The following is a 282,843-nucleotide window of genomic DNA, read 5'->3' as shown; positions in this document are numbered from 1 at the left end:
TCTTTTAAAATCAGAAGAAAAACATCAAAGTAATCCAATATGAAGCAAATTCATTCTTTTTTTTTTTTAAGAATTATTTTATTTATTTGAAAGACAGTTAAAGAGAGAGCTAGAGCCAGAGAGGTCTTCCATTCTGCTGGTTCACTCCCCAAATGACCCCAACGCCCAGAGCTGAGCTGATCTGAAGCCAGGAGCCAGGAGCTTCTTCTGGATCTCCCATGTGGGTGCAGGGGCCCAAGGACTTGGGCCATCTTCTACTGCTTTCCCAGGCCACAGCAGAGAGCTGGATCAGAAGTAGAGCAGCCAGGACTGAAACCGGCGCCCATATGGGATGCTGGTGCTACATGTAAGCTGGGGCTTTAACTTGCTGTGCCACAGCCAGCCCTGCAAATTCATTCTTTTTTTTTTTTTTTTAAGATTTATTTTATTTACTTGAAAGAGTTACAGAGAGAGATAGAGACAGAGAGAGGTCTTCCATCCACTGGTTCACCCCCCAGATGGCCATAACAGCCACATCTACACCGATCCAAAGCCAGGAGCCAGGAGCTTCTTCTGGGTCTCCCACGTGGGTGCAGGGGCCCAAGGACTTGGACCATCTTCTACTGCTATCCCAGGCCACAGCAGAGAGCTGGATCGGAAGAGGAGCAGCTGAGCCTAGAACGGGCACCCATATGGGATGCCGGCGCTTCAGGCCAGGGCTTTAACCCACTGCGCCACAGCGCCAGCCCCCTGCAAATTCATTCTTACACCAACACAGTTGCCAAGCAATTGTGTTGGTGTGTGCATGTGTAGGAAGAGGCCCACAGAGGCAGAAGTGCCCAGTACCCCTGATAATGTGTCTCAGCCCAATGCGGTGTCACCAGGCAGCCAGTTCACGTCTGAGGGAGCTGGAAGACCCTGCAAACCTCCTGGATGGTGCCATCCCTCTACCTGTCACTCAAAGCACCTCCTTTCCCAGCGTGCACCTGTTTTATCCAGGACCAGGAAGTGGGGGGTGGGAGGGTATTGCCATGAAAATATGGATGTTGTGCTCCATGTAGCATGTATGGCGATATCATGAAATTCCTGGCTGGTAGTTACAACGCATGTAGAAGCACCACCCCTACCTCATCAAAGAGGCCAACAATGGCGGGGTGGGAGGGTGTCCCTCCCTCCCTCCCTCCCTCCCTCCCTCCCTCTCTCTCTCTCTCTCTCTTTGCCACAGGCCACAGCGAGAGGTGCTGCCCAGAGGTTCTTGCTCTCCTCCCCCGTTCACCCTCTGGCCCACTCGTAACAGGTACTTCTCTGTGTGGCAGCCCACACTCACGCAGGAACGTGTTCTCTCTCTGTTAGACAAATTCCGTTCCTATCTGTCCGCCTGTGTAAATGTGTGCACTTAGCATTCTTTTCTTGCCTTTTTGTGTGTGGGACAAGGACCTGGGACAAGATTAGACTACACCTGTGCCCCCCACAGAACCTGGTACTGTGCCCCACCCCATCTGTGCCCTGGCTGTCGGGAGCTCCCACAACCCCTTCCCCCTGCTCTGTGTCCACTCCTGTCCCTCTCCAAGCTACTTCTACCCCCTGCAACCGGAGAGAGCTTGCTAAGCTGCTCAGGTCCTTCCCACGCATGCATCAGAGTCTCTTACTGGGGACGGTGGGCGGAGGGGGTGGCTCAGATGTCAGCGTGCATCCACCTCCCAGGGAGAGTCTAGGGAAAACACACGTCGTGGAGGACCCCGCCCCTAGCTTCTGGCTCTGTAGCTCAGCAGCAAGGCCCAACAGCCTGCTCTCCTAACCCGCTCCCCACTGGCCGTGCTCTGGGAGCCCCCTGAGTCTGCAGTCTCCAGTCCTGTCAGGAGGAAGCCCCCTTTGCCTCCTGCACGAGGCGGCACCCAGTTACCCATCAGCCTCACGCCTTGCCCTGCCTTTCTCAGTCTGCCACCTGGCCCTTGCGCTGCAGCCACTGTTTCTTACAGAGGCCTGCCTGCTCTCCATCTGGCCACTGGGCCTTTGCACACTATTGCTTCTCTGTCTGGACTGTCGGCAGCCCTCACTCTCTTTCCTGGACCTGGCTGGCTCCTTTTCAGCCTTCATGTCAGTGCTCAGAAGTTGCCCCAGTGTAGTGCTCTCAGCGGGGGGCTCATCTCTCTCTCTCTCTCTCTCTCTCTCTCTCTCTCTCTCTCTCTCGCCCGGCTCTCTCAGCCCCTGCTTCCTCGGCTCTTCCCCTTTCCTAAACCCTGAGACCCTGGGGTGGGGAGGGGCCAGCAAGCTCCGGTTCCCCTTCCCAGCTGTATCTGCAGGATCAGTGCCAGGCCCCGCCCTTGATTGGCAGCTCTGATGAAATGAACGCTGAACGTGGGTGGGTGGGGAAGCAGGTGGTTATCTTCGATTATGGAAATCCCCCTCCTGGCTGAGGCCGAGTTAAAAAACAAAAAGCCAGAGGAGGAGGCCACCGAGGGGAATGCCGGCCACCCGGGCCCTCCTGGTGATGTGGGCAAGGTGGGGGGACAGGAAGGACACAGAGCTCAGGACTGCCAACACTCCAGCCACGTGCGGTGCCCCACCCTGCCACCTCCCACACCGATTCAGCACGGGTGAAGACCTGGCGCACCCGATCCGTGTCGCGCAGCCGCACCTCACTCTCCATCATGCTCCAGATGCCCTGACACCTTCCTGGAGACCACTGTGCACCCCACCTCCACCCCGCTAAAACCAGATCCTGCCCTGAGCATCATTACAACCCTGTGAGAGAAGCACCCCAGGTTGGGTGGGGGCACCACTCTCTGTTGAGGTTGCCTGCGCTAACACTCATATCTTTTTTTCTGCCATTCAATAAATCCTGCTTGGGGCCAGCGCTGTGGTGCAGCGGGCAAAGATGCCACTTGTGACGCCAGTATCCCATATGGATGCTGGTGCCCACTGCTCTGGCTGCTCCACTTCTGATCCAGCTCCCTGCTGATGGCCTGGGAAAGCAGTGGAAGATGGCCCACGTGCTTGGGCCCCTGCACCCACGTGGGAGACCTGGAAGAAGCTCCTGGCTCCTGCTTTTGGCTTGGCCCAGCCCTGACTGTTGTGGCCATTTGGGGAGAGAACCAGCAGATGGAAGATCTCTCTCTCTCTCTCTCTCTCTCTCTCTCTCTGTCTCTCTCTCTGTCTCCCCCTCTCTGTAACTCTTTCAAATAAACAAAAAATTTTTTAAAATACATAAATCCTGCTCTTCTGTTTGCCAGGTTGTTTTCTTCACACGTGGGAAGACAGCAGACTGGACTAAGCCTAGCTGTGGGTCTTTCTCCCAGCCCAGCCAGCGCTGTCAATCTCCACCAGGTAATTGGGGATCCCCATCCCCATCACACTGGGAGAACAGTGGAGGGGGAGGGGCAGTGGCAGCTCTTCCTCCCCCTGGTGCTCCCTCAGGCCCTGCTGTGCAACGGCCGCCTCCCCTGCTTGGCCCTGCCCCCACCCCTCCTGGGAGTCAGTCACCCGACCCTAGGGGCTCCCGGCCAGCGCTTGTGGGGGTCACGTGACCACTTAGTCATGCATGACAAGCTCCCCGGAGTGATGCTTTCAGGGGTGACCTTGCTGTCCCTGAATGGAGCCAGCGCCTTCCTTCTGAACTTGATGGCGGGTGCTGGGGCTGATTCCTGGCTCTCAGGCAGGAAAAGGCCAGTGGCCGGGCTCGGGCCCCGGGCCGGGCCAGCGACTTGGCCCGGATTGGCGTGCCGGCGTTATGTAACACCTGAGAACTCGGCTCCTCTGTCACCCACACTTCTTCCCTCTCCGCGGAGCGTTTCACAACCGCAGCTGCTTCTCAGAGCAGCTCTATTTTAGGAGCTGTTTTCGTTTGACCTATATTAAGCAGTCACAAGGCAGAGGCAAGGTGCGGGGTGCAGGGTGGCCTGCTGGCTCCACGTGCCTTTTTGCGTGTCACGGGTGAAAACAACAGACAGGCTGGGTGGGGCCCACGGCCTCAAGTGACCCTCAGCTCTCACAGGCAGTCGACTGTGGAAATTTAACTAGCGCAGGCCCAGGCCTGTGTCCCACAATTGCACAGTTCTAAGCCCTCCCCACCCCACCCCCCACAGCCCTGATAAATAGTGACATCCTTGTCACTCAGTTAGGGACAGATGTGAATTCCCTTAAGGCCCAGGAGCTGCAAGCGCCAGGCCAGGGCCTGAGAAATGCACGTAGCAAAGTTTGAACCGGACATCCAGCTCTTCCGCTGGGGATTTTGTCTCCAGAGTCAGTCATTAAGTCCGTGCCCAGCAGGTGGGGAGCAGGGGTTGCTGGGAGTCATGGGCCCAGGGACAGTGCTCATAGGGTGACCGTGGATTAGACAAGGGAAACCAGTGCTGCTGTGTGTGCTCCTCCTCATCTGAGCTGTCTCCGGGGTCACCATTTTGTTCCGCGAGCCTCTTTCTGTCTCTCTTTTAAAGATGTATTTATTTGGAAGGCAGAGAGAGAGAGAGAGAGAGAGAGAGAGAGAATCTTCCATCTGCTGGTTCACTCCCCAAATGACCACAATGGGTAGGGCTGGGCCAGGCCAAAGCCAAGAGCCTGGAACCCCATTGGGGTCTCCCACGTGGGTGACAGGGGCCCAAGCACCTGGGCCATCTTCCTCTGCTTTCCCAGGTACACTAGCAGGGAACTGGATTGGAAGAGGAGCAGCCGGGATTCGAACCAGCGCCCATATACAATGCTGGCGTTGCAGGTGTTGGCTTAACCCTCTGTACCACAATGTCAGTACCCCCTCAAGCCTCTTTCTGTTGTCTCCCTGGAGGTAGACACTCCTTTCCAGGATCTGAATGTGTGCACCTGTGCTCTGACCCCAAAACCTACATCCTAGTGCCTCCTCCCTCCTGAGAGTCATGCCCAGGTCTCCAAGCAGTTGTCCCACTGAGGCATCGCAGCAGAACGTTCCAAAGCTGCCCGCATGCCTCCTCCGTGCCCAGACGTGCCCCTCCCCCAGGGCGCTGCTGCTGGCCCCACCAGCCTTGGGTAGGCAGGACGGGTACTTCTCCAATCAGCTGGGGGGGGGGGGGACCCTGAAGTTTCATTCTCTTAGAACTGCCAGAAGAGACTGCAGGTCCTGGAGCAGGCTGGCAGGAGGCTCACCTTGGCTCCGGGAGTTTGTCATGCATACCAAATGAGTCACATTACTCCTACCAGGGCTGGCTGGAAGCACCAGAGGACATGGGATGGCTCTCCTGGGACACACGTGCTGGTGGCTGAGGGGGCTGGGGAGGGGACACTAGGGTCTGAGCTAAATGCAGGATTGAGAGGAGATAAACCTGAGCTTGATCTTGACAGTGGCAAAATCGAATTTGGGGGCGAGGATGGGCAGAGCCTTCTCAGCCTGCACACAGCCCCGGGATGGGATGAGGCAAACGCATTACCAAGGGCACATGGACTGCTGCGAGGCCACAGCAGGCCTCCCCCCCCCCCCAACCCCTGCCCCAGCCATAGCTTCACATCCTGAAGTTTCAGAGACCCACAGTCAACCATGCCAGCCACGGCCTGAAGTGTTACATGGAAAATTCCAGAAGCAAACAATCCATAAATGTTGAATGGCATGCTGTGAGCAGTGTGACAAACCCTCTGTCTCCCTGCAGCATGGGACGGGGGTCATCCCTCTGTCCTGACCCTCCCTGCTGGCTCTGCTACCTGCCCTGGTCTCACTCACTAGCCACTTTGGTCATCAGACTCAATGAGGTGGTGTGCAGCTGACCCTGACTTTCCTTAAGAATGTCCCGAAAGTGCACACTTGCATACAGCATGTTGGCGTCATTGTTCTAGTTCCAGATATTGTAATTAACCTCCTCATGCGCCTCATTTACAAGTTACATTTTGTTCTAGGCACATATGCACAGGAAAACATAGGCTATGGGGGGGCGGGCTACCACTGTCCTTGCCTCCAGGCATCCTCTGAGGGTCCTGGAACGAATCCTCCACAGATAAAGGGGCCTCCTCTTGTAGGAGCAAAAGGTGGGTTAGGAGAGGCTCCAGGGGGCTTGAGTTCAAACTGTCACCCCCCCAACCAAAGACTCACGGGGCCGAGGCCAGAAGACCCTTTACGTGGGCTGAGACCGTGAGGCCAGGGCCTCCCAGCCCAGGAGCTGCAGCCTGGAAGACCTAAATCCCTCTGCAGAAGCACTGGAAGAACTGAGGTGAAGTGCATTTGTCCTCTGCAATCGTAGAAGGCATTTTTGTTTTTAAACTCACTTTTCCTGTTACGTTTTCTTAAGTTCGAGAAGCATGTTAAAAAGTTATTTACAGGGCCGGCGCTGTGGCTCACTTGGCTAATCTTCCGCCTGCGGCGCCGGCACCCTGGGTTCTAGTCCTGGTTGGGGTGCCAGTCCTGCCCCGGGTTCTAGTCCCGGTTGCTCCTCTTCCAGTCCAGCTCTCTGCTGTGGCCCGGGAAGGCAGTGGAGGATGGCCAAGTGCTTGCGTCCTTGCACCCGCAGGGGAGGCCAGGAGGAAGCACCTGGCTTCTGGCTTCGTATCATCACGGTGCTGGCCATAGCGGCCATTAGGGGGGTGAACCAACGGAAGGAAGACCTTTCTCTCTGTCTCTCTCTCACTGTCTATAACTCTACCTGTCAAATAAAAAAAAAAAGTTATTTACAATCAGCATCTCCGCCTAACTGCCTCTGTCCTATATATTACCACCATACACACATACATACCTATGAGTGCATCTTTATTAGTCTTTTGTGAGCCAAGGTATCTAACATTCCAAGTGGCAGCTTTGTGTTTCAACTTGGTTACATGGCATTGTCTCTTATCACCGACCTATGCAATGCTGTAAAACAATTAAAATATGGTTTGTACCCTAAGAAAAAAATCCAGGGGCCGGCACTGTGGCGCAGTGGGTTAACACCCTGGCCTATCCCATATGGGCGCCGGTTCCAGTCTCGGCTGCTCCATTTCCGATCCAGCTCTCTGCTATGGCCTGGGAAAGCAATAGAAGATGACCCAAGTCCTTGGGTTCCTGCATCCACGTGGGAGACCTGGAAGAAGCTCTTGGTTCCTGGCTTTGGATCGGCACAGCTCCAGCCGTTGCAGCCAATTGGGGAGTGGACCATCGGATGGAAGATCTCTCTCTCTCTCTCTCTCTCTCTCTCTCTCTCTCTCTCTCTGCTTCTCTCTGCCTCTCCTCTCTCTCTATGTAATTCTGACTTTCAAATAAATAAATCTTAAAAAAATCCACCAAATTTTTTCACATTTTACAAGTGAAAGAAAAGGCCTGGCAAAACCTTTTTCTTTTTTCCTTCCTCTCTTCCTTACAAAATAATTAATTTATTATTTAGAAAACTAATGGCTTTGTTCTTTTCCTCCCCCTCCTCATCCAAAGGTATTACACACTTTGTAAAAAGTCTGGACAATATTAATACAATACTGAAAGAAGGGGCCGGTGCTGTGGTGCAGTGGGTTAAGCCACCATCTGCAGTGCCAACATCCCATATGGGTGCTGGTTCCAGTCCCAGCTGCTCCCTGCTAATGTACCTGGAAAAGTAGCAGGATACACCCACATAGGAGGCCTAGATGGAGCTCCTGGCTCCTGGCTTCGGCCGGGCCTAGCCCTGGGCCCTTGTGGTCATTTGGGGAATGAACCAGCGGGTGGATGATCTCTGTCTTTCCTCTCTCTCTGTAACTCTGCCTTTCAAATAAATAAATAAATCTTTAAAAATAATACAGAAAGAAGAAAAATTGAAGGCCCATTATTTCACTCTCTAGAAACAGTCATTGTTTACATTTTGTAAAGATTTATTTATTTATTTATTTATTTGACAGGCAGAGTTACAGACAGTGAGAGAGAGGAAAGAGAGAGAGAGAGAGAAAGAGAGAGAGAGAGAAAGGTCTTCCTTTACCGTTGGTTCACTCCCCAAGTGGCTGCAATGGCCGGGGCTGCACCGATCCGAAGCCAGGAGCCAGGTGCTTCCTCCTGGTCTCCCAAGCACTTGGGCCATCCTCCACTGCTTTCCCGGTTCACAGCAGAGAGCTGGATAGGAAGAGGGGCAGCCGGAACTAGAACTGGTGCCCATGTGGGATGCTGGTGCTGCAGGCGGAGGATTAACCTAGTGTGCCATAGCGCCGGCCCCTGTTTACATTTTTTAAAAAAAGATTTGTTTATTCATTTGAAGGGAAGAATGATTGAGAGGGAGAGAAAGACAGAACTTCCATCAGCTGGTTCACATCCCAAACGGCTACTATAGCTGGATCTGGTCCAGGTTGAAGCCAGGAGCCAGGAACTGTCTCTGGGTCTCCCACATGGGTGGCAAGGCCCCAAGCACTTGGGCCATCTTCTGCTGGCTTCCCAAGTGTATTGGCAGGAAGTTGGATAGGAAGTAGAGCAACTCGTGTTCTGATATGGGATGCTGGCATTGTAGGTGGCAGCTTAGTTTGCTGTGCCACAATGCCAGCCCAGACTGTTTGCATTTTGCCACATGAATTTTCTCATGTTTGCAATTTTTCCCTAGGGGCTGAGATCACGTGGGTAACTGGTTTCTCTGAGTGCCTCTGCCACCTTCATCCCATCTTACAGACAGACCATCCCTCATTAACCTCCCGACCCTAGGGCAGTCTGTCTTTTTATTTTTCTTCAAGATTTATTTTTTATTTATTTGAAAGGCAGAGTTAGAGAGAGGGAGGGAGAGAGATCTTCCTTCAGATGGTCACTCCCCAAATGGCTGCAACAGCCAGGGCTGGGCCAGGCTGATGCCAGGAGCCTGAAGTTTCTTCCCAGTCTCCCACGTGGGTATAGGAGCCCAAGGTTTTAGGCCATCTTCTGCTGCTTTTCCAAGTGCATTAGCAAGGAGCTGGATCGGAAGTGGAGCTGCCAGGTCTCAAACCAGCGCTTATATGGGATGCTGGCACTGTAGGCAGAAACTTAACCTTATGCCACAGCAATGACTGTTTCCTTTATTTTCCTTGTATTTTCCCTACTATTTCCCTATGAAATCCTATACATAAATATTTTTTCTGACTTCTGATTATTTCCCTAGATTTTGTAATCTTAGAATTGTCTGGGATTGAAGTATGTAAACTCTTTTAAGCTTCTTACTCGTTATGTAGAGGAGGAAGAAAACACTTTTTTCTTTTCCTATCCTGTTAGGCTCAGTTCCTAAGGTCTGTGAATTAAACTGATAAACACATATCAACAGGAAGAAAAAAGAGACTTGTTTATGTGCACATGAGAGTCAACAAAAGAAGGAGCTGGCTCATGATGGGGTTAAAGTTAACGGCCTAAACGGTCTTTAGATCCACATTGGGGGGCTCTCGGTGGGCCCCGTACTTGTCACCTGACAATTTTCCAGAAAAGTTTTGATGAGTTGTACTTCTGTGAAGCAGAGGGAGGTGAGTATTATCATTTTTAAAAACTCCTAACTGATTTGATGTGTTAAAAACTCATCCAATTTTCATTTAATTCCTAACTGAAATAAAAACCATTTTAAATGCTTCTTTCCTTTTCAGTGAATTATATCTACATGTCCTTTTTAAATTTTTTTTATTTATTTGAAAGGCAGAGAGACAGAGAAAGACAGAGATCTTCCATCTGCTGGTTCACTCTCCAAATAACTGCAACAGCCAGGGATGGGCCAGGCAGAAGCCAGGAGCCAGGAGCCCCACCCAGGCCTCCCCATGGGTGGCAGGGGCCCATCAGCTTGAACTGTTACTCTGTTCCTTCCCAGGGGTGCACATTAGCAGGACGCTGGCATTGGAAGCACAGCCAGGACTCTGACCCCGAACTGTGATAGGGGATAGGGGATTTGTGTGTCCCAGCAGCATTTTAACCACACACTGACCCCTTTCTGTGTGTTCCTCACCTGTTTTAATTTGCTAAAAATAATTTACCAGTACAGTAAAATCCTTCAGGTTTTAAATGCTCAATTGTTGCATTACAATATTTATGAAGACAAACAATGAAAAACGTGTGTATTTATCTTACCAGTGTGAAGAGCAAAAGGAATTCATTTAACCACCACATTCCTTGATAATTTAGATAAACTGAAGGATCAGTTCATTTAATGAGAACAATGTGGACTGTTATCCTAACCCTCTTCAAAGTGAAATTTTGAACTGATGTCCAAAACCAAGTTGTTTTAAAAAACAGACTCTGTGGATAATCAAAATTGGAGCTCTAAATTCCGAGTAACTGAATCTGCTAACAGCTTTGCACCATGTCCCAAATTCTTTAAAATCCCAAATCGTAACTTTGTGTTTCAATTACATTAAGTGCACCTCACCCCATTGCTGTGACCCAAAAAAACATTTAATTTGCTCAAATATCCTATATTTAACTCTCTTCTCTAGCCAGAGCCAATCAAAAGTAAACACTCCGCAGGTCTGTGCTGGCCCTGCGTTCAAGGCTGGTACGTTACATGTCTGTCGAGATAAAAGCAAAAGAATGCGTTTGCAACTTCTCCAATTTCTAATCACCCACTCCTCTCTCTGGGATGCGTAGACGCATTTCCCAGAATCCCTCTTGAGGAGTATATGAAAACGTGTGGGGTTATCTGTATTTTCTCTGGCAATTGCATTTCCCGTTATAAAGCCAGTTGTCGGCGTGGGCCACACCTCGTTCCACAAATGCTGGTTGGCCGAAGTAGACCGCACGTACGTAACAGGGAGATGCTTGCTTCCTAACCGCGGCTTGCACCAGCGACAACTATTTTCAAACCCAGGCTGAATGTCAAGGCTGACCCGCGGGGGGGGGGGGGGGTGGGGGCAGGCCTGGGAAGCTGCCCTCTGCTTGTCCCCAGCGTGGGACCCTCCTGACTGTGATGCACACACCCCCTACCCCCGCTCCCACCCGCCGGTCTGTGCTTCCAGACAGCCATGAGACCCACGAGGGCAGGCCCCTGAGCCGTTCCAAGTAGGCTGCCTCCGAGGGCGGAATCTCTGGCCAGCCAGGTCCCTGCCAGGAAGTCACAGGCAGCTGTGCCGGTGCGGGAAGGGGCTGGCTGAGGCTGAGAGGGGGCCGAGGAGGGACAGTCAGTCCTCGGCCCTTCCTCCTCCTCCCTGCCCTGGAAGCAGCTCTCCAGGGGTTGCAGAAGGAGCTACGGGCCCACCCCCCTGGCCCACGGGCTCCCCTGGGAGCGTGCCAAGTTCTCGGAGGAGTCCGGGCCTCAGCTTGGCCCCGAGCCCGGTCAGCTGAGTGCCAGCTGCAGAGGCTTCTGACCGCGACAGCACAGGCAGCCTCACCACCGCCTGGCTAGACGCTCAGGTGCAGCCGGCCCCTCGGCGCCTGCGTCTCCGCCCACGCCTCCCCCGCTAGGATCCCAAAGTCCCCGGTGTATAAAGGGCAGTGACCGAGACCTGCCTGGGCATTCCTGCCGGGCCCCCAGAGTCCAGCTCTGTCCTCCCTACCCGGAGTGCAGGAACCTTCCTTGCTCTTTGCGTCACACAGCTGAGGGAGGAGGCTCCCAGGCAAGATGACAAGGCCGGCTTTGGAGCCCCGCTCCCCCCTCTCCGCCTCCACCCCGCCCTCCAGGCTCAGGCCTTGCCCCCTGTTGTTGGGGGAACCCTGCTTTTCCATCTCCTGCCTGTCACCCACGGCCCCTCCTGGCAATCCTCAGTCTCGGGTCTTATGTTCTGCCGAAGTCCACTTGGGCTGTTAGCACAAAAGACCTCAGGCTGGGTCATTTATACACAACAGTAAGTTACCTACCGCTCAGCTCCCCAAAGCCCCACTTTCCTTTTTAAACTATTTATTTGAAAGTCAGGATGAGGGCCGGCGCCGTGGCTCAACAGGCTAATCCTCCGCCTTGCGGTGCCGGCACACCGGGTTCTAGTCCCGGTCGGGGCACCGATCTTGTCCCGGTTGCCCCTCTTCCAGGCCAGCTCTCTGCTGTGGCCAGGGAGTGCAGTGGAGGATGGCCCAAGTGCTTGGGCCCTGCACCCCATGAGAGACCAGGAGAAGCACCTGGCTCCTGCCATCGGAACAGCGTGGTGCGCCGGCCTCAGTGCGCTACCTCGGCGGCCATTGGAGGGTGAACCAACGGCAAAAGGAAGACCTTCCTCTCTGTCTCTCTCTCACTGTCCACTCTGCCTGTCAAAAAAAAAAAAAAAAAAAGAAAGAAAGAAAGAAAGGATGAGAGAGAGGGAGAGAGAGAGCGCGAGAGAGCAAGAGAGAGCTTCCATCTGCATTTCAGTCTCTAAACAGCTGCAACAGCCAGGAGCCAAGAACTCCATCTGGTCTCCCACGTCGGGGGCTCCAAGCATTTGGGCCATTATCCTTGCTTTCCCAGGAGCATTAGCAGGGAGCTGGATCAAAAGCAGAGTAACTGGGACTCATACTGGTACTCCGGGATGCCAGTGTCACAAGTGGTGGCTTAACCTGCCGTGTCACATGTCTGCCCCGAAGACCCACTTCTTTATAGCACCCCATTACAGGTTGGGTTTCAATGCAGGGGCTCTGGGGGACATATTCAGACCCTAGTACCTACCCGGGTGGACCGACCTAACCACGGTGACCTCAGCTTCAGAGTACCTCCAGCGTGAGGTGGCCCTGGTGTCTCCTGAGAGACAGTGGGGACCGTGGCTGATGGGCTCTGCCTGCCACCCAGCTGAGCAGAAACATGGACAACGGTGAGACAGGTTTTTGCACCTGTGTGTGGTCTATTTTTACACCAGTCTGATGAAACAGAGTTCAAACAATTTGGCTAAAAAAGGGGTGAAACTCTGAGGTTGATGGTTCAGCCACAGAAATGCATGAATAAAATGTGGTCGAAAAACTCTCGGTTTTAGTGATGGTGGTCATGACCAGCACTTTCATTTTCTTTTCTTTTTAAGGTTCATTTATTTATTTGAAAGGCAGAGAGAGAGAGAGAGAATCTTCCATCCATTGGTTCACTCCCCAGATGACTGCAATAGCTGGGGGTAGGCCAGGCTGAGTCGGGAACCTGGGACTGCATCTGGGTCTCCCACGTGGGTGGCAGGGGCCCAAGCACTTGGGCCACCTCCTGCTTCCTTCCCAGGCCATTAGCAGGGAGCTGGATGGGAAGTAGAGCAGCCAGGACCCGAACCCAGATGTGGGCGTAGCAGGTGGTGGATTAACCCACTGTGCCACCACCCTGGGCCCGCAGCTTCATTTTCTACGTTAAGGACAACAGTTTTTAATGTGCAGAAAAAATAAAGGAACAGCTTTTTTTTCCCCAAGTCCCCAAAGTAAGTGATTTCCTTTGCTTTGAACGGTTCCCTTGAATATTCAAGACTGTAATTTTTTCCCCTTGCCTGTGGGCCTGTTTGGAGTTACACGGGCTCTTGGAGGCCCCACCGGGATGTGCTTGCTGTAGGGTGTGCTCAGGAGTCTGTGACCTGGTGGTGGCGATGGCCATGGCCCAGGATCTTCTCGCCCGAGGAGAGCTTCGCTTCTGCACACCCATGCACACTAGTGCTGAGGGCACTGTCAGAGGAGCAGGGAACACACCGGCTTTTCTTTCTGTTTTCTACTTGCTAACCTTCCATGGTGAACTTGAATGATCAGAAAAATGAAATATAGAAGAGAACGTTGTATACCTAGCACAAGACCAATTATGGTTTTAGATTATCCGAGTCTGCTGGTGTTGGAAATTTTACTGGGTTTTCAGTTTTTTCAAGTTTTCTGCATTTATGGGCATTTGTTAATGAGAGAACTAGAAAGGTCATTAAAAGGAAACACTTTTTTTTCTTAAAAACAAATACAAGCAAAAAAAAAAATACTCTAGTTGGGGTGGATGCTGTGGCACAGCAAGTTAAGCCACCACTTGGGACATGAGGGAGCCTGGTCTGAGTCTCAACTACTTCAGACTTCAGATCCGGCCAGCACTGTGGTGTACCATCTCAAGTCGCCACCTGTAGTGCTGGCATCCCATATGGGCACTGGTTCTAGTCCCGGATGCTCCACTTCCGATCCATCTCTCTGCTATACCCTGGGAAAGCAGTAGAAGATGGCCCAAGTGCTTGGGCCCCTGCACCCACATGGGAGACCTGAAAGAAGCTCCTGGCTCCTGGCTTCGGATCAGCACAGCTCCGGCCATTGTGGCCATTTAGGGAATGAACTAGAGGATGGAAAATCTCTCTTTCTTACTCTGCCTTTCAAATAAATAAATTTTAAAGCTTTTTTTTTGACAGGCAAAGTGGACAGTGAGAGAGAGAGAGACAGAGAGAAAAGTCTTCCTTTACCGTTGGTTCACCCTCCCATGGCCGCTGCGGCCAGCGCATCACGCTGATCCGAAGCCAGGAGCCAGGTGCTTCCTCCTGGTCTCCCATGCAGGTGAAGGGCCCAAGCACTTGGACCATCCTCCACTGCTCTCCCAAGCCATAGCAGAGAGCTGGACTGGAAAAGGGGCAACCGGGACAGAATCCGGCGCCCTGACTGGGACTCGAACCTGGTGTGCCGGTGCCACAGGCAGAGGATTAGCCTATTGAGCTGCGGCGTTGGCCAATTTTAAAACATTGTACCTCAAAAATACTCTTAAAAATCAATTTCAGATGGAGTGAAGATCTGTAAGGGAAAGGCAAGACTTGAGATGTTCGAGAGAAAAACAGAAAACTATATTTAGGGATAGCAAAGAGTTTCTTGATCAAAACATAAAATGTACTCACTCTGAAAGAAAACTTGATAAATCTAGCTGCAATATTATTAATAATTTATATTCACCAAAAGATGCCATGAAAGTGAGATAACAAGCTACATTTCTGGAGAAAATATTTATGACACAAGTAACTGAAAAAGATTTGTTCCCGCGTATGTAAATAACTCCTATAAATCATTAAAGATGAGAAAATGATAAAGTGTCCAAAACCTGTGACATGAACAGGCATCTCACAGAGGAAGAAACACAAATGCACTGAAACCAGCTGCTCCTCCTTGTTAATGATTGCAGAAATGCAAAACGTTACAACTGAGCTGCCATTCCGCACCCAACAGAGAGGGCAAAGTTCATGTCTCAAACATGGAATAGAGATGAGAATACGGAGCAACTGGGACTCGCCAGCTGCTGGCATTACAGCCGCAGTGGGAGTGGCTTCAGCATCAGCTTGTGCGGCCGCACACACACATACCTGTGACCCACCAATTACAGCTCCGGGTACTTGTCCCGTGAGTAACGCTTCAACATATGTGCTTGAAGATAAGCACAAAGGGTGTAGCCGGTTAAGCCGCCACATGCGACCCCAGCATCCCATACAAGCGCAGGTTTGAGTCCTGCCTACTCCACTTCTGATCCAGCTCCCTGCTACTGGCATAGAAAAGCAGCAGAAGATGGCCCAACTCCTTGGACCTGCACTTCTATGGGAGACCTGGAAGAAGTGCCTGGCTCCTGGCTTCAGTCTGGCCCAGCCCTGGCTGTTTCGGCTATTTGGGGAGTAAACCAGTAGACGGACGATCTCTCTCTCTCTCTCTCTCTCTCTGTTTTTCCCTCTTTCTCTGTAACACTGCCATTCAAATAAATAAAATAAATTTTAAAAATAAGAAAAAAAGCACAAGAATATTCAAAGATGAGTTTTCATAATAGCACAGGAGTATTATGCTGTGGCCATGGACAGTATACTGCAGTGAGAATGAAGGAACTATAGCAACATCATAGTAACATCAAACTGCGTGGAGAAAAATCAGTCCAAAAAGATGGTGTACATACCATAGCACACAATTTCACAAGACCTAAAAGCAAGCAAACACGAAGAGTGCGTTACCTGGGGAGTGCTCACACCACCCACACAAGATATTATAAATCATCAAAGACATGAAAACCACAAAATACAAACTAGGGGTCCCCTGTGTTGGAGAAGTTGGAGATAGGAATGGGATGGGGGACCACACATGGGTAGCTTCACCCATGCAATTGGCTGTTATGCTTTTAACGCTGAATCAGAGTTGTAGGTTGTCTGGGTCCTTTCATAACTTGGATATATGCAAGGATTTTATGTACCGTATGTTACATATACATATATTACTGTATATTATTTATGTGCCATATATTACATTGTTCAACAACATGGATGACTGCAGCAGGCAGCGGGAGGCGTATCTAAAAGCCGCCATTGAACCCAGACAGTCTGACTCTGGGTGCTAAGCTCTTACCCTCATCTCACTGTGACATTAAAAAAAAAAAAAGCCCTGTTCTGCTCATTGCTCGGGTATAAAAGCTTGTGTGGTCTGTTCCCCTGTTGCTGTAACAGAACAGGGAACCTGGGTGATTTCTAAAGAAAGAGACGTCTTTTGGCTCCGCTTGAATTGGCTGAGACGCCCAGGAGCATGGCGCCTGCGTCTGAGCCATGCATCTGAGCATGGCTTCAGCTGAGCCAGCTTCAATTCATGGTGGAAGGCGGAAGGGCAAGCAGGCGTGTGCGAAGGGCACAAACACAGAGGAATCTTGCCTTCTAACCGCCTGCTCTCGTGGTAACCCATTCAGTCCTGTGAGAGCAAGCTGCCACTCCCCAGAGCTGGCATGAACCTGTTCACAAGGGCTCCACTCCCATCCCCCAAACCGTGACCCAAACTGCTCACACCAGGCCCCTCCCAGCACTGCTGCAGTGAGGAGCTAAGCCCCCACCTGCGTGTTGGTGGGGACGGATCACAGCAGGGGCCCAGTCTCATTTCCTTACGCAGCCCCCTTCCCAAGTGACCCTGGTGGAGAAGACAGGACGCATGCCCAGCTGGATCTGCCCAACCAGAAAGCAGAGGCTTGCCGGACTTCAGGATGTGTCTCCACCGACAGGCCTGCCTCCCTGGCCTGGCCAGGGGTTCCTCCCGCAGGGGCCACTCTGGCCGTGGGTAGACAGAGTCCATGTGGGATCTTCCCTGGCCCTGCCCTGCTGGAGCGCTCACACACATCGGTCTAGCAGGTGGGCGAGGAGCTCTTTGCTTTACACAGAGGGTCTAGTGGGGGCAGGGGGCAATGCTGAGAGAAGCTGGGGGAGTGGGAGGGCAAGGACTGGTAGCTGAGGGGTTGGAGAAGTAGTGGCCTTCGGAGGGTGTAGCTCTGCCAGCCAGAGACTCACAGCCAGGGCAGTTGGGGGTGGGGGGTCCCGTTAGTATTCGGCTCCCTCCTTTCCCTGGTGTGGGAGTGGAGCAGGCCAATGGTAGACTAGAATTGAGTCGGGATCTTGGGGTCCCAGACAATTTCTGAACTTCTGCACAGGTCCACCCCAAATCAAGCCCTCAAGCAAATTCAAAATGGGGAGGGAACAGCGCTCAGAGCTGTCAGTCAAGAGGCAGTCTTAGCATTCCCAGTCCGGGGCCCTCAAGCCTTCAAGACTCACTGAAGCGCACTCCAGGGCCCGGAGATCCGCTCCAGGGCCCTCGGTGACGCCGCTGCCTTCTGCTTCCTGCCCGGCCAGCCGGGGTGTCCTGTGGTTCCTCCCAATGCACAGCTGAGCTGACGCAGGATCAAAGCCTCCCCCACCTTGTTTCCTTGCTTCTCCCACCTGCTGGCCCTGAGGCCACAGTGCTGCTGGCGAGGGAAATGCCAAAGCCGCGTGAGTGACCAGGGCTGAGAAGGACAAGACCAGGGCGGAAGACGGCCAAGTGACAGCCCGAGGGCAGCAGAAGGAACGCTCAGGGGCCCAGGGGTGGGGCTGGGCCCCAAGAATGTGCACCTGTTGGAGACGAACAGGTGGCTTATATCTGTGCTCTGGACAGGGAGGGAACTGCCCGGCCTCCTGGTCACACCCCAGATACAGTCACCATGGCCCTCACCTGGCTCCCTGTGGGCTGGGCTTTGGATCCCAGCCTTTCCCTCCGCATGTTCCCTCCCAATGCCCCGCCCAGGACTACACTTCCAGATATGGAACAGTGACAGGCCAGCTGGAGACGCTGCAGGTAAGCTTACAACCCCTGGGCCCTTACTCTGTGCCTGGGGAACAGAGAGGGTCTCCCAGCCCTGGCTGCTCCACCTGTCCACACCTGCTCACTCGCAGCACTGTGTACCACTTGCAGCTCTCAGCAGGAGGGCAAAGCGAGGGCAGCACAGGAGTGGGTGAGCTAAGATCCCAGGTGTCTGCCTGGTCACAGTACAGCAGTCCCTTGACTGAGGAGCGTGGAGGAGGGTCCACAGCTGCCATGCAGGCCCGGAGTTCTCTCACTGTCCTGGGGAAGCTGCTCAGGACAGCACGGGAGGCCCCGAGGACACAGCAGGTGACATGGCATCCCTGTCCATCGAAGGGACTGCAGGCCATGATGGCGCCCAGGAAAAGGTTGCGATGCAGAGGCCACCTTGGCTCTCATGGCCACTGCCATCCGAGGAGACCCTGTGGACACCTGACTTGCACCAGGGGGACCTTGCTCTCCTGCAAACCTGGGTGGCCCCTGACAGCCCTGCCCCTTCAGGAAGCTTCCTGCTCCTTCAGGTGGCAGGTTCTGTTTGTCCCAATTCTCTGTATCTGTTGCCCCAACCCCAAAATTGCCATTCCTCTCTATAGTCCCACCTGGCCAGGAGCTGCTCTTGGGGTTCCTTCCAGGGCAGCAGGTACCAACACCCAGGGCTGCTGTCACCTCCTCCTGCAGTGGGAGCTGAGGGAGGGGACTCCCCCTGGTTTTAGGAAAGGGCAGAGCTGAGACTGAGGCTTGGGGAGACCCAGAGCTGTCCCAGCGAGGCCCAGATAATCTGGACCAGGGGGTAGGCAGAGAGCCGGGCAGGCCTGGGTGAGTTAACACGGAGAAGGGCACTGGCTATGTGAGGTCAGCCGGGCCCCAACGGGCTCTCTGAAGTGACCAGGAGGGGCCCTCGCTGACTGAGTTTATAGCTCACCTTTGTCCCAGGCTCTCTGCAAAGGAATCTGCTGTCTTGCCCCTCTGCCCCCACCTGGAAAAGCCAATTCCGCAAATGCACCTGCTAGGCACTCTCTGGTCCTCAGAGGCAGGCGTACTCCCGCACATGCATTCCTTCACTGAATGCAAGAAAACATTTGCACATTCTTGACTGCCCGTGGGGCCAGGCTGGCCACGGCTCCCCCCCGCTGAGAGGGGGTGGCTGTGGGCTGAGGCTGTGTCAGCCGGACCATTCCTACTGCTTTGCTTTCTGAACCCTACAGCCATGGAGCTCTTGGAGACGGCAGAAACAGTGTCATAGGTAACATCACACGGTCAGATGGGGGAAGATCATTCTGAAGCCACCTGTTTCCTGCAGGAAACCGAGGCCCACAGATGAAATCTGGCAGCAGAGCCACAGCCCCAAGCTGGCGGTGCGGCTCTGCAGAGGCTGCCTTCTGCTCCGGGACTCATTTCTCACCGGTGGGATAAGGCGGGTCAGTTTGACATGAATTAAGAGCAGTATGTTGGGGCTAGCACTGTGGTGCAGCGTGTTAACGCCCTGGCCTGAAGCACCGGCATATGGATGCTGGTTCAAGACCCAGCTGCTCCACTTCTGATCCAGCTCTCTGCTGTGGCCTGGGAAAGCAGTAAAAGATGGCCCAAGTCCTTGGGCCCCTGTGCCTGCGTGGGAGACCCAGAAGAAGCTCCTGACTCCTGGCTTTGGATTGGTGCAGCTCCAGCTGTTGCAGCCAATTGAGGAGTGACCCATTGGATGGAAGACCTCTCTCTCTCTCTCTCTCTCTCTCTCTCTCTCTCTCTGCCTCTCCTCTCCCTGTGTAACTCTAACTTTCAAATAAATAAATAAATAAGAAGTATGTTGGAGTGTGAGACAGGAAGGGGCTCGAGGCTGTGCGGGTTTCTTTTGAGGGCTCTGAGCCAGCTGCCTGGTTGGCATCCTGGCCCTGCTCTCCCCAAATCATGACCCTAGCAAGCCACATCACCTCTTGGAGCTTCAATTTCTTCCTCCGATAAACTGGGATCATCATAGCACCTCCTTCTCCCGGGACCATTCCAAAATTTAAATGAGGCAGGGCATGTAGCACGAGACCAGGCATCGTCATCATCATCACTCCACAACTTTTTATATTGAATATAATCCTTGGTGACACCATATTATAACCCTCCCAATCACCAGTAGGAGCTTAAGGTGCATTTGGCGAGAGGAACAGAGAAAGGATAGACACAGGGGCCAGTGATCAAACCAGCCATATTTTCTTTAGAGAAAAGTGAGGGCCAGGTTGAGCAATGTGCCTTGGGCTGCACGGGCAGGTGCCTCTCCCTGTCACCACCTCACAGGCCTGCTGCTGGGAGGCCGTGGGCATTCAGGGCAGCAAGGCTAAAGTCCCACTCTGGTATTTCACAGCACCTGGTCCCCTGGCCCTCGGGGTTGTGTTTGAAAAATGGTGGACGGAGCACTAAGAGCACACGGGGCCTCCCCACCAGGGTATGGCAAGGCAAGGCCGGAAGTTGCAAACGCATCTGCTGCCTCCAGGCCTGGGGCTTCCACCCCAAGTTCAGGCTTCCAGGGAGCTTTCTGCTAGTGTCCCCAATCCCCACACACACCCCAGAGAGGAGGAAGGGGCTTGGCTGGGAGAAAAGTCAAGTGCCCAGCAGTGAACTTTGCAGAGCAGGTGGTGAGCCCTAGACAACCAGACCGAGGTGAGGCATGAACGCAGGGGTCCTGGAGGCCACTGAGGGTCCCTGAGCTCATGTGCCATGGGGAGCACAGCAGGAACCTGCTGCCCCGCCTCTCTGCCTGTCCGCCGGCCATGCCCCACCTGTTCCATGAGAAGCTTCCAGCCATGAGCGCGGCTCCTTCCCCACTCGGGGTCCCTGAGTCAGCCCCCTGTGCTCTGGCCTGCCCATCACCTTCCCATCTCACTGCACGCCCTGCCCCAGGAGCGGGGCTTGGGGAGGAGTAAGCTGGGCGAAACTGGGCCCTGTGGAGCAATGCTTTCGCCTTGACAAGTCACACTGGGTTCTCCACCGGGTCCTTCCTCCCTTCTGAGCCACTTACAAACCATGGCCCTGGGCAGGGGTGGTACTTCCCTGGACAGCAGGGTGACAATGGAGCTGGCTGGTGGGAGCCTGGGAGAGGGCTGCCGGGTCCAGAGACACAGCTGCCCCTTTGGTTCCTTAGCCCTGTCACTGATTGGGAAACTTCCGGCCTGTCCTACACTGCCTGAGGACCCTCCAGGGCTGACAAATGCCTGTTAGAGTCCTGGTGTCCAGGCTGTCCATCAGCCTGTTCCCTGGGAAACCATCCAAGCCAGAACCATGTGCCTTTATTTTTATAGAAACCTCTGCCCAGAAACGGGGAAAGGAAGGGAGAGAATAGGGGAGAGGACCCAAAAGGAGGGTGAGAGAGGTGAGGAGGAACAGAAAAGAAAGAAGAGAGAGGGGTGTGTGTAAAATGGAGACAGAGTGAGCCGTGGTAACCCCAGTGTGCAAAGCTGGGGGAATTCTCTCGGGATCACCCCCAGTTCAGGGCCAGAGACTCCTCAGGTGTCTTCCACAGCAACCACCCCATTGCACTGAGGCCTTCGTGGGCCTGGAACCCCATTCCTGAGTCCCCTCCATTGTCTTCCATTGCTGGGGGCCCAGGAAGAGGGGTGTAGGGGATGGCTCTGCAGGCCCCAGCCTGAGCTCTGCTAGGGCAGTACAGGGCACAGGAGAAGACCTGGCCCCTCCCTGGGTAGCCCCTGCCAATCCTGAACCTCCGCCAATAGCGGCGACAACCCCAAGCCCATGCCTGGTAACTGACACCCAAGAAGTCCAAAGGGAGTCCAAGTTCAATGGAAGCTGACCTTGACAAGAGCATACAGTCTGCCCAATGTTCCCTACACAATCTCTGTGCACCCCAAAGGGCAGCCTGATTGAAACCAGCCTTGTTGCAATGGATTTGGATCTGAGCCATGCATTCCTTTATCTGGAAGAAGCACTAGGTGAGAATACCCTGTCAGAGCCGACCACTTCTGAAGGTCAACGAAACTCTCCCAGGTAAGCATCCCCGTGAGGCCAGGGGGCTCCTGCACAGCCACACATACCTGCCCTGTCCCTTCCCAACAAGGCAGCCACATGGAAATCCATGGGGAACAGTTGGGGCTTTTTTTTTTTATCATCTTTATTTGTTAACAGTTCAGACTATTTTTTTTCCCATGCTGTGAAAGATGCCAAAGCCTTGTGGAAAAGTTGTGAAAAAAAAAGTCTATTTTTGGGGCGACTGGCCTCCTCCAAGCTCTCTCTCCAGTTCTGCGGGCCCAAGGGACAGGGTCCACCCTCACACGGGAGATCTGCTGAGCGCTGAAGCGCTGGCTGCCCGCTGCATGTTTGCGGCCCATGGCCCACCCCCCGTCCTGTGCCTTTTCTGTCCACCACACAGAAGTAACACCATCTAGCTCTTTCTGATGCAGGCTAGCCTCATGGTGGCTCTGGGACACTGTCCTGAGAAATCTACCTCCCAGGAGACCTAGGGTGGCTCAGCACCCGACATTGTGCATCGGGCATCCCCTTGGCATGCTACACTATACGTCCCGGGCACTGGTGCTCTTTAAAGATGCAAGCCAATAAGAGCTTGCAATTCTCTGATGAGCAGAGCCACTTCGGAGATGCAGTCAGTGTTTTATGGTGATCTCGGCCAGCCTGGCTTCCCGGGAGGCCTGAGAGGGCTGTCTGCAGACCCGGACCTGCTCCCCTCCTCCAGCAGACCCCACCAGACTGGTGGCAGCTTCTTCGGGTCCTGCTTGGAGCAGCTCTGCCAGCCGCACAACATGGCCGTGGCCTGGCTGCAAGGGGCGGGCTGGCCTGGGGCACCCTGATGAGAATGTTCACTCCTGTTCCCTGTGCTGTCTCCCCCACCTCTTCATTTGTTCAGGAGAGCCACAAGCAGGCATGGGATTTCCCACCCCGCTGGACAGGACGGTCAGGACCCCATCTGTTCTGTCTGCACTCTGCCTGGATGGCGGGGCACGGAGGGGAGTTGGGGTCCTTTTTGCCCACGAGCACACAGCACACGTCCAGGAAGGGCAGCAGGCAGAAGTGGAGGGGGAAGAGTCAGGGTCTCAACGCCGGAAGGGACACTGAGAAGGTCACCAAGTCTCCCGCCGTCTTTAAGCATGGGATCGTCTTATCCCAATGGGAGACCAGAGAGACTGATTTCCCTGCCCAGAGTCACACAGCCAGTTCTGAAGGTGGCACTGAGTGCGATGGCTGCCCCTCTGTTTGGTTCCTTTTCATTCTTGCAGGCCTGCTTCTGCTTTGTCAGCATCAGCCTGTCCCTGGAGGGCTGTCATGGAGACAGCCATTCCCACCTAACGACAAAGCACCACGAGCTGTCAGAGGGGTCCAGCTGGCCTCTCCAAGCCCTTCCTTGACTACGCCCAAGCTCTCCTGAGATTCTAGAATTTTCCTTGCTCAGACTGGCCCCAAGATTGTGTGTGTGTGTGTGTATGAGACGATGGAAGGAAGCTGAGATGGGGGTGAGTGTAGAATCAGATTCTCTATCCGTTTCATACCCTGTGTCTGAGCCCCATGTGCTTCCCCAAAGACTTCTGTTTCCAGCCAAGGATTCATCAGCTGATATTTTGCTGAGTCGCAATTTGGGTCAGGAACTGCTCCAATAAAAAGAATGACCAATAAAATGCAGGCCTTCCATGCTGGGCACCCACTTAGGGGGTCAGTGCTGGAATGAGCCAGAAATCTTTGTCCACCCAAAAGCGAGGCCCAGAGGAGAGAGGGAGTTGTCCAACACCACACGAGCCAGGCCTCTGATGGATGACCACCGGCTCTTTTCCAAATTACCAAATCAGTTCAGAACGTGCCAAGGCCAGTGGCCAGGGATGAGCCATGCCACAGCTGCCGCCTCTCATCTAGCCCCTTGACCCCCCAGGGTGGCCTCTGACCTGGCCTCTGCTCCCTGGGCAGCCCCTCCGTGAGCTGACGGGCCTCTGGGTGACTCACCATGTGCTCATTCGCTTCCTCCCCAGTGTCCCTGCCGCCCTGCCCAGGCCCAGTCACTGCCATCCATCGGAACCAGGAGCCTGGAGGGAGCGCAGAGCAATGGAAGCCCGAAGGAAAGGCTGGGACAGCCCTTGGACGACCTCTCTGGACAGCACGTGAGTAGCTGCTGCAGCAGCGTCCCCCAGCCCAAACATCCATTCATCCATCAAGCATTTATGAGTGGTTGTTGAAGCTCTAGACTGCAGGTAGTAGATAAGCATGTAAAATGCCCAGGGGATGGGAGGGGTGGAGTGGGGGGAGAGACCCAATTATAGGGCACAGATGAAGGCCAGGGGACCTGTGGGTGATGGAGTATTCACAGAAGACTGCCTAGAGGAAGTGGCATCTCCGTTGAGTCCTGAAGGATGATTAATGATGAGCCCGGTGGAGGGTGTGGGACCAGGGTGTTCCGCCTGTGGGAACTGTGGGAACAAAGGCTCCCAGACGTCCCATCTCCTGGTGCCCCAGCCCCTGGGCAGGGGGCTTGAACTAGTCTAGGCTTTTCAGACATGGCTCCCTCACCAGGCCAGGCTCTGCATCTTCAGGTGCCTGTGCTTCGGCTCAGGGCTGCCTCTGAACACTGCCCTCAGAGCAGAGGGAGGACACTGCCTGCCCCAGACTACAGGCTGCTGGGGGGCAGGCAGAGCTGCAGGGCCCAGGGAAGTGGCTGGGTCCCGGGACAGTGGTGCAGGAAGCAGCAGGTAGTAGCCTGCAGGGTTGGAGGGCTGGAGAAGAAACGGGATGTGCTGGCTGGGCCGGCCCAGGAGGGGGGCGGGCTACAGGAAGAGGACAGCAGGTGCAAATGGCCAGAGCCTGTTGCGTGTGTACCTTCCTGAGAACCGGGCCCCGGGTCTCTCTCCTCTGAGTAAGCATCTCGCTCACAGGCCGGCTTCAGGAAAAGAGCAGGGTGGTTAGGGGGGTGGGTGGAGGTGCGGCCTGAAGAGACAGGCTCAGGGGGTTAATGTCACTGGGGACAGCGGGCAGGGGATTCCAGAACTGAAGCCACAAGGAACCCTCAGAAGGCAGCAGCTGGCACTGCCCAGGCCCTCTGGTGGAAGCTGGCGTGCAGACCTCACTCGCCAGTGAGGTGTCTGGATCTACAACCAGGTCTCCACTGCAGTGCAAATGGGCAGAGCTGGTGTGTGCGTGTGTGTGTGAGTGTGTGCGTGCATGCGTGTGTGTGAGAGAGAGGAGGAGGGAGAGAAAAAGCGGCCAGGAGCTTTCTGGAGAAACTCCCCCCACCCCCCAGCCTTGCCCTGAGAAGTAATCTGAAGCCAGGAGACAGACCGCCCAGCTGCGGAGAGCTGAGCACAGGCAGGTGGGTGGAGGGGGCCGCTGACAGCTCTTCGCTTGCCCGTGGGAAGATGCAGCCATGGGGATGGCCCCGTTTTCCTGGGTCTGGCTGGGCAAAGAGGAAGCAAATGTGGTTGCAGATCTCTGGCTATGGAGCTAGTAGGGGCTTGGGGCTGTCTTGAGCAGCGGGGGTGGAGACGTGGGAGCCCCAGGACAGTCCTGGCCAGGGCTCACTGGCAGCAGGCCCAGCATCTGCCACAGGCTGAGGGCTGCTCTTGTGCAGAGAACCTTCCAGCGCTCTGCTCTGGGGAGAAAGCTGGAGGGGAGAGGGCTGGAGATCCCCGTTCCTGAGTTGGATGTGAGGTCAGTTGGGGGTCCTGGTAGGCTGCCCCACATGGACTCTGGTGTGTGATGGATGGATTACTTGACAGTAGAGAAAAAGTATTGGGGGTGATGGCTTCTGGGGAGGTGGGAGAAACGCCCACTGGAGGAGCTCCCAGGACATTTTAAAAAGTTCATGGAAAATGGAATTAAAATGGAGGTTTATTTTGGTGCAAAAATTTTGAAATTCATAAATAGTTTAGTAATATACATTTTCTATGAAGTTTTTGAAGACTCCTGTGCAATGGTAGGGGGCACCCAGTGTTCTTTAAAAAAAAAAAAAGAGTTATTTGAAAGGCAGAGTTGGGTTGGAGGGAGGGAGAGAGGGAGGGAGAGCGAGCGAATGAGATCTTCCATCCCTTGGTTTACTCCCCAAACAGGCACAATGGCCACAACAGCGAGGGCTGGGCCAGGCTGAAGCTAGAGCGCCATGTGGGTCTCTCACATGAGTGGCAGGGACCCAACCACTTGAGCCATCTTCTGCTGCCGCCCCCGGAGCACTAGAGAGAGCTGGATGGGAAGTGGAGCAGCCCGGGCTGGAACCTGCGCTAATAAGGGACGCTGGCGTCGCAGGCAGCAGCTTAACCGGCTGCACCACACTGCTGGCCCCTTCAGAGTGGGGTTCTGATGGGAGCCGCATGAGAAGTAGGGTGATTGGCGACGACTCTGGTTTGAAGATAAGGTGAACAAGGGGGCTGTGTGCAGAAGGCATGGCTGGGAACCAAGGCAAGCACCTGGCTCTGCCGGAAATGCTTTCCTGAGCACAAACAGTTGTGCAACTTTGTTGGACACCTGCACCGGTTCACGGGGAGGCCCCAGCCCTCCACCCGGACATTCCTATGGTCTGCCTGGTCAGGGTTCCCAGGCTGAGCTGGCATCTCCCCAAAGGGAAAAAGGACATTGGCTCTGTGGTTATTGTTATGGTAGCCCCCTGCTCCTCTCCCAGTGGCTTTGGGTGGGGGACGACAATTGTGTTGGCCTACGCCGTGTTGCACCGGGGCCCGCCTGCTTCCAGGATGTGCGGAAGGGGAGGCCGGCAGGCACCAGGCATCTGGGTGGCAGGAGCCCTGGCCTGCCGTGGGGACCCTGCACAGGTGTCACTTTGTGCTTCCCTTCGGCGCAGTGACTCTGTGCTCTTCCATGCCAACACGTGGGTAGGGCCACAGCTCGGCGTGGCTTCGTTTCTTTCCTAAATACCTATTCAGTGCATGTGAGTCCTTACCAGAACTGTGGTGTCAGTAGGGCCCTCGGTCGCAGCTCTGGGTGGATCCAGGAGGTGGAGGAGCACCGACCCGCAGTCAGACACCCAACTAGGCACCCAGCAGGCCAGCCAGCGAGCTTGGCCCCAGCACCTCGACGGGCAGCTTCCAGTCTGCCGCATTCATAGCGGAAGAGGCAGGCTTCAGACACCACCCAGCGCAGCTTCCATTCTGGCAGTAAATTTCCCTTCTGAATCCTTTTGCACAAATGCATATTAAAAAGGATTTGCATTCTCAGCACAAGTTGGAGGCGTGATGGAGGGGGCATGCCCGTCTGGCGGTTCGCAGGACCCGGAGGTGATGGACAGGGTGGGCCGAGCTGCCTGCTGTGGCTACCGGCTGTCATCCTGTCATCAAGCCAACCTCCCGAAGCCCACTCAGTAGCCACGAGACTGTCCCTGTTTCAGAGGGGTAAACCGAGGCACTGTTTCCGTGGCTAGGGTCCCAGCCGCCTTTCTCGGAGAGACCACAGGACAGGGCTGGACTCCGGGAGGCAGCAGGGTGGGGGGCCTGGGGCGACAAGGTGAGGCGGCGCCCCGGCAGTCGGAGGCTCGGGCTGCAGCCGCAGGGTGACGGTGGGGGTGGCGGGCCCTCACGCGCCAAGAAAAGCCCGCCAACCCCTCGCGGCTGGTGTGGAAACCGAAGTTCTCCCCCGAGTCGGGGCCAGCGGCGGAGCATGGGTTCACGGAGAGAGACGGCGGCAAGGCCTGGCGTTCCCGGCTCGCTCTCGTCCCTTCGAGGGAGCACCGCGACGCCCCTCAGCCTCCCGCGGCAGCACGGCGAGCGGCCACGCCTCACCGGGCCGCCGGCATCGCAGCCGAGCGAGGAGGCGGGGCGCAGGCGCGCCGCCGCGGGGGGCGGGGCCTGCGCTCGCCCAATCCCCGGCTTTCCCCGCCCCCGCCACGCCCTCCGCCTCCTCTCGGCCAATCGAGCCCCGCGGTGGGCGGTCCCCGTCCCGGCCGCCGTTCCCTGGTGCGGTTTTTTTTTTCTTCCCTCCTTTTTTTTCCTCCTGCCTTTTTTTTTTTTTTTTTTTAAATCCCCTTTGCTTTTTTTTTTTTTTGTGAATGAAAAGCGGAGGTCGCCAGCGGCCCCGAGGACTGCGGCGCCCGGGCGTCCCGGCGGCGGCGCGGCCCCGCGCAGCTCCCGGAGCCTCCATGACATTGGGCGCCCGCGGCGCGCGGGGATGCTGATCCGGAAGAGGCCGTGGCCGCAGTGCCGCGCGCGCGGCCGCACGCTGCCCGCCGTCCGGCCCGGGCCGCGCCGCCCGAGGTCCTGACGGAGCGCGAGCTGCAGCGCGGCGCCGGCGTCGTCCCCGCTCGCCCGCGGCGGGACCCCCGCACCCACTACCATGAGCGCGCCCGGCGGGCGGAGAGGTGCTCGTTGCGCTAGCTGTCGGCCCGTCCCGTGGAGAGCTGTGAGTAGCCTCGCCCGGCCTGTCCTCGCGGCCCTGCCGGCTCCCCGGGGGCCTCGGCGGGTCGCGCCCCGCCCCTGCCCCTCCCCCCGTGGGTTCCTTTGCTCGTGTGCGTGTCGGGTGGGGGTTGGGCCGGTCCCGAGTGGGGCAGGTGTTCCCGTTGTGTGTGTGTGGTGTGTTTAAAGCCGTGGGATCCGGGCGCTTTGCTCGCGGCTCTGTGGGTCCCTCCTTGAACTCAGCTCCACCATTGCAGCGTGGAGGGGGCTGCGTGCTGGCACACCCGGGGTGGGGGCGTCCTCGGCGTCGTGGACTTGTGTTCCCGCTCCTGGGGTTGCGGAAGGCTCAGTGCGGTGTCTGGCCTTGCGTTTTTGTTAATAGGACCGATCGCCATCCCCCAGGGCCTTGCTTCCCCACTGGATCCCCGCGGGATCCCGGCTCCCACGAAGGCAGCGACCCCAGCGGGGAGCCTCCCTTAGTTCCGAGTCCACCCTGGCTTTGCTCCGCTTTTGCGTCTTCCTTGATTTTTACCGTCATTTCCCGGCTCTTCCTCCCTTTCACGTTTCTGTGAGATGCAGGATGTGGGGTATTGGTTGCTAGGAGACCAGCCTGGCTCCCAGGGAGATTCTGTGGTTTCCTTGACAACCAGACTAGGGCAGCCGCAGATGAACCAGCCTCCCATCCCACTGTGGGAGGGAAAGGGGGCCTTTTCCGAGCTCCGCAGAGCGTGTGTAGGGGTGTGGGGGTGGCAGTGGGAGCCTGCGAGGTCTGTAGCTAATCCGAGTACACCCCGGGGTTGGCCTGGGCTGGCAAGGAGCCGGCAGCGCAGCAGCTGGGCAGGGATGGGACAGGGGTGACGAGAGCAGGTACCGGTGTCTTTGGGATTGTTGCAGGAGAGGAGTAGCTTTGGGGTCCTGGGGCCCAGGGCGGGGCAGCAGGGAAACCATTGTTTGTGCAGGTTCAGGCAGAACCAGGAGGAGGCAATTGTGAGGAAAAGTCTAGAGTCATGGGAGGGGACCGTGCTGGAGGGAAGGAGGGAATTGGGTGGCTTGCCAAGGGGTTGTATTGTGGTGCGTGCATCAGCCATGACTGGGGAAAGTTGCACTATTCCAGGGCAAAAATTACGCTACTGTTGGCACACCCTCTGCAGGACAGGATCCTCACTGTACACAGCCATGATGAGACCAAGAGTTCTGTGGGCTGAATGGGGCCAGCCTGCATCGCGAAGACAGATATAATTATACATATAGATATGCAATCTAGCATTATATAATACTGCATTGCATAAGAAGGCAAGTGCCTCCTTTCAGCCTGGGCCCTCTTGGCACGAACTCTCTGAGATCTGGGTGACTTTTCATCCAGCAGGCGCATACCCATTTTCCAGAGGGTCAGACTGTGCCTAGAAAAGTGAACCATGTTGCCCTTTCCCAGATAGGACGGTGCAGGTCGCCAGTTGGGCATTGGGACAGAGGTGGTGGGCGAGCATGATAGAAATAGGCAAAGGACACACAGGAGTGGTGGAGGCTGGAGGGGCACGGAGCTGGGTGGTGCTCTGGCAGGTCTGGTGTTAGAATTCACGGCTGGGTATTGCCTGCTATCCTGCTTGTTGGTTATCTGTGCCCCCCTTCACCCTGGAGGTGACCCAACACAAGGTATGCGTGAGTGTTTCGAGCGTGAAGTCGCTGAACTTGAACCAGCACTGCTCTGCTGGTGTCCTGGCATCGTCCCCACTCCAGAATCTCCTGGGCTGGGAGCTGATGCCCCCACTCCAGGCCTCCCCACCCCCTGCTGGAACCTGAACTTGAAAAAGAAGTTCTGCTGCCCAGCCCGTTTGTGTCTTTCTCCTGCGGCTGCACGTGCTGTGGAGCTGGGGTTGGGTTGTGTTACTCCCCCGGCACAACAGAAACCACAGCCCAGGTGACTCCCCCTGGCATGGGCACATCCCTCAGACTCATGTGCAGGAAGTGCCCAGGTGGGGTTCCCTGCTTGGGCCTCAGCTCAGGCGGGAGAAGAGGGAGGAGGCGGCGGCTGCAGGGGGAGTGATGCAGGCAGTTGCCCTGGAGACCGGGGGGGGGGATGCTTCCAGGAGACCCCTTGTTGCCGAAGAGCCCAGATCCCATCAGATCGCGGGCCCTCGCAGCGAGGAGACCTGGCCGCGCTCTCTGCTGGCCTCGCTGAGATGCTTCCGTGGCCATGGGGACTTGGATCCTTGGGCTGGTTGTGCATTCCTGCATGCTGGCATCGAGTTACAGCCTGGCGGGAAGGGAAGGGAGCATCTGTCCTGCTGCTGGGGGCCTGGGCGATTCCAGGACTCCTCTGGGCTCAGCCTGCCTGGGCCTGGGCAGGGTGACTCTCGGTTCTGTGGCCCCCACACTCAGAGCACAGGGCAGGTGCAAGGCCTCGGAGAAACCAGGCTTCCCTCTAACGCCTGCCCCACCCCTCCTTTCCACCTGCACCCCTCAACCGTTCCAGGAGGGTGGGTGCCAAGTGCAAGGCTGCCAGCGAAAGGCCCCTCAGACCCAGGGCCTCCTGGTGGCAGCTTTTTAAAACACTGACGTGACATTTTGACTACAGAGGGCCTTCTGTTTGCTCCCCCAAGCCATCCCTGTCTGCTGGTGGACATGTTCCTTCCTCCCTCTCTGCCCTCAATAGAAGGAAACTGAGGCAAGCACTTGGCCCCGAAATTCAGGTCTGAGGTTTTGATCCTCTGCTCCCTCCAGGAACCCTACTCGCTTTGTGGCCAATTTAGTGAGCGTCTCCCAGGAGAGCCAGCCCTCTGGGGTCTTCCAGCTGAGAATCCTCCTGGCTGGGAATGGGGTGTACAGGAGCAGGGACTGCCCCCGGTGGGTGACGGGAAGGCCCGCGGGCCATGGGCTGTGTGGTCACAGGTTACCCCCTCCATCGTCTCAAAGCTAGGCCCACAGTGGAGCAAGGCAGGCGGGCAGCAGGACACTCAGTCAGGGATGGGAGGCCCGCGGGCTGGTCAGGTGCGTCTGAAACCTCCTGTCCAGAGAGGCTGGCAGGAAAGCTCTAGTGTATGCATAAAGGGGGCTGCGGGTGGGGGTGACGGACAGACTGAGCGGGCCGGAGCTGGGAAGCCCACCACGAGAAGAGGAGAGCAGAGCAGCCGCCTGGCCGGGACAAGGCCATTAAATTTTAAAGGGGCCCTGCCTCGGGCTTGCCGGGAAGGGGTGGGACCTGGCCCCAGCTCTGCCTCTCTCAGCTGTTTGTTGTGCTGCCACAGCCCTGCCAAGCAAGGAGAGCAGATGATGAGTGGCTTCCCAGGCAGCTTCCTATCTCTGGGGCAGCACGCCCAGGACAGGCCCTGGACCCTCTCACAGGCGTCTTCCTCCCAGAAACCCCGCTGGGGGCTGCTGGGCACAGGAGGGACACACGTGCTCCTTCCTCTCCTGTCTGACCAGGCCCTGCCTCCTGCAGAGCCGCTCTGCCCCGGAAGTCGCTAGCTCCCTGCTCCTGTAGCTCCAGCGCCTGGCCCTCAGGGTCTGGCATGCCAGGCTGTCCCGACCGCCTCCCTCTGCCCCACCAGGTCCCAATTAATGGCTTCTGACATGGATTATGAAAGGCCAAACGTAGAGACCATCAAGTGCGTGGTGGTGGGCGACAACGCCGTGGGCAAGACCAGGCTCATCTGTGCCCGGGCCTGCAATGCCACCCTCACCCAGTACCAGCTGCTCGCCACCCATGTGCCCACCGTTTGGGCCATCGACCAGTACCGCGTGTGCCAGGAGGTAAGGCTGCAGGGCCACCGTGTGCATCTGGGTTCTTCTGGATGTCTCCAGAGCTCACGGAGGGCCCCTAGGGGTGGGGCGGGGTGGAGTGAGGGGGGGGGCAGCTGAAGAGGAAAGAGTCCACTCAGACCGATTGTGTTCAGTGGCACAGCCGGCTTTGGCTGGAGTTGTGCACCTTGTGGGATCACAGCCCCTAGTAAGTAAGGACCCCCGGGTCCTGCTAACAGCTGCTAACGGCCAGGATCAGAGGCCATCAGACACATGCGTCACGCAAGGGAAGCTGGGAGCTCTGCGGGGTGGACTCTGAAGAGGTCCCTTTTGCCCTGGTCCCAGCCTGCCCTCCCGGGCACACAATAGGAAACCCCGGCCCTGCCCCTCCAACCGCCATTGCTTCCTGGGACCTGCAAGGTTGGGAGGGAGGGTATCCCAAGAACTGTGGCCCTTGCTTCCTGCCCCGCCCCCCAGGTGCTGGAACGCTCCCGAGACGTGGTAGATGACGTCAGCGTCTCCTTGCGCCTTTGGGACACCTTTGGAGACCACCACAAAGACCGGCGCTTTGCATATGGGAGGTAGGGGGCCCTGGAGCCTGCAGGGAGCCCGGGGTGGGGGTTCCCTCTGCTGGGAAGTAAAGTGGGGACAAAGGCACCGCAGGCCCTCACGAGGGCTGGGGGCAGCCTAGGGCCGTGGAAGCAGCTTGGGCATGGAGTCAGCAGGCCAGGCCTGGCCTGACTCCTAGTTCTGCCACCCCTAAGCTCTAAGATGATTTTCTTGGCTGTGAGAGGGTGAAAATGGTCGTTTCTAGCTTACAAGGCAACTGTGAGGCCAAGAGCTCTGAAATACAGGTCCCGCCTCTCTGCGCTGTGTGTGAGGTGGAGGGGCAGGGCCCCGGGGACCGAATGTGGGACTGCAGTACGGGAGTGGGGATACACAGGTGACCTCGCCCCATAACCGCACCGTCTGCCTCCCACCCCCACCAGATCCGACGTGGTGGTTCTGTGCTTCTCCATTGCCAACCCCAATTCCCTCCACCATGTCAAGACCATGTGGTACCCAGAAATCAAGCACTTCTGCCCTCGGGCACCTGTCATCCTGGTGGGCTGCCAGCTGGACCTGCGCTACGCCGACCTGGAGGCTGTCAACAGGGCCCGGCGACCCCTGGCTAGGTAGGGTCTCGGGTGCCTGGGGCAGGGGCAGACGGAGGCCCCGGGAGCCAGCAGGTCACCGGGACTGCCTGCTCGGCCCTGGGGGAGTCCCACGGAGCTGTCCTTCTGTCCCTCCAGGCTCACCTTGGGAGCCAAGGAGCTTGCTCATTCATTCCGTCACTCACTGATTCATGTGTGCGTTGCGCTCTGGCCGTGCGGGGAGTACTGTGCTGAGCTCTGGGAGGAAAGACAAGGGAAGGAACAGTTTTGCTGAGATGAGCTCAGTGTAGTCGGCCCTCCCTGGGTGCCACAGCTGGGCACTCAGTGGTGATTTGGGAACAAAAACGGCATCTGTGCTGGCAGGTGCAGAAGTATTTTTTCTTGTCCTTATTCCCTGAACAACACGGTGCAGCAGTTCTTTGCATAGCATTTACACTCGCATTAGGTATTAGAAGCCATCTAGAGAGGATCAAAGGATATGGGAGGATGTAGCATAGGGTCTACACAAACACTACCTCCTTTCCTGTAAGATACTTGAGCATCGTGGCTTTTGGTGTCCAAGGGGGCCCTGGAACCAATCCCGTGTGGATATCGGGCACCCACGTCCCGAGCCATGGAGCATTGCTCATTTTAAGTGCCAGAGAAGGGGGAGGTGGCTGGGGCCTGACTTAGTTAGGGAACTAGTCCCGGAAGCAGCAGGTCTGTGTCCTGTGCAGGGTCCCTGCAGCCGAAGAAGGGGCAGGCTCGGTGCCGCGCCGGCCTAAGTTTGATTTCCCATCCTGAACTCCCCAGGCCCATCAAGCCCAATGAGATCCTCCCCCCGGAGAAGGGGCGGGAGGTGGCCAAGGAGCTGGGCATCCCCTACTACGAGACCAGCGTGGTGGCCCAGTTTGGCATCAAGGACGTCTTTGACAATGCCATCCGGGCTGCGCTCATCTCGCGCCGCCACCTGCAGTTCTGGAAGTCCCACCTCCGCAACGTGCAGCGGCCCCTGCTGCAGGCACCCTTCCTGCCCCCCAAGCCGCCGCCCCCCATCATCGTGGTGCCCGACCCCCCGTCCAGCAGCGAGGAGTGCCCCGCCCACCTCCTGGAGGACCCGCTGTGCGCGGACGTCATCCTGGTGCTGCAGGAGCGGGTGCGCATCTTTGCCCACAAGATCTACCTCTCCACCTCCTCCTCCAAGTTCTACGACCTGTTCCTCATGGACCTGAGTGAGGGGGAGCTGGGGGGCCCCTCAGGGCCAGGCGGCCCCCGCCCGGAGGACCCCCGGGGCCACCCCGAGCCACACCACCACCACCACCACCACCATGGGCGGGACTTCCTGCTTCGGGCAGCCAGCTTTGACGTGTGCGAGAGCGTGGACGAGGCTGGGGGCTCGGGTCCTGGTGGCCTGCGGGCCTCCACCAGCGACGGGATCTTACGGGGCAACGGGACGGAGTACCTGCCGGGCAGGGGTCGCGTGCTGTCCTCCTGGAGCCGGGCTTTTGTGAGCATCCAGGAGGAGATGGCGGAAGACCCTCTGACCTTCAAGTCGAGGCTGATGGTGGTGGTGAAGATGGACAGCTCCATCCAGCCGGGGCCCTTCCGGGCCGTCCTCAAGTACCTGTACACCGGGGAGCTGGGCGAGAACGAGCGGGACCTCCTGCACATCGCCCACATTGCCGAGCTGCTGGAGGTCTTTGATCTGCGCATGATGGTGGCCAACATCCTCAACAACGAGGCCTTCATGAACCAGGAGATCACCAAGGCCTTCCACGTCCGCCGCACCAACCGGGTCAAGGAGTGCTTGGCCAAGGGCACCTTCTCAGGTAGGCTGCGTGCTTCCTGAGGGGGTCTGGGTTGGCCCTGACACCCTGGAGACGTGGCCGCCACGCTCCTGGCTGACAGCTGGGTTGTTGAGGCCTCTGCGTCTTGTGGCTTCGGGTTTGGGGGTGGGGGGAGGCGGCTCTTCTGGGCCCAGTGACGACTCCTCAGGCCGCTCACCCCGTGTCCTGTCTCCACGTCCACACATGATGCCTCTTCGTCTCCCCGGGCAGACGTGACCTTCATCCTGGACGACGGCACCATCAGCGCCCACAAGCCCCTGTTGATCTCCAGCTGTGACTGGATGGCTGCCATGTTCGGGGGCCCGTTTGTGGAGAGCTCCACCAGGGAGGTGAGGCTGAGGGAAGGGCGGGGAGGGCGAGAGGCGTCTGCGCCCTTTGTGCCTGAGCCACCCGCCATTTCAGAGTAGTCCCTCCAGCACTGTGTGCTGACGACAGGGTGATGGGCCCAGGAGAAGTCCCTGGGATGGTTCTTGTAGCCAAGGATTTGATGATAAACCAGGAGAGAATTATAGTGACAGTTCTACTTGGTAGCGTGGGCAACGCCATCAGTGCACGATCCCATTGAATTCCCGCACGGCCCCTGCACGCAGCGTGGTATTCCCATGTTACGGATCCAAAAGGGAGGCCCCGAGAAGTGAAGCGGCTTGCACGAGGTTGCATAAGCAGGAAGCAGAGGACTTGAACTTGAGACTTCCGATTCCTTGACTGTGAATGTTGTATCTTGCTACCTCCCTGGCACATAGGAAATAAATAGGGGGAAAAAACCTCAGTGTATCTCATGCTGAGGCCACCACTGTTTTAGAAAGTTTTATTATTGAGGTGTGAGGCCAATGATGGGAAGGCGAATGCCATTGGGAGGATAGTTTGTTACTCACAGATCCCAAGAGGAGGGGGTGTATACCCCATGGCGGGGGGCCACTGGGGAGCTCCAGAGTTGCTTAGCAGGCAGAGGGTTTCCGTGGGAAGGAACGGGCGAGGCAGGGTACTCAGGCTTGGGTGTACTCAGTGTGAGTGGTGTCAGCAGGCCCTGGGGTGGAGGGGCTGACCCAGTTGTCTGGTCCCTGGCCTTGGGGTGGCCTTGGGAGCCTAGGACAGGTGGACAGTGGCCTGGAGTGTGTCTGATGGAGGAGGCAGGGGTTGGGGGTGTGGGCTCTGTACGAGTTGGCGTGCACACAAAAGGCCTCTTTGCAAAGCGTGTTGTTTCCTAGCCTCAGGAACTGGCCGGCCCTGGGAGGGGGCCGTCCCTCCAGGGTCAGCAAGCCTCTAAGATGCCAAAGCGTCCAAATACAGAGAAGAGGGGTGGGCATTTGGTGCAGTGCGTACGATGCCGCTTGGGATGCCTGCGTCCCACACTGGAGTACCTGCATTGGAGTCCCGCTCTGCTCCCCACTCCAGCTTCCTGCTGGTGCACACCCTGGGAGGCAGCAGGCGATGGCTCCAGTCCGTGGCCCCCTGCCACCCACCTGGGAGACCTGAGTGGAGTTCCTGGCTCCCAGCTTCCACCTGACCCAGCACTGGCACTTGTGGGCAGTTAGAGGAGTGCACCAGCAGAGGGAAGGTCTTTCTGTCTCCGTCTTTCTCTCTGCCTCTCAAATGTGAAAAGGATAAATACATTTTTAAGTGCAGGAAATAAAAAGACATGCTGGACATCGTTGCCTTCCGATCTACTCAGTGCCCCTCCAGCTCATCGGTTCCGTCTACTGCTTCCTTGGGGGCCCAGGATGGAAATGTAAGAGTTAGAAGGAGCCTCTCGAGTGTGTTCTGTCTTTTCCATCCTCTCGGCCAAGCCCAGTAGCCCAGGCCTTGTTCCCGTCATCCTCTCTAGGCTCCTAGAACATTCCTTGCCCGTCATACAGCCTGTGGTTAGCCAGGGACCCCCGCGTGCAGATGCACGAGGTTCTGGGTTTTCCGCACTGGCCTGCGGCTGCTTTTGAGTGCAGAGACTGTCACGTACCGGGCTTAGCGCCGCTGGCTGCTAGGCGCTCAGGTGCAAGCCGAGCTAGGCCTGCCGAGCCTCTTGTCCTATGATGCAGAGTTAGGTGCCCCCAAGATTCCTGGGCGGGAAGTCCTCCCGGAAGGCTGGGCGGAAGGGTGGAGGTTTGAGTTGGCCTCCAGAGTGGCAGCGGTGGTGGGATTTGGGTACGCACAGCGTGGGGGCTGGGGACTGGCGAGCCCCCCCCCCTCCCCTGGGCCTGCTGGCTCGCTGTGCTTCTCGGCTGCAGTGGCCTGTGCCAGCTTTGAACTCCAGCCGGTTCCCAGAGCGTGGCCCGGAGAGACGAGACGTGCGCTTGATGAGAAAGCAGTTTTTGTTGCAGTGCTGCTCTGGAGAGGTCCCGGAGGCCCAGAGCAGCAGCTCGGAGCAGCCAGAGAGAAGCCAGCTGGTGCCCGCTGGGCTCGCTCCCCTCCTGCTTCTGTGCCAGCGCGGGAGGGCTGTGGGTGTGAGCCACCGAGACAGCTCCTCCAAGCATCCTCTGTGCCAGAATGGCTTCCAAAGGATGCTGCCGAGAATCCAGTTCCTTTATTTATTTTTTAAATAAATCATATTTTTATGTAACTTTAGATTTATTTACTTACTTGAAAGGCAGAGTTAGAGAGAGAGACAAAGATCAATTTTCCATCCACTGGTTCACTCCCCAAATGGCTGCAGCAGCTGGGTGTGGGCCAGGCCAAAGCCAGGAACTTGAAACTCGATCCGGGTCTCCTATGTGGGTGGCAGGGACCCAAGCACTTGGGCTATCCTCTGACACTTTCTCAAGTCCCTTAGCAGGGAACTGGGTAGGAAGTGGAGCCACCGGGACTGGAACCAGTGCTCATAAGGGATGCTGGCCTCATCAGTGCATGAAGCCAGCCCCCACCAGGTCCGTTTCAAAGTTGTTCGAGCCGTCTTCAGTGGTGACATCTACGGAGTGGTGCACTTGTAGCTCCAGGGGCCAGGCCTTTGGGGAGGTGCAGCCCAGGGCTACGCAGGCCAGGCCCTTCCGGTTGCTCCCTGAGCTGCACCCCACGGTGGCCTGCTCTCCCGCTCGCGCCCCCAGGTGGTGTTTCCCTACACCAGCAAAAGCTGCATGCGGGCGGTGCTGGAATACCTGTACACGGGCATGTTCACGTCCACCCCCGACCTGGACGACATGAAGCTCATCATCCTGGCCAACCGCCTCTGCCTGCCGCACTTGGTCGCCCTCACAGGTAAACTACCCGGCTGCGCAGGGCCGCCCCCCGGACGCCAGGTGGGGGGAGCCCCCGGGGACAGCTTCTGTGTTCTCTCACCTGGCTCCTGCCAGGACTCGGGCTGTGGCGCCAGGGGAGGAGCCTACCTAGCTGACATCAGTGGCATCTGCCGGTGGGTATGGAGCTTCGCGTTAGGACACAGATGTGAGGAAGTGTGTGTGTGACAGAGGTGTCTCAGGTCACCTAGGGCGGCGCTGGGGCACGGCCAGCCCACAGGCTGTGTGAGGCCCTGCCGAGCCCTCCGCAGGTCGGACTTGAAATTCGCTCAATCCGCGGCAGCCTGATGTTTCAGTTGATGTTGTATGGCCCACGAACGATGGCCCTTGGAAGGAAAAAAGGTTCCCCAGCCCTGCTTTACAGCCTCACTCCTGGGGTGTTGCCTCCGGACAGAGTGGGCTCTGGTGGATGCTGGGACATCGTGTTCTTAGCCTGGCTTCACTCGGGCAGGCTTTGGTTACAAAATGAACTTGGTCCCACATTTGAACCCTGTGGTGGCAGTGGGTCCTCTTCCTTCCCCCCCTCCCCTTCCTCCTCCTAGACCTCGCCCCCCCCCATTCTCCACCATCTTTTTCTCTTCTGCCTCTCCCTTTCATGTCACTTTCTCTTCCTTCTTTCAGAACCAGAAAACAAAGGTTGACCAGCCACACCTAAAGCTTAAGAGGTTGTCTCCCCATGCAGTTTTTTGCTGGAAACAATCCACCATGATAGGAGCTAGAGCTCCGTGTGTGGACTGGATCTGTCCTGGAGGCCCAGTGGGCGGAGCCAGACTGAGGAAATGGGGAGACCAAGCGGCAGGCAGTCTGGGCGTTGGGCCAGATGCAGGGAGTGTGGGGCCGGAGCCCCAGGCAGGCTGGTGGCTCCCGTTGAAGTTGGTGTTGGCATTGGTACGAGTGCTGGTGTTGATGGTGACGTTAATAGTCCTGGCTAGGTCACAGGGCCAGAGGGCAGGTCCTCAGAGGCTGCGCTGAGGTTCGGGCAAGGACCCAGTGTCAGAGGTGGTGGGCCCTGGGCAGATGATCAAGACTGGGGCTCAGGTATGTGGGGGACAGCAATCCAGTGACGAGAAGTACGCTGTGGGGTGGGGCGGGGGGGGCATGGGCACAAGAAGGAGGCAGACATCAGTGATCAGAACCAGTGAGCCCACGGAGGGGCTCAGGGGCCCCAGCTGGTGGGCAGCGGGAGCTTGAGGGCAGGAGGGGCCATAACACTGCCTCGGCCATTGCTGTCCACCAAGCATGGTATGGCCTGTCCAGTGCACATGAACTTCAGATTCATAGATGGAATAGTTCTGCTTAAAAAAAAAAAGAAAGGAAACAACCATTTCCAAAGAAAGACCCAAAGGAAAGAGAGGCATAAAGTCATCTCTCGAAGTCCTTTCACCCTGGCAGAGGGTTGCAGACTACCGTGGGCTGAGTGCACATAACTGCTCTGTTCCGTGCATGGGTACATAGAAAATAGCATTGCCCTCAAGGTGGTCCCCGCACACCAGAGAGCTTACACAGAAGTCTGACCATCTACCCTGTGAAGGCCCGGTGAGGTCAGCTTCCTACCAAGTTTTTAATCCAAGCTGCAAACCCTTTGTTGTCACATACAACACAAGTACAGAAAACGACATGCAACCCATGTCAGAACTAGCCCCTGGCTGGCTACACAGTCCCCACTTGTCCCTCCCAGGCTGCGATTCTGGCCCCCTCCTGCCCCGGGAGAACCGCCTGGGCCCAGTATTCTTTCTGGAGTATTTTTTTGGACTTCTTTCCTGCCTGTCCTTAGTCACTTCATGATCCACACATGCACCCTCACACACTTTAGCACGGTTTGTCTTATGTATGTCTTTTATGTCTCTCTCAATCCATGGCTACCTTGTCCGCTTAAAAACTTTCTCCCCATGCAATTTATTTGCTGGAAAAAAAACCAATACTGACCCGCTCCTGCCGAGTTGCCCGTGATTTGGCTCTGTGTGGTCTGCGTTCCTCCAGTGTAGTCGCCCTGGGCCCCTGTCCGCCGTGTTCCCTGTGCCCTGTGTTTGGGACCAGAGGCGAGGTGAGGTGTGAGTTTTCTTCCACAAGGCGCCTGCGCGGGTTGTTTCTCTTCTTTACCAAGCAGCGCGGCTCGTCTGCTTGTCCTTCGGTCCGTGCCGTGAGCAGCTGTTGAGGATCATTGCCTGGATCCATCGGCTTACGCAGTGTTGATGATAAGATTCCCATCCAGTCTCCCTTTCTCATTTACCTGTCGGGCCGGTTCTAGAGAGAGAAGAACCTGCCCTGAACTGTCGTTGGGTTGCTGAGTGGTTCGGTTCATGTAGGAAAGAAAGGTGAACGCGAGGCTTCCCTTTGATCTAGCATCTCCCAGGTAAACTGGCCTCCTCTTAGCTTTGGAGGGCGAACAAGTTGTGTTTTAAAAATGGCTATTCAGGACCCTTCAATGTGAGCAGGCCTCAGGGGGCCGTGCTAACTACAGCCAGCCTGCTGCAGCATGAACAGCCGGCTTCTCCCCAGCAGGGGTCTGAGGGGCTACCTCGTCGCTGCATGGGCTGACAAGATGTCCTTGGGTCCCGTTGGCCGTCTCAGGCCCCAGACTTGGAATCAGCCATTTCTTTCTCCAAGAAGTCCTGCCATCTTGCGGTTGGGAATGGAAGTTGTACCTCCATCCAGGGGGAATTCTCATGGCCACTGGGATGCCTCTTGTGTTTTAGGTCATTTTCATGGACAGGGATGGGAAATACAAGGGTGCTTCAAAAAGTTTGTGGAAAATGGAATTAGAAAAAAAATGCATTGCACAATTTTTTTGAATCAAAATAAACATCTTTTATTTTTGTACAGACTTTTTAACTTAATATTTTATTTATTTTTTGAAAATATATTTTTTTTTATCTACTTCATAGTCAAAGGCCTAGTGCTTACTAAATAAAGAGTTTAACAAATCAAAAGTAAAAAGGCTGGCGCTGTGGCATAGCAGGTAAAGCCACTGCCTATGGTGCTAGCATCCCGTATGGGCGCCGGTTTGAGTCCTGGCTGCTCCACTTCCAGTCAAGCTCCCTGATAATGTGCCTGGGAAAGCAGAGGGAGATGGCTCAAAAGTGTGGGCCCCCACACCCACATGGGAGACCCAGAACTGGTTCCTGGCTTTGGACTGGCCCAGCTCCGGCTGTTGCAGTCATGTGGGGAGTGAACCAGTAGATGGAAGACCCCTCTCTCCCTCTGTTTCTCTGTAACTCTGCCTTTCAAGTAAATAAATAAATCTTAAAAAAAAAAAAAAGAAAGTAAAAAGGCCATGGTTCATCAGGTAAATAGGCAAGGGCTATGAACAGTAATCAAATGAAAAACTATTAAACTTCACTGATAAAGTAAATTTTAAAATAGTCACTAAATCATGAAAACTATCCACAAATTTTTGGAACTTCCCTCATATTTATGGTTTTTTTTTAAAAAAAGATTTATTTAATTTACTTGAAAGTCAGAGTTACGCAGAGAGAGAAGGAGAGGCTGAGAGAGAGGTCTTCCATCCGCTGGTTCACTCCCCAATTGGCCGCAATGGCTGGAGCTGCACCAATCTGGAGCCAGGAGCTTCTTCTGGGTCTCCCATGTGGATGCAGGGGCCCAAGGACTTGGACCATCAGAAGATGGCTTTCCCAGGCCACAGCAGGAGCTGGATCGGAATTAGAGCATCCAGGACCCGAAACGGCGCCCATATGGGATGCCGGCACTGCAGGTGGCGGCTTTACCTGCTATGTCACAGCGCCCGCCCCATATTTATCTTTTAAAAGAGAAAATAGCTCATGAGTTTATATTTGGCACTTCTAATTAAAATTCAGGACCAAGAGTGTTTCTTCAGTGTCAGTGTTTTAAAATAAAATGCAAGGTGGGTACACAAATTGTGACAAAATTTAGATTAATCCAGGGGCCAACATTGTGGCATGGTGGGTAAAGCCACCACCTGCAACACTGGCATCCAGTATGGGCGCCGGTTCATGTCCTAGCTGCTTTACTTCTGGTTTTTGTTTGTTTAAGATTTATTTATTTGAAAGGCAGAGAGAGAGAGAGAGATCTTCCATCTGCTGGTTCACTCTCCAAATGGCTGCAATGGCCAGAGCTGGGCCTACCTGAAGCCAGAAGCCAGGACCTTCCTCTGGTCGCCCACATAGGATCAGAGGCCCAAGCACTTGGGCCAGCGCTCTGCCACTTTCCCAGGCCATTAGCAGGGAGCTGGATTGGAAGTGGAGCAGCCAGGACTTGAGCTGGTCCCCATATGGGATGCCGGTGCTGCAGGCGGCGGGCCCCTGCTCTACTTCCAGTCCAGCTCCCTGCTAGTGACCCGGGAAAGGAGTAGAAGATGGCCTAAATGGGAGATCCGGAGGAAGTCCTGACTGTGACCTGGCCCAGGGCTGGCTATTGTAGCCATCGGGGGAATGAACCAGCAGATGGAAGATATCTCTTTGTCTCTCCCTTACTCTCTGTTAACCCTTTTAAGTGGATGGATAAATCTTTTTTTAAAAAAAGAAATCTAAACAGGTAGGTCGAGCCCACAGTCCTCAGCCTTTCTTCCACTTCCCACACACGGAAGGCCAAGCGCTGCCTTCCAGCTGCGCCGGCTGTTTCTGTTGGAGCGTTCACCTGTGTGTCTCGGCCAGCGGGCAGAACACGGGTGTGTGTGCATCCCAACGTTTTGTTCCATCGAAGTACGCTTACCCGCTCCTGCTGTTTTCCACGAACTTTGTGAGGCACCCTTGTCTGTAGTTTCAGAAGTCCTCCGAGAAGCTCCCCTTCCCACGCCTGCCCCCCTGCCGCCCACTCTCAGTGCTCTGAGCTCTGCCTGGCCTGTCGGGACTTGCTCCTGGTCCTGCAGTGCCCCCTGCTGGGGGCGGGAGGTTGCAGGACCAGTCCTGATTGCCAACCGCTGGCTGTGTGTGTCACAGAGCAGTACACAGTGACGGGGCTGATGGAAGCCACCCAGATGATGGTGGACATCGATGGGGACGTCCTGGTGTTCCTGGAGCTGGCTCAGGTACCGCGGTGGGGAGGGGTCAGCGACATCGTCCACTCTAGGCTCTGCCTGCTGACGCGGGTGACGGGGGAGGGCTGGAGGGAGGTGGGGGGTGGGGAGGAAGGGTCCTGGTTGTCAGACTTGGCTCCCTGGGTGGGTGGAGCCCATCGCATCCCCGACTTCCCCAGAGCAGAGCTGCTGGTGGAGACGTTAGCCCACCATAGGGCAGGGGCTCGGGGGACCCTGGTTCCTCCCATAGACAAGTGCATGGGCACTGCTTGCCTGACGTCATCTGGGGCAGCGGTGAGGGAGGGAGCATGAGGACTCTCCATCTGAAATTAACCACCCACCCTCTTAACCCCAAACAAACAAGGCACGTCTCCCACCCCGGCCCTCACCGGGCCAGACACTCAGCCATCAGGGTAGTTGAGGAAGTCCGAGTGAGGCTGACCCAAGGCTGGCGGCGTCAGCTCTGTTAGCCCGGCGTCAGTGCCTTGTTGCCAGCTGCTCTGGCCCCTGACGGGGAGGAGAGGGACGGGGCAAGGGCTGAGGAGGGCAGACCCCGTGCGCCCCGAATGTGTGTAGCGTGGGCAGCACAGGACAGACCACAGCTCTGAGTGGGTTCCCGCGGGGCCTCTGCCCGCCCGGTGCCAGGGCGTCAGCTCTGAAGGCGGTGTCCGTGCTGAGCCCTGGCCGCGCGGCCTCAGAGTGCTTGCTCTCCTGTCCACCCCCAGTTCCACTGCGCGTACCAGCTGGCCGACTGGTGCCTGCACCACATTTGCACCAACTACAACAACGTGTGCCGCAAGTTCCCCCGCGACATGAAGGCCATGTCCCCAGGTGAGCGTGCAGAGCCGGCTGCAGTGGCGCCCCCTGCTGGCCCCTCCTGCTGCCAGCCCAACTTGACCCCCAAGACCCCGAGGCTGTGGGGGGGGGGGTCTTGGGTCTCACTTGACCTTGGGGGTGGCGACAGCCCGCTCAGGTGCCTCCAGCCGAGCCAGAGGGGCCCCAGGCCAGGCTCTGAGCTGGGGAGTCTGGGAGCTCAGGCCACTTGCCCTGCCACTCTGGGCTTCTGCTTCTGAGAGAGGCAAAGCCGGCATTGTGCTAGAATTGGAACTTTTCTCCTTTCTGAACGGGACACCATAGTAAGAAATTCATCAGACCCAGTACACACCTAGAAAAGTATCTGAAAAGAAATTTTAATGATGTGTTTATGAGGCCAGCCTTGTGGCATAGTGCATAAAGCAGTTTCCTGCAATGCCAGCATCCCATACGGGCACTGGTGCATGTCCTGGCTTCTCTACTTCTAATCCAGCTCCTTGCTAATGCACCTGGGAAAAGCAGTGGAAGATGACCCAAATGCTTAGATGGAAGATCTCTCTCTCTCTCTCTCTCTCTCTCTCTCCCTGTCTTAAAAAAAAAAGAAGAAGAAGATTTATTTATTTGTTTGTTTATTTATTTATTTGGAAAGGAAGAGTTAGAGGGAGAGACAGAGTGAGTGAGTGAGAGAGAGAGAGAGATTGATTTTCCATCTACTGGTTCGCTCCCCAAATGGCCTCAAGGGCCAAGGCTGGGCCAGGCCACAGCCAGGAGCCAGGATCTTCATGTGGGTCTCCCATGTGGGTAACAGGGGCCCCAGCACTTGGGCCATCTTCTGCTGCCTTCCTTGGTGCATTAGCAAGGGACTGGATTGGAGGCAGGGCAGCTGGGACCCAAACCAGTGCCCATATGTTATGCCGGCATTACAAGCAGCAGCTTAACCTGTTAAGCCATGATGCTGGCCCCGAAAAAATTTTATTTTTCTGTCTAGAAGTCCAGTGCACTATCCATTGCACAATAGAGCCAAGTGCAAAATTTTATTTTTCTGCTGTTGCTCATGATGCACTAAGCTGATGTGACAAGCCGGGAGCGGGCACAATGCACACTTGGACCTCCCAGGCCCGGACACACTCCAAGGTCTCCCACAGCCCTGCCTCCTCTTAATGAACGTCTCAGGCCCTAGAGCCCAACAGCGCCTGCTTGGGCCTCCCCAGGGGCCCGCCCCTCACTGTCCCCCGAGCTCTTCACTGGGCTCCCTCCACGCTGCTGTGACCCCCTCCCTGGCCAGCCTGTCACGCACCTCTTTGCTTTTGGTAGAGCCCTTCTAGGACTTCTTTTCCTAAGGCCCAAGGTCAGTGACATCGCCGCCCCGGTTCTAGCCCTTCCCTGGCTCCCCACTTCCCCCCAGCACAAGGCCAGCTCTCTCTGCAGTCTCACCACAGCCTTCCATCCTGCCTCCCTTCAGAATGCTGGCCCTGGCCAAAAACTCCTCTCACCTCCCAGACTGCCCTGGGCGTTCCGGGCGTGGCTCACCCCTTCTTCCCCACGCTTGGTCTCACCTATTCTATCTGTAACACACACAGAGCTGCCCATTTAGAGGGAACAACACAGGGGAGTCGGGCTCCCTGGGGCTGACTGTGGGCTCTCCGCCTTGGGCACGCTACCTCCGTGCATCACGGGCCTCAGGGAGCAGGTGCACGGCAGCCCGGGAGCAGGTGCAGGTCCTGGTGGCAGCCAGGCGGGGCGCCCCCCTGGCCTGCCCCCTAACCAAGCACGGCCCGCCGCGTGTGTTCTGCTCCAGAGAACCAGGAGTACTTCGAGAAGCACCGGTGGCCTCCGGTGTGGTACCTGAAGGAGGAGGACCACTACCAGCGGGCCCGGAAGGAGCGGGAGAAGGAGGACTACCTCCACCTGAAACGGCAGCCCAAGCGGCGCTGGCTGTTCTGGAACAGCCCCGCCTCGCCGCCCGCCTCTGCCGCAGCCTCTGCGTCGCCCTCCTCCTCCTCCGCCGTGGTCTGAGCGGCCGCCGCCCTCTCCTGACCCTGCTGCTGCTGCCCCGTTTACCCTCGGCCTTCTGCTCTCGTGCATCACCTCCTCCACCCGACAGGGTCCCGGGGACCCGAATGACCAGGACCCCGAGGGCAGAGCCGTCCTCCGCCGCCAGAGAGGAGCCGGACCCTGCTGCTGATGGACCGCACAGGGGACCAGCCACAGAGGTCGCCAGCTCCCAAGGAGGGCAGGAGACGACTGCTGGCAGGCAGCAGGGACAGAGCTGCGCGCTCTGGCATTTTCTGTCTGGCTCTGAGAGCTCTCAAGTCCAAGGGAGAAGCCTTCCTCTGGCCACGAGGGCTTGGATGTGCGTCTCTGGCCCACGTGCTGGCCACATATGGTGAGCAGCGAGTGGCCTGCCCCTGTTGGCCGTGTCTTTTCACCCACAGACGAGGGTTGCAAGTGTTTTCGTGGGCACTTCCATGTGGAGCCAACTCATATCCTCACTGGAGAAGTCAGGGTAGAAACGGAGCCTTCGGAGAGCTCGCCTCCAGGCTTCTGTGTCCTGGGGCGGGCGCAGCTGCAGGAGGCGGCTCGGGAAGGCTTGCGTCCTGCCCCCCTGCCTCCCCCCGGCTGCAGACCACGCTGGCCGGAAGGTGGCACAGGTCCTTCACAGCTCCCTGCCTGCAGGCAGTGCCTCCTGGTGCCCTGAGAAACTTCTCCCTCGCTCCTCCTTCACTCTCCGAGTTGGAGACAGGAAGCCAAAGCAACAGCTGGGATAGGGAGAGGAGAAGCAAGGGGTGGGGTCTGCCCAGCAATCCCATGCTCCTCTGGGCCCCTTCCTCTGCCTCTGGGTAGCATTGCTTTTTATGGGGTGGGATGAAATTAGCAAAAAACAAAAAAACAAAACAAAAACAAAGACCAAACAACAAAATCACCACCAACAGAAGCACTCTATCCTCTGTCCCCCAAAAAGAATGGAAAGCAGAAGACCCTGTATAGCGTACATTTTTATAGACAGCCTTGGGCTGAGGGTGCCCCCTGCTGGCCAGCTCTCTGCCCCCACAGCTTCCTGGCCTGCAGCTGAGGAGTTGGTGATAGGGAAGGACTCTGGGCTCTGGGCTCATCGGCCTCCTGCTGGGGAATGCAGGCCAGCCTCCTGCCTGGGAGGGAGGCCCAGGGGACCTGCTCTGTGTGCTGGGGTGGGGCCAGAGGTCAGGCAGGTAAAGGGCACAGCACCAGTAAGTAGGAGTTCTCTGTAGGAGGTAGGACACAGCCCTGCCTAGTGCTGGTTTGCGGTAAAGTGAAGGAGCAAAGGGGAGAACTGGGTTGGAGGAGGAACAGCAAAGATACCTGGAGAGGTGAGAACGGGGAGCTGGGGGGAGGGGTGAAAGCAGCAGCTTGCAGGCCCCATGTGGCGAGAGCTGGGCCTGAGCAGACCCCTTCCCCACCCCCCCATCCAGTTCCCAATCCTGACCCACATCCCACAACCCGCCTGCCCTTGTAGAAGTAAGAGATAGTGTCCCACCAATGAGGGGTGGGACCAGGAGGCAGTGGGGTCCTGGACTCCGAGCTCAAAAGTGAAGCTTTAGGTCGCAGGGCCCTGGCCTGGGCTCCATCACCCAAATGCTGGCAGCTCTGGGACTGGGATAGAATGAACCCAGAAACAAAGCGGACCCCAAGATGAGTGTAAAGCCTCATGGAGAGCATGGGGCATCCCACACTGTCCAAACCCTAGACCCTCCGAGTCCTCCGGGGTGGCAGCCAGGAAAACCAGTCTCGTGCTGTCCTCTGCTGGCTGAGCTCAGGCATAGGTGTGGCTTCAAGTGCGGCTGAAGAACTGCTGGCCAGCGCTGCAAGGGTGGAGTGTGGGGGTGGAGCCCAGTGCAGCACCCTGCACCTTCCCTCTGAGAAGGAGGAACAGGGCAGGGGGACCCCTGTGCCTCGCAGGCACGAGACGTGAGAGGGAGAGCCCAGTCCTAAGGAACCAGGGGGAAGGAGAAGTGGGGGTTCTGGTGAAGACAGAGGAAGGCAGTGGGGGGTGGGGTGGGGCAGAAGTGAAGGTCAGCCACGGTTGGAGGAGGCCCTAGGAGAGTGGCTACAGAACTGCCCGGCAGCCAGGGCCAGCTCACCCCTCAGGGACCCACCGCCCCTTCTCCACAGCTCATCAGAGCCACCCAGAGAAACCCCACCCTGAGAAGGCTGTGGATGAGCCAGGCCAGTGCTGGTGTCCTCATCCCCAGAGTGAAGGGCAGGTGGGTGGGGGGAAGAGGTGTGGAATCCCAGTCCCCCAGGGAGGGGCACTTGGGATGCAGGGCGAGCCCAGAGATGTACAGGGGAGCAAGGAAGCCACACAACAAGAACCCCCTCCCCCAGTCACTCAGAGCTGGTTCAGAGGATGGGGGCGGGAAAAAACCCCACGCCTGTTTTTATATAAGGTTTCATATTTAATTTGGTCATAACTTCATAAATACATGAGTATTTTGTACCTAATGGCCTTGCTTCTATTGCTTGGTGTCACCGACATGCTGGTCACACAGGCAACTGGCATGGGGCACGAAAGGACACCCCACCCCCAGTGGATAACCCTGCTGGGTGCCAGTCCTGGGCCACCTGCTATCTGGACTGAGCATAGAGGACAGACAACAAACCGACCGATTTCATGCCATCGTGAAGTTCACTGTAAATAAATAACTGTGACGAACCCTGGCCCAGTGCTTTAGACAGGCTCCTAAGGACGTCCTCGTAAGGGGCACGGAGTGTCCTGTGCGGTGGGGACAGCAAAGGCAGAGAGCAGGACCCCTCTGGGCAGTACAGGGAGCGGCTCACAGGCCCTGGAAAGGGTGGGGGTGGAGTGTGAAGCCAGGGCCTCCCTTCCCCCTCCCACACCTCCATGCACACCGCAGCCCAAATGTGCCTACCTCGTCCGGCAGTTCTGGCCTTGCCTGAGCCGTACCTGCTCAGGGAACATGTAACACACAATGCCCTGAGACAAGAAGATTAAAAAGCTACAACCTCCACAAAGGACCTAACATTAGGGGAAAGGGTGCCGGAACAGAACTGGTGTGGTCACTGAGGTTTTAAGTGACCCAGGGACAAAACCTGGCCGACCATGCAGCACGGAACAATCAGTCCACCTGCACCCACCTGCGTGGAGCTTTTACCCTGGGATGCACACAGAGGGCTCCATCCTCAGTGGAGAAGCCAGGCCCCAGTGCAGCTCCAGGGCTCAGAATCCCAGGGCCCTGGGGAGGGGCAGTGAGAGGGGCCATCTGGTCCTGAGTTAGCAAACACTTTGTACCATTCACGGGCACCGTCCACGCTTCCTTCCCAGGAGCATGGCAGACGGGACAGGTCCTTGTCCTTGGCCCCTTGCTGAGCCCAGGGAGGGCTCAGAGTTCACTAACATTTGTTGGAAATGGCCTGTGACATGGAGCCTCTTTGCCATGGCTGATCTAGCCATCTCGCACCCTCCCTACCCTGGCTATGGACCAGGGGACAGAAGTCCAAGTGTGACTGCTCAGGTCATGGACCAACCACACACAGGGATCCACAGAGACACGATTCTCTGCTCACCTGTAAGCACCTACCTATAAATAAATAAACATGCATCCACGTTTAAAGTGATCAACCTTAAAAAACTGTCTCCCTGCGGCCGGCATTGTGGTGCTGCAGGTTAAGCTGCTCCTGTGATGCCCTTCTGGTTTGAGTCATGGTTGCTCCGTTTCTGATCCAGCTCCCTGCTGAGGCATCTGGGAAAGCAGCGGAAGTCCTTGGGCCCTGCACCCACCTGGAAGACCTGAATGGAGCTCCAGGCTCCTGGCTTCAGCCTGGCCCAGCCCTGGCTGCTGCAGCCATTCGGAGAGTGAATCCTTGGATGAAAGATTCTCCTCTCTCTCTCTCATTTTGTTCCCTGGATGACGCTGGATGGTGGAGCTACTTCAAGTACCAGTCACGTGAAACCTTTGGCTGTTTTGTACATGCTGGTGTCTGATCGTGTTTTTTTCTGGGGGGGGGGGTTGGGGGGAAGAGGATCAGCTAAGGAAGCTGGCTTCCCAGAGAGATTCCTTCATACTCGGGGTGCAGCAGGATCCCCAAGCAGCCCTGAATTGTCTTCCTTGTACATCTCTGCCCCCGTGTTTCCATGGCAGAGGTGCCCTGCCCCATCCTGTCGGGTGCTCGCAGTCCTGGGTTCGAGCTCTGGACACAAGGATTTCATTGTCCATGAGGTCCATCCACTGCCTGAATGAATTCCACAAATTAAAGCATAATGCTTGGGACCGGCGCCATGGCGCACTAGGTTAATCCTCCACCTGCGGCGCTGTTATCCCATATGGGCGCTGGTTCTAGTCCCAGCTGCTCCTCTTCCAGTCCAGCTCTCTGCTGTGGCCTAGAAAAGTGGTAGAGGATGGCCCAGGTGCTCAGGCCCCTGCACCCGCATGGGAGACTGGGAGGAAGCACCTGGCTCCTGGCTTTGGATCGGCGCAGCTCCGGCCGTAGAGGCCAATTGGGGAGTGAACCAGCGGAAGGAAGACCTTTCTTTCTGTGTCTCTCACTGTTTGTAATTCTACCTGTCAAATAAATAAATAAATAAATATTTTTAAAACATTTTTTTTTATTTGACAGGTAGAATTATAGGTAGAGAGAAAGGTCTTCCTTCCGCTGGTTCACTCCCCTAATGGCCTCCACGGCTGGAGCTGCACCGATCCAAAGCCAGGAGCCAGGTGCTTCCTCCCAGTCTCCCATGCAGGTGCAGGGCCCAAGCACTTGGGCCATCCTCCACTGCCTTCCCGGGCCACAGCAGAGAGCTGGACTGGAAGAGGAGCAACTGGGACTAGAACCTGGGGTGCTGGTGCCGCAGGCGGTGGATTAGTCAATTGAGCCATGGCGCCAGCCCAAAAAAATCTTTAAAATAATAATAATAATAAAAAAAACCACAATGCTGGGAAAATAATTGAGGAACAGCCTCGGAGCAAGGTGGGAGAAAAACCAGAGATAGGCAAGTGAGCCGAATGTGCTTCAGAGAGGGGAAGGATCCTAAGTTGGGTCCCTGAGCAGGGTAGAACCTGATTTGTTCCCTGTGGTAATGAACCTGCTCCAGTGTCCCCACCTGCTTCCTAGTAACAGAGAGCCAGACCATGCCGCCTGGACTAACCTAAGTTCCATCAAGTTCAGGATGCTTTTGTAAGCGATGATACCAGCCATTTAGTCTAATCCTAAAGAAATGAGGAGTGTAGGAATTTAACCATGTCGAGGCAGCCTGCTTGTTTATATATATATTTTTAAATATTTATTTACTTGAAAGAATTACACAGAGAGAGAAGGAGAGGCAGAGAGAGAGAGAGAGGTCTTCCATCCGCTGGTTCCCATCACAGATGGCCGCAATGGCCTGAACTGTGCCGATCCGAAGCCAGGAGCAAGGAGCTTCTTCTGGGTCTCCCACGTGGGTGCAGGGGTCCAAGCACTTGGGCCGTCTTCTGCTGCTTTCCCAGGCCACAGCAGAGAGCCGGATCAGAAGTGGAGCAGCCGGGTCTCTAACCAGTGCCCATATGGGATGCCGGCACTGCAGGTGGGGGCTTTACCTGTTATGCCACAGCGCCAGCCCCCTGCTTGTATATTATTAACTGAAGAAGAATGGGTGCCCTTTAAAGGCTTTTTCAAATTAGGAAATAGAAATAAGTCAGAAGGAGCCAAATTAGGACTGGAAGGCATCCGGAAATCTAAGCTCCGATGGACAATCTCACAAAGTTAGGCTTGTTTGATGAGAGGAACGAGACACAGCAGTGTCACGGTGGAGACGGACTCTTTGGGAAAACTTGCTCAGGTGTTTTTGTGTCAAAGCTTTGGCTGGCTTTCTCAACGTGTGTTACCAATCTTCGGCCCTCCGGAAAGCCAACAAGCAAAAGTCCTTGAACATCTCAAACTGCTGTCGCGACCTCCATCTTTGCTAGGTTCCCTTTGGCTGTGGCTGGACCACGTCCACCTCTCAGCAGCCATCGGTTTGTGCTTTGCCTTCAGGATTGCACTGGGGAGGCTGCTTCCTCTCCTGTTACAATGCTTCAAAGTCTTTGGGATCTTGACCCCGCTTGTTTAAGATTTCCATTGGAGACTCTGCTCTGGTCTGCAGTGGGGTGTGCACCCAGCCAGCAGAAAGTTTGCTCTACTTTAATTTTTCCAGTAGAATTACATAAGCCGAAACAACTGGTACGTCCGTGGTTTTGGCTATGGTTTCTGCTATTCGGAGTCAGCCCTCTTCAGTGGGGCGTGAACGAGATGACTTCTGTTCTGAAGAGTTGCGGGGGCTGGGGCTGGGTCTGCGCCGCAGGCTTCATCTTCAGTACTGTCTCACGAGTTACCCGCGTGTAGACTGCTGCTCTCTTTGGGGCACTGTCCCACAAACTTTTCATTAACTATGGTGATGTCGCCATTCTTCCACCCATGCGCCACTGTAAACTTGGTATTTGTTCACGTCGCTGTGACAGAGGCTCTTTTCAAACGAATGTCCTATCTTCGGTGTCTCAAACTGGATCCCGCTTGGATGTGCTTAAGAAATTAGTATGAGTTTATTTTGGTGCAAGAACGTTTTTGAAACCCACAAAGACTTTTTTTCTGAACATGCACTTTCCATGAACGCTTCGAAGACCCAGAAGGAAGACCTTCTGCGACATCCACGCTCCAGCTCCCACCGATACTGAGCCACACAAAATGAATCGGCTTCATCGTCTCATGCATCATGTTGGGAGGAGAAGTCTTTTAGATGAAAAGCTCAGGAGCAAGAGAGGTGCGGGGACACAACCTGAGAGCCCCTGGGAGGAGAGGAACCTTGGAACGACATCTCAAAATCCTGGCCCTGCTGGAGTGGAGGCAAGCGATTCAGGATGTCAAGGCTGAGAGAAGCGAAGTGCCTGCTGGGAGTCCAGAGCCCAGGGTAAGAGGAGCCTGGTACTCAAGACAAAACACCGCGGTTTCTTCTATCTTTAAAAATGCTAGCTTCAAGGCCGGCGCCGTGGCTCAACAGACTAATCCTCCGCCTTGCGGCGCCGGCACCCCAAGTTCTAGTCCCGGTTGGGGCGCCAGATTCTATCCCGGTTGCCCCTCTTCCAGGCCAGCTCTCTGCTGTGGCCCGGGAAGGCATTGGAGGATGGCCCAAGTCTTTGGGCCCTGCACCCCATGGGAGACCAGGAGAAGCACCTGGCTCCTGGCTTCGGATCAGCGAGATGCGCCGGCCGCAGCGGCCATTGGAGGGTGAACCAATGGCAAAAAGGAAGACCTTTCTCTCTGTCTCTCTCTCTCTCACTATCCACTCTGTCTGTAAAAAAAAAAAAATGCTAGCTTCAAAATGCAAAGTGTGTTTAATACTCACAGCACCTCTCAATTCAGCATAGTTAAGGTTATGACCAAGACGGTGCCACCCACATGGGTCCTTGGACACTCACAGAAGAGAGCCCTCATCCCCATCCTCAGTGAGCCCCCAGGCTCAGGAAACTCAATGGGAACAGAAGTATTAGAACAATGAGGTGAGAAAGCACCTGCTGTGTGTGGGGGGAAGGTGGGAGGAAGAACAGGTCCCACCTGTGGAGAGTCAAAGACTGACCCAGGGGGCACGTGCTGCCCAGGAGCGCGGGTGGCTGTTCTCCGGGCACTGTGGTGAGGCCCTGCGGGCTCTGTACCTGGGAGTCTATGCCTCAACCTCCTCCTCCAAGACTCTGTGCCTTCAGACGACCGCACTGTCCATGAAGGGTGTCCCTCCCTCTCCTCTGGGTCATATTTATCAACAGGCAAAGACACACCAGAAAACCCAACTTCTAGAAATCCTTGTTTAATAGTGTGCCATGATATTACCAATGGTAAACGTGATTATTCAACCATGGCACCCAAAGGAACTATGGCGACTGCCGAAAAAACAAGAAAACTTCCTCCTTACAAGAAAATAAAGACTAGGTGGACAATGAGTTCACTGTAAAAGGTGAAACTACAGAAGTACTGCATGAGCTACAACCTGGGAAAGACTTTCTTGGCATGACCAAAAAAAAAAACACCGAACTAGAGGAAAGCACCTGTGCCAAGCCCCACTTAAGGGGGAGGCGGAACACAACAATGGCTGCATCACAGAGCCCTGCGATCCCTCCTGCAGAGGTGTCAATGTGAACAGCTGTTCATGCACCAGATCACCTTCACAAAGGCCTAGGAAGCCAGGTGAGGGACCACGATATGTGGTTTGAGTATAAAGAAATAAAAGAAACACTGAAGACAGTAGGAAGAAACGATTTACCCGCTTTGCCTCTGGCCTCACTTCAAATAGCGTAAGGTGGAGAGACACCTGGTTTCCCACTTAGAGGAAGTTAAGTCCAGATTTGAATCCCAGTTCTAGGCCCACCATAAGAAAAATCAGCAGGGGCCCATGGCCCCGCCTGCAGGGGTCCATGCACACTGAGTCTTTGGACTCTTGTTAGCCATGTGGTCAGGGACCCCCTCCACCAAGCTTCAGCAGACAGTGAAGTGAGTAGTAGGGGACGCAAGGCACTTAGGACCTTGACTTGGAGCTCAGAGCTCTTCTCACTGCTGTAAGACCCGGCACCTCCTGGAGTGCAGAGGCCTCTACCCTCAGGCCACAGAGGGAGCCGTTAGTCTTGCCCCAGCATCAGGCAGAGACCTGCACCCTGGTGGGACAGACTTATTTCAATATGTCACCATCAGGCTCGCACGGGCCCTGCATGCCCCACAATTGTGCAGGGTCTAATGATGGTGAGACTGTGGAGTGATCTATGTAGGGCCTTCCTGGGCAGCTGAGGGTCTGCTTCTATCACTCCTCCTTCAACCTTAGGCAAACAGCAAAGAACTGTATCTTGGGACTCAGTGCCAGGGTAATAAAACTCAACTCTGGGCGGATCCCAACAGTATCCCCTGGCTGGTGTCTACAGATGGAGCCCCTATATCTGCTCTGGTGCCAGCTGAAGTCCTGTGGTCTTCAGTCTTATCTCCCATGCAGACAGATCATGGCAGCATGGGCTTTGGTCTGCACTCCTGTGCTGTGCTAGTCTAAGTGGGTTGTGAACTCCAGGAGTGATGTGGCATTGCAGTGTTGGCAGCATCTGGATTAGAGGTCCGGGCATACTCCAGCTCCAGGAAGAGGCTTATAGGGATAGCTACCTTTTTTAGACACTTTCCTGGTTCATTCTGAACAATATACCAGCTATGGAGTGGAGGCAAATCTGAACTTGGGGCGTTGTATAGGGATGAAACAGTGACCAGACACCAACAGCAAAACTGTGGCAAACCTTGACTTAGGGTGTCATCTATAGCTGAACTAGCAAAGTGTCCACTGGCTCAGAGGAAGTTAACAGACTGCTTAGGATTTCTGGGAGGACAGTTACAAGCGAAGCCAGATTACTGTATCTAATCCTACATTTCATCTTAGCCAAAAGGCCGAGAAGTGATACTATATCTAATCCTTCAGTGCACAGATGATGCTGTAGCCAACAAGCATCAGAAACCTTCAGGGAGCCACGACCTCACCTAATGAACAAAATAAGAGGAAAGAAACTTGTCATCAAAGAATTGAAATACTCAAATATTTAGATGGAGATTTCAAAATAGCTGTTTTAAGGAAACTCAACAAACTTCAAGAGAACAAAGAAAACTGACTTAATACTCTAACAGAGAGACTTCAAAGGGACATGCAAGTAATTTAAAAAAATGAAACGAACTCTTCAACTGAAAAAGTACACTAAATGAAATAAAAAGGTGTCAAAATGGCAGTAGTAAGGCCTTACCTATCAATAATTGCCTTAAATATAAATAGATTAAATTCTCCAGTTAAAAGACAGAGAATGACTGAACGGATAAAACAAACAACAACAAAAAAACACAAGACCTACTTATACACTACCTATAAGAAACTTACTTTACCTCTAATAACACACATAGACTGAAAATGAAAGGACTGAATAAAATATCCCATGCAAATGGAAACCAAAATAAAACAGGAATAGCTGTACTTATTTCTGACAAAATTTATTTTAAAACAAAGGCAGTAAAAAGATACAGGGAATGCCATTATATGATGATGAAGGGTTTAGCCCAGCAAGGGGAAACAAGAACTGTAACTAATATGTACCCAATACTGGAGCACCCGAACATATGAAGAAAATATGAATAGACTTAGAGGATGAGATAGACTCCAATGCAGCAATAGTTGGAGACTTTCACAACATACATCCAGAAAGGGACAGATGATCCAGACATAAAATCCACAAAGAAAATGACAGCTATGGTGCACCCTACAGAATTTTTCATTTTACATCTGCAGAACAAACATTCTTCTCAATAGCACATGGAATATTCTAAAGGATAGATCATATGGGAGGTCAGAAAACAAGTCTCAATAAAAATTTTTAAATGATTTTATTTATTTGAAAGACAGAGTTACAGGGTGGGAGGGAGAGGGAGGGAGAGAGAGAGAGAGAAAGAAGCCTTCCATCCACTGGTTCCCTCCCCAGATGGCCACAATGGCTGGGGCTGGGCCAAACTGAGGCTAAGAGCCAGGAGATTCTTCTGAGTCTCCCACATGGGTGCAGGGGCCCAAGGACCATCCTCTGCTGCTTTCCTAAGCACATTAGCAGGGAGCTGGATTAGAAGTGGAGCAGCCAGGACTTGAACCGGTGCCCATATATGGGATGCTGATGCAGGCAGCAGCTTAATCTGCTATGCCACAATGTTGGCCCCTCAACAAATTCTTAAAACAAATTATATTGAGTATCTGTTTCATACCACAATGCAATAAAACTAGAAATTAACAAGAAAAACTTTTGAAAGTACATAATATGTGGAAATTAAACAACTTACCCCTAAACAACCAATGGATCAAGGAACAGATTAAGAAAGAAATATTAAAATTTCTTGAAACAAATGAAAACACACAAAAATCTATGAGGTATAGCAGAAGTAGTACTAAGAGAGAAGTTCATAACAATCAATGCCTATACAAAACATCAGAAAGCTCTCAAATAACTTCTCTTATAACTCAAGGGACTAGAAAAACAAGAATAAATCAAATACCAAATTAATAAAAAGAATGAATAATAAAATTCAAACCAGAAATAAATGAAATAGAAACTAAGAAATTATTGGGGCCGGTGCTGTGGCATAGTGGGTAGAACCGCTGCTTACAGTGCCAGCATCACATGTGGGCGCCAGTTCAAGGTCTGGCTGCTACACTTCCTATCCAGCTCTCTGCTATGGCCTGAGAAAGCAGTGGAGGATGGCCCAAGTCCTTGGGCCCCTGCACCCACCTGGGAGACCCAGAGGAAGCTCCTGGCTCCTGGCTTCGGATCGGCACAACTCTGGCTTTTGTGGCCAATTAGGGCGTGAACCAGTGGGTGGAAGACCTTTCTCTCTGCCTCTCTTTCTCTCTCTGTGTAACTCTGACTTTCAAATAATAAATTTAAAATATTTTAAAAAAAATAAGAAATTACAAAAATATCAATGAAATGAAGAGCTGTTTTTTTGACAAATAGAATTGACAAATCTTTAACCAGACTAACAAAGAAAAAGAGAAATCACTGAAATAAGTAGATTTGGAGGTAAAAAGGGAGATATCATATAGCTGATACCACAGAAATACAAAGGATTGCATATATTATGGACAATTATACAGCAACAAATTTGATAATTAGCATAAATGCACAAACTCCTGGACACAGATACCTTACCAAGATTGACTTAAATGGCAACAGAATACCTAAAGAGATCAGTCAGAAATAGTGAGACTGAATCAGTGTTAAAGCTTCCCAACAAAGCGAAGCCCAGGACCAGATGGCTTCACTGCTGAATTCTACCAAACTTTCTTTTTCCTATCAAACTTTTAAAGAAGAATGAACACCAATTTTTCTGAAGTTATTCTAAAAACTAGAAGAAAATTCTTTCATTCTATGAGGCCAGACTTACCTTGATACCAAAACCAGAAAATCACACAATAATAAAAAGAAAGCTATTGGCCAGTATGCTTACTAGGGATAGGTGCAAAAATCCTCAACAATATACTAGCAAACAGCACATAGAAAATATTATTTGACATGATCATCTCAGGGATGCAAGGGTGGTTCAATACACACAAAACAAATGTTACATACCACATCAACAGGATGAAGAACAATATCATATGATCATCTCAATAGATGCAGAAAAATAAAATCCAACATCTTTCCTGGCAAAAATTTTGAAAAAGCAGGCATAGAAAGAATATACGCACTCAAAAAAAAAAAAAACAAAAACAAATTAGGGCCACGTATAATAAGCCTAGAGCTCACATCATAATGGGGAAAAGTTAAAGCCTTTCTAAGATCTGGAACAAGACAGGATGCACACTTTTTTTTTTTTAAGATTTATTTATTTATTTGAAAATCAGAGTTACACAGAGAGAGAGGAGAGGCAGAGAGAGAGAGAGAGAGAGAGGTCTTCCATCCGATGGTTCACTCCCCAGTTGGCCGCAACAGCTGGAGCTGTGCCGATCCAAAGCCAGGAGCTTCTTCTGGGTCTCCCACATGGGTGCAGGGGCCCAAGGACTTGGGCCATCTTCCACTGCTTTCCCAGGCCATAGCAGAGAGCTGGATTGGAAGTGGAGCAGCTGGGTCTCAAATAAGCGCCCATATGGAATGCCGGTGCTTGGGGCCAGGGCATTAACCCACAGCGCAGGCCCCAGGCTTCCCACTTGCACCATTTTCATTCATCACAGTCCTAGGCAGAGCAGTTAGGCAAGAGAAAGAAATGAAGGCACGCAAATCATAAAGGAGGAAGTCAGACGGTCACTGTTTGCAGATGACATGATTTTTTAAAAAGATTTATTTATTTGGAAGACAGAGTTACAGAGAGAAGTAGAGATGGAGACAGAGAGAGAGGTTTTCCTTCTGCTGGTTCACCACCCTCTCCCCCCAAAATGGCCACAACAGCTAGAGCTGACCTCACCCAAAGCCAGGAGCCAGGAGCTTCTTCTGGGTCTCGCACACGGGTGCAGGCACCCAAGGACTTTCCCAGCTGCTTTCCCAGGAGCATAGCAGGGAGCTGGATTGGAAGTGGAGCAGCTGGAACTCCAGTCTGTGCCCATACGAGATGTCCACACTGCAGTCTGTGGCTTTAACCTACTGGGCCCCAGTGCTGGCCCCAGGTGACAGGATTTTATATAGAGGATCCTGAAGACTCCACCAAAAAACTTTAGAACTTATAATTCAATTCAGAAAAGTTGCAGGATGCAAAGTCAACGTACAGAAATCAGCAGTGTTGATAGACACCAATAGTGAATGATCTGAAAAAGAAATCAAGAAAACAACCCCATTTCCAATAACTACAAAAATAAAATGCTTGAGAATACATTTAGTGAAAAAAGTGAAATATCTCTATAATGAAAACTGTGGAATATAGATAAAAGAAATTGAAGAGGAAAAAATAAATGAGACATCCCATGTTCATGGATTCAAAGATTCAATAACATTAAAATGTGCATATTACCCAAAGCAATTTACAGATCCAGTGCAATCCCTATCAAAAAACAGTGACATTGCTCACATAACTAGAAAAAAAAAAAAACACTAAAGTTTGTAAGGAACCACAAGAGACTACAAATAACTAAAGAAATCTTGAACAAAAAGAACAAAACAGGAGGCATTACACTGCCTGAATTTAAAATATATTACAGGGCCAGTGCTGTGGTATAGTGGGTAAAGCCGCCAACTGCAGTGCTGGCATCCCATATAGTCACCGGTTCGAGTCCCAGCTGCTCCTCTTCTGAGCCAGCTCTCTGCTTGTAGCCAGGGAAAGCAGTAGAAGATGACCCAAGTCCTTGGGCCCCTGCACCCGTGTGGGAAACCCAGAAGAAGCTCCTGGCTCCTGGCTTCAGATCAGCGCAGCTCTGGCCATTGTGGCCAACTAGGGAGTTATCCAGCAGATGGAAGACCAACCTCTCTCTCTCTCTCTCTCTCTCTCTCTCTCTCTCTCTCTCTCTCTCTCTCTCTTTCTCTCTCTGCTTCTCCTTCTCTCTGTGTGTAACTCTGACTTTCAAATAAATAAATAAAATATATTACAACTCCACAGTAATTCAAAAGCATGGTATTAATATTGGCATAAAACAGATACATAGATCAATGGAACAGAATAGAGGCCCCAGAAGTAAACCCACACACCTGAGACCAACTAACCTTTGGTAAAGGTGCTAAGAACGTGCGCTGGAAATAGGACAATCTTTTAGATAAACAGTACTAGGAAAATTGGATATTCATATGCAGAATAATGAAACCAGATCACTGTCTCTCACCATGCATACAGAGCAACTCAAAAATAGACTAAAGATCTGAAACTTTGAAACTATTAGAGGAAAATAAGGGGGAAAAATGCTTCAGGCTACTGTCGAGCAAGGATTGTTTTTTATCACACCCCAAAAGAATGGGAAATGAAAGCGAAAGAGGACAACTGGGATTTCATCAAGCCAGAGAGCAATGGGAATGACTGACAGATTGAAGGATAACCTAAAGAATGGAGGACAGTATTTGCAAGTTAAACACCTGACAGGGGGTCAACAACCCGAATATATAAGGAACACCAACAACTCAACAATGAAAGCCCAAAATAATCCAATTTTTAAAACATCAGTAGATTTAAGCAGACATTTCTCAAAGTAAGACACACAAATGACACATGAAAAATGCTCAGCATCATTAATTACCAGGGAAACATAAAATCCACATCACCATGAGATGCTACCTTGCTCCATTTAGATTTGGTTATTACCTATATATATATTTAGCTACATAAATATTTATAAATAAATATATACATATATAAATTTACATATTTAAATTTATATATAAATATTATGTACAACAAATGCTGGTGAGGATGTGGAGAGAAGGGAACTCTTGTGTACTGTTGGTGGAAATGTAAATTAGTCCACCCATTGTGAAAACAGAATGGAGGCTTCTTACAAAGCTAAAAATAGACCTTCCATATGATCCAGCAAGCCCACTAGTGGGTTCATATGCAAGGGAAATGATGTCACTGTTGACGAGACATCTACACTCTCACATTGATTGCAGCACTATTCACAACAGCCAAGAAGCGGCAAGAACCTAAGTGTCCATCCACCCGTCAGTGTACCACAAAGAAAAGGTGGTATGTCCACTCAGTGGAATATTATTCAGCCATAAACATGGATGAAACCTCATCATTTGCAACAACATGGATGGAACTGGAGGTTCTCGTGTCAGGTGATACGGGCGAAGCACAGAAAGGTAAGCACTGCATTATCTCTCTCATGTGTGAAATCCGAAAAAAGGTTGATCTTTTGGAAGGGAGATGTATAACTGAGTACCAGAGGCTGGGGTGAGTGGGAGGAAGCAGGGATTAATGGCACAACGTATGACTAAATAGGAGTGAGAAATTCTGGTGTTCGATTGTACAGTAGGGTGACTATTGATAATGAGAACGTATACTTCCCTCGAAAAATAGAAGAAAGGATTTTGAATGTTTTGATGATGTAGAAATGTTAACTGTTTGAAAAGATAGATATATTTACCCTGATTAGCTGTTACACAATGTACACATGTATCAAATGTGAGGGAGTAGGTGTTTGGCCTAGTGGTTAAGACACCCATGTCCCATACTGGAGTGGCAGCAGTGATGGTTCCAGTAATTGGGCCCCTGCCTCTCATATGGGAGATCTAGATTGCATTACTGGCTCCTGGCTCTGACCTGACCTAGCCCAACCACTACCAGCATTTGGGAAATGACCCAGTAGAGGACAGCATTTTCTTACCTGCTCTGTCTCCTTCCTTCCTTCCTTTTTCCTCCCTCCCTCCTTATCTCCTCCCTCCCTCCCTCTCTCTCTTTCTTGCTGAGCCGTGTCAGTTAAAAATTAAAAATCACACTTAAAAGCAAGATATCCTCAATCTACAGCAATTCATATAGGAACAACTAGAAAGAGGACCAGCAAGGAACTAGTGGACTTGGACAGCACTGGACATCAGCTACACCTAAGAGACAGCTAGAGAACACTCCACCCAACTACAAGAAAATAGACATTCCTTTCAAGAGCACATGGAGTAAAACTGGTCCATAAATTTAAGAGGATAGAAATAACACAAAGTCTACTCTCCCACCACAGTGGAGTCAAATTAGAAAGCAATAGCAGGAAGAAATTGGGGAACGTCACAGCCATGTAAAAGTTAAATAAACTCCTAAAATAACCTACCAGTGAAAGAAGAAATCAAAGCAGAAATCAGAAAATACTTTGAGAGGAGTAAAACTGAAGAAACAACATACCAAAACATATGTTATACCACTAGCATAGCTGGAATTTACAGAGAAATGTATACTTGTAAATACTAGAAGAAGGAAGATTTGAAGTCGATAACCTGATATTCCATGTTAAGATGCTGGAAAAAGTTGTGCAAACTAAAGATAAAGCAAGCAGAGGAATGAAATAATCCAGCTTACAGCAGAAATTGGTGAAATAGAGGATGGAAAAAAAAGAGAAAAGTAAAGAAACCAAAAGCTAGCTTTTGAAAAGAGCAACAATTTTATAAACTTCTAACCAACCAGAAAAAAATATCATATGATTTTTAGACTCAGAAATTAGAGAGGGGACATTACTACTGACCACACTAAAAGGAAAAAATTATAAAGAACACGATACACCTCTGTACACCAACAAACAAGCAAACTTAGATGAAATAAACAAATTCCTAGAAAAACACCAGCTACTGAAATAAACTCCAGGTATAATAGATAACCTGAATAGACCTAGAACAAGTAATGAGATGGACTTAGTAATAAATAATAATAATAATAAAACTAACCTCAAGGAAAAGCCAAGGCCCAGAAGACACAGAGTTTACCACTGAATTCTATCAAACATTTCAAGAATTATTACCAAGTACTCACAAACTCTTCTAAAAAATACTAAAGGAGACACCATTCCCCAGCTCATTTCCTGGGGGGAGTTATCACCCTAATACCAAAACCAGAAAAGGGCATCGCAGGAAGGAAAACTACACCAAACAATTTGGATTCTGATGTGAAAATGGAACCCAGAAACATCTCAGAAGTTATACACCATGACCGATGGAATTTTACCCCAGAAACGCAAGGTTGATTAGCATCTTCAACATAAATTAATAAAACAAATCATATCAACAGAATAAAAATGAAATTCACATGATCATCTCAAAAGATGCACCAATAGCCTTTGACCAAATCCAACACTTTTTTGTGATAATTACAGAACAAACTCAGAGTGGAAATGAACTTCCTCAGCCTGATAGAGTATCTAAAAAAAAAAAAAAACCCACACCATCATTCATAATGGTGAAAGACCGACTTTTCCTCCAAAACACATGTGTTCTTTTCACTTTTACTCAACATTTTACTGGAGGTTCTAGCCAGGGCAGTTAGGCAAGAGAAAGGAAAAACAGGCCGGCGCCGTGGCTCAACAGGCTAATCCTCCGCCTTGCGGCGCCGGCACACCGGGTTCTAGTCCCGGTCGGGGCACCGATCCTGTCCCGGTTGCCCCTCTTCCAGGCCAGCTCTCTGCTGTGGCCAGGGAGTGCAGTGGAGGATGGCCCAAGTGCTTGGGCTCTGCACCCCATGGGAGACCAGGATAAGCACCTGGCTCCTGCCATTGGAACAGCGCGGTGCGCCGGCCACAGCGCGCTACCGCGGCGGCCATTAGAGGGTAAACCAACGGCAAAGGAAGACCTTTCTCTCTGTCTCTCTCTCTCTCACTGTCCACTCTGCCTGTCAAAAAAAAAAAAAAAAAAAAAAAAGAGAAAGGAAAAACAGGCATCCTTACTAAAAACCAAAAAACTGAAAAACTATCTCTTTTTTATTATTATTATTATTTGACAGGTAGAGTTATAGACCGTGAGAGAGAGGGACAGAGAGAAAGGTCTTCCTTCCATTGGTTCACTCCCCAAATGGCTGTTACAGCCGGCACTGCACCAATCCAAAGCCAGGAGCCAGGTGCCTCCTCCTGGTCTCCTATGCAGTGCAGGGGCCCAAGTACCTGGGCCATCCTCCACTGCCTTCCCAGGCCACAGCAGAGAGCTGGACTGGAAGAGGAGCAACCAGGACTAGAACCCGGCACCCATATGGGATGCCGGAGCCACAGGTGGAGGATTAACCAAGTGAGCCATGGCGCCGGCCCCATCTCTATTCTTAAATGACATTAACTGATACATGGAAAAATCCTAAGAAATCCACCAAAAAATCATTAAAAATAAACAAGGTCTGAGGCCAGAGTGTTGTTTAGGACATCTGCCATTCTATGAGTCTGCTGTGTATCCCGTTTCCCATGTTGGATCCTTCTCTCCCTTTTTGATTCTATCAGTTAGTATTAGCAGACACTTGTCTTGTTTGTGTGATCCCTTTGACTCTTAGACCTATCAGAGCCATCAATTGTGAGCTGAAATTGATCACTTGGACTAGTGAGATGGCATTGGTACATGCCACCTTGATGGGATTGCGTTGGAATCCCCTGGCACATTTCTAACTCCACCATTTGGGGCAAGTCTGATTGAGCATGTCCCAAATTGTACATCTCCTCCCTCTCTTTTTCCACTCTTAAATTTAACAGGGATCACTTTTCAGTTAAAATTTAAACACCTAAGAATAATTGTGTGAGTTCAATCAGCCCTTAAGGCATTCGGATCTGGTTGAAGAGCCCATGAGAGTATTGTAGGCATGGAAAGCCAAGATACCATGGAAAAAAAAAAAAAAGACCTAAATGAAAGATCTCTGTGAGTGAGATCCCAGTGGAAAGAAGGGGGCCATCAAAGAAGGAGGTACCTTTCTCTGAAGGGAGGAGAGAACTTCCACTTTGACTATGACCCTATTGGAATAAGATCAAAGTCAGCGAACTCTAAAGGCTTCCATAGCCCTGACAACTCATGAATAGAGCCTAGGGAGATTACTGATGCCATGAACAGGAGTGTCAAATTGTTAAGTCAGCAACAGGAGTCACTGTGTACTTACACCCCATGTGGGATCTGTCCTTAATGTGTTGTCTAATGTGCAGTGATGCTATAACTAGTACTGAAACAGTATTTTTATACTTTGTGTTTCTGCGTGGGTACAAACTGATGAGGTCTTTACTAATTATATACTGAATTGATCTTCTATATATAAAGATAATTGGAAATGAAAAAAAAAAACAACCTGGTGTTAAATTGGAAATGGCATAGAAAATTAATTAATTTTTAAAAAATATCATGTAGGATCTCTGTCTTTAATGTGCTGTACACTGTTATTTAATGCTATAACTAGTACTCCAACAGTAGTTTTTTCACTTTGTGTTGCTATATGGGGCAAACTGTTGAAATCTTTACCTAATATATACTAAACTGATCTTCTATATATAAAGAGAATTGAAAATGAATCTTGATGTGAATGGAAGGGGAGAGGGAGCGGGAAAGGGGAGGGTTGCGGGTGGGAGGGAAGTTATGGGAGGGGGGAAGCCATTGTAACCCATAAGCTGTACTTTGGAAATTTATATTCATTAAATAAAAGTTTAATAAATAAATAAATTAATTAATTAATAAACAAGGTCAGCAAAGTTGTGGAATACAAGATCAATATACAAAAATCAATAGCATTTTTATAGTCACAAAGAACAATCCAAAAATGAAATGACGATAAAATTCCATTCACAATAGCATTAAAAATTATTAAATATTTAGGCATAAATTTAACAAAAATCTAAAAACTATGAAACATTATGAAAAGAAATTAAAGATGATCAACATAAATGGAAACACATTTGTTCATGGATTGACTTAACATTGTTAAGATGACAGAGCCCTCCAAACTGGGCTGCAGATTCAACAATTCTCCATTAGAAATTCAGGCGACTTCTTTGTAGAAAATGAGATGTTCATTCTAAAACTCATATGGAACCGCAAGGGACCCAGTATGACCAAATAATCCCGGGAAAGGAAAATAAAGAAGGAAGATTCACATTTCCTGATTTCCAAACTCTTTACAAAGCAACAGCATTCAAGGCTGTGAATAAAGGACAGACAGATCAATAGAGTAGAACTGAGAGTCCAAAAATAAACCCAGACGTTGATGGGTAATGATTTTCAACAAGGTTGTCAAGCCCCATTCACAGGGAAAGAATAGTCCTCTCAACAAATGGTGCTTGGGCAAGTGCAACTGAATCGTCACACACAAAAGAATGAGGTTGGAGTCTTACCTGATTCTGTGTACAAGCATTAACTCCTTTAACTCAAAATGGATCAAATATTGAAATGTAAGGGATAGAACCACAGAAGGCAGAAAACCTGGGGACACATTTTTAATGACTTTGCATTAGGTAAAGAATTGACATGCGTCTGTTTAATCAAAGAAGCAATACCTCCAGGAAACAGAAGACCGGAAGGACATGGAGACAAAGGTGATGTAAAAGATCGGCAATCAGTCTTAGGAGGTTCCTGGTGGACATCACCCTTCTGAGGAGCTGTGCGGCCATCACTGTGGGGCAGCTGGTTGATCATGAACTCTGGCACTGCTGGCAGAGTCAGCTAGCATCTAAAGGAATAAAGCAGAGTCTGCCATGAGTGACTTCCCTATCTCAACCATCACAAGACTGAGTTTACATTTCTTCTTCCCCATCCTCCAAAGCAAAACAGAACTTAGTTCTTCCAGTTTCAAAACTCTCAACCATCCATTTGTATTCATATTTGTATATTTACTTGTTGGGGCTAACCAAGAAATATATACTTGAAAAACTCACTTTTACTTTTATCATGAAAAATTAAAACACTTTGGGGCTGGTGTTGTGGCGCAGTGGGTTAATGCCCTGGCCTGAAGCGTTGGCATCCCATATGGACTCCGGTTCGAGACCTGGCTGCTCCACTTCCAATCCAGCTCTCTACTGTGGCCTGGGAAAGCAGTAGAAGATGGCCCAAGTCCTTGGGCCCCTGCACCACGTGGGAGACCTGGAAGAAGCTCCTGGCTCCTGGCTTCGGATCAGCACAGCTCCAGCCATTGCGGCCCTTTGGGGAGTGAACCAGCGGATGGAAGACCTCTCTCTCTTCCTCTCTCCCTCTCTCTCTGCCTCTCCTCTCTCTGTGTAACTCTGACTTTCAAATAAATAAATAAATCTTTTTAAAAAATTAAAACACTTTTATTCCACATAGCAAGAGTATTGAAAAGTTTTCACCAGCATTTAAAAAAAATCACATTCCCTTAACCAGATATTATATTTGTTAATGCATTCTTATTTAGTTCTTTTTAAAAAAAATTTTTTTTGACAGATAGACGGTGAGAGAGAGACAGAGAGAAATGTCTTCCTTCCGCTGGTTCACTCCCCAAATGGCCTCCACAGCTGGTGCTGCGCCATCCAAAGCCAGGAGCCAGGTGCTTCCTCCTGGTCTCCCATGCGGGTGCAGGGCCCAAGCACCTGGGCCATCCTCCACTGCCCTCCTGGGTCAAAGCAGAGAGCTGGACTGGAAGAGGGGCAGCTGGGACAAGAACCCGGTGCTCACATTGGGATGCCGGCACCACAGGAGGAGGATTAACCAAGTGAGCCACAGCGCCGGCCCCTTATTTAGTTCTTAATTGATCATATATGTGTGAATATTCTGTCTCCCCTTCCCTCTTTTACACACAAACATACACACACACACATATATATATACTTTTTAAAAATTGCAGTCAAGTACACATAAGACAAAACTTCCCTTCTTGCTCACTTTAAGAGTGCTAAGTACACTCACATCATTGTGCAATTTCCAGAACTGTGCATCCTGCAAACCTTAAAGTCCGTAACCCATGCAGCAACTCCCGTTCACCCATCTCCCAGCAATAGCCATTCTACTTTGCGTTTCTATGGATGTAACTAGTCTCATATCTCATATAAGCGGAATATATAGTATTTGTCTTTTGTGACCGGCATATTTCATTTGGCATAGCATCCTCATGGTTCATCCACATTGTACTGTGTGCTAGAACTTTCTTTGAAGACTATATACTATTCCATTGCATGGATCTGTACAATTTGCCTATGCGTTCATCTGTCAATGGACACTTGGGTTGCTTCCACCTTTTGACTATTGTGCATAATACTGCCATCAGTGGCTGTGTAGAAAATCTGTTTTCAATTCTTCCGGGCATATCCTCAGAAGTGAAATTCCTAGATCATGCAGCAATATATTAATTTTCTGTGGAATTTCTATACATGTACATAGCATCTGCAATATTTCCTGTGTTCGCCAGTAGGGCACAAAAGTTCTAGTTTCTCCACATCCTCCCTAAACTTATTTTTTTATGATAGGCCATTCTGGTGAATGTGAAGTGATATCTCCTTGTGTTTTTTTATTGCATTTTCCTAATGATTAGTGATGTTGGGAGTCTTTTTTGTGCTTGTTAATCATTTGTATATCTTCTTTGGAGAAATGTTTTATTCAAATTTTTTACTCATTTTAATTAAACCTTGTTGTTTTAAGAGTTATTTATGTAGTTTGGATATTGATCCCTTATTGCTTTCTTTCTCCCATTTGGTAGGCTGCTTTTTCAATATTTTGTGTCTTTTGATGCAAAGAAGTTTTTCATTTAGATGTAGCCTAATTTACCCATTTTTACTTCTGTTGTCTGTGTTTTTATTGTTATGACCAAGAAACCACAGCAAAATCCAATGTTGTCATGCTTTCTTCCTATGTTTTCTTGAGAGTTTTCAAAAAATTTTAGACCTTACATTTAGGTGTTATCTTTTTTATATGGTGTGTAAGGGGCCAACTTCATTATCTCGCATGTGGATATTCCGTTTTCACAATGTCGTCTGATGAAAGAGTGCACATTCCCTCATCAAATGGCCTTGGCACTCTTGTCAAAAGTCAGACATGTGGGGGGTTGGGAACTCTGTCTATTCTATTTCATTCCATTCCATCAGCCTATATATCTCTTCTTTATGTGAATACTACACTGTTGGAGTATGATAGTTTGTAAAAAGCTTTGAGGACAGGAAGTTTGAGAGTTCCAATCTCCTCCCTTCTTCCTCCTCCTCCATCTCATTTTATTTATTTATTTTTTTACAGGTTTGTCATTCAATTGTTCCAAGTTACCATTAAGTCTTACTTTTGGTACCACTTACACAGCTAATTTATATCACCCACAACTTAATTTCCCATGGTGAAGTGTACACTTTATGTTGTAAAAGACCATTGCATCCAAAGTTAAGAACCATTGCAGTAAATAAGGGAAAAATATAGTCACTTAAGAAAATCATATGGACCACAGCTACCGGCTTCTCCTGAGAGCAAGCTCAGGCTGTGGTCATTAACAAAGGCCTACTGGGTTGAGTTCAAGATTGTTTTGGCTACTCAGTGTCCATTGCAGTCCCATGGGAATTATAAAATGTAATTTTCTATTTCTTCAAGAACACCTTTGGGATTTTGATAGAGATTTATTAAATCTATAGATTGCTTTGGATATTACTGACATTACAATAAGTCTTCTACTCCATGAAAACTAGACATTTTTTATGGAATCTTCAGAGTTTTATACATACAAAATCATGTTGTTGGCCAACAGATAATTTTACTTCTTCCTTTCCAATGTTGATGCCTTTCATTTATTTTTCTTGCTGAATTGCTCTGGATAGATCTTCCACTACTATGTTAAAGAGACGTGATAAAAGGAGTTATCCCTATCTTGTTCTAGATCTTGGAGTGAAAACAGTTGCTCTTTCGCCATTGATTATGAAGTTAGCTGTGGGTTTTTAATATATGGTCTTTATTATGTTGTGGTAATCTTCATCCACTACTGATTTGGTGAGTGTTTTTAATAACAAAAGAGCATTGGGTTTTTGTTTTTGTTTTTTTTTTTTTTGACAGGCAGAGTGGATAGTGAGAGAGAGACAGAGAGGAAGGTCTTCCTTTTTGCCGTTGGTTCACCCTCCAATGGCCGCTGCGGCCGGCGCATCTCGCTGACCCGAAGCCAGGAGCCAGGTGCTTCTCCTGGTCTCCCATGCGGGTGCAGGGCCCAAGCACTTGGGCCATCCTCCACTGCCTTCCAGGCCATAGCAGAGAGCTGGCCTGGAAGAGGGGCAACCAGGACAGAATCTGGTGCCCCAACTGGGACTAGAACCCAGTGTGCCAGCGCTGCAAGGCGGAGGATTAGCCTGTTAAGCCACGGCGCCAGCCTAGAGCATTGGATTTTAAAGCACTTTTCTGCATTCATTGAGAATACAATGGCATAATTTTGTTCTGTATTGTTATGTTATCTATTGATATTAATATAATTCTGTCAATGTGGTGTATTACATTTATTGATTTTCATACACTGAACTGTCCCTTCACTTCAGGAACAAATTCCACTTGGTCATGGTATATAGTTCTTTTAATGTGTTGTTGTATGGTATATAGTTCTTTTACTGTGTTTTGTGTGGTATATAGTTCTTTTACTGTGTTGTTGTATGGTATATAGTTCTTTTACTGTGTTTTGTGTGGTATATAGTTCTTTTACTGTGTTGTTGTATGGTATATAGTTCTTTTACTGGGTTTTGTGTGGTATATAGTTCTTTTAATGTGTTTTGTATGGTATATAGTTCTTTTAATGTGTTTTGTATGGTATATAGTTCTTTTACTGGGTTTTGTGTGGTATATAGTTCTTGTAATGTGTTTTGTATGGTATATAGTTCTTTAAATGTGTTGCTGTGTTCTGTTTGCTGGTATAGAATTTGGTTGCGGATTTTTGCATCTGTGTTCATCAAGGGTTGTGAGCTATAGTTTTCTGGCAATGTCTTCCTCCCTCCCTTCTTTCTTTTTTTCTTCCTTCCTTCTTTCCTTTTCTTGTAGTGTCTTTGTCTGGCTTTGGTATCAGTGTAATGCTAGCCTCCTGGAATGAATCAGGAAGGGTTCCCTCCTCTTTAATTTCTTGGAAGATTTTTTTTTTTTTTTACTTTTTTAAAAATATTTCTTTTCAAGGCAGAGTTACAGAGAAAGAGAGAGTGAGAGAGAGAGATATCGTCCATCTGCTGGTTCACTCCCAAAGCGGCCACATTAGCTGGGACTGGGCCAAGCTGAAACCAAGAGCCAGGAGCTTCTTCTGGGTCTCCCGTGTGGATGCAGGGGCCCAAGCACTTGGACCCTCCTCTGCTGCTTTCCCAGGCGATCAGCAGGGAGCTGCAGTGGAAGTGGAGCAGCCTGGACTTCAACAGGCTTCCATATGGGATGCCAGCCTCTCAGGCAGTGGCTTAACCTGCTATGCCACCACAGCAGCCCCTGTATTAGTTCTTACTTAAATGTTTTATAGAATTCACCGGTGGAACCCCCTTGTCCTGAACTTTTATTTGTTGGAAGGTTTTTTTATTACTGATTCACCACCTGCCCTAGCTGGAGTTCTGTTCAGAATCTCTCTCAATGCCATTCAGTCTCGGCAGGTGACGCTTCTAGGCATTTCCTCATTCCATCCTGATGACCTAACGTGCTGATGCATGATTCACAGTATTTCCATAATCCTTTTGATCTCTGTAAATTTGGTTTTAATGTACCCTCTTGCATGTCTCATTTTAGTTATTTGAGTCTTCTCTCTTTCATCAATTCTGTGGAAGAACGTTCTCACTCTTTGCCAGCTGGCATTGTGGCAAACAGGTAAAGCCACCACCTGTGATGCCAGCTTCCCACATGAGCACTTGTTCAAGTGCCGCCTGCTCCACTTCTGAACCTTCTGATTCCCTGCTAATGCACCTTGGGAATGCACTGGAGGTGGCCCAAGTGCTTGGGTCCCTGCACCTGTGGGAGACCTGGAAGAAACTCCTGGATCCTGCCTTCAGCCTGGCACAGCGCCAACCATTGCAAACATTTGGGGAGTGAATCAGTGGATGGAAGATCTCTCCCCTCCCCTGCCCCGCTTTGTAACTCTGCCTTTCAAATAAAGGGTGGGAGCATGGGTGGAAGGGAGGGTAGGAGGGAAAGTATCACTATGTTCTTGAATCTGTAGATATGAAATACATGAAATTTGTATACCTTAAATAAAATTTTAAATAATCTTTTAAAAAAATCTGTCTCTTCTTCTTTCATTTTGTATTTCAAATAAATAAAAGTAAAGAGGCCCTTGACAAGCTGCCTCCCCTCCCTCCCTCCCTCCCCCCCCCCTTCCTCCCTCCCTCCTCCAATAACCTGTTAATGTTCCACTAAATAGCAAACAGGCACAGGAAAATGATGAAACAGCAATTTAGTTATGTTTGACAGACCTCTGTGCAATGAATTACATAATAAGGACAAGTGGAGGGGCTGGCGCTGTGGTTCAGTGGGTTAAAGCCCTGGCCTGAAGCGCCGGCATCTCATATGGACACCAGTCTAGTCCCGGCTGCTCCTCTTCCAATCCAGCTCTCTGCTATGGCATGGAAAAGCAGTGGAAGATGGCCCAAGTCCTTGGACCCCTGCACCTGCGTGGGAGACCCAGAAGAAGCTCCTGGCTCCTGGCTTTGGATCGGCACAGCTCCGGCCATTGCGGCCATCTAGAGACCTCTCTCTCTCTTTCTCTCTCTGTCTCTACCTCTCTCTGTAACTCTTTCAAATAAATAAATAAATCTTAAAGAAAAAAAAAGAAAGAACAAGTGGAAAGATCAGACTGGGGTCTCGGGACTAGATGGCAGTACTGTGCTGATGTTCACTGTCTGCTGCTGAGCATGGCCCTCTGGCTGTGGGGAAGAACGTCTCCATTTGTTGGAAATACCCCTTGGAGCAGTCAGCGATAAGGTCCACTCTGTAGGTGGCTTTCTTTCAAATGATTCAGGGAGGAGTGTTTAGTAGAGTGTTTGCAACTTTTCTGGAGCTGGAGAGTGTTTTAAATTAGAAAGTTAAGTTGGAAGAGAAGGAAAAGAAGGTGATTCAAATGAAAACAGCCTTGCTGGTATTTGGACAGTGGTACAGTCCCACTTCAGAGCCCGGATCCCATATGGGAGTGGCTGAGCTGGAGTCTGGCTCAGCTGCCAGTTTCAGCTTCCTGCTGATGTGCACCTTGGGAAGACAGCAGATGGTGGCTCAGGGAGTTGGGTCCCTGCCACCCACATGGGAGCCTTGGATTGTGTTCTTGGCTCCTGAATTTGGCCTGGCTCAGCCCTGACTGTTGGAGACATTTGGGAAGAGAACCAGTGAGTGGAAAATATTGTGTGTCTCTGTGTTTCTCTACCTCTCAAATAAAAAATGAAAATAAATAAAAATAAAACCCAACTTGCGTGGAGCCCACTTTGCCTGCCATTCTCTTCTACATAAACCTTTCAAGTACTTGGAGACCTCTACGCTGGTGTAGAGGTCCTTGCGCTCAGTCCTACTCCCTGGTCTTACCTGGCTTGTATCCTGTGAACAGTCAGGGCCACTTGTAAGTTCTAGTAGTTGTTCTCTGCTGATGAAGAGGGTGATAGGGCTTCCTTCTCCATCTTTCTGCTTTTCTCTGCTGCTTTGCTGCACCAGCAAAGGCTCCACGCACGACACTGAGTAGATGCCATGTGTATGCACACCCTTGGACTCTGTCCCAATCATTGAGGGAAAGTATTCAATATTTTTACCCATTTGAATGATGTTAGCTGCTGCTTTGTATACATGCATTTTATCAGATTGAAGACACTCCCTTCTGTTCCTAATAGTCTTTCTGTCGTGAATGGATGCTAACTTTCATCAAATGCTTTTTTTCTGCATCAATGAACATGTTCGTACAGTTTTCTTCCTTGACACTGCTAATATTAACAACCTTCCCCCTGGGAGCAAAAACAACATAAAACTGCCCAAACCTGAGTTGAGAATAACCAGGAAATAGAATCGAGGCAGCTGATTGGATGAGGACACAGCTCAGTGGCTAACACTTCCTATCCAGAAAATACCACAGGCCTGCAGTTTTCAATGCTTTAACCTTTTAAATAATGAATTTAATTAATAGACAGGTACAGGTTAATTCAGATTATCTTCATATCTCCTGGCTATTTTACTAAGTGATGTTTTTCAAAGATCTTATACATTTTAACCAAGTTATCAAATTATTAGCATAAAATTATTCATAATATCCTTTTAATGGGTAGTTTGTAATATTCCAAATATTGGTATTGTGTGCTCTTGTTGCTTTTTCTTTTGAATTTTGTTTTATTAATTTTAATTTTGTTCATCACTTCAGAGAAACAGCCCCATTTTTGTTTTGTCAATTCCTTGTTTGTTTGTACTGTTTCACTGATTTCTTCTCTTAGTTCCTATTTGTTACTTCGTTTAAGTTAAATTTACATTTATCAGTGATTAATTTGAATCTTCAGGGCGTTGATATATTTTTTAAAGATTTATTTTCTTTATTTGAAAAGCAGAGGTACAGGGAGGGAGAGGCAGAGGCAGAGAGAGATCTTCCACCTGCTCTTTTACTCCCCAAATGGCCACAACGGCCAAGGCTGGATTAGGCTGAAGCCAGGAGACAGGAGACTCCTTGGGATCTCTCATGTGGTTGCAGAGGCCCAAACACTTGGGCCGTCTTCTGCTGCTTTCCCAGGTGCATTAGCAGTGAGCTGGATGGAAGCAGAGCAGCTGGGGCTTGAACCAGCGCCCATATGGGATGCCAGCACTGCAGGTGGTGGCTTTACAGGCACGCCACAGCGCTGGCCCCAGGTCACTGATTTTTATACCTTTCTTCTTTTTCTTTTTTTTTTTTTTTCATATAATCCACCCCTTTAATGTGAACACTTCAATGGTATTTAATATATTCATAGATGTGTATAATCACCATTAAAATCAAGTTTTGAACATTTTCTTTATCCCCAAAGAAACTCCGTACCCAGTCACTCTTCATTTTGCTTAAACCACTGTTCTTTTAACAGAAGCCCTGAAAGTTACACATGTCCCTCTAAGTACCATTTTAGCAGCAGCCCACAAATTTTCATGTGTCACGTAGTCATTAGCATTTCTTTTGAGATATTTTAAATTTGTTTTTGAGTTCATCTATCAAACATGAATTACTTATCAGTATGTCGCTTTACGTCCAAATTGGGAGGCTTTTAAAAAGCAGTTTAATTTCTTTGAAGTCAGAGAACGCATTCTGTAAGATTTCATTCTTCTTTACATTTATCTAGCTTGTCTTGTGGCCCACACGGTTCCCTGTCTCAGCAGAGGCATTGCATTCTCTAGAAAACAATGAACTCAAGTCAGTACGGCTGGGCATGTTCAGATCTGTTAGTCATTCAGTACATTTTCATCTGATTCTTCTGTCGGTTATTTGAAAGAGGGGTGATATAATTTGTCTTTAATCCTATTGATTTCTGCTTCATGCATTTTGAAGCTCTATTATCAGGCACATACATATTCATGGTCACCATGCCTTCTGATGAATGGAAACTTAACACTACAAATGGTGCCTTTTTTCTAAAATGGTGGTGGTGATTTTTTTTTTAAGTGGCAAAGTTGGGATTTTAACTCTGTTCTCTTTTTTTTAAGATTTATTTTTATTTATTTGAAAGGCACAGTTATAGAGAGAGAAAGAGAGAGGGAGAGACAGAGAGAGGGAGATCTTCCATCTGCTGGCTCATTTCCCAAATGGCCGCAATAGCTAGGGCTGGGCCAGGCCAAAGCCAGGAGCCAAGAGCTTCATCTAGGCCTCCCACAAGGGTGCAGGGGCCCAGGGACTTGGGCCATCTTCTGCTGGAGCTGCACCAGGCTGAAACCAGTACTCAGGAGCTGCTTCTGGGTCCTCCCTGTGGCTGTGGGATTCCCAGCACTTCTCCCACTGCTTTCCCAGGCACAGTAACAGGGAGCTGGATCCAAAGTGGCCCAGCCAGGACTCAAACAGGTGCCCACATGGGATGGCAGCACTGCAGGGGCAGCTTTACCCAGTACGCAAAACACTGATCCCACATGGTAATTTCTGATAATATCAAGTGAAAACTTGATAACTGGCTGCGGGTGCCTCTGGCCCTGGGCGCTTCCTGAGCGTTTCAGCCTCCTCTGCCCTGCCCACCACCTGCCCATCATCTCTCTCCCACAACTCATGCTAAATAAACTCTATGGAAAACACAAGGAAATATTAGCACCAATGCCTTTGCTCTCCCTAGTCTTTCTTAAGAATATTTTTCTGTCTAAATTCAGGAGGGATATTGGTCTTTCCTTTTCTGTTTCTGGCATGTCTTTGTAGAATTTAGGTATTATAGCTAGCTGTTCTTAAAAAATTGGTATTATTTCATTCTTCAATGTCTGATAGCATGTACCAGTAACACAATCTGGACTTATGGTGCTTTTATGTGTGAAGATTTTTGGTAATTAATTAAAATCCTTAAGTAGACAAAGCATTACTTAGATTTTCTATTTTTTATGTGTCTGCTTTGGCAAGTGAAATTTCTCAAGAATTTGTCCCTCTTATTAAGATGTCAACTCAATTGGCATAAATTTGATCATAAGATATCCTTATTATCATTAACAATTACAGTGATTGTATGTTGTTCTGGATTGTATTGAATTATGAGGTTTTTTGGATTGCTTCTTTATGAGTTTTGCTAAGGATCTAGATATTATATCAATTTTTTCAAATACCCATGCCATCTATGTTAATTTAAACAATTGTTTTCAGAGTTTTTCTGTTTTCTTTTTCATAGATCTCTTTATTAGTACATCTCTTCCACTTATTTTGGTTTATTTTGCTCATCTTAAATTCCTAAGGGAGGGTCTGGATCATCTAGTTTAGCCCTTTCTCCTTTACTAATAATATAAACATCATTCCCTCGGAGCCCTGCACTGGTTGCTCCCTGTAAATTTTGATACGTTGCATTATCATTATCATTCAGCTTGACATATTTTCTAATTTTCATGTGTCTTTCCCTCTGACTCATGGATTATTTCTACAGATGCTGCTTCAATTCCAAATATGTGAGTCTTCTCCACATATCATCATTTTCACTAATATGGTTTTTTTTTTTCCGATTTAAAAATCATCTCTTCATCTTGCTTGATTTTGTTTCTTGCAGCTAAACTAGAAATTTGTCGTTTCCCTCCTAAGAAGTGCAATGATGTTCTTTCTTAAATATCACATCCTCTGTCTGATTTTCCTGTCAGCCTGCTTCAAGGAGATCCACGTGCTCAACATGCTTACTCGCAGTTTGGCCCATCCCCAATGGTTGTTGACTGCAATGTCTGAGCAGCGAACGGAGCTCACCCTGCTGGCGAAAGCGTGATCAGACGGCTGGCTGAAGCTGCCGGCGGTGGGGAAGGAGAGCACACATCCTCAGTGTGGCTGTGCGGGGAGGCGGATGAGAACTGGTGTCAGTGTTCCCGTCCATGGGCTTCTGCCTGCCCCCACCCCAAACACAAGGGGATGCCAGCCCCTTCATCCTCAGTCGCAGTTCTCGGCGTCACCTGGTTCTCTAGGGGTAGATTTTACCCGAAATTCATACGGAAGCCCCAAATTCCCCAAAGCTTATTGGTTTTTGCATAGTGACCTAGATCCCAAGGGGAGTCCATTAATACAATGACCCTCCATTCACTTTCTGATTTCAGAAGCAACTCTACTTTATCCACAACTCTTTCAAAGTTTTTCTTTACCATCAGAAGCCTGTCAGGGGTTGCTTCTCTCAGGTCACCTTTGTTGGCTTTGATTGCCTGATGGCCAGAGTCTCCAGGAACCATTATCAATAACACCAACAAGAACAATTTCCTTGGTAGTTAAATTAACACCACATTTGAACTTCAACAGTGTATAGTTCTGGGGCAAACAAGACTTCTCCAGCATTTCAGAAATAACCTGTGTGTTACATCTCATGATATCCACTTCAGTTTGCCCATAGCAAGCCCAATAAAGCAAAATTTTGCAGCCATTAGCTGATCCTTGGACCACTGTGGTCACACAGGCATCAACCCTGGAAACACCCCCACTTCAAGTGGGCCTAACTTATATCCATCCTTGATACCAAAAGGGGAAGAAAAAAAGACCTGAACAGAATAAACATTTGAAGCAATAATGGCTATTTCTCAAAATTAATGACAGACACAAGGCCACAGATCTGGGAAACTGCAAATATCATGCAGGAGAAATATTTTAAATACCAGGGGCAGAGGGAAGAGGTGAGAGCACTCTACATTGTTCACTACCCAAATTGTTACAATGGGGCTGGGCCAGGCAGCAGCCAGGAGCCCAGAACTCCATCCCGGTCTCCCATGTGGCTGGCAGATGCCTAAGTACTTGGGTCATCTGCTGCCTTCCCAGATGTATTACAAGGGAGCTGGATCAGACATGGAGCAGCTGGGACATGAACTGGTGCTCTGACATGGGATGCCAGAGTCACAGGTTGTGGCATAACCCATTGCTACAATACCTGCTCAATGCAAGAGAGATTTTTAAAGTATACCCACACATAGTTATTTAATATTTGAGCTGCAGAAAACCAAAGAAAAAGAATATAACTTAAAAGAAGATTGCAGGAGAAAAAAATCTTACCAATAAAGGAATAAAGAAAAGAATGAGGTCAGGCTTTTGTTCACAAAGCACGCAACCAAGAGAGTGAAATAAAATGTTTAAAGTGTGGAAGAAGACAACATAGCACTTAAAATGTAGTATCCATCAAATTATTGTACAAAAGTGAAGGAGGAATAAAGTTTCTCAGACAAAGGGAAACTGAGGGAAACTTGATGCTAGTAGCCCTGCCTTGCAAGAAATATTAGGAAAAAAAAAACTACTGAGGAAAATCATACAGATCTGGACATGTGTTATCGTGCAGTGTGTTAAGCTGATGTACCCCACACGGGAGTGCTGGTTCAAGTCTTGGCCGATCTGCTGCACATCCAGCTTCCAACTAATGCATCCCAGGAGGCAGCAGATAATGATTCCAGTGCTTGGGCACCCCAGCCATGTGGGAGTTCCAGGTTCCTGTCTACAGCCTAGCCCAGCCTTGTCTGTTGTGGCCATTTGGAGAATGAATGGATGGATGGAAGATTCTTTCCCTCTCTCTGGCTCTCTCTTTCTCTGCTTTTCAAGTAGATGAAGACAAAGAAACATTAAAAGATAAAAATGATATATATCAGAACATCGGATCTATAAAAAATAAGAGTGTTGATGCAATAAACGAGGGTAAAATAAAATTTTTACTTGTTCTCATTTGATTTAGCAGAAAATAGCTTATTCAAAATAATACCTACAGGCTCCTGACTTTGTCCTGGCCCAACACTGGCCATTGTGAATATCTGGGGAGTGAACCAGTGGATGGAAGATCTCTCTCTTTCTCTCTCTGTCTCTCCCTCTTCTCTGTAATTCTTTCAAAATAAATAAATACTTTAAAATAAATAAGTAAAAGAGATCATCAGAGAGGATAATAAAATAAGATTCTGCTATATGGTATCTGGATGAACAAAAACAAAGTTAGATAAAACAGATTAGAAGTGAATAGGTAGAGAGAGATACACTGTGCTAACATCAGCACCATAAGCAGATATATCAGTGTCTGAATAATCACTCCAGAAAGGTGGATTCCTGTGAAAATTTCAGACAAAGCAGATTTCATTATCAGGGATAAAGATTACATGATGATAAAAAGGTCAACAAATTGAATCAATAACTAATAACCATCCAAGAAAGGGAGCATCAGGATAGGAGTCACTGGTGAATTCTACCAAACATTTAAGAAAGACACGAGGGGTGTGGGAAGGGCATTTGGTACAATGGTTCAGACTCCACTTGGGACACTTACATTCCATAGCAGAAAATTTGGATTTGAGTCCCAGCTGGGCTTCTGGTTCCAGCTTCGTGCTAATGCACACCCTGGGAGGCAGCAGGTGATGGCTCAAGTCCTGGGGTCCCTGCCACTCATATGGGAGACCCAGATTAAATTTCAGGCTCCTAGCTTCAGCCTGGCTCAATCCTGGCTGCAGGACATTTGGGGAGTAAAACTGGCACATGGAAGATATTCTCTCTCATTGTCTCTCTGCTTTTCAAGTAAATAAAAAATTAACAAATAAATGAAAACATTTTTAAAAGAAATAAATTGTTACAATTCTTTTCAATCTCTCCCAGAAAACAGAAGCAGAAAAAATGCTACCTAACTGATTCTATGAGGCCAGGATCACCATAATATTTAAACCACAAAAAGACATAAGAAAGGAAAATTATAAACAATGTATCAGGACCAGTGCTGTGGCACAGTGAGTTAAACCACTGACTTCAGGACTGATATCCCATGTGGGTACCAGTTTGCATCCCAGATGCTCCACTTCTGATCCAGCTCCCTGCTAATGTGCCTGGGAAAGCAGCAGAAGATGGCCCAAGTTCTTGGGCCCTTGCACCCATGTGGGGGACTCCTGGCTCCTGGCTTTAGTCTGGCCCAGCCCTACCTGTTGTGGCCATTTGGGGAGTGACCCAACAGATGGAAGACCTCTCTTTTCTCCCCTTCCCCACTCCCCTCACATCCCTTCCGCTTCTCTCTCTCTTTCTTTGTCTCTCCTTCTTTCGCTCTATAACTGGGCTTTTCAAATACATAAAATAAATATTTTTAAAAAATAAATAAAACTCTTAGCAAAGTAGGATGAGGGGAATTTCCTCAATGAAAATTTTACTGCTAGCATAAGAATTCATGGTGAGAAACTGGATGTGTTCCCACTAAAATCAGGAATAATGTAAGAATGTCTGCTTAGACTATTTCCAGCCAAAATGGTACCTGAAGTTGTAGCCATTGCAATAAGATATGAAAAGTAAGTGAAAGTAAGTAGAATGGGAAGGAAGAAATAAAATCGTCTTTGTTTACAAATGAAAATATCACCTATGTAGAAAATCCCAAAGGATAAAAAATAGCAATGAAACTCCTTTAACCAACATGCAGCTATAACAAGGATGCAAGACACAATGTTTATTTACAGATTCTACTGTTTTTCATATGCAAACAATGCACAAATAGAACCCGAATTAAAAACAATACCATTTACATTAGCATCAGAGAGAGAGAGAGAGAGAGAGAATACTTAAGATACACACCTAACAGAATAAATACATGATCCATGAGGAAAAACTACAAAACTCTGACTTAAAAAAAGTCAAATAACTAAATGAATGGAGTGATATTCCAGTATATGGAGAGGAAGACTCAAGACTGTCAAGTTTTCAGTTCTTCCCAACTTGACCTATACATTTAACACAATACAACTGTGCTGAGCAAGAAAAGACGAGCCATATCCCAGGGGAAATCTTTGCTCAGCACTTACTTGATAACCAACAGGAACAACCTGGGACTGGTGCTGTGGCACAGTAGGCTAAGCTTTCGTCTGCAGCACTGGCATCCTATATGGATATGGATGCCAGTTCGTGTCCCAGCTGCTCCTCTGCTGATCCAGCTCTCTGCTATGGCCTGGGAGAGCAGTAGAAGATGGCCCAAGGGCTTGGGCCCCTGCATCTGTGTGGAAGATCCAGGAGAAGCTCCAGGCTCCTGGCTTCAGATTGGCCCAGCTCCAGAAGTTGTGGCCATTTGGGGAGTGAACCCGTTGTGGCCATTTGTGGAGAGAATGGAAGACCTTTCTCTTTGTCTGTCCTTCTCTGTCTGTAACTATATCTCTGCAATAAATAAATAAAATCTTTTTAAAAGAAAGAACTGGAATCTTAAATATGCAAAGACCTTTTAAAACTCAACAATGAGAAACTGAACAACCCAACTTAAAGATCTAAAAGGCATTTCAGCAAGAAGATTCATAGATAGAAAACAGCACATGAAAACAGCACATGAATTCTGTTTCTGGTCATCTCCAGGTGTGTGATGTTGGTCAAGTTACTCCATCTCTCTGGGCCTGTTTCCTTCTCTACACATCCTTATATAGAGAGGGTCAGCTAGTTAAGAGCTACTGAAAATGGTCATATGATATATATGAGCTAAATTATATATATGTATAAATATATATAAATTATATATATAATTGAGTACAAGCACATCGTAAATGCACAGTAATTATAACATTCCCTCTCATTTCTCATTACTTTTGAATGAATTTTCTTGCTTAAGAGATTAATGTGGTCCAACCGAGAGAAGCCACTGGCAATTTCAGGTCTGAGGCATGAAAGTCGAGAGAGTGCGTTTGTTTGATGGGTGTCTCTGTCACTGGGTGGTTGTTTTAGACAATGTGGAATAAAGGTGGTTGAGGCCTTTTAACCAATGTTTACTTTTCCTTTCTTCTCTATTAGTCTGTATCTTGCTTAGAGGAGGTGATTCTCTGTGGCAGTGAATCCTGTTGCAATGGCTCATACTGGATGCTTATCAGCCAAGAAAACAATCGCAGAAGATATACAGAGATGGTTCACATCCCCTGCCTCAAACATACACTCCCCGCTGGTTTACATCTCCCGGAAGCGTGGTGCATTTGTTAGAACTGATGAACCCACCCTGATGCCTCACAATCACCCAAAGTCCATAGTTCTCGCTAGGTGCACACTAAGTATTATAATTCTAAGGGCTTTGGCAAATGTATGACAACTCATATCCACCACTGTAGCATCAAACAGAGCAGTCTCATTGCCTACAACTCCTCAGTGTTACTATTCATCTACCTTAACCTCTGGTCACCACTGATCTTTTTTTACGGTTTCCATAGTTATTCCTTTTCCAGAATGTAATTAAATCATTTAGTATGTAGTCTTTTCAGATCGGTGTCTTTCACTTAGTAATACACATTAAGGTTTCCTCCGTGTCTCTTTATGGTTTGTTTGATTCTTCTAAGAAGTACTCCGTCACCTGGATATATCACAATTATTGATCCATTCACTGAATGAAGGACATCTTGGTTGCTCCCAAGTTTTGGAAATTATGAATAAACTTGCTATAAACATCTGTGTGCAGGTTTTTGTGGGAACAGAGGTTTTTAATTCATTTGTGTAAATACAAAAGAGCACGATTCCTGTATTGCTTGGTAAGAGAAGGGTTACTTTGGAGGAAAACTGCCAAGCTGTCTTCCAAGTAGCTGTACCAGTTTGCACTCCCACCAGCAATGGATGAAAAGTTCTTGTTTCCCCAACCTTGCTAGAATTAAGCATAATAAGTATTTTGGATTTTTGCCATTCTAATAGGTGCATACTGGTATCTCCTTATTGTTTTTAAAAAATTTGAATAATGTATTTTTATTCATTTGAAAGGTAAAGAGAAACACACACACAAAGATCAAGAACAAGAGATCTTCCATTCACTGATTGACTTCCCCAAACACTAACACTAACCCTAACCCTAACCCTAACCCTAACAGCCAGGACTGGGCCAGTCTGAAGCCAGAAGCCTGGAGCTTCTTCTGGGTCTTTCACATGGGTGCAGGGGCCCAAACACTTTTGTCACCTTCTACTGCTTTCCCATAGCAGAGAGCTGGATTGGGAGTGGAGCAGCCAGAACACAAATGGGCGCCCATATGGGATTCCAGCACTGCAAGTGGTAGCTTTACCTGCTACACCACAGCTTCGGCTACAGCCACTCTGCTTCTGATCCAGCTCACTGCTAATGTACCTGGGAAGGCAGTGGAAAATGGCCCAGGTTCCTGGGGTCCTGCCACCCAGTTCAAAGACCCAGATGGAGTTCCAGGCTCCTGGCTTTATTCTGGTGCAGCCCTGGCTGTTGTGGGCATTTGGGGAGTGAACCAGTGGATGGAAGATCTCTCTATTTCTCTGTCTTTCTTCCTCTCTACCCCGTCTCTCGGTCACTCTGCCTTTCAAATAAATAAATAAGTCTTTTAAAAAAATAAACAGAATGACACCTAATGCCAGGCTGTGTGCTGAACACAAGAGTGCAAAATGTATATACTCTGGACTTTTCCCTACTCAAACTTCTATCCCAAATATCATAAAGTTTTGTCATCAGCTGCTCAAAAGCCTTTATCCTGACTCATGTTCACTTCGAAGCCCTAAAGCACCTTTCAAAGCTGTGTTCAGTTGTGCTCTACAGAGAGACACAGTCACCACCCACCCTGAACAGGTCTAGTCTCTACAAGAACAGCCCCCCAGGCAGATGATCACAAGGTATCCAAAAGTCATCCTTGGTTCAGTGTTGACATTAATTTTTCAAAGTATTTGAAAGGAAGAGGGAGAGGGAGAGGGAGAGGAAGAGGGAGAGAGAGAGAGAGAGAGAACTTCATCTGTTGGCTCACTCTCCAAATGCCTGCAACAGACCCAGCTGAGGTCAGGCTGAAGCCAAGAATACAGAATTCAATCTGGGTCTGCTACACAGGTAGCAGGGACCCAAGCAATTGAGCCATCCCCTGCTTCCTTCCAGGGCCAGCATTAGCAGGGAGCTGGAATTGGAAGCAGAGCTGGGTATCAAACGTCAGCATTCTGATGGAGAACGCAGGGGCCAAGTGCCCAAGTGCTATTCTAACTGCTGTGTCAAAGGCCTGCCCCCTTTGGCTTGTTGTGAAGGCTAAGATGTCTGCCCATGAGGAGCTTAAGACTCATTGCCATGTGATACCTGCCTCTGCCCATAAGGTCAAAACTCCCCCTTTTGAACATCCATGCCCCACTCCAAAGAAGTCTCTGATTTCCCTTGCTTGGGGAGCCAGAGCTGTGGAAATGATTCTGATGGTCTCTATTGGCTACAAACAGATTACGTTGGGTGATGACTGCTTTTAGTAGAGTTTTGGACTTCAACTTACCAAGAAGTGGATTCACTTTTGGCAGGTAATAGTTTGGGGGCTGGTGTCATGGCATAAGCAGGTAAAGCAGATGCCTACTATGATGGCATCCCATACGGGCACCGGTTCGTGTCCCAGCTGCTCCACTTCCTATCTAGCTCCATGGGGAAGTCTGGGAAACCAGTGGAAGATGGCCCATGTATTTGGGACCCTGCCACCCACATGGGAGACTCAGATGAAGCTCCAGGCTCCTGGCTTTTGCCTGGTCCAGTGCTGGCTATTACAGCACTGGGGCAGGAACCAGTGAATGGAAGATCTCTTTGTGTCTCTCCTTCTCTCTTTGTAACTCTTTCAAAATAAATAAATAAATAATTTTTAAAAACCTACCAATCCACTAAAAATAAAAAACAGGATGGTAATAGTTTCACCTACAAAAAAATCAGATGTATCTTCAAAATATAGACATTTTTAATAAAACATAACCACCATGCAAGTGCCTTTAAATCATTCACTTATATCATTAAGTGTCCAGGTAATAGTGAAATTATCTAACTGTCCCATGGATGAGTTTTTATGATTCACTGTGAAAACAGGGTCCAATCAAGTCTGCACAGTGCACCTTACGTCTCGGTTGACATTATTTGTTAATGAAACAAGGTCATTCTCAGGTAGTATTTCCCACAGGCTGGATGTTGCTGAATGCAACCTCCATTTTCACTTAACTAATTCTTCTACTCTCTCTTTCTATATATAGATAGATAGATAGATAGATGATAAATATGTATATGTACACAATATACATATTATATATGTACATATATAAATATAATATGTATCTATTATATATATTTGAAAGGTTTACTTATTCATTTGAAAGGCAAAGTTACAGAGAGAGAAGGAGAGACAGAGAAAGATCTTCCATTCACTGGTTCACTCCCCTAGATGGCTGAAATGGCCAGAGCTGGGTCAGGTTGAAGCCAGGAGACAGAAGCATCTACCAGGTCTCTCATGAGGGAAGCAGAGGCCCAAGTACTTTGGACCATCTTCCACTGCTTTTCCCAGGCCACGAGTAGGGAGTTGGATTGGAAGTGGAGCAGCCAGGACACAAAGCGGCAGCCGTATGGGGTCACTGGCATCACAAGTGGCAGCTTTACCCACTATATCACAATGCTGACTCCATATTTATATACTTTTTTACTCCTCCATAAACTAGTACTCAGATCTATGACTTAATCAGATTCAGATTCAATTTTTAAAAAAAGTATTTATTTGAAAGGCAGAGAGAAGAGAGGGATAGAGAGAGATCAATCTTCTATCTGCTGATTCACTCCCCAAATAACGGCAGCAGTCTTGGCTGGAGCAGGCTGCAGCCAGGACCCAGGAACTCCATCCTGGTGTCCCACATGGCTAGCAGGGACTCGTATACTGGGCCATCATCTGCTGCCTTCCCAGGCACCTTAGCAGGAAGCTAGATTACAAGCACCAGGACTCGGGCCAGCACCGTGGCTCACTTGGTTAATCCTCCGCCTGTGGCACCGGCAACCCATATGGGCGCCAGTTCTAGTCCCAGTTGCTCCTCTTCCAGTCCAGCTCTCTGCTTTCTGTCTCTCTCTCTCTGTGTCTACAACTTTGTCAAAAAGAAAAAAAAAAAAGCACTAGAGCAAAGAAGTGCCAGGACTCGAACCAGCACTCCTCTATGGACGCCGGCCTCCCAAGTGAGGACTTAACTCACTTTACCACAGCGCCAGCCCCAGGTTCAACATTCTTGAAAAGAAATTTCACAAATGGCTCTCTGTGCTTCCTGTTATATCCCTTCAGGGGCACATGATGTCTGTTTGTCGCTCTGTTTGTGATGTTCAGATCAATCAGGAGGTGCTGCCAACGTGACCCATCCCTTCTAAAACTCCATGATGTCATTTTAAATAGGGTGGTTCAGACAAGGCCATTGTGAGAGGTGACTTCAAGGATAAAACAGTCATGCAGGGGAGTGGCACAGCATAGGAGTGAAACCCCCGAGGTGACAAAGAGCTTGCTCTTCTTCCGTTCTCCATTGTTCCCAGAAACTTTTCCAGCCTGGAGACGTCCAGAACCTATGGCACTTTCAAGTGCAAGCAGCCTCAGGCCCAAACTCTGCGCTCCTGAAAATGCTCAGGTGTAGAACTATTTTAATTAAATCAGACAGGAAACCAAGGTGTGGAGGGCTGCCCCAGGGCACTGGGAAAGTCCCCAAACTAAGGGTGTTGGAGGCTCCCCACCCTTGTGCAGAAATGAAAATCACCTACATGGGAAAACCTGTTGGATCATGGGAAAACCTGTTGGATCATGGGAAAAAAGTCACTCTAACCAAACAGGGACCCCTGTTACAGGTACACACCTCAGACTGGAGTCCATGCTGTGACAGCCAGCCTCTGGCTCCCCTCTCTGCTGCTCCCAGGTAGCATGTCCCTCCATCAGCCTAACTGCTCACCCTACCACATTGCTCTGGTGAATTCTTCTACCACTCGTGAGCGGTTGCTTCCTGTGACACGGGGTGGGAAACCACTTGGTCGTCTTCCAGCAGAAGCCAACCAGCTGTTTCAATGGGCATGACAACATGGAAGGGATGTTTCTGGAGCCAGTGTGTGGCACAGAGGGTAAGCCGCCATCTTGTACTGGCTGCCCCACTTCTGATCCAGCTCCCTGCTCATGTGCCTGGCATCCGAGGGATGGCCCAAGCCCTCGAGTCCTTGCCACTCATGTGGGAGACCCGGATGGAGTTCCAAGTTCCCGGCTTCCCCGGGGCCACTGGGGAGTGAACCAGCCGGTGAAAATTCGAACTCTCTCTCTCTCTCTGCCTTTCAAATAGATCTAAAAAAAAAAAAAAAAAAAAAAAAAAAAAAAAAAACCTTCTGGAAAATTGTGCTTTTTAGGGCTCAACTTATTTTCTTACATCTCACACTATTCTTTTTAGGAATGTTCTTCACCACACTTACAATAACAGTACAAATCAATACCATCTTGCCTTCTGCAACATGGAGACAGTCCCCAAACCTAACTCCACAGGGTTGTCATGCTTGGGGAAACAGTAAATGAGCCAGAAATGTCAGTGGAGATACACCTCTGTGTAACCACATACCTGACCCGGGAGCTACCGCCACTCCCAACCCCCGAAGCCACTCATTTCTCTCTCTAGAGCGCTTTCGCTCCACACCATAATTCAACAAGGGGCGCAACGCGCGCCTACTCGTCGCGCACGCGCAAAGCGCCCCGTTCCTCACAAAGAGCGCGGCAGGAGGGGGTCGGCGCAAGCGCTCTGTGTCTCTCCGAACATAACGTCATCATCCCGCCTCCTGGCCGAAGGAGGACAGCGCGACGCCTGCGCCCTGAGGACGTGAAGGACTTATTTCACGCCGCGGGCGGCGGTGACGCGATGACAGAAGAGGAGGCGGTGTTCGAGGAACGGAAGCCGAGAGGGGACTTGGGCGGAAGGGGACCAGGTCCAGGGCTGTGTTCGGGGCCTTGGCGGGGCTGGGGTTCCGATGTGGTCCCCGGAGCGGGAGGCCGAGGCGCCGGCCGGGGGAGACCCGGCGGGCCTGCTGCCCCCCGAGTGGGAGGAGGATGAGGAGCGCATGTCCTTCCTGTTTTCCGCGTTCAAGAGGAGTCGCGAGGTGAACAGCACCGACTGGGACAGCAAGATGGGCTTCTGGGCGCCGTTGGTGCTGAGCCACAGCCGCCGCCAGGGGGTGGTGCGCCTGCGTCTGCGGGACTTGCAGGAGGCCTTTCAGCGCAAGGGCAGCGTCCCGCTGGGGCTGGCCACGGTGCTGCAGGACCTGCTGCGGTGAGGGGCGGGCCGGGCCGGGCGGGGCGGGCGGCCGGGGGCCTGGGCTCGCCCGGCGCGGCGTGCGGAGTGGTCAGCGGGCGGCGGGGCCGGGCTGCGGGTGTTTGGAGGGAGGAGCGGGGACGGCCCGGGCAGCTGTTGGGGGGCCCGGGAAGTCCTATTCTGTGGCTTCCGGGCGGCGAGGCTCAAAGCAAGCCTGGCGGAGGTGGCGGTGATGTGTCTGGGCTGGGGTCCCGCTGTGTCCGACTTCGGGTGGAAGCCCGGGCAGGAGGTCTCAGATCCAGGCAGGGTTTATGGACGGGCACAGCTGGGGAGGGGGCAGCCCCGGCCCGGGTCATGCGTTTGGCCCTTGATCGGGGGCTGTGTGGAGCGCAGGGGACGCCACGGCGGGTGAGGCTTTGTGGGGCACCTCGGGGCCCTGCAGGGTCTGCAGGTGAGTGGCCGCAAGCACAGGGTAGCTCACAGAACAGCACTGTGCAGCCTGTACATGCCCGGCTCACACCGTTTGGGCTGGCCAGGCGGAGAAAGAACCCGAGTGGCAGATTCAGGTCACTTGGTTAGGTTTGCGCGGCAGGTTACACCTGAGGACCCGGATAGGGCCACAGGTGTTCAGGGTGCTGAGGGCTTTGCGCTTGAGCTGTGCAGGTGCTGAGCCCAGCCCCGCACGGGGCCTCCCTCAGAGCAGGAAGCAGGCAGTCAACTCTGGTTTTGTTTTGTTTTCCTCCCAGTTTCTGCTTTTTCTGAGGCTGCTTTTCTGCGTTTGTCCCCCGAACCTTCACACGGGGTGACACTGTGACAGTCCATCCCGAGAAGGTGTAGGTGGAGAACGTTGAGTTCCAGCCCCCCGTGGGGCAGGGGGAGGGACGAGACCAGGCCAGCCCAGGGGTGGGCTTGTCTGGGACGCCCATCAGTTTGGCCAGTTACAAAATGCTGATGATCAGGGCGCCTAGGCTTGTTGTGAGGGTTTGAAGACAGCCCTCAGCGTAGCGACTGGGCCCATGGTGTGCAGTCAGTAGATTGAGCTGCTCGCATTATTTCTGGTACCGATACACGCGTACCTCCCGTCTCCCGCCTAGCTGAGGGTCAGCATTGGCCCAGGAGCCTTGTGTGCCTGTGGGGCGCGAGGAGGGCGTGGGCAGATCGTGGTTTGGATTGGCCTCGCTCCTTGTTCCTCCTCAGTGAAGATGCCTCCGACCCCAGCCATCGTGCCGAGTTGTCATGAGGCTTGCTGCTGGAGTAGCAAGAGTGCTGCTGCTCACAGCGGCAGGCACACAGTAGGAGCCTCATAAATGCTCATGCGGAGCATGAACTCTGCCCGTGGGGGCTGGACCGGGACCTCGCATTCAGTGCTGCCACACGGCCTTCTCTTTGTCTCCTGCAGCCGAGGGGAGCTGCAGCGGGAGTCAGACTTCATGGCCAGTGTGGACAGCAGCTGGATCTCCTGGGGGGTCGGAGTCTTCCTGCTGAAGCCCCTCAAGTGGACCCTCTCTAACGTGCTGGGGGATAACAAGGTCCCGGCCGAGGAGGTGCTGGTGGCCGTGGAGCTGCTGAAGGTGGGTGCTCCGAGGGCGAGGCCCGAGTGTCCTCTGGGGTGGGGCAGGGGCCTCATGGCCGGTAGCTGGGTGCTTCCCAGGGCACACTGCTCATGCCGCGTCTGTCAGACTCTCCCGTTTCAGGGCTGGTCCTCTGTCTGGAGTGGCCAGTGACGCTGATCCTTCCCTGGCGTTTGGAGGCCTGAATGGTGAGCTGCGGTGTAGGAACTGCTTTGCCTCCTGCAGTTGGATGAGGGTGTCTCAGGATTTGTGAGGACCACGTGGCTCTCAGCTGTGCCCCCCAGATCAGTGCAGGAGACCCAGCTTTTCTGCTGTCCACCTGCGTCCCCCTCCTCATCCGTCTGCCCTCCGCCCTCCTCGCCCTTCTGCCTCCACAAGGCCCTCTGGGGGCCTTGATCCCTTCCCCCTGCTCAGGCAGCTTCCTCGGGGCCCGCTCTCCTGATGGCTGCACTGACTCCCTGCTCAGGACCCCAGCGCCTTTGCGTCTGCCGTGGTCCACACCAGGAGACACCCAGCAGATCCTCCCTGCTGGGCAGAGGCCCTGTGCCCGGCCTTGGGGGCCCCCAGAGTCTCTGGTCCTCTCCCCTCTGTCATTCTCCTGCCTTGACTCTGCAGGCACTTCACTGAGCAGGTGAGTCTCCCGGGCCAGGCCTCCAGTATGCGGCCCTTCCACCTCGAGCTCAGCCTCCTCTGAGTCCATCTCTCCCTTGGCTCCGTGGGAGAAGTGTCTTCCCCTGTCCCCTGTGTGCTCTCGAGTCTGTCTCCTTGTCCTGTCAGGAGGCCTCTCACTCTGTGTGTTCCATTTCCCTCCCAAAATTTTTAAAGATTTATTTATTTGAAAGACAGAGTTACACAGAGAGGAGAGGCAGAGAGGGAGAGAGAGAGAGGTCTTCCATCCACTGGTTCACTCCTCAACTGGCCACAATGGCTGGAACTGTGCCTATCCGAAGCCAGGAGCCAGGAGCCAGGCGCTTTCTCCAGGTCTCCCACGTGGGTGCAGGGGCCCAAGCACTTGGGCCATCTACTGCTTTCCCAGGCTACAGCAGAGAGCTGGATGAGAAGTGGAGCAGCCGGCACTTGAAACCACACCCATACGGGATGCCAGCACTGCAGGCGGTGGCTTTACCCGCTGCCACAGTGCTGGCCCCTCTCTCCCATTTATATTCTCCTTTAGCCTGCACATACACTCAAGTTTTTCCCATCACATCACCTCTGCTGTGTGCTTGGGCTCCTGCCTAGTCACTGCTCTCTCACTCTCCTTGACCAGCCTTTGTTGGCACCACTGTCTCCGCCTCCACTCCACAACCCAGTGCAAACCTGCCCCAGCCCCAGCGCTGCACCAACACCACTGTGGACAGGGTGTGGAGACTTGTGTGTGTGTGTGTGTGTGTCTGCGTCTGCAAAGTGGACCGGACACCAGGAGGCAGAAGGACACTGAAGACAGTAGTGCTTTTTTTCCTTAAAGCTTTGTTTATTTGTTTGAAAGGCAAAAGGGACAGAGAGAGATCTTCCATCAGCTGGTTTACTCCTCAAATGGCTGCAGCAGCCAGGGTTGCCAGACCAAAGCCAGGAGCCTGGAACTCCACCCAGCTATCCCACGTGGGTACAGGGACCCAAGTATTTGGGCCATCTTCTGCCGCTTTCCCAGATGCACTAGCAGGGAGCTGGATCAGCAGTGGAGCAGCTGGGACTTGAATCGGTTCTGTGTAGGATGCCGACGTCGCAACCTGCAGCTTACCCACTGTGCCACAATGTGGCCCTTGTAGTTATTCTCAAGAGTTACAAACCAAGCCCAGCTTAGGGCCTTGTGTAGCTCAGGAAGCTTCCATGTAGCTGGAGCCAGCTCAGAATCACTCCCTCAGGGGAGTCACCCATGTCTCCTCACCTCCCTGGGCCCCAGCACTCTGTGCCTCAGGTTGAGGCGGTCCCCAGGGTCTACCTGACTCTCCCTGGACCCCCGACGCTCAGGACTTTTCACTGAGCGCCACATGTTTCCTTGGGGTGCCTCTTCTCACTGCGATTATCCCCTAGCCAGTGCCTTGAGCTCCAGAGACTGCGGGATCGCTTGACGGTCTGATCCGAGCTTAGGTCCTCTTTGCTGCCCCACACATCACCCCATCACCCACCTGGAGTCAGAGATGGATCCCTGGCTCCCCACAGATGTGCTTTTGCACCCTTGAGCGCAAGGTGGAGACGGAGTCAGGGGAGGCTGGAATTGCGTCCGGCTATTGTATTCGGGCAGAGAGACAAACCTTTGAGCCCTGCGGGGCCACCAAACCATGTACTTCGTAGAAGTCGATCTTATGTATTTCCTTGTTTGTCCTCTGTGCTGCTGGAAGGGAGGGGCTCCCTGGGCTCTGGGATCCCAGGAAGAGTCGGGCTACACGGTGGGCAGTCAGCAAATCCTGGTTAAATGAGAGAGGACATGTCGGCTTCCAACCAGGTGCCTACACACGTCTTCTGTTGCCTTAGGAAGTGGAATTGGTCGCAACATGCTGTTTTCTCTGTCTTTCTGAGATTGATGGATTTATTTGAAAGGCGGAGTGACCCGGCGGGAGAGAGAGAGGTCTTCCATCTGCTGGTTCACTCCCCAGCCGGGTCTAGGCCAGACTGGAACCAGAAACCAAGAACTCAGCCCGAGTCTCCCACGTGGCTGGCAGGGCCCAGGTTCTTGGGTCATCGGAAGTGGAGCAGCCAAGACCCAAAGTAGCACTCATGGGATGTTGGCTTTGTAAGTGGCGGCTTAGCCAACTGGGCCGGAATGCCAACCTGTTTTTTCTTTCCACTTCATTGTGAGCATCTTTCTAGGCCCTTCTCAGTGAGGTCTACTTCATTCTTGATGGCTACACAGACAGGCTACACAACCATCTCCCCACAGATGGACGGGAAGTCATTCCGTTCTCTCCATTCTGCCATTACAAACACGCTCCTGGCAGCATTGTGCGTACATTTGTTTAATGGAATTGATTTCTAGAAAGGCGTATTTGCTTTCCAAGTTTTAACAAAAATTTCCAGATTACTTTTCAAAAGTTTGTACTAATGTACACTTTCATCAGACTGTCTCAGAGAGACTAACTAGGCTCCCAGCGTCTCTGTTAGCACCAGATAGCATCAGCCTTTTAAATTTTGCAATTTAATAGACCAAAGTGATGCTTCCTGTTTGTCTTTGATATTAATTTTTATTTTTTAAAATTGTTTTGGAGATTTACTTATTTGTTTGAAAGGCAGAGTTGCAGAGGGAGAGGGATCGTCCATCTGCCAGGGCGCTGGCCCCTTTGTTATTAATTTGTAGAGTTCTTTCCATGGTAGAGATGGATACTTGTGAGTGTAACTTATTTGGTATTGGGGATGGAAATATTGTTTCTCTGCTGCTGGCTGGCTTTTTAATTATGACACCTTTTAGTGTACAAAAGTTTTCATATCTCTGCGGTCGGATTTCCCAGGTTTTCCTTTATGGTGACTGAATTTCTGGGCTTGCTTTGGAAAGCATCTCTTATGTCAAGCCTAATTGAATATTCTTCTGTATTTTTTTAAAGATTTATTTATTTATTTGAAAATCAGAGTTACACACACAGAGAGAGAGAGAGAGAGAGAGAGATCTTCCATCCACTGGTTCACTCCCTAATTGGCCACAATAGCCAGAGCTGCAACGATCCGAAGCCAGGAGCCAGGAGCTTCTTCTGGGTCTCCCACATGGGCGCAGGGGCCCAAGGACTTGGGCCATCCTCTACCGCTTTCTCAGGCCATAGCAGAGAGCTGGATTGGAAGAGGAGCATCCAGGACTCGAACTGGAACTCAGGCACTGCAGATGGCAGCTTTACCCACTACGCCGCAGCACTGGCCCCTATTCGCCTGTATTTCTAAAATTACTTTGTACTTTCATTTTTCCAATTTACATGCCAATACTTGGGTATCTATTTTTGTGTATTCGCAGACGGGGACTGAGTTGTCTCAGTGGCTTGTACTGGCGATGGATGCCATTAGCCCGTTTGTGTGCCGACATCCTCGTGCTCTGACTGCTGGAGCCGTCGCGTCTAGTGAAGCCCCTGGGCTCTGTCGGACTCCTGTGCCGCCTTTGATGCTTCCTCAGATCTCCCCTTGCCTTTGTTTGTGTGACACCGCAGGTTTGCCTTGGCTCGCCCATCACTCCCCTGGGTCTGTTTTGAGGGCCGCTTGCTCTTCCTTCCGCCTGTCGGGCTCCCAGGGTCCATACGTGGACGCGAGGACTTTCAGCTCTGGCTTCTGTGCGGGTGTCTCTCTGAGCTTCAGATTGGCGTATCCAGTCACCTGCTGTGCATATCTTGTTGGATAGTCTCAGGCGTCACAAAGCAACAAGATCAGAATGGCCTGCTTTGTCTTTGCTGTATTTTCGCTGCTAATTATTAGCGTCACATCTGCCAGTCCATCACGCCAGAGCCTGGTCCCCTTTCTCCGTCAGCCCTGTACCCAGCTGCCAGGGACTGCCCGTCGTATCTTCTGCATTTTGCTTGGGCTCACCCCTTCTCTGTTCTTGTGGCCACACGTTCTCTTGTGCAGCCCCATGTCTTCTGCATAGAAGATCTCCCTGCCTCTACTCCCGGCTCGGCAGTGCGTCCTTTGTCAGCTGGCAGCTCACTGTCCATCAAGGCTTGTCAGTTCCCTTTGGTGCTGGCCTCCGCTTGCAGAGCAAAGCGTGACGTAGAAGATGTCCCGGCTTACAGGGACCGAAACACTCCTGCCCCTCCCTGGCCCTCCGTGTGGTAAACGCACGGTGTGGACTCCTGTGTCCGTACACAGGGTGCACGATTGGCTCCTGCCTCAGCTGGTGACCGACTCCCACTTCAGAACTCTGCTCCACAGCTGTCTTCCTCTGGATCTCCAGGCGCCTTGCCTGTGTCTTCCTAGCCTCTTCCGTGTACCTCAGTACATTTGTCTCTGTGCGTGCATGTGGGAAGAGTGGCGTCGCTTCTTGGAGCTGTTGCTTCTTGAGTCTTCTCACTGGCCGACTCCCGCCTGTCGGCCACATGCTCTCTCCCGAGAGTCTCTATGGGCTCAGTGGTGTCCACGTCTAGAGAGGTATCGGAAGGGAATTTAGAAGTCAGCTCATCCACCCTCTTGTGATCGTGAGAGGGACACTGAGAGGCTGACCAGGGCAGGGTCACTCGGGCTGGGGGGGCGTCGTGCCCACCCTCCAGGTCCTGCCCCGTTCCCCCACATGTCACTGCCTGCTTCTCCCCTTGCGGAGCTCAGGATATTGTAAAGTCGTCGAGGGAAGAGCCAGAGCAGAGCTGGCTGCAGCGTTTCCGGTCCCACATCTCATACGTAGTCCCCAGACGTTAGCCCAGGTTTAAAACAACACACACGCCTTTTTCTTCTTAAGCCACTGCTTGGGGCTGGTGTTTGGGCTCAGTGGATTAATCTGCCAGCCTTGTGGTCAGCATCCGATACCAGAGTGCCCGCTCAAGCCCAGCTGCTGTGCTTCCGATCCGGCTTCCTGCTAACGCACCGGGGAAGCAGCTGGTCCCTGCCACCCATGTAGGAGACCAGGATGGAATTCCAGTCTCCTGGCTTCTGCCCCATTTGGGGAGAGAACCAGTGAATGGTTCACTGTCTGTCTGTCCCTCCCTCTCTGTCGCCCTCTCAAATACATAAACACATCTTTAAAAAAGAAGCTGCCGTATGATGGGGGATGGGTCCGGGCGCCCCGTGCTTCCCCTGCACGGTCACGGTTCTGGACTCAGCGCCAGGGCTCACGGGGGGCCTGCTTTGCTGCCCCACAGGAAAAGGCCGAGGAGGTGTACCGCCTGTACCAGAACTCCCCGCTCTCCTCGCACCCCGTGGTGGCCCTGGCGGAGCTGAGCACCCTGTGCGCGAACTCCTGCCCGGACGAGCGGACCTTCTACTTGGTGTTGCTGCAGCTGCAGAAGGAGAAGCGAGTCACCGTGCTCGAGCAGAACGGGGAGAAGGTACGGCGGCGCGGGGTGTCTGCCGGGGGTGTCCCGGCGTCTGCGGGAGGGGCCTCAGTAACCGGTCCCTGCCTCCAGATCGTCAAGTTCGCCCGGGGCCCACACGCCAAGGTCTCGCCCGTGAACAATGTGGATGTCGGGGTGTACCAGCTGATGCAGAGCGAGCAGCTTCTCTCGCGCAAGGTGGAGTCCTTATCCCAGGAAGCAGAGAGGTAACTACCGCTGCCCGCGGGCCTTCCCACCTTGGCCGGCCCTCGAAGCACTGGTGTCCGTGTGGTGTTTGCTGTGTACGGAAGCACTGATGGCCTGGTGCAGAGCTCACGAGGACACAGACTCTCACGGGGGAGGATGAAAGGGGCCTCCTGCTTGGCCTGGGGGCACAGTGCTAACGCTGGCCGTACACGCCCCACACCTGCTGCCAGGCAGCCAGCGTTTGTCGTGCCAGGCGTTGTCTTCGGGACTGGAACCCAGCAGTGAGCGAGTCTCCGCCTTCGCAGGGGTCTCGCTCAGGGACTCCTGCTCCTGCCCCTGGATGACTGTGCCGGAGGGCCCTGGTCCCTGAGACCTCTGAAAAGGGCACCCGCAGGTGCTGAGTGAGAACTTGAATGAAACCCAGTCGTGTCAGGGGCGAGGTCATTACGGCGCCAGGAATTGATTGCTTTCCTCCCACCATGGGAAGATGCGTGCAGGGGCCCCGCTGGCTTCCCACCTGCACACGCCTGAACCTGCGTCATGGCGGGCTGCCTGAGCTGAGCATCGTGTTCTTGCCTTAGGGTGGAATGGGTTTGATCTTCACATTGAAACCCCTAATGAGTGCCGCTCTGGGGGGCCCTCCAGGACCTGCTCGCCCCATCTTGTGGCCCAGTCACCTTGACCTGTCCCTTTGTGTCACAGGTGTAAAGAGGAAGCCCGCCGAGCATGCCGAGCAGGAAAGAAGCAACTGGTGGGTTCTCAGCCGCTCCTGCCACAATGCAGTGTGCAGGCTGGGAGGGCGAGGGGCCCTGCAGCTTGGCGAGCAGACTGCTTGGTGCTCGGGGGGAGCAGGGTCTTGGGCGTTCCAGGCACCCCAGCCTGTTTTACAATGGAGAGGGAAGAGGCGGGAGTGCCCCCTGGGCTGCTCAGTCCGGCCCTGACCTGACTCTCCGTGCCCTCCTAGGCGCTGAGGTCCCTGAAGGCCAGGCAGCGGACGGAGAAGCGCATCGAGGCCTTGCACGCCAAGCTGGACACCGTGCAAGGCATCCTGGACCGCATCTACGCCTCCCAGACCGATCAGATGGTAGCCGCTCCCTGCCCGGCCCCGCCCTGGCTCCAGCAGGCACCGCTCAGCCCTGCCAGGGGCTGTGCTGTAGGGAGGAGACCTGGGCTCTTTCAGGATGTGGCTGGGGTTGCCTTCGCCGTCCCTGTCGGGGGGCTTAGCCTCAGTGGACGCAGCGTGAATTGAGCTCGGGTGGCCAAAACCTCCAATGCGATCCCTTGGAGATGAAGCCATGTGGTCTGTGTTTTCCCACATGTTCGCCATCTGAATCGGTAACTGCTTGTCCTTCAGGTGTTCCACGCCTACCAGGCTGGGGTGGGAGCCCTGAAACTCTCCATGAAGGACGTCACCGTGGAGAAGGCGGAGAGCCTCGTCGACCAGATCCAGGAGGTACAGGGAGGGCCCCGTGGACTTCGTCCTCCTTTCCCAAACTTGACTCATGCCCTTGGGAGCGTGAGGAAGCTTCCTTTGAAGCCAGGCCAAGTTTTCCCCTTAAGACTGGGAGGTGCTCAGGGCTCTGTTCCTGGGTCAAGGCCTTGCGCTGGTCTCTTGCAGCTGTGTGACACCCAGGATGAAGTTTCGCAGACTCTGGCTGGTGGGGTGACCAATGGCATAGGTGAGTCGAGAGTACGCTGCTTCCTTTGTTTCTAAGGGCACTCCACGTCCCTGTGCTGTGCTGGCTTTGCACTTGCACTTGCTATTCCTGGTGCAGGCCAGCCTGCCCCACCCTGGCCTCTGCTGGGGGCTCACCTGCAGGAGCAGCTGGGGGAGTTTCTGTTTCCTCCTTGGTAGGCTGGACTGAGCCCCCCCCCCCCCCCCGCCCCAGCTCAAGGACGGGGGGAAGCAGAGCCCCTTCCGTGGGACTGTGCAGCAAAGTAGACCTCCTTGCTGGCTTGGCTCTGCCTGGGGGACAAGTGACTGCCTGAGCTTCCCCCTCTCTGTCTGGCGCAGGTGCTGTCCCCGGCCTGCAGTTCGTGTCCTCACGTGGCCCTGTCTTTCCAGATTTCGACAGTGAGGAGCTGGAGAAGGAGTTGGACATCCTCCTTCAGGACACCACCAAAGACCCTCTGGAGCTGCCCGACGGCGCCCCCAAGCCGCTTCCCGCCGACAGTGTGCCTCACCCTCGGATCTCAGACGCCGAACTTGAAGCCGAACTGGAGAAACTGTCCTTGTCAGAGGGAGGTATGGCTCTCTTTCCCAGCCCTGCCGGTGGACTTGAGGAGCCAGGCACTGAGCTGACGCAGGTCAGCCCACTGTGCCCAGCTCAGGCCTGTGAGGGAGGTGGGGGTCGGTGTCAATGTGAGGACTTGGTCCCTGAGCCACCGGGGTGCCTCTGGCCTGGAGATCTTCTGTAGTAGTGCCCGGCCATTTCTTCTCTTTGCAGGTTTGGTCCCAAGCAGTAAATCTCCAAAAAGGCAATTGGAACCGACTCTCTAAAGCCATTATAGGACCCTCGTGTGAAAGAGACAGGCTTGTGTGCGTGTACATAATTATTTAAAGGAGAAACTTTGGGATTTGGTTGGGAAGAGGAGGAAGGAGACCCGCTCTGGTTTACCTGGCTGCTGCCCAGCGAGCCTCCACCTGGTCCAGGACAAACCGGGCCTGCGCCAGCCGCGCCGTGGGGTGCACCTGCCTTCTCAGCTCTGCCGTGCCAGGATCTGCACAGCTGCGTGTGCCCGTGGTCCCCACCGCCTGCGCTCCTCGTGGGTGTCGTCTCCCCCCCAGCTTCCCTGCAGCCAGTGATGGAGGAGACGTGCAGCTGGGCCAAATCAGAACCAGTCTCCCCGCCCCCGCCCCGCTCCCCACGGTTTTGAAAGGCATTGAGTCTGTCAGTAATGTCACTTAAACAGCTTACCCTGCTCTGCTCTGTTTCCATTGGTTATGGGATTGAGAATCAAACACTCGAGAGTTTTCTTCAGAAGATTCGAGAGCTGCCCCGCTATGGAGAAACACGCTCTTTCCCTAAGGTCAGTTGTCCAGACGTCCAGGTATTCAGAAAACAAGGTCATCCCCGTGAGGCTCAGAGTCCAGGCGGTCGGAGGCTGTGTGCCTGGTGCGGCTGCCTCTTCCATCTTGTGCGGAAGAACACCTGCTCACAGGGTAGGGTCGCTCTCGGGCTTCTGAACTTCAGCAGGGACAGGTCCTGGTGACCACAGGGCCCCAGGGTGGCCAACCCCAGATCCCGCTGTAAAGAGGCCGAAGTTTTCCTTGGGCCCCTCGTGGAATCACTTCGTGTAAAAGTTGTATGCGCTTCCCAAGACAGGCCGTACGGCACGCCTCCCCTTCCCGCGCGTGGCCATGGCAAGCTCCTGTGTGTGGGTGTGGAAAGCCTTTCACCTGTTGCCCGCCCTCAGGGCCAGGGCTCTGAGCCAGGATGTGCAATAGAAGCAGCAGGCGTGGCGTGCTGCCAGATGTGCCGTGAGCTGCCCCGGCTCTGCCTCCCGCGGTCCCGCCTTCCTGCTTCCGGGGATGAAGAGTGCTCTGGCCGCGGGGAGAAGGAAGGTGACAGGCACACTGCCGCCGTGCCGCCCAGCTGCCAGGACATCTGCCTGGAGCCCTTTGCCCTGTCCCTCCCGCTTCAGGCGGCAGAGAGCAGAGGGGAAGAATTTGCTCCAGGCAAGGAGCACGAATCGCTGATCCATGAATGTCTCTCCCACTCGACCTTGGTAAACGGAAATGTTGGGGGTGAAGAGAAACAATCACTATTTTTTCTTTTTTTTATCTGGTAAATAATTAAAAGAAAAAAAAACAAGTTGTTGTCCTTGTCTCTCTTGGAGTGTGTGTCAGGCGTCCTGTCCCTTCGTGCCTCCCGTGGGGCCCCCGGCATATCCACACTTAGGTCCTTTCAGTGGGAATGTGGCCAGTCATCAGGCACTCAGGCTGCCCTGGGGAGGACTTGGGTGAGCCCTGGTTTGGTTTGCCATTGCCTGGTCTCTCTATCCTCTAAGTGACCTGATTCCTTCCACCCATGGGACCATGCCATGGCCTAGCCAGGCACCACTGTCCCCCAGCACCTGCTCCATCTGGGGAGGTGGGCTTGCAGGCTGCAGAGGTGAGGAGACAGCTTCCATGTGTCCCAGTGCTAGGCGTGCAGCTCAGTGAGTGAGCAGGTGAACCGGCTGGGGAGAGGCGTTAGGAGGAGGCGTCCAGACAGCCTCAGGAGAATCTGAAGCCCCAGGATCTAATCAGAACAAGAGACAGCTGCTGGGCCCCAGGAGAGAAGTGTGCGGTGGGCGTTCTCCCTGGGAGGACTTGGCCTGCACTTGCTGAGTCTCAGTACCTGGTCTGGTTCTTTTTCTCTCGCTGTCCTGAGCCGCTCAAGAATCCTTGCTGAAATGATTCAGCCCAGTACTTCGCTACAGGAAATTTAAAGATGTTAAGTCTGCCCTTGGATCAGAAAACAAGCCAGGGTGGGGGTGGCACCTGTCTGGGCTGAGGGTTCACCAGCATGTGCCCTTCCCCCACTATGCTGCTGAGTCTTGGATCAAGGAGTCGTCCACGTGGGGATCCTCTCCCCTCTTGGATTGCTAGGGGAGCTGGTGAGTTTGCTTGGACAGGCTCAGATGACACCTGTGCAGATGCCAGCCCTGGAGCACCACGTGCTCTTTGCAAATTCAGGAACCAGCAAGTTGGGCTCAGAGCGCTGCACCAACGCTGTTGCCCGCCTGGGAGTCCCTCCTCTGATACTCAGACCTCCTAGCGCAGTCTCCGATGTCACAATGAGAATTGTCTGTCTGATCCTACTTAGCGAAGTAGGGAGAAGAATGGGATGAGTCTGAGGTCACTGTTGCAGCCAGGGAGGGAGGGGTGCTGTGCTGGCTGGGAGCCGCGGAACCCGGCGCCGGGTTTGCCTTCCCGCTACCCAGCATGCAGCTTTGGGAAATCGGGCCTCTGGTTTGTCGCCTAGGGAGATGACTTCTGCCCCCTGCTGTCTTGGGCACCCTCTGTATGATCCTCTTTTTGAATCTGCTGCCGGATGGAAGCCAGAATGTGAGAGCGGGCGTCGTACAGCAGTACAGCCGCTGCTTGGAGGCGCAGCCCTTATCAGAATGCCGGCTTGAGTCCTGGCTACTCTGCTCCCTCTCCAGCTCCCTGCTGATGCATAGGGGAGACCTGGACAGAGTGCTGGCTCCCGACTTCGGCCTGGCCCAGCCCTGGCTGTGGCGGCTACTGGGGAAGTGAACCAGTAGGTGGGAGTCTCTCTCTCTCTGCCTCTGAAATATCTCTATATGTCTCTGGATTTCAAATACATTTTAAAAAGAGAGAGAAGATTGAGCCCAAGGAGGGAGCTGCTGACGCACGAGGACTCTGAGGTCGGTGGGTGAGTTTGGGCAATCTCTTGCTTCTGGCGTATCTCAATGTTTCTATGCCCTCATCTCATTTTTCATTCACGCCGAAGCTACTCTGGGAAAAGCACGGGTCCTTTTCTCACGCAGGGAGACACCACAAAAGGTCATGGACTTCTCCGAATGTGAGGACCGGAAGGAGCCAAAGCCTCCATTCTACAGATGAGGAGACTGAGGCTTGTAGCAGACTCACCCAAGGTCACGGAGCTCCCAGGGGATTTAGGTTTGCTGGCATCCAGCCAGCCGGGTATTCTCTGCTATGCTGGGCTGGGCTGCTCGTTACCACACTCTCGAAAACCACTAACTCTTCAAGACTTGCCATGAGGGCTTTTCCTCTGAACCACGTCGCTGCTTGTACTGGGCACTGGCTGGTCAGCCTCCCTGGATTGTCAGTTCCGCCATGACACTGACTTCTACGGATTGGAAATCGCCTCTTAAGAGACACTGGCTGGCCAGCTCCTAGGCTTTAGGGAAACCGAGGACAGTCTTAACGGAGCTGCTTTGCTGATCTGCACCATCAGCTGTGCAGGAAGCAGTGGCGGCCGTGGGCTGCCCAGCGCCTCCTGCAGGGGCAGGATGCGCCCGTGCTGTGGTCCCAGGTCCTCGGCAGGCTGTTACGATGGAGGCACACCGCTCCGACGGCTCTCACACAACGGTGTAGCCTGGGAGAAAAGCCACGCATCTGGGTTCAACACACTGGAAGGGATCCAGCCTTGGATGATATGCCACGGTTCTCACATCAGCAAAGCCAAAACTGAACACACTCAAGGGGCATGCCGAATGGGGGTGAGGTGGGGTGGTCCCTCCTGCCAGAGCTTCAAGGTGGAGGAGGCAGCTGACTCCAAGATGCCAGCGCCATGAGGGCTGGCACAGCAGTACGCGTGGCAGAGCTGGGGTTGTTTGGGTCAGGACTAGAAGGCCCCGTCTTGCATTCTAGCTCCTATTTCAATAGGATGACAGCAGAAATGCGCTCTGGCTCACGTTTATCGGGTCCTTCCTGTCTGCCAAGCACAGGGCTTGCTGTATGGGAGATCCTCTGGAGACACAGTTTGGGGCTATCACTAAACAGTACAGGATGCCATCGTTTGGCTAAGCTCCTGGATTGAGTTTCTGGCCCCTTGGCCTTGGCCTGGCCCAGCCCTGGCTGTTGTGGGCATTCGGGGGAGTGAACCAGCAGATGGGAGATCTCTCTCTTTCTGCCTTGAAAAAAAATCGAAATTGAGTGCTAGTGGTTATTCAAGTTGAAACTAAGCTTGTTAGATTAGAGAGACAACAGCTAAATTCCCCAAACTGGCCACTTTTGGCCGGCATGATGAGGATCCCTACGTCTTGATCCTTAGCACAGAGGTAGCCTAAGAAGACGGGAGGTTCGCCTGTCAGTCTCCCAGTCCCGGCCTGGCAAAGGGAGTAATTTTGGAACGTGTCTCTGCTCTCTTTAGCCTTTGTCGGTCTACTGATCCAGCCTCTTCCGCTGAGCCCAAGGGGGGAACCGACTGTGTTTCCTAAAATTAAGTGTTGCCTCTGGCTAGCGTTGCAACTGTTCAGCCACGCCCCGTTGTAACCTTATCCTTTGCCTGGCCGCCTAAAGGAACGGGGAGGAAGCGGGGCTGGGCCAGAGGAAGTGAAAATGACAGAATCCCCCAGGGCAGCCAGAGTGAGCCGACTCAGACGTGTCGAACCCGCTGCAAGGGAGCAGGTGCCAAACGCGGCCCCGTGGCCTTGCAACCGCAGCCTCCTTAGAGTTAGGGTGAGTTTTCTGGTCCAGAGGGTTTCCCGGCGAGGTAATTTGCCTTTCTGCGAGGAGCTGGGCACTTTGCCAGAGCCAACAGCTGCCGGCCACCAGAGCCGCGTGTGCTGCTGCAGCTCCCCGGGGTGGCCCGGGCTGCGGTGACAGCGTCGGGAGCTTGCAGCGGGCTCGCACGGCAGCACGAGGCGAAGTCCCATCGCGAATTCTGACTCCCCGCGCCTGGCGCACACACAGGGCTCTCGGGCCTCAGGCTTCCGGACTCCTTCCTCACCCAGCCAGCGGCCCCCCGGAGAAGAGGCGATCCTTCTAGAAGACAAGGCGTCTGGGCTCGGAGTCCCCGCTGCCCCGTCCCAGCTGCGAGGGACGCTTAGAGCGAGAAGCGGGCGCTGGGAGCCGCTCTACAGCAAAAGGCCAGCGGGACCCAGGGGGCGTGGCCACAGGGGGCGTGGCCGCTGGGCGTGGCGCACGGGGGCCTCGTGGGGCATGGCTCCGGTGGGCGCCGAGGGGCGGGGCAGGCGCCTGCACCTGCAGTACCAGCGCTTCTTCAAGGACGCACGCCCCCCAGGCTGGGAGGTGAGGGGTAAGCGCTCCCCGGGGCGGAAGGCGAGGGGGTCGGCCGAGCTCTGGGAGCACTGGGCTCTCGGGGGGCGCGCGGCAAGTTTGCGGCGAACGCAGGGTCGTCTCCAGGACGGATCCCTGTCTCGGGGAGTCCTCAGACCACGCCTTCCTCGCCAGCGCTCTCCGTGCGCTCGGGTGTTCCCAGATGGCTGTGGCCGGTACTGGCACCCACCTCCGAGCTCCGGCTCCCGTGGTCGGTGAAGTTCACCTCCTGCAACGCCAGGAGGCGGCAGGGAGCCACAGCCGGAGCCTCCCGCTTCCCTCACCGGGTGAGGAGGAGACCTGTCCACTGCTCCGAGAGTGGGTCCCGCCAGGAACACCTCCCCCACCGGCGCAGGAGAGGGACCCGAGGGAAGCAGGGGCGCCTCCAGTCTTGGTCACTCGACGTGGCCTTGTGCCTCTTCCCACCCAGCTCCGGAGCCGCCTTAACTCCCAGCGCCCAGGCCCTTAACGGCAGCCCCAGCAGAGGGCAGGGGCCGCGGGTGGCAGGTGGCTCAGGCCACTCCTTGCCTGTGTGCAGCTCGCAGTGTCCCGTTGGGTGCCGCCGGCGACAGCACTTCTGCCACCTGCACTTCAAGCGTCTTGCTTTCTCCCTGGCCGACTGAGACCCCCAGTGGACTCTGCTGGGGATGCCCAAACATCTGCCCCCTGGCGTGCGCTCTGGGGGCTCCTGCGACATCTGGGTGACTGTCGATAGCATATGCGCCCCACCTGTACCTCCTGTGGCCAGCCCCTTCAGCTACCAACGGCAGGTAACCCTGGGTGCAGCTTTGGTGGCTACTACAGCGACCTGGCCCATTTCAGTTCTCATCTCTCTCTCTCCATCCCGCTGCCTTGGCGTCAGACCGGTGACGCAGGGTGCAGCCCAGCTGGAGAGTGCAGAGCTGGCGTGGGGTTCACAGATGCAGCTGCAGCCTCCTCTGGCCTTGTGCAGTGGCCTCCTTAGGGGTTACCTATGGTCACACCTGCCACCTTGCCAGAGTGCCGTGCTGGAGCTGGCAGGTGTACCCGATGGGAGGGGGCTCCCAGGGGCCCCCACATACCTGTCTGTCTGCCACCCCCCATGCTTCCTGCAAGGTGACCCCACGTGTACCTGCACGGTGGCACTGTGTGCTGCCAGCTCCCTGTTTGTACTCTCAACTGCCCGGTGCTCCTCTGCCTTGCTGCTGGGCCTGGGCCCCACCCTGCATGGGGGAGCCAAGTGTGCCTCTTAGTGTGTGTGACATGGCAATCCTGTGGCCTGGGCACTTAGCCAGGAGTTATGCCAGGCTCTGGTCTCACCCCTGGACTGTGGCTGTGGCTCCCGGACCTCTCAGGCCATGGTGGAAGTGGTCACCTTAAGCCAAGAGCCAGTGTCCTCTCACAGGAACGTGCCATGCCCTTCATTGCTGCTGGGGTGTGGTCTATAAGCTGGGTTCACCAGGGATTGGTGGTGGTAGTGATGGAGTTGATAGTGGGAGATGGTGGTGGTGGTGGTGGTGCTGGTGGTGGTGATGATGGTGGTGATGGTGGTGATGGTAGTGCTGGTGGTGATGATGGTGGTGATGGTGGTGGTGGTGATGGTGGTGTTGGTGTTGGTGGTGGTGGTGATGGTGGTGATGATGGTGGTGGCGGTGGTGGTGATGGTGATGATGTTGATGAAGATGAAGATGATTTCGTGCTAGTAGTGACCATGATGATCATGGTGAGTTAGTGATTGTGGTGTGATGACGGTGTCGGGGGTGGGCATGGTGGTGATGGTGGTGATGATGGCGAAGCAGAAGGAGCTTCCACATAGGGTGGGTGTACCTCAGAGCAGGCTCGCCAACAACAGGGAAGAAAACCAGCTATTTTCTCTTCCTCTGTTCTCAACACTCAACACAGAGAACACTTCTGCACCAGAAGTGCAGGTTGTTCCCCTGGCTCAGTGCCCGACAACTCTGTTCAATTCCTTTTTTTTTTTTTTTAAAGATTTATTTACTTATTTTACTTATTTGAATGGCAGAATTACAGAGAGGCAGAGGAAGAGAGAGAGAGAGAGGTCTTTTATCTGCTAGTTCACTTCCCAAATGACTGGGCCAATCCGAAGCCAGGAGTCAGGAGCTTCTTCTGGGTCTCCCACGTGGGTGCAGGGGCCCAAGGACTTGGGCCATCTTCTACTGCTTCCCAGGACATAGCAGAGAGCTGGATTGGAAGTGGAGCAACCGGGACTCAAACTGGTGTCCATATGGGATGCAGGCAGCAGCTTTACCTGCTACACTACAGCGCTGGCTCCCAACTCTATTCAGTTCTGACATGAGCTAGAGGTAGTGCAGACACCCCAGGTTAAGGGCGTCGCCCCACAAGGCTGGCCCCCACTTGAGATGCCAGTCGTGACTAATAGAAGCCCAGGTGACCCACAACTACCGTCTGACTTGGCTACTCAGCAGACGTCGATATGAAACCACAGGCCCCCAAAGGCACAGGGAGGATGGGAAAGGAGAGAGAGAGGAGGCTGTGGGCTTGGACAAGGGGCGTGGGTGCTGGTGGGAGCCAGAGGGAAGAATCCACCAAAAGCAGACCCAGGGCAGGGCCCTGAGAGGCTCTCCAGCTGTCAGGGACGGAGGAGAAGAGGAGGAGCCATCCCAGAATACTCAGAGAGAAGAGAGATCCGGAACCTGTGGTGTCATGGAGACTGAGAGACAAGAGCTGCCTCACGTTCCGTGCGTTCTGTACTACGTACCTCTCACATGTCTCCGATTTCCATTCTCAGCCGAACTCCACCCTGAGCCCCTGCGGCGGGAGCCAGGCCGCCGGAGCCCACGCTGCAGAGGGGCCTGCGTTGTCCACAGATGGTATGGCAGCAATAATTCAGCCCGGTCTGCTTTTTCAAATCTATGTATTTATTTGAGAGGCAGAGAGATGGAGACACACAGACTGAGAACAAGAGCTCCCACCTGCAGATTCCCTCCCCACAGGCCCACAGGAGCTGCTTCGGGGCCACAGGCAAAGCCAGGAGCTGGGAACACGGTCAGGGGCAGAAACCCGGCTACCTGAGCCTCTCCACGGCCCCCTAGGGTCCACAAGAGCAGGAAGCTGGAGTCAGGGATCTACCGTGGGGTCCTCACTGCTCAGCCAAATGCCCGGCCCCCGGTCTGCCTTGTATCGCCGTGTGCTGACAGTTCTAAACAAGGTGGGCGATCAAATACTTCTCTTTGAACAGTAACTTCCTGGCCCACGTTCTGGGTAAGCACTGTGGTCATCCGACCTTCCAGCCGGCACCTGTGTAGCCCCTACCCTTTGCAAGTCCCTGTGCTTGGAAGATAATTCAGAGACCTCACAAGGGGACAGCCTCACGTATTCAGTCCACAAGTAAGTGTTGGTTTGAATCATTAAAACTAATTTTGTCAGGCTGGCGCCGCAGCTCACTTGGCTAATCCTCCGCCTGCAGCGCCGGCACCCCGGGATTCTAGTCTCGGTCGGTTGGGGCACCGAATTCTGTCCCAATTGCTCCTCTTCCAGTCCAGCTCTCTGCTGTGGCCCGGGAAGGCAGTGGAGGATGGCCCAAGTGCTTGGGCCCTGCACCTGCGTGAGAGACCAGGAAGAAGCACCTGGCTCCTGGCTTCGGATCAGCGCAGCACGCCAGTCATAGTAGCCATTTGGGGGGGTGAACCAACGGAAGGTAGACCTTTCTCTCTGTCTCTCTCTCTCACTGTCTAACTCTGCATGTTAAAAAACAAACAAACAAAAAAACTCATTTTGCTGGGGCAGGAGGTGTGGTGCAGCAGGTTAAGCCACCTCACATCCCTTGAACACCTGGTTCAAGTCCTGGTTCCTCTGAGATTCCAATCCATTTTTCTGTTGATAAGCACCTTGGGAAACAGGAGACGATGGCTTAGGTTCCTGCCACCCGTGTGGGTGACCTGGATTGAGTTCCTGGTGCCTGGCTTCGACCTGGCCTAATCCTGGCTGTTGTGGGCATTTAGGGAGTGAACCGGTGGATGGAAAACTCCTCTCTGTCTCTCTTTCTGTCTCTCTCTCTCAATCTGACTGCCCCCTTCTTCTCCTTGTCACTCTGTCTTTCGAATAAACCTTTAAAATAATATTTAAAAAACTCATTTTGGGCGCAGTGCACATCGTCAGTCTCTATGATAACACATATTCTCATGTTTAAACAGTAAATTCAAAATACATGAGGATAAGGTAGAAATTGTAAAGACTAAAGAAACAGCAGGAGCTGCTATAGTTTTGTTGTTATATGTGACCACTTAGAGTATGACTAGTGTCGAAAACTCAAAGTGGCAAGAGGAACAAGCTATGTGGTATCTTTGGTAAGTGCAAATTTTAGTTTATGTGCGACATATTTTGATCATTCATTGGAATGTGTGGAATTGAAATGTATTCTCTTATAAAAGTGTTCATCGTGAAACTAAGGAACAAATGAAGACACTAAAAACTATTACTGATTACATTGTGATCATCACCCAAAATAATGTTGGTGTGTGGGTGAAGGAGGGGTTTAAGAAATCATCGGATCCCATGGGCCACATTATTTTATTTATGCCACCGAAATACTCAATACTTTATCTTTGGATATAAACATACAGGGATAAAGCTTATAAAATACCACGTGGATGTTACACACACACACACACACACGCTATATTGTGGACAGTTCTATGTGAGAAGAGCAGGACTCTGAAGAGAAAGCAATCAGTGACAATGACACCTGGGACGGCTGCCCGCACTGACATGGGCACTCTCACTGCTTTCTCTGCTGTCATTGTTTTAATAGAGATTAGTTTTGTATCATGGCTTTTCACAAATTTTGAACTTTTAAGTATTGGCACTTCCAATAGCATTACAAAGGTGAAATATTCATTTTTTTTTCTCCCGAAAAGATTTATTTATTTGAAAGGCAGAGTTACAGAGAAGGGGGGAAAACTCTGAAACCAGGAGCCAGGAGCCCCTTCCGGGTCTCCCATGTGGGTGCAGGGGCCCAAGCACTTGGGCCATCTCCTGCTGCTTTCCCAGGTGCACCAGCAGGGAGCCGGATTAGAGGTGCAGCAACTGGGACAAGAACCAGTGCTCATAGGGCTGCGGTGTCCCAGGTGACGGCTGAACCTGCTGCGCCACAAAGCCAGCCCCTGCTATTCATTTCCAACATTCCTTTTCCTCCATCCCATTCGATCCCATGGGGATAACAGGATCTGACGGGCAGTTGGGGCTGAACTGGGGGATCTGGGTGTGCAGGTATAGTTGGACCTCTACATGCATAGGCTCTGCATCTGAGATGCAAAATGTGATAAAAAAAAAAATCGCATCTTTGCTGAGCACGTATGGACTTTTTCTTATCCTTTTTCCCTAAACATCGCAGAGTATGCACTATTTACATAGCATTTGTAGCGTGTCGGGCGTAAGCAGTCTGGAGATGATTACGGGAACAGGGCGGGGGGTGTGGGGTCCTGTGCAATACTGTGCCTTTTTCTAGAAGGGACTTGAGCATCTGCAGAGTCTTCTGGGACCAAGCCCTGGGGACACCAAGGGGGCAACTGTCCCGGTCCAGTGTTTGCAAAGTGGTGTTGCTGTGAGCAGACCCTGGCAGGAGCGTAGAGGCTTGGATGAAGATATCTCCCCCCAGCCCATGGGGAGATCCCTCTTCAGCCAGTCTGGGCTCCCACTGCTCTGGCCTTTAAGAGCCGGAACTCTGCCAGGCTGGCTCCTGGTCTCCAGGGAACTGAGGGACCACAAAAGTTTCCGAGATTTGGAGGGTGAGTAAAACCCTCTTCCACTGGGATGGCTCACGCAGGTAGAGCAGGACTTGGGGGAAGCAAGGTTTCTCATTCCTTCTCTCTGTCTCTCTCTCTGGCCATCCCACCTCTCCCACCCCTCTCCTTTCCCATCTTTCTCTCCTCCTCCTCCCCTTATCTGTTCTTCCTCCTACTCTTCTTTAAATATTTTATTTTATTTATTTGGAAGGCCGAGCGACAGAGATGGAGAGAGAGGAAGAGAGGAGAGAGTTCTTTCATTCTATCCACCCACCTGTTCACTCCCCAGATGGCCTCTATGGCTAAAGCCAGGAGCCAAGAACTCCATTCCGGTCTCCCACTGCTGCTGCTTTCCCAGGCACATGAGCAGGGAGCTGGATCAGAAGTGGAGCAGCCGGGACTGGAACCTGCACCCATATGGGGTGCTGGCACTGCAGGCGGCTGCTTAACCCTCTCCACACAATCTCGGGTCCCCCAAGCTTGCCCTTCCTAGCTTTCCCCGGGGCAGCCTGCCCTTCCTGCCCCTCCCTTCATCTCTCCCGGTGGGCCCCCCGGTTGGTCCTCACTGCTGGAAACAGTGCTTGCTTGCAAGAGCTTCTCGGCTGATTTCCTTGGGTTTTTGAGTGAAAAAATATTTTGCAAATAATGACCATTCGATCGCATCACTTTTCTGACCTTTCCAGTGTTTCTTCCTTTTGTCAATCTGCTTTTGCTTGTACCTGTAGAAAATTTAAAAAAACAACAAAGGGTGGAGGCCTGAGTGGAGATGCTTGCCTTGTCCTGGATTGAACCTGCGTGCCCTAGCGTCTCTCTCATGAGCATCGTGTGCTATCCCCCATGGTTGCATGTACGTGAACTTGGCAGTTGTCAGAGAACGCGCTGTAATGTTTTGCTGCCGTACCTCATTCAGTTCTGCTGCCTGTGCTGCCTTGAGCACTGTTATTTGCTTTCACTCCCACCACGGATTTTTTTTTTTTTTTAAAACCTCTGTGAGCTCACCCAGGGGATTTATTCTACACAGTCAGCCATTCTTTGTTAACAAAGGCTCTGCCAGTGATTGAGAAAAAATAACACGTTTCGGCTTGGCCACAGTCATACCCCTCCCCCCAGCCTCCTCCCTCCAGTCCTTAGAATGTGTCTGATGGTGTCATTTTTTGTATACAAATGCTTTTGTTTTACTTCCGGAAGGATTGATGATATTTCTCTCCCCTTCTATCGTGGCGATTTCAGTTTGTTAAGTGGCCTTCAGGTATACTAAATATCCATATGTTCCATTTTCAGTGTAGGCCTCTGAGTTTATATTTTTTTTAACTGCTTTGATCTTTTTGGTGTTTTCTTTGAATTTCATCTAGAGTTTTTCATGTCAGACTTTTATTTATTTACAAAAATTTTGCTTAGATTTTAATTTACATCAGTTTATAAAAATAACACATTTGGGCTGGCGCTGCGGCTCACTAGGCTAATCCTCCGCCTTGCGGCGCCGGCACACCAGGTTCTAGTCCCGGTCAGGGCACCGATCCTGTCCTGGTTGCCCCTCTTCCAGGCCAGCTCTCTGCTGTGGCCAGGGAGTGCAGTGGAGGATGGCCCAAGTGCTTGGGCCCTGCACCCCATGGGAGACCAGGAGAAGCACCTGGCTGCTGGCTTCGGATCAGCGCGGTGTGCCGGCCGCAGCAGCCACTGCGGGGTGAACCAATGGCAAAGGAAGACCTTTCTCTCTGTCTCTCTCTCACTGTCCACTCTGCCTGTCAAAAAACAAAACAAAACAAAACAAAAACACATTTGAATACCTAGTCTTTGTTAATTTTTACATTTCAGTTTATAATTTTTTTTTATTTGACAGGTAGAGTTATAGACAGTGAGAGAGAGAAACAGAGAGAAAGGTCTTCCTTCCGTTGGTTCACCCCCCCAAATAGCCACTACGGCCAGCACACTGCACAGATCTGAAGCCAGGAACTAGGTGCTTCTCCTGGTCTCCCATGCGGGTGCAGGGGTCCAAGCACCTGGGCCATCCTCCACTGCCCTCCCGGGCCACAGCAGAGAGCTGGACTGGAAGAGGAGCAACCGGAACTAGAACCAGCACCCATATGGAATGCTGGTGCCGCAGGCGGAGGATTGACCAAGTGAGCCACGCCGCTGGCCCCTCAGTTTATGAATATCGTAATGTTACTTGTATACTTAATGTATTTTGTATAAAATAAGAATGGGATGGGCATGGGGCTGGCAGTGGCTGGGACATGGGCATCCCATATTAGTGTTCTCGGTTCAAGTCCTAGCTCTTCTCATTCCTGCTTCCTGCTAATGCAGACCCTGGGAGGCAGCACATTAGGTCCCCACTACCACATGGGACATCTAGGCTGAGTTCCTGGCTTCTAGCTCTGGCCTGGTCCAGTCCCAGCTGTTGTGGGTAACTCTCTCCACCTGTCTGTCTCTCTCTGTCGCTAAAATAAAATAAATTCACCATTCGTAATTAAATAAAATAAGAACTTCTACAAATTCATGATATATGATATAGTGTTTCACTCAAATGGTCATCCCATTTTTACCACCCCCCCCCTTTTTTTTTAAGATTTATTTATTTACTTGAAAGTCAGAGTTACACAGAGAGAGAAGGAGAGGCAAAGAGAGAAAGAGAGAGAGAGAGAGAGAGATCTTTCATCCTCTGGTTCACTCTTCAGATGGCCGCAACGGCCGGAACTGCGCCGATCTGAAGCCAGGAACCAGGAGCTTCTTCTGGGTCTCCCACGTGAGCGCAGGGGCCCAAGGACTTGGGCCATCTTCTACTGCTTTCCCAGGACATAGCAGGGAGTTGGATCGGAAGTGGAGCAGCCAGGACTGGAGCCGGCCCCATATGGGATGCTGGCACTGCGGGCGGCGGCTACCCCATTAAGTTACTAACATTTCAACTATACTTACATATTTGATACACTTGATTTTTTTCAATTGAAATTTTTATTGATGATGTTGCATAGTCGCATGCGATTGCAAGAAATAATACAGGTAGAGCCTGTGTGCCCTTCTCCCAGTTCCCCCAATGAATAGCATCTTGTAAGCTGTACAACAAAATCACAAGATCTAACATCAGTACAACCTACTAATCTTAACTAGATTGTCCAATTTTACCTGTATACATAAGTGCCTTATATACTGGGGACCTTTTAAAAGTTCATGGAAATGACCGGCGCCGTGGCTTAACAGGCTAATCCTCCGCCTTGCGGCACCAGCACATCGGGTTCTAGTCCTGGTTGGGGCGCCGGATTCTATCCCAGTTGCCCCTCTTCCAGGCCAGCTCTCTGCTATGGCCCAGGAAGGCAATGGAGGATGGCCCAAGTCCTTGGGCCCTGCACCCGCATGGGAGACCAGGAGAAGCACCTGGCTCCTGGCTTCAGATCAGCGAGATGCGCCGGCTGCAGCGGCCATTGGAGGGCGAACCAACGGCAAAAAGGAAGACCTTTCTCTCTGTCTCTCTCTCTCTCTCACTATCCACTCTGCCTGTCCAAAAAAAAAAAAAAAATGTTCATGGAAAAGGAATTAAAGTATAACAATAAATAAGCTTTATTTCTCAATACGACTTCCATCAAATTGAAGTCGTTTTTGAAAGCAAAGATATCAGCTATCAGTTCATCCGTAAAGAACTCAGGTCTTTGAAATCTAACCATGCCATTGAAGTCTGTTGCATTATTTTTTTTAAAGATTTATTTATTTTGAAAGTTAGAGTTACAGAGAGGGACAGACAGAGAGATGGCTGCAACAGCCAGTGCTGGGCCAGGCTGAAGTCAGGAGCCAGGAGCTTCATCCGGGTCTTCCACATTGAGTGGCAGGGGCCAAACCCTTGAGCCATCTTCTGCTGCTGCTTTTCCCAGGCCATTAGCAGGGAGCTGGATCGGAAGTGGAGCAGCCGGGACAGGAACTGGTGCCCTTATGGGCTGCCGGCATCATAGGCAGGGAGTTTACCTGCCGCACCACAATGCTGGCCCCACTTTTACATTATTGACTAAAGAAAATTGGGTATCTTTTAACGACTTGAAAAGCATTTTAAAACTTATTAGAAAGAGAAAGATCTATGTGTGTGTGTATGTATGTATGTATGTATGTGTATGTACGTATGTATGTATGTATATATCTATCTATCTATCTATCTATCTACCTATCTTATGGAGCTCTCCCATCCTCTGATTTACTCCCCAGATGCCCATAAGCTGAGGCTGGGCTGCAGTCAGACTACTTGAGCTATCACTGCCACCTCACAGGGTCTGCACAGAGGAAGCCAGAGTCAGGAACCAGAGCCAGGCCTCAAGGCCAGGCGCTACCACACGGGATGCAGCATGGGATATGGGTATCTCAAGTAGTGACTCAGCAGCTGTGCCGAACGCCCAGCCCTCGCCCACTCTTCAAATGAGTAATCCATCTTCAACGACTGACTTCTTTGTGTAGAGCATCAGTGATTTCGCCATTTTTCCACCTGAGCTTCACCATAGATCTGAAGTTTGATTTAGCTTCGGTTTTAGCAGACTTTATGTTCCCATGATTGGGGCTCTTTTTTCCTTCCTCCCTTCCTCCCTTCCTTTCCTTCAAGATTTATTTATTTTATTTGAAAGGTAGAGTTACAGAAAGGCAGAGGCAGAGGCAGAGGGAGAGAGAGGTCTTCCATCCACTGGTTCACTCCCCAGATGGCTGCAAAGGCAGGAGCTGCGCTGATCCGAAGCCAGGAGCCAGGAGCTTCTTTCGAATCTCCCATGTGGATGCAGGGGCCCAAAGACGTGGGCCATCCTTCACTGCTTTCCCAGGCTGCAGCAGAGAGCTGGATTGGAAGTGGAGCCACTGGGACTTGAACCAGCACCCAAATGTGATGCCAGCGCCGCAGGAGGTGGCTTTACCTGCTACGCCACGGCTCCGGTCCTGGTGTTGTCATTTTATCAGACTGAGTAAAGTACAGAAAAGCTGCTTCTTTTTATATCATTTTGCGCTCCTCTTTTTGTGATTGCCTTAAATATTTTCTCTACATACAGGGAGAACCAAATTGGCATTATAACTTTCGCTCCAACCATCAAATACAATTTCTAAGATCCAGGGGGCGGGGGGAGTCTAGGAACCCATATTTTCAGTCACTGTGTCCTTTCTTCCTCCCTGACGCTCTTAGACTTTAGTGCTTGTTCCAATTCTATTTGGAGAACTTCTGTTAGACCTTCTGCTAGGCCAGGTCTCCTGGCAACAAATTCTCCATCTGCCTTCATCTGAGAATGCCTGGGTCTTCTCTTCATACCCTGTTTCCATGGGATAGAAGATTCCAGATGAATGGTTCTTCTCCTTTGGCACTTGAAAAATGCACAATTTCTTTCTGTTCTCCTTGTTCTGATGAGAAATCCATGATCATTTTAATCAGCTTTCTCCTATAGGTAAAGTAAGTTGGGTTTTGTTGTTGTTGTTGTTATATATTTTTTTCTGGCTGCTTTAAATTTTATTTTGTCATTTGTTTTCAGAAATTCAATGAGGAGGGCTACTTTAAAATCTTTGTTGAGTAATTTAACATTTCTGGAGAGTCAGTGCTCACATCGATTGATTGTCTTTTTTCTTTGAGTCTGAGCGTTTCTAGAGAGAACTAGAAAGCTCCCAGTATCATAAGTTATTATCCACTGACCCTGGGGAGTCTGAGCTGTGCTGAGACTCTGAATCCTACTGACATTTCCTGTTTCCGTGGCCCTTTTTTTAAACTTTTATTTAATAAATATAAATTTTGAAAGTACAACTTGTGGATTACAGTGGCTTTTCCCCCCATAACCTCCCTCCCAGCCGCACCATCCCATCTCCCGCTCCCTCTCCCATCCCATTCTTCACCAAGCTTCATTTTCACTTATCTGTTCTGACACCACTCCAGCAGTGGGGTGGGAACCCTTTCTTATTACCAGGGGAAGTCAGCTGCAGTTCACCTCCAGCTCGCTTGGACACCAGAGGCGGGAGATACCTCGTTACTGTTGAGTGGGGGTACTGGCTTTCCCCAGGACCGCCGCCGACACCTCGCTGGCTGGGAGGGTTGCAGGTGCTTTGTGGCTCTTCCTTGTGTATCCTCCACGGACACCATGGGGGTGAGGTGACCTCTTGACACTGAAAGTACTGCTGTCCGATCGGCCTCCCAGTGGGGAGAGAGAAGAGCCTCCAGCTTCCAAGTGGAGGTGGAGTTCCCAGTACCCCAGGGGCCTCTACTGACCGCCGGGGGAGGGCCTCATCACTGCTGCAGGGGCTGGAAATCCCAGCTGCCTGTTTGGCATTCAGCGACATCACCTTGGTGACATCACACAACCAAGTGAGAGTGACCACTTGGCTGTTGCTCATGTGAGTGGAGATGGGGTTTGGTTGGCACAGAGCAGCGAATGTTTCCAGGTCTCCTGCCTTGCTGGGCTGTCCTCCTGGTCCCTTGTGTGGATGTGTGTAGGGTCTGGGTCCGTTGATGTTTTTGGATTTCTGGCCTCCTCTGGCTCCAAGGCTGGAGATTTGAGGCACAAAGAAAACGCAGAGAATTTCCTACTTCACTGTCCCTTAGTTCCTGAGGTTCTTCACTGGTCGCTCTCTCCTTTTTATGTGTGCTTTGTACCAATGTTTAGAGACTTTAGTTGTGCTTAGTGGAAGGAACAGAGAAAGGTATGTTTGCTCCCTCTTCCGGAAGTCCTAGTTTTCTTTTTAAAATATTCGTATATCACATAGATGAGCTGGCAAGCTAAGAGACAAAACCAGGTATACTGTACCTGAATTACTCTTATTGATCTTAAAATATTACATATCCTGTGCTTTAATACCATTTACAAACTTGGTAAAATTCTCTTACACCTGATCATTTAAAATCATACGTCTGAGACCCATTTTACTTTTTTTTTTTTAAAGATTTGCTTATTTATTTGAAAAGCAGAGTTACAGATAGAGGTAGAGGTAGAGGTAGAGGTAGAGAGAGAGAGAGAGAGAGAGGTCTTCCATCTGCTGGTTCACTCCCCAGATAGCTGCAAATGGCCAGAGCTGGGCTGATCTGAAGCCAGGAGCCAGGAGCTTATTTGGATCTCCTACGTGGGTGCAGGGGCCCAAGGACTTGGGTCGTCTTCCACTGCTTTCCCAGGCCACAGTGTAGAGCTGGATTGGAACTGGAACAGCCGGGACTAGAACCAGCGCTCAGATGGGATGCCAGCACCGCAGGCTGCGGCTTTACCCATACACCACAGCGCCCACCCCCCCATTTTACTTTTAGAATTGGAATCACCCTCTTAATGTGGTTCGGTTCTCTAATACACCAAAACCGTGCACACATCACAAGGAATATGATGTTTTCTGAAACTTAACCTTCCTGGGATGGAAAAGACACTCAGACATGGAGAGAGCAGTTTGTTATCTCAAGCAGGCTGAGGGCAGACAATTCAGCGCCGTTAGCACCTGCTCGGGCAGGAGGCGAGTGCTGAGAATGAGGACACAGATAGCACAGGTGATCCTGTCCCGGACAAGGAAGTGGGCTTTGGGGTGTTATTCAAAGTCAACGCAGCAGGAGGCACCAGAGCCATCCCTTCAGGTGGAACTGTTTGCAACCCCATGGGTACGGCTTGAGTTGTGTTAACAGCTCCCAGTGGGAGGTCGTTGGGGTCATGACCTCGGAAGGGAAGAAGGCAGCTCCCATGGGACCCTGAGCCGGTCTCATGAGACGTGCCCCTCCGCAGCCCCAGCTTCCGGTGTGGAGTGTCATCTCCTCCCTTTAGCCTTTGCAGTTCTTGCTGTTGTCATGCCCTCTACTGCGAGGTCCTCATCAAAGCCAGGCTGATGCTGGTGCCGAGCCCTTGAACCTCTGGAGCTGAGAGCTAGATAAACCTTTTGGCTTTATAAAATGAGCCTGCCTCGGGTATTTCATTATAGTAACGACTAATCCTGTTATGGACTAAGTCCACCCAAAGTCTTCCAGTCACACCTCCCATTTTGGGTCAAACTCCGTGGCACGTACCCGGGCTGCTGCTCTCCCACTGGTAGGATCTGCCTGATTTCTCGAGTTTTTCTCTGTGTCTGAGTGTTGGCCACAGCGTTGGGTCCCTTCTAATGCTGTTCTGAGGACAGAGTTGTCATCTAGTCTCCAGCGCCGGGCTGGAGCTGGATCTTGAGCGCCGGCTGTGTGATTGGTAGCTGGGTGCCCCTGTGCTGAGCCTGTCTGTCCCCTTCCAGTAGGATCCCAGGGCTGCAGGAAGTGCCCTATGTGCGGCCAGCTTTGTGTAAACAGTTTCGCTGTCCATCGCTGGCAGCCTTCACTCCACCTCCTGTGGCTCCGATATTCCCCCTTTATCCCCAGCCACTGTTTATCTCCATTGAGCATGGAAGCCAGTCTGTTTGGACTTCCTCGGGAGTGTGAAGCAGTTTTTCACTGTCGTTTTCCTAAGAGACTCTTCCAGGACACTCCTACCCTGTGTCTTTTTCCTGCTACGCTCTTGTTTTTTCAGTTTTTGCTATTAAAAAATCCTGCCTATCCTTGGTGTTGCTTTTTAGAAAAGATTTATTTATTTGAAAGGCAGAGTTCCAAGGAGAGGAGGAGAGACAGAGAGAGAAAGAGATTTTCCATCCGCCAGTTCACTCCCCCAGTGGCCACAGCAGTTGAGGCTGGACCAGGTGGAAGGCAGGAGTCAAGACCTCTACCCAGGTCTCCCAGGTGGGGGGCAAGGGCCCGAGCTCTTGGGCCACTGTCTGTTGCTTTCCCAGGTGCCTTAGTAGGGAGCTGGGTCAGAAGCGGAGGAGCCAGGACGCCAAAGGCACTCAGATGCAGGTGTCACAAACAGCAGCTGCACCCGTGCGCCACGGGGCTGCGCCTTGTGCTGCTTTTTGTTGTGTTGACGCACCTTTGAGTGGGGACCGTTCAAGCCTCACTCTCGTCTGCTCTCAGAGGGTGTGGGGAGCTGGGCTTTCATCCCCTCTCCCCTTAGATGCCGGGGTCCCCAGGCCTGGATGCCCACGCTGTTCCCCTGCTCACCTCTGAGCTACCGGCAGAGGGTGGGTGGGGATGGGAGCCGGGGGCTGCTGTCCTCCGGGAGGTGGGCTTCTGCGGAGCCTCTCCTTGAACCTGTCCACCGCTGGCTCTAAAGAGGTGAGGACGGGGCCGGCAACGTGGCTCAACTGGCTAATCCTCTGCTTTGCGGCGCCGGCACACCGGGTTCTAGTCCTGGTCGGGGCACCGGATTCTGTCCTGGTTGCCCCTCTTCCAGGCCAGCTCTCTGCTATGGCCCGGGAGTGCAGTGGAGGATGGCCCAAGTGCTTGGGCCCTGCACCCCATGGGAGACCAGAAGCACCTGGCTCCTGGCTTCGGATCACCGCGGTGCGCCAGCCGCAGCGCACTGGCCAAGGCGGCCATTGGAGGGTGAACCATCGGCAAAGGAAGACCTTTCTCTCTCTCTCACTGTCCACTCTGCCTGTCAAAAAAAAAAAAAAAAAAAAAGAGGTGAGGCTTCTCTCCCGGGGGTTGCCTGGTCCTCCACGCAGGGGTGAGCTGGCCACTTTGCTGAGAAATGGGGGCCCTTGTCTTGTGAGCTAGCATGGACCTGTGTTGCAGGTCCCATCCGGGGCCCCTCCCTGCTGGGTGGGCTTGCCTTTTGGGCACAAACTTCTGGCCTGGGAAGCCCAGTATCATAGCCAGTGCTGCGGGTGGCCCGCTTCCACTTTCAGTGAGCCTGCATGGGGGGGGGGGGCTGGGGCGGAATCCACATGGGGGCTCCTGTCTGGCCTTGGCCCCCAGGCACTGGATGCCCTCCAGGGCAGGGCAGGGGTCTGCCGGGTCTTCAGTCTCCTCTCCCGATCATGCCCAGAGGGAGCCAGGTGGCTTCTCTCTGCACTTGAGCGTTGTCTTTGTGTTGGGCCTCCTCTCCTCTCAAGGTGGCTGGAAAGATAGTTTTTGTGAGTGTAATATAATCTTCCAAAGAAGTGACTTTGGAAAGAATGGGGGGGGGGTGCTCCATGGACAGCTGTGCTGCCCGCATCCTGCCTGCCATTTATGACTTCCTGGGTGCCAAGACCTGGGTCTCCAGGGCTTTTAGCTCAAGGGCCTGCTCTGCTCTGGCTACTCTTGGTGTCCGGATTTGGGATGACGAATTTATGGGGCCAGCATCGTGGCGGAGCAGGGAAAGCCGGTCCACCGTGAGGCTGTATGGGCACTGGGTCCAGTCCCAGCTGCTCCACTTCCCATCCAGCTCCCTGCTAATGACCTGGGAAAGGCAGTGGAAGATGGCCCAAGTGCTGGGGACCCTGCACCCACATGGGAGACCCAGAAGAAGCTCCTGGCTTCAGTCTGGTGCAGCCCCAGCCATTGCAGCCACTGGGAAGTGAACCAGCAAATGGAAGATTTCTATCTCTCCCTCTCTCTCTCTAACCCTGACTTTCAAAAAAATAAATAGTCTTAAAAAATATTCATTGGAAAGGGAGAGGTAGGCGGGGAGTTTGTGTTCCCAGCCCCTGGTTCACTCCCCTAATGCCTGCCACAGCCAGGACTTCGCTGGGTTGAAACTGGGAGCTAGAAACTCAATCCAGGTCTCCCACTTGAGCAATGGGGACCCAACCCATTGACCCCTCCTCAGGGTCTGTATCTGCAGGAGCTGGAGCTGGGTGTTGAACCCAGGCTGTCCGATCTTGGACACGGGTGTCTTAACCAGAGTTTTGGAGGCTGGGCACAGGAAGCTTTTAACCCTGCTCTCCTAGATGAGCCCATCCCACAGGTTGTCCAGGGCAAGGATTTTAGGCCACATTTGAGGCAGGTTGCTGGTGTTATTTCTGGAGGGAGTAGGATAGTGCAAGTCGAGGACGTGCAAACCACCAGGCTGGCTGCTGTCCATCACAGACGCTCACTGGGTTAGGACACCTCGTGGGTCATCCTGAAAGTGAATTAGACCCCTGCAGGCTCCCAAAGTGAAGGAAAGAAGGTGATAGGGAGAAGAGCCAGAGTACTTGGTGGGCAGGAACTTCCTCTTGCTCCTTAGTAGGTCCCTGGGGAGGGAAACCTAAAACTCGGAGGTCTAGTGCCACCGCCTGGCATTTAGCTGGGGTTGCGCAACTTAATGGATCCCAGATGACAGCGGGCTGTCGTGGGGAAGGGATTTAGATTCAGACCCAGCTTTGCTCAGAGCAAGACTCCACCCTCCCCTCCGTACAACTGTAAGTTATTCGGCCCTCCTGGGTCTCAGTTCTCCCGGAAATACAATAGCGGGCCCTGTAGCCAGGGGAGGAGAGGCGGTGGTCGGCAGGTGCGCCGGGCTCCGGCCCCGCCCCTCTCTCCCGCGGTATCTCCCCCGAGCCGCGCGGGGGCGCTGCAGCTGTGTCGAGGCCGCGGCCTCTTGCGGGCGGCTCGGCGCGCGGAGACTTCTGGGGTCTTCCGAGCGCTGCTGCGGTGAGTGCGGCGGGTGTGGACCTCGGCTCCGCGGCTCCCGGGCGCCTGGAGGGAACGAGCGCCGCGCGGGGTCCAGTGGCGTGAGTCCCTGGGCGCGGGGGGAGCCCCGGGGCCGAGGGAGGCGGGCGGGGCCCAGCGTCGGTGCCCTGACCCCGGCCCCGGCCTTGCCCCCCCAGGCTGCCCCACCTGCCACCCTGGCCCTGCTTTGCTTGGACGGTGTCTCCCTCTCCTCGGCCGAGAATGACTTTGTGCGCGGGATCCAGGAGGAACTGGCGCGCTTCGTGCTGCAGAAGCAGCTGTCGAAGTAAGCTGGGGCGGTGTGGGGGGGCGGGGGTCCCTGGAGCCACGCGTGCCCCCTGCCCCTGGCCCGGGGCGCCCCGGCCTTGGCCTTCGGGCCTGACACGTGCCGCCGACGGCCCCTTCCCGCGGTGTCTGTTCGGTGTTCCGAACGCCACCCGGGATGGGATGGGGCCGGGATGGGGTGGGCTGGGGGCTCCCTGTGAGCCCAGTGGGTTAGGAGGTTAGCCTGGGAGTGGACCTGGCAGCGGAGTCAGGTCCCGGGGGCTGGACCTGGAGCTCCCGCTCAGCTGCTTCCGGTCCCTTCCCAGGGTCCTGCTTTTCCCAGCACTCTCCAGTCGCCTCCGGTACCTGATCCACAGGACCACAGAGAGCTTTGATCTCTTGAGCAGCTTCTCTGTCGGCGAGGGCTGGCGGAGGAGGACGGTCATCTGCCACCTGGACATCAGGTGCGTATCCCACTGCCTTAGAGGGCCCGCAGTGGGTCCTCTGGCCGACTGGTCCGCCCTGAGAGCAGGGGCCAGGATCTCCTAGGCTGCTGCCTCTTCGGTCCGTTTGCTTGCAGTCAGTGCTTTGGGTGAGCAGGAACAGTTCCCGAGTGGCAGCTGTGCATGGCTTACCTGGTGGGGATCGGGTCTGAGGATGGTGGGGTGTCCTCCTCCTTGTGCAGTGCCCTAGAGTGACACACGCAAACGCAGATGGTGCAGGTCGGCCCCTGGCCACAGCCTTGCAGGTCGGCCCCTGGCCACAGCCTCTTGGTGTCGTGGGGAGCCGTGGTGAATGTGTGTGTGGGGGGGGGGCTGCTGCTGAGTGGCGTGGCCCTGTTTCCCAGCCAGCTCGCGTCTCTAAGTAGAAGGAGCGCACTGGGAAACCATACGCACACTGACGATCTGCACCTGGTCCTGCTCCAGGGTGCCCAGTGCCGATGGCCTCTCTGGACCCGGCCGCCCTCCCGCCACCCACCCTGGCAAGTACCGTGGTCCTCGGCCCTCTGCGAGGCAGGGAGCAGCTGCGGGCCCCCGAGGCGGGTGGCAGGGCCGATGGCATCGTGGACGCAAGCCAGACCAGCCTTTGTATGTTCCTCGGGTGCTACGCAGACAAGAGGGAGAAGCGCCAGGCCCTGGGGTCTCAGAAGAGCCTGGAGCTGTCGCTGCCAATCCCTCTGATGAGGAACCTCCTGTGTTGACCACTCAGGGAACAGAGGACCCAAGCCAGTGCCCCGAGAATGGGTCCCTGCCGGAGCCCATTGGCACCGTGCCGCCAGGGCCGGAGAGCCCCGGGGGGGAGGGGGACAGGGTGGAGACGGCCGCACAGGCTGGGGACAGCCTGCAGCCAGAGCCGGAGGAGGAGGAAGGAGGTCCGCTAGGGCAGAGCCTGGCGGCCGAGGAGGAGGAGGAGGAAGAGGAGGAGGCTGGCAGCTGCTCCGAAGCCGAGGACGACTACAGCGAGCTGCTACAGGAGGTGAGGGGGGAAGAGAGGGTGGGGCTGAGGGGGCTGTGGCGGGTGGCCCAGGCCTGGGAGTGGCGCCGGAGGGGTCCCCGGGGAAATGTCCAGGAGGAGGCGCAGATGGGGTCCCAGCCCAGCCCTCGGCAGTTGCTCGACCCTGGGGCATCCTTTGCTTCCTGGGAAGAAGAGACGGGTGACGGTGCCTGCTCCTCGGGTCGCCGGGACAGAAGGCTCTGTCCGTCCCAGCAGCGGCTCTGCCCTGCAGATCTCGCTTCCTTGGAGCCAGGTGTCTGTGCCTGCTGCTGGCTGTGGGCTCAGCTGGCGGCGTGGGCGTCTGTTGTCGCTGTTCTGTACGTCAGGAGCGGAGACCAGAAAGACTTGCTTAATGTCAAGTGCTCATCAGGGAGGGAGATATCGCGGACTTGCCCGGCTGTCTCACTGGCTTGGCAGCTTTGGGCAAACCACGCCATCTGTAAAGTGGGTATACGGAGTACGCGTCTCGGGATCCTGAGAAACAGTGGCCAGGAAGGGGCAGCCACCTGCCCAGCAGGGACTCCATCAGAGCAGGCTCCCGTCCCTGGGACGCAGGGTTCCCGGCCTGTCCCGCCCGCCGGCTGTGTGCCCCTTGGCAGAACTCGGGGAGTGTGTTTAGAAGCCCGTTCCTGGGGAGCCTGCGTGTCGGCGCTCCCCTGGCCGAAGGGTCTGATCTCTCCCAGATAACGGAGCACCTGACTGAGAAGGAGATCCAAGTGGAAAGGGTCCGCGTGGACACGTCCTCCTTCGCCGAGGAGCTGCCTGCGGAGCAGGACTTGGCCCATGTGGTGGAGATCTATGACTTTGAACCTGCGCTCAAGACGGAGGACCTGCTGGCCACGTTTTCTGAGTTCCAGTGCGTGCGGTGGGGGCGGGGGCAGGGGCGGGAGGAGGTGGGACATGGCTCTGTCATGGACGCCGGCTTGCTCCTCCCTGACACCTGCTGATCTGAAAAGGGAGGTGGAAGGTGGGTGTGTGGCCTGGGCCCTGTGTTCCCAGGTGGTTCGGTTGTAGGTGTGTCTTGGGCCAGTGCCTGTGCCTACTCACCCCCTGCCCATTAGCCCCTGAACCTTTCCGTCAGTTTCATGGAGCCAACTCACCTCCGTGGCCCCACCGCCAGGCCAGTGGACCCAGGGCTCAGCAGCAGGCTGGGGCTCCGTTCGTGTGCAGCTCGTGTGCAAGCCGGGCGGAGTCGAGGGCGGGAGGGAGCCGGAAGGGATGCATTGATAGACATGCCTGCCCGTCCTGGTTCCCCCAGATCCCTTGGGATCCAGCCTTCTGTCTTTCCTCCTTTTCTTTTCTTCTCGTTTTCCTTTCTCTGCTTCTCCTGGTCTTTTCGCAAATTCTCCTTTTCTGCCTGGCCTTCCTGTCCGACTCTGCCCCCACGTGACCTCCCCGGTGCAGCCCAAGCCCGAGCTGGAGGAAGGTTGAAGAGGTGCTGAGGCTGCTGTGTCTGCTCCGCCACTCTCTGCCCACGATGGCGTGGCTACCCCGAACCCGAGCCGGCGCTGACTGCCCTGGCCCCGGTGGCAAGGCCGCTAGGGAGCTGGGCAGCCCACGATTGCTCTCGGCGTCTCACAGGCACAGCGTCAGGGGGCCTTCCTGAGCTCTAGGGAGAGCGTTGGCCAGGAGTTGTGTTCTGGATACGCTATGTTAGGTTCTGTCCCTGTCCATTCCCATAAGCCACTGGGGCCCGGCCTCAGCTTTGGCCCAGTGCCACGCGCGCCCTGTGGTCCTGCTGCTTCATTTGTAGACACCCGGGGCTTGGCTGGGACACTCTGATGCTAACCCCGGGGTCTTTGTGTGGCTGCACCTGGTGTCCCCTTCCCAGACCTGCCTCGCACTTGTAGTGTTGGAGGCTTGGAGCAGGCTGGGACCTGGTCGTGGGGTTTTAGGGAAAAGGGTATTGGCCGTTGGCTTTCGTGACCCTTGCCGCCTCTCCCCCAATGCAGGGAGAAGGGGTTCAAGATTCAGTGGGTGGACGATACTCACGCGCTTGGCATCTTTCCCTGCGTGGCCTCAGGTAAGGCTGCCGTGAGGATGGGGCACGGGGGCCTCGGCCCCTGCTGTGGCCACCGTTGAGCGGGAGGATTGCTGGTAGCCCGGGGGCAGGGAGTGGGCAACTCGGAGTCCTCAGTCCTTGGAGCAGCAGGCTCCCAGCTCCCTCGGCCGAAGTGAGGGCTGCTGGGCAGGCCCCGGCCTCGGGAGCGCACGGCAGTGTCCTCAGCCTTCTGCGTGTGTGGAAGGGGTCAGGGTACCGTGATGGTTAAGGAGCTTGTACCGCAGGCGGGTGTGCCGCGTATTAAAGGAAACCTCAGGCAAATGCTGGCTTTGCAGAGGGTCGGGCATCCAAGCAGTGGCCGTCTCACAGTGGTCCACTTGGCCTCAGGACACGGGGTGGGTTATCTCCATTTACAGATGGGGAAGCTGAGGTGCCCAGGACCTCAGGGTCCACTCCAGGCTACAGAGCCTCTCCGACTCAAGGCAGGGGCACCATGCAGCCTCTTGCCTGGACCCAGTGCTCTCCATCCCTCTCGGCCGCTTCCCTGCACTGCCCCGGCCCACGTCTGCGCACGTTGGGTGCATTTATAAACAAGGACGCGAGCCCTTGGCTGGGCTCCCTCACCATGGCCCTCTGCACGCCAGGGCTGGGAGCTGCTGGTGCTGGTGTGGGCCCAGTCCTGAGGCCTGAGGTTTCCAGCAGGGGCTCAAGCCCCAGGGATGTCCCGTGGGTGGGCAGGGAGGGAAGGCCACGAGGCCACCTGGCGCCATGCAAGGGATGAGCTCTGGCTAGGAGTGGCCGTGGCGCTCTCCTGGGATCTGCCCCACTTTGTGGCTGAGCAGGTCACGCCCTGGCCTCAGTTTCCCTGTCTACACAATGGCTGGTGGTGAGGGTCTGAACCATGCCTCCCCCCCCCCCCCCCCGCTGTGTTGTGCTCGCTGCCCTAGCCCAGGTGCTGAGCAGCTGCGTGAAGGTGGGGGCAGTAATGCAAGTTCCTGGGGTGGGGGACACGAGTCGTCTCAGCCCCGCCCTGAGCTGGCCTCGAGAAGCCTGGGTCCTGAGGGGTGTCACCGGGGGGGGGGGGGGGGGGGGGACACGACTCCCGAGCTCGCTTCCCTCCACAGCTGCGGAAGCCCTGGCCAGGGAGTTCTCGGCGCTGAGGATCCGGCCGCTGACTCAGGGCAGCAAGCAGGCAAAGCTGCGAGCGCTGCAGAGGCCCAGTAAGGACGTGGGCGGCGTGGGTGGCGCGGGTGCAGGACCCTCTTGGACTTCCTGCTCTTGAGGGGCCAGGGGGGCGGGGCTCCCCTCCACAGAGGCCCCCGCTGCCCAGGGCAGGAGCCTGGCCATCCTGGTGGCTGCCAGTGGCTGCGTGGGCTCCCTCTCCTGCAGGATGGGAGGAGCTTGAGCTTGGGGTTAGCCCCGGGTGGCGCTCTGACTGTCCCTTACTGGGGTTGGCCTTGAGCAAGTCACTTAGCTTGTGATTGGCTTGCTTTCTCTGTAAAACGAGTGTGTGTGTGTGGGAGGCGGGTCTGGGGTCGATTAGGGGTTGAAGGAAAGGGAGACCGACCTGCCTGGGGCAGTGAGGGGCACACAGGAGGTGCCAAATAAGTGTTACTCCTCCCCTCCCTCTTCCAGGAAGCATGGGGCGCTTTTAGAGGTCATTTTTCCATGACTGCAGAGTGGCAGCGGCAAAGCAGGCCCTGCAGGGGCCCACGAGGCTGCCTGTGCTCGCGGGTCGCTGTGTGGCCTTTGCCCTGGGCCTCTTGGGGACAGCAGACACTGTCTCTAAGTCCATGAGCTCTGGGTGTCCCGCCCTGGCTTGATTCCCTCCCAGGGGCCCTGCAAAGCAGGGAGGGGCAGAGTTAACCCCAGACAGAGAGCAGATGTGCTGAGAGCCGACTGGCCAGGATCCCATGGGGAGCTGGGTTTGTGGTGGCCGAGAGCCCCAAGTGGCCCCTGGCCACTGCCCGTGGCCACCCTGAGGCGGAGCTGGAGGTTGGCTCGGGTGGCTCACAGGCTGCTGTCTTGGGTGGTGAGGCAGCCACGGCCTGTGTGCAAGTCCCCCTCCGGGTCTTCCTTGCAGAGCTCCTGCGTCTGGCAAAGGAGAGGCCACAGACGGACGCAGCTGTGGCCCGGAGGCTGGTGGCCCGGGCCCTGGGGCTGAAACACAGGAAGAAGGAGCGGCCCGCGGCCCGCGGCCCAGAGTCCCCTGCCACTCCGCAGACTGTGCCCCAGGACTGAGCCGGGCCCAGCGTCACAGCCTTTCCAGACACCGGGACAGCCCGCACCGTCCGGATCCCCCGGGCACAAGGGCTTCACTGTGGTCTGGTCCCAGAGCTTGAGCCAGAATAAATAGTGTTCCGCTGTGACAGCTTCGGTATGCGCCGACGGTGCTGGGATCCACGCGGCTCCCGTGGCTGCTGCAGAGAGGTTCCCTGGCGGCCTGGAGGCCCCCCCGGGCCCTGTGCAGTCTGCGCAGTTCGGGGGTGCTTGCCCCTGCTCTGTGACTTGGCCCACGTACTGTGCGGCACAAGCAGACCTGGCCAGTGGCCTGGTGCTGCTGAGGGTCCGAAGGCTTTGGGCTGGTCCCCTCTGCCTGGGGAGGCAGGTCACAGAAGTCAGCATGAACGGCACAGGAGGGCAGGTCTGAATGTGTGCCCAGTCTGTGCCCCTCGCAGGAGCAGGTGTGGAGCCATCCTAAGGGTGGGCCTGCACCCTTCTGGTCTGGGTGGAGTGGGTGCCAGGGTGGCCCTGCATGGGGCTTGGGGACCCTTGACGCGCTGGGCCCTGGCACATTCTTGATGCAGAGGGAGCCTGGGCACAGGCCAGCGGCTCAGCCTCTGCCGAAGCACACCCTGGCCCTTTGGGAAGTGGCCTTGTGACTGTTCAAACCTGGCCATCCCGCCTGGGCCTAACGTGATGGTGCCCCCTGACAAGTTTTAGTAAAAAACAAGAGTGAAGAAGGTGACTCGTGTGCTGTTGATTTTTGTGATCTCAGAGGGTGGGAAGGGAGGCTGTGCTGGGCTGTGGGCCTGCCAGAACCCACCGGAAGCTCCTCTGTGGCACTGAAGGCAGGAGCCTGCTGCTCAGGGCCAGGGCAGGGCTGACACGCCCGTGTGTGTTGTGTCTTCAAGGCCTAGTCTCCAGTGTGTAAATGTCTGTGATGACGCATGGGCTTGCTGAGTCCTTGTGGCCCAGGACCCTGGCTGTAGCACGGTTGGATCAGTAATTCCTGGAACTGGGACAGCAGGATTGGTCGCTGGCATAGGTGGGCTTGTTTTTTGTGGATGGGTACTACCAAAGGCCCACATGCTTGATATATTTTTCTAAAGATTTATTTATTTGAGAGGTAGAGTTAAGAAAGAGGGAGAGAGAGATCTTCCACCTGCTAGTTCACCTCCCAAATGGCCAAGGCTGGACCAGACCAAAGCCAGGAGCCTGAAACTCCATCTGGGCCTCCCATGTGGGTAGCAGGGGCCCAAGTGCTTGGGCCATCTTCTGCTGCCTTCCCAGGGAAATTAGTAGGGAGCTGGATTGGAAGTGGAGTGGCTGGGGTTTGAACTGGTACTCATATGGGATGCCGGCATTACAGGTGGCAGCTTGACCCACTGTGCCACTATGCCAGTCCTTGGATGCTCGATATTAAATGCTACTAAAGGCTGTAGAAACGTAACAATAGTATCTTGGAAAAATAAGGTGGGGAGAGAGGCCCCAACTCTGAGTTAATCAGAGAACATACATACAATGGTCTCCCATCCATGGGTTCTTTTTCCATGGTTTATTACCTACAGCTTGACAATGACATGGAAAGTTCCAGAAATAAGCAATTCATAAGTTGTAAGTTGCACGCCCTCCTGAGTAGCATGGTGGAAGCTGTCACTGTTCCACTCTGTCCAGCCTGGATGTCAGTCATCCTTTCGTCCAGTGTATCCATGCTGTATACGCTACCTGCCTGTTAGGCATATACAGGCCATGTCTCAGTTGCCACTGAGTTAGCGCTATTATGGGATTGCAGTGCTTGTGTCCAAGTAACCCTGCGTTTACTTAACTGGCCCCAAAGCCGGAGCAGTGATGCTCCTGCTATGCCAAAGGCGAGCCATCAAGTTCATCCTCCAAGTGAAGAGATGAAAGCACAGGAAATACTTAGACGATTTTCACATAATTTTTATTACAATATATTGTTACAGTTCTATCTTACTGCTACCAGCTACTAATCCCCTCCTGTGCCTAAATAAAACTTTATCCTAGGTGAGTATATACCGGAAGACACACGGTGTACCCACGGTTCAGTACCGTACGTGGCTTCAGGCTTCCTCTAGGGGCCTAGGAACGGTCTCTCGTGGACAAGGGGGCGATCCTATTTGTAGACTAGAGTAGAGGCAGTTGGTTAAGTTGGAATAGAGGTGTAGATATTCAAGTTTGCTGGAAATGACCAAAGAGGGGGAGGAACGGGATTCAGCCTGACCACTCGTGGGGTCACGTTCACCCACGTGCACCTTGAGAAAATGGCCCAGGTCTTCTGTGGAGGGCTGGGCCACGGCAGGCCTCCGTGGGCCGTGGTGTGGATGGGACCAGCTGTGATGGCCCGGGTGTGCACCTGGCGGCGTGGGCAACGCTGGCTCTCAGTTCGCACAGCCCTGTGGGTGGGTCCCAGCCCTGGAGGCCTTTGAATACATAGGTCAGACAGCAGCACCTGGAGAATGACGGGCGCGTCCCCTTCTTCCTGAGCTGGGACACGCTGCAGGGGTCTGGACGGCTGGGGGCTCTGGGGGACGAGGATGTGGCCATCGGGCCGACTCTGTCCCTGGGGGCGTGGGGGGAGTCACAGGAAGGTGTGGCGTGGCCCAAAGACAGAGGTGGCCACGAGGCGGCTCCTCACTGCGTGGAGAGCTGGTTGTTAAGCAGTCCACTGAAGTGCTCAAACTTCTGTTCTGTCTCATCGCTGAAGGAGCCACCTGCAGAGTGGGCGGGGGGGAGGCAAGGGGGGCCATGAGACGCTCAGCCCCTGCCCCAGGACTTGACCCCAGCAGTCTCTCCGGGAGGGCAGGAACTGGCGTCCACCACCTCCAGGCCAGGCACAGAGCAGGTGCTCTGTTAACAGCTCAGTGAGTGGGTGACTCCTTTGTACCTTCATGGGGGGCAGGGGGTGCACTTGTCCTGCAGAGGAGCAAACTGCTTTCCCTTTGTGCCCTGCTATGGTTTGGTTTAAACACCACGCGTCCCCACCCCAGAATTCACAAGGAGGTTAAATCCCAGGGTCCCATGCTGGCGGAGCCAAGCGAGCAGACACCTCATTCGGTTGTGATTAGAGGTGGGGCCTTGGGACTCACCGTGAGCCCTCTTGACCTTTGTAAGAGACCCAGACATGGAGACACACATACACGGGATGCTCTGTGCCACCCCTGGGCTCTGCGGGCGGGAACACCATTCCCGGAGGCCACCCCTGAGCGTGTGCTGTGAACCTGCACAGTTGCCAGTCAGAGGGAACCTCTCCCCCTTTATAATGACCGGAAACTGACACACATTTCCCAAGTCACACGGCCCAAGGGGAGAGGGTCTTTAAGCAGAGACCAGGAGTCACCAGCCTCCAGCTCTCGACAGAGGAACCCTCACACGCAGAGACCACGGCTGCCGAGACCACGGCCTGAGTCAGCGGTGGCATCAGCTCCAGCCACTAGGCAGCTTGGGGTTCCGCACTCGCTGGCCACAGCTGGCTGGTGAAGACTTGGGCTCCCTCCTGAGCAGGGAAGCAGGGCTGCTCCCGCCCGTCTCCTGCAGGGCGGAGGCCTTACCGATGTGACAGTTGTACATCCAGATGCGGTGGCCGTCGTAGCGGCACCTGCACTTCATGATGTTGTTGGAGTAATCGGACTCGGAGACCTCGTAGTTGGGATTGATGACAACCTGGGGTGGGGTGGGGGGAGATCAATCAGAGGAAGCTGCTGATGCCTCCGGCTTCCAGACAATGCAGGGAGCGGGGGTGGGGGGTACGGTGGGAGAGGCATGGCAGGTGCTGGGGTCCCAGAGCAGCTGGGGGAGGCGGAGAGGAGAGCAGCCTGGGGGAGCCTCCTGGGGTCGGTTTGTCCGCCTTGGTGTGACATGAGTGTGCACAAACAATGCCTGTGCCTCCACCAAGGGTAGGCCTTCCAGGAGCTGCCACCCTCCCATGGGTGCTCTCGGAAGGCCCCTGAGCCAGGTGCTACAGAGGAGTAGGGGGGTAGGGAGGAGGGCTGGGTGGCAGGAGGCCAGGCACTGGCCCTGCCTGGGTGACTGGCCAGGTCCCTTCTCGCCGGGCCTTGGGCTGCTCTGGAGAATGATGGGTCACAGTGGGCGACCCTTAAGTCCCTTCCTGCTCTGCTGATCCATCCGGGGCTGGAACCCCCTTTTGGCTCCTTCCCTTCCCTTCCTTGGCACTGGCCCCGCTAAGTGGCCACACCCAGGGCTGCAGGATCAGGAACGGCCTTCATTGTGAACGGCCAGGAAAGGGAGATCTGGGATAAGGGGCTTAGAAACGGGGAGGAAGGCCCGGACCCGACCCTGGAGCTGCCCACAGCGATGCTGCAGGAACTGAGGCCAGCCCCGCCCAGCACTGGGCCTTGGCCTGGGGAGGGCCAGGGACTGCAGGGGGCCTGCCTCTCCTTTGATCTCTTTCCTACCTGACAACTCTAGCTGTCCCCCTTGTCCCCAGGCATCTCCTGGCCAGCCCTGGGCGTGCCTGCAGCACAGATCCAAGGACAGAGGAACACAGCAAGGACCTGCGTGGGTTGCTCCAGGGCCAGGGTGGCCCACCAGGGGGCAGCAATAGGTGGTCTTCCCTGATCCCATCATATGCCATGGGCATTAGGCTCCTGTCATTCTGTGAGCCCAGGGAGCGTCGAGAACAAGGATAAAGCAAGGACTCCTGGGTCCCTGGGCCCCGCCCCTGAGGCTTGGTACACACACTGAGCCCTGCCTGGGAGTCGCTTCCTCCTTGCTCCTCTCCTGTCCTCAGCGGCAGGCCCTGGCGTCTGTGATACGGGCAGCCCACCGTGTGCAGCGACTCCCTAGGCCAGAGCTGTGTGTGTGTCCCAAGATTCATCAGAGCGTGGATTGCACCTGCTAACTGTAGGGTTTATGAGTTGGGAGCACCGAGTAGGGCGCTGCTGGGCCTGGGTTTTGCCTGGCTGCAGAGTGGAAAGAACTGTGATCCCCTTGGCGGCGAGACTAAGGGGGCTGGTGGATGGCGCATTCAGGCCCCCTCCCCATCCTGTATCTCCACGGTGACTCCAGAGGGCGCTCGTCAGAAGCTGTGGGGATGCCAACTCGCCCACATGCCTGCCAGGCACCGCCTACGTGCGCTGAGCCACGAGGGTCCGTGTTTCTAAAATTAAGCGCACTCCCTCCATCCCCCGGTTGTGGTCTGGCCTCGGGCTGCACAAGTGCTGCTGTCTGACTTCCAGCCTCCACCACCGCCCAGGAGACCTCTGCAAATGCCCCTCTGTGGCCACGGCTGCAGGTGGTGCTTCCTGGGAGGACTATGGGTGGGGACCGGGGTTGGCTCAATGCCCCTGCTGGGGTCAAAGCTTCCAGGCAGAATGACACATTTCTGGTCCACCGTGCCACCCAGCGGGTCAGGCTGGATGGCGAGACAGGTGGGGGTGGGGAGAGGGAGAGCGTGGCAGGAAGGCTCTGTGGGCAGAGTGCCCCCAGTGACCCAAAGGGAAGGCCCTGGGGATAGGGCACCCCCCGGCTCCCCTGCCTCATGGGCTCTGCCTGGAGCACGCAGCTGTTTGCAGGAGGAGGTGGGGCTGGGGGCTCCTGGTTCTGCCTTGGGCCTGGCTCTCTAGGGAGCTGACTTCAACACTGACAGCATAGGCCCCGGGGGGAGATGGGAGCACAGAGGAGCCAATCAGGAGGCCAAAGGGGTGGGGTGCCTTAGAGCCCACGGAAGCCGCTCTGTTCTGAGCACTGAGTCTGGCTTGCAGGTGCATTTTGATCTGCAACTCCAGGTGGCGTCCCAGGCAGCTCCAAGGTAACTATTAGGCAACTCCAAGGTTACTTAATAGTCCATGACACCCTGAGACGCCTGGGGCCTCGGAGCCCCTGGATGGCCGCCCGCCTCACCTGGAACAGGTAGTCTCCAGGAGGCACGTCGGTGATGTCTACCCACTGGCAGTCGATGTCATGGCGGTACATGTCCCAGCAGCCCATGGTGATGCCCTGCTCGCCGAAGTTGGCACACTCATAACTCTTCTGGATGTCTGCGGGGAGGGAAGCGCATCGCCAGGTGCCGACGTGCCTGGAGCCCCACCTCTCCTCCTGCCCCAGGCCCCCGCAGCGTTCCATCCTCCCCGTGTGTGGGCTTCTGATCTGCTCTCTCTTCGGGGGAACTGCCCACTCCATTCCCTTACCCACCCCCGACTCCCTGCAGGCCCTCGCCTCCGGGAAGCCCTTCCTGACCACTGTGGTCCACCTTGGCCTTTCTGTGAAGTCTTTAGCCTGGACAGGGACTACGTGTGCATCCGGGGGTTTTCCCGTGTCTTTGCTGGGCCATCAGCACTTGGAGCGTGGGCTCAGGTCTGATTTGTCTCGTGAACCCCTGGCCTGGGCACAGGTGCGCCCAAGCCGTGTGCTGTGGCATGTCAGTGGCTGCCGTGCCAGGCACCTCGGGAGGCACGTGTGTACTAAAGAGGTGTCCATCGGCACAGCCCTGGGGGATCCAGGCCTTTAGAACAGGTGTCGCCTACATCCCCAGCCCTCAGCCACAGCTGTGGAAGGCCCAGCGAGGAGAGAGGCTACGTGGGGAGTCGGCATCAGCCAGGGTGACAGAGTGCAGCGCCAGGCTGGGGCTCCAGCCAGGTGGGTGCAGGGGTGGGAGCACCCGGGCCCCCCACAGCTACCTCCTTCACACTCAGTGTCCTCGAGGCAGAAGCTGGCCTTGTGGCCCTGGGCCACCTTGGTGCCGTTGAGGTTCAGCAGGTCGTAGTGGGTGAACACTTCCATGCTGTGGTAGTGCCTGTGAGCGAGCGACAGAGAGAGAGAGGGAGAGGGCCCCGAGGTCAGGTTCCACCTGCAAGCAGTGGTCTCCCTGGCCATCCGTGCCAGCTATGTCCACATTGGCCGCAGCACACCCCAGAAAAGAGGGGCTGGCCCAGGAGAGGAGGGGGTGGGGGGCGTGGGGAAGACACAGCAGAGCTCTGCTTCAGCCCACTCCCCGCGCCGAGCCTCAGTGTTTTGCTCTGCTGAGTGAGCCTGTGAGGGGTGCTGGGGACGGCCAGGTGAGCCCGTTAGCAGGGCGCCCGCGTGCTGTCACGTAAGCCGTGACCTCTGAGAAGCGCTCATCTGGCCCCATGGCCCTTCCAGACTCAACGCGTGGTCGCGTGGTCGCGTAGTCGCGTAGTCCCGGCTGGGTGGCTTGGGAAACTGGTGGTGGGAGTATGATAGGGAGGCGGGAGGGAGAGGGGAGTGGGTGACTGGGAGACGTGGGGGTGGGAAAGCACTACAAAGCAGGGCTGGGCGCTTCACCCTGGGCTGGCTATGCACCTGAGGGGGGTGCAGCCCCAAGTCTGAGGGCCAAGGGCATGTGGCACGGGGGTGGGGGAGACAGCAAGGTGCGCCCTGGGGTGGGGGTTTTTGCTGGGAGCTGGGTGCAGAGCCCTTGGCCGACTCTGAGTTAGGGTCCATTTGTCGCGCGGGAGGAAGTGGGGGTGCAGGCAGGGGCTTGGGATCAGGGCCACCACAGGGGGTAAGGCAGCTGCCACACGTGCTTGCTGCCTGTGGCATGGGCCACCTTGCCACTCAGGCTGGCACCACGCCGACCCCCATCAACACAGACACACTGAGAAAACGGGGACACCCAGAGAACAGGGTGCTGGCATCCAAGGGGCAGTCCCCAGCTCACTTTGCTCCACCTGAACTTGTGTCCAGGGCCCTGGGAGCTGCACTGCCGGAGGCCTGCGACAGAGGGAGCCCTTTATCACCTGCGCCTGCCGGCTGCACCTCCTGCTATCCCGGGGGCTCGCAGCCCGGCAGCAGCTCCCAGCACCTCCAGGCAGTGGGGGGGGGGGGGGGGGCTGGGACAGGTTTTCCCTCCCTCTGGGTGTGTGCTTGTGCTAAAAATACCACGCGAGGTTGCTAAGCTGGGCTTCCTCCCTCCCCATTGGAGGTCACTCCTGCATGTGGGGAAAGTGACGTGGATGGATGGATGGATGGATGATGGATGGACGGAGCCAGGGGCCGGCCGAGAAGCCTTGACAAGGAGGCCTTCTGTGGCCACTGGAGCGGACGGCTTGGAAAGGGCTCTTCTGGCTTCTGGAAGGAGCGGGGTGAGACATGAGGTCTGACTCACTGCCTAGAAAATGTCTGTGCCGCTCAGAGAGGGGCTTATTCTGCCCGTGTGTTTACCCTCGGGGAGGGCAGCAGCCGGGTTAGCTTCCGATGTTCCGCCGGCGACGTGCAAGAGTGCGGCACCCAAACTGGACCCGCAGACGGGGCCGCCCTCGCCCGCCGCTCTGCCTCCCAAGCTTTGGTTTTTCTCCCTGCAGAATCCTTGGGCGGGGAGGTGTGGGCCCCTGGGCCCCTGAGGTGCACACAGCGGGAGGTGGGGCAGCTCCCAGAGCGCCAGGAGGGTCCAGTTCCTCTTCCCAGGCTGACCTTGGGGACTGCAGCCTGGCTAAGCCATCCCAGGGCACTGACCGCAGGCAGAAGGGCCTGGGGCGTGATGGGAGCCACTGGGGTATGCACAAAAGGACTAAGGGACCCCGCAGCTGCCTGGCACTCTCCCAGGGAGAGGTCTTGTACCTGGCGACAGGTGAGGCTGGCTCCCAGGAAGGCGGAGGCTGGGGTGTAAGCATGCCTTCCTAGGCCATGGGACAGAGAGACTGCTACTAGTAGTCAGTGCATCAGATGGCTGGGGCCAGCACCTTTCCCACGGCTGTCCCCCCACCCCCACCCCCGCCGTGACAGTCATGGCTGGCCAGTGTGCTTGTCCCCATTTCAGGGACACCGGTGGCATTCTCCAGCCCCCAGAGGTGCTGCCACAAAGCCACGGACCCCTCTGCTGGCTCTGCCTTCCATCCCAAAGGGCCAGGCAACCTCTGGCAGGGACATAGCCCTCCAGACGTACTGAGGGAGGCGAGTGAAGGAAGTGCCCCCTTGGCAGTGGTGCCACCTCCGACTCGGACAGTCCCCCTACCCCTCACTGTGCAGGAGCCCACGCTCCCAGCTGCTCTCCTGGGGCCTCCCCGAGGTGGACAGCCACCCCCACCCCCACCCCGAGCACAGCAAGGGGCTGCTCTCCCGTGCAGCAGTGCCCAGCTCTGTCTGGCCCCTGCTGGCTGTGAGCAGGTGCAGCCAGCACTCTCTGGGCTGTAAGAGGCAGGACGGGAGCCGCATCCCGCTCAGCAACTGAGGGCACAGGGCTGTGGCAAGAGAACCACTCGAGGGCATTTGCTCTGTCTGGTCGGCGAGGAAGCTTCCGAGGCCGGTGACTCTTTGGGTTCCAGCCTCGGGCTTTCCAAGAACGCAGCTCTGGGCCTCACTGCGGCCTCAATTAAACCTGGGCCAGCACTTTTCTCCCATTCACACCGACCGGATCCAGGGCTCTCCCACTTGGCTGCAAAGAATGGGCTTCGGAGCATCCGTAAATCTGCCGAAATGGGAGGTGGAATCTTCTGGAAACTTTTTTTTTTTTTTTTTTTGGGAGGAGAGGAAGGGCCAGCTCCCAGCTGCCTTTGAGGCCAGAAACCTTCTGGACGGCCCTTCCATGGAGCCTGGAGAAGTCCCCCGGATTCCAGAGGCCAGAGGCCCCCAACAGTCCCTAGGATCTTGTGGCCAGAGCTTCTCGTTTAGGGCCAGGAGGGGAGTTGGACAAAGAGACCGAGCGTTCCTCTCGGCTCCTCCCTCCCGCACGTGGACGGAACATCTGTGGGCAAAGTAGTCAGACCACAGGAAGAGCAGGGCCACCCGGAGACTCCAGGGCTGCAGACCACAGGGACCTGGCCCTGATGTCACCACAGGGCTGTCCCTAGAGCGCAGACGCAGGCCCCAGGGTGACTGGACCCGGTGGCCGCTGTGCACTGGGCAGCCTCCCACACGCTGTGCCAGGAAACCAGGCAACCGAGATGATTGGGACCCCGACTCCACCGTGACTCCCACCCCAAAGATGACCAGCGTGCCACTGTCTAAAGACCAAAACTCTCTCTCTCCCTTTCAAATAAATAAATCTTTAAAAAAAAAAATGTGTGTGGGGGCAGCGTTGTGGCATAGCAGGTAAAGGTGCTGCCTGCAGAGCTGGCATCCCACATGGGCACCAATTCGAGTCCTGGCTGCTCCACTTCCAATCCAGCTCCCTGCTAATACACCTGGGAAAGCAGTGGAGGTCGGCCCAAGTGCTGGGGCCCCTGCACTGGTGTGGGAGACCCAGAAGAAGCTCCTGGCTTTGGCCTGGCTCAGCCCCAGCCATTGTGGTTATCTGGGGAGGGAACCAGCAGATGGAAGATCGATTCTCTCTCCCCCGCCCCGACTCTGCCTTTCAAATAAGTAAAATAAATCTTAAAAAATAATGAAGACCAAAACTCTTTGGCCGATCAGGACTTTTCCCAGCATTCAGATCTCGTTTTGAAGGAAAACCAGACACCCTGAAATTGTATCACAGTGCTCTTCAAAGACTGAACCCAAACCCACCCACACGCAACCAGACCCTAAGCTGTGACGGGCCACCCAGCCAAAGGTGACAAGGATTCTGCACAGCTTGGAGAGAAGAGGCACACTTGAGGTCACATGGACCCCAGCGGGTCCCTCCTGGACAGCACACTCCTGGAAGCTTTCCTGGGCAAGCGATCTGACACCCAACCTCTGTGTCCTCTGTGGAGGCCACGGGCCTGGCACCCAGCAGGGGTCCCTGTAAATGTGACCTCTGCTTCCAACCGTGGCGGCCACGTAACAGAGCCGGACGGGGCCATGCAGGCCAGGCCTTCTCAGATTTGCCGTGCACACGGTCACCCGAGGAGCGAGTGCAGAATCTGACCCCGCAGCTGGACTTGGCCCAGGGTGGCACATTGCTGGAAGGTGGGCGGCTTTTGGGGGCTCCAGCCAGAGCTGGCTGCAGGCTTCCAATCGCTCAACCCGAGTGCCCTGTGGGGACTGTAGGCTGATGAAGGGGGCGTTGGCACGTGAATGGGCCTCTGTGTCGTGTTGCCCTCTGTAAGCCACCCCGGAGACTCTGAACCCGCCCCCTGCCTGGGGCCTGCAGCGCACGGGGCCCGGCGGCCGGGGAGCCTACCTGTGGCAGTCGTGCCAGATCCAGGCGTGGCGGCCATTCTTGGGCCGGAAGTCGGACTGGCCGTTGTTGTGGATCTGGGAGGAGAAGCGCAGGAGCCGGCGGTAGCCCGTGTTGCGGTCGGTCAGCGCGGCCGAGGCCGACAGGCAGTTCTCCTCCATGGCGCACTGCAGCATGATCATGGGCCGGTCCTCCAGGTAGGCGGTCTGCTGCACCATCTCCGCGTTGAGGACCAGGTCGGGGGCGGCTGGGGAGGGTACACGTGGCGCTCAACACGGCGAGAGACCCCTCCCCAACCAGGGTGATCCCCTAACCCTACCTCGCTGCACCTTCTGGAACTGGCTCCAGGGCCCCTCCTCCAGGCAGCTGCCTTGATTAGTGCTGTCCCAACTTACCCTCCCCCTCTGCTAGGAGTGCCCTGACCAGTGTTCCAGCATCAGGCAGAAGGGCAAAGTATTCACAAGGGTTTGGTCTTGGTGACGGGTAACTGGGGGTCCTTTGTACTTTTCTATTTCTTTTTAAAGATTTATTTTATTTATTTGAAAGAGTTATAGAGGCAGAGACAGAGAGGTCTTCCATCCGCTGGTTCACTCTCCAGATGGCTGCAATGGCTGGAGCTGAGCTGATCCGAAGCCAGGAGCCAGGTGCTTCTTCCTGGTCTCCCACGTGGGTGCAGGGGACCAAGGACCTGGGCCATCTTCCAGTGCTTTCCCAGGCCATAGCAGAGAGCTGGATCAGAAGAGAAGCAGCCGGAACTAGAACTGGTGCCCATATGGGATGCCGGTGCTTCAGGCCAGGGTTTTAACCCGCTGCGCCACAGCGCCAGCCCCTGTACTTTTCTATTTTTAAGTGGCTTAGAACTTTCCATAGTAAACAGCAAAATAAATGAAAAAAATAAACAAACAAACAGGGGAGGGAAGGCTGGTGTTGTGCCTTTAGCAGGTTAAGCTGCCACCTGTGAGGCCAGCATCCCATATGAGCACTGGTTGGAGTCCCAGCTGCTCCACTTCCAATCCAGTGCCCTGGGCGTGGCCCGGGAAAGCTGCAGAGGACAGCCCAAGTGCTTGGGCCCCTGGCATCCATATGGGAGACCTGGATGCAGTTCCAGGCTCCTGGCTTTGGCCTGGACCAGCACCTGCCATTGCAGTCATCTGGGGATGGAAGATCTCCCTCTCTCTCTTTAAATGTGTCACTCTTTAAACAAACACATCTTTAAGAAAAAGTGATCTTCCACTGACCACTCCGAGCATACTTCAGCTGACAGAGTTTGGTTTATGAATCAGCCTCAAGATCCTGCCATCTTTTATTTTCCAATGAGTTGCTCGCAAATTTCTCCAGGGCGTGTGAACCTGTGAGCACTGCTTCCCTCAAGGTCACGGTGCCCGGGCTGTCGGGAGTGCAGACATGAAGAGGAGGCTCCTGTTTGCTGACAAAGACTTCCCCTTGGACAGCAGTGCTGCTTGGCACTCAGTACACGGGGTGTACCTTTCTCCCTTTTTAAAAAAATTATGAGAGACAACTGGGGGCTGCAGCAGGCTGAAGCCAGGAGCCAAGAACTGAATTCAGGTCTCCCACATGGGTGGCGGGGGCCAAGTCCTTGAGCCATCACCTGCTGCCCGCCAGGGTGTGCCGTAGCAGGAAGCCGGATTGGAAGCGGAGAGTCACTCTGATACGGGATGTGGGTGTCCCAAGTGGAGGCTTGCCTTGCTGTGCCCCCACATGCGCCCCAGGGACGCTTTTCTCCGGGAGCTCAGGCGTGTCTCCTGGTTGCCCTGTTGGTCCCCAGCTGACAGCCTTCCTACTCTGCGCTGAGCAGGCACAGGGGGTCCTCCTCCTCCTGCAACTCAGGGATTTGTCAATCAACAGGGTTTGCACTTAGTGATGGCCTGGGACCTGTGCTCTCCGCACCTGCCAGGGAATGCGGCATCCCAGAGTGCTCATGGGAGGGCAAGCACTCCCCACCCTGGTCTCTCGGGAACTGCAGGGAACCCCAAGCCCGGCTCTCTGGGCAGAGCTAAAGGGGGTGGGTGTGGAGCCACCTGCTGCACGTGCCAGTGACCTAACTAAAACCGTGACAACAGCACGCAGAAATGTGGTAAGCGGTTCAGCTTGTAAGAGGCAGATGTGGGCAGGCCGGTGGTCAGGAAAGACTTTTCCCCAGGGCGGGGCGGGGGGGAGGGCAACATCCGAGTTGTTCTCAGAATGGCCAGGGGCTAGGGCTGGCGATGTGGTGTAGTGGGCTAAGCCTCCGCCTGCGGCACCAGCATCCCACATGGGCACTGGTTCACGTCCCAGCTATTCCTCTTCTGATCCAGTTTTCTTCTATGGCCTCGGAAAGCAGTAGAAGATGGCCCAAGTGCTTGGGCCCCTGCACCCACGTGGGAGACCAGGAAAAAGCTCCTGGCTCCTGCTTTGGATCAGCACAGCTCCGGCCATGGTAGCCATCTGGGGAGTGAACCAGCGGATGGAAGACCTCTCTCTGTCTCGCTAACTCTACCTCGCAGGGACTGTGGGACAGGAGCATGAGCTCAGCCCAGGACCCTGGGGCAGGAAGGAAGGAAACTCAAGGCCGGTGCGGGCAGGATGCTGAGGGTGGTGGGCAGCCCTGTGCCAGTCCCTTGGTTCACATTAGTGCAGGGGAAGCGAGGACGGGACCTGCACAGGACAGGTATGGGAGGGCAAGGGCTCCGGCTTTGGGAGGGCAATGGTTGCCATGAGGACAGGCAGGGGTCTTTGTACAACACGAGGCGGGAGGGGCCATCTGACCCAGTGCAGTGACAGTGGGTGGAGGGGCTCAGAGCGAGTCAGAAATCACTGACAGGTGACACGGACTGGAGACGGGGCTGGCGAGGGAGAGCGAGGGACAACAAGGAGGATATGTGGATTTCAGGCAGGGACCGCATTTAACCCGACCAGCCAAGAGCCGGGTTCCTGCTCCGCGGCTGTGTCTGCGTGGTGCTCAGCCTCAGCCGGAGCCACTGAAACACAGCCCCTGGGACTCATTGCTGCCACCAGGGACTCATGGCGGGGCTGAGTCCTGGGGGAGAGAAAGGCCCTTTGATCTCAACATCCAGGGTAGCGGGCTTCTCTCACGACTCAGGGTTTTCCCTCTTTGCTCAGGCTGCCAGGAGGCTCAATGTGAAAAGAACAACCTAGCTACAGCAAGTATATAAAATTCCACACTATTTTTTTTCTTTTGCTACTTTAGAAAATTAATCTCTAGGGACTGGCCTTGTGGCATAGTGGGTAAAGTCACTGCCGGCAGTGCCAGCATCCCATATGGGCATCAGTCTAATTCCTGGCTGCTCCACTTCTGATTCAGCTCTCTGCTGTGGCATGGGAAGATGACCCAAGTGCTTGGGTCCCTGCCACCCATACGGAAGACCTGGAAGAAGCTCCTAGCATCAGCCTGGCCCAGCCCTGACCATTGCGGCCATCTGGGGAGTGAACCAGTAGATGGAAGACCTCTCTCTCTCTCTCTCTCTCTCTCTCCCCTCCTCTCTGTAATCTTTCAAATAAATAAATCAGTCTTAAAAAAAAAAAAAAAACCTAGCCTCTCTCCTGGCTTCAGTTTTTCTAGGACATACCTTTTTATTTCATCTGCTTTCATTCTATCTTAAATTTTTGTTTAGATTTACATTATCTTCATTTTCTTTTGGAAAAGCTGGGACATTGCAAACATAAGTAAACCGCTAAGCACACAGAAGGGGCCGTGGACGGTGCTGCGGCCTCCTCTGTGCTTGGATGCTGTCCCTCTGCGGGGGCTGCTGAGGGTGGCAGGACGGGGAGCTTGTGACGGCCGCCCAGGGCAGCCAGCGCTGGGGGCCGAGAGGCTGCTTCGCGTGGCTTCAGCGAAGCTGTGTGGGCCTGAGAAGGGCTGGTGGGAGAGCAGGACCGGAGCTCAGGATGGATCTCCTCCCTGGCTCCCTGAGACGGCGAAGCCACAGGGCCCCACTGCTGAGTGGGCATTTGCATATATTCAATTTCTAGGAAAAGCCTGGTTTCTCATTTCCAGAGAAAACAAGAACCAGCAGGCTCACAGTGGCCAAGGTCAGCGACCACGGCCAGGTCTGCACTCCAGGCCACAAGGCCGTGCGGCTATGGGCGGGTCTGTACGGCCCAGGCAGAAAGCAGAGTGTGGGCAGGGGAGGACGCCATGCCTATGGCTGAGCAGCCAGCCCGCCTCTCCTGCGTGCAGCGGGAGCCTTTGCGAGCTGGGCCATCCCGAATCCTGCTTGGGGTCCCCCTTTTTATTCCTCAACTTTCTCAGGTTCCTGGAGAGTTCCCACAGCCGGGTCCCCCAGGGGCTGAGGCTCCGAAGCACCAGGTGTGTGCTTTGCCCGCTTCACCCACCTCGGAGGAAGGTGGCATCACCCTCACCGCCCCACACTGCCTGAGGGCACGAGGAGGGTCAGCAGTAGCCTCATGACTTGAACCCGAGGCCCTGGGACCCCCAAGTCCCTTCCTCCCACTCCTCCTCTCCACCGGGGCTGGAACTGGGGTGTCCCTCCTGCCCCCCACCCTCTCAATGGGCAGGAATCCATTCCTTCTCTGGCTGGACTCAAGGCAGAGCCTTGCCAGGGACCAAAGTGGTGACTCTGGGCCCCTGGTGGAGCCTGGCGGGGCTGGGCGGGGCGGGATACGACCCCCAGGAAGTCTCACTTTCTGAGCAGGCGACTCCGGCCCCGTACTGCACGCCGCCCTGGGGACAGGACACATCCTCGTCGTGGCGGCAGTGCTCCAGGGACAGCTCCGTGCCTGAACACTTCACTCCGCTCATGACCACTTTGTTGCTGTAGACGTCTCCGTGCCAGTACCAGGTCTCCTGGGAAAATCAACACGAGAAATGGCCAGTCTGTCACCGGTACTGTCATGTCCTCTCACTTGGTCAGCTTGCAGCCTCGCACACACACCGCAAAGTCCAAGACAGGTAGTCACTCACTCCAGCCACGCAGTTAGCGGACGGCAGAGTGGACAAGAATCTGGGTCTCCCGACCCTGGCTCTCGGATTCTGCTATGCTGGTGGTCAAACAATTGCTCCACACCACACATCAGGAATGGTCAGTGCCTGCCTGCAAGTTACACTGCTCACTGCTGTGCCAGGGCAGACATTGCTAATCAATCAGTGCTCCAGGAAGACCCTGCCAATCGATTGATCAGAATTTACAGGTGATAAAAATTCCATATGTCAATGATGATATGTCGTGAAGTCTAACTTGTGGACTCATTCTGGGGAAAGCGATTATTAGTGGGGTGTTCTGCACCCCGGTTCATGATGCCGGGATGGATCTGGCCCCTCGGATCTCGGCAGCTTCAAAGTGCTGTTGCAGATCAGCTCTCCTAATGAGGTCAGGTCAGGTCCAGAGCAGGGGAGCCTGCTCCTGAGGTCACTCGGGCTTGGACTTCACAGCAGGGGTAGGGCTCAGGGACGTCTGCCCAGGGTCCTCAGAGAGACACCACCAGGGCAGGAAAGGGCTTGCATAGGCCTCATCCAAACCTCTGGCCATGGTTCGTTTCATGTGTCGACCTGGCAGGAGCACGGTACCTAGCTGGTTGGTCCAACACCATCCCAGTGTTTCCGGAACACAGTTTTTAGATGAGAGCAACGTTCAGCTTGTCCTTCATGGTGTGGGCGGGCCTCAGCTAGCCAGCCAGAGGCCTTGAGGGAACACCCCTCCCCCAGGAAGAGGGAAGTCCACCAGCAGATTACTTCTGATGGAACCTGCAGCATCAGCTCATCCCAGGGTCTCGGGCCTGCTGGTCTACCCTGCAGAGGTCAGACCTGCCAGCTCCCACAATCGTGAGAGCCCATTCTCTCTCCTCTCTCCCTCTGCACATATTTATCTCAGGGACAGACTTGAGACTGACGTCAAGCCCAGGCCTGTGTCACCCCTAGGAATCCTAGGAATGAGCCGCCCGGGGTGGGGGTGGGGGAACAGACCAGCAGGGGGGTGGCTCCATTGACACGTGGCGCTGTTTTCCCACTCCCCTTGGAGAATGAGAGTGAGCCCTGGCTGGCTGTAGGCAGCATGAGCAGAGACCCAGTGCTGCCCGGGAAGCTGAGCTCCCCAAAAAAGCGTGAGCAGCTGTGTCTGAGCCCTGTCCCTCCTGGATGCTGGGCTGAGCAGCTCCGGGGTGGGGGCGGGGGAGGGGACAGAGGCAGCCCCTGGGCAGGACTCAGCACCTCCCCTGAGGGCGACCTGGACCCCAGCCAGCCTGTGGGAGGCAGGCAGGCAGAGTACTGGGGACCTGGGATTATCCATGCACGTCACGGGGGCGGGGGGTACAGCTGGCTGGTGGGGTTGCAGCCAGGAGCAGCCCCTGCACCTCGGAGTCCTGGGCGGCCCTGTAACCCAGGGCAGGTGGGAGGCCACAGAGGGAGTGGGAGAGGAAGCCAGAACCAAGTGACAGGGACCTTGGGCGGGTGGACGAGGCCTGGATGCCAGGGGGCTGCTGAGCGAGCGAGCTGAAGCGTTGGGGTGTCGGGGCTCAGGCTGGTGGGGGAGGGTCGGGTCACCAGGGCCCCAAAGGACTGCACGGCTCCCCTCTGCGAACGGCACATGCGGACTCCCTGGGATCAGCTCCCTGCGGGCAGAGGCCGAGGAAGCGGAGGCCGGGGCTGCTCACCTGGAAGGCGTTGCTGGCAAAGCCCAGGCCCAGTTGCCTGCACACCACCATGGCCTCCACGATGCCCCAGTTCTCGCCACACACCGTGCCCCACACGAGCGACCCGTTTTTCTTCGTCAGCACCTCCACTCGGCCCTCGAAGGGGTTGCGGCCCCCATTCAGGCGTAGCTGCGGACAGGAGGAAGGCGTGGTCACGGGGAGACACAGCGCGCATGCGTGGGGAGGGGGAGACGAGGCCGGGAGCCTTCGGTCCCCGTGTCCTCAAGCCACGATTCAGCAGCAGCCTTGGCAGCCTCCGGCGTGGTGGTGTCCTGCCTGGCTCGCGCTCACAACGGCTGGCCCATCCCAGGCATCCTGGGCCCTGGAGGTTCCAAGCTGGGGAAGCCGGCCCGGACCCCAGGGGCACCCCAGGGAAATCTGACCCCGAGCCCTGCTGCTCCCCAGGAGCCCGCTGGCTGAGGCGGCTTGTGCAACCAGACACTCCGACAATGTGCTCAGAGGATTCCCCCTGAGATGCGGGTCCTGGGTCCTCTTCTCCCCATGGCTTCCGCCTGGCTGGCTCCTGCTCCTGCCCTCACCGCACCCCCCGCTCCCCTAGTCCTCTCCAGCCTGGAACGCACCCCCTACTGCCCCAGAGACCCACGGAGCCAGCTGTCCACTGGATATTTCCACTTGGCGTCTGTGAGATCCCAAAGCGGAACTCGGCCTCTTTTCTGTTCTCTGTTCTCTCCTCCCCCCTTGTCCCTGCACGGGGCCAGCAGGGAAATACGTTAGGGTCTGTGGGCCCCTGTTGTACCCACTTAACTCTGCTCTGATGGCCAGAAAGCCACCACGGACGATTTAGAAACGACCGCGTGTGCTGTGTTCCAATAAAGCTTTATCGACAGAAACAGGAGGACGATGGGCTTGGTGCCCGGGGCCACGGTATGCTGAGCCTGAAATCGTGCTGCTGTAGACGCCAGAGGTGGAGGAGGAGCCTCCACATCAGCCCTTCTCCCACACCCCTGTCCTGTTGAATCGGGTGGCGTGGACCTGCTCCATCTCCCTAATCCATCCACACGCCTCCGGCTCCATCCCTACCTTCCCTCTCCCAGCCTCTCTGAGCCCTTGGCCTTCTGCAGTGCTGTGCCCTGGCCTCCACCTGCCCCTTCTCGGCTCAGAGCTGCATCGGTGTCTGAACGCCACAGGGCCACGCCCCTCTCCTGCTCAGAGCCAGGAGCCATGTCCCCCTCCCTGTGTGCATCGCTGGCCCCCACCTTCTGCATTCTCTGTCTTCCTGGCCTTTGGGATTTTTTTTAAGCTTCTGGGGCTGTCTGACGTCCTTGGCAATGTCACACAGTGAGGCACCCACGTCACACGGACGCCCTCTCCCTACCGAGGCCCTTCTGCCTCGTGGATCCAGTTCACCTATTGGGTGCTGAGGCCAACGGGGCTGCCTGTGATTGGGGGCAGTGCAACCCTCAACCCTTTAAATGCCTTACCCAGCCTCCCTTAGCACCCTCCAGACAAGGCGTGGCGCCGCCAGGAATCCTCAGGATGTGAAGCCACTGACTCCCCAGGCTGGGGCAGAGCCCATCAGGAGAGCGCTCGACAGCCGGAGCAGCTGTGCCTGCACACCCACCTGGGGTGGCTCTGGGTACCCGCCGGCCACCCCTCTGCTGCTTAGCTTCCCCGAGACCTGGTAGAGACCTGAAGTCACCCCTCCGTCTTCGATGTGCTCAGAGGACCCTGCGAGGAGCGCCAGTACCTCCTGGGCAATGCCATGAACCATGCAAGTGCAGGCTCACCCAGGCTCACTGAGCACTGACAGATGCTACAATAAGGCACTACAATAAGACGGGAAACTGACAGCCACAATGTTGTCACAGTAACTGAGCTCTGGGCTCTGTACAAGTCTTAATTTAATGGACATGAGCTCCTCCCTCATAGCAACTCCTTGATGCGGCTGTACCACAGCCAAACCCATTTTACAGATGGGCAGGTAGAGTCTCTGATTAGCAATGCATGTCTTAACTGCCCCACTACGCCAGCTCGATACCAGTGTCGTTAAGTATGCTTTTCTAAGGAATCTGGGGACGCCTTGGGGGCTCACAGTCAGGCTGGAGGGTGGAGGGCTCCCACCAGGAGGGCTCGGCCCTGGCAACTGGCCTAGCCACCCCGAAGTGCTTATGGACCCCTGGTGTCCTGGGGTCTGCACTGACCCCTGGGCTCGGGCACTCACCAAGCAGCTAATGCTGTCTTTCGGGAAACCACCTCCGGTCACCTCGGCGCTGCTGCCTTGGCAAGGAGCAGAGCAGTGTGCAGCCCGTCTGCCCACTCCCCGGCCTCCTGGCCTGGCTGCGGCCAGGGAAAACCGTGTGTCCCAGACGGCCAGCCCCAGCCCTAGACCCAGGGAGAGGACCCCTGAAATCTGCACCCTGGTTTCCCTGACCTTCTAGCATGCCGGCTGTGGGGTGCTGAGCTCACCAGTGGCAATGGGCCCCCAAGAGGCCTCAGGGGCAGCCGGGAGCCCCTGGCCCATGGCCTGTCCGTGAAGGTCGGGGCTTCCCCAAGTCTCTGCCCCGGCATGCCCCTTTGGTACTTGGCAAGGGTGGCTACGTTTTCCTGAGCATGAACAGGCAGAACCAAGCACGCCAGCGAGGCCACCCGGGGCTTTGTCGAGGCTGCGTCGTCCGGCTAGCTGCTTTCCTCATCTGAGCCTCTGCCTTCCCACCTGTAAAATGGGGCAGCAGGTGCAGGCTACCCAGGAGGCGGGACATCCAGGCTCACTTTCCACACAAGGCCTTGGTCCTGCTGCCAGGCCGGCACCAGACCCGCAGTTCAGAGGTGAACTGGAGGTCGGCAAGGGGTCGGGGCCCCCAGTGGATCCAATGGCCGCGTGAGGACTCGGCGAGCCGGCGCCCAGTCCCCTCACCTTCTTCTGGAAGCCCATGGCGGGGATGTTGCACCGCACACCAGCGTCTTCCTCGTGGCTGCAGCCCTCAGACTTGGCGTTGAACTTGCAGTCCACGATGGACTTCTCGCTCCCTGTGCATTCGATCTCGTTGAGGTGGATGGGTCCTATCCCTGGTGAGGGGAGACAAACATGGGCCGTGAAAAAAAAAAAAAAAAAACCCTCAGGATGAACTTTCCGGAACTGGCTGGAAAGTTCTAGAAAGTGAGAAGGTGCTTGTCCCATCCTCCAAACCGCTCCCAGCCACCAGGCGTGATCAGCTCAAGGACTGTGGACACCTTCTCCAGGACACAGCAGTGCTGACCGGCCTGCCATTCGCTAACATGCTGTGTGACCCTGGCCAGCTCACTCAGCCTCTCTGAATACTGCTTTTCCACCTACGTAAAGCAGCTGAGCTACAACACCCCTAGGTTTCCTTCCCCACCGGATAAGCCCATGCATTTATGACTCTGAGCGGGGACGGGGGAGGAGGGAGGGCTACGGCTCTGTCGGTCACAGTCCCTGCAGGACACGGAAGGTAGCACGTGGAGGAGCTGAGCTAACAAAGCACATTTAAAATAAAGGTATGGGCAGCACGCATGGACATCACAGCAGAGCCCAGTCCTCAGCGGTGAGCAGGTCTATCAGTGGGAGGATGAAACCAGTGTCAGAGGCCATCCGTAGACAGGCCACCTGCTGAGAGCTGTCACCCTGCTGGAGGGGTCGGCACCAGGGTGTCTTGCAGGAGGCTAAGCACCTCCAACCCACCCCTCCCCCCCGCCAGTCCACCAGTTCCTGCCAGTGCTCTTTGTTGGCCAAAGCCAGCCATGCGTCTGGGGCACTGGACATCGTGGGCCAGGGTGGGGAGTGCACAACACCCAGCAAATGGCCCCTGGTGACAATGCAGAGGCACTGAGATGACCAGCATGCCCCCTCCCCCAGAGGCGGAATTCCAGCCCCACTAATCTCCCTTCACTGTAGCACAGAGAGCGAGCTGCCCGCTGCCGAGCCCTGCACGCGGGGTCCAGCGCACTTCCAGGCCGTCAGTTGCAGAGTCAAGCACGACCCGCGCCTCCCACTGTTTCCTGGCTTCTTCCACACATCCTCAGCACTGCCGTCCACCACCTCGTGGGAGGCCTGGCCAACGGGGCTGTCTGATCTTGGACTTGAACCCTGCACGCTGCAGGCTGAACAGACCTCTTATGCTTGTAACGCGAGTTGCCTGGGGCACTTTGCAGTAGCAGCGGAATGTACCTGGTGCTGCTACTTCACACAGGGCAGAGGCCAGCGTTCCTTCATGCAACTCTGGTTCCAGTGTCCTATGTCTGGCCTGTCCCATCGCACCTACTTCTTACTGAGGATTTCATTTTTTTTTTTTAAATCAATTCACTTATTTATTTGCCTTAATTACGTCAGTCATCATCGCTGCCTCCCGGGGTCTGCATTAGCAGGAAGCTGAAGTCAGGAGCTGGAGCCGGCCTTGAACCTGGGCAATCTGATATGGGACTCAGCACCTCTAGCAGTGTTTCAACTATAAGGCTAACTGCCTGTCCCGGGTGAAAGGATTTCAAAGCCCCCACTCCGCAGCTGCCCTAAGCAACACGGTATTTGTGGCCACGCGTGGCTGCGTTCAGTTGAAACGTAGAAACCCAGGCAGTCCAGACTGAGACGTCCGTGAGTGTTAAAATCCTTGCTACAGGCCAGAGATTTAGCACAAAAGGCCAAGGGCCTTGTGAAGTTTACACTGATTGTATGCTGAAGTAAGAATAGTGTGAACAGGCTGGGTTAAAGAACTATACTTTCAGATATTAATGTATTATTGTTATTTTAAACCTGAGACACAGAGAAACAGTAAGAGCTCTATCTACGGGTTCTCTCCTCGAATGCCTGCGATGGCCAGGGTTGTTCCAAAGCTGGATCCAGGGGCTGGGAACTCCATCCGGGTCTCCCACGTGGATGGCAGGGACCCAACTACTTGTGCCATCACCAGGTGTGCATCTACAGGAAGTGGGAGTGGGGAGCAGGGCTAGGTGTGGAACCCAGGTACTCCAATATGGGATGCAGAAGTACGAACTGTTGTCTAAACCACTAGCTCAGAGGCCCACCCCAGAAAATGCGTTATTAAAATTAACTTCAAGCCAGGGCTGTGGCACAGCTAGTTAAGATGCTGCTTGCGATGCCAGCATCCCACGTTGGGGGCCCGGTTTGCTGCTCAGCCCCTGATACAGCTTTGCACTAACGCATCGGGAAAAGCAACAGAGGCTGGCCCAAGTCCTTGGGCCCCTGCCACCCACATGGGAGACCCGGATGAAGCTCTTGTCTCCTGGCTTCAGCCTGGGCCAGTCTTGGCTGCTGTGGTCATTTAGGGGGAATGAACCAGAAGATGGAAGATCCATCTCTCTCGCGCGCGCCGCCTAATAAATAAATAAATCTAAACGAGTTAACTCTACCTGTTCCATTCTTTTAACGTGACTACTAGAAAATTCAAAATTCCGTATGTGGCTCACATATTTCTCTTGGTTGGGAGCACTGGCACTTCTTCACCGAGTATTCCTTCAGCTGACTCTAACTATCTGATTGGAAGGCATTCCCGGAGCCTGCATCACCTCGGTCTGCAGGGCTGCGGCCAGAGCCCAGAAGGTTGCTCAAGGTCACCGAGCAAATCGCTGGGCAAACACTGTGATGACCTAATTTTCGGCGGTTGTCCTTTCGCTACCCCTGGCTGTGGGTGTGGTCCCTCGATGCATCAGCTGGAGCCAGGACTGAGGGACCGGCCCACTCTGCTCCGCGACTTGATATGCAACGTGGCCCCCTCCCCTTTGCCTGCTGGAGCCGACCCCACCCAGGTGGCAGCAGGTGACAAATCCCCCACCGGTTCTTTCAAGGGCAGCATTGCAAGCGCCGGTGGCCTCTTTTTCCTAGAGTTCTGTGGGCCCCTGGCAACCTGCGGGCTGCGCCGGGCAGTGGAACAGTTAGGTCAGACTGCACACGCCCATGATCAATGGAACATTCCCGTCACCGGGCGCTGGTCTGGTTCATCAGAACGAGGGGTCCCCTGGGGACGTGGGCGAGCACAAACCCACCGGGCCGGCTATCAGTGAACTGTGGGAATATCTAAGACCCAAGGGGACCCTGAACAGCTAGCTCACCGTGGCCCCGTGTGACACTCAAGTCTGCCCCAGATCCCCAGACTTTGGTAAATGCCCAGGAGGCTGGCACGGATCGGAGAGCAGAGGCGGGGCGTTGTTTAGCACAGGGACAGCCCTGGGCCAGGCTGGGTGAAGAAGCCCACCTCGGACATCACTCTTCCTGCCACCAGGCACTGGGCACCCTAGGTGGGTCCTTCGGGGTCTCACACGCCCATCTGAGCAGTACCGCCCAGCGCTCTGTCCAGCTCCCCCTGCAAAGCCTCCTTCCAACCTCAGGGAAGCATGCCATCAGACCCACTGCCGCTGGGGCCCTGGGCATGCCGGGGATGGGCTCAACAGATGGCGCTGGACAGAGGAGCTCAAACTTCCGTGGTCTTTAACTGCATCCACGCAGGCTTGCGGGGCCTCAGCCAAGCCAGCCACTGGCCGAGTGGGGGCAGTCAGCCCCTCTAGGCTGTGACCCGTGACCTCACCACATTCCTTTCTCTGGGGGCGATGGCTGCCTATGGGAACGTCCTCTGGCAGCCAGGGCAGCGGCCTGTCGGCAGGAAGTGATTACGACATTCCTTGTCCAAACCGCGGCTCTGCAGGGGAGGGCTGGGCACTGGGCGGGCTGCCGAGTGTATCTGGGGTGAGCGCCTCCTTCCGGCTCGCAAGGCCGTGCCACCTCCCCGGGGCACGCTGGGGAGGGGACCCACGTGTTGTTCCGTGTGTGTGTCATCTGGCAGAGCCAACACTGCTCTCAGCGGGTGCCCCACGTGGAGGCTGCCTATGCTTTTAGGAAACATTGGTTCAGGACACTTAATACAAACCAGGCCCTTGCTCATTAGCATCTCATGGCATTGGGGAGGGAAGGTTTGGGGGGCTGCACCTGGACACAAAGCAAGATGACATCTGCTTCTTTTGCTCTCTGCTTGGCTTGCAGCCTGGTGGACCCCCTGAGACCCCCTCCTGCAGGCAGGGGGTCACTGACCTCTGACATGTGGCCTCTCCTTGCTCATCTCCTCCCTTCTCTGGGCCTCAGTTTCCAAGTCCATAAAATGGGGGACTCAGCAAACTCCAAGGCCCGGCTCCAGCCCTGCCTCCCTGGGGAGAGGCCGGGAGATTCACCTGCAGCTGCTGAAGGGGAGGAGGCAAAGCAGGGAGCCCCGCCCCGGAAGTCCAGGGCTGCGCTCTCAGGGCTCCGCCCACTGCTGTGGTGTCCGGCCCTTACCTTGCCCCAGCCTGGAGCCCGTGACGGCCTCTTTGGCGCTGCCGAAGCCCAGCTCTCTGCACACGACGCTGGCCGACACCAGGTCCCACTTGTCGTCGCAGATGGTCCCCCACTCTCCGTTCCGGAGCACCTCCACGCGGCCCTCTCCCACCTGGGCACCGCCTCTCAGCCGCACCAGCGGCTGCTGCCGAAGACACAAGCGCAGAAGCGGGCACGTGTTCAGCGGGCACTCCCGGCCACGGCCTCCCTTCTTGCCACACGCCCAAGGGCTGCTGTGACCCTCACGGGCAGGGGGCTTTCGTCCTGGACCCCCGAGGAGCCCATCAGGGATGTGGTCACCAGGGCATGCCACCATCAACAGGCCCTCCACCCCCCAGCCTGCTCGCTGCTGCGATGGACCCCCCCCCCCCCAAGTCTCCTGATTCCAGCAGGGTCGCGTTGCCCCTTGCAACAATGCCCAGCAGACCGTGTGCCTTGGGTCAGACCAGTCACTGGTCTACCGTGGCCTATGCCATGACCCCCTTCAGCCCTCCCACCGCTGAAGAGGACAGAGCAGACACAGTCGGAGGTGGCGTTTCAAGCACTCACGTTCACGGCCACCCCAAAGGTCAAGCCATCACAGGCTGCGTCTCTCTCCCCACTGACCAGAGCTGGTGGGGAGTGTGACAGCTCCCAGGCTTACAGAGCCCAGGGTCTGCTCTCTCTCTGGCTCTTGGGAGACAAGGAAAGGGAGAGGGGGCAGTGTACCCAACACCCTGCACTTCAGGAACTTTTGTTCTTGTTTCACAAACCAGGACAGAAATGAATAAAGCTGCTGGCTCCGGGCCCTTGTTTTCTGGAGAACTGTGCCCCCTCTCTCATCCCCACCACCCCTTCCCAAGCTGTCCAGCTGCACGCCGGGCGCGGGGTAGGGGAGGGCTCCTTCCCACGGAGTGGACCACCCCTGACCCAAGTTTCACGGAGGCAGCGTCAAGTCATCTCGGCCCAGCCCAGCTGGGGCCAGACCGTCAGCCGGCCCTGCAGGGAAGATGGAAACCAAGGGAAATTATGATGTCAGTCTCCCTCGCTCCTCGCTCATTGGTTTGGAATGAACTTGATGCCTCCACTTGAGACCGCACAGTAGAGGAACTCCAAAACAGTAGGATTTGGCATTCCGCGTGACTCAGAGCTCAGAGGCTGAGCCAGCGCTGCAGAGAGGCTGTGGTCATCAGAGCCAGTGAGGCTGTGCCGGTGGGCCCCCGTCCCCCTCTCCCCACACACGCAGAGGGTGTGGCCCCGGATGCACGCTCCGTACCCCCACGGATACGGGGGGACACAGGGCCGACGGCCTCCTGGAAGAGCCAGAAGTCCCGGCACACCCTCTGATGGGGGCACCCGAAATGGATGTGGCCCTTCCACTGGACACTGCCCTTTTCCCAAGAGCAGGTGCTAAGAGGGAGGGGAGGCCAGGAGGGGGGAGGAGACCTAGGTGATGGCTTGGGGAGGGTGGGTCTGCTCAGCCCACACCTTCCCGCCTGGGCCAGCTAACACGCCACCGGCAATCGCCCCCGCCCAGGGTTAGCCTCCTCCTCTGCTCTCCATCACCCCCGGAACTCCTCATGCCAGGGGGATGATTACCAGGTACAGGAGTTTTGTCTGCCCCTGGGAATCAGCCCGATCAATGATCAGCTCTCTCCTCCACCACCCCGCTCAGTTGTTGTTCCCACCCACCTGGCCACAAGGGCAGTTTCCGGCATCGTCTGGGGATGTGTGCCCACAGAGGCGTGGACATGGAGAGCTACCTGCCTCTCAGTGATCGTGCAGGGGAGACAGAATAGTGCCCCTTCCCTCTTCCAGAGGATGGCCAGGCCTGGTCCTGGGAGGCCCTGGGGCTTGGGGGGCTGGTTTATATGACAAGATGCAGGTCTACATCCATGCACCCACCCTCCTGCACACATGCACACTCACACACTCTGACACACACATGTACACTCCATACAAACATGCAAACTCGCCAACCCTCTGACACACATGCACCCACCTGCACACACTGACACATACACATGGACATCCCTACATATCCTGACACATACATGTACACTCCCACACTGACACACATGTACCCGCACATCCCCACATGTGACACACACATGTACACCACACACCTGCAAAACACACACACATGTACATCCCTACACACCCTCACATATGTGTACACCCTCTGACACGCACATGCAGACTCTCTAACCCTCTGACACACATACACACATTTTCACACACTGACACACACATGTATATCCCTACACATCCTGACACATACATGTACTCCTCACACTCTGACACACACATACCCGCACATCCCCACATGGGACACATACATATATACCACACACTCACACTCCTGCACACACTGATGCACACGTGTACATCCTACATACCCTCACATATGTGTACACCCTCTGACACACACATGCAGACTCACCAACCCTCTGACACACATGCACACACAGGCACATCCTCACAGCCTTTCTAATGCACAGGCACACACATCTGCACACTGACACACATACCCAGACACACTGATAGACACTGATAGACACACATACCCAGACACGCTGATAGACACATGCACACACAGTGACACACACCTGCACACTCGGACACATGCGTACTCACACTCACCAGCACACACTTTCTGACACACGGACACACTCTGACAGACCGTGCACACGCACCCACACACATTCTGACACACACATGCACACATACCCACACACGCCTGCACATGCAGAGGCTCCGTTCACACACGTGTAATGTGACGGACATACGATGATGTAGACCTGGCAATGGCAGGTTTCCTACCTTGGGGAAAGCCTTTCTGTTGCAAAAGACACAAACCCTGGAAATGCACTGTAGCCGCCTGCACGGACTTTAGAGAGTCGGTCCATTTCCAACAGCTCCAGAAGGCTTTTCTCCTTTGGGAGTTGGGCAGGGGCACAAGGTCCCTGTTGCACCCCCCTGCCTCGTCTGCTCATGGGAGCGATGCCAGCAGACGGTGCACACGGAGCCTGCGACAGCCCGAAGAGCTACCTTGCTCTCTCACTTTCTCATAGAGGGACTCCAGGCTCGGGTACGACAGCAGCTACATGGCCACAGCTGGGGCCGGCTCCCCACCCCTGCTGGGTGCCAAGTGGCCGCCCCTCCGGACCTGTCGCTCCTCACCTCTGGTTTGTAGGCTTTTCGGAATCTGGAGGGTCCATCGGGGCTGAAGACCTGGCCGGGCACACAGCTGACCACAGCCGGCTGCCCATTCTCACAGGTGATGTTCTTCGTAGGGCCCAGCGACACCTGGGGGCCCAGCTTGCAGCTCGAGATGTGGGCCTCGGTGCCCGTGCAGTCCATGGAGAACGGCCAGTAGCGCAGCTTCTTCCGCCGCGCCACGACCATTCTGTGGGGGAGGGGAGGGACAGGGCGTTGGTGACCAGGGCACCCAGACATTCTCGCACCCCACCCCCAACCCCGCAACGAGGCAGAAGCCAGACATGGTCCCTGCTCCCGGAGCTCAGCCCTGCTCCCCAGACAGGGTCTCTGCACTGTGTGTTCTACCAGGGCCCATTCCTGCCAGCACCTGCTTTAGGGTCTGCACCACGCCTGGCACAGGCGCTAGAGCCCTTGGGTGCACGTGACCTCCTGCTCTGGGAGGAGGAAGACACGGTGGAAGGAAACAGCCACTGTAAGAACGCTGAAGCCTATAAACAGAGAACGCAAAGTGGGTCAGTGTCCCCAAGGCATCAGATAATTTCCCCGGGGCTCGCCGTCATTCCCTGACTTTATTTAACTTTGTCAATGAACAGCACAAGTCGATCGCTGAAATCTCTCCTGGAGCTGATGTTAGGGTGCAGCAGGTTAAGCCACTCCATAGTTAAGCATCGGTTTCCCATAGTGCAATGCCAGTTGCTCTGCTTACGATCAAGCTTCCTGCCAATGCTATGGGAGGGCAACAGAGGATAGCCCAAGCTCTTGGGCCCCTGCCACCCAGAATGGAGCTCCTGGCTCCTTGCTTGGGCCTGGCCTAGCCTAGCTCTGACTTGGTGTATTTTGCGGGGAGTGAACCAGCAGATAGAATATCTCTCTCTCTCTCTCTCTCTCTCTCTCTCTCTCTCTCTGTTGCTATGCATTTCAAATAAATAGATCTTTTAAAAAAAGTCTGCCAACGATAGATACACATGTGTGAATCCAGTGAGAAGCTGTGAGAGCAGTCTTACGTGGCCCCCTCTGCTGAACCAAGATCACTTGTTTATTAAAGGGAACGCTAAGGGCAATGAACCTGCTGCAGGCCTTAGCAAATCTTCACCCAGTGGGGTTGGAACTGTCCTGATATCACATTAGTTAACAGTCTCCTTATGTCCCAAATAGAAGCAGAAATAGAATCCACTCCCTGAGACTGTTAGGGGAGCTCAATGAGCAAACACCGCAAGTCCCTGAAGTCCCGCCCAGAACACACGCACTGAGTGTGTCCCCAGGGACTTGTGAGCTGGGAGCCTGGTCCCAATGTGGTGGTGCTGAGGGGTGATGGAGACCTTCCAGAAGTGGGGTCCAGGGGTGGTCCTTAGGCCATCGAGGGCACTGCCCATAGGAGGGATTAAAGTGAGTATTGTCCTGTAGGAAGGCAGACATTAACCTGTGGGAGTGAAAGAGGCCGAGGGAAAAGAGAGAAGGTTGTGCAGCCTTGGGAGCAGCCCAGCATTTGCACCCTGAAGTCCTGGAGGTGCCAGTTTTCCCCCTGGAGCCGCCCCAGGACAATCTTCCTGCCTGGTGCCAAGGGGGCTATTGTTGGCTACCCAGCCTGACAACACTGGGTATACAGCCTGGGAGGAGCTGCCTACCCAGAAAGCCCTTTGTCCAACAATAGCCCAGAAGAAGAGGCAGGGGGAAAGAGAGATGGCAGGAAGCAGTGCATCCCGTACCCCTATAAACCCCAGTCTGAATGCAGACTGAGCTGTCCACCCAGCCCGTCAGATGTACCATTTCGTTAAACTCTGCCTACCCCGACTCTGTCTCCCGTCTGAAGTTCTTTCCTTAGGGGGACACATAGACCTCCACTCTAGCCATCTCCACCAACACTGCAGGGGCGAACTGTTACCAAGGCAAGCCGCACCCCCAAATTCCTCTCTGGCCTCCGGTTTTGCCATGCGATCTCTCCCACCCACCTGCTCCTGCCACGGTGCCATCTGCCCAACCAGAGGCCCAACCTATGGGGCTGCTCCAGGTTAAAATTTCAGCCTCCAGGAGTGTCAGCCAAATAAGCCCGTTTTCTTTATACAGTGACCCAGCTTCGGGTATTCTATTATAGCCCTGAGAAAGTAGACCGACTTCTTGTTTAATGAAGAAAAATGCTTGGGGTGGAAGGGACTGGAGATTTCCCCCAGAGACGTTTTCTTTTTAATAAATCAAACCTTTTGATGCTTGTCCCTGCTTGGCAGGCCAGGTCGAGATGCCAGAGAGAGCCAGACAGGCTCATCCAACTGCCCCATGTGGGGCAGGCGGAGCCCCAGAGGGGGGCTCAGTGAGGTCCTGTCCCTGCTGGTCCGGCCGCCCCGGAAGCACCTGCTTTGTCTCAGCGTGCAGACACAGAAGGAGGGGGCACCCTGCACATGCGGTCTGCCTCTGCTTAGTCAAAGTGGGAGACTGCTGACCCTAGCGCACCTGTGGGCACCATGACATCGTCTTTGAAAGAAGGGACTGTCCGCGAAAAGTCCAGGATGTGTGCGCTCATCGCAGCTGCCGGCTGCTGCAGGGAACTCTACTGGAGGGCTGCTCCTGGCTCCCAGAACCGCGGCCAGCCCCTCCCCACTTCCTGCCAGGCCCGGGAAACCTACGCTTCACCCCGACGCTCGGTCAGGTGGGAGAACACACCAGCTGCATGAGGCCCGGTCAGACCACGCCAGCGAGCAGCCTTGGCTCTCACAACGCTGTTGGCTCCCAGCTGTCGGTGGCGGCCATCCCGCCCAGGAACACACACACAGAGCTGCACAGAGCTCTCGTTAGAGAGCCAGGCTCCCCAGCATTCCTCTGACGGCAGCTGCTGGGAATGCACTGCCCACCCCGGCCCCCACCAGGGAGGGTCCCCCAGAGCCCGCCCAGTGTGAGTCATTCCTGGTGGCCCCAGGGTTGCTGACGGGGGTGAGGCCTGGGGGGGAGGAGGGCTGGACCTGGGACGACTGGAGCTCCAGTGGGAAGCCTGTTTGCCAAAGCCTGTGGCTGGGGGGCAGCAGGAACAACTGGGCTGGCCTGATGCAGTGCTCCCTCAGCTGGGGGTGAAGCCAGATTTGGGGGGACTCTGCTGGCTGCTGAGCAGTCCTGTTCCACAGCTGGGGAGCCACCATGAGATGGGTTTGGAGACCCCTCCAAGAGCAAAAACCCATAAGCCCTTCCCTACCCTGACTGCTGGGCCACAGTGATGTGTGTGGGGACCCTTGGAAGGAGTCACTTCAGAGCCACTGTCCAGGAGTTCCCCCGAAGGTCTCATGGGGGTCTCCCTCTTCTCCAGTGCACAGCCACCCCAGTGAAAGGGCTGTATGGGGGAAGGCTGGGACACAGAGCGACAGTTCAGGGCACTTCCAAAAGTTCATGGAGAAACAGAATCTTAAAAGTAAATTTATTTTGTGCAAAAGAAATTTGAAAACCATGCAGGGTTTATTCATAGTATGCATTTTTGCACCCCTTACTTGGTTCTTTGGGTTGAGGTAAAATGCACGTAACTTGCAAATTCGTCATTTAAACAGCACCATTCAGTGGTGTTTAGAGCATTCACAGTGGACGGCAACCATCCCCACTGTCTGGTTCCAGTGCCCTCAAAGGAAACCTCGTACGCCCTATGGATCACCTCCCAACTCCCACTCTCATGGCCCTGGCATCCGCAGTCTGAGTGTGGCCTCTACGGATTTGTCTGACCTGGATATTTTGTAACAATGGAATCATGGGGCGCTCAGCCTGTCTGGCTTCCTACACCTGACACTGATGTTCCTTTCTGGGACTGCAGGGCACTGGGCACTGTGTCATAGGGGCGGACACACCGTGTTACCACTCAATCTGCTGACGGACACGGGGAAGTCCCGTGCCCCGCCCCTCCCCCATTTATTTATTCCCCATCGGAGCCACCAGGCATGTGCACTCACAAGCTCAAGGGCATGCTGGAGGCGGGTGCTATCAGAGGACGTACGTGACTCCCTATAATAATACACATTTTTCATGAGCTTTTATAAAACCCCTCATATGCATGGATTTCAAAATTTTTTTGTGCCAAATAAATTCATCTTTAAAAAAATTATTTCCATTTTATTTGAAAGGCAGGGAGAGAGGGGAGTTTAGGGGGAGAAAGAGGGAGCAAGAGAGAGAGAAAGAGAGATTTTCCATCTGTTGGTTTACTCCCCAAACGTCTCCCCACCGCAGCAGGTAAGGCTGGACCAGGCTGAAGCAGGAACCTGAAACTCAGTCCAGGGCTCCCACGTGGCTGCAGGAACCCGCTCCTTGGTCGCCACCTGCAGCCTTCCAGCGTGCATGCACACAGCAGGAAGCTGGACAGACGCGGAGGAGCCGGGACTTGAACCCAGGCAGTCTGATACGGGATGTGGGCACCCCAAGTGGCATCTTAACTGCTGTGCCAAATGCCTGCCCTTGAATGCTCCTTGTGTCCTTTCCCACGACCTCTCGCAAGGTCCCCTGGACAGGTTCAATATATCAGGCCTTCAGGACACCAGGGCTTCTCTTCACTCACAGGGTTCGGGATCTGGACACGAACTCGAGTCTGGAACTGACTGAGAGCTGTGCCTCTTGTGACTCAGGTCCGACTTCTGTCCACCTACCCAGAGCTCTTCTGCTTACACAGAGCAAGGAAGAGTTCAGTAGGCTTCCTATCTGTGTCACTTCTAGGAGCACGTGACCAGCCGGCCAGCACCACGGGTCTGTTCGGATGGCTGCTGTGACTGCTGTCACAGTAACCACACCCAGCCTGCCTTTGGTGGTTGAGTGACACCCCCTGGCCCCACCCCCCGGAGGACTTCCCCTACATTTAAGCTTCCCGGTTCTGTGGCTGCAGTTCCTACAGTGCAGTCTGGCTGCTAGAGAGCCCCTGCAGAGTTCTTCAAGGAGGCTGGGGTCTGCTCACACACGCCTTCCCACCATCGAGGTGAAAGGTTTATCTCCTGGACCCTCCTGGGGGAGTTAGTCTTAAAGAACAAACCCACACCAGCATTCCAATCTCTCTAAGCCTTTGAATCCCTTTGTCAACATTCAACCAAGACAGCATTGTCATGACCAGCCAAAGTGTGTACATGGTTCAGCCAACTGACCAACCAACCTACTAACCAATGAATCAACCAACCAACTAACCAGCCAACCAACCAAACAACCAACCAACTAAACAATGAATCAACTAATCAACAAATCAACCAACCAACCAAGCAACTAACCAATCAACCAACCAAGCAACTAACCAATCAACCAACCAACCAACTAACCAATCAACCAACCAACTAACCAATCAACCAACCAACTAACCAATCAACCAACCAACTAGCCAACCAATGAACCAACTAACCAACCAACAAATCAACCAACCAACCAAGCAACTAACCAATCAACCAACCAACCAACTAACCAATCAACTAACCAACTAACCAATCAACCAACCAACTAGCCAACCAATGAACCAACTAACCAACCAACTAATCAACCAACCAACCAGTCAACAAATCAACTAACTAACCAGCAAACCAAACTGTCCAAGCCCTTCTGACTCTCTGAGCTGCACCATGAAAACCAGAAGCTCTGTTTTAGAGAGCTCATGTCAATAGATCAACATCAATATTGGGATTCTTCCTTAAGGAGGAAAAGGGGCCGGCGTGGTGGCGTAGCAGGTTAAGCCACTGCGTGCAACACCAGCATCCCATATTGGAGTGCCAGCTCGCGTCCCAGCTCCTCCATTTCTGACCCAGCTCCCTGCTAATGCTCCTGGTAAAGTAGCAGAAGATGGCCCAAATGCTTGGGACCCTGCCACTCATGTGGGAAACCCTAGCTTTGACCCAGCCCAGGCCTGGCCACTGTGGCCATTTAGGGAGCGAACCAGTGGATGGAAGTCCTCTCTGTCTCTCCCTGTCTTCTTGTCACTCTGCCTTTTGGATAAAAATAGGTACATCTTTTTTTAAAAGAAGAAAAATGACTATCGAATGTGCCTGGCCCCAGGGATGGTGCCTGAAGCTTAAGCTTAAGCTTCACTCGTCTCGAGGCACACGCACTGCTCCCGTGAAGTGCAGAAGGAGGCTCCACGCAAAGCCAGGGCAGGGGAGGGAGCAGCCCTGGGAGAGGAGCCCCTGCCCCCACTCTCGGGGGAGCCTTGGATGCAGAGACCTGTGGGGTACATGCGGTAAGGGGCACAGAACAAAGGCTCAGGAAGAGCTGCAGTCACCAGTAGGCCCAGGGGTGAACAGCTGGTCAGCAGCCACCCACTGGAGAGCTCAGCAGCAGAAGCCTGCCCCAGACTGGCAGAGGGGCCTCTGTGGCTAAGCAGGTAACGGCCAAGGGCACTGATAGGGACTGGGCAAAATATCAGCCATCAGCTCGGCTCCCAGGCTCCTGTGGTTGTCAGTCTTTGAGTAGGACCCTCAGCTAACCCTGTCCCCAGGCCAGCCTGTCCGGCCCTCATCCTGGTCAGTGCTGCTGAGCCAGCCATGTCCAGGGAGGACCAGAGAAGCCATGGGGCCTACAGTGGGGTGGCTGGGGGGGGCTCTCCCTGGAACAGGCCTGGAGTGTCCTCCCACGCAGATTAGGGCTGGGCTAGCAGTGTCTGAGGTCCCACTTGTCCCCCGTCCTGGCTCCTGGCTAACAGCTCTCTCCAGCCGTACTACTGAAGCACGGGATCTCTTCCCAGTTCCTCTCTGTTTGGAAGCAGGCATGGCCCCAGCTGTCCCTGAGTCACAGTCCAGCCTCAGACATGGAGCCAGCCTGGGGCACTGGGGGGCCAGCCAGGTGGGAAGCCTGTCGGGGGAAGGTTTGTCTTTCTGGCTCCAAATTGGTAGAAAATGTGGTGGCATCACCAGAGCCAGGGAGTCGGCCAGCTGTTGGGAGACCCAGAGGAGGGGACCCCTGGGGCCCACGGGAGGGACTGAGCCGTGGCTGGAGGCTGGGGTTGGGTGGGGCTCACCACTATGACCACTCCCAGAGGCATCTGTAGTACTCCTGGGCCCATGTGTGGGTTCATGGCTCTGACTAATGGACGGTCCACCCTGGCCGCATCCAAACAGAGCAGGGCCAGGCCCTCGCGCTCCAGGGAGCTGAAGGAAGAGCTGGGGCTCAGGCCCAGGTCTCCTGATCTTGGAGCCACGTCTCTCCTGGCTCTGATTTGAAAGGAAAGGGGCTGATGGAGTGCGGATTGTGCATCTGGAAGCTGTGTCCTGGGGACTGGTTCCATTACCTTTCTCTAGTTGCTTCAACTCTAAAGCAGGCCCCTCTTATTAGAGTGTGGCCAGGTTTAAATGACCAGGAACAGTGTCCAGCACATGGAAATGTTCAGGGAACAGGAGCTACTATTAGTATTATAGTCACAGGGCGGCAGGCAGACCCCACAACCCAACACGTCCCGTGGGCCTCCGTGTCTGCAGGTTCAACTGATCGTGCATGGAAAATGGTTGAGAACAAAACTGCAGGTGAGGTGCCTGCACTGTGGCGCAGTGGGTTACCGCTGCCTGTGACGCCAGCAGCCCCTATGAGTTCTGGTTCAAGTCCCGGCTGCTCCATTCTGATTCAGTTCCTTGCTAACGTGCCTGGGAAAGCAGCAGAAGATGGCCCGCGTGCTTGGGTCTCTGCCATGTATGTGGGAGACCCGGATGGAGTTCTGGGCTTCTAGTTCCAGCCTGGCCTGGCCCAGCTCCAACCATCGTGACCATCTGGGGAATGAACCAGTGAATGGAAGACCTCTCTATCTCTCCTCCTCTCTCTCTGTAACTCTGCCTCTCAAAGAAATTGAATAGATCTTTAAAAAAATTGCACGTGGACTGAACACAACAGACTTGTTTTCCTGTCATTATTTCCCAGACAATACAGTCTAACAGCTACTGACATGGCACTCTCATTGTAGAGTGTGCACTGGGCCTCTGTGAACACCTGCCATTTTATACAAGGGACATGAGCGGCTGGGGATTTTGGTGCTCAGTTGGAGGAGCTCTGGAACAATCCGGGTAGAGGTAGAGAGATAACTGTGTCCCCCACCCCCACTGATGCCATCCTCCTGGACCCCCTCTGGGTGACATTCCTCCAAGTACAGGGACCACCACCACCCCCCACCACTACCTACTCCCCCCCGGGAGACATTAACCTTGGAAACGGTAGCTGCACTGTCACATTCAAGTGGGATTGGTTGGAGCGAATCAAATCGATCCGTTTCTCAATGACCTGACGATGCTCAGAATAACCAAGGGAATGTTTCTTCTGGATTGGCATTGACCTTGCCCTTCCCAGCGGGGGAGCTGCCCTGGCTCAGCCTGCTCTGGGCCTGCAGTGCCCTGCACTTGACTTCTGCTGTCACTGTGCCCTCTCTCACTGGAGTGAGGCGTGTGGGGTCTGCCACAGACGTGAGTCCCTCACCGATGAGGACTTGACCGTGGTGCCAGGCCCGGTGCAGAAATCCCGGCGGCAGCCCCACCCACTCTTGACAAGCCAGGGAGGGCAGGAGCCCAGGGGCCCCGCCCCGAGCCCACCCCACCCTGCTCACTTGTAGGCTTTGGCGTTGTAGGTCCTCTCCCCAGGGAAGCCGAACATGCCGCAGACCACGTGGGCGTTCTTGGCCGTCCAGTGCTTGTCACAGATCTGCTTCCAGGTCTTGCCCTCCTTCACCTCCACGAAGCCCTCGGTCACGGGGCTGCGGTGCTGGAAGGCTGAGAGCACGGGCCGGATCCGGATGTCCTCCACCTGGATGTTCAGGTTCTGGGAAGAAGGAGGCGTGGGAAGGGAGTGGGGTTAGGGTCCTGCTGGCCTGGCTGGGGAGCGGCACAAGCAAACCTTACCCCGCTGTGTGCTCAGGCCCTGCGGGGGGTATGGGTGCTTCCGATGCGCCCTCAGCACCAGACACGGTTAGCACACCCTACACCTGGGAGGTGGCGTGGCTGCAGCGGGTACCTGGAGCAGCCAGAGGACACTTGGGGCAACCCGGGGGGCTTCTCCCACATCTTCGGAGAGAGAGAGCTGAGGGCGGCAGCCCCCTCCTGCACAGGGGCTCAGGACCCAACAGCAGAGAGAAAGCATTCTTTGAAAGCGCATGTAAAATAATCCGGATTTGGCACGGTGCCCCAACGCATGTGCACGCACGCCTGTGACGATGTCCTTGTGCCCCATACCTGGGGACCAGGGAAGTAGGCAGGCAGGGTTGCGGACAAGCACTGGCTACGGCAAGGCCAGGACAGATTCCAGAGATGCCCTGAGCCTTTTGGGAGGCCCGCTGCTCAGGCCCACCTCACCCATCTTTCTAGAGCATCAAGGGAAAGAGGCTGGGGGCCGTGTTGGGAAGTCCTGGGCGGGCGGCAGGACACGTCAGGAGGAAGTGTTAGAAGGCTGGAGGGGAGGGGGAGGGGGAGGGAGGAAAACAGACTTCGCCTCCTGGGCTCTCTGGCTCCCTCCTCTGTCCCAGGGACGCATCTGGGGAGTCCCTGGAGACACAGCACTATTTGTAATGCATCCCCAGGGCACATCCCGCCAGTCCCCCAACACCAGGAAAGCTGCTCCTGACATCTCACTTCCAGCAGCTTCTCCGGCTCCCAGCTCCGGCACCTGTCCCTCGCTGAGCCCCCAGCCTCTGGACATGTGCTGCAGGGCTAGCAGCGATGTCCGCTCTTTCTAAAACACAGCTGTGACCTTGCCATGGCCCTTCATCACCGATTCCACCTGCTGCCCCGACTACCCCAGCTCCGAACGGATCCTCAGCGATGCGGACTTGTAACAGCTAAAAGTCCGGTACCACAGAAGCCTCAGCAGGTGCACTGAGCCTGTGCTAAGTGCCTGACGTGTGATCTCTCATCCGTCCTCGGCCGCCTGATCACAGACCCATTTTACAGATGGGAAAAACAAGTGGACTTCAGTTCCTCCCTGGGCTCACCTGAGACACATTCGGAGCTGGGCCAGGGAAGGAGACATAGGGCCGGAAGGCAAGAACCCAGTGACCCAGGGCCCCAGCCCTGTCCGGCCAGCATGCAAATGAACCACAGGGTTGAACAGAATCATTATTTGGGTGCCCAGGGATCTGTGTCTCCTCACCACTGGCTTCAGGGGCCAGAGCCAGGCCCTGCCTCACGAGCCCAGCAAGGTGGTGGAAAGTATGTGGCCTGCAGTGAGGCCATCTGGCCCTGGGTGCCTTCCACGCAGAGCACAGGCAAAGCTGCCAGAGGCAGGGCTACGTTCTCCAGCCTGGAGCCTGGCTCGACAGGACCCGTGCCACCGAGACACGTGGACAGGGACAAGCCAAGAGAGGGCCTGGCGTCCACGCCCTGACCCCCCTGCCTCCGCCCACCTCGGGACCAGGCTGGAGTTCCAGTGCGATGTGTCACGTCCAGGAGCCCAGAAGGAAAGTTACCACTGCAGCGTCAGCCCTGTGGCCTCACGGGGCCGGCAGGCTGCGCTGACCTTATTCCAGTCACAGATCAGGCCCCCGTGGCAGGGCGGCGGTGCAGGCCCGTGGACCGGGGAGACGTGGCCCTCGGTATCCGGCTAGGACAGGAAGTGGAGGAAGGCCCAGCTTGGAGAGTTCAGCTGGGAAGCCTCAAGCTGCCGACAGGGCCTGGGGCCAGCACACCTGCACGCAACTGCTGCAGGAGCCCAGCCCGCCCCTGTCTTGATGAGTGATTGACCCCTCAGCAGAGGCAACACTGTAGCGTGGGCGTGTGGTGCAGGGTGAAACCCGGCTTGGAATGCCTGCACCCCCCATTGCACTGCCTGGTTTGAGTCTCGGCTAAGCTGCTTCTGGTCCAGCTGCCTGCCAGTGTGCACCCTGGGAGGCGGCAGATGATGGCTCAAGTACTTGGATCCCTGACACCAATGCAGAACAGGATGGAGTTCTGGGCTCCCGGCTCAGTTCTGGATCTTTGGGAGCATTTGGGGGTGAGTCAGCAGATGGAAGATCTCTGCTTCAGTCTGCCTTTCTGTCGTTCTCCCTTTCAAGTAAAGTGCAGGGGCTGGTGCTGCAGCAGAGTGGGTTAACGCCCTGGCCTGAAGCGCCGGCATCCCATATGGGCGCCGGTTCAAGTCCCCGCTGCTCTACTTCTGATCCAGCTCTCTGCTATGGCCTGGGAAAGCAGTGGAAGATGGCCCAAGTCCTTGGGCCCCTGCACCGCATGGGAGACCCGGAAGAAGCTCCTGGCTCCTGGCTTTGGATCGGTGCAGCCCCAGCCATTGCGGCCTTTTGGGGAGTGAGCCAGTGGATGGAAGATCTCTCTCTCTCTCTCTGCCTCCCTGTAACTCTGCCTTTCAAATAAATAAATGAATCTTTAAGAAAAAAATAAAGTGGGGCCGGCGCCGTGGCTCACTTGGTTAATCTTCCACCTGCGGTGCCAGCATCCCATATGGACGCCGGTTCTGTCCCAGGCACTCCTCTTCCAGTCCAGCTCTCTGCTATGGCCCAGGAAGGCAGTGGAGGATGGCCCAGGTCCTCGGGCCCTGCACCCGCATGGGAGACCAGGAGGAGGCACCTGGCTCCTGGCTTCATAGCAGCCATTTGGGGGTGAACCAACGGAAGGAAGACCTTTCTCTTTGTCTCTCTCTCTCTCTCTCATTGTCTAACTCTATATGTAAAAAAATTTTTAAAAAGCGCAAATAAATAAATACAAATTTTAAAAAAAGAACTATGACTTGTGAGGGTAGCCAGGCGGGTGCCTCCAGGATGTGGGCAATGAGGCCTGTAGAAAAGAAAGGGCTTGGACCAGATGTCCTTGTCTTTGTCCTTCCACCAGCTCGCTGTGCATGTGTGGGTGCATCTCTGTCTATGTGCACGTGGTGTCTGTGTGCACAAGGTGGTGTGCACGTGTGTGTGTGTCATGTCTGTGTGTGTACAAGGTGGTATGTGAAAGCATGGATGCAGGTCTCTGTGCATGTGTGCACGTGTCTGTGTGCACAAGGTGGTGTGCATGTGTGTGTGTGCACATGTCTGTGTGTGACTGTGGTGTGTGCGTGCGTGCACAGTGGTCTGTACATGGTGAAGTGTGCATACCTCTGTGGGTGTGTGCACAGGTGACAGTCCTGCATCTGTGCGTTCTCCTTACTGGGAGAGGGGAGTGCGTGTCGTGTGTCTGTGTGACAGAGGAAAAATGGAAAGGGACTGGGTCAGGACAGGCCTCGCCCTCCTTCCTTCCAAACGATACACCTGCTCCTCTTCTGTTCCCATGGGACCGCAGCCTTCCCACTCCGTGAGGTTCAAATCTGTCTCCTTCACTCAACACCATACAGCCCTGCGCGCTCCATGCACCTTGCCAGTCTTCCTCCATCTCCCCTGGGCCATCCTTGACCAAACACCAATGACTTTCACACCTGGCCCTGCGCCTGGAGCCCCAAAATCCATTCTTCACTCAGTCCCCGTGACAGCCCACGGCATGGCCCACGACAAACCCATGTATAGGTGAAAACAAGTCATCCAAGCTTGCACAGCCAATGAATAGGTAAACGAGGATGAAAATCAGAATCTGACAGCCAGTCTGTGCGCCAGGCTCAGTGACCCCTGGCAGCATCCAAGCAGCCCTCATCCTTGCGCCCATGCCCCGTGCATTGCCTGGGACCCAGGGTGATCTGGTTGGGGCAGGGGGTGGGGCTCAGACTTCTGGGTGGCCTCGTCATGTTCTTAGCCCAGTATCCAGCCCTAGGAGACATGAGTCAGCCTGGATTGTGTACGTGAGGGGACAGCTGGGCTCCCAGCGCGCTCCTGGATGCAGGCCAGCCAGGGAGGTGGCGGGGAAAGCCCGGGTGTCACGTGCCCGGCGTTCATGCTAGCTCACCAGCTCGGACAGACCACCGGGGCCCCGTGAGTTGGAAAACACATGCGTGCGTGCATAGCCCTCCCCTTACCTCACTGCTGAAGAATTCCTTCCACAACCACAAGTGTGAGGATTTGCTTTTTCCCAGGAGCTCAGCCCCGAAAGAAGAAGTTTGGAACATGAACGTATAACAGTTTTCTTTTCAACAAAGGGCTCCCCAGGCTTGCCGGTTTCCAACAAAGCCCAGGCGCGCAGGAGATGGTCAAGCAGCCGGCACATTTTAAAACCCAGGCTGCAACGTGAAGGCGGTCCTGCCCCCAGGCATCCAGGCCCAGGAAGGCCCCTGGCACCAGCATCACCCACTCCCAGAAGGCACAGCCAGGCCAGGTGGGTTGCTGGCAAGAAAGGTCAGGGCAGCAGCAGCAGGGCTTACGCCTGAGTGACATTTAACATCCGCGGCATGGGTCAGCGAATTCCAGAAGGTGACAGCCTGGGGCTGTTGCCATACAGGAGACATCACCCATTCTGAAAGCCCAGCTGGAGACTGCATCAGGGAAAAGCAAGACTTGAAAACCCGCGAGCCAGCAAGAACCGACTCCACAATTTACCTAAAGAGCCCAGCGCCGGGCAGATCGCCTTTGGGGAAGCTCAAGTGCACGGCCAAATCTTTTAGCCAACTTAGCTTTCTCCCTCCTTCCGTTCTAGCAGTCAGAACTGTGACCAGCCCGGGCTTCTCGCTGGAGAAGTCATCCTAGGAGTGGTGCTGGTGTGGGGAGGCCACGTGGGGGAGGCCACGTGGAGGAGATGTGGTCACTTAGGGGAGGCCACGTGGGGGAGATGCAGCCATGAAGAGGAGACCACGTGGGGGAGACGCAGGAGACCACGTGGGGGAGACGCAGCCACGTAGGGGAGACCACGTTGGGGAGACGCAGCCACGTAGTGGGGACCATGTCGGGGAAGACACAGGAGACCACGTAGGGGAGACCACGTGGGGGAGACACAGCCATGTAGGGGAGGCCATGTCAGGGAGACGCAGCCACGAAGGGGAGACCACGTGGGGGAGACGCAGCCACGTAGGGGAGACCACGTTGGGGAGACGCAGCCACGTAGTGGGGACCACGTCGGGGAAGACGCAGGAGACCACGTAGGGGAGACCACGTGGGGGAGACACAGCCATGTAGGGGAGGCCATGTCAGGGAGACGCAGCCACGAAGGGGAGACCACGGGGGGAGAGGCAGCCTCTCCAGGGGCAGGCCAAGTGCAACGCACTGCAGGTTAGCTCTACACACCCTCGGCTCGGGGAGCAGGCCACCTGCCTCCACTGCTGGCCGACCCCAGCGTCTGGCTCCGCCGGCCTCAGCTTCCGTCTGCTGCTATTTATATACAGGAAAGGAATGGCCTGCCAGATACGGACCCTCAGCCACCGTGGCACCTGCCAGATACGGACCCTCAGCCACCGTGGCACCTGCCAGATACGGACCCTCGGCCACCGTGGCACCTGCCAGATACGGACCCTCGGCCACCGTGGCACCTGCCAGATACGGACCCTCGGCCACCGTGGCACCTGCCAGATACGGACCCTCGGCCACCGTGGCACCTGCCAGATACGGACCCTCGGCCACCGTGGCACCTGCCAGATACGGACCCTCAGCCACCGTGGCACCTGCCAGAGCTCGACTAGCTGATCACTCGCAACGCGCCCTCAGGCCTTCCTCCTCTCCTGGGATCCCGGGGGGCTCCCGTCCTTGTGCCGAGTGTGGGCCCGCCATGCAGTTCTGACTCCCCTCTCTCGTCCTCACTTTTGGAGCCCACCGGGCCCCAGCAGTGCCTCTCCGCCCTCTCATAAGTTCTCCATCCCTGCTGCAGTGGCCTGGTCAGGATGATGGACAAGGAGAACTGGGGGAGTAGAAAACGGGCATGACAATCTCATGGCCGCACTGAGTCCCGGGCTGCCATTTCTCGGATCCAGTCCACCGACATGCTCATCCACTTTAACCATGGTGCACTGACATGCCCTGCTCAGACTGCAGCGCCCCCTGGAGGCTACGGCTCCAGCCACCCTCTGCAATTCTCTCTTCCCTTCTCTCTGTCAGCATCCTGCTGACCCTCGGGGATGATCTCATCCATTCATTCACAAATATTTGTTGAGTGTCATTTGTCCCAGGCATTGTGTGGGACCGGAGATGGACAGGGCAAGCAGATGGGCAGGTTCCTTGTTGCCACAGCCTCCCGGCTCAGAGGGGACGAGACAGCACTACCTTCTCCCCATAGCCCCCTCCCGGCCCCCACACACCCCACCCACTTAGATCTGATTTCCTATTTTTTTTTCTCATTGTTTCCCTCCAGCATCTGCTGCCCGAGTTTCTCACTTAGTCCTAGGCTGACGCTGACTATCTTGTCTAATATTTCTCTTCCGGCCGGCGCCGTGGCTCAACAGGCTAATACTCTGCCTTGCGGCGCCGGCACCCCGGGTTCTAGTCCCGGTAGGGGCACCGATCCTGTCCCGGTTGCCCCTCTTCCAGGCCAGCTCTCTGCTGTGGCCAGGGAGTGCAGTGGAGGATGGCCCAAGTGTTTGGGCTCTGCACCCCATGGGAGACCAGGAGAAGCACCTGGCTCCTGCCATCGGAACAGCGCGGTGCACCGGCCGCAGCGTGCTACCGCGGCGGCCATTGGAGGGTGAACCAACGGCAAAAGGAAGACCTTTCTCTCTGTCTCTCTCTCACTGTCCACTCTGCCTGTCAAAAATTAAAAAAAAAATTAAAAAAAAATAATAATAATATTTCTCTTCCTATGTATGTTCTGCGTGCTCCCCTTCGAGGGAAGAACTGTGCCTCCTGCATCTGTGTGTTGCCCGCAGCTTCTCGTGCCAGACACACAGTAGGTCCTCAAATACTCCTGGGACCAGCTTTCTTCCACCCAGTGACAGCCTGGCTTAGTTAGAGACGCTGGGCACTATGGCCCCAGATTTTGCACAAAGGCACTACTTGGGCCACTGTGTCCAGGTGTTCTCTCGTCCCCTGAGCTATTTAACACCCCCTTCTCCGTCCCTTGAGGTCTGATGCCAATAGTTCCTGAACCGCATGTGTTCAGAAGTCTTAGCGAGCTGGCTACTGTCTGGACAGCATGAGGCATGATGTAGAAGAAGCCGGATATACAGCAATTACCCACTTTTGATGATCAAATCAGGAATTCAGAGTTTAACATGGTCTAGGCATGCAGCTGGACCAGACGGCATTTAGACGGTTTCTGTTCCCCCGCCATCCGTGCTGGAACCCAGCGGGGGCGGAGGGGCTGAGACTGAGGGTGGCATGGAGGGGAGGTGCATGGAGAGCTGAGGTCACACAGACGCCACCGGGGAAAAAACTGGCAGTCTGTCTGCGCCCTCCTGTATAAATCAAGAGCTCCACAGCGCGTCTGGAAAACTGCACGCTCTCTGCTTCATTTTCCGACCTAGAAGCCCCAGGGGAGGCGACAGAGGCTGCTTCTGTGGAGCAGGGGCGAGCCCTGCCCCTGGCTGGAGGCCCGGGGGATGGGGGAACACTGGCTCCTGCAGCCAGCCCCTCTGACCCCGAAGTTCCTCCAGTCCTGGCGGGGATGTGGAGACCACACGCCAGGCAAACCCTGGGCCCGGCCAGACCAACCGCCAGACAGCCTGCTGGTGGATCTGGTGGTTCTCTTCATAGCAACATCACCATGGTAACGGAATGATGACTCATGACATTTCTCCACTGTATGGTGGCAAGCTCCGGGAGGCCAAGGCTGACCATTGTATCACCTCCTTCCTCTGCTGGCCCGGGGGAGGGCTCAGTGCAATTAAATGTATCCAATGAATGAACAGGGCCTGAAATGTATCCAATGAATGAATGAATGAACAGGGCCTGAGCAGTGGCCCCAGGGGGATGAAGCAGGGAGATTCCTGGCACTGACCACCCAGCATGGCAGAGGACGCAAAGGGACCACTCGGGGCCATGGCAGAGTCAGGCTGGACACTGCCAGCCCCACCTCATGGTGTCACCAGACCGCCCTACAGATCAGACCCACCCAATCAGGGTAGGGTTTTTGCTGGCCCAACGCCAGCCCCTACTTCCTCTGCGTGGCGGTTTCCCCCTGGCCTCTCCTTAACTGTCCCTTCTCTTCTCCAAACTGCCACCCAATGGACCGACCAATGCACACTCTTGCGAGCTAAGGACACACCATTCATTGATTGATTTCCTCCAAAGCCAATCAGAATGTTGCTGACTCCTCCATGTGATAATCTCATCTCATCTCAAAAGCAACCAGCGAGCTCTGCTCAGACGGCTGTGTGTGCAGCACCCAGGCCAGGAACCAGGCTCCCAGGCTGGCCCGGAGGAGCACAACTTCAAATAATCTCGTCTTGTCTGTCTTCCGCATAGACACCCCTTTGCTCTCCAGACGCTGTGACCTACTTTCATTTGGGAAAATAGGTCACCTCAATACTCTGGTGGGCTGGCTGGCTGGTGAGCCCTGGCCACAGGTAGAGGGTTCCCAGGGAATGGAAGCACCCAGGGCATGGTCCGAACTGCCCACTGCTGTCCAGCTCTCCCGCAATCACCTGGGGAAAGGGGTCTATATTTGGGCAAGGAGCAACCACCACCTCCTTAGTATACAGAGAGGAAAACGGAGCTCTTTTCTCTGCCAAGCCACTGCTGAGTGCAACCTGCCCATCTACCCTCCGGTGGGGCAGCAGGTGGGGGTGAGGGATCCAGCTCCCGCGCTGAGAAGTGCTCAGAGTTCCTGGAAGTCTCTCTCGAGACCCTTCCCTTTCTGCTCCAGCCCCTGGAGCCCCCAGAGAGGTGGACAGGTAGGGCTGCCGCTGGCAGGGCAATGTCGAAAAACACTTGGCAGTTGACTGTGACCAATAAAAATCTGGCGTCGTGGAATTTTAAACATTTGCAACAGACTCAGTGCCTGTGGTTAAGGGGAGAAGAAAGGGCTTGTTCAGGTCTCAGCATCCGGCCAGGGAACGTGAGCAAGCGCACGGCTGGGTACCGGATTCTCCCCTCGGGTGGCAATGAGCTGCTTTCTCCTGGCTCTGTCCCTCAAGACCTCCTAGGCTGTCCACGGGCACCAAGGAGAACCCTCGGGGGTTAGACAGCACCCAAATTCTACAGCCTGGGGATTTCTAACCCGTTCTGCTAGTGTAACTGCTTTTTCCAAGAGAGCCATTAAAAAAAAAATTAGGTAGGGAGGAAGGTGAGGTGGGGAGGTGAAGGCAGGAGAAAAGAGTCGCATGTTCTCTGATCCAACACCACCTGGCCCCAGGCACGCGCAAAGCGGCCAAAGAAAATAGGTTTTCTCAGAAGGGCATCTGGATTTGTCGTCTCGCCTTATCTAATGTTTTTTCCAACTCAGCCACCGGCCACAGGCAGGAAAGAAAGCCTCTCGGGTTTAAGAGCCCCTGGGGTCCCAGGGGGCTTGGCTGCGGCTCTGTTCTCGGGCTTTCAAAGAGACCCGTTCACTTGGCACCAGCAGCATTTCCCATTTCATCATTTACGCCTGCTTCCCCGCCTCGCAGGAAGCCCCCAGGACCTCATTTCCCTCACGTCCAGTCAAACAGCCGCTTTATAGCGCGGTGCCCAGAGACCCGAGAACGGTCGGTTACGGTGCGCAGAGCAGCTGCAAGCCCCAGTCTCTGTGGAACCGCAGCCCAGGCTTTCGGCTCGTGGTTCTAAAACTGAGATTAAGGCTGCAAGATGGAGAGGCACAGCCTGCCTTGGGAAAGAGAACCGAGGCTCCGCCCAGCTCACTGCCTACAGGAGACCACACAGCCATTCACTGAACTTGCCTCGGAGGGAGCCAAGAAGCACCCAAGGGCGTCCCTAGGAGTCGTGAAAGCACAGTAGCTCACCAAGTGATACTCCAGCAGCCAGGCCCCAGTGCTGGGTGACTCACGCCTCTGGCGACCCCCAAGGGGGATGCGGGGTGAACCTACTGCAGCCTTCTGCAGTCTGCAAAGCACTTTTATAGAAACCATCTGATTGTTTTTTCCCCTGCAGAATATTCCAAACTGCTTTCTAAATGATGAGTACACGCTGTATCATTTTGATGGGAAAACCATTGCTGCTGTAGACTACAGGCCGCCCCAGTGCAAGGGATAGAATTCCTCCCGCTTCAACACAGCAGACGTCAACACGCGCCCAGTGTTCTGGCTGCGGGTCAGCAGGGAGCGTAGGGGCTGACTTGTGAACTCTGCCCGGGGGGGTCATTCACACGAAGAAGGGAACTTACAAAGGGGGCCGGGGGGGCCCCCAAGGATGCCCCAGACAGAGGCAGGAGTCAAGGGCAGCAGTCAAGTTCATCAAGCGGAATTCCATCAGCCAGGTTCCGGCACCGTGACTCACATCTCCGGTATGAATGAACTTGGGCTAGAAGGACTCTGTTTTCTTCCAGTCTCTGCTAGGGGAGTTCCAGTGGGCGCCGGAGGAGGCAGCTCTGTGTCTTGTCCCTGATCTCCAGGAGTGAGCACAGCCCTGCCCGCATCCCTGCAAAGTGGGGGTGGGCAGGGAGAGACGGGAGGTGGGGGTGGGGTTCTCATCACTGTCACCAGCACAGTGGTTTACGGCTGGGGTCACAATTTTCACTGCATTTCACTCTTGGCCATGTCAAAATGTACAGGCCCCCACCGGTGGAGGTGGAGGGAGGGCTTTCACTCTGCCACTCTGATGTGGAAGAGTGAGGGCGCACGGTTTACAGCTGGAGTCAAGGCCAAGGTTGCCAGGGGCCAGGGAATGAGTAGGGAGAGAGCAGAAGCACAGTGCATACTAGTTAGCATGCTTTCTCTGTGTGTGTGTGCGTGTGTGTGTGCATGCGTGACACAAGATGCACACTGCCAAAAGCCATCCCAACATGTGATGGGTGTGTTTTCACAGGTGCTGAGGAACAAGGAATCTGAGAACTTGGCAATCACATAATCCCACTTCCTCCTCCACGTGGGGATCCCAGCACAATATTCCAGGCAATCGGTCCCCCCAGTTCCTGCCTGAACTCCTCCAGTGACAAGGAGAGCACCCCTCCTGCAAGGGGAGACCAGTGCTCTGTGGGGCTTCCAGTGAGCTGAAGTCTACCTCCCTCTCCCGTGCCCCAGCTCTGGGAGCTGGAATGAATTACCAACATTCTTCTCTGCGGTGGTGCAGCCAGCCCTCCATAGCCACAGGTTCTGCACCTGCAGGTTCTGCCGACCGCAGATCAAAAAGAGGAGGGGGAAGAATGGTCCATATGGAGCAAGCACAGAGGCTTTTCCTGTTGTTAGTCCCTGAACAACGCAGTGTAGGAACCATATGCCCCACAGGTAAGATAAGGTAAGACAAGGCATCCAGAGACGTCTTGGCGTGTATGGGAGAAGGGTACAGGTGGCATGCAAATTCTGGGCCATGTTTTCTAAGGGACAGACACAGATCTCGAGCTTCTCACTCCTGTAGGGAGGAAGGACTGTATTTCAAATATTCGAAGAAGCTCATCTTGTCTCTCACAGCTCTTTTCTTGACAACGTCCCTTTAGCTCCTCTGGTGACATGGTTTCTGGACATGTGTCCAACCTGCTGGCCCCTCCACTGGATGACCTACTTGCAAGCTGAATCCAGGACTGAACCCTGCCCTCGGTTACTGGTCCATACCCCAGCAAGTTTAGGGAAAGCGTTCTCCTCTCAGTCTAACCACTTCATTCACTTCTGTAACAGCCATCCCACACTCTCGCCTATACTGGGTCTTTAGCATAAATCCATCAATGCCTCCTCAGAGATCCCCCACCACCACCACTTTCAAAAGATAACCGAGGCTCTTCCATCTCTCTCTCTGTAGCCTATACCCTTGTGACTGTTCCCACCCCGTCCCCTACCCCACCCTATGATATAGGATCTTATATTCGTCCCTAACAAGCTATGGTTTGAGCCTATTAATTCAACCTCCCGGGGTTTTTCTCATCTTCATGCCGCACGTCTCTGCCCCAGCAATCTCTCCTAGTTTCTATGCCCTGTGCATTTTATCAGTGCACATTTCAATCTCCACGCCAATTCCTGCCTGATGAGGTAGGAGCAGAGAGCTCTAGGTACGTCCCTAGGGACCCCCCGCTGGGTTCACATGACTTAGTTCCCACTTCATATCGAGAGCTGACTGCAGGTCCACCGAAGCTACAGCTCTTCCTCCTGTCCACAAAAACCCAACAGGGAGCATTTCCCTAGCCAAGAGGATTGGCTCTGCAACTCCAACCAGGGACACAGGCGATTACACGATCACGCTCAGCATCCCACAGCTATCCCCTGTAGATGCCATAATGGCTCCCCTTCCCCCCCAATCAGGCCAGCACTGCAGTAAGCAGGAGTTTCAGCCATGGAGCCCTGGGTGCGAGAATCTCTGGAAACTCACAAAGCTCCCCAGACGTTCTGTCGGGCCCTCCCATGCCCTTGGCGTCCGCAAATGCCAAAGGGAAGAAGGCGTGGGAGACTGCTCATCTGCATCTGTGGCTGGAAGAGCAAGCTCCACCCTGGCTTGTGGTGACCTCAGCGCTGAGTGACGGCCAGAGGGTGACCTGCGAGGGACATGCAGCGTGTGCGAGGCTGGGACTGTCCTCTGGCCCTTTAACCCCAGTGTCTCCCCTGTCTGGGTTATTGCACAGTCATCAAGGCCCACACCCTTGGCTTCCCGCAAGGCTCACTGCAGGTCCTCACAGGTCAGAGGGCCATGGGCCCAGACCACAGTGTGTGTAGGTGCAGCAGGCACCCAACAAACGTGCAGAATAAAGGTGGGCGCAAAGCTTTCCTATCGAGGTATCTCAGCTCTTTGGGAATAAGGAAGTCCTTGCCAACATATTTGTCCCCCAAATTCCTGTGCATATTCCACTTAGATGCCCATCTTATTGCCATGGAACTAACACACAGTAGGTCTCTAATAAACATTAGCCAGTGAAAGGCCCCTCGAATCCTTTTTCCAGGATGATATTTGTCTTCTGGTGGCAGTGAATCGCCTTTTTCTCAGCTCTAACCCACAGGCACACTGGTCTACTCAGGCCACCAGTGATGCCAGGAAGCCCGAGTTTCGCTTGACGGCTGTATCCTTGTGGCTAAAGGTGCATCCAGGTGGGTCGTCCTGGAGCTGCAGGCTCAACCCAGACCCATTCAAGAAGCCATCGACAGTCATGAAGGGCAGTGCGAAGGAGCCACTTGCTGCTATGTGCTTCCCACCACTGTGTAAGTTTACCATTGTACCTGGGAGCTCCTCCAGCTAAGGGGACACTGATCTCTCATTTGCCTTTCTAGGGAGAACCAAGTCTTGCTCCCATTTGGTACCCAGAGCTGTACCCACTGGAAACAGTGATGGATAAAGCACAGCCCTGCTCTCTAGGGACCACCCAAATCTCACGGGAGAGGGGAGAGACACCGTGTAGAAGGGGGTGCTAACCATTGCAGACGAGTGACCAACAGTGGGCATTTTGCGGAAGTGGATTGGACAACTCCTCCCACCAATAACAAACTTCCTGATGAAGCACAGCTGTCATCGGTGTCGGGAACACTAAATAAAGTACAAGGCTCTCCGACACTCTCTCGCGCGACCATGAATTAAACAGCAGCCCCTGGAGACTGTCGACCACCAGGGGTCTCGCCCTGCCAGCTGGGGGAAGGCTGGAAATCCCACCCCACGCGACGGCGCAGGCTTGGACAAGTTCCCAGTGTATTCCGTGCGCTCTAGGAACGTGTGTGGAAAGAGCAGGGCGGGTGAGTCATGACAGGACAGACAGACGACTCTGTGGGGCCCAAACACGGCCACTTCAAGTCACCTTTCTCAGCCCTGAGTGCTGGGGTGAGCTGGAGGCCAAAACACGGCGAAGGCCTGGGTTTGCTCCAGATCCCACAGCCCTGGGGGGTGACACCCGACGAGGTCCTGGAGGTTGGGGCTCTTAGCTGCTGGCTCCTCCCGCCCTAAGCCCCACCTAACGACACGCAAGAGTAGTGCAACACGTGTTCATTAACTGGATTGTCAAAAAGCTCAACCCGAATCAGAACCACACATGCCCAAGGACGGTCACGGGCCTTGGGGTCACTTCTGAATCCTGGCTCGGTCAGGCTGGCGATGTCTCAGCCTTAAGCGGGATCTGGAAGGAAATGATCCAACCCCCTGAGCGGGCAATTGGGACCCAGTGGGTCAGGGCTAGATTTGGGGACAGCTGCCCAGTGGTCACCAGCCTCCGGGATGGCTCCCAAGGACCTCCACCATCTGTGTACAGACCCTGGTGTCACATGCCCCCGCCCACATGGCGCTGGGGTTGGTCTCCGTGTGGCCAAAGGAACACAGCAGAAGGGATGCTCTATCAGCCTGGGGTTAGGCTATGGAGGACTGCACCTTCCGGCTGGTGCTCCTTCCCTCTTGCTTTTGGGTCATTTGCTTGGGGACACACAAGTACCATGTCCTGTAAACCCCCAGGCAGCCTACGGAGAGGCCACACAGAGAAGAGTGGTGGGCTCCAGGCAACAGCTAGCAGGAGTGTCCAGCGAGCCGACTGCCACTAGAGCCAAGGAAGGAATCCCCTGGTCCTCGTCCACAGTTTGGCTGCAGCTTTGGGAGAAACTTCAAGCAGAATGGATGAGCTAGGCCACGCCTGGCCCTGGGGCTCAGAACTGTGTGCAATGTGTTAGCTTTCTGTTACTACAATGTAATACCTGAGAAAACTGACTTTATACGTTAGTTTGCTCACAAATCTTGAGACTCAAGTTCAAGATCAGGTGGCCCCGTCGGTTTGGCCTCTGAGCATGGTGGCAATGGTGGAAAGTGGTGTGTGGGGGAAGGAATGTGGTGAGCCAGGAAGTAGAGAGTGGCTGGGCTCGTCTCAGGCTTTTATAACACTCCTCTGCTGAGAACCACCTGCCGAGGGTGCGCCCCAGTGACCCAAGGACCACCTAAACACCATAATTGGGTCAAGTCTGCACCCACCTTAGTACCATTCATTTACGACCTTGGGGCTTTAAGTTCACCATGAGATTGGGACCCAAATCATATCAAGCCAGAGCAGTGAGATAATACACGCTTTGTTATTAGGAGCTGCAAAACTCCAGGCGCAATTTGCTATGCAGCAAGTAACAGCCAAGACATGTTTCCAACCCAGACGACCAGCTCCCAAGTACAGGGCAGGTGTCTCCCGCCCATCCTCCTGGTGTCCGTCCACGCTACTCCCAGACGCACACCTGACTCAGCTCCAGCCTGCACACCCCTGCACCTCGGGGTCTCTGTTCAGGCTGCTCTCCAGGCCTGGGACACCCATTCTCCACCGTTACCTCCTTTTGTCCCGAAATCTTTCTCTAATCCGATTGGGTTGGGTCCCCCTCCTCAGGACACACACACACACACACACATGGAAATCCACATGGAAGAAGAAAATTGCTCCCAGGAGGGGTCACCGACCAAGAGCACAGGACTTGCCTCTATCTGGTTGAACACCGAATTGTCGAATTTGAACCCAGGAATCCTCTTGTCACTGCACACCACCCCAACGTCTTCCGTGTGCTTGCAGTCGGTGACACCCCAGCCGTTGGAGGTGCAGGCCGCGAGGGTGGCCTCCTTCCCGGTGCAGTAGACGTTGTCCAGCCAGATGGGCCCTGGAAGAAGCGGAGAGACACTGAGAGCCATGTCAGGGCAGGTGTGCGTCCTTGGGGACACCCGGGTCACACATGGAAAGAGACCTTGTTCCCCTAATTCTGGCAGCTGTGGGCGGCATGCGTATTATCTCAGATCTTGCACACGGGGGCTGTCTGGTTCCCTCGCCAGAGCAGGCAGCGGGTGTGATTGGGGGTTTGGGGTAGAATGAACATAGCAGGAAGAAACTGCCTTCTCCCCTCACCCTGGAAGGTCAATGGAGAGACAGGGGCTTTGCACTCTACCCTGGGTTTGGATCCTGGTTCGGTCACCTTGTGCAGGGTTTGGATCCCTTGTAAGCTGCCTTTTCTCATAAGAGAAGTGGGGACAACAGGGACCCCTGCCTTGCAGAAGTGTGTGGTGCAGGTGAGAGAGATTATGTGGCATGGTACTCAAAAAATGGCCGTGATGGCGCTGACGAAGGTTATGTCGTTGTACTGCCTGTGTCATAAGCCAGTCTCACGGTCATGGCAGCTGAAGCTGAACTTCCACCCCTTGGGGAAAAGCTAAGCCACCCTGTCATGGAGGGTTTGCAGAATTCCAGGGTTTCCAGGGGTGTCATCTCCTTGCTCTGCCAGGCTGTGGCTCTGTGCCCCCAACCCAGAAGCTGGGGCTTCCATTCCCCGGCATTCTCACTTCCTCTGGTGAGACAGCCCCGCTGCACCCAGTCAGCCAGCCACCGCTTCATGCTGTGCGACCCTGCTCACCTCCTCATGTTCACTAAGTAGAGAATTCAGTGTGCAAAGTGCGGGAGGCTTCGCCACAATGAGAGACCACCTCGCACCACTGGGGTGGCTACCATAAAAAAAAAAGACAGAAAAGAGCAAGTGCAGGCAAGGATGTCAGAAAACAGAACTGTGACCCACTGTTGGCAGAAACGTAAAAGGGTGCAGTTGCTATGGGAAACAGTAGGGGGCGCCCCAAAAATGAAAACTAAAACTCCCATAATGATCCAGCAATTCTGAGTACATGGCCCAAAGAATCAGGAGGAGGATCTCCAGGAGATACCTACACAACCATGCTCACAGCAGCGGTACTGATGACAGCCAAGAGGCAGAAGCAGCCGGGTGTCCAGACTGTGCTATACACATACAACGAACCTGCAAGACAACTCCAACGCACACTACAGCATGCGTCAATCACGAGGACCTTATGCTAAGTGAAGCAAGCCACATAGAAAAGACAAATGCTTCGATGCTTCCACTTCTATGAGGTGTCTAGATAAGTCCAATAGAAGCAGAGTAGAAGGGGGGGGGTTATAGGGCTGAAGGGTGGCGGGAAATGGGGAATTGCTGCCTAAGGGGAACTATGTTTCAGAGTTTTTTAAAAAACATATGTATTTATTAGAAAGGCAGAGAGACAGATCTCCCAGCCACTGGGTCACTCTCCAAATACTTGCAACAGCTGGAGCTGGGCCAGGCTGAAGCCAGGAGCCAAGAACTCCATCTGGGTCTCCCACACGGGTGGCAGGGGCCCAGGTACTTGAGCCGTCTCTTGCTACTTCCCAAGATGTCCGCTAGCAGAGAGTTAAAACTGGGAACAGAGCTGGCATTTGAACCCAGACACTCCAGTATGGGATGTGGGTAGCCCAAGTAACATCTTTTTTTTTTCTTTTAATATTTTTTTTTTTTGACAGGCAGAGTGGACAGTGAGAGAGAGATAGAGAGAAAGGTCTTCCTTTTTGCCGCTGGTTCACCCTCCAATGGCCGCTGCGGCCGGCACATCTCACTGATCCGAAGCCAGGAGTCAGGAGCTTCTCCTGGTCTCCCATGCGGGTAAAGGGCCCAAGGACTTGGGCCATCCTCCACTGCCTTCCCAGGCCATAGCAGAGAGCTGGCCTGGAAGAGGGGCAACTGGGATAGAATCCGGTGCCCCAACCGAGACTAGAACCCGGTGTGCCAGCGCCGCAGGCGGAGGATTAGCCTGTTAAGCCACAGCGCCGGCCTTCTTTTAATATTTATTTATGTATTTGAAAGGCAGAGTTACAGAGAAGAGGAGGAGGTGGAGAATGGGGGTGGGGAGAGGGATATCTTTCATCCAATGGTTCACTCCCCAGTTGGCTGCAACAGCTGTAGCTGAGCCAGGCCAAAGCCAGGAGCCAGTAGCTTCTTTCAGGTCTTCCATGTGGGTGCAGGGGTCCAGATACCTGCACCATCTTCCGCTGCTTTCCTGGCCCCAATAGCAGTGAGCTGAATAAGGAGTGGAACAGCGAGAGCTGGTGCTGTGGCATAGCTGGTACAAGCCACCACCTGCAGTGCCGGCATCCCATATGGGTGCCAGTTCCAATCCCAGCTGCTCCTCTTCTGATCAAGCTCTCTGCTGTGGCCTGGGAAAGCAATACAGATGGCCCAAGTGCTTGGGCCCCTGCACCAGTGTGGAAGACCTGGAAGAAGCTCCTGGCTCCTGGTTTCGGATCAGTTCAGCTCCAACCATTGCAGCCACTTGTGGAGTGAACCAGCAGATGGAAGACTCTCTCTCTCTCTCTCTCTCTCTCTCTCTCTCTCTGCTTCTCTTTCTCTCTGTGTTACTCTTTCAAATAAATATTTTTTAAAAAGAAAAAAGGAGTGGAGCAGCCAAGACTCAAACTAGCACCCCTAAGGGATGCTGGGAGTCCCAAGCAGTGGCTTAATCCCTTATGCCACAATGTAGCATCTTACCCACCACACCAAAGTCTGCCCCTGGAGTTTCAATCTTGCCATATGAACAACATCAACACACTCAACACTCCTGAACTGTACCCCTCAAAGCGATAACTTTCATGATATGCGTATCTGACCACAATTAAAATAAAAACTTAAAAAGTGCTAGCAGGTTTTCAAATGGTGCTTTCTACAAGTGCCACTGCAAAAGGGCAGCATACAGAATCAAACCCCTCATTTTTCTCCCAGCTCCATTTAGGAGTCTGTAGGAGAGAGGGAGACACGCGCCTGGGGTCAGACTGCACCTGCTATGGCCCGTTTCCCCAGTAACCACCATGATGCCCAACACACAGGTTGCCATGGAGACCGGGAGAGACAATGTGTGTGCCTAGTGTGTGTTCATCTCCTTCCAGGAAGTCAGGAAAACAATAATGCAGGGGCAAAGCAGGTAACAGCACTCCTGGGTAGAGATGGGAAGATTCAGGGGAGACGCTGAGGTTCTTTGAGGTGAGGGGGCACACGGGGCCAGCCTGCGACTCCCCGGCCCGGCTGCAGCACGTCTGCTCGGACGGCTGGCTGGCTGCAGGATGCAAAGGCGTGCAGCGTCTCGGATGCATTGTGGGGAACAAAGAGTTCATAGACAACATCTGGGCTGAGGTTTTCCAACCGGCTTCCCGGTCTGGCCTGGTTTCCAAGCTGTCAGGCTCCTCCACTGTAACACATGCTGGCTCATCCGTCGCTGTTTCTACAACAAACTGCTGTTTGTCTTGTGAGCACTAGCAACGGGAAAAGACCCTCTGTGTTCTAAGCGGGCCTCTGCCTTGAAGCGCTCCGTGGTGAGGCTGCTGGAGGGACGGAGAGGATGGAACAAAGTGGAACCGGTGTCCCATCTGCAGGGCAGGAAATCGCCCTCCCTCAGGAGCTGGATGCAGGCCACGGCACCGGGACAGGACACAGGCACTATGGGGCCTGCTGTGCTTTTTCACACGATGAACGAACTGCAAACGGTCAACAGACATGTGAAAAAACGCTCGGGATCACTAGCCATCAGGGAAATGCAAAGAAAACCACACTGAGGTTTCAGCTCACCCCAGGAAGAATGGCTTTCATCCAAAAATCAAGAAACAATAAGTGCTGGTGAGGATGTGCAGAAAAAGGTACCCTCATCCACTGGCAATCGAGGCCAAAATGAACAAGCGGGGTTCCAGCAAACAGAGAAGCTTCTGCACTGCAAAAGAAACACTCAGCAAAGGGAAGGGGCAACCTACAGAATGGGAGGAAAGATTTGCAAACCAGGCAACTGATAAAGGATTAATATCCACAGTCTGTAAAGAGCTCAAGAAACTCAATAACTACCCAACAAACAACCTCGTCAAGACACACGCAAAGGACCTGAACAGACATTTTTCAAGAAAGGAAATCCAAATGGCCAACAGACACATGAAAAAATGCTCAGGATCACTAGCCTTCAGGGAAATGCAAACCAAAACCACAATGAGGCTTCACCTCACCCCCGTTAGACTGACTCTCATACAGAAATCTACAAACAATAAATGCTGGTGAGGATGTGGGGAGAAGGGTACCCTAGTCCACTGTTTGTGGGAATGCAAACTGGTACAGCCATTGTGGAAGACAGTATGGAGATTCCTCAGAAACCTGAAAACAGATCTACCATGTGACCCGGCCACCCATTCCTGGGCTATTACTCAAAGAAAAGGAAATCAGCATATGCATTATCTGCACCCCCATGTTTACAGCAGCTCAGTTCACAACAGCGAAGACATGGACTCAACCCAGATGCCCAACAGCTGATGACTGAATAAAGAGAAAGTGGTATTTATACAAGACGGAATACGACTCAGCCATGAAAAAGCATGAAAGCCTGTCTTTTGCATCAAAATGGATGCAACTGGAGATCATTATGCTAAGTGAAATAATCCAGGCCACAAAAGACAAAGACTGTGTTTTCTCTTGTCTGTGGTAGTTAAGATACAGAGAAAGGATAATAGCCGTGGGGCTGTCACCACATTTGGTACCTCGTGATAAATACTGCTTCACTGACCCGTGCCATGGGGGTGATGATATACTCCTTTTCACAATTGCAAATGAGAAGCAGAGAGGGGAGGACAGTGAGGACTCTCAGAGTGCTAGTAATCACTTGGCTCTTAATTTGGGCGTTGGTTACAAGAATGGTCAGATGACAAAAAAAAGATTGATTTATTTGAAAGTCACAATGGCCAGGGATGGGCCAGGCCAAAGCCAAGGGCCAGGAGCTTTATCCAGATCTCTCACGAGGGTGGCAGGGGCCCAAACACTTGGGCCATCTTCTGCTGCCTTTCCCAGGCCATTAGCAGAGAACTGGATCAGAAGTGGGGCGGCTGGGACACGAACCTGTGCTCATAGGGGATGCCGGCATCGTAGGTGGCAGCTTTACCTGCTACACCACAACACGGGCCCTGCATATAGCATATTTTAACAGCATGTAAAATAAATAAATAAATAAATAAATAAATCTATCTTTCATGTTATTTGAAAGGAAGAGAGAGAGAGAGACAGAGGGAGAGAAAAGAGTGACCAAGAGCACTTCTACCCACTGGTTTGCTTCCCAAATGCCAGCATCAGCCTGGGTTTGGGCCAGGCCAAAGCCAGGAGCCTGGAAGTCCATGTGGGTGGCAGCGACTCAAGTCCCTCCCAGGGTGACATCAGCAGGAAGCTGGATCAGAAGTGGACAACCTGGAACTTGAACCCTGATACAGGATGGAGGCATCCCGGGAGGTATCTTAACCGCTGTGCCAAACACTCGCCCTCTTTTGGATAGGGTGCATTTGAAATTGGCACCCTGGAGTCCTAGAGGGAGCTAAGTTTCCCAGAAGAGCTGCTCTCTTTCAACAACCCTCCCCCAGCCCCCGCAACAGTCTTTCCCTGCACGCGCCAGGTCTTGGCGGATATGTCGCTCTGCACTTGGCCCGAGGCCGCTTCACCACGCACCGTGTACGCTCTGGCCTGACTTCAGCGGCGATGTTTATTTCCTTGCTATGCCTCATGCACATTGCTTAGACTGTCTTGTGTTCACTGCTCCAGGGTGCGCCTGCTGGAACACAGGGTGGGTCTGGGCCTGGTCGCGTAAGGGCCGTCTCCGAGCTGTGAGGGAAGCAGCACTTGGGACACAATGTGAGGCTCCCGCTTCGGACCCAGAGGGCCATCCCATCGGAAGCCAAATGTCATTTTACTCTTTCTGCCCACTGACTGCAAGAAATGCTCTCCGGATGACCGGAGAGACTCACCAACAAATGAACAGAGCCTGTGCAAAACAAAGGCCATAAATGGGATGGTGCTGGGAGCCAGAGCCTGCCTCTGAGGCTGTGTTAGGGCAAAGGCAGAACCCGCAGGGCCCCACACGGTCACGGCCGGCTCTGTCGCTCCGGTCCAGACAGGCAGGTGGCTGGGTGGACAGGACCCTCCCTGGTTCAGGTGCTCAGAGGCCCACTTGGAGGCTGGGAATGGGGAGGGCACGCCCTCCAGAACTCTTCCCACAGGCCCGGGGTTGGCCCAAGCTCAGAGATGCTGTGGGAGAGGTGACCTGTTCGTGGGCCATGGCTGGAACTGCAGCCAGAGCTTCATAGAGAGAAGCTGGGGGAGTGACGGAGGGGCAGCCCCCATGAGGCCAGGATGCTGTGTTACCAGCGTGCCCACAGAGCCTGGGGGATAGGCTTAACCCCACCTGCTTACAGCCCTGGGCACTGGCCAAAGTCTGAGGTCACCGTCCCAAGCCCCATTATTTATTTATGTGTTTATGAGAGATTCCATCCCAGGAACTCGATCCAGGTCTCCCAGGTGGGTGGCAGGAGCTCAGTTACGTGACCCATCACTGCTGCCTCCCAGGGTCTGCAGTAGCAGGAAGCTGCAGTCAGGAGTGGAGCCAGGAACAGGTGCCAGGAGCTCCTATAGGGGACACAGGACCTTAACTGCTGGGCCAAGTGCCTCTCCTCCCAGCATCACTTTGCCAGGTCTCCCAATCAAAGCGGATGTTAGTATCCTCCGAGTGCCCGTCACGTAACCAGTGCTGAGAAACCGGCACTCGTGCTGATGGGATCCAAATACAATCACAGCCATGACCTGTGTCTCGAGTACATATAGGAATTACAGCTATTCTTGGGGTTCCATGTGACGTTTCAATGCATGTATACATCATATAGTGCGCAAATCTCCTCAAATATTTATCATTTCCTTATGGTGAAAACATTCAAAAGTCTTCCTAGATTTTTTTCTTCTTAGAAAAATATACAGTACATGGGGCCAGCATGGTGGCGCCAAGGGTTAAGCTGTCGCCTGCAGTGCTGGCATCCCATATGGCTGCCGGTTCGAGTCCTGGCTGCTCCACTTCTGATCCAGCTCTCTGCTGTGGCCTAGGAAAGCAGTAGAAGATGGCCCAAGTCCTTGGATCCCTGCATCCATGTGGGAGACCAGGAAGAAGCTCCTGGCTCCTGGCTTTGGATCAGCTCAGCTCTGGACATTGCAGCCATTTGGGGAGTGAACCAGAGGATGCAAGACCTCTCTCTCTCTCTCTCTCTATCTGCCTCTCCTTCTCTCTCTCTCTGTAGCTCTGACTTTCAAATAAATAAATAAATAAATCTTTTAAAGAAAGAGAAAAAACATACTGTACAAATATATTTATATTTAAAAGATCAGCCATAACAAATGACCATATCTTACTTTAAATAGACAGCTCGACTCTTAAAGCCCTGGACAGGAGTCAGCGTTCACCTTAGCGTCCGTTTCTCCCCGCCCTCTGATGCTCTCCTTGTCACACCACACGGACGACCTTGCCAGCACGCCTGGACTCTGGGTTGCCGCAGCTCCTCTGCAGTGGCTCCCCTGGCCCTGGTGCTGGCTTCTCCCCCACGCTTGGAGCTCAGTTTGCCATGCCTGACCCCTGCACCCTCCTCAATCTCCTTCCAGCCCTCCCACCTTGCCTCCACGCCCCCTCTCTCAGTGGGGACCCACGGGCCATGGGTCCTAGCAGCTCTGCACAACCCTTCAGAGCCCCACCTACGACTTCCCCTTCCCCGTGTAGCTGCTTTTCTGTCGCTCTAATGAAATGCCCGAAGCAATCTAACTTTATGGAGGCTCACACGGCAAGGAAGGGGCCTGGGCGGGGGTGTGTCTGAGTGGGCTCGTACACGGCTGCCAGGCATCAGTCGTGGGAGCTCCACCGTCCTGGTCTTATGCAACCTCATCACTTCCTAAAGGCCTGGTGTCCCATATGAGCGCCGGTTTGAATCCTGGCTGCTCCACTTCTGATCAGCTCCTTACTAATGCACCTGGGAAGGCAGTGGAAGATGGCCCAAGTGTTTGGGGCCCCACCACACTCATAGGAGACCTGGATGGAGTTCCAGCCTCCAGCCCTGGCTCTTGACGCCATTTGGGGAGTGAACCGGCAGATGGAAAGTCTCTCTCATACACACATAAAATCTCTCTATATCTAATATCTTTCAAATAAATAAATCTTAAAAAAAATAAGGCCTCACTTCTGAACACCATAACCGGACTGAGTTTCTACCCTCTTAGTGCTGTGAACATAAGGTGGGCTGTAAGTGTCTGCGTAAGCTACTGGTCTCAACCACAGCCCCCAGCAGGGGCTTCACGACCTTGATTTTGATCTCCTTTCTTACATTACCTTTCTGCCCTTGAACTTCCCATCTGTCATTCCTGCCTGACCACGTCCCACCAGGTAAACCCACCTCCCCAGCCACCCCACGCCTGCTCCTAATGGGAGCAGCCACAATCACCTGGTCTGGTGACAGGTAAGGTGTGCATCTGGACAGAAACAAAGCTGTGGGGGCCGGCGCTGTGGTATGGCAGGTCAAACCACCACTTGCGAAGCCAGCATCCCCTATCAGAGTGCTGGTTCCAGCTTTGGTGGCTCTGCAAATCTGATCCAGCTCCCTGCTAATGTGCTTTGCAAAGCAGCAGAGGATGGCCCAAGGACTTGGGTCCCTGCACCCACATAGAAGAGACATGGATGAAGGTCCTGGCTCTCGATTTCAGCCCGGTGCAACCCTGGCTGTTTGCAGCCATTTGAGGAGAGAACCAGCAGATGGAAGATCTCTCTCTCTGTCTCCCACTCTCTCTCTGTCACGTTGCCTTTCAAAGAAATAAAACAAACCTTAAACAAGAAAGCTGTCACTGGGAAAAACCCACTGTCTCTCTAAGCCTTTGTTGTTAAGTCAAGAAGGCTGGAAAGCCAAGCACAGGAAACATGGATCTGACGTCCCCCGGGCAGCTCAGAGATTTGGAGGAAAGGAGGCTCAGGAGAAGTTGTGTTAGAGGAGACTGGAAATGAGCTGAGACAGCGTCCGCTCATGCATCTGGGCTGCTTCCTCTCCCACTGCTGAGGGGCCAGGGTGAGCTCTGAGGACATCTGGCCGTAAACGTGGCCTCCTGAGCCAGCGGCTCCAACAGGAAATTGTCAACTACACAGAGCTCAGAGGCGTTCGCGATGGAGCATCCTCCGAGTCTCAGGAAGGAGGGCTGGGAGGGAGCCCCACTGGCATCTCCTTCCACACCCCCTAACCTGGCTACAGTCACTGCCCAAGCCCCAGCAGCAGCCGCCCTGCCCCGGGCTCCATGCACCTCGGCTAAGGGCTGAGATACTCTGCATGTTTCACCCCCTCTGGTGATTCGTACACAGTCAGCATGGGATTAGCCCATCAGTCTTTAGCGCAGCAGACGGACCCATGCTGAGGCCCAGCCCGATGGAGGAGCCGCCTTTGCTTTACCAACCCTGGGATGGGGAACACTAAACTCTGGACCATGAACTTTTTTAAGGGGCCGGCGTTGTGGCGTAGAGAGTAAAACTGCCCCCTGTGATGCCGGCATCCCATATGGGCACCAGTTTGAGTCCCAGCTGCTCCACTTCCAATGCAATTCCCTGCTAATGTGCCTGGGAAAAGCAGTAGAGGATGGCCCAGGTCCTTGGGCCCCTGTACCCACGTGGAAGACCCAGAGGAAGCTCCTGGCTCCTGGTTTGGCCTGGCCCTGCTCCGGCCATTGCAGCCACTTGGCGAGGGAACCAGTGGATAGAAGATCCCTCTCTCTGTCTCTCCCTCTCTCTCCCTGTAACTCTGCCTTTCAAGTAAATAAGTTTTTTCTTTAAAAAAAAAAAAAAAAGAAACCACCTTCCACCCTTATCTACCGTCTCATTTGAAAACATGGACTAATAAACTTTCCAGAGTTCTTGAGAGCCCAGTTTCCAGCTGGGGAAACTGAGGCTGGACAACACACTGCTGGATAGGTCAGCCCTCCTCGGAGCCACTTGGAGGACAGCCCCTGTGCTGACAGAGCCCCCAGGCAGGGCACATGGCCCACAGGGGCCGGGTGAGCTGATGTCACCCCTACCTGGGGTGTGGCAGGGGTCCTGGTTTGCGGAGAGACTTTCCCTGCTCAGCCCAGGCAAATCAGGAGGGCTGCTCACTGGTCCTCCCAGCCCCCCTCCGCTCCTGCCTTCCTGCCGGCCACAGCCACACCGGCACCGGCCAGCGGCTACCAGGAAACCATCCACAGCTTCCTGCCCCAGGCTGAGCTGCTGGGAGACTGCCCTGGGTCTCAACAGGGGACACTGCCCAGACCGGAGCCCCGGAGCCTTTTACCTTCGCCTCTGCCGTAGGAGGAGCTGGCAGTCCAGGACTTGGCTTCCACGTATCCCAGCTCCCGGCAGACCACGTGGGCGGCGTGGATGGAGAAGTCGTCGTCGCACACGGTGCCCCACTGGCCGTCATAGTACACCTCCACCCGGCCTTCGCTGTGCTTTCTCTTCTGGCCGGCCAGGCGCAGCTGGATCTTGACCACGTCCGAGGGTACCTGGGGCTGCTGGTACTCGGGGGCCGGCTGCTGGAAGTACTCGGGGTACTGGAGCGAGGAGGGCCAGCTCTCGTACTGGGCCAGGCTCAGGGTGGGCAGCAGGACGAGCACAGCCAGGCAGCAGCGCGGACAGGAGCCCAGCAGCCTCTCCATCCCCGTGCGGTGGCCGAAGGATCCCACGGAAGGAGCCCTGGGCGGGGCGGGCCAGCTCAGTGGCGGCAGGTGCTTCCTGCAAAGACAGAGCAGGTGCGTTAGGACGGGCACGTGGGGCTTCGGACACCCACACGGCACCCCAGCCACTTCCTACTCCTCGGCTTGGGGCGTGCAGCTCCTCCCGTCCCACACGCAAACCTGCCTCCGCTCCCAACTCCCGTTTCCACCAGGCGGGTCCCCGAGCTCCGGCCTCTTTTGCCCGGCCGCCTTCCGGGTATCACTGGAAAGCTTCCCTGGGCAGGACACTCGGCAGGGAGCAGAACACCCTCTAGCTGAACTGGAAGCAGGGTCTGTAGACTGTGGCTACGGGTAGAATGGAGGGCAGCTGCCCACAGGCTGTGTCATCCTGAGCCCCGCTCCCCACCCATGCTGACCTCGCTGCAGGGTCTCTTCCGGTGCACACACCCCAAGATTCCTCCACCAGTTTTCGGGCCCGGGCCTCCCACTCCATCAGCACGTCTCCTGCTCCAATCACACCTTCCACTCTGCTCCGCCAGCGAGTGAGACCACCGAGTGAAGGAGTCCGTGGCAAAGCCCCTCCTGCTCCTCCTGGTCGGGGTGCATCTTGAGCAGGACTGAGTCTGCAAGCCGCAGCCTCAGAGCCACCCCGAGGCGGGTTCCACCCTCCAAGAACCCAAGGATGCCGGGGAGGCAATTCCCTTCCCTTGCACAGTGCCTGTCTCCAGGGCGTGCTATGGGCCCTGTCTTGCCTGCTCTGAGCACGGAGGGGAGTTTTGTCCCTCCATAACTCAGACAGCAAGAAGCTATCTTACAAGGGCTGCAAGTGTGAAATGTGGGACTCCCAGGGGGAAAAACCAGGACCAACGGATGAAAGCTAAAGGTGCATCATGCATCATGCATTTTTTTAAACCACCTGCACAGAGGTAAGCCAACCATACTCCACAGTTCCCGACGTGTGACATCAAGGAAGGATTAGGTACCTTTCCCACAGTCAGAGCTGCCTGCGATGGGATAACAGGCCTTGGAGACAGGCAGTATTCTGCCCTTTGGAATGTCCAGCCAGTGGTGCCCAGTGCCCTACAGTGGCGCTGGGGCAGAGACGCCAGTGCATGGGGGGACAGCCAAAATGAGAGGCTTCAAAAAGCCCGCTGGTGTCACCGGAGACCCTGCGATCCTCATCACACACAGGACTAACCCATAAACAAAGCCGGAGAGTGGAGGGGTCCCTGGGACAGCCCCTCACACCACCGCCTGAGCAACTAGTGATGTCCTGGCCGTGTCTCCTTCCTGTCGAAGCTCATTCATGGCCACAGGCTCCTCTGGGTCTAACCACACCCTGGGGAGCAGAGGAGGCAGGTGCTGGGGTTCATCCTCTCTAGGGAAGCAAGGCAAGACTGGGAGGGGATGGGAGACACTCCAGGGTAGCAGTTAGTGCAGGTCAATGCTGTTAAAATGGCATTTTGCTTTACATCTGGCTTGTGCCACATCTGGCTCTACCTCCTGACCCGAAGTCCCAAGGGACAGAAACCACATCTTTGTATTTCTGTAAGAGCCATGCATCTGTTCTGTTATATATATAATATGTAATTATATATATATAATATATATTATATTTACAGACCCTGGGAAGCTGCAGAAGCAGCAAGGACTCAGAAGCCAAGAGTCCAGAGAGGTGGGAGGTGCGGCAGGGCGAGCCTCCCATTTGCCTCCCTCCGCGTTTCCCCCTGCCAGTTCCAAGGCAGTGGTCGCCGGGTGGGGCAGCTCAGCTTCGCTTGAGGCAGCCGCCAGGATGGCAAAGAGCAAAACTGAAGTTCAGAGCCTGCCAAGGAGGAGGTGGGAAGCTGTGAGTGGCCCAGGCTTTCCGAGGGGCAGAGAGTTGTTGGAAAGACCTACACTGCCTATCGCCGATATCCCAAAGGAGAGGAGAGAAAATACTCAGGTGAAAAACTGGGAGAGAAATACTTGGCTAAGAATTTACCCAAACTGGCAGAAGATATCAAACTTTGGCAGCACAGTTTGCAAAGGAAGCCACTGCTGGGCACATCGAAATCAGCTAGGGAAACTCCAGAAAAAAAGGAGAAAATCCTGAAGGCAGCCCGAGGAGAAAAGGTTCATCACCCCCAGAAAGAGCAGGAACAGCAGCTGTTAGCTCCTGAACCAAATAAGGGACCAACAGGGCACAGCCTGATGGGGTGACCAACACAGCAGTCAACCCAGAACCTGTCCCGGTGAAGAAAACAAAGGCAAAAGAACATTCCAGACAAACAAAAAGCAGGCAATTTGTTACCAGATCCACAAGATGGGAATACTGGAGGGAGTTTTTAAGGCCAAAGGAAAAAGAATCCCAGATGTTGGTTTGGCTGCCTAAGAGGCGCTGAAGGATCCGGAATGGGGAAACTGAGTAGCTAAATCTAGATGGAAACCAACTGGGGGTTGGAAATACAGGTTTATGCATGGACTACAGGGGAGAGACTGACCGTAGGAACACATGGCAGATTTACCAAAAAGGGTCCCAAGTCGGGTCATGCAGCAAAGCCCCCCATACCCAATGATAGAGAAACGTCTGGCCACATAGAATTTAAGCCATAAACCAATGATAAAGGCATAACTAGACAACCTCCACATTTTTAGAAGTGATGGATAAGAAAATGTACCTCCTACCATTAGTCTCTATCCAGCCAGCCCTGCTGTAGCTGAACCCACGTGGGTCTTTCTGGAGCACTGCGTGTTGACAGCTTCAATTACCTGTGGTCTAACGTGATCCGAACACATTCAATAGAAAATACCAGAGACAGACAACTCTTACGTTTAAATCGTGTGCCCTTCTGATCAGCAACATGAAAAACATACTAGCCTGCTCCGTCCTACCCAAGATGTGAATCATCCCTTTGTCCAGTTGGGCCACAAGTTATGCACTACCCTCCCGTTAGTCACTTAACAGCTTATCCTGGCTGATGCCAGCGCTTTTGTTCAAGTAGCTCCTAATTTACCTGCTAATCAATGGTGCCAGAGTACAGGAGTGGTGATGCCAATGATTCAGATATCCAAAGAGAAGCCATAAGCACTTCCTTTAAGTGAAAGTGAATTGTCAATAAGAAAACACCACACGCCAAGATTGCTAATAGCTACAGTAAGAATGTGTGTCTCGTACCCATGACATTGAGAGGAAGGGAACAGAAATCTGTGTCAGAAGAAGGAGAGTATGGGTAAGAAGACACTCTGAGACAGACCACCTTCACGTACTTGTATTAGAACTGTTCTGTTTTCAGGCTGGCATTGTGGCACAGTGGGTTAAGCTGCCACCTGTAACTCCAGCATCCTGTAAGAGGTTCAAGTCCTGGCTGCTGCACTTCTGATCCAGCTCCCTGCAAATATGCCTGAGAAGATGGCTCAAGTGCTTGGGTCCCTGCCACCCAGGTGGGAGACCCGGATGGAGTTCTAGGCTCCTGGGTTCTGCCTGGCCCAGCAATGGCCATTGCAGCCATTTCAGGAGCGAACCAGCAGATGGAAGATCTCCCTTTCTCTGTCTCTCTCCCTTTCTCTCTGTAACTGTCTTTCAAAGAAAGAAAGAAGGAAATCTTTAAGAAAAGAATGGTTCTATTTATCATTGGTTTATTATCATTAACCCTTTACTGTGCCTAATTTAGGAACTAAACTTGATCGTGGGTAAGGATGCACAGGGAAGCCAGAGTGTGGATCGGGCACTACCTGCAGTCCCAGGCTTCCTTGGGGGTCCCCGGAACCTGCCCCCTGGGATAAGGGGGGACCATGCACCAGAACGTTTGAACTCACTGGGTGCCCTGACACCACTGTCACCCTCAGGAGGAAGCTGAGGCACACATAGCTTCAGCGAGTTGCCCAAGGCTGCACAGACAGGCAGCGCATGCCCAGCCCCAATGTGGTTGCAGGCTGGCTGGGGCAGCGCCCGCCCCACGATGCTCTCCTGCCCCCAGCCCGCACCTGCCTTCCCCTTGGTACCACCCCTACCAACCTGAGTGCTTGTGAGGCTTGCAGTGCCTCTAATCCTGTCTCCAAACCATGCAGCCTTGTCATTTTGTAAAAAAATCTTCACCTCCAGGTTTGCATATTCATGAGCACGAACTGCCCCACCCCACCCATCTTCTCGGGTTCTCCACTCTGTGGGGCTGCTCCAAGCTCAGTTCCCACATCTCCCCTGGAAGAGGGTTCCTGAATCATTCTTCCACTGGACCCTTCTCCCACTCCCTCCTCCGGGGATTGTAACATATTAGACACAGATGCTTCTCTCTTAAAAATAACTCTATGATTGTTTTGGTCTTCATTGTGAAAGCTCTACAAGCTGGTGAGACAAGCTGGAAAGTCAAAACAAGTAAATGGAAGAAAATGACTTGCACTAGCACTGTTGAAGGCAACCATTATCGAAATTATTGGGTAGATATTTTAAAAATTTTTAAATTTTTTTATCTGAGAGGCAGAGACATAGATAAAGAGAGAGAGAGGGAGAAAGTTCCCATTTGCTGGCTCACCCCTCACATGCTAGGGAGCTGGGAACCCAGTCCAGGCCTGCCACACATGTGGCAGCCATCACTGCTGTCTCCCAGGGTACATGTTCAGCAGGAAGCTGGAGTCAGGAGCCGGAGCTGGGACTCTCACCCAAGTACTCCAGTATCGATCTGAGCAGCCCAACCGGCATGGAACTGCTGTGCCAAATGCCTACCCCTGTACAGAATCTCCAAGTTAAAACTTGGAGTCCTGGGGCCGGTGCTATGGTGTAGCAAGTGGAGCCACCGCCTGCAGTGCCGGCATCCCATATGGGTGCTGGTTCCAGTCCCGGCTGCTCCACTTCTGATCCAGCTCTCTGCTATGGCCTGGGAAAGCAGTGGAGGATGGCCCAAGTGCTTGGGACCTGCACCCGTGTGGGAAACCTGGAAGAAGCTCCGGGCTCCTGGTTTTGGATTGCTACAACTCTGGACATTGTGGCCATTTGGGAAGTGAACCAGTGGACAGAGACCTCTCTCTCTCTCTCTCTCTCTCTCTCTCTGCCTCTGATTCTCTGTAACTCTTTCAAATAAATTAAAAAAAAAAAAAAAACCTTGGAGTCCTTTTCTACATGTTGCTTTGTAAACCGCTTTTCACACTGGACAGTAGTAGACTGAAGCATTAGGCCACACGGGCTATTCTGTAACAGAGTTTTTATTACATAGTATTCAATCATATGGCTATATCATAATCACATTTCCCATGTTTGCACTGCTGTAAAAATTGTTGGAATGAATATCCTTGCAGCTGAAACTTTCCACAGTCTTGCAATAAATTCCTGAAAGTGAAATTGCTGGGTCAAAGGGTATATAAAAAGTCAACACGTTTCAAAATTGTGTTAACTGCCTTCCAGAAAGACTATGCCAATTTATGTCTCAGCTGGCAGTATGAACGTTTCCCCAAGCCCTAAAAGCTCTGGTATAACCACTTTTCCAAACTTTCCTTCACCTCATAAGCAAAAAAGGATGTTTTGCCCTAATGAGCATTTTTCTTATTACTAGTGAGCTTAAGCGCTTTTTCTCTCCAAACTTACTTGAGCATCTGGATTTCTTTTTTTTGGAGACTGTACCTTCATGTCTTTTATCCCTTTTTCTACTGAAGCTTGATTATAATGCATATATTTTATTTTAAAATTTTAGTTATTTGGAAGAGAGAGAGAGAGAGAGACAGAGATGCTATCCTTTGGTTCACTCTCCAAATGCCTGCAATGGCTGGGGCTAAGTCAAGCAAAGCTGGGAGCTGGGAAATCAATCTATCTGGGTCTCCCATGTGGGTGCCAGGGACCCAAACACTTGAGCCATCCCTGCTGCCTCCCAGGGTGTGCATTAGTAGGAATCTGGACTCCAGAGTACAGCCAGGACCCAGTTCTGCGACATGGGATTTGGACACCGGAAGCAACATCTTCGTAACTGCTGCACAGAACATCTGTCTTGGCATTTCAGTTTTCCCCTTTAATGTCCCCAAGAGTCATCTGGGAATTGGGAGCACCCAGGCCCAGCTAAGGTGGTTCTTTCTGGGCCCAGAAGGGTGACGTCCACCAATGCTGATTGCTTTTGCTGGAAGTCGGGGGTGTGGGTGTGGCCAGAGGCAGAAAGAGGTTCTAACCCCCACCCCTGCCCAGGTTTCTGAGTTGATCAAGAAAGTGTGATTTCAATCGTCTGGCAGATGTCATTCATTGGAGGATGTCTGTGGCCCTGAAGCATCTGCTGTCCCTAGGAACTTTCTAGTACAATCCAGAATAATCCCTGTTTCTGTTATTTCAGGAGTGGCATTGCACTCATCGCTGATCAATATTTGAAAATGCTTTGGAAGGTCTATTCCACTTCAAACCAACGCTGCTCAACAAGGAAAAGTAAAGACTGCCATGTGCCTTCCGTCTGAAGAAGGGCGCTCACCTGTGTAAGCATACAGGTGGGACAGCCAGGTGGCTGCTGACTTCCTGAGCGCCTAAGCAACAGGTCAACCCCACAGACACCCGACTGCGCCCCCAAATAACGCACAGGGACACCCTGTGAGCCCTAGGCAGCAAAAACGAAGAGGATCACTGTTCCTGCCAATGGCAACAGCACGTCCTGGTCACACACAGACAAGGGGAACACGCTGGACGTGGCCACCACGCTTCTGGCTTTTCTAACTCACGTATACAACCTGATCCTCCTAACCAGCCCCTCCACCTACACAAACACCCGGGGCATAGCATGCTCCTGCAGCAGGCCTCCACCCAGGGCCCCAGGGAGTTCTTACTCCACCTCTTGAGCTCTGGGACTCCCAGCAACAGGGCCCTGCCTGCCCGAATGTGCAGCTTTGCATCAAAACCATGCGCTTCTCAGCAGTAGCCACAGTGTAGGCAGAGGGCACTTGCTCCCAACTGCGGCCACCCCAGCCACCCCACCCCCGCCCCCGCCATCATCCTCCCCCTCTCTCCAAGCTCCGCTGAATTCCTTTACCCAGAGAGAATGCCTCTCTTGACCTTTCTGCCACTAGTTGGCCTGGGAGCTGCCTGCTCCACCACACCCTCCCCCTGCCCGGGATTAAGCGCCCCTCCCAGCTGCAGCCAGGCTCTGCCTCTGGTCCCCAGGGAAGACATTCCTCAGTGCAGGGAGGCTGTCCTGGGTGAAGGGGGCGTGCCCACAAGATGAGGGAAGCGGTGGGGTGAGAGTGCCTCTCTGAGCCACCCAGACAAGAATGGAGACTTTCACGCCCGCGTTGGCCAGAGCGGCTCCCTCTGGCCCCCGGCCAAGGATTCCACCCCAGTCTCGTCTATTTCTGGCCACACAGCAGCAGGAATGGTCAGGGCACAGGGAGATGGCGAGAAGGTAGGCACACAAAGCTGAATATTTTTCAGCCTCTAAAAAGAAACCTTTGTTGGCATAATTTGTTGTGACCAATTGGGGTTCCCGCAGTCCAGCTCTGGCTGTGGCTGGAAACTCATTCTGACCAGGCTGCTTCCTGGGGAGGCTGAAGGTAGGATTTCAAACACTTTGAAATGTGCCCATGACAGCCAGCCCCCTGGACTGGATCAGCAGGCAAAGGCCAAACGGATCACGACCACAAGAGACACATCTCGTCTGGACAGACAGAAGGGGACCCGGAAGTGCACAATCTGCTTAGCCACCACGGAGAAACTGACCAAGGCAAACAGGCTCCCACCCCTCCCTCCTACCTGGATTGCCAGAGGGGTAACACAATATACAGAAGAACAAGAACCAGTGCAGGGAGTGGTCTCAGGTTCAAATCTGCCTCCTGCAGTCAGGAGAGGACCTGAGAGTGTAAAGTACCCAGCACAGTGCCTGGTCCGTCACTCATCACTCACGCTGACTGCGTCGTAGCTATGACAGTCAGCAATCACCTGGGTGAAATGCAAAAGAGGGCTCACTCCACCAAGTGACGCTCTTAAGCGGCCGTGGGGGTGACAGGACCTCACCACCCCACACACTCTCAGACACACTGGTCTCAGAACTGGCCATCCCTAGTGACACGGGCCTGAGTTTCCACGCCACGTTGAAGGGGATGCTAACGTCCACACCAGGCAGGGGAGCACAGAAGCCAGGAACAAGGTGCGGAAAGGCATGCAAACTGGGTGGGCAGTCCTCTCCCTGGCAGGTCCAGGGCCGGGGCTCCTGGAGGAGGGGTGCAGAGGCTTGGTCCAGCCCAGACACGGAGGTAGGCAGGCAGGCAGCAGGCACTCCGACAACTGGTGGGAGCTGATGGAGGTGCACAAACCAGTCTAAGCGACGATCCAACAAAGGGGCCAGGGAGGCACGTCCTGAGCTCGGTGTCTAAGCTGCAAAGCTCGCCTTGTGCCCTGGGCAGGGCTCATGTGTCACCGCAGCACCCACCATGGCTTTGGTCACCTTTGTATCCCCAGAAGTGGCCCAGCCGAGCACTCAGCCAAGCAAATCCACTCTTCAGGTCTTTGCTCATCACACGACAGCCAAACTCAGAAGGACCAGCAAGAGCAGGCGCAGCTGGCACAGAGGCCACGGTCACATCCTCAGCTTGTCTGGAAATGCCTGGCTATGGGAGGGGCGTGGAGGGTGGAGCAAGAGCACGGCTCCAAAGTTCGTTAAGTGTGCAAGATCTGGGATTCTGTTGTCGCTTCCAGCCCAGGCTCCCACCCAGAAACCCCGTGAGCAGAAGCAGCAGGTGCCAGCTGCCACATCACCACTGCTGGCCTGGCTCGGCTGCACCCTGCCAGCTGGACTTGGGTCACCATCAAGATGACGGCATCTACACAGTAGGGACATCCGCACAGAGTCCCACAAGTTGTTGCTCCTCCAGGGAGGCAGGCTTTCCCAGCTGCTGCTGGAGTTGATCCGTGTCACTGGCACGGGTCTCACGTCACTTCTGAGTGGCAGGATGCCTCCGCGGCACACACAGCTTCCACCTGCTCCCCCAAGCTCTGGCCACTCTGACCTGTGTGCAGGTGAGCCCACCTGCTTCACACGCCCTGCCTCTGCACTTTCCGTTTCCTGTTCTCACACCACACACGCACCTCGGAAATACACCTTGTTTGAGAACAGACTCGCATGCGTATGCAAGAAAGATCAAGGAATCTACTACAGCCTGTTAGAACTGAGAAGGAGTCTTACAGGATACAAGACCGATGCACAACAGTGAACTGTGCTTCTATGCGCCTTCAGTGAAGAATCCTAAAAATGAAGTTAAAAAAGCAATCCAAGGCCGGTGCCGTGGCTTAACAGGCTAATCCTCCGCCTTGCAGTGCCGGCACACCGGGTTCTAGTCCCGGTTGGGGCACCGGATTCTGTCCCGGTTGCCCCTCTTCCAGACCAGCTCTCTGCTGTGGCCCGGGAAGGTAGTGGAGGATGGCCCAAGTGGTTGGGCCCTGCACCCGCATGGGAGACCAGGAGAAGCACCTGGCTCCTGGCTTCGGATCAGCGAGATGCGTTGGCCGCAGCGGCCATTGGAGGGTGAACCAACGGCAAAAAGGAAGACCTTTCTCTCTGTCTCTCTCTCACTATCCACTCTGCCTGTCTCAAAAAAAAAAAAAAAAAAAAAAAAAAAAAAAAAAAGCAAGCAATCCAATTTACAGTAGCAACAAAAAAGGGAAACAACACACACGTAGGGGTAACGTTAACAAAATAAATGGAAAATGCAGGCTCTGGAAACTAGAAAACATTGCCTAAATAAACAGAGCATAAGACTTAACCCAATCCCTATTTGAATCCCAGCCTGTTTCTTTGAGGAAATTGACAAGCTGATTGATTCTAACTCGCATGTGGAATTGCAAGGGATCCAAAACAGCCGAGACAAAAAGTAAGAGGATTCGCACGTCCTGGTCTCAACACGCACTGCAAATCAAGACCATATGGATCGGACATAAGGAAAAACACAGAGATCAATGGGGCAGAGCTGGGAGTCCAGAAATAAACCTTCGCGTCCAAGGTCAGTTGATTCGGATGAGGACGCCAACATTGGCCAGTGGGGGAAAGAACAGTGCTGGAATAGCTGAGCAGCCACTCGCGAAAGAATGAGGCTGCACCGTGGCCCTACACCATGGACACGAATTAATCCAAAACCACCAAGGACCTAAATGTGAAAGCTAAAACTAAAGAGAACGCAGGGGCAGGTCTTCATGGTCTTGGCTCTGGCGAGGATTTCTTAGATAAGACGCCACAAGCACAGGTAACAAAGGAAAAATATGCAAGTTGGACCTTATACAAATTAAAAACTTGTGCGTACGGGCGCCACAACTCACTAGGCCAATCCTCCGCCTGTCATACCGGCACCCCGGGTTCTAGTCCTGGTCCGGGAGGAGGCACCTGGCTCCTGGTTTCGGATCAGCACAGTGCACCGGCCATAGCGGCCATTTTGGGGGTGAACCAACAGAAGGAAGACCTTTCTCTCTGTCTCTCTCTCTCTCTCACTGTCTAACTCTGCCTGTCCAAAAAACAAACAAACAAAAACTTGTGTGTATGGAAGACAGTGTCAAGGAGTGGGCGTTCGGCACAGCAGTGCGATGCTGCCTGGAAGGTGAGCATCCTGTATCAGAGTTCCGGTCTGCTCTGGGTTCTGGCTGTCTGCTAGTAAGCACCCTGGTAGACAGCGGTGATGCTTCAAGTACCTGGGTCCCTGCCACTTGTCTGGGGGACCTGGATTGAGTTCTGGGCTCCTGGCTCCGGCCTTGCCTGGCCTTGGCTGTCGTGCACTTTTAGGGAGTGAACGGAAGATCTCTATGTCTGTCTGTCTCTGCCTTTCAAATAAAGAGAAATAAATTTAAAAAGACATTTTCCTTTTTTAAAAAGATACTCTCGAGTTGCCTCACAAACCAAGGCAGCACTGATGGGGGTGACTTAGTGTGCTTAGTCTACCGTGTTATCTTCTGTTGGCGTGTCTAGCTCCCTCCTGGGATCATGAACCCCCAGGAGGGAGGGTGTCAGTATCTTTGCATTGCTGGATCCCCTGTGACCAGCACAGAATAGATGCTGAGTAAATGTGAATCAAACTGGAGAAGAAAAAAAAAATAAACACACTCTCATGAAAGAAAAACAATAAGCCATGGAATGGAAGAAAACATCTGTTACCTGTGTACTGGATAAGGATTCAGTATCCAAAATGCATAAAAATGTTGGCAATTCAATAATAAAAATAGCCAAGTAAAAAAAAAGACACTACTTCAGAGAAAATACACCAGTGGATAGTAAGCACACAAAAAGCCACTCAGTATCAGTAATCACCAGGCAGATGAAAATGAAAACGACCACGAGACAGCACTTCACACCAGGAGGATACACGACAGAGGATGGTGTCTCAAATACTTGGGCCCCCGTCACCCACGTGGGAGACCCAGTTGGAGTTCTTGGCTCCCAGCTTTGGCCTGGTCCAGTCCTGGCTGTTGGGGACATTTGAGGAGTGAATCAATGGACGAAAGAGCTCTCTCCGTCTCTCTCTCTACCTTTCAATTTAATTAACTTTTTAAAAGAATTTATTTATGTATTTGAAAGTCAGAGTTAATACAAAGAGAGAAGGAGAGGCAGAGAGAGAGAGAGAGAGAAAGAGAGAGAGGTCTTCCATCCACTGGTTCACTCACCAATTGGTTGGAGCTGCACCTGTCCAAAACCAGGAGCCAGGGGCTTCCTCTGGGTCTCCCACAGAAGTGCAGGGGCCTAAGGACTTGGGCCATCTTCTACTGCTTTCCAGGCAGAGAGTAGAGAGCTGGATCAGAAGTGGAGCAGCTGGGAGTTGAACCGGCGCCCATATGGGATGTTAGCCCTGCAGGCAGCAGCTTTACCCGTTATGTCACAGTACTGGCCCCCAATTAATTAACTTTTTAAAAAAAATTTTTTGACAGGCAGAGTGGACAGTGAGAGAGACAGAGAGAAAGGTCTTCCTTTGCTGTTGGTTCACCCTCCAATGGCCGCTGCGGACGGTGCACTGCACTGATCCAAAGGCAGGAGCCAGGTGCTTCTCCTGGTCTCCCATGGGGTGCAGGGCCCAAGGACTTGGGCCATCCTCTACTGCACTCCCGGGCCACAGCAGAGAGCTGGCCTGGAAGAGGAGCAACCGGGACAGAATCCGGCACCCCGACCGGGACTAGAACCCGGTGTGCCGGCGCCACAGGCGGAGGATTAGCCTATTGAGCTGTGGCACCGGCCTTAATTAACTTTTAAAACTCTACTTATGTAGCACTTAGGTAGCCGCCTGCTTTACCCTCAAATCCACACAGGCTTGCTAATGCTCCGTTCTTGGTCTAGGTGGTAGCTGCAAGGTCACGTTCGCTTGGTCAAAGTTCACCCATCATGGGTATTTGTAATCAACATTCCCTTGGTCAAAGTTCACCCATCATGGGTATTTGTCATCAACGTTCATAGCAGCATTGTTGCCCACAGCCAAACGGTGGAAATATCCCAGATGTTTCTCAATGGATGAATGGATAAATACACGTGCCATACTCATTCAAGGGCATGACACCAGAAGACATTCTGACAGATGCTACAACATGGTCAGACCCTTAAAGACATCTAAATGAAGCAAGCCAGACACAAAGGGACAAACACGATTCTCTTTACAGGAGACACCTAGTGTGGTCAAGCTCAGAGACAGGAAGTAGAGCAGCAGTGGCCAAGAGCTGGGGGAGGGTGAGATGGGAAGTCAGTGTTTAACGAGGGGTGGGCATTTGCCATAGCAGTTAAGATGCCCCTCGAGACACCCGCCTCTATGGCTGAGCGCCTAGCTGTCAGTCTTGGCTCTGTTCCCGACTCCAGCTTCCTGTTAATGTGCACTCCGGAAGACAGCAGGCAGTGGCTCAGGAACCTGGGTCCCTGCCACCCAGCTGGGAGACCCGGATGGACCTGGGGGCTCTTGGCTGCCTGGCTGTGCTGGGCATTTGGGGAGGGAACCAGGAGACCTCTTTGTTTCTCTCTGCCTCTCTGGTTTTCAAATACAATGAGAAATAAATAAAAATTGTAACCACAACTTAACGGGTACAAGGTTCCCATTTTGGAAGAAGAAAAGCTTCTGAGGCTAGATGGTGGTGATAGTTATACAACAATGCGAATGAACACGTAAAAATGATTCAACTGGTAGAGCTGTACATTGTGTACATTTTGCCAAATTCTTTAAAAAGTGACCTAAGAAAGTCTGTCCAGGTATGTACTTAGGATCGGTGTTCTTCTAGCTATTATTATTCTTTGAAAAAAAAAAGGTTTGCTTTAAAAATGTATTTTATTCAATTTTATCTTCGCATTTGCTTTAGAAATATATCTAGGCAAACATCTTCTTAGGGGATCTTGGAATCACACAGGCACTCTGAAAAGCTGTGGGGTGTTTACCCAGGGGTAGGGCAGGACAAGGCTGCAGGCGGGCTGGGGCTGGAGCTGGGAGAAGGTGGCAGATCCAAGTTCAAGGAGGATGATAAAGAAACCATGCACGCGGCTGTTCACGAGGCACAGAGTGGCTGAAGTCATAGGTGCACACGTCACAGGCGAGCGCCAGGATTCCTGGGACACGCACCCTCCATGGCATGCTGACAAGTCATTGAGGGGGACCTTGCGGAGCTGTGGCCGCAGGCCGTCTGCAGGCCAGCTGCGTCTGCTTGTCTGACACGGCTCCCAGCAACGAAAAAGCAAGAACACACGCTGCCATTCGCACAGAGCGCCGTGACGAACCATGATGCTACAGGTCTCCCAAGGACGGGACCGACAGCTCTGGGCGGAATTTACGGACTGTGATCCTAACCACAACCTCACTGTCTGCTGATTAATTCTTGCTCTGACATCCTTATCCCACCCCACCCCCCGCCCACAACGTTCCCGCTATCATTATTCCTGCCAAGGGAAGTGCAAGCAATTGCTGGAAACTCTGGGCCGAAATCTCATCTACGCTGTCATCATTGTGCTGTATCACCCTCCTGCAAGCGGCTGTCCTGAGAGAGTGGTCCTGGGGCTCAGCGAGTGGTCCTGGGGCTCAGCGAATTTTCCGAGCCAGGCCGAGGGAGAAGAGCAGCCAGCGCTCCTGACCAGTGGTACGTCCTGGACGAGGAAATACGCGCGCACCACGTTCAACGTTCAACGGCAGGAGTACACCTGTGCAGTTAGCAGGATGAACAGTTTCCAGCCCTCGCTTCACCCCAGACAAGGTTGGAGACAGAAGATTCGGTTGTAGGAGGGGAGGACTTACAAAAGCTCAGTGAGGAAGACGAAATGCAAAAAGTTTATTTGGGTGCCAAACATTCAGATCTGTGCACACAAGGGGTCTTCAAAAAGTTCACAGAAAATGCATATTAAGAAGAAAACTATGCATGGATTTCGAAATGTTTTGCAGCAAAATAAAGCTAATTTAAGTCTCCTTCCAGTTTTCCACAGACTGTTGAAGTTCTGCACAGACCGCAGCTGCTGTGGCATCTCTGTGGGACTCTGCTTGTCCCTTCCATCTGTTGTAGCCCACGACTTCCAGGTCTGCTGGTTCTATGGGCCTGGGAGCAGGTGGCTGCGGCCACTTCAGCTGAGGTGGGGTGGGACTGCCACACAGGCTTTCTCCAGAGGGAGATGAACAATGCTCATTACAGGCTGCCCTTCTTGAAGCCCCCGCAGCCCCTGGGAGGCAGAAGCCCTTCCTCCCAAGGCTCCCCAGGCTGCCCCAGAAGGGAGCAATGTTGCAACCATTCAGACATTGCAGCCCCAGGGAAAGAGCCTGCTGGCTAAGGTGAATGCTTTGTCCTTTCTGAGTTCCTGCAGGTCAGCAAGGGCACCCATGCACCCGCTTCCCGCCCCTGCCTGGCTGTTTGTGGGAGGTCTGGCCACTCCCAGCTCAACAAACACAGCAGCACCAGAGAGTCCCTTTCCCAAGCAGCCTGCCAAGGAGGGAGGTTCTGATCCAGGGAATTTCACTAACAAGTTGTAAAAGTTGCTCCTTATCACCCCATCCTGAAAGCAAAGAAACCTATACTGGGCAGGTGCCAAAAGCAAAAGGCTCTGGTGCTGTGCAATGCAGGGGTCCCCAAAGGATCTGGAAAATGCACATCCATTGACTTTTGATTCCACTGTCCCCCAAACTCTTGGAGGCCCCCTCGTATATCCCCATTATCAATGGCGGAATAAACAGAATTGTTCCCTAAACCAAGGACTTCCACGGGAACCCTGTGCCTCTGCTCCCTTTCCCTGTCTTGGATTCGGGGGACACTGGTGTGCAGATCACCCAGGCAGTGCCCCCAGAGGGGTGATGATTCATCCCCACCAGGTTTCCCTCTGGGGACTTTGTTTCTTGTGGGAATTCCAGGTACAGTCGTTTGTCTCGTCCTACTTATTTATGTGTTTGGGAGGGAGCAGAGAGAGAGAGAGAGAGAGAGAAAGATGGAGACAGGTATCTCCTATCCAACTGGTTTACTCTCCTAATCCAAAAGCCCGCAGCCCAGAACTGGGCCAGGGACTGAATGATCCAACGCAAGGTCACAGGCATCTTCAATGCCCGGCTAAAAGCCTGCCCCACCCAACTTTGAGACCTGGACTGCAGAAGGGGAATGGATAATGCTCCCTCCTTCAGATGCCCCAGACGGGTGAATGGCTTTCTCACGGTTTTACAATAAGTGGAGAAAGCAAGCCAGGCTTCTCAACCTCGCAGCTCATTTATCCCAAGCACCTAATGTCCAACTACTCAACAGTCACCCAGGGAATTCTGACAGCAGGTGTATGGGAAGTGACCCACTCAGGAGGAAGGCCGAGCCCAGAGGAATTCTTCAGGGAGCAGCTGCTATTCCACGAGCATCACAGAGGGCGAGCTAAAAACCACTGCTGTCCAGGAACAAGGAGGCTGGCTTAGACCCTGGCTCCATCGGTCACTAGCTGGGCCGTAGAGGCAGCTTATCTGTTTGCTTCCTTCCTCAGCCATAAATGAATTCAGAAACACCCTCACTCTTGAGTGAGACGTTGTTTGAGACATCGTAGGAATCAAAGGCTTTAGTGGAAAGAAAAGTGGTTTAATGGGGCCGGTGCTATGGCACAGTGGGCTAAGCCTCCACCTGTGGCGCTAACACCCCATATGGGAGTTTGCTCGTGTCCTGGCTGATTCTCTTCCAGTCCAGCTCCCTGCTATGGCCTGGGAAAGCAGTGGAAGACGGCCCAAGGGCTTGGGTCCCTGCACTCACGTAGGAGACCTGGAACAAGCTCCTGGCTCCTGGCTTCGGATCGACTCAGCTCTGGCCGTTGCAGCCATTTGGGGAGTGAACCAGCAGACGGAAGAGCTCTCTCACTCTCCTCACCTCTGCCTCTACCTCTCTGTAACTCTGCCTTATAAATAAATATCTACCTGTTTCATTAAAAAAAAAAAAAAAAGTGAAGCCTAATCTCCTTCCAGGCCACTCTGGCTGGAGGCCTCTGACTTAAATAAATCTTTAAAAAAATTAACAAACAATACAGCAGGAATGCAACAATTTCTACAAATCAACAGACCTTCTAAATGAACTATAAAAAAACATCTGGGGGGAAGGTCGGGGAATTTAAAGAAGAGAGATGGTATCAAAGAATCCTGATTCAATTCTTAGATGTAGCAACATCAGATAGTGAAATATGCAGGCATGACAGGACACATCTGGCATTTGCCTTAAGGTATGAGCACACAGCCAAGGGACAGATGATGTTTAATGTGGCAACTTGTTCAGAGCCACTGAATCTCAGTGGAAGGCACTTCAAACATTTTTGGAGAAAGGAATCAAAAGATAGGCCTTGGTGTAAAAATTTGAAATCCATGCAGTTTTTCATCAGATGCATTTCATGAACTTCTTAAAGACCCCCTTGTATGCACAAATTTTAAAATTTTTTTTTGGTACCAAACTAACGTATCTCTTCATTCCATTTTTCACAAACATTTTTAAGTACCTCATTATCCCTTCTGTCAACTTGGATGCACATTTCTGAAATTTTGTTGGGAGTAAGAAATATTTTAAATAAATGATGCAGAATTTTCTGGGACATGAGCTCCACGGACGAGCATGTCCGGAGCATGGAAAATCTGCTTCCCCCACCAGGCCATTCCACTCTGGTCACCCACAGGTCAGAGGACAAGGACTTGGGAAGGGGCCAAGAGAGACCAGGAAAGGAAGGAGGGAGGGTGTTGGAGTAGGGGGCGGGGAAGGAGGTAAACGCCAGTGACTTGAACAAGCCCCTGCCTGGGAAGCACCCAGAGTCCGGCCAGCCACCAAAGCATGCTCTCTCTGCAGACTCGAGTTCCATATTTGGCTTCTTCACTCAATGACTAAGTGAGTCACTGGGAAACAAGCAGATGCACACACGGAGAGGCCCTCTCAGACCTAATCCCCAGGGGAGGGAGGGGCCCTGAGAGCTGCCAGGAGCCCTGGGGTGCGTGCACTTTGTCACCCCAGGGGTAGGTACTAGGGACCCCCGACCCCGGATCCCAGTGAGTCACTCATTGGCCTCATAACACAACACAACATAAATAACTACAAAAAGCCCCCAAGGATGGCAAGCGAGCTTCCGGAGTCCAGGGCACACGGGCCAGCTGTGGGTGGTGAGGAGGGGCCTGGCCTGATGGACCTGGGTTTGAATCCCATACTCGCTAACCCCTGGCTTTAAACTTCTGTAGTGTTCCTCCCGTGCACAAGGCAATGAGTGGACCGATTTTAAGATCTCCGCAAGTATCAAGGACTGCAGCTCATTGCGGCCAGGTTTCTGCCCGTCAATACAGCTCCCTCGGGACTCCAGCTCGGTCCCCTCCGCCCCCCGCAGCCCCCCTCCCCACTCCGCACTCTCGCAGGGTTTTGTTGGGGCGGAGTGGACAGCGATGGAGAAGGAAGGGACCGCCTTGCTTTCAGCCAATCACTCTGTTCCGGCCCTCACGACAGCGGCACCTGGAGCACGCAGACTTTGGCTGGGGAGAGGGGCGCAGTGGGCCAAGCGCCGGCATAAAAGTTACAGGCACCGGGGTCGCTGCGTAAGACCGGAATAAACTGTACCCGGGCGACTCGGCGCGCACGGCAAGAGGTTCGCCGGCGCTGGTTCCTTCCGACTCCAGGGTCTTACGGGGAATAACAGCGGGACAGGGTCCCAGGTCCCCGGACACACCAGGGTTGACTTGAGAACGCGTCTCCGGCGTGCGGACCGCACCTCTCCTCCTAGAGCCCCTTACCCCGACGCGTCCAAGCCCCGCGCGCTCCCAGTCCCCCAAAGCCACAGCTCCGTGGGCAACCCCGGCTCCCGCGCTCCACACCCCCAAATTCAGGATCTGTCCAGAGGCTCAGCCCCCAGCACCCATGGCTCCATGCTGCACCCTCCAAGGGACCCAGCGCGCACCGAGACTCCAGGGCGAGGAGGGGGAGAACCCAGCTGCCCGGTCCCAATGAAGTAGGGCTGGGTGGGGCCGCCCAGGCCGGAGTGGGGCCCGTCGGCTTGCACGTCCTTTCCCGCCGCTGCGCTCCCGCAGAACCCCAAGCACGGCCGAGAGGCGGCGGGGTGCGGAGCTTGGAGACCCGCGCACCGGTGCCCGCCTTCCCACGAACCGCTTCGGGGAGCCCGGCGCGAGAAGCGCCCTTACTTGGCAGCAGGGGTCCGGGGTGGCTGTGGCTGGGCCGGGTTGCGCTCTCCACGGGGGCCTCTATCTGCGCCGGTGGGGTCGCCGCTGAGCCCAGGGTCGGAGAGGAGCCGCCTAGCAGAGTTCTCCGCGAGCCGGCCAAGGCGAGCCCCGAGGGGAGGAAGCCGCGCGCTCCAGTCGCCCGCGGACTTTTAACCCGAGCGGGGCGGCAAACCCCTCCCCAGGCCCACCCCCTTCCCCGCAGGCGGCCCCCGCCGCTGGCCCGGCCTCCAGCCCCCTTTGTTGTAACCCGAGAGCTGCTGCTCCCGGGGCGCGAGGGGGCTGCACGGCGCGGGGGCGGCTGCGCGCCAGCGGGGCAGCCCTGCCCAAGCTCTCCGCGCCCGCCCGCCCGGGTTTCCGGAGGGAGGAGGCTCTTCCTAGGGGAGACTCCACTACCCCCACCCCCCTGGTGCGCTCGGAATTTAACCCTTCGATGCCCTGGCCACCAGCCCAATCTGGCTCCTTAGCCCGGAAAACCCCAGCCCTCCCTGGCACATAGTAGACACTCAATAAAAAGGTACGAATGAAGGGATTCGGAGAGACTGCACCTCGCTCTCCCAGACCGGGACTCCAAACCAAACAGCCCCCTGTCTGCCACCACACCGTGTCTGTGGCCTTGGCAGAGCCTGTCTCCCCGTGGGCAAGTTTTCTCTGTTTCTAGGCTGACCCCTCTTGCTAAAGCCCGTAAGATTATAAAGCAGAAAGAAGGCAGTTCTGTATGCAGTGTCTTGTCTGGTTATGCAGAAAAGCATGCTCCTGTGGAATACCCAGCTGGCATGACCGTGCCCCGGCGCTATCCACACTGCCTTAAAGTTGGGGTCCATTTTTGTATGAGACGTGCTAACAGGACACCAGGCCATGTGCCAATGCATAGCTGTGTCCTGAAATGATCCAGTCAGGGTAACTTGTGTCGGTCACCCTAGGCGCTGAGCATTTTTGTGTGGGGGAGGCTATTCCAGATCCTTTCTTTGTGTTTTGGACACACCAATATATTATTGTTAACATAGTCACCCTATGGTGGATTGAACACCTCTCCTGCTCTAACATGGTGCCTGTCCGTCAACCTCACCCCATCATCTCCTCCTTCCTGCCATGCTGGGCCCCTGGCGGTCACTATTCCACTCCCAACTTCTAGAAGGCCAACTGCTTTAGACTCCAGGTCGGCTGATCCTATCTCTCTGTGCCTGGCTTGTCTTTTTTTTTTTTTTTTTTTTTTTACATTTGACAGGTAGAGTTAGACAGTGAGTGAGAGACAGAGAGAAAGGTCTTCCTTCTTTCCGTTGGATCACTCCCCAAATGGCCGTTATGGCCAACGCGCTGCGCTGATCCGAAGCCAGGAGCCGGGTGATTCCTCCGGGTCTCCCATGAGGGTGCAGGGGCCCAAACACTTGGGGGATCCTCCACTGCCTTCCTGGGCCACAGCAGAGAACTGGACTGGAAGAGGAGCAACCAGGACTAGAACCCGGCACCCATATGGGATGCCAGCAACACAGGTGGAGGATTAACCAAGTGAGCCACAGCGCTGGTCAGTGCCTGGCTTGTCTTAGTCACCACAGCATTCTCCTGTCCCACACGTGGGCAGGATCTCATCCTTCCCACGCTGATCAGTATTCTGCATAGACCCTGCATGTTCTTTATCCATTCATCTGTCGACAGACACTTCTGTTCACTCAGTTCTTGGCTATTGTGACGACCATGATAAAAGAGCAGAGCACTTGTCTATATACTGATTTCATTTCCTTTGGCTGCATACCTGGTAGTGAGATTTCTGAATCATATGGTACTGCTATTTTTAATTTTCTCCAGGATTCCCCATACTGTTTCCCACAGTGCCTATGCCAATTTACATTCCCACCAACAATGCATGAGTCTCCTTCCTCTGCCAACACGTGCTATCTTTTGTCTTTTTGACAGTAGTCATTCAAACAGATGTGAAGTGTGTTTGATTTGAATGTCTCTAATGACTAGTGATATTGAGCATCTCTCCATACGCCTCGTGGCCCTTGGTGCGATCCCTTCTTTCGCCTATGTTTAAACAGAATTATTTCTGTGTGTGCTGTTGAGTCCCTTACATAATTGGGAATGTAACCCCTCATCAGACGTGGTTCGCGAATGTCGTTTCCCATGCTGCTCTCTGTCGATTCACTCTGTTGATTGTTCCTTTGCTGTGCAAGGCTTTTTCGTTTGTTGCAGTCTCATTTGTCTACTTTTAGGTTTATTGCCTACGCTTTTTGAGGTCGCACCACCTAACTTCCTGCCCAGACCAGGGTCGTGAAACTTTCCCCTATGTTTTCTTCTCAAAGTCTCAGAGTTTGGATTCTCACAGTGAAGTCGTTAATTAATTATATTTACACTTTTTTTTTTCATTTTATTTGAAAGACGGAGAGATGAAAAGAGAGACGGACACAGAGAGATCCTCCATCTGCTGGTTCATTCCCCAAATACCTTCAACAGCAGAGCTGGGTCAAGCGGAAGCCAGAGCCTGGAACTCCACCTGTCTTCCACGCAGGTGATGGGAGGCGAGCACTTGAGCCATCACCCTGTGCCGCCCAGGGAGCATGCTAGCAGGAGGCGGAATCGTGGTGGAGGAGCTGGGACTCCCATCAGGTACTCTGATACGGGTTGTGGGCACGCGTGGGGTGGCTTAAGTACTGCGCAGACACCCGCCTCTCGGTCCTCCGTCCACTGTGGGTGTGTCATTACAGCTTACCTAAGCCCCTCACGGTAGCGCACGGTCAGTTTTCTACAAACCTAGTCGACTGCTGTAGGACTTCTCACTGGAAAATATTTCATTTACACTCAGTATAATTGCGTGTAGGTAAAGACTTAGTACTGCCATTTAACAATTGTTTTCTAGCGGTTTTGTGTGTCCTTTCTTCCTTTCTCCCGTCGTGTTTTCCTGTGCTTAAGTAATTTTCCCTAGTGCTATGCTTGGATCGCTTCTTTGTATTTTTAGCGTGTCAATGATAGGTTTTTGCTCTGTGGTTACCGTGAGGCTTACAAAGAATGTCATATAGTTCTAATGAGCAGTTTTTAGCAGGTAACAACCTGGGTTGCATTAAAACTACTGTGCCACACTATAAAGGCTCTCTGCCCTCTCTTGTCTCATTCTGAACTTTGGATGCCACAATTTCACGTTGTGTATCACTTAGCAAATTATCATAGTTATTTTTATTTTAATGGTTTTGCCTTTTACCCTTCGCACTAAAGATATAAATTGTCTATACTCCACCATTATATTATTAGGATATTGTGAATTTGAATATATACTACTTTTTCTTTTAAAGATTTATTTATTTATTTATTTGTAAGGAAGGGTTATGTAGAGAAGGGGGAGGGAGGGGGAAAGAAGGAAGGGGAAGGGGGGAAGAGAGAGAGAAAGAGAGAGAGAGAGAGAGAGAGAGAGATCAGCATCCGATGGTCACTCCCTAAATGCCCGCAGTGGCCAGGGCTGGGCCAGGCAGAAGCCAGGAGCCTGGAACTCCATCTGGGCCTCCCACGTGCGTGCAGGGACCCAAACACTGGGCCCATTTTCTGACGCGTTAGCAGGGAGCTGGATTGGAAGCCGAGCAGCATCCCGTCCGCGCTCCTGTGCGACCCTGCGGTGTCAGGCGTAGAGCGTACATTCTGCAGTGGGTCTGAGGGCTGCAGGTGTCTTCGTGCTACTCATGAACTTCCTTGTCTTTCAGCTGGGAGAGCCCTGGTTAGCATTTCTTTAAGGCAGGCCAGGTGGCCATGAACTCTCCTAGTCTTTATCTGGTGACATCTTTATCTCCCTTTTGTTTCTGAAGTACAGGTTTGCTGGGCACCCTATCCTTGGTAGACAATGTTTTTCTATCCACACTTGGAATACATCATTCCACCCTCTGCTGGCCTCCTGGTTTGTACTGAGAAGTCTGGGGCCATCTATGCTGAAAGTCCTTTATATTCTGTTTGCTTCTTTTTCTTGCTGTATTAATACCCCCTCCCTCTCTTTCTGACAGTTCACTTATATGGTGTCTTGGGGTAGTCTGATTTGGACAAAATCTTATTGGTGTGACCCTTGAGCTTCCTCTGCTGAAGAGGCACATCTTTCTCCATATACGGAAAGTTTCCTGCCATCATTTTAAAAATAAGCTTTCTATACCTTTGTCTTTCTCTCATCCCCCTTTATTGCTAAAATCTTGTACATTTCTGATGTTATCGCATAAATCTCATAAGCTTCCTTCCTTCCTCTTTGTTTCTTCATTCTTCATAAGCTTTCTTGATTCCTCTTCATCGTTTTCTTGAGGCCGTTCCTTAACTCCTTTTGGTTCTATATCAGAGAGCTCGCATATCTCCATCCCACTGAGGAGAGTTGTGGCTTCGAATTTTGTCTGTTTGATGTGGGAGTGTTTCTCTGCTGGTTCTTTCTTTCTTTCTTTTTTTTTTTAAAGATGTATTTTATTTATTTGAAAAACAGAGTTACAGAGAGAGGCAGGTCCATCCGCTGGTTCACTCCCCAAATGACTGTAATGGTCAAAGCTGAGTTGATCCAAAGCCAAGAGCCAGGAGCTTCTTCCAGGTCTCCCACCTGGGTGCGGGTCCTTGGGCCATCTTCTACTGCTTTCCCAGGCCATAGCAGAGAGCTGGATCGGAAGAGGAGCAGCCGGGACTCGAACTGGCGCGCCCTATGCAATGCTGGCACTGCAGGCCAGGGCTTTAACCAGTTGCGCCGCAGCGCCAGCTCCTACCTGCTTGTTCTTGACACTTGACACTTGTGCACGTGCACCAGTGTCCGCTTGTTGTGGACTGAGTCCTGACTTCTCTCTTTGCGGTCCCCTTGGTTTCTGCCTGTCTTTCTGTACCAGGCCTGTCTGGAAGTCTGATTCCGGAGCCAGGTCAGCACTGGAGGCATCCGAAGTAGGCCCAGACTCACTATAAGAGTCCTGCAAGGCTGGCACAGCACCTTGGCTTGGAAGGACATGGGGAGTCCCAGGTAGGGTGCCAGGCCTGTGTGGGAAAGGTAGCCAAGGACCAGAGCCTGGAAGCTTAGCTTGCAGCCCACATGGGTTTGTCTTCCAGGAGATCCCTGCATAGTTGGGACAGTCCCCTGACGGCAGTGATGGGGGGGGGGGGCTTAGAGTGAGCTGTGAGACAGAGGCCAGCATGCATCTCACAACAGCCCCCTCTACAGGTGAGTGCAAAGGGAGGGACTGGGCACAAACTGAGTCCCCTCCCAGTGCACTCATCAGGAGTTCTCCTGGGCTGGGAGATACGGGGAGGTATCCCACTGGTCCTTTTAGCAGAGCAACTAAGCTGGGGCTGCAGCCGAGGGGGGCTGGAGCTGGGCCACAGGGGCTCTTTGAGGCCCACCGCTGAGACTGAAGTAGATGGGCAGATGAGCATCTCTGTGGAGGCACCAGGGTGCACACAAGGTTGACCTTGACTCCCTTGGCAGGTGGTGGGCACGGCAGGCACAAGGGAGAAAGGGCTATAGCCAAGCCCCCTGGGGGAACAGGACCATCTCCAGGCTTGAATCCAGAGGCATGATTGGCAGGTCTGCCGTCAGGCTATGGGTATGTGCACTCCTGAAATGACCCTTTGCAAAGCTTGGACTCCAGCAGACTTCCACAGCGCCAGCCACGATCCGGAGGCTCCTACTAAGAGACGTTTCTCTGTGCAAAGGTGCAGACTTTCTGTTGTCTGGGAGCAGCAGTATGTCCCAGTGGGACAACTTGCTGATTTTGATAAACACTAGTTAGAACATTCCCTTTAGGATTTGTTTCTCAACCAAGTTGCAGATACAGTTTTTGTGTCATTATTGTTTTTTTTTTACTATAGTATTGCTGTTAATATTCCGAAGTGATTTTTAATGATTTCATACCATGCAAGTAAGTGTTCTGAAACTGTCACGTCATGGGGTCATTTTCCTAATGCTGGTCATTAAGTAGTTTGCAGCCTTTACTGGTGGAATCATACCAGGAAAATTATCGCTGGGAAGGGATATTTATGAAGCAGTTGCCATGTTGGTTTTGCTAATTGTTCCAGAGGAGGAAACACCAGGATCTTCGACCGGAAGTCACTTTCCCGGAGTGCCAGAGCTAGTGGGCGGTCCAGCCTGGATAAACAGAGGGCTCACTTAGCACCTGCAGGGGAACTTAGGACCCTCAGTGTCTCACACCGGGGGTCTCCATCAGAGTCTCACTCCCTGGAGGGTCTCCATCAGAGTCTCACTCCCTGGGCCTCGCATCTGGAGGAAGAGTGTTTGCAGTTTGCCCTGAGTCGCTGCTGGGTACCCTTGTGTTGAGTTGAAATGAAGACCTGGGAGATGACTCAGAACCCAGCGGCGAGGGAGGGCTACAGGCTGCTGGGTAGGGGCAGGTGTCTCCCGCCCCCTCCTCCACCTCCAAGTCCTGTGTTGCTGCACACGCAGGGCCAGGCCACGGCTTCACAGCACGCTCGTGCCATCTCAGGACCCGGGCTCCAGCCTCCTGCCGTGGACAAGTCCCTCCCTTTCTCTGACTTGTCTCGACTGCAGGAAGCGCCTTGCTCCCAGGGTTGCTAGACAGGGAGGGCTTGAGCACAGTGCTGGCCCACAGTTCTTGCTGCCCGGTGTGGTCCTGAGGGGCTGCAAGGCTGCAGGGAGGAGGGCTGTGCTGCCCACACCCCTCCCTCAGAGCTGGGAGAGGGCTCCAGCTGTCCCCTAGGAGGCTCTGAGAATGCCTCCTGCCTTAGGACAGCTTCCCTGGAGGCCATTATCCGGTCCCAGCCTGATCCTTGTCTTGGCTTTGGAACACTCCGGCCCCATCACTCATCTCAAGGTCTGGACCGACTTGCATTGTAAAAAGCACAGCAGGTCCCCGCCAAAAGGCTGGGCCGTCCCCAGTCAGCACAGCGGAGGCTCCCCGCAGGTCCCTGCTGATGTCCTAGGCAGCCTGTGTGCTTGTGGTGTAGACACCCCAGAGCGGGAGACAGATGAGGCGGAAGTGAATTACGAGTGTGGGCCAGGTGGTGGCAAGAGCTGTGGGGACGGTTCCAGGTGATCAGGGCACAGTGCAGGCAGGGTTAGCACAGGGAGTGGACAGCTCAGGTCCTTGGGGGCGGGGCACTTGTCTCATCCCCTCCTGAGCTGTGTGTCCCTTTCTACCTGTACTATAGTTGCTTGTAGATTCCGTTTCTCTACGTGTGCACAAAAGCCAGAGGTTGTGCCCCACTGACCCCTGTGACCTGCGAGGGCTCCATGATGTCACCAGTGTTTGTTGACTTGAGTCACATTAAATGAAACCACGTGGAAGCCAATGACACATGATGCAAGTAGAATTAGCTTCAGTTGTTATCACTAATGCTTGCCCAGACTCACGAGGGTGCAACAGCAAGGAGTGTGAATTTATAGAACTGGGGCAGGGACTCCACACTGAGTACTTGTGAAGTTAAAAGGGCAACTCATCGGCTGGGAGACCAAAGAACCCAAGAGACATGGGTGCAGTCTCTGGGGAAAGGGATTTGTTTTATTTTTCATTTATTTGAATGGCAGAATTAGAGAGAGAAGAGAAACACACAGACGAATGTTCCATCTGCTGCTCACTCCTCAAATGGCCACAGCTGGGCCAGGACGAAGCCGGAGCTTCTTCTGGGTCTCCCACATGGGTGTAGGCACCCAAGCACTGGGGCCATCTTTGCTGCTTTCCCAGGTGCAGTAGCAGGGAGCTGGATCGGAAGTAAAGCAGCCGGGTCTTGAACCAGCACCCATGAGGGATGTTGGCATCACGTGGCTTACCCTGCTGTGCCACACGCTGGCCCCTAAAGAAAGGGATTTGGAAATAGATGTCCAGGGGCGTGGGTGTTTGACTGCCTTGTCCTGGGAGGGGGCTTTGTGTTCAAGGAGCCGTTCTGGTCCCAGACCACTGAGGCTCTGTGGACAAGGTTTGTACAGGCTTTGTGATGAGGCTTCGTGTTTCTCATCATCACAAAACGGTGGGTGCCGGCACTAGCACTGTTACCCAGCGTGGACACCACGGGGAGAACGTCTGCTTCTGAAGACACAGCGCCCCCTGGCGGTGTAAGCCTCACACAGCCAGGAGTGCTCGCACTTCAGCGCCAAGTCCTCAAACCACAGTGGTTTTGGAACTGCCGGGAAACATCAGACAAAGTCTGAACCAGGCATTTCATCCAGGGCCAGGGAAACAGAGGTGACATCGTCCATAGTACGATCGCTTGTCAGGTTCAAACCTTTCTTCGTCACATACTGTTGGCTGGAGCTGCTTCTCCCCTAACTGTCCATCATCATCGCGAGCAGCGTCCGTGAGCATGCCAATCGGTGGGCCCTGGGAGCTCAGAGCTTCCCGTAGCCCTGTCCGATGAAGAACACACGGAAAGCAATCTCACAGGCTCCCCGGAGGTGAATTTGTGTCCAGTTACATCCGGGGTTCTATGAGTCCTTTGTTACATGACCATCCCACCCTTTGCTGCCCTTGGAGCCCATTTTGGGTCCGATTCAGGCTCTGAACACCCCTGTTTCCTCTGCCTTGAAGCCAAACCCTAGCCAGCGCAGTTCCAGCGGCCTGGGATCGTCTTTGTCTGACAGGAAGGGCAGCCTGTGTGCTCACCACAGCAGGCACACCCCAGGGCAGGAGACCGATGAGGCCGAAGCAAATTACAATGAGTGGGAGCCAGGTGGCAGCAAGAGCTATGGCGAAGATTGAGGCTGAGAAAGCAGATAGCGGTTTGAGGAGGGAGAAATTGCGTTCATCCATCCGGATGCGGTGGTTCCTCGCCGAGGGTCAGGGGCCTGGACAGGGAGCCGTGTGGACAACCACGGGAGAAGGGCCCATGGTTCTAGGCCAGGATACATCATGGCATCTAACCCGTCTGGTTCCGAGCCTCGTGTCCCCTCCTGTCCATGTTAGAAGGTTGTTTGCATATCTGGTTCATGTCTCTGCGAGGACTCCTAGACACTGCTCATGCTCAGAAACCATGAGGCCACGTCCCTGCAAAACTGTGGCCACCTAGGGACCTGCAGCGATGAGCCCTCAAGGCCATCCGTGTTTGTTGATGTGAGTCAGCAAGCAGAAGCCGTTAACACACTGTGCAAGCAGATTTCGTTTTGATTGGTATTATTAAGGATTGCCAGACTCGTGAGGCTGACCCACCTCTGCCATTTTCCTTTCCTTTTTTTTTTTTTCAAGAGTTATTTATTTACTTGAAAGTCAGAGTTACGCAGAGAGAGGAGAGGCAGAGAGAGAGAGAGAGAGGTCTTCCATCCGATGGTTCACTCTCCTGTTGGCCGCAACAGCTGAAGCTGTGCCGATCCAAAGCCAGGAGCCAGGAGGTTCCTCCAGGTATCCCACGTGGGTGCAGAGGTCCAAGGACCTAAGCCATCTTCCACTGCTTTCCCAGGCCACAGCAGAGAGCTGGATCGGAAGTGGAGCAGCCGGGACTCGACCCGGCGCCCATATGGGATGCTGGCCCTGCAGGCCAGGGCATTAACCTGCTGTGCCACAGCGCCAGCCCCTTCCTTTTCTTTTTTTTTTTTTTTAAATTTTTATTTTTTTTTGACAGGCAGAGTGGATAGTGAGAGAGAGAGACAGAGAGAAAGGTCTTCCTTTTGCCGTTGGTTCACCCTCCAATGGCCGCTGCGGCCAGCACATTGAGCTGATCCGAAGCCAGGAGCCAGTTGCTTCTCCTGGTCTACCATGCAGGTGCAGGGTCCAAGGACTTGGGCCATCCTCCACTGCCTTCCCGCGCCATAGCAGAGAGTTGGCCTGGAAGAGGGGCAACCGGGATAGAATCCGGTGCCCCAACCGGGACTAGAACCCGGTGTGCCGGTGCCGCAAGGCGGAGGATTAGCCTGTTAAGCCACGGCGCTGGCCTCCTTCCTTTTCTGTTCCTTACTACGAATCATTGCTGCGACCAACACATGTGACAGCACGAAACAGTGGCCTTGGGAGCTCCCAGCTTCCCCTAGCCCTCTCTCCAAGCCAATCCATTGCCTTCCAGAGGGTGGATAATTACGTGTCATTAGGTCTAGCATTGTAGGGAAACCTGTGCTCTGTGGCTCATGCACCCTGTCCGGTCCTTGGAGCCCATGTGGGGTCCAGGTCCACCTGCTGCTGCACCGGCCTCGAGGCCAGGCCAGGGTCCGTGCAGCTCCAGCTGTAGGAAGGTCCTTCTACTAAAGGAGAGCTTGTTTCCTCCTGCGAGGGCTCCCCCTGCCTGAAGTCCCGCCCCGAGGAATCAGCCCTTTGAATCAAACACTGATCTCTATATGAGTGTTGCTGACTCCCAGAAATGGCACGCCAGAGCCGCAAAATCAGCCCTGAGAGCTGCCACATACTGAATTTTGAGTCCATGCCTAAGAAACTCGAGGGTGAGGGCGCCCCAGGGTTGGCCTGGGCTGGACACGAGGGGTTGGGGTGGCCTGGACATGGGGGGTGGGGTGGCCTGGGAAGGAGCATGAGAGAACCTTCTGGGCTGTTGAAAGCATTTGATTTCTTGGTTTTAGTGGTGCTTGTATTTGTCCTGAACTTGGGAAAACTGAACAGATGCGCACGAGTGACTTCATTTCCTGTAATGTTTCCCATCCTAGAATTAATTTTGCAATTACTGCTTTGGAGGTTGTTGTATGGACTTAAATTTATTTCCAGTACCTATGGGTCGGCACCAAGGAGTTTAGGTGTTGCATCCCACGGTGAGCCAATGTTTCCCTTTGTAAGAAACTGCCCAAGTGGTTGCCCGAAGTGGCTGTGCCAGTTTCTGTCCCCACCAGCAATGGATGACAATTCCTGCTGTCCTCAGCCTCTGCTGCACGTTGGGGATGTTGGTGCCCTGGGTGTTGGCTGTTCTGATTGGCACATGGTCCTATCTCCTTGTGGCAGTTCCCCATGGCCTGTGACACGGAGCATCTCATGTGCTTGTTTGTGGTGTGTGTCTGCAGCTCTTTTGCCTTTTTTTGAACTAAGCATTGGGCTTTTAGTGTTCCTTGTGTATTTTGGACCCAAGTCCTTTTTCAGATATGCATTTTGAAAGGGTTTCCTCCCCATCAGTGTCTTTGTCTTTTCATTCTCCAATTTTTCACCATGCACCTAGAATGCCATCACATCTCCCTGGCTCCTTGAGTGTGTGTGTGTGTGTGTGTGTGTTAACGAGCAGCATTAAGAAGGGGGAGTGGTTAGGGCCGGTATTGTGGCACAGCAGGTTAAGCCACTGTCTGCAGTGCTGGCATCCCATACGGGCACCAGTTCCCGTCCTGGCCGCTCCACCTCCCAGCTAATGCACCTGGGAAAAGCAGCAGCAGATGGTCCAACTGTACGGGGCCCTGCATCCTCGTGGGAGACCCCGTGAAGCTCCTGGCTTCAGCCTGGTTCAGCTGTGGCTGTCGTGGCCCCTTGGCAAGTGAACTAGCAGATGGAAGACCTCTCTCTCTGCCTCTCCATCTCTCTGGTAACTCTGCCTTTCAAATAAATAAATAAATAAATCTTTAAAAAGAAGTGGGGTGGAGGGGGGCACTCAAATGTATATCACTCAATGCAATCCTCTAGGAACTTCCATTTTGATTTGGGAAAGAAAAATGACTTAAGTGTGCAATAAGAAGAAAAAACAACAGGAGACTCAGAGCACAGTGCCTTGTGCCATGCACCGAGCGAGCCCGGGGAGACTGGAGGGTCTGGGGCATCGAGAAGAGGGAAGGAACCGGACCGGCTGGGAGGAAGGGGCAGTGCATTCCGGCTCAGGGGTGGGTGGCAGTGGTGTCACAGTGGCACAGACGGGAGATCAGCTTTGCTCTTCCTCACGCTACAGAGCATCCCAGCACTGGCTGGAGGCATCGCTATGGAGCCCCCAAATTTGGCCCGTTACTAATACTGGGGTGGTGGAGGGGAGTGGGAGGCATGTATTTCAAAGTCCAGAACACAGCGCTGGGCTGCTATTGCTTAGTTCCAGGGCTCCTTGAAGGGTTCGCAGTGAAGGTTCTTTCGGCTTGAGATTGGGCCCGGGAGGTGCATGTTCCGTTCCTGTCCAAGCGCCTCGTTGGCCGGCAGTGTTCGTTGGCAATGCTATGTTCTTTACGGAATTTTGATGATGACAAAGTGGGCACCATGAGTCTCGGGGCTGTGTGCCCGTGGTGGTTACCTCTTGCTCAGGGCCTGGGTTCCAGGAATGGAAACCCCTCAAGACAAAGCAGAACGTCAAAGTGTTATCTACGGGGAGATAGATGATCTAGTGAGTCTCTTCTTCCCCCTAAAGACTTAGTGTTTTATCTATTTGAAGAGCAGAGTTACAGAGATAGGAGAGGGGAGAGAGAGCAAGTGAGAGAGAGAGAGAGATCAAGATATCTTCCATCTACTGGTTCACTCCCCAAATGGCCACAATGGCCAGGGCTGGGCTGGGCCAGGCCGAAGCCAGGAGCCTGGAACTTCTTCCAGACCTTCCACATGGGTACAGGGGCCCAGGCACTTGGGCCACCTTCTGCTGCTTTCTCAGGTGCATTAGCAGGGAGCTGGATGGGAAGTGGAGCAGCCGGGACTTGAACTGGCGCCCATACGGGATGCGGGCACTGCAGGCAGTGGCTTAGCCCGCTACCCTACAGCACCACCCCAATCTCATGAGTCGTGTGTGCCTGTAGGGCCAGCTGCATCCCGCTCTCAATGCCATGAGTGAGTTTTAGTGAGATGTGATTGACCAATCGTCAATACAAGGCAAGGAACCTTTAAGCCAAGGGAGGGAGCCCCGAGGGCCATGGAGACCAGGACCAGGTGCGATCTGGCAGCGATGGGCAAGGCACTGACCAGGGCTCGGTGCCACTGCTGAAGGGCGGCCCCAGGACACCTGGGAGCAGGGGCAGTGGGGTGGGGCCAGAGTCAACCTTGGCCGTTTGGACAGGAATGCAGCAGTGTTCTGCAGACAAACCTGGCCGACGCTGTAGTTGTGTTGTTTCCCAGAAATTCCTGCTGGCTCCCAGCGCTGTGGCCAGCATCCCGCTGAGAGGAGGCAGCCTTTCCCATAGCACAGTCATTTAGAGGGGAAAGAGAGAGAAAAAAAAACCACACCAGCAAACCTGGGGCGCATCTCCTTCCCGGACCTGTGGCTTCCGCCAGCTCTGACCACCTGGTCTCACAGAAGCAGCTGAACACAGGCTAGACCCAAACGGCAGCTTCCAGGCAGAGCCGGCTTTCGGGAGGGCCCGGGCCCCAGGCCGCAGCCCAGGGGCGCCTGGCCAGTGCCCCGGAAAGCATCTGAGCCTCTGCCCATGTGGCTCAGGGTTGGCTGAGGACACAGCCTGACTGCATCGCATTCCAGTTCCTGGTATTTATGAGCCTCCTTCGTGCCCAGACCTGGTTCAGCGCCATGGTGGAGGTGAGGGAGGGGCCCACCAGAGGGGCCCACCCTGCTCCCCTGCATCTCCCTGCTCCCGGGTGACAAGGCCCCATGGTTGGGGTGTGCCTTTGCCATTCACATTCCTCTGTTTCTCACTTCTCGCCTGCCCATGAACTTCCTGAACACGTCCAGGGTTCCATTGTGATGCATTTCTAATATATTCTGAGTTTATCATTGTGTGTAGTTTTCTTAAGGATTGCTCAAGGCGTTGGAGTCTATGTGAGGATACTTCACAGACCCCTGGGCAGTGGAATTCAAAGAGAACTTTATTTCAGTGCAGAGATTGTGCATAACACACACTTGTCATGAACTTGAAGACCCCCTCGTCCACGTGAGTCCATGTGACGTCATTGTCATTGTTTTCCTGCCTGTTTTTACAATTTTTTTTAAAAAAATTATTTATTTGAAAGTCAGAGTTACACAGAGAGAGAAGGAGAGGCAGAGACAGAGAGAGAGAGAGCTCTTCCATCTGCTGGTTCACTCCCCAGTTGGCTGCAATGGCTGGAGCTGTGCCGATCCAAAGCCAGGAACCAGGAGCTTCCTCTGGGTCTCCCATGCGGGTGCAGGGGCCCAAGGACTTGGGCCATCTTCTACTGCTTTCCCAAGGCATCAGATGATGTTAAATATTTTGCCTTAACCATCAAATATGATGTAAGAAGCCTATGAGAATACTGTAGTATTCTTCTTGGTCTCCCATGTGGGTGCAGGGGCCCAGGCTCTTGGGCCATCCTCTGCTGCTTTCCCAGGCCGTTATCAGGGAGTTGAATCAAAAGTGGGGCAGCTGGGTCTCGAACCAGCACCCATTTGGGAAGTTGGCATCACAAATCAGCTATGCCACAATGCCAGCCCATCTGGGAGCAATTTTAATCTGCGCCAGTTGGCAGTTCTGGGTATAGAGAGGTCAATAAGGAAACTCCGAGAACTCAATGCCTGCCATTCCTCCTCTGGAGACTCCCAGGCAGTCTACTGTCTTCATCTTGCCTCTCTGGGTCTCTGCTGGTTTTGGTCTTGGGTTCACGTGTTTTGTTTTGTTTTGTTTTGTTTTGTGTGTGTGTGTGTGTGGTTGTAAAAATGAAGACTGGGAAGGAATGGAGCTGCTTAATCTTGGCAAGAACTGGAAGTTTCCATTCATGAAAGAAGGAAAGTTTGGATGCATTGGGAGAAGTTCGATGCTACAGTTTTTGTGTGAGTCGGTAACTGGGGCAGGGGAAGATGTACCTCTTTTGCGTGATGTTACGATCACAGTGGTAATTCGTGTCCAGCTGAAGAAGTCTCATGGCACGGGGCCAAGGCTTCAACAGCCTAGGGATTTTCTGAAGGCTAAATCTTGCTCTTGCCAATATCGCTTTGTGTTCCTGTTTATGTCTTCCTGCTACGTAGACTCCCTGGAGTCCTTGTGTTATCACAAGAGGTCAAAGTCCATGCCCGGCTGACTGCTTATGAGAGGCAGTGGATTTGATATACAAAAAAATTATTTACTTATGAGGGTGTGCCAGTGTGGAATCAAAATTTCCCAGCAACAAATGGAGCAATAATGCTGGCACTGCACATCTTTATGACTCGAGCTGATACCAAACCTTTGAACTGTGAACTAAAGGATGCAGAATCTCACTGCAGTAATTTGCGCTCTTGGCACAATTCCACGCAGACCCGCAGTTCCTGAGGGAAGACCGTGACTGTGCCCTGACCTCGCTGGTTTTATGCAGGTGGGATGTGCGGACAGCACTGAGACTGAGCTGTGAGGGGACTTCAGAAAGTTCATCGAAATGGCAGTAAAAGATATGTTTATTTTGGTGAAACAGCTTTTTGAAATCCATTCATAAGATTGGTCTTCAAAAAGTTTTTGAAAAACATATATCATGAAACAATTACGCATGGATTTCGAAGCATTTTTGGCATCCAAGTCAACTTGTCTTTTCAATCCATTTTTCCACAAACTTTTTGAAGTCCTTTGTAAAGCTCGGTACAACACATGGTCTATCCAGCTAGCATTGCTCCCCTCTTTTTGGAAAGATTCTCGTAGCAAACCTGCTGGCACTTGGCCTTAGACCGCCGGCCTCCGGAACTGTGCAGGAATAGGCTTCTGTTGTGTAAGTTACTCAGTCTGTGGTGGATTGTTATGGCAGCCCCCACAGATGGATACCGAGGCCTGTTAAGGTGTCTTGTGATATTGTCAGTACTGGGTTTCCAAGCCCTGTGGAACTTCCCCTAGGAGCATTCTGCCATAGGACAGCCACGACTACCTAACGCACCATGAGAGGTAGGAATTGTGGATCTGTTGACAGCAGGGTTGGTGACAGAGGGAAGTCTGGAGCTTGGCCTGTCCAACAGAGCAGGTGTGAATCCTCTCATTGTCCCTGGGGCCAAAACTACCAGGGCGGTGGGTTCCCTACCCTATCAGTCAGATTTTCATGATGACAATGAAATACCTGAGGCAGCTAACTTTACAAACAGCAAAAGTTAATTTAACTCATGGTTTTGGAGCTTCAGATTCAAGTTCAAGTGACCCTGTTGGTTTGGCATCTGGTGAGGATAACAGATGGCAATGGTGGAACTTGTGAGGAGAGCGGATCACATGGTGAACCGGGAAGTGGTGGGGAGAGGGAAAGGGGGAGGGGGAGGGGGAGGGAGGCTGGGATCAAACTCAGCTTTTACAATCAACCTTCTCTTGAGAACTACCTTCCAAGGGCATATTCCCAACAACCACCCACTAGGCCCACTTCCTAAACACCATAATTGGATTCAGTTTTATCTTTTGGTACCATTAACTTATGACTTCAGGGGATTTTCTTTCTTAATATATTTGAGAGGAGAGGGAGAGGCAGAGGGGTAGAGAGAGGACAGAGATAGATAGATAGATAGATAGATAGATAAGAGAGAGAAAGAGAGAGCACCCATTCATTGGTTCACTGTTCAAAAGCCTACAATGGCCAGGACTGCGATAGGCCAAAGCCAGGCCCTGGGAACTCAGTCTAATTATGTGGGTGGCACAGATCCAATTATATGAACCATCACCTGCTACTCCTGGGGTTGCATTACTAGAAAGCTGGAACCAGGAACCAGATCCAGGAACTGAGCCGAGGTACTCCATATGGGATGTAGACAGCTTAACCAGTGCCTTAACCCTTAGGCCACATACTTGCCATACACTTTGTCCACAATGTATACTGAGCACCCAGTAGATGTTAGATATTCTAGGATCTGGGCACATATGAATTTAAACTCCTACATGGGTTTAGGAACTGAATCATGTCCAAATCATAGCACTCACCAAGCACATAAAACCCATTTGTTCTGTCAATAGATAGCCATGATCATCTGGAAACACAAAATATCTACCCCAAATAGGAAACGCAAGAGAAGAGAAAGGGGTCTTTCAAAGCATCTATACATTGTTCATCCATACAGAAGTGTTCAGGATTTCTGTATTTGGAGATTTTTGTGAAAGAAGGTTTGATAATGAAGATTTATGATATTCAGGGGCTGGTAACATGGCTCAGCAGGTTGAGTCACTGCTTGTGATGTATACATCCTGTATTGAAGCACCAGTTGGAGTCTTGGCTGCTCCACTTCCAATCCAGCTCCTGGCTAATGCATCTGGGAAAGCAGAGGAAGATGGCCCAAGTGCTTGGGCACCTGCCACTCACATGAGAAACCCGGATGAAGTTTCTGGTTCCTGGCCCAGGCTTGGCTGTTGTGGACGTCTGGGGAGTGAATCAAAGGATGGAAGACTTCTCTTTCTCTCTGTCTCTCCCTCTCTTGCTGCCACTCTGTCATTCAAGCAAATACAATAAATCTTTAAAAAAGAGCATTTATGATGATCGTGGTAAGCAGGTTGCACTCTTCTGCACTTGAAGTGTGTTTGTGGTGTCAGGATTATAAGACAGAATGTCCATGGCTTTGACACATTGCAATGACTTATATTCATTTCTGGGATAAGCATTGCCGTACCTCTCTGATGAGCTCCTGTATTTGTGCAAGTGTATAAAATGAATCTGTGACTGAGTTTTCTTTACATTTGGCCCTGTGGAGCCTGTGGAATGGTGTGCAGAGCATACAAGCCATGGCTGGTAGCTGTCATAGGCTTAAAAAGTGCTCACATAGGGAATACGACTCATTGTTTGGTAACCTCACAGAATTAGCAGTATGGCAAGAAGACACGAATTTATTTATTCAGCCTGCATGCCAACATTAGGACAGAGTTTGGTTTCATCCTCAATGCTTGGCTTGATACTGTGACATTTTTACATGGTTAAGAAGCACACAAAACCAAGTATGTCATATTTAGTCATTCATTTTTGTTTAACTGGAAGAAATTCCAAAAATGTACTGAGCATACTACTTTGAGCTGTCTTTCCTTTTTCTAAGATTTATTTTTTTATTTGAAAAGCAGAGTTACAGAGAAGGAGAGACAGAGAGAGAGAGACATCTTCCATCCACTGGTTCACTCCCCAAATGGCCACAATGGCTGGGTCTGGGTCAGGCTGAAGCCAGGGGCCAGGACTTCCATCTGGGTCTCCCATGGGGTTGCTCTCCACTGCTTTTCCCAGGTCATTAGCAGGGAGCTGGATCAGAAGTGGAGCAGCAGCTGGGACTTGAACTAGTGCCCATATGGGATGCCAGCATCACAGGTGGTGGCTTTACCCACTGTGCCATAATGCCAACCCCATGGAATGGTCTTTCAGTCTAGAGAATAACTCCGTAAAGGGCCAGCGCTGTGGTGTAGCAGGTAAAGCTGCTGCCTTCAGCGCCAGCATCCCATATGGGCGCCAGTTTGAGTCTCGGCTGCTCCACTTATGATCCAGCTCTCTGCTAATGCATCTGGGAAAGCAGCAGAAGATGGCCCAAGTCTTTGGATCCCTGCACCCACGTGGGAGACTTGGAGGAAGCTCCTGGCTCCTGGCTTCGGATTGGCCCAGTTCTGGCCATTGCAGCCATTTGGGGAGTGAACCAGCGGATGGAAGATATCTCTCTCTCTCTCACACTCTCTCTCCCTCACTCTCTCTCTCTCTCCCTCTGCCTTTCAAATAAATCTTTAAAAAATGAATAACTAGCCGGCGCCGCGGCTCACTAGGCTAATCCTCTGCCTTGTGGCGCCGGCACGCCGGGTTCTAGTCCCGGTCAGGGCACTGATCCTGTCCCGGTTGCCCCTCTTCCAGCCCAGCTCTCTGCTGTGTCCAGGGAGTGCAGTGGAGGATGGCCCAAGTCCTTGGGCCCTGCACCCCATGGGAGACCAGGAGAAGCACCTGGCTCCTGGCTTCGGATCAGCGCGGTGCGCTGCGGCGGCCATTGGAGGGTGAACCAGCGGCAAAAAGGAAGACCTTTCTCTCTGTCTCTCTCTCACTGTCCACTCTGCCTGTCAAAAAAAAAAAAAAAAAATGAATAACTATAAGCATCCACATGGAAGCAGGTAATTTTTTACACCTGAGTTCTGTATTCTTGGCCATTGTGGATTGGCTCAGTGATTACACCAGGCTCAAAAGGAGCCAATGTGATTCTTTTCTGACAGTACTGGCCATGGGGGTTGCTAAGCAGAGACGAGATTTCTCTGATGGATAGAGCAACAGATATTGGAACAATGATTTGAGTCCTCCTGACTGTTCCACTTCCAACCCAGCTCCCTGCTAACGCATCCTGGGAAGACAGCAGATGTTGGTACAAATGCCTGTGCCCCTGCCCCCTGTGTGGGAGACCTGGATGGAGTTTCTGGCTCCTTGTCTTCAGCCTGGCTCAGCCTTGGAAAGTGAACCAGTACATGAAACAGCCTCTCTGTCTCTGTCTCTCCCTTTCTCCCAGTCATTCAGCCTGTCAAATCAATCAATCAATCTTTAAAAAAAACCACACAGGCAGATAGGTTAGCAGACATCTCCAAACACATATTCTTGCTCCTTCCTGCTAAGCCTGACTCTGGTGGTCCCAGTGCTCTTCTACCTTATCCTATTTCAGCTACTGTGCTGATAGAGCTCTCCCGCCATCTAACCAGGGGAGGGCCTCTCTCTGCCCTAGGAGCTCCAGAAGGGACACCGTCCTGCCAACACCCTGGGGAGACCCATTTTGGACTCAGGACTTTCAAACCTGTGAGGTTACTACTCATCTTGCCGTCATTTGTTGGTAGCGGCAATAGGAAATTTAATAAAAGCACAACTGACGATTCTTAGGTCATTCATCTGTCACCTATGCTCTTTTTTCAATTGCTTCCAACTTTGGAAGGATACAAAGGGTCTTAGGTACTAATCGACAAAAACACCAACACTACTTGCCCCAGTTTTGGGGATAAAGTGCACGTTGGAATCCAAAGGCAAGGGGGCCTATCTGACGGCTCCAGAACTTCAGTGACTGTCTCCATCTGGGCCCCAGACAACTTCCTTCTCTGATTTACTTGCTACTTCACTGTGCTCCCCTCTTTGAAATATATGTTCTGTGTTTTTCATGTAAGTAATACAGTGTGAATAAACAAATATTTTTTTTGGAATTACATGGGAGACAGAGAAACATACAAACCCAGCAGACTTGGTAGAAAAGCATGAGATAAGGGATATAAACCCATGGGGGCACAAAGGCTCAGGAGAGACTTCCGGGGATGGTGGGCCTGGGCCTGCACAGTGATCCTTCCTTCCCTTGATAAAGAAACTGGCACGGTGCTGGGACTCTTCCATTTTCTTGGCATGTTCATGGATGTTACATTAGGAGAAAAAGGTGAAACTAGGAGTTTGTTTCCAAAACTGCTATATCTTTTTCTTTGACTGAATGAAGTTATCTTTTGCAATGGAGTGAGTTTTCCACCTGAAAATGAAATCAGTACCCAAGTTGTATTGACACAGTCTTCACAGTATCTCTCAAATACGTTAGCTTTTCTCTTTCCACTACTGTGCCTCCCCAGGCCCAGGCTATGGAACTATTGTTATTTTCAAATAATTCATTTTGGCTTTATTGGTCCTCTCTCCTTTTTTTATGCATGGGTGGATTTTCTGTATTAATTATCTCCTCTTACCTTCTTTAAAAAGTCACTTGCTTGTTACATTTTTTTTCTCACTGTTCTTTTAATTCCTTCAGCTAAGTTGAATGCTTAGCTCACTAATTTTCATTCTAACTTCTTTCTGATATGAATATTTGAAAATATGAATTTCTCGGTAAATGTAATTTTAGAGGTATTTTATACCTTTTTTAAAAGTTTTATTTATTTATTTGAAAGTCAGAGCTACAGAGAGAGAGGAGAGGCAGAGAGAGAGAGAGAGAGAGGTCTTCCATCCACTGGTTCACTCCCCTGACTTTTGGTCACATGGCTGGATCTGCACTGATCTGAAGCCAGGAGCCAAGAGCTTCTTCCTGGTCTCCCATGTGGGTGCAAGGGCCCAAGGACTTGGGTCATCTTCCACTGCTTTCCCGGGCCATAGCAGAGAGCTGGATTGGAAGTGGAGCAGCTGGGCCTCAAACTGGTGCCCGTATGAGATGCCGGCACTGCAGGCGGAGGCTTTACCCATTATGCCATAGCCCTGTATTTCATACCTTTTTATGAATATCTTTAGGGCTGTTTAATCTTAAGAATTTTAGTTGATTTAAATGAATGCTTTTTGGCCCATCAATGGTATAGAAGTTGTCTTAACTGCTAGATATAGGATATGTCAGTTTAATTATAATTTTTTTTAAGATTTATTTTATTTATTTGAAAGAGTTACAAAGAGAGGTAGAGCCAGAGCCAGAGAGAGAGAGAGAGAGAGAGAGAGGTCTTCCATACACTGGTTCACTCCCCAAATGACCACAATGGCCAGAACTGCTGGCACTGCAGGCAGTGGCTTTACCCGCTACGCCACAGTGCCTGCCCCTTAACAGTTTCTAAGCAAAACAAAGCAAAATAAAACAAAAAGGATAACGTGAGTGACTTTAGGAAGTGGCTGAGCTAATCTTTTATATATATATATATATATATATGTTTTTTATTTGACAGGCAGAGTTAGACAGTGAGAGAGAGAGGTGCTGCGCTGATCCGAAGCCAGGAGCCAGGTGCTTCCTCCTGGTCTCCCATGCGGGTGCAGGGGTCCAAGCACTTGGGTCATCCTCCACTGACCTCCCAGGCCATAGAAGAGAGCTGGACTGGATGAGGAGCAACCGGGACAGAACCCGGTGCCCATATGGGATGCCGGCGCTGCAGGTGGAGGATTAACGAAGTGAGCCACGACACTGGCTCTGAGCTCATTTTTGGAGTAGTTAATAGTTGGGCATTACCAGGGTGTAGGTCAGGCAGGGACGTGTGTGTGTGTGTGTGTCCTCTCTCTCTCTCTCTCTCTCTGTGTGTGTGTGTATGTGCATTTGCTTTTGACCTTTGCCTCCAATGGCAGAGACGTGCGTTTACCTAGGAGGCACCGGCAACATACATGAGACAGCCCCGGGAATCTGTGATAAGCCATACAGCCTCACTCTTGTACCTTCTCTGGGAAACGAAACTTAAAGCTTGGTGACTCAGCTGGTGCAGAGGGTGGCACCAAGGCTCTTCCTGAGCTAGGAGGAAGCTCAGCCTGCCCTCCCATGTGTTTGCAGGTCCCACAGCACCCCGTAACTGCTGCTGGCTGTTGCACGTGGAAGGGAGAACTACAGACCACAGGTAGGGGGTTTGGTGCCTGTGTGAAGGAAATGGTGAACAAATGACAGCATGCATTTTGTGACCATTTTTTAAAAAGATTTATTTCATTTATTTGAAAAGCAGAGAGAGAGATATATATATATCTTGGGGCTGGCGCTGTGGAAGAGCAGGTAAAGCCGCCGCCTGCAGTGCTGGCATCCCATATGGGTGCCAGTTCGAGTTCCGGCTGCTCCACCTCCGATCCAGCTCTCTGCCATGGCCTGAGATAGCAGTAGAAGATGGCCCAAGTCCTTGGGTCCCTGCACCCATGTGGGAGACCAGGAAGAAGCTCCTTTAGATCAGCGCAGCTCCAGCCATTGTAGCCAACTGGGGAGCGAACCAGTGGATGGAAGACCTCTCTCTCTCTCTCTCTCTCTCTCTCTCTCTCTCTGCCTCTCCTCTCTTTGTGTAACTCTGCCTTTAAAATAAATAAATAAATCTTTTTTTTTTTTAAGAGAGAGCTTCCATTTTCTGGTTCATTCTCCCAATGACTGCAACAGCTGGGGCTGGGCCAGGCATCCTCCTTAGCAGGGAGCTGGAATAGAAGCAGAGCAGTCAGGACTTGAACCGGCACTCTGATATGGAATGCTGGTGCCACAAGTGGTGGCTTAACCTACTGTGCCACAGTGCCAGCCCCAGGGGCTACTGAACTTTTAAGAAGCACAAGTGGTATTGGAAGATGTGTGGGGAAGGAGGGCTTGGATGGGAGAAACTCAGCTCTTCTGTTTCTTAGCTGCAAGACCTTGGACAAGCTGAAAACCTCCCCGATCTTCTGATTACTTACCTGTAAAACTCAGGACTACAAGAGGATGTGTAGGAAACCACAGGCTGTTCTATTAAAGCAAGAACTGATATGTGCAAAATACCAACTTTAAATGCTTCTTTACCAAAAAGCAAAGAAGGAGACATCAATGAGATTACATGCTGTAGGGTCTTTCCTTAGTTCTATGGTTGGGATAATAGGGGGGAAGGGGCATTTGAGGAAAACTGATTTTTAAGAAATTTTATTTACTTATTTGAGAGGTAAGGAGAGAGAGCGGGAACTCCCGTCTGCCAGCTTACTCTTCCAATGCCTGCAGCGGTCAGCTGGGCTAGGCTGAGGTCAGCAGCTGGGAGCCCCATCCGGGTCTCCCAAATGGGAGGCAGGAACGCGACTACCTGAGCCGCCAGGTGCTGATCCATGGGGTTTGCATCAACAGGAAGCAGGAAGCAGGAGCAGAGCCAGGCCTCGTTCCCAGGTGCTCTATATGAACTGTGGCCATCCCAGGTGGTGGCTTAGCCACTGGGTCAGATGCCCACCCTGGAAGCTGACGATTGTACAGATCTTACAGGTGCAGACCAATGTGGATGTCTGAGTATGGCCACTAGTTCCTTCTCGATGGAATTCATGAGTGGGCTTGATAGAATCATGTTTATGCCTGTTCTATCTGGAGACGAGGGAGGGTTTTGATTCCCTTTTAGAGGCTCACATTGAGCAAGCTTGGGGCAGGTGCTTCGTTCCAACTCTGCCTTCTCAGATCTCCTGTTGACCTCCTAACTGTTGACCTCCTAATGCTGTTCTCTTCCTGGAATGCTTTATCCTGCTCCCACCTACCAACCTCCTAATCCATTCTCAAGCTGAAGTTCAAATATTGCATAACCTGAGAAGTCTTACTCAGCTGTCCCAAGCACTTCCTGATTTAAGCTTCCACAGCGTCAGGTCCGTCCCCTAGCTTATACCACAGCACTCATGCTGCCTTGTGATGGATCTGCTAACTTATCTTTCTACTTCTCCAGACCACGCCCTTTCTGGAGTTGATGTCTTCAAGGCTACTGCCTAGAATAGTGTCTGACATTGTAGTAAATGTCCCCTAAATGATGATTGAGTAAATTAACTAATGAAGTCGGTATTCATCAAGATGAAATTATATTTATAGGAAACTTTACTTTCTGAAAAAAAAAAAACAAGAGCCAGGAAGTGCTGAAAATTTATGGATTTGTGGCAGAAATGGTCAGCACTTTTACATCTTCCCATTTTCTATTTATACGCTTTTGCTTTTAGCAGGAAGCTAGTTTTTAACTTTTTAAAGACAAAGGGACTCAGGCACAGAGAGATAAAATGATTTCTCAGTTATGCAATCGTTGACTCTTCCCGATGATGATAGTATTGGGTGAGGAATCGTAAGATCCTTCCAACGCTCATTGACACGGATGATGGCATAGGACTTCTGTTGAAAGACCAAGAGCTGCTGGGTCACCTTTTAGGAGGAGAGTGATAAAGGCCTGAGGAGGAAAAGAAAGACAGGAAATTGAGGAGAAGAACAGAGGTCGCAGTGGGATTATTATAGGATGGAGTAGCTGTGGCTATATTTAGACACCAAGGGGAAGAAGCCAGGTAAAAAAAAGTGGGGGAGGAGAACATGTGGAAGAGGGAGGCAACCTTTAGACAAGGTCCAGGAGAGAGCAGGTGTGGACGAGGGAACACAAAGGGAACAGTTTATGCAAGACAGAAGCCAATAGAAATCGACTGTGGCTATCAGAGAGGAGAAAGGGAGGGGGTGAAGGCACATGTGTGAAGGCACTTCCAAAACTTAGTGGAAAATGGAATTTCAAATTCACTTTGTTTTGGCACAAGATATTTGAAATCCATGCATAGTTTTTTTCATAATACACATTTCCACAAACTTTTTGGAGATCCTAATGCTTATATATGAAGGATTGTGGCAGGCAATCGAGCCTCACAGAATGTGTCTTGGGATGAGTGTTTAGCATAGTGTTAAGACACCCACGTTCCACATGGGAGGACCTGGGTTTGGTTCCTGGCTCCTGCTTCTGTTTCCAGCTTCCTGCCAATGCAGATCCTGGAAGCAACAGTGATGGCTCCAGTAGTTAGGTCTCTGCCACCCACTTGGGATACCTGGCCTGAGTTCCTAGCTCCTGGCTTCTACCCAGCCCAGCCCTTCCATTGCCCGCATTTGGGAAGTGAACCAGTGGATGTGTGTGCGCGCTCTCTCTCTCTTCTCTTTCTATCTCTCAAGTAAATAAATAAAATAAAAAAAGAACTGTGTCCTAATAGTGCATGATAAATCATCAGTACGGAAAGCCAGCATGATATTCTCTGAAATGTTATGCTGGTCAAGGTACCCGCTGTACTGTGGTAGTGAACAGGAAATTTAACAGAGCCCTGAGAAAAAAGTGACATTCTTCCTAGGTAAATGTGTGCTACTTTCTATCTTCTTTATGAGTAAGAGTAGAAAACAAATGGATTTACCAGTGTGGCAGCCCCATGACAAGTGCCAGAGGCTATAGTGATGTGCTTCAGTACAAAGCAGGTGTGCTCGAATGGGCATCCATTTGTTTGATTTTTTTCGGTAGGCTGTTCACTGCTCTCACGTCCATGACTTCTCCCCTTCAGCCTTATATTTGCTACTGGCATCCCTTGTTTAGCACCTTCGTGATCTACTTGCAAAGGCACCCTCAGTCCTGAGGAAACGCAGTAGCCAGCCCCTCAGTCCCTCTGCCATCTGAGCTATTTCCTCGTGGAGCAGGGACTGCACTTCTCACATAGGCGGTGTTAGGGAGGAGCTCTGGGTGACTGCCTGGAGTCAGTGGAAGGGGTAGGGACAGGTCTCCGGGAAAGTGAACCTCATTTGGTGGCGTGGCTCATGGACGTGGAGCGAGCAGAGGCTGTTATCCCTTGGCAAGAGGGGGCGGGCAGCTTCATCAGCCTAGAGAATTTTTGAGGGATTGGGGGTTCAACATGCATGAGATTGTTGACCTAAATACCCATCCTACACTTTTTTTTTTTCCTATCAAGAAAAAAAAAGGACACCTGCCAAGGCTGTGTATGAGATTCTAAGCATGATTTTCATCACACTGCCCTGAGCAGTAGGGAGAGGAGAGCCTGCCTTCAAATATTTGTCTTGAGGTGTTCTGAATTTCAGGACACACCTCAAGTTGGCTGGTGGATGCCCTCTTTGTGAAAATTTTCTGGTGTTATGGATGGAAGAAAATCATTACTGCTCCCATAATTTTTTTTTAGAAATTTATTTATTTGAAAGTCAGAGTTACAGAGAGAAGGAGAGGCAGAGAGAGAGGGAGAGCGAGAGAGAGCGAGCGCTTCCATCTGCTGGTTCCCTCCCCAATTGGCAGCAATGGCCAGAGCTAAGCCGATCTGAAGCCAGGAGCCAGGAGCTTCTTCTGGGTCTCCCATGCAGGTGCAGGGGCCCAAGGACCTGGGCCATCTTCCACTGCTTTCCCAGGCCACAGCAGAGAGCTGGATCAGAAGTGGAGCAGCTGGGGCTCGAACCGGTGCCCATATGGGGTGCTGGCTTCGCAGGTGGTGGCTTTACCTGCTTTGCCACAGCCCCGACCCCTGCTCCCATACTTTCTTTCTTTTTTTTTTTAATTTTTGACAGGCAGAGTGGACAGTGAGAGAGAGAGACAGAGAGAAAGGTCTTCCTTTGCCGTTGGTTCACCCTCCAATGGCCGCCGCGGCCGGCGCACCACGCTGATCCAAAGGCAGGAGCCAGGTGCTTCCTCCTGGTCTCCCATGGGGTGCAGGGCCCAAGGACTTGGGTCATCCTCCACTGCACTCTCGGGCCATAGCAGAGAGCTGGCCTGGAAGAGGGGCAACCGGGACAGAATTCAGTGCCCCAACCGGGACTAGAACCCGATGTGCTGGCGCCGCAAGGCAGAGGATTAGCCTATTGAGCCACGGCGCTGGCCTGCTCCCATACTTTCAAGTGCTGTAGCTAAAGCATTTTTTTCAGTGCCTTACCCTCCAGCTGTGCTTCACTAGAATTAAGCACAGAGTAAAGCATTAGCGACTGTGATCCTGCTGTGTGCCAAGGCTATGAGCGCCTGTCTTAGCCCCAGCAACGGGATCACCATGCACCTTCCATCAGGGAGGGATCCAGCTGCAAGATTCAATCCTGAAGATAGACTCTCAATGACCACTCCTGATCTCAATGCTCTTGGTCAAGGTTCCCAAGAAAGCAGAGACTGAGATCTAAAAAAAAAATGTGCTAATAGTTTATTAAGACGTGCAGTTTCAGGAAATCCAAGGTCAAGAAGAATGAGGTGGAGCAAGAGGAAGAGCCAACACAGAGGTGCAGCACAGAGGTGTTCATGGCTTAGTGACCAGCACAGCTAATAATTCATTCCCTTGGGGTCATCTTGCAAGAGGCCATTTAAAGTGGGGTGGGCATTTGACCCAGCAATGAAGACCCCAATTAGGATGACCGCATCCCGCAGTTGAGTGCCTGGACTTAAGAATGACCTTCAACTCCCGAGAGCAGGTGTGCTTCAGTATACAATGACGTGATGAGCTCTTCCCGCCAGCAGACACTGTCTCACTGTTGGCACCTCTGCTGGGGCCGCTCCTGCAGTATTTCCTGTTGAAAGGACACATAAAGCGAGGGCACATACGCTGATTCGAGTAAGAGAGTGCACGTTTCAGAACCTCAGCTGAGGACGTCACGAAAGTCACTGAGCACGCAGAAACCAACAAATCCCTAATTTTAATTGGATGCTAATTCAGGGTAAGCTGGCTGACTATGTGCTCAACTCTGAGAGAGAATATGATTTAGTAACGCTTCAAATGCTGCGAATTTGTCTTTGGAGACTCTTCCAAAAGGAAGGTGCAAACAGAACTTTCTACTATTTTCTAGATTTCTTGCTTCACATCCTTCTGTAGACATTATTTTTTTTCTCTCTGTAAATGAGACTTTCGTGCATGAGAGTACTTTAAACAGCTTGTGGGAAATGTTTATTATGAAAAAACCATGCATGGATCTCATTGCTTTTACACAAAAAAAGTTCTTTTAGTTCAATTTTTCACAGGCTTTTTGAAGCAGCTTCAGGTATTTTCAGAAGTATTTTGTGCCATGCAGTGGTGCCACACCATCTTTTTTTTTTTTTTTAGGATTTATTTGTTTATTTGAAAGTCAGAGTTACACACAGAGAGAAGGAGGGCGGGGGGGGAGGTCTTCCATCCACTGGTTCACTCCCCAGTTGGTCACAACGTCTGGAGCTGTGCTGATCCAGAGCCAGGAGCTTCTTCTGGGTCTCCCACGTGGGTGCAGGGACCCAAGGACTCAGGCCATCCGCCACTGCTTTCCCAGGCCATAGCAGAGAGCTGGATCAGAAGTGGAGCAGCTGGGGCTTGAACCAGCGCCCATATGGGATGCTGGCACTGCAGGCAGCAGCTTAACTCGCTATGCCACAGTGCCGTCCCCACACCATCTTCTCTTGAATGACTTTGCAGCGAACATATTTGGGGGAAGGATTATGAAAAATATCCTCTTGAGTAAATATGAACTGGGAAGATTTAGAGAGAGAAGGAATAAAGCAGATGTTACTTTTGAAAGAGTGAACTATCGTGATATCTTATTTTTAAAGAAATGGGTGATGCTTAATAGGTTTGCTTTTATAGATCATGGCTACTGCACCTGCTGTGGCAGGTGAAAAGTCAAGCTCCAGTGACAGTGACAGTGATACTGAAAATGATAGCTCCGAAGCCAGTGAGACCACGGAGAGCGTGTTCTCTTTTGATCAGTTTGAAGAAGAAGATGACCTGAGCTCAGAAGGCGTCGTAGAAGAGCCGACTTCCAGGCAACTGCAGTTTGAAATGAATGAAGAGACACCTCCAGGAGCTGAAGCTACAGTTGAGAACAGCTGTCAGTTGGGAGAATCAGGTGAGGGATTATCCATGCATGCAAGTTTCTTACATGCTTCTCCTTCTCTTTGGGAAAAGATTTATTTATTTATTTATTTATTTATTTATTTATTTCCAAGGTAGAATGACACAGCAGAGAAGAAGAGATACAGAGGGGGAGATGGGGAAAAGGAGAGTGGAAAGAGAGAGGTCGATCAATCTTTCTTTCGCTAGTTCACTCCCCAAATGGCCTCAATAGGCAGGACTAAGCCAGGAGTCAGGAACTCCCTCTGGGTCTCCCACGTGGGTGCAGGGGCCTAAGCACTTGGGCCACCCTCTGCTGCTTTCCCAGGAGCATTGTTAGGGAGCTGGATGGGAAGTGGAGCAGCCGGGACTTGAACTGATGCCTAGATGGCCTGCTAGTGCTGCAGGCTGGGACTTTAGCCCACTGCGTCACAGTGCCGCACCGTGGCAGAACTTTTGAAGGTAGATACAGATATTTAGAAATTTATATAACCATTTATTTAACATCTCTCTCTTTCTCTGTCTCTCCATATAAAATATTCACATGAATTGACTTTGGAAGTGGCACATTGTTCAAGTTTTGTTTACATGTGTATTTTTGCAGATTTGTTAAAAAATTTATGTATATCATAAAATTCATTTGTGACTGAGAATTTATGAAAAAACTCATTTCAAAACTGTATGATTTGGCTGCCCTGGCCCACAATCATTCTGTTAGTGAGTGGGGTAGGCAGGCTGTCTTTATGGAGACAGCGATGTGTCTTTGACATTCTTAGGAACGTTCCGTTGATGTGTTTGCGCTTTGCATAAAATACAAATATAGTCAAAGGTATCAGCAGAAATTGTCTTTTAAAACTGAATATGAGGGGTTAGTGTTGTGTCACAGCAGGTTAAGCTGCTGCCTGCAATGCCAGCATCCCCTGTGAGCACCAGTTCAAGTCCTGGCTGCTCCACTTCCAATCCAGCTCCCTGCAAACGTGCCTGGGAAAGCAATGGAAGATGGCCCCGATGTTGGGGCCCCTGCTATCATGTGGGAGACTTAAGCAGAGTTCTGCGCTCCTGGGTCGATCTCTCCCTCCCTCTCTGTTGCTCTGCCTTACAAATAAATCTTAAAAAAATGAATATTAAACCTCTGTTATTTATTTTGGAAGGGCTTATTGAATGTGGGGAAATTCTAAAGAAACTCTCCAGGCTCCTTTGGTACTACCTGTCAAAATCCGAGTAAGTATAACACAAATAGTTCAAAGTCATACATCACTGCATGCTATTTCCCTATGCATGGCGTATTTTATTTTATTTTTAAAATATTCTTCCTTCTAAGTTGTTTTGTGTAACCTTCCAATGGGGCAAAAAATTAATGTTATTAAAAATAGAGAAATCTTTCCTTGGGAAATGTTATGGTCTAAGTCATTCAGTAGCCAGGAGTAAGTTATTAAAGAATTTGAAGAGGGGTGTAAGTGGAGAAAAGACTCAATTTTCTTTTAATACTGCACAATAAAAAGTAGCTGTTTCACTGACATTGTATTCCATTTAAAACACTGCGCAAGTTTCATGAAACTTGGCACAAGTTGACCAATGGTTAAACATTATATAATATCAGCAACGATGACTGCACCAAGCCAGTGTGTTGTGTTGTTTTCCTGACAATCATTTGTGTGTGCTTGTTAATGTGCTAGGGACTTTGCACACCACAGTGAAGAGAGTAAAAATGTCCTGCCACTGGTGGTTTATTGAGTCTAATCTTGGCATTTGGTGCCGCATTCCATTTTCTCAATTAATTTACAATAGAATAAGTTTAGAATCAAAATGGAATTTATAATACTACAATACCAATTGTATTCAACTACAAAGTAAAATAAAAACTCAAAACATTCTTTATAACAAGCATATTTTAAGTATAGATTATGGCCTAAGCATATCTTGGTTCTTCTAACCACTCATGTTTATCTCATTAATCCTCACAGCAATTGTATGAAGGATTAGCTGCTCTGAATTCTTTTTTTTTTTGCAAGTCAAGAAACTGTAGCACAGGATAGATAAGCAACTTGTCTAAAGTCACATAGGACCAGGCTTAGAATCCAGAGCATTTGGTCTTAGCCAAAACATTATGTGTTGAAATTTGCAGAAAGTGAATTCTGAAAGAATACATAGAGAGTTAACATTTTCCTACTGTGTTTGAGTTTTTAGTTTGAGAGGAGCAGGATGGAAAAGAGAGAGATAGAGGGAGAGAGGAGAGAGGAGAGAGGAGAGAGGAGAGAGAGAGAGAGAGAGAGAGAGAGAGAGAGAGAGAGAGATTCCACCTGCTGGTGGGTCTCCCACGTGGGTGGCAGGGAACCAGCTACCTGAGCCATCACTACTGCCTCCCAGGGTGTGCTTTAGCAGGGAGCTGGGACTGGGAGCTGGAACCAGGACTCAAATCCAGGCACTTGCATGTAGGTTATAGGCATCCTAACAGATAGGCCAAATGCTTTCCTTTAATTAAAAGAAATTATACCTAGTAATAACCCACGTCCTAGCAGTTCTTGTTTTTATACATCACCAGATGTAGCTGGAATAACTTCTGATACCTGCTAAGCCTGTGTAGCTCTATGATGACTTTGGAAACCGCTTGGTGCTACCCTATAACTTGCAACTCAGTAATTCCATTTGCCTGAGTTCAGTCAAGTGGGCACTGAGGAAACCTGTGTTTCAGGAAGCTACAAGAATAGTCCTTGCAGCACAGTTTGCAGTATAAAACAAATGCATAGAAACAAGTTAGATGCCCATGGGAAGGAGGACACAGAATCAATTGTGATGTGCACATCACAGTGCAGTAGTTCAGGCATAGCATCCTATAACCACATGCAGGATTTTAATAGTAATTAGTACTTGAGTTAAACAAAGAAATTTCAGAAAAGACGTGGGATGCCTTTCTGATAAAAATGACAAATTAGGCATAATATACATCGTAAGAACTTAAAAAGTGAAGTGAGACTGAGTAAAATTGAATTCAAGGCGGTGGCTGCCTCTGAGGGGAGAGGCTGGGTAATGAGCTTTGGAAACAAGTCATTGGGAAGATACAAGTTATGAAAAATCTTGGGCGCCAGGTTCTAGTCCCGGTTGCTCCTCTTCCAGTCCAGCTCTCTGCTGTGGCCCAGGAAGGCAGTGGAGGATGGCCCAGGTTCTTGGGCCCCTGCACCCGCATGGGAGACCAGGAGGAAGTACCTGGCTCCTGGCTTCGGATCAGTGCAGTGCCGGCCGTAGTGGCCATTTGGGGGGTGAACCAATGGAAGGAAGACCTTTCTCTCTGTCTCTCTCTCAATTTCTATTAACTCTATCTGTCAAATTGAAAAAAAATTAAAAAAAGTTAAAAATCTTTTTGTTGCTGGGTTGAGTGAAGACGTCACAGATGTTGATTGTACATTAGCTTAAAAAGCAAATGCTGGCCAGCGCCGCAGCTCAATAGGCTAATCCTCCCCGTGTGGAACCAGCACCCCGGGTTCTAGTCCCAGTCAGGGCCCCATATTCTGTCCTGGTTGCCCCTCTTCCAGTCCAGCTCTCTGCTATGGCCCGGGAAGGCAGTGGAGGATGACCCAAGTCCTTGGACCCTGTACCCACATGGGAGACCAGGAGAAGCACGTGGCTCCTGGCTTCGGATCAGCACGGTGCGCTGGCCGCAGCGGCCATTGGAGGGTGAACCGATGGCAAAGGAAAACCTTTCTCTCTCTGTCTCTCTCTCTCACTGTCCACTCTGCCTGTCAAAAAAAAAAATAAATAAAATAAAAAAAAAGCAAATGCCGTAGTTCCATGCATATAACTGAACAAGGATAATGACTGATTTAGTGTTTCACATTTGAAATACATAACAGTAAGCCTGTCAATCTAAAATGTATATAGAGATGATTTTTTTGCAGCAATTTAAACATACGCGTACACTGAAATGAGTTTCAGTTCCACTCTTAGGATGTCAGGCTCCAACCAGGGGCTTATTCTATTATCAAAATCATGGCAATGCCCTGGAAAACTGTTAAAGATAACAGAAATTTGTGATTAGTTTTTCTTTAAATTTCTTAGACTGGAAGAAGAGTTGCCCACCCAGTCAAACTAGATTTTCTCTGAGGCTGCTGCTCTGTCCACAGTCTTTGCCTGTTCTGTATTTTATTCAGGATGGTCAGCTTGCTGAAAGACTTTGTTGAATCTGAATTTTTTTTGATTGATGGAGATTCCTTACTCCTCACTTGTGCTCTCCATGTGAACCTCAAGTGGGGGCAAACCCTCCACTTCTTCTACATTATGGAGCGATTTCTGCACGACTTTATTCAAAAGGAAGCCAGATTTGTAATTGTCTTTTTTAAGGTAACAGATATTTCATTCTCCATTCTCATCTTGGAAAATACATTCAATCATTTCAAAACGTGGCCCAAAATTACTTAATTATTAGCTATATTGCTTCTTCAGTCTGCAACTAGAGGCTCTGCTGGAAGGGCTAATACTAAATATTGTACAGAACAGAATGGCCAACGAGTGTGTTCTTACCTACTTACACTTGTAGAGGCTGCATAAGTACATGTTTAGTCACCTTAACTCTTTCTGTTAGTACAGTAATTCCCATAAGCTTCACAAAAATAGCTAGACACTCATTTTTTATCTCTAATATTAACATTTGTTTCCTTTTTTTTTTACGGGATGCAGAAAATATATATTTTAACTTCCCTCATTTTCTGGCCCTTCGTACTGCCTTGATTCAACATTTAGAATACAATACTGATGTCACTGTTCATACCGAGTTTTCCAATTGTTTGTCTCCAGAATGGGACACATTTCTTGAGGAATGCTACCCGCATTTCTTGGTCATCTCAGATGAAGGAATAACTGCTCGACAAACAGATTTTTTAAACATTTTTATCATTCATGCTCTCCAGAAGAAAATCAATATAGTACAGCCCTTGGGGCTAGAGTCAGATGTTCTTAGAATTTATGGATACCATACCTCAAGTCGCTTTGAGCACAGACAATTCTTTGAAATGGTAAGTCAGGTTGAACTGCCTAAGAAGTGAGCCGTGTAAATGTGGAAGAAACAACCCTGATAATGTAAGTCCTTGTTCAAAGAGGTTGGGCCTAAGAAGGCTCTGAAGGAATATTTTAACATGGGAAGCAGGAAAGTTTTGCTGTGGCTTTACAAGTCAGGTTAGTGGAAGTGAGTTCTGAGTTTTGGCAGAGAGAGGAATTGTTGTTGGGGATGAAGCCTTTGGGTGATTCGGCGAGATGAGGAACAAGAGTGTGGGCCAAGTTCAAGGGCAAGAGGCAAGGGAGGCCGGTGCCGCAGCTCACTAGGCTAATCCTCCGTCTGTGGCACCGGCACCCCGGGTTCTAGTCCCAGTCGGGGCACTGGATTCTGTCCCGGTTGCCCCTCTTCCAGGCCAGCTCTCTGCTGTGGCCCGGGAGTGCAGTGGAGGATGGCCCAAGTGCTTGGGCCCTGTACCCCATGGGAGACCAGGAGAAGCACCTGGCTCCTAGCTTCGAATCAGTGCAGTGCGCCGGCCGCAGCAGCCATTGGGGGGTGAACCAACGGCAAAGGAAGACCTTTCTGTCTGTCTCTCTCTCTCACTGTCCACTCTGCCTGTCAAAAAAAAAAAAAAAAAAAAAAAAAGAGGCAATGGAGGGGAGTAACCCAGAGAAGCCAGACATGATAGCACCATGGTGGGAAATTCTGTTTCTCCTGCATAAATTATACCAATGTGTGTGCACATGACAGCTCATACAGACACACACTCAGATGTGTACTTGTTTGAATATGTATTATCTAGGAGAGTTCTTCAAAATGTTCATGGATGATAAGTTTGGTGCAAAAAATCGAACATGCATAGTTTTTTTTTAAAATGGTTTTTTTGTTTTTGTAAGATGGACAAATTTTATCTACACAGTTTTAGAGCGTAGTGATACTTCCCACCCTCCCCTCCCTCGTGCCCATGCTCCCACATTCCCCCCACTTCCTTTCTTATTTTTTTTTCTTTTAAAGATTTTTATTTATTTATTTGACAGAGTCACAGAGAGCAGAGAGGGAGAAGCAAAGGGAAAGATCTTCCATCCACCAGTTCTCTCTCCAGTGGGCTGCAACGGCTGGAGCTGAGCTGATCTGAAGCTAGGAATGCAATCCAGATCTCCCACATGGGAGGTGGGAGCCCAATTCCTTGAGCCGTCACTGGTTTCCCAGGGTGTGCATCAGCAGGAAGCTGGAGTTAGGAACTGGAGCTGGGAATCAGATCCAAGCATTCCCGAGTGGGATGTGGGTGTCAGTGTCAAGGCTCAATGCTCATACCATTTGGTACTTTTTAAATAGTTGCTTTTATGGAACTAGATAGAGGGTTTTTGTTGTTGTTGTTGTTAGATTGCAATGTCCTCAGCATTAGTTCAAGAAGACATAATGGAAGTTTATTTGATTTGAATTAATGGCTTTTTTTTTTCTTTTTGTTTTCCTGTAGCCAATAAACATGACTTTCCACCTTGTATTTAATTTAACTAGGGGTTTGTGATGTATACACATACTTTTTTTTTTTTGTATCTGTGTGTGTAGCATGAGAAACAGCTGCGACATGCCTTACATGCCCATGTGGTTTCCCAAACGTCACAGGAAGCAAGAATATCTGTGTGTGGTCGTTTGAAACTAAATGTGGAAGACCTGCAGAAAGAGGTAATGACCATGCTCCTAACACTAAAGTTCAGCGTGTAGGAAATATACCTTTGATGGCTTATTGCGCTCGCCTTCACGCCCCCTGACTCCCTAGCCTTCCGTCTCTGGGAAGTGTTCTCTTGCAAGCCGCGTTCCTCTGAGGCAGAAAGGGTCTTGCTAAATTGATATCAAATATCCTGAAGTTGGTTAAAAATATTTTCTACAAAATACTTCGTATGCAATGTGTGTGATACTGGCCAGAGGCCAGTGCTGTGATAATGTTAACGATCCCAAGGCTTACTCTTGTGATGGGTGAGGTGGCTCTTGTGGGCGCTGGCTTCCTGGAAGATGGGAATTGTTCAGATCTTGAGAGGAAAGGGATCTTTGGGGTTAGCAAATGCAAGGAAGCCACTGGCCTTTGGGAACGTCTCCGGAAGGTAACCGAAGCCAGTGGTTACTCTGTACTTCTGATTTCTTGAATCATGCCATCTCACATGGTTCCACAGTCCATAGAACAGTGTTTTTGGAAGACGAGGTATGACGTGGTGATGAGGTGGGGTTCGCCTGACTGTGGAGTCAGTAGACGTACGAGCATCCAGATATGTAGTGTCCCCTATTCTAAGGTGAACTAAAAGTCCCCACGTCATTGGATTCTTCTGGCCATTCTCCCTGCATTCGCTCTCTCACTTAACCATACAGCAATTTTTGTGACACAGATGCGTCGTTCCACGTGTCGTGCTAGGCGCTGGACTTACAGTGGTGGACAAGACAGAAAGGGGTCTTGTTTTCACAGGAATTTTAACCTATGTGAGCCAAGTAACCAGCTGTAACGTTGCAACGGAAGCAACTGCCACGGAGAAGGGTGCAGGTGATCCCTTGAGAAGCTGTGAGAAGGGAAGGGACTGGGCCGTCTAAGCAGGAAGTTAGACCTGCAGTGTAGCGTTCACTGCGGCTCTAGCTATGGTTTTTATTCGTGTCCTCTCTCTCATTCCTGTTTCATTCCTGGATTTTTTAACATCCTGTGCTCAAGTGTTACTGTGTACGTCTCTCCTTCCCAAACTTGTAGCCCTTCCTGGGGCTCAGTGGCCCTCCCCCACTCCTTAGGCCCCCAGGAGCACACAGAGTAGAACTAGGGCTGCCAATTTCATCCTCTGAGCGCCTCTGATTTCAAAGGGCAGCCTATGTGTGCTGGGATCAGACTTCCAGATGGAACCGTTCGCTCTGTTTTATTCTAGTCATGTATCCAACAGCCTGTTGGATGTCTCCATTGTAGTTTTAGTCGGAGTTGCAAATTTAGCACCATGAAAAGAGGCCTTTCTCCCACACCATTTTATCGGAGCTTTCACTATACCAGTTAACAGCATCTACATCCTTTAAGGTGTTCAGGCCAAAAAGTTTGGAGGAATCCTTGATTGCAGTCTTTCCCTCGTACTCCATCGTGTGCTCTTTAAAATCCTGTCACTGTCTATCCTGAATCTGGCGATTTCTCACCATCTTCCCCAGGATGAGATGCGTCTGAGGCTCTATCATCCTTCACATGGACAAATGCAGTAGACCAGAGGAGTGTAAACACCCAGTTGTCTGTCCGCTTCTGCTGTCCTTCTCCAGTGATTTGCTTTCTACATAGTAATCCAAGTGACCTTTTATTTATTTACTTGAGAGGCAGGCACACACACAGTGAGAGAAAGAGAGAGAAAGGGAGAGAGAGAGAGAGAGAGAGAGAGAGCGAGCGAGCGAGAGAGCGCTTTTGTCCTCTGGTCCATTCCCCAAATACTTGCAATGGGTGGTGCTGGGCCAAGCTGAAGCTGGGAGCTGGGAACTCAATGCAGGTCTTCCACGTAGGTGGCAGGCACCCCATTGCTGGAACCATCACTCTGCTTCCCTGGATCCATATTAGCAGAAAGCTGAAAATCAGAAGCCAGAACTGGGACTTAAACTCAAGCACTTCAATATGGGAGGTGGGCATTTAATTCCTAGGCCAGATCCCCACCCCACCCCCAGCCCTGCAACACACTCCTTCAAAATATAAATCTGAACCCGAGGTTCCCCTGCTCGGGACTCCCTGGGGGATGCTCTTTTCAGTCTTAGTGTAAAGCCCCCATGAGACCCCACATAGCCTGTAGACACTGAACTGATGCCTTTAAGTGAAAGAATTGAGACCAGGTGACTTGTTCAATGACTGTTTCAAGCTTTTAGGAGGTGTTGAGTCTCCTGGTTCAAATCCTGATGCCTCACCACGGACTCAGATAAACGTCTTCAGTCCCCATCGCCCCCGTCTACTCCTGTCCGCATCTCTTGCTGAGCGCTGTGATTTATCGCGCCTTTGCAACTTTCCCCAAAATACAAGGGTTCTCATGATCACGCCTTTGGTAGTAGTCGTTCGTATCAGTTTAGGGGAGGAGAGCTGTTGATTGTTAGCAGTGTGTATCCCATGCGTCTCAGTGACTTCACTGGCCCCTGGGAAGTGTCTGGGCTGACAACACTGAAGAATCCACAGGTTAATCATACAGAGACCTGTGGATTTGCCATGGCCTGTAGATCAGCAGGAGAAAGAGTTATTAATATTAAAATGGCACTTAGGACCTTATTAAATACCGGCTCAGCATCATTTTCCAAATTCTGCAGGCCTATCTTATATGTTTTTCTTTAAGTTTTTGAAAGATAAAATTTCAGTATTTTTCTAGAATTAATTACTATGTCAGCTTTGAATCTTGTTTCTTGGAATCACTGTTTTTTTTTTTTTTTTTTTTTTTTTTTTTTTTTGACAAAGTGTTCTATTTCAGGTGCATCAAACGCTGTCCTTGCTTCAGGACCTGTGGCCACAAGGAGCTGAAATCCAAGGTGTTGTCTGCTCTGTTTCGTGCTCGGTGGCACTAAAGCTCTACAAAAAAATGTTACTAGATTTAGAAGACCGTGAAAGCCCAAACACATACACAGAAAACTGTGACACACAGGTGAGACCCCTTCAAAACCAATGAGCCCGTCTCATGCCACTTTTGATGATGTGACAGCGCTTGTGGGTGGTGGCCCTATGCACAAGCTCCAGGTCAAACAGAAAATACGACGTGTGGATCACATGTTTGCTGGCTAAGCATGGAATATCATTATGATCTCATGCTTATGAAAGCTGGCAAGACTCTTTATAAGATAGTTGAGATGAAACTGTCATCTCTTTCATCCCTGATCGCAGGACCAATATCTTCTGTCCCCTGGCTCAGAGCTGGTCATCATTGCTGCTCGCAATCTCCTGGGCCAGTTTCAAAGCATACGTGGTGACATTGCACAGAAGTTAGCATTTGTCAAAGCCAATAGGCACTGGGTCCTGACAATGAGCCCACTGTCCACTTTGTGGCTCAGCATCAAATTTTCTGTAATGATAGGGTTGCTCCTATTTGTAACAGTAGTGAGCTTGTAGAGTCTGAATTACTTGTCAATGCTTGCTGTAGCGGGCATACAGTCACCAACTTTTTACTGTTCTTGATGGTCTACTACATGGTAAGTAAAAGTCAAACAGCTACTCAGGGCAGAGCTGGGATGCAACCCGTTTTTTCCTTTTCTGTTCTGCTACGTTGCTTTACCATATAGATCACAGCCGTGCTCAGCCCTGGTTCTACATAGGAACAGATGTGACAAGAAGCAGCTTTTCTGCAACCCCTGGTACTTCTGCTCTTGAGGACATGAATAACTAGATGCTGGACATGTCCTTAAACAGAGGCCATCCCCTACCATTTTATCAAATGCAAGGTTTAGATACAGTGAATTTCGGAACTCCATGTATTAGGCAAAGCTCTCACTCCTAGGCAACATAGCTAGTTGTGTTGTTTTTCATCCATCACATGCTTAGTAGAATTTTTCTAGAGATAAAATTACCCCCAAAAGAATTAAATCGTCACATGGGAGAATTTTGGGTAAGGTGCCTTAAAATACTGTTACTGCATGTCTGAATTTTTTTCAAGAAAATTTGACTTCTCGTTTGTATTTTTCTCTTTAAAATTTTTTCTTTCTTTGTTTTTATTTATGTGAAAGGGAGAGCAGAGAGAGAACACGAGCAAGTGCAAGCGAGCCCATCTGCCAATTAATTTCTCAAATGCCCACAACAGCCAGGACTGGGCCAGGCTGAAGCCAGGGCTGTGATCTCAGTGTGGTTCTCCCAGCTGAGTGGCAGGCATCACCTGGGGTCTTAACATTAGTAGGTTGGGTGTTAGTAGGAAGTTGGTCTTGGAAGCAAAGCTGGGACTCCACCCTCGACACCTGTTACGGGATGTAGGTGTCCAAGCAGACTCAACTCCTGCACCAAAGGCCCACCCTTGTATCTGAGTTTTTACATTGCCTACGTGCAAGTGGACATTTTAAAAATTCGTGTTTTTCTAGGATTTGAAGGAGGCACCCACACTCAGTGAAGCAGCAGACCTGTGCCGAATGTACTGTCTCAGTGTGATTTTCCTTCAGTGTTTACCTCTGATCCAAAGAGCTAAGAGTAGAATCATTACTCATAAATGGGACGCCACACTTTTTCCATTTCTAAGAATGGTAAGTGAACCACCTGGAAATTCATAAGTGCTCAAAATTCAATAAGGCAAAACGTGGACGGTGTAATCCTGTGTCTCTACTGATACTGGTTTGCTTTCTATAGTCATCTTAAAAGGTTCTTTGTTTCCTGTATCCATCTTCAAAATGGCTACCAACAAACAATGCGTGTTTCCTGGAAAAACTGAGTCCTAGGTAAAAGCACTCAATACAAAAATGTAGTCCTCCCTAGTATAAAACAACCCCCACATTGCAGAGTTCATTGAGAAAACAACAACTCTAACGAGTATTATGTAAATAGTGAAGTAATGAATAAAGAGTTTACATTCATTGCATTTCACACTTTGTAGCCAGTTAAAACAGAGACAACAGGAATAGAAAAGTCCTTTGTAAGTTCTTAGGAAACTTAGGAAAATTTGAAAACCTTGGTTTTTGTACTTAGCACAGTTTGATGCTTTTATGTAGTTTGTTGTGATCTCACTTTTTTTTTTTTAAGATTTATTTTATTTCTTTGAAAGACAGAGTTACAGAGAGAGGTAGAGACACAGAGAGAGGTCTTCCATCCACTGGGTCACTCCCCAAATGGCCACAGAGAGAGAGAGAGAGAGAGAGAGAGAGAGGTCTTTCTTCCACAGGCTCACTCCCCAAATGGTTACAACGGTGGGGGCTGGCCCAGACTGAAGCCAGGAGCTTCTTCCAGGTCTCCCACGTGGGTTCAAGGGCCCAAAGACTTGAGCCATCTTCTACTGCTTTCCCAGGCCATAACAAAGAGCTGGATCAGAAGAGCAGCAACCGGGACTCGAACAGATGCCCATGTGGGATGCCGGTGCTTCAAGCCAGGGTTTTAACCCACTGCGCCATAGTGTGTCGGCCCTTGAGCCATCTTCCACTGCTTTCCCAGGTGCATCAGCAGGGAACCGGATTGGAAAAAGAGTGTCTGAGACTTCAACCAGCATCCATATGGGATGCCTAGTGCAGGCCCCGTGGACCGAACTCTTGAAATGATACCATAAACAACTTTTAATTGTAAATCTGTAGTAAAGAAGTTAAATGCCCACTACTTTTATATATTTATTAGTTCAAATCAATGAGGAAGTATTTATTGAAATTATGATTTGGATGAGTTCAGAAGAAACATTTAATGTTAGCACTGAAAAATACCTCAAAGGTTATACATGGTTATTTCAAAAAGTTCATGGAAAGGGGCTGGCACTGTGGCATAGCGGGTAAAGCTGCCACCTGCAGTGCCAGCATCCCATATGGATGCCGGTTCAAGTCCTGCTCCACTTCCAATCCAGCTCTCTGCTATGGCCCGGGAAAGCAGTGGAAGATGACCCAAGTCCTTCGGCCTCTGCACCCACGTGAGAGACCTGGAAGAAGCTCCTGGCTCCTGGCTTCGGATCGGTGCAGCTCCAGCTATAGTGACCATCTGGGGAGTGAACCAGTGGATGGAAGGCCTCTCTTTCTCTCTCTCTGCCTCTGCCTCTCTGTAACTCTGCCTTTCAAATAAATAAATAAATAAATAAATATTTTAGTATATGTGCTGCTGAAGGGAGCACAATAAATAAATATTTTTTAAAAATTTCATGGAACTACAAGGTATTGTGAATTTCCACAAACTTTTTGAAGACCCCTTGGATATTGCCCTTGTTATTTTGCAATGGGATGGACTGGAAGAAGGTAACTGGCTCTAGGCTCTTGATCTTCACTATATGTCCTTTGTCTTTGTATAAGGAGTAGATCGTGCTCAGGGAAACTTAATTGACACAGTCACATTTTTGGAAGATTGTATATCATTAGCACCTGTTCTTCTCTCTCTTTTGTCCTTTTGTATTTTTTTTCCAGCTAAAGCAATGTGAATTTCTCATCCTAAAGCAATTAAAAGTTACAAATAATTGGAGTGTGGATTTCACTGGCCTCCCTGACTTAACTGATAATATTTTATGGAAAAATATTGCTTATTATTATGAAATTGAGTATCATAGAGGTATGTTTTAAATAGCTGTTCATTAAATAGTTTTTTAAAATTCATTGTCCATGCCTGAATGAGAATTGTATCTAGTAAATAATGACAGTGGGTTAGTCATTCATCAATTAGGTTGAATTACATAAAAAGTTTCTCTGAAGATATGTTTTTTTAAAAAGATTTATTTATTTGAAAGTCAGAGTTATAGAGGGAGAGGAAGAGAGAGAGAAAGAGAAAATTTTCTATCCACTGGTTCCCTCCCCAGATGCCTGAAATGGCCAGGTCTGGGCCAGGCTGAAGCCAGGATTGAGGAGCTTCTTCTGGGTCTTTCATGTGGGTGGAAGGGGCCCAAGTACTTGGGTAATCTTATGTTGCTTCTCCCAGGCCAGTATCAGGGAGCTGGATTGGAAGTGGAACAGCTGGGGCTTGAACTGGTGCCCATATGGGCTGCTGGCGCCACCCTGGAGATATTTTCTGTTGAAAGTTTGTATTTTCACAAGGTTCAGTTGAGGGTCTTTATGAGAGTTTTTTTTTTTTTTTCAAGAATAATTATGGGGTAATTGATTTGTTACTTGGGGAAAAAAAGGAAGATAAATGGAAAGGAACTATGGAGTTGTAATTTATTCTGTGTCTTCCATATGAGGTGCTTCAAAGTGTTCATGGATAATGGAATTAAATGCCACATATTCTCTCTTATGTGGAAGTAAAAAAAAAAAAAAGAGGCTATCTGAACTTAGAATAGTGACCATAGTGACCAGTAGTGCCTGGGGGGAATGGAGGGAGGGAATTAGAGGGAGGTTGGATATAGGGTCTAAAACCCCACTAGACAGAAGTAACTGGTCCTAGTGTTGCACAGCACAGGGAGAGACCATAGCCCATAATAATGATTGCACAGTGCGGAGAGGAGCTGGAGGTGGGCATACTGATTTCCTGATTTGATCAGCTTTCACTGTTGAAATATTGCACCATGCATCATAATGGTGTGCAAGTATTGCATGTTAATTAAAAATGCAAGAAGTAAAGTATAATAAAATAAGTTGATTTTGGTATAAAAATTTCTGGAATCTCCAAAAAGTTTGTGGAAAATGAGTATGAAGAACACCTTATGCATAGATTTCAATTATTTTTTGCACCAGAATCAACTTTTAATTCCATTTTTCCATGCAGTTTTTGAAGAACCCTCCTACATCAGATATTGTGTATGTGTTGGAAAATGACAATGTAGCTTTGTTGCTGGCTGCTTCAAATGAGATGTTGTTCCCATGGAAACTGAAGTGGCGTACCAGCTTGGAGCATTTTCTGAAGGATGCTCTTCCCTGGTGCTTCCCTAAGCTCGACCTCAGATCCCATATTAAGACCATTCGTTCATTTTTCATTGGCCCGCTGGTTTTATTTTTGAGTTTTTAGGTTATGTTATTTTATTTGAAAGTCAGAATGCATGTGCGCATGTGAGAGCAAGAGTGAGAGTGAGAGTGAGAGTGACAGCGAGAGAGAGAGAGAGAGAGAGAGAGAGAGAAAGAGAGAGAGAGAGAATGTCTTCCATATGCTGGATCACTCTCCAGATAGCCACAATGGTTAGGGCTGGCCCAGCCAAAGTCAGGAGCTTGGAGCTCCACCTGGATCTCCCATGTGGGTGGCAGGGGCCCAAGTGTTTGGACCATCATCTGCTCCTTTCTCAGGAGTGTTAGCAGGAGGCTGGATGGGAAGCAGAGCACCTGGAACTCCTACTAGTGCTCCAATATGGGATGCCAGTATCACGGGTATCCAGGTTGGGATGTCAGTATCACAAGTGGCAGCTTAACCCACTGTACCACAATGCTGCTCCCTGCTTTTTTTGTGACAGAAAAATATAACAATAGCAGTATCAATTTTATTTTTGCTTTAGGGGTCTTCAAATATTGAGTACATAATGAAAACATCATATTCTGTCCTGCATTAAGCATCTAACATTAGAATCTAGTACCTATAAACTTTAATAACTCAGACACCTGTAACACATAAATTCAGACTTTGATTATGAATTGGAATATGTTACCTTCTCCTCCCTAGGACTCGACTTGGAATTGGGTGACGCTCTGATGCACAAATATCACAAGCTGTGGGACACAACGTTAGCCTTGTCAGAGGATAGTGACTTTGGAGACTCCATGCCCGTGAGGACAACTTCCAGACTGTTCCTTACACAGAAGGAAACATTGCCTGAAGGTGCTGACAGTTTGCTAGAAAAGATTTGCTTATTATTTGAAAGAGAAAATGGAACAGAGAGAGAGGGAGAGGAGAGAGATCTTCCATCTGCTTTTTCACTTTACAAATGGCTGCAACCTCTGGGCTGGTCCAGGTTGAAGCTAGGAGTCAGAAACTCCATCCAGGTCTCCAACTGGGGTGACAGGGACCAAGCACTTGGGACATCTGTTACTTTTCCAAGAGCATTAGCAGGGAGCTGGATCAGAAGTGGAGCAGCTGGGATTTGAAACAGCGCTTACGAGATGCTGATATTGCAAACAGCTTTAACTTGCTGCACCACAGTGCCAGCCCCAATAGTTTTTTAAAAGTGGATATCATTCCAGATGGAAAGAGATTAGCAGTACAATCCTTGTTTAGAAAATAGGTCTGGTATTCATAAATTTTACCTTTTGGCTGGGATAGTCATACTGAATAGCTTCTACTCCTCTAGCAACTCCTTTGCCTTGTGATTGTTTTTATTTATTTTTCTATTTGGTTTCCCAATCAACCTTGCTGGTGGTATTATCAATCTCATTTTAGAGGTAAGATCTTGGGAAGGTTGTTGTAGATCACACAGCAAATTCATGGAAGAGAGAGGATTTGAATCCGTGTCTGTCTGTCTCCGTAGTCAGGTACAGAAAACATATTGTCATAGCTTTACTATTTTTTTTTTTTTACCAAAGGCAACTTTTTCCCTAAAGCTCTATGAAGAAATAGCTTAAATTTAAATAGGTCTTAAGGTGTTGTGATTGACAGATCAGATGAGTTCATTCATGCAGAAAAAGGTTTGGGATTTGAATGAAATATACAAAAGTTCTTTTGAATTTTAGCTAACCCAAGATGTGGAAATAAATCAGTGCATTTTGTTGGTTCTGATGTTTAAATTTAAAACATTTTTATTAAACAAATTTATTTCCCGTGGTTCGGCCTATGGAAAAATAAGCAGAGATCTTTCTGTAGTCTAGAATAAATATTTGTCTTTTCTAGGTTACATAGTGATTCTTTGACTCTTAAAATAAATTCTACCTAAATCCATTCAGATATGAGAAGTTTTCAAAAAAATTTAATGGAAAATGAGTATTAGGGAAAAACTATGTGGGATTTCAACAACTTTGCACCAAAATGAACTTATCTTTTAGTGTCCTCACACTTTAAATAGTTCATGGAAAATGGAATTTTAAAACAAACTTACATTTTGCAAGATTTTGAAATCTACGCCTATGCGTATTTACATTTGTGAGTTAATATGTGGAGCAGAAATGTGATTTGAACGTCTACTTTGTAGAAATTCTATTCAGTTTGTATTTATTTAGTAATGAGAGATTACTTAGATTACTTAGGCTTAGTATTGCTATTGCAGAAATGCCTGCATCAGAATGGTGAATTTTAATTAGAGTTTAGTGTTCAAATATCAATTGTATTTCTGAATATTGCCAGGATCAAATCAAGAAATTCCCAAGCTTGGACTAATTCCTCTGAAATCCGAGGTTATAGAAGATTACGCTGGAGATATTTGGTCCGAACTACCTTTTGTAAGCAGGTATTTATCTTGCTTGTGATAGCTCTGTGGCTGTAACCAAATATCTTTGAGTATGATGGACTGCATCTATTGTATCTATTATAGATATGTGGTGAAAATTCACATTGAGAGATACTTTTTTTTCAACTTGATTGATTGGTATGATTTTAAAAACATTTATGTGTTTGCTTTAAACAACTCTACACCGCTTACATATCTTTACCTTTTTCTCCACAATAATGTCAGCATAATTAATAGAATAATGAAAGCAGTGGGTGGTTGAGGTGTGGCTGTAGCAAGGCCATAAAAATTCAAGGCCTGATGTGGGATACATCATCTATGTGGATCTTAAAGTCAGCAAAAATGATCAGTGGTAAGGAGGAAGATGGTAGCTTTGTCTTCAGTGAGAACAAGGAGGTGACAAAGAGAATTGTTGGGTGGCTGGGTTCAGGTTCTTGTCTATAATGCAAGAAAGAATTTGATCTTTAGATGTGAGTAAAGGTCGGCAGAGGAATAAGATTTATTATCTGTAAAGTGAAAGTACACACTCAACAGGAAGCGCAGGTGTACCTGAGAGTGAGCTACACCCAGCGAGGTTTGAGTTACCTCTTTTAGATGAACTTGAGAGACGGGAAGGATAGAATATTCATAGGAGGTGTTATGTGGGGCAGGGTTTTCCAGGGGTAGGGGGAGAGTTGGTATTTGGGCACCTCCCATTTACTTGCCTTTTTAGGAAGTCTTGGAAGAGTCTGGTGTCAGGTGCGTGGAGGGAGTGAAGTGTCAGCAGTGATGTCATTGTAACTGGTTGTGGGTATGGTCAGCAGTCATAGGTTCCGGGCATCAGTTCTGTGATGATTGTGATTTTGGTTATCTTAGCCGCAGCACAAAAGGGGAGGGATTTGGGGAGTAGGTGAGGTCCTGGGGGAGGGGCTGGTGGCGCTTGGTTCCCTCTTTGCCTGTGACAAGCTGATTCAGCAGAGAAGGTTATTGGAGTTATTTTAAATTAATTTATTCAATTGAAAGGCAGAGTTACAGAGAGGCAGAGGCAGAGGGGAAGAGAGAGAGAGAGAGGAGAGGTCTTCCATCTGCTGGTTCCCTCCCCAGATGGCTGCAATGGGTGGAATTGTGCCGATCTGAAGCCACGAGCCAGGAGCTTCTTCCAGGTCTCCCACGCAGGTACAGGGGCCCAAGCACTTGGGCCATCTTCCACTGCTTTCCCAGGCCACAGCAGAGAGCTGGATCAGAAGTGGAGCAGCTGGGACTGGAACTGGCGCCCTTATGGGATGCCAGTGCTGCAGATGGCAGTTTTACCTGCTATGCCACAGCGCTGGCCAGGATTATTGGAGTTAACACTAAAGTAAGGTTGCTTATCTGTGCTCCACACCTTTATTTGCTAAAATTGTCAGTGTCACATTGGAGGCATAGGTTTCCGTGTTATAGAAGTGGGGATGGTGTTCTTGAGACAGCAGTTAAGTGTATTAAAAGCCCAAAAGTAAGAGGATAATTGGTTGAAAAATTAGCCAAACCGAAGAGATAACAAAGGAAGCAGAAAAAATTCCAAATGTAAATGTATATATGGCAGACAGGATAAAGCAAATCCTTGTGAAAGTAGCAAATTACTTTGCAAATTGTATGTTTTAAAATATCTATATTTAAAAAAAATCAAAGTCTCTCTGTACATCACACCATGCCATAAGTCAAATCCTGGTGGTCACAGATCTAAATGTGAAAGACAACAGTCACATTTTCAGAAGACAATACAGGGAAATATCTTTATGGTGCCAGAGTAGAGATGTCACGGCCTTCAAAGACAGTATAAAACTCCAAGTCATTAGGAAAACAATGATACATTTGACATTATAAAAATCAATAATAACAGGCCGGCGCCGTGGCTCAACAGGCTAATCCTCCGCCTTGCGGCGCCGGCACACCAGGTTCTAGTCCCGGTCGGGGCACCGATCCTGTCCCGGTTGCCCCTCTTCCAGGCCAGCTCTCTGCTGTGGCCAGGGAGTGCAGTGGAGGATGGCCCAGGTGCTTGGGCCCTGCACCCCATGGGAGACCAGGATAAGCACCTGGCTCCTGCCATTGGATCAGCGCGGTGCGCCGGCCGCAGCGCGCTACCGCGGCGGCCATTGGAGGGTGAACCAACGGCAAAAGGAAGACCTTTCTCTCTGTCTCTCTCTCTCTCTCACTGTCCACTCTGCCTGTCAAAAAAAAAATCAATAATAACAAAACAGATTTTGGAAGTCATTTAGAAGGTATATAAGCATCACAGGGTTAGCACAAAAGATTTAGGATGAAGATGTCCTAGAACTCATGAGAAAGACAGGAATGACAGTAGAGAAAGAGGAATAGGGAGGAATAGATCATTAATAGAGAAGCTAGTGGGGAATGGCCTGTAAAACTGTAAAAAGATATCTAAAGGTCCTTGTGGTTTATTCATCTAATAAATGAAAATTAAAGCTACAGAGAGGCCCTATTCAACACTCTTCATTTTGATAAAATTTATGACTAAGTAAGGCCAGAGGTCTGAGGCGGTGGGCACGCTGGTGGCAGAAACAGAACCAGTAAAAGCTACACAGGTTCAAGATGTGCTTTGTCTGCAACCTGCAGCGTCCCTGGAGAAACTGATGTTTGAGTGAGGGTAGTTTGCATCAGTGCCACTGCAGGATTGTTTGTATAGATGCAAGCCATCTGTAGGACAAGGAAAAGAATATTGTGGAACAGAATATAAATTTAAAAAAATATTTATTGAGAGGCGGACACAGACACACAGAGAAAGATACACACACACACACACACCTCTCCTCTATTGATTTATTGATTCACTCCCCAGATACCTGCAATAACTGGGTTTGGACTGGGGCTGCTGCCCACCCAGCGTCTGCATTAACAGGAAGCCAGAGTCAGGAGCTGGAGCCAGGAATCGAATCCGGGTATTTCCAATGTGGGTGTTTTAACCGCTGGGCTAAATGCCTGCCCCAGTAGTGGGATATTCTTACAATGCAGTACTCCACAGTACAAATAAATAACTGCATACGCATACATATACACACAGCCATGCACACCTCCACGTGGGTGAATTTCCAAACCACACTGCTTATGCAACTAAGTAAGCTAGAGAATGTTGTGACTCTCATTTATGGGCACGCTACTTGTAATGGTGTATGCACATTTATGTCATGCATGGGCATGATACACATATAAGGAAGAAGCTGCTTTTTAGAACAGAGAATGAGGAGTCGTCTTTGATGCAGCAGCTTAACTCACCACTTGGGATGCCTGCAGTCGGAGTGCCTGGTTCAAGGGTCGGCCACTCCACTTCCAATCCTGCTTCCCGCTAATGTGCATGCTGGGGGACCGCAGATGATGGTTAAGGTCCATGAGTCCCTTCCACCCACTTGGGAGACCTGGATGGAGTTCTGGCTCCTTGCTTTGGCCTGTCCCAGCCCTGGCTGTGTGGGCATTTGAGGAGCAAACCAGTGGATAGAAGATTGTTCTCTATCTCTGTCTCTTGTCTCTGTCTCTCTCTCTCTGATTCTGTCTGTCTTTCAAGGCAAAAAAAAAAAAAGACATAAACATAAAAAAAGAGAAAAATAGAATTTCTGAGAAATATATAGGGGGCTTCAAATATATCTACAGTGGTTTATTTTTTCTTTATTTATTTGACAGATAGAGTTAGACAATGAGAGAGAGACAGAGAGAAAGGTCTTCCTTCCATTGGTTCACTCTCCAAATGGCCGCTATGGCCAGAGCTACACCGATCCAAAGCCAGGAGCCAGGTGCTTCTTCCTGGTCTCCCATGCAGGTGCAGGGGCCCAAGGACTTGGGCCATCTTCCACTGCTTTCCCAGACCATAGCAGAGAGCTGGGTCGGAAGTGGATCAGCTGGGTCTCGAACTGGTGCCATTATGGGATGCCTGCACTGCAGGCAGCAGCTTTACCCGCTGCCCCATGGCGTGACCCCATGACTAGTATCTTGAATCTGCTCTCAGTTGCTGTCTCCTGGGCCCTGTAAACTCACTGTGTGCAATGCTAACACCCACTGTCTGCTCTCACAGGCACCTGGAGGTCTCTCCGTGCGTCTCCATCATTCTCTCTTCTCTTCCCATGTTTTTCTCATCATCCTTGGCGATGCCCTTGACTTCCCTTTCTGTTTCTCATCTAATCTCACAGCCAAATCTGTTCCTGTTCCTGCAAGATGCTTCTAGAGCCTGGCCTTCCTTGCTCACCCTGTACTGTGCAATCAACCCCCCATCACCCTGAGTGATCTCCTTCACAGTGGTGTCCAAACATCCGCTGCAGGGAGAGATCAGTTTGTTTCTCCCTGCTCAAACCTACTAAGGAGACTGACTCCCTCAGATGGAAAGGACTCCAGGGTCTTCTGCTCTGTCCTCTGTCTTACTCTCCCTGCCCCCTTAACCTCATTTGAGCCTAATCTGTCCTCCTCTGAGTACTCCTCCAGGCTGGCCTCCCGGCTGTTTCTTGTACACAATAGCTCTCCCAGCTCACAGCCTTTCTTTCTTTTCTTCTTTTTTAAAGATTTATTTTATTTATATGAAAGAGTCACAGAGAGGTAGAGCCAGAGAGAAAGAGAGGGAGAGAGAGAGAGAGAGAGAGACCCTCCATCTGATGGTTCACCTCCCAAATGACTGCAACAGCCAGAGCTGAGCTGATTTGGAGGCAGGAGCCAGGAGCCTCCCACGGGTCTCCCATGCAGGCACGGGGGCCCAAGCACCCGGGCCATCCTCCACTGCTCTCCCAGGCCACAGCAGAGAGCTGGATCGGAAGTGGAGCAGCCAGGACTTGAACCGGCACCCATATGGGATGCTGGCCCTGCGCCACAGCATTGGCCCCTTCACAGCCTTTCTGCCTGCAGTTCTGTTGGTTGCCAATGTTCTGAGCCAGACAACTTTGTACCCTCTGCTCCCATAGCTTCTCAGCCAGGCATTCTTCACCACTCTGCTTTAAGTGGCACCTCCTCCTCCTCCTCCTCTGTCTCTCTGTGTGATTTTTAATCCGTATCATGTACCATCTACCATAGTGTGTATTTTACCTTTGCATTTCTTTATTGTCTGCAAGTCTCTGTGAATATATGAACTCTGTAAAGGGCTCAGTGTCTGGCCTAGTGTTTAACGTGCTCCTGTGCTTCTAGGAGCACCTAGATTCACTTCCTGGCTCTGTTCCCAATTCCAGTGCCATGTTTCCGTGCACCCTGGAAGACAGCAGTGATGGTTCAGGTAGCTGAATTCCTGATACCCATATGGGAGGCTGGATTAAATTCCTGGCTCCCAGCTTTAGCCCTGCCAGCCCCAGCCAGTAGGGAGTAACCAGTGGTGAGCACACTGTCTGTCCCTCTGCCTTTCAAATAAAATAAATAAATAAACAATCATTGAAGAGATTTTTATTCTAATTTGTACGCTGATATGTTCTCAGCATCCATAAGAGTTTCTGGCATATAATTAGGACTTAATGGATGTCTTTGGAATGAATGCATGGTAGATTCATGGTTATCATTTATTCTCTAATATTTTCTCTATGTTTGAAATATTACACAAATACACACAAATAAAAAGCTGCTTTTTTAAAAAAGATTTATTTATTTATTTGAAAGTTGGAGAGGGAGACACACACAGAGAGAAAGAGAGAAAGAGAAAGAGAAAGAGAGAGAGAGAGAGGTCTTCCTTCTGGTAATTCACCCCCCCCCCCCCCCAAATGCCTGCAACACCAGGGGTTGGCCAGGTGGAAGTAAGGCGTCTGGAATCCAATCCAGGTCTCCCACATGGTTGCAGATATCCAAGTATACTTGACCCATCATCAGCTGCCTTCCATTGTGGGTTAGCAGGAAATTGCAATCAGAATGGGACCTGGGACACAAACCAAGGTGCCTGGGTATGGGATACAAGCATCTCAAGTGGGGTCTTAATTGAACACTGACCTACACACGTGTTTTATAAATTATACTCCCTCCCTCCCACCGCAGTGATGACCCAGCTATCACCTGGCTTTCTAAGAAGAGAGAGTTTGATGAGCTCATACATTGGCATTCCTCTCGACCTCTAAGTGATGATTTTGAAAGGACAAGAAACAGCGATAGTGGTGAGTATAATTCATACTAGGGAATGTTTCCAGCAGTTTTCTTGTTTAAACGAGCATCATGTGCAGAAGGGACAAAATTACTCATCTGAGGATAGTGACGTCTCACTTATAGTCTCCTCTCTCTCTACCACTGTATGCACTTCCAGTGGCTTGCAGGTACAGAAATGGGAAAAAGCTAGTTTCTGTAGGATGAAAAATTCTCATAAATCCATTGAGGGGGAAAAAAGTCATTGTGTGCAGCCAAGTCATTGTGTCTAGCTTTCTAATTTTCTTAGATTGTTACAAGTTACTTTATTATGTTATTATTGAAATTCCTTTTGTTCTTTGCTGGTTTGCATAAAAACCCCACTGTATTGTTTCACAGGACCTGGTGTTTATATTAATCAGGCACATAGTGTTGTAATTGCCAAAGTTAATAATTGTATTTATTACTTGTTATAAAAGTTCATAATTGTATTCATTAATAAAAAAATATTTAAATCACCCAAGAATTATTTTGGGTGGTAAAGTATCATGGACCAATATAGTTTTTAGACTTGTCTTCTTGGATTTCAAACTGGTGAAGAAAATGGATAGAGGTATGTATACACAGATATATACAGAGAAAAAGACCAGGGCGTGGACACTAGCAGCCTGACTGGTGTTGCCAATCTGGATTTATTCAGTGTCTGAATTCAGGCGTGCCCTGTCCCTGTCCTTGGCTCTGTGCTGGGCTCTGGACTTGCTCTTGTAGCACTCCTAGGGCAGAGGGAGAGGCGGGATGAGAGCAGCCATGAGAGAGGTCCTTACTGAAAATTCTAGGGAGTGGTACAGTCGGGAGCAAAAGGCAGGGAGGGAGGTGTCCAGGTGTCCGCCTGGAGGACGGGACACGACTCTAGCCAAACTGGAACCATGCGGAGAGTCCTGCCGGAAGTGGGAAGGGCTGTGACCGGAAGTGGGAAGGGCTTTGACCGGAAGTGAGAGGGGCTGTGACCGGAAGTGGGAAGGGCTGTGACCGGAAGTGGCAAAGGCTGGTGACCGAAGCGGCCCGAGAGTCCCAGTGACGTCAGGCAAGTCGGGATCCTGAGGAGGTAGGGGTTTCGTCTTTCCCAGAACCGAAGAGCAAGGGGAGGCTGCTTAAACGTCTGCCCCGGTGAGCCCGGCGCTCAGGTTGACGTGTTTAAGGGGAAGGATTTTTGCTTCCACCTTCGTCGTGCGCTCTGTGGGTGGGTGGCCCGTCGGGGCCTTGAGCATCTTGAACTGTGTTCTTGGCTTCTGGCATCTTCCGTTCAGTTCTCGCGGAGCAGTCCCGGGAACGGCCTCAGAGCAGTCGGGGAAGTTGACGTGAGAGTGGAGCTGTGGTTTGAACTAGACGTGCCAGCTTAGTGCAGTGATGATGTTGAGGGCGTGGGGCTGCCTTCCGAAGGGGGTTCTCAGCGGGGCTTGGTTGTTGGAGCCCAGTTGGACCCCCGTTGCTCTGTAGCTTCCTGGCTCAGCTGCTGTGCAACCCTTCCTCCGCCTGAACTCTGTGCCCTGCCTTGACCGTCAGCACGGCCTGAACCATGGGGCTGCCCAATGCTGGGCTTGATGCAGAGTAAACCTTTTTTCTTCCTGCAGTTAGTTTTCTTTTTAAAGGTTTATTTATTTATTTTAAAGGCAGAGTTAGAGAGAGAGAGAGAGAGAGAGAGAGAGGGTCTTCCATCCGCTGGTTCACTCCCCAATTGGCTGCAACGGCCGGAGTGGCACCTATCTGAAGCCAGGAGCCAGGAGCTTCTTCCAGGTCTCCCACGTGGGTGCAGAGGCCCGAGGACTTGAGCCATTTTCTGCTGCTTTCCCAGGCCGTAGCAGAGAGCCGGATCAGAAGTGGAACATCTGGGACTCGAACCGGTGCCCATATGGGATGCCGGCCCTGCAGGCAGAGGCTTTACCCACTGCGACACAGCACTGGCCCCCTGAAGTTAGTTTTCTCAGGGATTTTGTTCTAATGATAAAAGCTGGCGAGAACACCTGCTCAGGCCTCTGATTTTCTTCAGGACGTGGTGTATGTAGTAGGTGTGGATGGGTGAGTTGCTGACACTCACCTTGAGGCCATGGGTGTTGCCAGCTATAAATGCCTTTGAGTTCAGTGCTGCCGCAGGCTTAGAGTGGTCTGGGAACTGGTGACATCTTGTTTCCAGAGTCCATTCTCTCCTAGAACAAGAATCTGAGTGGTTGTAGCCAAATGTTTCTGGCCAAATTTGGGTATAGTTTTCAGAAACTCTGTTTCCAAGTTCATGCAGTGCTCATGTGCTTCGTTTTTGATCCTGTGTCCAGAGATAGCAACCATGTCCAAGAGCAGGTGTTTTGTGGCTTTGACGCGCTGTAGGATGAGCAGGTCATATCTCACCCTCAACTTACTCTATGGGATGCACCCATAATGCTTAGTAGTTGTAATAAAATGAATAAGTAAATAACCGATGTGATTTTTAAAAAGATGTGTTTTATTTATTTGAAAGCAGAGTTACAGAGAGGGAGGGAGGGAGGGAGAGAGAGAGAGAGAGAGAGAGAGAGAGAGAGAGAGATCTTCCATCTGCTGTTTTTTTTCTGTGAGTGGCCACAACTGCTGGGCTGGGGCAGGCCAAAGCCAGGAGCCTGCAACTCCACCAGGATCTCCCACATGGGTAGCAGGGGCCCAAGTACTTGGACTGTCTTCAGCTGCCTTCCCAGGTGTATTAGCAGGAAGCTGGATCAGAAGTGGAACTGCCAGAACTTGCACGGGTGCTCATATGGGATGCTGGTGTTACAAGCAGTGGATTAACTCTCTGAGTCACAATGCCAGCCCCAATAACAGATGTTAATTTGGATCATCTCATGATATTTAAATATGGTTCAATAATTTTACTTTACATTTCCACATCTCAATCTCTATAATATATAATAGATATAGATCTCTATAATATATAATAGTAATAGCTTCTAATTAGAATATTATGAGTTTCTCAAGGAATTTGTCAAAGCCTTTCTCATGAATGCTCTATGGATGCAACCTTTATATATAAACAGTAGAGTCATGATATTTTAATAACTTTATTTCCCTCAGCTAAATCCAAAGATGCCAAAGAAAGAAGAGATACACAGAAACTGTATCATTTTTATCATGTGTTTGGAAGATCTTTGGTAGGAAGTAACAGATCAGTAAGGATTACAAGAGCGGGCTCGCTGCCATCTCCAGCAAATTCTTCCAGTCAGAAGAAAAGACAACATCAGGTGCGTTCTTGGGCTAGTGGAACTCATTGCTCTGGGGGTCTTGAGACTCTACTCCCACCCTGTGAGACCTGCGTTAACTTTACTCAGCATGACAACACTGGTAATCTCATGTTATTGGAGAAAAAAAATTGTTTTAAAAAATACTCCCAAGTACTAACCATGAATTATAACACTGGGAAAATGAAGGGAAGTGTAACAAAGAAAACAAAATCCTAATGGGACCGTCACAGAATTGAGCACTGATAATGTTTTAGTGAATTCCCTCAGTCACACTTCTCTCCAGTGTTATTAAACATCTTTTGAAACATAATTTTGTGGATGGATACTCTTCCATAATATGGCAATGTGATGATTTGTTTAGTTATTTCTTTGTTGGAATATAGAAAAACAAGTAAGGAAAAGAAAAGAAAAGAAACATCCATATTCTCACATCCCACAAGAGCTGTATGAATATTTTGGCATACACCTGTGCAGTCCTATATTGCCTGTTATTTTTTCTATATGTATTCCATATCTACTAATAGTATAGCTGACTTCTTTCTATATTATTAAATATACAATAAATTCACAATAGTATGTTATTTCCCAAATTTTAAGCAACTTTAATAGAAAAATGAAGCACACACACACACAGCAAATTCATACTATTCAGAAAGGTACTTAAAGTGTGAAAAATAACTAACATTTTACCTTCTTCAAAGACCTGGTCCTATTAACTTTGGTGAACATCCTTCCACATACTTCCAGTCTATACCCACTTACTAACATGCACAGTTTTACAGTTTATATAAGGCTTTATACTTTTTTCCCATTAAACAGTGTGCTTTCTAAAACGTTTTATTGCAATGAGTGAAAACTAAACTTTCCCTTTAATATTTGCATAATAGTCCATGTTTATTTTTCTATGTTTCCTTTTTAATCTTTAATATGTGTGCATTATTTTACTGTTATAACCCTGGTGCTCTTTTCTGTTCAACCACAGAGATACCCAGTATCTTTCTGTGAGTGTGCTTGCTTTTTTGTTTAACATCATCTCCACAAGGGATTTTGATTGCAAATTCAAATACCAGTGATATGAGTATTAGTCTATTTGTGTTTCTTCCCCTGTGACTTTCTGTTTGATATCCTTTACTACTTGCCATTGTTGTTATTATTTTGCTTATTGACTGCTAAAACCTATGATGAGGGTATTTCAGAAAGTTCGTGAGAGAGTGGACCTTTGGCACAGTACTTAAGTTGCTGCTTGGGATGCCTGCATCCCGTATTGGAGTGCTTGGTTCAAGTTCTGGCTGCTCTGCTCCTCATCCAGCTTCCTGATAGCACACACCCTGGGAGGCAGCAGGTGACGACTCAAACACTGGGGTCCATGCCCCTCAAATAGAAGACCCCAGCCCAGCCCAGCCTTGACTGTTGTGGGCATTTGGGGAGTGGACCAGCAGATGGGAGATCTCTCTTCATCTGTCTATCTTTCTGCCTTTCAAATAAAGTTTAAATTAATAGATATTGAAAAGTTTATGTTCAAATAAAATTAGATACCTATTTCAGTGCAAAAATTTTGAAATCCAAGCATTTTTTAAAATAATATACATTTTGGTGCATTTTTGAAGCCCCCTCTGTATTTGCTAAAAAGACTTTCTTAGTGCTCATTTTGGTGCTTAAAGAAGTGCAGTCATCGGGCTGTTATCCTGTAGACCATACTCTGCAAGCATACTTTCTCCTCTTGCATAGGGTGTGCACTCCCCTCAGGAGGGAGCTCGTATCATTTGCTAGTGCTCAGATGTTCTTAGATGGCCTGTATTTCCATACTGGGGGTGGAAGGCTGGGCTAAGTAAAGATGAGCCCTGAGAACTACACAAGAGAGTTAGCCAGAGAATGGCCATGGTGGCATTTCCCATTGCAAGCAGTATTCCAGCTATTGCAATTTTAGATCTGATTTTTGTCTATTCATAACTGCTTTCATCATATCCTGTTCTCTTGGCTACCACTGCACAAGAGTTGTATTTGATTTCTATACAGTGCAATGTGTCACACCCCAGGGAGTTTTTGTAATTGAACCAGTTGGCCTGGTCATATAAAAGATACTTATCCTAATTGGACCTTTGTTGGGTGTTTCTTAGACTCAGCACATTTTGGACTGCCAAAACACTGGCTTTTAGTATAATGGGCTGAGGGATTAACAGCTGAGAAGATAGAGAAAGGGAATAGCCAATTACCATCTTTGTGCATAAAAAAAGATATTTACATTTAATTCTTTGCGACACCAAAGGTCCAATTTGATATCCTTAAGTGCTCTGAATGCTAGTCTGAGATATTAAATATTTCCTTCCAAATACAAAAATTAATCTGGAAACAATTGCTTTTATGTTTATTTAATTTTATTTCTATTTTTAGAAGAAAAATGCAGAAAAACTTATTGAAGAAATTCAAAAGAGACAACTAGCTAAACTAGAGAGAAAGGAGGAAGAGAGATGGAATAATTTGTCTCTCTCTCTATTGAAAAAGAAATTAAAGAGAATCTTCACTCTGGAATCAAAAGACTAGAAGATTTTCTCCAGATATGTGCTGTTAAATCTGTAAAATTTATTGCAGAAATGGTTGGATTGGATGCCTGTTTCAAATTATGGAAAGAATGCTGTCTAAAACCAGGTATATAAGGGCATCAATTTTAGAAGTTTCTTGAAATCAGAGATTAATAAGGACAGCAAAAGAGCTGGCATTGATTCTTCTGCGATTATGGAACTCTTTTGAAGTCTTAGAAATTAGAAGGATTTCCTCTTGTTGGATCCACAGTTGTTTGTGTGTGAAAGGCATTGGTGGAAAGAGTCAATTCAAAAGTCTATGCAGCAGACAGTTCTTCATAGCCAGCCATTGGTCAAATACCATACACACACACACACACACAAAATTGTTAAATTCTCATAATTCTTTGGGGTAGGCTTCCTATGTTGATATAATACGTAAGGTTCTAGGAGAACCAATTATGTGCCTGAATATCAGTGACACAGCAACATTTTTAATGAAAAGTCTACTTCACTCTATATGCACAAATTGAATAAGTAATAAATTGGGATATAACCACAATGTTGTGGCTGAAGGCCAGAGAATGAGCAATTTTGATTGGAGATAAGATAAAAAATATTTATCTCTTAATTGTGGTCACAGAAACGTAATTATTAGAAGAGTAATAAAAGAGTATAGAATGGTCATGTTCTTAGAAAATTATTGTATCGGCCGCTAAAGGTCCTGCGGCCTGGCCGCCGGCTCCTCCGCAGCGGCCCGCGCCAGGTGAGGGCTCGCGACTCCCGGCTGCGGCGCCCGGCGCGTGTTAGCTGGCTCTGGGCGTGCGCCGCCGACGAGGGCTGGGCCGGCGGTCGGTTAGCGGTCCGTTCGACGCGGGCCGGCACGCCGGGCGCTGCGCGGCCTCGGCGGGCGGCGGTGGCGGCGACGGAGGCCGGGCTCTCGGGTTCTGTGCCCCAGGCCGGCGCTAGTCGGTGCCCCGGCGGAGCGACGGGCACCCGGGCTCCCTGGCCCCGGGCCCCCCCCCCCCCCCCCGGCTGGGGTGGCTGGGGCAAGGGGACGATGTCTGCTCGCGCCCCGGTGCCCGCCGTTCACCCTCGGGAGGAGCCGCCCGCGGCGGCCGCAGAGCGGGAGTCGCGGTTGGCCGCGGCAAGCCGGCAGGCCGAGCAGCCGCCCCCGCCGGCTCGAGACGGGAAGGAGGCGGCGAGGGAGGAGAGGGCCGCGGCCGGCACCAGCGCGGGGGCGCGGGGAGAGCCGTCTCCGGTGCCGGTGCTGGGACACAGCGTGCCCCAGGCGGCCGTGCCCGTGAGGCCCCTGTCCCTGCACCTGGCGCACAAGGCGCGCGGGCCCGGGGGCCCCTTCGGCGGGGAGCCGCTGCCACCGCCGCCGCTGCGGGGGCCGCCGGCCGAGGACGCCCGAGCTGAGGCGGCAGCGGCCGGCCCCGAGGAAAAGCTGCTGCCGCCGCCGCCACTGCCGCCGCCGCCGCCTAAGGAAAACCCCTGGACCAAAAAGCCTCCCCAGCACCTGTCCCCCGCCGGGACGGGCCCGCCGCCGCCCCCGCCGGAGACGCTGGAGGCAGAGCTCAGTTCCCCAAAAACTATAAAAGCTGGAAAACTCAAGACAAAGAAACCCAATAAGCCTAGTGATTTCAGCGATATGGCAAACTGGCCAACGCCAAGTGAATTAGTGAACACTGGATGTCAGAGTGTCATCAGTCAAGGGAATAAGAAGCTGCAGACTAGAAAGGAAAAAGAAGAGAAGACTGAGAAGAAAAGTAACAATGAGAGTAAAGAAAACCGGGAAATAGAATTAGATGGCCCTGGTGAAAACGTCAGTGAAGATGAGGCTCAATCAAGTAATCAACGAAAAAGAGCTAATAAGCACAAGTGGGTACCTCTCCACTTGGATGATGTAAGACCAGACAGTCAAGAAAGACCTGGTTCCCGGAACAGCTCAAGATGTCAACCTGAAACAAATAAATCAGCACATACCAATAGAAGAAATGACACACGAAGTTGGAGGCGAGATAGAGAAAAAAGAGAAGACCAAGATGAAGTGTCCAGCGTGAGAAGTGAGGGTGGTAATATCCGAGGTTCCTTTAGAGGCCGAGGAAGAGGACGAGGACGGGGAAGAGGACGGGGAAGAGGAAATCCTCGACTGAACTTTGATTTTTCGTATGGTTATCGAGAACATGGTGAAGGGACTGATCAACCATTTCAGACAGATCTTAATACCAGTATGATGTATTACTATGATGATGGTACAGGCGTACAGGTGTATCCTGTGGAGGAAGCGTTGCTTAAAGAGTATATTAAGCGTCAAATTGAGTATTACTTCAGTATAGAAAATCTAGAACGGGACTTTTTTCTTTGGCGAAAAATGGATGAACAAGGTTTCTTGCCTATTTCCCTGATTGCTGGTTTTCACAGAGTTCAGGCTCTCACCACAAACCTTAATCTCATCTTAGAGGCATTGAAGGATAGCACAGAAGTAGAAATTGTGGATGAGAAAATGAGAAAAAAGATAGAACCAGAAAAATGGCCAATTCCAGGCCCTCCTCCACGTAATGTGCCACGGACAGACTTCTCTCAACTGATTGATTGTCCAGAGTTCGTACCAGGCCAAGCCTTTTGCTCACATACAGAGTCTGCCCCAAATTCTCCAAGAATGGGAAGTCCATTGAGTCCAAAGAAAAATACTGAAACAAGTAATCTTCAAGCAATGTCTAGAGGTTTGTCTACAAGTTTGCCTGACTTGGACTCAGAACCTTGGATAGAAGTAAAAAAGAGACATCGTCCACCCCCAGTGAAATTGAAGGAATCAGTATTTGTAACAGAAGAGGCATCAAATCGACTATATCCTCCTGAAGAACAAGAACAAGCAGAACTTGATTTTTTATTTGATGAAGAGATTGAGCAAATAGAAGGACAAAAAAACACATTTGGTGATTGGTCTGATAATGATTCAGATTATGAAATTGATGACCTGGATTTAAATAAGATTTTGATCATAACTCAGACACCACCTTACATGAGAAAACATCCTGGAGGAGATCTAACAGGCAACCATATGTCTTGGGCAAAAATTACATCTGAACTTGCTAAAGTTATCAATGATGGCTTATATTATTATGAGCAGGATCTGTGGATGCAAGAAGATGAAAATAAACACACAGCCTTAAAGGTAATTATTATGGCCAGCATCTCTCTGCCAATGCTTCATTTTATTATATATGGTTGCTTATTTTTCTTTAAACTTAACAAGGTTTATTTTATGAAATTTTGAATGTAAGTATAATTTATATTTAATTGGAAAAATTCTTCACTGTATTTGATAGTCAGAAGTTGAGGAATGATTTTGTGAAAATAACTAATGAATACTAAAATTACAAAAGCAAAAACAAAAAAAACCCTGATACTGACTAAAAACCCTTGCTTTTTTCGGGTGAAAATAGTAAGAAGGCCCTTTCTCGTATGAAGGAATAAAAATGAAATTATGGACAAGCTTAATTTATATACTCCTTATCTGACTGTAACCCCAGCTGTCTGAGCCAGTGGTTTTAGAGAGGGATTACTTTTGTTACCCCCAGCTCTCTTTAGTTCATGTTGATCTCTCTCAAGTAGAAATGTTCATAGACATTCTTTCCTTGTGTAGCATTACCATGTTGCTAGGGGTGCTGTGTGAAACCTTATTCTAACTTTTTATCTTGTAGTTTACACCAGATTCTGACCTGTATCCTAGTTATTAATAGAAAATATAAGAAGGAGACAGTAGTTTATTGGCTAACTACATTCATTTGATGTGAGTTATAATGATACAGGTAGGGATAAAAAAGGCATTTCTTTTCCTCTATCATTGGGGTTATCAAAAAAGCCTAAAAAGTATTTGTTTTGGGGATAGAATAATGGGGGAAAGTTATGACATTCTATGCTAAATAGAAAAGGTATCATGGTCAGAAATAGAAGTAAAGTGTGGCCATGTACTGGTTGAATAGAGGAGCTGCCTATCCATGGGATTCTTATCAACAACAGGTGTTCTCCTTGGCCCTTAATTTCTTTCTTTCTGCGGTTTCCATTACTGCTTTCTGCCTCTTCCTTTCTTTAGCCCTGCATCTTTTTGCAGAACCTAAGTCAGGCTATGACTGCTTGTTAGCTGATTTTAAGCCTGAGCAGTTTGCTGCCCATTCTGCCATGGGAAAGAAAGTATGTTTTTATAAAGTTTTTCAGTTAGAAGTCTTTCCTTGTTTAAGCATGTTATTTTATTTGTGATATTTAGATTCTATAAATAGTATCTTCCATAACACTTTTGGAAAGAGCTATAAATTTCTAATAATAGTTTATAATTGTACTGACCCTGTTCATTAAACTTGTACCATGCTTTTGAATAGCATATATCACAAAAAAAGAAAATTATTGTATCATTTTATGTAGATTATTTTGTTTAATCTTGATAATAGCCATGTGAGGTGAGCCCTGTGCTTAATATCTCCATTACAGAGAGAAAGAAAACAAGGCTGAGAGAAGTACTTTGCCATGGTTCTATGTCAGAAACAGGTGCATTAATTTGCATTTCAGGTATGTGATGAATTTTGTGAATATGTGCCCTGTAGTTTTTGTCAAAGCAGGCATCCTGTTTTTTGCTTGCTAAGTCTAGCAGCACTTTTAGAATCTAAGAGCCCACACTTTTAATTGTCATGCAGAACTAGGAGTTAGGAGTTCTTTGATTATTGTGAGTGGTTCATGTGAATATGCTTTCTTTAAAATCTTAAAATTAAGTCAGCGCTGGGGTAGAGTGCAGGTTGTTATCACTCTCTTGCTTCACTTAGGTCGTGCAATTGTTTTACTTCAACAGAAGCAGAATCCAAAGATATAAATGTGGTAATTCAGATGATGAAGAGGATTCACATACTGCACGAGAAATACTCAGAGTTGTTACAGAAAACACACAGGCAAAAATTAGCCAAATATCTAAAATATATCGGTTTTGACAACTTGGCACACACGTTATGTCCTCAGGTAAATGCCACGGAAGATATTACTTGACATTATTGTGAGTGTGTGTGTGTGTGCGTTTGTGTGTGTCTGTGAAATATTTTATGGGATATATTGAGAATCAATACCTGTCACCAGAACTGTATATTCTGAATATATTGAGAATCAGTATACATTAGATTAAGCTAATAGTTCAGTTAACCATGCATTGTACTGTATAGACACAGGTCTAATGTCTATGACTGTGTATTTTTCTAGGAAACATATTTATCCACACAGCTGACTTCCCATCTTACCCAGGACACCAGGGCTATACGCGTCGGGTCCCTAGTTACCTCTGTTACTATTTCCAAGTGGATTGTGTTGAGTGCAGAGAACTGCGTTTGCTGCAGAGTTTTGCGGCAGCTGTTTTCAGTAGTTCATCCCCTCAGCTCATAGCCGGGCTGCTGCTTTTCCCTGTGCCTGTGCCAGATGAATGCAACGCTGTGGTGAGTCTTCACTGGAGAACATCCAGTATTGTGTAGCCTTTCTTCCACTCTTCTCCCTACCCAGGAAGCCACTAAGACATGTCCTTATTTCTCTCCTTTTTTTTTTTTTTTAAATTTTAAGGTATACAAATTTTGTGTATTTCACATATACAGATTTAGGAACATAGTGATACCATACCCTCCTTCCCACCCATGCTCCAACTGTTCTTCCTCCTCCCTTTCATGTTCCCACTCTCAACTTTTACAATGATATATTTTCAGTTTACTTTAAACTCCTAAGATTAAACCTGCTACACTAAATAGTTCAACAAATAGTATGAAGGAAAAAACAAACAAACAAACAAACAAAAAAAAAAAAACACTGTCCCTTAACAGTAGAGACAGGGCTGTAAATTTTGTAAAAAATCTCAAAATGTCAATTTAATTCCAATACATTACATTTTAAGTACTCTATTAGTTACTACAGATCAGGAAAAACATATGGTATCTGTCTTTTTGGGACTGGCTTACTTCACTAAGTGTAATGGTTTCCAGTTGCATCCATTTTGTTGCAAAAGACAAGATTTCATTTTTTTTTATCACTGAGTAGTACTCCATAGTGTATATAAACCATAATTTCTTTATCTAGTCATCAGTTGTTGGACATCTGGGTTGATTTTGTAGCTTGGCTATTGTGAATTGAGCTGCAAAGAACTGGGGTTACAGATAACTCTTTCACATATGTCATTATCTGAATTTTTTTGTTTGTATTTTATTCATATGTTCATTGTTTCAAAAATTTGTGTGCAAATTTCATAGAAGTGGCACACTTTTTGGTCATAGTTCTTGTCATGCCTTATATTTAGTTAACTTTTAGAAGAGAATAAATCTTCCATACACTGATTCACTCCCATAATAGTTGTAAAGCTAGGCCTGGGCTAAGGTGAAGCCAGGAGCCAGGAACTCTATTCTGGTTTCCAATGTGGATCACAGATTCCTGAATGCTGCCTTCCCAGGTGCATTAGCAGAGAGATGGGACTGGAATATGGATGCTGACCTTGCCGGTGGGTGATTAACCCCTTGAGCCACAATGCTGGCCCCAGAGAAAAATTGTAGATCAAAATATCTCTTCAAGGGGCCAGTGCTGTGGTATAGAGGGTTAAGCCACCACCTGCAGTGCCAGCATCCCATACGGGCACTGGTTCAAGACCCGGCTGCTCCACTTTCAATCCAGCTCTCTGCTATGGCCTGGGAAAGCAATGGAAGATGGCCCAAGCTCCTGGGTCCTGGCTTCGGATAAGCACAGCTCTGGCCGTTGTGCCCAGTTGGGGAGTGAACCAGCGGAAGGAACACCTCTCTGTCTCTACTTCTGCCTTTCTCTCTAAGTCTGTCTTTCAAATAAATAAATAAATAAATAAATCTTTTAAAAAAAAATCTTCAAGTAATGCCTTCAAAATAGTATATTTAGAAATTATGAAGACATGCTTGGGGTACTGCATGGTCTTAGAGTGGAGATATTTCTGTAAGTAGAGAAATATAAGGATGTGGGAAAAGATACCAGCTCAGGGTGAGAAGCCAAAAAGAGGAGACATAGGTAGCTCTCCACTTCCTGTGCCAAATCTCCCCATTTTAGGCTTTCTGACTTTCCTTAGGCTTCATTGGGACCCCCGTCTTTGCTAGGTTAGCCTTGCTGGGAATCTCAGCAGGGCCTGTGACCCCTTCCTTGGTGTATCTTGCTCTGCTCATCTCAGGAATACTTTCAACCAGTCTTTGGTGATTCTGTAGATTCACTAAGGGTTTGAGGTCAGGTTTCCTATCACGCAAACATGGAAGGAGCCCTACATCTCTATTCTCCAAGTGCCACAGACAAAATTTAGCTATCCCATCTAATAAGTCTTCTATCCGGAAGACTGACATACTTAACAAGGCCTTTGAAGCCATGAGGATAGAGAAACTAATTTCATTGGAGAGAATTATCTTAATGCAGGATGTGAGCATCAAGAGTGGAAATTATGAGTCTGTCGCACGAATCTCTTCCTTTGGTTATTCTATTCCTACCTTATGTTGCACAGGTGTAGGGTTTGTCTGAAGGGAGGAGAGCTGTTCCTCACTTCTTTAAGAGACTTGGGGACCTATAAGCGCTAGGAAAGCAACTCTCTCTCTAAAAAAATAAAACAAAAAAAACCTTGATGGTGATGATCAGAACAGGAATCTAGCTATTTCCAACAGCTGTAGATTTGAAATAGGATATTTGCTTAAACATTGCATAACCAAAACTGCTATTACTTTTTAATTTCTTAAATGAGAAAGTAAATAAATTTTAAAAAGCTTGTTTTTAAACATTTTCAATTAATGTTTTTGGCAATTTTTAAATGAAGTCTTCTCTGCTCCAAGCCATCATTGTATCCAAACATGTCTTGGTGTTGATTGACAACCAGAACACTTTGGCACAGAAGTTTTATGTTTTCCATGCATGGCTAATATGATCATAATCCAGTTTTGTCAGAACTCCAAGAATGGAGGCTCAGCTAAGCACGTGAATTTCCTGTGATGTTGAGGCCCTGTAGTAAGAGCTGTTGACCCACTGGGTGGAATTCTCTTAGTAAAACAGTTTGACTTGTAAGATGATAGGTACTTATTATATAGATCTTTACAGAGATATTTATTTTTACCAAAGATGCCTTTTTAAGGTCAGAAAAAAAATTCCTTAAAGGAAATACAGTTTTAGTGTGTGTATATGTGTGCATGAGTGTGTGTGTAATAATTGTGGAACAGTTATCAAAGATTTTACTAATTTGTAACAAAAGATCAATTTCATATTGTCTTTTACTTATATGCCATGGAAAATGATCTTGCCATAAAAATATTTTAAAAAATTATAATGAATATAGCCTCAGTGTTCCCTGTGCCATTGTAATGATATATTAAGTTGAGTGGCACTTTTACCCTCTGGTAACTCCAACATTGGGTTATCCAGTTTTAAGATTTGCAGCTTATTGAAAGAACATGAAACAATAATCTCATTGAGGCAAAGCAAACTACAACAGGATTGGGAATGATTTCTGCACGCCCAGGTTAAGAACTGTAAAGTCGTACAAAGGTCTAATGCACCATACTTGTTTTAGGAGAAGGAGTCAGGTGCTGAGAAGGATATTTATAAATACTCAGTTCACATGGGAGCAGCTCGGTTTCAGTTAACGCACATGGGCCCTTACTTGTTTCGAGAAGAAAGAAGTGATCCAGATCCCCGGCTGCATCATTTTATACCAGACACGTGGCAGGTATTTCTCTAAAAGATCTATCATATGGAAAGGCAAAGACTCTTTGGTAAACTGTGTGTTCAGAGCTCATTGTGTGCGACAAATTTTGAAAATGCCTGGCTGGCGCCGTGGCTCAACAGGCTAATCCTCCGCCTTGCGGCGCCGGCACACCGGGTTCTAGTCCCGGTCGGGGCACCGATCCTGTCCCGGTTGCCCCTCTTCCAGGCCAGCTCTCTGCTGTGGCCAGGGAGTGCAGTGGAGGATGGCCCAGGTGCTTGGGCCCTGCACCCCATGGGAGACCAGGAGAAACACCTGGCTCCTGCCATCGGATCAGCGCGGTGCGCCAGCCGCAGCGCGCTACCGCGGCGGCCATTGGAGGGTGAACCAACGGCAAAAGGAAGACTTTCCTCTCTGTCTCTCTCTCACTGTCCACTCTGCCTGTCAAAAAAAAAAAAAAAAAGAAAATGCCTATTGTTCTAGAAAGCGACTTAATGACAAGAAAAGTAAATCGTGTCTTGGCCCAAGAGATAAAGCAATGCAGTGAAGAGTCAGTTGAGTGACAGATACACTGGTTCTCTTAAATGGAGTGTGGGAAGCAATGCATTGAGAAGCAGCAGTTTGACCTGGTTGTGAAGCCATTGGTCAGGACACCGCGTCTCAAACCATAGTGCTTGGGTGTCACATGCAGCTCCTGACTCCAGCTCTTGCTAATGCACGCTAGGAGGCAGCAGTGAAAGCTCAAGTGATTGGGATCCTGCCATGCACAGGGGAGACCTGGATTGAGTTCCCAGTTTCTAGGCATTTGGGGAGTGAACCAGCAGATGGGACCTGTCTTTGTCTATCTGTGTCTCTGCCCCTCAAATAAAAAAAACAAAAGCAAAAACAAAACAAACAAGAACCCAACTACACACTCCAATTCTGTGCAGCCACTTAATTCATGTAACAAAATAGGTATCTGATGTATAATTAGCAAAAATATACTGTTTTTTTTTTTTTTTTAAAGTAGTGTTGCTTTTGGGTTGTCCAATTGTTCAACCACAGAGTCACTCATAATACATCATGATATGTCACGGATCCTATTATGTATTTGCATACATTTTTTGAAAAACTGCCTTTCTACACCTTAATCATTCACTGACTGTAATTAATGAAACATGCAAATAAAAAGAGCAGCAGGTTTTGGTAATTCTGTATCAGCATGAGGTTTCCCTAATCTATGAACTAAAAAGAACTCCAAGAGCCAGGCTACAGACCCGTGGCACTGTCCTCTGCTGTATTAGAGGGTTTTTCATCTAAGTTTAAGTAAGGACTTTCCTGTCTCCAGTGATTTGGGTTATTTGCACATAGCCGGAAGTGGTGATTCCTGCCATCTTGAGCACTAGCAGGTCTCAGAACTGTAAACACTAGTCTAAGAGCTAGTTGAAGCTAACTTAAAAATGGACAGTAAAGGTGCATTTTCCAATGAAAGGTGATTTTTTTTGCCCTTCAGAGGGAACTCCTGGATGTCATAGATAACAATGAGTCGGCTGTGATTGTTGCTCCAACCTCATCAGGGAAAACCTACGCCTCCTACTACTGCATGGGGAAAGTCCTACAGGAGAGTGATGATGGAGTGGTCGTGTACATTGCACCCACAAAGGTATCGTGCCCTGCGACACTGCGCTGTTCTAGGGATGTTCCTCTGCTGTAGCTGTGTGTCCCACCTGGTAGTGCCCAGCCTCCAGTGTCACACAGTCGTGGACTTGGGTGCTCATGTGCTGTGTGACCTTGGCCAGTTTCCTGGCATGTTTTCCACCTGCAAGGAGACCCAGCACCACTTACTTTATGCTGTTGTTCCGAGCATGACCTGAGACGAGGCACACCAAGCATCCAGTGTACTGTCTGGGCATGAATAATGATGCGTAAATGGTGCCATTCACAAGCATTTGTTTATTCGTGTTCTCTCATAAATCTCCCTAGGGCCAGCACTTGTGAAAGACAGGGCTGGACACTTCTGAGTCTTGTCAATGGGAACCATTTGGTGTTGGTGCCAGGCTTGTGTACTTAAGAGAGGACAGACAAGTTCATGAGAGAGAGAGAGCGAGAGAGACGGAGAGAGAGAGAGGGAGTGAGAGAGAGAGAGAGAGAGAGAGAGGCGCTTCTCCCCTGTTTTACCAGCTCTGCGGTTGGGCAGGTGCCTGATGGAAGAGCCCTGGATTCTTACAGGGGCCGTGGGTCTCTTCCTTTGCAGCAGCCTGGGTAAAGTAGAGTTAAATGGCTCTTGCTGAAATAAAATATGTTCTTTTTGTCTTGAAAGGGGTTTTGGGGTACACTTCTTCCTCTCACTTTCCCTAGCAAAATACTTAATTCCCAGGCTTACGGCTGCACTGCGAGGAAGCCAGTGTGGGGAGGGGCCCTGTGTCCCACAAGCCACATCCTTCACTGATGAGGACGTGGAAGTTTAGTGAGCTTCAGCGCTGTACCCATTACTGTGCAGCATTGTAAAATACAGGCACCGTCTGATTTTACCTGTGTCAGCACATATTACATTGATGGGACGAGGAACCACTGTTTGTGTTTTTGTTGCTGGCTGTCCCATCAACAGGCACTGCATTGCATTGTGTAACATTTAGAAAACTTAAATGGAATCGGTGGAAGGATTTGCTGTGAGGTATTGCCTTATTAGGACAGAACTGTTACCAGTTCGGTACTGCATTGTTGCGTATCAGTGGTTCCAGACGTGGGTTTACTTGAACCAGTTTTTTCAGCGTTGTTGATAATTTACTGAGTAGCCGCTCACTCTGTCTTTTGTGACTCCAGGCTCTGGTTAACCAAGTGGTGGGAACTGTCTACAATTTGTTTACTAAAGCACTGCCGAAAGGCTCAGTGGTGTGTGGAGTTTTCACAAGGGATTACCGCCATGACACCTTGAACTGTCAGGTATGTCACAGCCGTCCACGTGATGAGTCGTAGTGTGAATGTGGCTCTCTGGGAGACACGGTGGGGTTTTAATGGGGTAACATGAAACCCACAGCTACCCTGATAGATGTATTTATATTGGACTAGATAGTTTGTATAATTTTTCTTATCTAAGAATTTGATCACTGATGATATTTTAATTCAGTATTAATTATTACATATTTACATTACATAAATGTTACATAAAGAGAATGCGTTACTTTTCTGAAATTTTAGCCTGAGGAAGCAACTTCCTCTTTAGTAGTGATGGTTACAGGGCATGGTGACTTTTGTATTCCCAGAATACTGTGTCAGAGAATATTTCTTTCTTTTTTTTTTTAAAGACTTATTTATTTATTTGAAAGAGTTCTACAGAAAGAGAAGGAGAGGCAGAGAGAGAGAGAGAGAGAGGTCCTCCATCTGCTGGTTTGCTCCCCAACTGGCCGTAATGGCTGGAGCTGCGGTGATCCGAAGCCAGGAGCCAGGAGCTTCTTCCTGGTCTCCCACATGGGTACAGGGGTCCAAGCACTTGGGCCATCTTCTACTGCTTCCCCAAGCCATAGCAGAGATCTGAATCAGAAGTGGAGCAGCCGGGACTAGAACTGGTGCCCATATGGGATGCTGGCACTGCAGGCAGCGGCTTTACCTGCTACATCACAGCACCAGCCTCAAGAGAATGTTTCTTAATGAAATAAACTTAACTGTTTTTGAGTGTATCAGTGGCAGCGTATGTGGGGATCAGTTGTACATATTCATTTTACTTTTACATTAATAAAATATTTTTTTGAACATGGAAATGTAAGATGGGTATAGTGTGTCATAAAATTTCTTATTAATGTTTGGAAATTAAAACAGCTTTTCTTTTTTTTTTTTAAAAACCCAGATATTAGTAACAGTGCCTCAGTGTTTGGAAGTACTCTTGCTATCACCTCATTATCAGAAATGGACAGAAAGAATACGATATGTCATATTTGATGAGGTATGTTGCTTTTTATTCTTTTATCTCAACAGAATATTTTATGTCAACCAAGACCACATGTACCGTATGTACTTTAATAAAGATGGCATTCATATGGTTAGTTACTAAAATAAATATAAGTTGTTTATAGAAGGGTTTACCGATAAGATCTGGGAGAGTTGAGGCTGGGTTAAATCTACATGCAGAATATAGGTGGTAGGTGTTGGGTACCGTGATTTAGATGCCCCTTGATATGCTTGTCTTATATCAGAGTGCCTGGGTTCGAGTCCTCACTCCATTCCGAAGTCCATCTTCCTGCTAAAGCCCCCACCCTACGAGGCAGCTGCTGATGGCTCAGGTACATGGGTCCCTCTCCCTGATGAGAGAGACCTGGATTGAGTTTCAGGCTCCTGGCTTTGGCCTGGCCCAGCTGTGGCTTTTGCAGGCATTTTAGGAGCGAACCTACAGGTGGAAGATCACTCTCTCTCTCCCTTTCAAATTAATAACATAAAGAAATAATTTTTATAAAAGAATATATAATGGTGGCAGAGAAAACTGTTGGACACACCAATAACTAATAGAAAAGACTTTCTGATTTTTTATTAGGCAAAGAAATTTATCTGAGTGAACAAACTACCTTTTTTTTAAAAGGTTTTATTTATTTATTTGAGAGGTACAGTTACAGACAGTGAGAGGGAGAGACAGAGAAAGGTCTTCTTTCCAGTGGTTCATTCCCAAAATGGCTGCAATGGCTGGAGCTGTGCTGATCCGAAGCCAGGAGCCAGGTGCTTCTTCCTGGTCTCCCAAACACGTGCAGGGGCCCAAGCACTTTGGCCATCTTCTACTGCTTTCACAGGCCACAGCAGAGAGCTGGATCAGAAGTGGAGCAGCTGGGACTAGAACTGGCACATATATGGGATGCCAGCACTGCAGGCAGAGGATTAACCTATTGCACTATGGCACTGGCCCCATAAACTACCTTTTTTTTAAAAAAAAAAGATTTATATATTTGAAAGTCAGAGTTACACAGAGAGAGGAGAGGCAGAGGCAGAGAGAGAGAAGGTCATCCATCCAATGGTTGATTCCCCAATTGGCCGCAATGGCCGGAGATGTGGCAATCTGAAGCCAGGAGCCAGGAGCCTCCTCCGAGTCTCCCACTTGGGTGCAGGGGTCCAAGGACTTGGGCCATCTTCCACTGCTCTCCCAGGCCATAGCAGAGAGCTGGATCAGAAGAGGAACAGCCAGGACTCAAACCAGTGCCCATATGGGATGCCAGCGCTTCAGGCCAGGGAGTTAACACTCTGTGCCACAACACTGGCCCCAAACTACCTTTTTAAAGAAAAGATTTACTTGTTTGGCCAGTGCTATGGTGCAGCGGGTTAAGGCCCTGGCCTGAGGTGCCGGCATGCCACGTGGGTGCTGGTTTGAGGCCCAGCTGCTACACTTCTATTCCGGCTCTCTGTTGTGGCTTGGGAAAGTGATGGAAGATGCCCCAAGTCCTTAGGCCCCTTTACTCGCATGGGAAACCTGCAAGAGGCTCCTGGCTCCTGGCTTCAGATTGGCATGGCTCCGGCCATTGTGGCCATTTGGGTGTGAACCATCAAATGGAGGACCTCTCTCTCTGCTTCTCCTCTCTCTGTGTAACTCTGACTTTCAAATAAATAAATAAATCTTAAAAAAAAAAACAAAAATGAAAAGATTTACTTGTTTATTTGACAGGAAGAGTCAGAGAGGGAGCAACAGAGAGATCTTTTATCTGGTTTACTCCCCAAGTAACTGCAAGGCTAGGGCAGGGCCAGGCTGAAGCCTGAACCCAGGAACTCCATCTGGGTCTCCTACATGAGTGGCAAGGGCCCAAGTCCATGGGTCATCTGCTGCTGCCTTCCCAGGCACATTGGCAGTGAGCTGCATTGGAAGCCAAGAGCCAGGAATTGAAGTGGTGCTTTATTGTGGGCTGCCAGTGTCCCAGGTGGTAGCTTAACCCATTGTGCTTCAATTCTGGCCCCAGAACTAATTTGTTTTGTAGGTACTTTTCTCTTCACCTGTCACCAGGTATGTACAGGGCAAGATTAGTCATATTTGCTCTATTGCCGATTTAACTTCCAGTTAGCACTATTTTGATGCAAACTAATGGGAAGGAAATAAGAAGCAAACTACAATGGTCAAACCAAACAAGCAAATTTAAAATAGGGAGGCTGCAGAATTAGGAAGATGACCTGTAATTTGAATTCAGTTTTTTTTTTTAACACATGCACAAGCACTGAAGTTTATACATAAAGTACTGCTTTAGGAACCATTCTTTCTTTTAATAATTCAGTTTAGAATGACTTTTTGTTTTCATCATGATTTATTTTGTGTCTAGGAGTTATCTAGCAACACATTTCTTAATTTCTAAACCTTTTTTTGTTTCAGTATTTAAGTTTTACAAGTTCCATGCATTTCATATATACAGATTTAGCAACATAGTGGCACTTCTCCCTTGCCCCTCCTACCCATCCACTCTTAGTTTTTACAAAGGTTTGTTTGCAGTTTACTTGATGATCATGTAGTTAATTCTACACTAAGTTAAATATTTCACCAAATAGTATGGAGAAAAACAGAAAGAAAAAAAAAGCCCAAAAAGCACTGTTCCTGAATGGAAGAGACAAGGCTATAAACAATCATCAAGTCTCAAAATGTCTATTTCTCTCTAATACATTACATTTCAGGTGCTCTGTTAGTTACCTCAGATCAGGGAAGACATATAATATCAGTTTTTTGGGACTGCCATATTTCACTAAGTATAGAGGTTCTAGTTGTGTCTACTTTGTTACAAAAGACAAGATTTCATTTTTTTTTTTTACAGCTGAGTAGTAATCCATAGTGTATGTGTACCATACTTTCTTTATCCAGTCAACAGATGATGGACATCTAGGTTGACTCCATATCTTAGCTATTGTGAATTGTGCTGCAATGAACATGGGGGTAGCGATAACTCTTTGATATGCTGATTTTATTTCCCTTAGGTTAATTCTCAACGGGGATGGCTGGGCCATATGGTAGGTCTATATTTAGATTTATGAGGTATCTCTATACTGTCTTCCACAGTGGCTGCACCAGTTTACATTCCCACCAACAGTGGACCTGGGGTACCTTTTCCCCCACATCTTGCCAGCATTTCTTGTTTGTTGATTTCTGTATGAGAGCCATTCTAACCAGGGGTGAGGTGAAGCCTCATTGTGGTTTTGATTTGCCTTTCCCTGATGGCTAGTGATCTTGAGCAGTTTTTCATGTGTCTGTTGGCCATTTGAATTTCCTCTCAAAAAATGCCTATTCACATCCTTTCCCATTTCTTAGTTGGATTTTTTTTAATTGAAATTCTTGAGCTCTTTATAGATTCTGGATGTTAACGCTTTATCAGCTGTGTAGTTTGTAGAAATTTTTTCTGATTCTGTCAGTTGCCTCTTCACTTTGCTGAGTGCTTCTTTTGTAGTGCAGAGGTTTCTCAGTTTGATGTAATCCCATTTGTCAATTTTGGCATTGATTGACTGTGCTTCTAGGGTCTTTCCAAGAACTCTTTACCTATCCCAATGTCTTGCAGTTTCTCCAGTGCTCTCTAGTAATTTCATGGTATCAGATCTTAGATTTAGGCTTTTGATCCACTTTGAATGGATTTTTGTGTGAGGTAGAAGGTAGAGGTCTAGTTTCCTACTTCTACCTATGGAGATCCAGTTTCCCAAGCACCATTTGTTAAAAGAGACTGTCCTTGCTCCAAGGATTGGTTTTAGCTCCTTTGTCAAAGATAAGTTGGTTGTAGGTGCATGGACTGATTTAGCAAATTTCTATTCTGTTCCATTAGTGTACAAGTCTCTTTTTGTGCAAGTACCAGGCTTTTTTGATTATGTATGTATGTATGTAGTATGTCCTTTTTTTTTAAGTAGCCAGACCATTTGTACTTGGTACATTTTCTTTTCTTTTCTTTTCTTTTCTTTTCTTTTCTTTTCTTTTCTTTTCTTTTCTTTTCTTTTCTTTTCTTTTCTTTTCTTTCTTTCTTTCTTTCTTTCTTTCTTTCTTTCTTTCTTTCTTTCTTTCTTTCTTTCTTTCTTTTTTGACAGGCAGAGTTAGACAGTGTGAGAGAGAGACAGACAGAGAGAAAGATCTTCCTTTTTCTGTTGGTTCAACCCCCAAGTGGCTGCTACAGCTGATGCGTTGTGGACGGCGTGCTGTGCCGATCCAAAGGCAAGAGCCGGGTACTTCCTCCTGGTCTCCCATGTGGGTGCAGGGCCCAAGCACCTGGGCCATC

The 282,843-nt window shown here is 51.8% G+C and overlaps 6 protein-coding genes across 9 annotated transcripts in view; 5 read left to right on the top strand and 1 right to left on the bottom strand.

The window, feature by feature from the left end:
- Positions 1–28,022: 28,022 nt before the first annotated feature.
- RHOBTB2 (Rho related BTB domain containing 2) lies at positions 28,023–46,781 on the top strand. The gene is made up of 10 exons (XM_062199377.1): positions 28,023–28,120; positions 31,662–31,863; positions 32,329–32,432; positions 32,841–33,026; positions 33,798–34,813; positions 35,042–35,160; positions 37,867–38,017; positions 42,972–43,060; positions 43,774–43,879; positions 45,660–46,781. Exons 2-10 carry the CDS (start codon positions 31,672–31,674, stop codon positions 45,875–45,877), a joined length of 2,181 nt encoding a protein of 726 aa, XP_062055361.1. The 5' UTR covers positions 28,023–28,120; positions 31,662–31,671; the 3' UTR covers positions 45,878–46,781.
- A 41,075-nt stretch (positions 46,782–87,856) lies between these two features.
- CHMP7 (charged multivesicular body protein 7) lies at positions 87,857–99,742 on the top strand. Of its 3 annotated transcripts, none has more exons than XM_062199374.1 (10): positions 87,858–88,237; positions 89,619–89,790; positions 95,550–95,735; positions 95,814–95,947; positions 96,630–96,678; positions 96,892–97,011; positions 97,282–97,380; positions 97,546–97,606; positions 97,993–98,172; positions 98,375–99,742. In XM_062199374.1, exons 1-10 carry the CDS (start codon positions 87,939–87,941, stop codon positions 98,425–98,427), a joined length of 1,353 nt encoding a protein of 450 aa, XP_062055358.1. In that variant the 5' UTR covers positions 87,858–87,938; the 3' UTR covers positions 98,428–99,742. The 3 variants fall into 3 exon arrangements, with proteins under 3 accessions (XP_062055360.1, XP_062055358.1, XP_062055359.1); XM_062199375.1 differs by having other exon boundaries at positions 87,932–88,067; XM_062199376.1 differs by lacking the exon at positions 97,546–97,606 and having other exon boundaries at positions 87,857–88,237.
- Positions 99,743–103,566: 3,824 nt separating this feature from the next.
- R3HCC1 (R3H domain and coiled-coil containing 1) lies at positions 103,567–127,586 on the top strand. Its single transcript, XM_062198872.1, has 10 exons — positions 103,567–103,663; positions 103,819–103,970; positions 104,316–104,453; positions 120,981–121,108; positions 121,413–121,550; positions 122,013–122,562; positions 123,264–123,436; positions 124,533–124,603; positions 125,707–125,802; positions 126,666–127,586. The coding sequence occupies exons 1-10, from the start codon at positions 103,567–103,569 to the stop codon at positions 126,821–126,823; spliced, it is 1,701 nt and encodes a 566-aa protein (XP_062054856.1). The 3' UTR covers positions 126,824–127,586.
- A 1,136-nt stretch (positions 127,587–128,722) lies between these two features.
- LOXL2 (lysyl oxidase like 2) lies at positions 128,723–208,748 on the bottom strand. Its single transcript, XM_062199373.1, has 14 exons — positions 208,579–208,748; positions 189,672–190,111; positions 179,171–179,346; positions 163,508–163,719; positions 154,963–155,188; positions 151,762–151,945; positions 147,382–147,533; positions 144,468–144,635; positions 142,503–142,665; positions 137,844–138,087; positions 133,462–133,577; positions 132,686–132,822; positions 130,375–130,486; positions 128,723–129,537 (listed from the first exon to the last, which is right to left on the bottom strand). Exons 2-14 carry the CDS (start codon positions 190,033–190,035, stop codon positions 129,458–129,460), a joined length of 2,334 nt encoding a protein of 777 aa, XP_062055357.1. The 5' UTR covers positions 190,036–190,111; positions 208,579–208,748; the 3' UTR covers positions 128,723–129,457.
- A 54,606-nt stretch (positions 208,749–263,354) lies between these two features.
- LOC133765832 (probable ATP-dependent RNA helicase DDX60) overlaps positions 263,355–282,843 on the top strand; it is a 74,286-nt gene continuing 54,797 nt past the window's right edge. The window contains exons 1-7 of one of the 2 annotated variants that reach the window (XM_062199370.1): positions 263,355–263,431; positions 270,445–270,522; positions 270,800–270,963; positions 274,532–274,687; positions 276,156–276,305; positions 277,466–277,585; positions 278,487–278,582. In XM_062199370.1, the coding sequence (XP_062055354.1) occupies positions 270,489–270,522; positions 270,800–270,963; positions 274,532–274,687; positions 276,156–276,305; positions 277,466–277,585; positions 278,487–278,582 (720 nt within the window). In that variant the 5' untranslated portion in view covers positions 263,355–263,431; positions 270,445–270,488. Of the gene's footprint in view, positions 263,432–270,444; positions 270,523–270,799; positions 270,964–271,411; positions 271,428–274,531; positions 274,688–276,155; positions 276,306–277,465; positions 277,586–278,486; positions 278,583–282,843 lie in introns of those variants that run through there. The other variant, XM_062199371.1, reaches the window with a different exon arrangement.
- LOC133765451 (la-related protein 1B-like) lies at positions 267,011–269,263 on the top strand. The gene has a single exon (XM_062199007.1). The coding sequence runs from the start codon at positions 267,011–267,013 to the stop codon at positions 269,231–269,233; it is 2,223 nt and encodes a 740-aa protein (XP_062054991.1). The 3' UTR covers positions 269,234–269,263.

The sequence above is a fragment of the Lepus europaeus genome, chromosome 8 (genome assembly GCF_033115175.1).
Source record: "Lepus europaeus isolate LE1 chromosome 8, mLepTim1.pri, whole genome shotgun sequence".
NCBI lineage: Eukaryota > Metazoa > Chordata > Mammalia > Lagomorpha > Leporidae > Lepus > Lepus europaeus.
This window is presented reverse-complemented; position numbering and strand designations above follow the sequence as displayed.

Excerpts from the sequence above, each read along its gene's own strand:
- RHOBTB2 (XM_062199377.1), top strand. The coding sequence starts at position 31,672 with ATGGCTTCTGACATGGATTATGAAAGGCCAAACGTAGAGACCATCAAG. Across the intron at positions 31,864-32,328 it reads AGTACCGCGTGTGCCAGGAG|GTGCTGGAACGCTCCCGAGA; the intron begins GTAAGGCTGCAG and ends CCCGCCCCCCAG. Across the intron at positions 43,880-45,659 it reads CATGAAGGCCATGTCCCCAG|AGAACCAGGAGTACTTCGAG; the intron begins GTGAGCGTGCAG and ends GTTCTGCTCCAG.
- CHMP7 (XM_062199376.1), top strand. The coding sequence starts at position 87,939 with ATGTGGTCCCCGGAGCGGGAGGCCGAGGCGCCGGCCGGGGGAGACCCG. Across the intron at positions 88,238-89,618 it reads GTGCTGCAGGACCTGCTGCG|CCGAGGGGAGCTGCAGCGGG; the intron begins GTGAGGGGCGGG and ends TGTCTCCTGCAG. Across the intron at positions 97,381-97,992 it reads TCGTCGACCAGATCCAGGAG|ATTTCGACAGTGAGGAGCTG; the intron begins GTACAGGGAGGG and ends CTGTCTTTCCAG.
- R3HCC1 (XM_062198872.1), top strand. The coding sequence starts at position 103,567 with ATGGCTCCGGTGGGCGCCGAGGGGCGGGGCAGGCGCCTGCACCTGCAG. Across the intron at positions 122,563-123,263 it reads ACAGCGAGCTGCTACAGGAG|ATAACGGAGCACCTGACTGA; the intron begins GTGAGGGGGGAA and ends GATCTCTCCCAG. Across the intron at positions 125,803-126,665 it reads GCGAGCGCTGCAGAGGCCCA|AGCTCCTGCGTCTGGCAAAG; the intron begins GTAAGGACGTGG and ends TCTTCCTTGCAG.
- LOXL2 (XM_062199373.1), bottom strand. The coding sequence starts at position 190,035 with ATGGAGAGGCTGCTGGGCTCCTGTCCGCGCTGCTGCCTGGCTGTGCTC. Across the intron at positions 142,666-144,467 it reads TTGCCAGCAACGCCTTCCAG|GAGACCTGGTACTGGCACGG; the intron begins GTGAGCAGCCCC and ends TGATTTTCCCAG. Across the intron at positions 129,538-130,374 it reads GATGTACAACTGTCACATCG|GTGGCTCCTTCAGCGATGAG; the intron begins GTAAGGCCTCCG and ends CCCACTCTGCAG.
- LOC133765451 (XM_062199007.1), top strand. The coding sequence starts at position 267,011 with ATGTCTGCTCGCGCCCCGGTGCCCGCCGTTCACCCTCGGGAGGAGCCG.